Genomic DNA, 229,383 nt, shown 5'->3' on the forward strand with positions numbered 1-229,383 from the left:
TGTTAGACCATTCCTGCACAGACAGGGGCGGATTGGACATTAAAGTCACCGGAAGTGGTCCCCGTCTCCAGCTTTGTGCGCGTAGCTTCCCCCTTCCTGCTTTTGCATTTTTAGGAGGCCAGAGGGGAAGACAGCGGGGGTGCCAGTCAGTAGAGTCCGAAGCGTACGGAGCAGAGAACACCATCCTCCTCCCCCCGCCCCCCACTGCTGCTGCTGCTCTCAGTGGTTGCTGCTGCTGCCTATCACAGACAGTCACACTACAGGCAGCAGCGCCAGCAACATGAAGCCCTTCCCAGCTCCCATGTCCCAACCCCCCTCTAACTACTGACAGAGACTGGACAGGGGGCGGAGCTAAACGGAACATAGGGGGCGGAGCTGCACGGAACGCAGGGGGCGGAGCTACACAGGATGGGGCGGCTGATGAAAGAAGAGGATGAGCTGATACACAGATTTTAAGGTAAAAAAAAAGTGTGTGAGAGCAGGTAATACTGTCAGCAACCTATGTCCAGATGGAGCCACTCTCATTGTACCTGTCCCTGGTGCAGCAATCACAGAGAGTGCGCTGGGGATTCTGGCATTTGTGCGTCTCCGATGCTTGCCCGCCCCATTCCTAGCAATGGACATGCGAGCGTCCGAGACGCTTGCGTGTCCATTTATGCTGGCGGGCCATCCGCCAGATCAAAGCATCTGGCGCACCAGCGTCAACAATGAGGCTGGCTCCATCTGTAAAAGCAGCGTAGTACTGTCGGCAACTGATGTAGATGTTATGCACAGTTTAAGCAGCGTCACTACTGTCGGCAACTGGTGTGGGCGTTACATATAGGCAGCGCTACTACTGTCAGCAACTGTTGTGGGCGCTACGTATAGGCAGCGCTACTACTGTCAGCAACTGTTGTGGGCGTTACATATAGGCATCGCTACTGCTGTCGGCAACTGGTGTGGGTGTTACACATAGGCAGCGCAACTGCTGTCTGCAACTGGTGTGGGCGTTACATATAGGCAGCTGCTACTGTCTGCAACTGGTGTTGGCGAATAGCAGCGCTATTACTGTCGGCAACTGGTGTGGGCATTAATTAAAATCAGCGTTATTACTGTTGGCAACTGGTGTGGGCATTCGGTAAAAGCAGCGCTACTACTATCAGCAACTGGTGTGGGCATTAAGTATAAGCAGGGCTACTACTGTCGGCAACTGGTGTGGGTGTTATGTATAGGCAGCACTAGTACTGTTGGCAACTGGTGTGGGTGTTATGTATAGGCAGCGCTAGAATTTCGGCAACTGGTGTGTTAGCATTACGTATAGGCAGCGCTACAACTGAGGGCAATTGGTGTGCGCGTTACATGTAGGCAGCGCTACTACTGTTGGCAACTGGTGTTGGCGTTAGGCAGCGCTACTACTGTCGGCAACTGGTGTGGGCATTAGCTAAAAGCAGCGCTACTACTGTCGCAATGGGTGTGGGCATTAGGTATAAGCAGGGCTATTGTCGGCAACTGGTGTGGTTGTTATGTATAGGCAGCACTACTACTGTTGGCAACTGGTGTGGGGGTTACATATACAGTAGGCAGTGCTACTACTGTCGGCAGCTGGTGTGGGCATTACGCATCGCTACTACTGTCGGCAACTGGTGTGTGTGTTACGTATGATCAGCGCTAGACTTTCGGCAACTGGTGTGTCGGCATTACGTGTAGGCAGCGATACTACTGTCGGCAACTGGTGTGGGCATTAGCTAAAAGCAGCACTACTACTGTCGCAATGGGTGTGGGCATTAGGTATAAGCAGGGCTATTATTGTCGGCAACTGGTGTGGTTGTTATGTATAGGCAGCGCTACTACTGTCGGCTACTGGTGTGGGCGCTACATATAGGCAGTGCTACTACTGTCGGCAGTTGGTGTGGGCATTACGCATCGCTACTACTGTCGGCAACTGGTGTGGGTTTTACATATAATCTGCGATAGACTTTCGGCAATTGGTGTGTCGGCATTACGTATAGGCAGCGCTACTACTGAGGGCAATTGGTGTGGTCGTTACGTGTAGGCAGTGCTATTACTGTCGGCAACTGGTGTTGGCGTTAGGAAGCGATACTACTGTCGGCAACTGGTGTGGGCATTAGCTAAAAGCAGCGCTATTACTGTTGGCAACTGGTGTGGGCATTAGGTATAAGCAGGGCTACTATTGTTGGCAACTGGTGTGGTTGTTATGTAAAGGCAGCACTACTACTGTCAGCAGCTGGTGTGAGCATTACGCATTGCTACTACTGTCGGCAACTAGTGTGGGCATTAGTTGTAAGCAACATTACTACTGTCAGCAATTGGCGTGGGCGTTAGGTATAAGAAGCGCTACTACTGTCTGCATCTGGTGTGGGCATTATGCATCACTACTACTGTCGGCAACTGGTGTTGGCGTTAGGCATCACTACTACTGTCGGCAACTGGTGTGCACATTAGTTAAAATCAGTGCTACTAATGTATGCAACTGGTGTGGGCATTAGCCAAAAGCAGCGCTATTACTGTCGGCAACTGGTGTGGGCATTCGGTAAAAGCAGTGCTACTACTGTCGGCAACTGGTGTGGTTGTTATGTATAGGCAGCATTATTATTGTCGGCAATTGGTGTGGGCATTAGGTATAAGCAGGGCTACTACTGTCGGCAACTGTGGTGGGTGTTACGTATAATCAGCGCTAAAACTTTTGGCAACTGGTGTGGACGTTACGTATAGTCAATGATACTACTGAGGGCAACAGTGGGCGTTATGTATAAGCAAAGCTACTACTGTGGACTTTTTGTGTAAAGGGCACTACTGTGAAGCGTAATGTGAATAAGGCACTAGGTGCTGTGCAGGGCAATAACTGTCAAATGGGCATTAAAGTGTGCAGCATATTGTGTAAGGGGAATTACGGTGTGTGGCATAATGTGTAAGCGCATCACAATGTGTGGCATAATGTGAAATAGGCAGTACTGTGTGGCATTACCGCGTTTGCCATAATGTGTAATGGCATTATAGTGTTATTGGTACTGTTATGTTGCCATGCCCCTTCCCCATGAAGTCACACCCCAATTTTTTGGCATGCTCCTATGGCAGGGTTGCCGACTTTATTATTCTCCTCTCCGGGAGAAACCCGGAGAGGAGAGTTTCAGCAGCCGCTCAGGGGGCGGGGCTTAAGAGTGACATCACTAAGCCCTGCCCCCATGATGGTAAAACAGCGAATTCACGGATCTCTGTGGAGGGGGCGGGGCTAAAATGACGCGATTGTGCTGTTTTAGCTCCGCCCCCTCCTCTGAGACCCGAGGATTGCGGCATTTTAATGCCGCGATCCGGGAGGGTTGCCCACCCTTCCGGGGGGCCGGGAGGGGGACCCGATTTTCGCCATGTCCTATGGCGTGCATTCTCCCAGTTCTTGCTGTAGTAATGGGGCAGTCACAAATTCACTTTCTGGCACAGGGCACCAAAATTTCTAGTTATGGCACTGGTGCAGTATAATGTGAATAAGATGGTTTACTGTGTGATGTAATTTGAAATGAGTGGCCATGCCGCTTCCACATTTTGTTTATTTGTGTGCGCGGTCCCTTTGTAAATTAGGAGAGGGCTCAAATGTAAAGTCTGCAGGAGGGCACCGAACACCCTAGCACCGGCTCTGACCACAAATTTTTTCCAGTGCATTCCATCCAACAACCGTAGCCCCGTGCTTCCCCCCTCTCCACGCAGCACTTTACCACGATTTGATGGCCTGTGGGGTGATAACAAAGCCGAAATATGCAATTGTAATTTAATTTGGCTCCCCCTCCCCACAGGCCCGAGAATCGCGGTAAAACGTCATGGAGGGGACGAATTATGTAAGAAGTCTAGTCACAACACTGAGTAACCACAAATACTGCTGTTGCTGTGCTGCTTTTCAGGCTCTGAGTCCCAATATTCACAGTAAGTGCAAGTGTGTGTATGAGGCAGCATTTGTATCTACATATGGCGCCGTTTTCATCCAGCCCAACAGCGTGCCAAGATGGGGACGCGCTAGCATCTCAAACACTTGCGTGTCCCATTGCTGCAAATGTGGTGCACAAGTATCACGCATGCACGTCCCAATCTCAGCTAAGGGTGCGTCGAGATGGGCAGACATGCCGCATTGTTGGGTTGAATGAAAACGGCTCCAACTGTAATTAAAATAAACAAGTATATATAGTGGGCCCCTACCTTTAGGGGCAAAGTAATATTCTATAGATAAAGCTGTGCCTCTCAGGGGCTTGTGCAAATCTTTGTTTTAATACAGTATGTCACATATACTCCAGCATTTTGAGGTGTATAACCCCTTTATCAAGGTGTTATTTTCGCTGAGGGCACCGGGGCAGTAGTGTTGTGTCAGTGGAGTGCTGGACTACTTTCTAACATATATGTGTCCATGCCACCATGTATTCCCTTTAGTAAAGTTGTGGCAAGCGAAGGTGATCTAGTCAGATCGCTTAGAAAAGGGTCTGAAATTGCCCCATTAAGGCTTTAGGAGTGGAGCTCATGAACATGTCCCCCTTCCCTGAGAAGTGCTCTACCTCCTCCCATTGTTCAGAATTATTCATGGACTGAAAACTTCATATACATATTTTTTATGTGTATGTATTCAAAGTAATCAGCCCTGTTTCCTGCAGTGTCCGCGGCCGAATTGTTTGGTCGGTGGAACACCTGTGACTAGGTGGAAACACATGCATGTTTCAGCTTCAAGTTCGGCAGCTATACTGATGTAGTAACCCCACCTACTGTTATGCTGGCCCTGCCCATTTTGATTTGGTGCCGCCCACATGAGGCCGCTTCCAGAAATTTTCCAGGGCCACTTTTGGTCCCCAATCCGCCCCTGCCTCTCCCCCTAACCCCAACCCCTGTAGCCTAACCATAACCCGCCCAAATAATGCCTAACCCTCTGCCCTAAGTGCCAATTCCTAACCCTTCCTGTTAATGTCTAATTCAAATACTTACCACTATTGCCTATCCCTCCCCGCTAGTGCCTAACCTTCCTACCACACAGCCTAACACTAACCTCCCCCCCACTTTAGCCTAACCGTAAGTCCCCCACTGCTGCCTAAATCTATCCCTCCCCACCTCGGCCTACCGCTAACTAGCACCACATACTTACATTTGGGATTCCAGTGTCAGCATCCTCATCAATGATGGGATTCCGGCACCAAACTTGTGGCCGAAAATCAGGATGCCGGCATTGGTATTCTGATTGCCACATCTAGTCTGCCGGGACATTATCCGTAGCCTGTTGAATGGCGTTGTTGCTGAATAAATTAATATTTTTTTAGGGAGGATATTTCATGATGAGATGATATGTTTGAGGGTCACAAAATTGCTCTTAGAATTGTTGTAAATTTAGTATTATGGGGCAATAGCCATCATGCTGTCAGTATTATATGGTGCTCACAGTAATGCTCTCTGTATTCTCTGTCGCTCGCTTAAATGCTCTTTGTATTGTATGGTGAGCTATAAAATGTTCTTAGTATACATGGTGTTTCTGCATTATTAGATCTACAATGTCTAGGTGTACAGTCATATAGTCAACCACTATTGGTCGACAGGGTTGACAGTAAAATGTCGACATGAGTTTTTCATTTTTTGGGGGTGTCTATGTCGACATAGGTTGGCATGGACACCATCTAAGTGTACCGCGTCCCATCGCTTGGCCCGCTACGCTCGCCATGCTTCGGGACTCCCTGCGCTAGCCACACTATTATAGTCTCCCTCCTCGCCAGGGCTGCCACTAGGAATTTTGGGGCCCACACCGGCTGGTGAGCCAATCCGAGCTTGTGTACCGGCAGCCGCTCTGATTGGCTGACGGTACATGAGCTATGATTGGTTCAAAAGCCGGTGCAGCATTTGAATTGGCTGCCGGCATCCTGCATTGATGAAGCCTGTACTTCGTTCAGTGCACCGAACTTAGTGCAGGCAGCACAATGGAGGCAGGCGGTGGGCAAAATGAGCTGCCCAGGCCCTTCCAGAGGCTGGGGCCCGGGACAGCTGTACCCACAGCACCCCCCTGTTGGCGGCCCTGCTTCACACTGTAGTGGAGGGTAGGTTATGAAATACTGCCTGTCGGCACATGTCGGCTCAATTTTTTTCCAAAACTCATGTCGACCTTTTGATCTTGTCGACCAATAGTGATCGACCTCATGACTGACGTCCTAGAGTCAATCTATCATGAGTTTGGATACCTTTCTGCAGACGGTATTATTATTTTTATATTATGTTGTTCATAAATATAAAAATACATATTTCTATAATTACTGTTTTTATGTGAGGGGCCGGTGGAGGGAATTTGGGGATGCAGGGGTGGTATTGTGTAGGGTGTCATGAACCAGCCCTGGGTATAATTAAGCTGACTGAGGTACAAATGAAGTCATCTGTGTTAAGCCTGGATAGCCAGAAAACCTGGACTGTTGGTGTGCCCTGAGGACCACTGCTCTACAGGATAGTCATTAATTCTGGTACAATGACACCTAATGCATTCTGTGTTAGACATGGGGCCCATCCTCTCATTATAGTAGGCAAATATTCCAAACTACGGAAACATCTGATATCCAGCGTTCCTCTGGTTCCAGCCAATGCCTGATCAGGGGCCACATGGGGTTGGAGCTGAAATGTCTGCGTGGTGTTGCAGGTGGTGTGCGTTTACCAGTATATTGATGCCGGCATCGGCTGCCCTCACAACAGCGGCGCTGATACTCCCAATATATCAGGATTCCAACACTGGAATACCGGCAGCAGGGATCCTGATGGGTAAGTATGCAGGGCTAGCTAGCGTGCAGCCGGGGGAGGGGGGTTTAGGTACTAGGTACTCAGGGTAGGTTGCGGGGAGGGGAAGGTTAATCATGTTCTGCATCAGCACCAATGTACAGCACCTACCAGGGTTATAGTCACCTGCAAGGCAAATAGCTGTTTGTCCCATTAGCCATTGCCCCCTGATTGTACCCTGCTGTATGTGGGTGTGTGTGGCACCGTGGCATCTATCTTCTGAGTAGATAACCCGATGTAACCCAGGGAGGAGACAAAGGGGCCCATTTATCAATTAATATTTGTGTCTAATTCACTGAATATACCCACTTTGGGGGTTTAGCCGCAAATATTAAATACCTCCAAAATGTATTAATCTCTGATCCCTGCTGCAGTCCCTCCTACCCCGCCGGCAGTGGCATCCTCCATAGGTTTCTACGAGGGATCAGATGCTCCCCGATGTATCAATATCAGGCAACATGACATCAGGTCCTTGGGCTACCACCATTCTAACATGGCGGTAGCCCATTGCAGGTTATGGGCTACTTACCGCAACGCTGGCAGGGCAGTGCGGTCTGCGCTAACCACGCATACAGCACCCGGCTGAGCAGTTTGCAGGGGCGGCTCCGTTGGGAGCCCGTGTCCCTGTCTCTGCTGGTTACAGTATACCACCAATAATATCGCATATTGCAATGTGAACCTGGGTGTTAAGGACTCGCCCAGGTCGCATTGTATATGACATCCGTAGTAAATGGGCCCCCAAGCGTTAAAGCATCAGTCACGTCAGGGGCTCAGTGTAGCTCACACTTTCCTACCCACCCGGAATGGCCATGACGTCGCGTCCACCAAGAAAGGTGGACAAGTCTCCTGCAATTCCAATTCCGCCAGTCTCCTGCACCACACCCCCCCCCCCCCCCCCATCCGTGGTCCATGGGGACTCAATGATGGAAATACTGTCATCGTAAAAAAAACAAAAAAAACCATAGTACCAGCAGCAGGGGGCATGGCCAAGATGATGTGTTTGCACTGGCCACGCCGCCAGTATGGGACATTACCATTCCCAAAAATGTATTTATGGTGTAGCTGCACAGATCCTTATAGCCCACAGTACTGCACCGACCTACCATATACTTGTAATTACACATTACATGCCCACAGCTATTTAACCCTTTCAGTGTCAACATCTGACAGATGTGCAAAACATAAGCTAAAAATTCCAGCATCCCTCACATTTTGTTCTATACATTTGTATAAATTTTGAGTAAAAAAGATGATATTTCCTATATAAGTTAACATTACCGGTCATCATGATGAATTGTTTGCTTGACAATGTTGACACCTATTTTGACAAATTCACTTGGCACTCACAGGGCCGTATTCAATGCTCTTTAGTGAGCTGTGACGGCGAGCAGCGCTGATTGCTGGCCGTCACAGCTCGCGGGTCAGTATTCAAACCCCCCCCCCCTGCACCCGCCGTTTCCATCTCACTGGGTTTTTACAGCACGGTGCAAATGATGTGTGTGGCCGCCAAAATGGCGAGGCTCGTGGCTAAATGCAGCGGGCTACCTGCATTAGCCGTGAACCTCGCTGTTTGGGGGAATCCTCGCCGTTCTCTGACAGCGAGGATTACCCTGGAATGTTGAATAGGGTGAGCGGCCGACGCAGGGGTTAAATGGCGAGGTTGGCTTGTTTTTGGCAATCTTAGCTGTTTAACCCCCTCGCCGGTGCCATTGAATACCACCCAAAGGGTTAACACAAGAACAGGGGTCAGACAAATATACAATGGAAAATGTAAACATTAAAACAGACACTGATTGACTTGCCGGTCTTTTTTTTTTTATTGTTGAAACAGATCCATATATACATATGTATATTCATTTCTGTATGTGCATGTATATTTATTAGACATATCAAAATATCTCTATATAGAAAAGGTTCAATACGCCTCACCTCTAAGGTGAAGAACCACCTGTGACCACTAGAGACCACTCAATGGACCAAATTACTCCATAGAAAGTGACAGCAAAATGATGTTTCAGACTTGCTGGATATGGAGAGAGGGAGTTGTGAAGACAGAGATTGGGGGTAGGGGGATTACCCGTCAACGGGACAGGCTTGGGTAGGGGGATTAGCCGTCAACGGGACAGGCTTAGGTAGGGGGATGAGCCGTCAACAGGACAGGCTTAGGTAGGGGGATGAGCCGTCAACAGGACTGGCTTTAACATTAAAATAACAGTTGCACAAACTGTAACGATCTAGTTTGATGCAATATAAACTGACACAAGTCAAATCAACTATAAACTTTAAAACAAGTTCCCAGGTTATGGGATATGTGATGTTAAGGACTGTGAGTCTGATGTCCACGTTAAATGTCGACTCTAGGCATTCCGTCCTCCTCCTCCTGCCATAGGAATCCAACATCTACACGTGTATTGTAGATCATCCTATAAAAACAAACCTTGATCAGTGACTGTTATTATAAAGACACAAACGTTTGCCATGTACAAGTCACCTCATTATTCCCTGGCCTGCTGCTATCTAGTGCCTGCACCATGTTAGTGGCCCTTACTGACTACATTTATCCATGTGATTTCTATTTGGACCAATAAGAGCGCTGATACTGTGGGTGTGACATGACAAGGACGGCCCCACACAGGAAGCCCAGTGTACAGTGATGTGAGATCCCTCTAATGGGGCTACGCATCGAGCGATTGTGGCCTATTTTCTAAGTGATCTGACTAGATTGCCTAGAAATGAAGCACGGATTGCTGTGTGTGTAGGGCCGATAGTGATGTGTGGCCCCGTGCATCGATATTGCCGGAAGATGCAGATACTACAGCAGTATAAATCTGGTCATCACCTGTGTTCTCTCTATTGAGAATATGGGCAGTGACATATCGCTCAGCACACAGCACTGGTGCTGCACTGTATGCTTAGCAATCAGTACTGAGCAATCTAGCATCGCTCAGATCACTGATAATATCGCTACGTGTGTGTAGGACCCATAATTTACATGGCTTCATTTCTCCTGCTGTAGCATTTCTCCTATTACATTGTTACACTCCTTAGTATAATGCAGAGTTGCCTACCCTCCCGTAATGGCCGGGAAACCCGGAAATCAGGTCCACCGAAAGGGGGGAAACCCCACCGGGGAGCTGTCTGACTCCTGCGACCCCCCTCGACGGAGAGCAGAGCTGGCACTAGGCATAGGCATACTAGGCATTTGCCTAGGGCATCGGCCTATGCCTAGGGCGGCACCCTCCTTTACCATTGGTGAATAGTGGGGCTGCGGCAGCCGTTTGTCAGCAGCGCTGCAGTGCTGAGCTGAAATGAGAATTGCCCGTCTGGCGTCCGCCCGCCAGCAGTAACACCGGAGCTGGTGCAGACATCGTGTGGGGGGCAGAGATCGGGCCGGAGCAAGGGAACACCCAGCCTTTTATGGCGTCCCCATTTAAAATGCTGGGTGTATCCTTGGGGACGGTTGCCTGAATGGAGCGGTCAGCGGTCACATGACGTTATTGCCCGCCCCATCTTAGCCGATCTGTGTAGGAAATAAAAGTCAGTTTCGACTGACTTTTATTTCCGAAGACAGGAGAAATCATTCTCTGCAAGTGGCTGCATGTGAGGGCATGTGTTAGTGAAGAGAGGGGGTGCTTTGCCAGAGGCAGTACTAGTTTCGGTGCTAGGGGGCACCAGCCAAAATCTTGCCTAGGGCATCAAACTGGTTAGGGCTGGCTCTGACGGAGAGGGCAGCCAGCAAGTAGACAAGTATGGTATAATGATATATACATGTCATACACGTAGAATACCAGCCCATCAGTGCTGTGTGAGAGAACTTGTGTAGCGGCCCCAGCTGCAGCAGATATGGAGATACCGGTTCTATATCACAGCGTGTGTGTAAGACAAGAGACCTGGGGTGAGATTTAATAGGATGAGAGATTCAGAAAGTGAGAGATGTGGTGAGAAATCTCCAGTTTATTTTAAAGCGGCAATCATTTGCACTGCAAAACCAGTTTGATTTTAAATTGTAAATGATTGCCGCTTTAAAAAAAACCTGGAGATTAAATCTCACCCCTGATATCTACCCCAGTGACCAGAGCAGGGAGGACGTGCGGATTGTGCCGGCAAACCTACCCGGGAGAGGAGTCTCTGCTGCTCACTTCTTCCATGCTCCCAGAAGAGGCAGTACTGCTATCAGTGGGCATTTCCACCAGGTCTGCAAGCACCGAACAGTAACTGCTGTAATCGAATAGGTCCTCGAGCTCTGAACAGTAACTGCTGTAATCGGATAGGTCCTCGAGCTCTGAACAGTAACTGCTGAAATCGGATAGGTCCTCGAGCTCTGAACAGTAACTGCTGGAATCGGATAGGTCTTTGAGCTCTGAACAGTAACTGCTGGAATCGGATAGGTCCTCGAGCTCTGAACAGTAACTGCTGGAATCGGATAGGTCCTCGAGCTCTGAACAGTAACTGCTGGAATCAGATAGGTCCTCGAGCTCTGAACAGTAACTGCTGGAATCGGATAGGTCCTCGAGCTCTGAACAGTAACTGCTGGAATCGGATAGGTCCTCGAGCTCTGAACAGTCACTGCTGGTATCAGATGGGGTATATGCCAGGTCCTCGAGCTCAGGACAGTCACTGCTGGCATCTGTGGCCTCAGTAGATGTAGTATCATCTGAAAATGAGAGACAGAATCCGATTGGTTGCTATGGGCAACATCACCTCTTTTCATTGTAGTAAATTTACCCCGTACTGTTCTGTGCAGAGGCGCAATCTCCTCTGTAGTGTGCCCTAACAAAGCATCACTAGTATTAGAAAAGTGATCAGTAACAAGCAGCCCATACATAACACCTGGGAGAAGCTTACCATCAATAGGGAAGTAGGATGCCACTACTTCATGTATGGGTGCTGCCATTGCCGCTGCCACATATGCCTCTCGCGCCAGTTTAGGGTCCAACTTAGCTGACAGTTCATCGCACACATTGGCGCAGGGTAGTGGGGGCTGCACGCTGGTGGGGTGCTGCACGCTGGTGTGGTGCTGGCCCGCTCCCTTCTTCAGCCTCGCAGACTTGCCAGGCTGTAAGGATCAGAGGAAGAGACATCATATGCTGTGACTACAGAACTCTCCGCAGTACAAGCACTTTCTACCATGAAAGCAATAGAACAGATCAGGGCAGTGCAACCAGCTGTAACTTCACTATTGTGAATTTATTGTAATTTATTGTTATAACTAGAGACAGGATTATATGCATTTGCATATTTGCATATGCATTTGCATATTTTGCCCATTCTCACTGGTTATTGCATATTTTACCTAAAATCTAGTGATGGTGCACATTTTAGGCCCTGCCCCCTTTCCACCCGCGAGTCACAGCACTGCTTTGCCCTGCTGCTGCTGGCCAGGTAGTGGTAGAGTGTGCAGGCTGGGGCAATATGTCCACAGTGTGGGGAACCTTGGATGTACACTGCTGACACTGCTCTAGGCTGCAAATCCATGTTGATAAAAGTCAGTCGGGCGGATGCCATTACGAAGCTCCTGAACCTTTGCCTGCCCCTGGCCTGGGGCTTTACACCAAGAGACAGAGTTCTGCAGCACAGGAGGTGAGCAGAAGGGTTGTGACATCACGCAGCACGGAGAAAATGCTGTGTCACAGTGAGTATGCGGCGCAGGGAGGAATCCTTCCACTGTGCCGCCCTCACACGCTATGCTGACATTTGATCCATCGGCGCTGGAGATGAGGGTCCGTGTAGTTGATGCCAGAAGAGCCTAGGAGGCTGCAGTCTGCTGTAGCAGCCAGGAAGAAAAAAAATCCTGTGCACAGCACTAAACATCTGCAGGTGCTGTGGGCCTATTTTTGAAGTTTATTTGCAACTAATTGTATGCTGATTTTTAAATAAATAAGTTAAAAATTACTTTTTTTATTATTTAATGTAGCATATTTTAACACTTTTCATGCATATTTGAAGTATTTTTCATGCATATTTCAAGCTTTTTATGTTGCATATAATCCTGTCTCTAGTTATAACTATTAGTACCGGCGTCAGCAGTTATAATAAGATTATAGCAATGTATAATGAGGCAGGTAAGATCAGCTCAGCTTTGTTACTGTATATTCAATAAATTTAATATATTGTTAGTAATATGTAAACCCCCCCCCTTAAACATGAGAGCTTGGATCGACAATCAAAGCTCTGCTTCTCACAACATAATTTCATGAGTAGCTGGTCTGTGGTGAGGGAAAGAGCTAATATGATGCAGTTCAAAAAATGCCATGATATTTGCTCCACCCCTTCAGACAGACCTGTTATTTATTAAGAATAGGCGGAGCCTAATAATGCAGACTGTCTGGGCCTGACCATCTTTACCTGCGCTGCAGTAACAGTGACTGTATTGGTGATAAAAATATATATATCTCCTGTGACCGACTCCAGAATGCAAAAAATGCTGTTATTCAAAAAACAGCCATAAACCATCAATGTCTATGAATCATCGATGGTTGTTGGCCATCCCTACTTATATTTTACAATTGCTATCACCTTTCTTAACAAGTAACTAGTTCAACAGAGGTGACAGCAATTATAATATCAGAGGGAAGCCCAGGAACAAAGCATTGTGTCCCTCCTGGAATGGGTCATGTTGGGAGAAACCCCCCTCTTACATCCTGCGTTTCTGGTATGAGCGTCACCAGCAGGGGTGCCAGATCATCATTTTATAAGTGCACATATGAATTACACAGGTCCCAGGGGTCAGAGTTCATACCAACTGTCATTACATCCGATCTGCTGTTAATATTTTTGTAACACAGGTTCTGGGGCTAAACGTGACTACTCATCGGACATAATGACACCTGGGACCTGTGTAATTCATATGTGCGCTTATTACAGGGATAATCTGACAACCCTGGTCACCAGGGCGCATGGGCAGTTAGTGGCAGTTAGAGTCAGGCAGGATGAGAATGGGCAGGAGGCAGCTACTGGCAGGAGAAGGAGCACACTGCACACAGCCAAAAATGTGAGAGGGGGTCTCCAGGGGGAACCTATATGTACGACAGCAGCAGAAGTGCTGCCAAACTACAAAGCCCAGCAAGGTGGGATGATGGATGCTTCAGTGCTGATAATGTGAGAGCCTGTGAGGCTACCTCTAATACTACATACAGGAAGCCTCACCCATCCATGTACCCCTAATGCTACAGAACAATATTGTGCCATCTAGTGGTCGCTGGTATGCAAAACCCTTGAATTCCCCCCTTAGAGGTGAAGAGCAGCTTAATCTTTTTTGTTACATGGATGTTCAATACATGTAAAACAAAACCTTACGTTAAAGTGTGGAAATTTGTGCACATTGAGAATAACAATACACTATACCTACCCCCCCCCCCCCCATATTTAGGCTACAGAACTGGACAAATCACCCCCCAATCTGCCCAGAAACGCCCAATATTGGGTGAGCTCCCCCTATTGCATCCTGTGATAATTCTCTGTATGTACTATGTACAACCCTTAAATATAACAGCGCACTTACCTTCCTCCTGGGTGCAGGGATGCACATTTTGCTGCACAGACAGCCCATAATGTCGCCTGTGATACAGGTAACTGCTAAAATTCACAGTAATTTAGATATAATAGATAAAGCAGGAGAGAAAAAATCTGCTTCTTCTCCTGATGCCGCCAGAAAGTCCTCTGACACAGCCTTTGTGATGTCATAATGATGTCATGGGACAAGATGGCCGCTATTCAGCAAAAATTTAGTAAAAGTCTCCAAATTATGTTTAGGGATAAGGGGGGGGGGGGGGGGGGGGGGGGGCAGAACAGCGCACATCCCAACTGTCCTGATTCACAGGCCTCAAAGGGGAATGGGGAAATGTACAAATAATCACCTTTGTCTGTGGATTTACCTCCAAACCTATGGATTTACTATTCAGCGGTTTGGAGAGTAATTGGTGGGTGGATGTAGGGCATATGGAACAATTTTAATAAATTTTTTTTTTTTTTTTTATAATGGAGGAAGGTTTTATGTCCTATTGACATATATACATTGTTATTTTACATGTTGATAATTTACTGATATATTTTGTGAAATAAAAGGTAATGTCCAATTCTTACTTACAGTGTTAGTGGGTATTACTGTATATATCTCAGTATCTTCTAACATAACATAACACCGTCATACACTCACCTCTATATACTGTACTGATAAAACATTGGGATACAGTATATGCAGCAATTTTACCATTGAAAAATGCAGCACAAAAGTAGGGATAATACAGTGATAATACAGTTACTATGAGGGTGATGGAGAAAGGGGGCATAGTGCGAGGCCTAGACCCCATGACTGCTTCCATGAGCCATGACCCCGCCCCTATGAGCTGTGCCCCACCCACTTTTTTGTGTGCGCAATTATGCTGCTAAGGAAACAACAAACATTATTAGTGGGGGCCCAAACTCATGGCCCTCCAGCTGTTGTGGAACTACATGTCCCAGCATGTACCGGTTTTCAGCTAATTAAAGGGGCACCTCTGATTCCCCCGTTCCCAGTGCTGCCTTGCGGTCCCTGGAGCCAGCATTCTTCGGAAGCGGGACCATTTGTCTACAGCAAAAAGATAGACAACCATTAGGTCGACACCATTAGTTCGACAAGCAAAAAGGTCGACATGCAAAAAAGGTCGACATGCAAAAAAGGTTGACATGCAAAAAGGTCGACGCTAGACACTGTCGACCTTTTTGCATGTCGACGTTTTTTGCATGTCGACCTTGTGGCATGTCGACCTTTTTGCTTGTCGAACTAATGGTGTCGACCTAATGGTTATCTATCTTTTTGCTGTAGACATATAGTCCGGATACCACGTGCTTCGTCGGCACGCAGCCCATGCACCTCACGTGCTTCCGCACTCAGGGGCTCTCCAATCAGATTTATCGCCCTCACACAATAAGCTATATATATATATATATATATATATATATATATATATGTGGCACCCCGCAGCGGGTCCCGCTGGTCGTGCCTGTGGAGCTGTCCCTGCCACAGAGAGGGGGATAATTCCTCACCCCATCACTACTGGCGCCGAGAGCCAGGATGCGGAATTGACCCAGGTGATTGACGTGGAGGTGGAGCCCGGCCGGGATTGGACGGGCAGCGTGACGTGAAGGGGGGCCGGAAGGAGAAGGAGAGAAGCGCGGGTGGTAAGCCTGCGGCGGCGAACAGCAGAGAGATGGCAGGTAGCTGTGGCAGGGCAGACAGGGGAGCCCGGCATCCAGCCCACTACCCAGTGGGGACCCGACAGTATGGGGACACTGAAGAGAGCAGCGCCACTGAGGAGAGGAGCGGTGCACGTTTGCTGGAGAGAGGTGCTCCTACAGTAAGGAGGAAGATGACAGTGCATGGGGAGCGGGATCCCCGCTGGTCTGGCTCCCCACGCGCTGTCATCTGATAGAGTTTCGGCAACTGGTGTGTTAGCATTACGTATAGGCAGCGCTACTACTGAGGGCAATTGGTGTGGGCATTAGCTAATAGCAGCGCTACTACTGTCGTAATGGGTGTGGGCATTAGGTATAAGCAGGGCTATTATTGTCGGCAACTGGTGTGGCTGTTATGTATATGCAGCACTACTACTGTCGGCAACTGGTGTGGGAGTTACATATAGGCAGTGCTACTACTGTTGGCAGCTGCTGTGGGCATTATGCATCGCTACTACTGTCGGCAACTTGTGTGGGTGTTACGTATAATCAGCACTACTACTGTCGGCAACTGGTGTGCACATTAGTTAAAATCAGTGCTACTAATGTCGGCAACTGGTGTGGGCATTAGCCAAAAGCAGCGCTATTACTGTCGGCAACTGGTGTGGGCATTCAGTAAAAGCAGTGCTACTACTGTCGGCAACTGGTGTAGTTGTTATGTATAGGCAGCACTATTATTGTCGGCAATTGGTGTGGGCATTAGGTATAAGCAGGGCTACTACTGTCGGCAACTGGTGTGGTTGTTATGTATAGGCAGCACTATTATTGTCGGCAATTGGTGTGGGCATTAGGTATAAGCAGGGCTACTACTGTCGGCAACTGGTGTGGATGTTACGTATAATCAGCGCTAAGACTTTTGGCAACTGGTGCGGACGTTACGTATAGTCAGCGATGCTACTGAGGGCAACAGTGGGCGTTATGTATAAGCAAAGCTACTACTGTGGACTTGTTGTGTAATGGGCACTACTGTGAAATGTAATGTCAATAAGGCACTAGGTGCTGTGCAGGGCAATAACTGTCATATGGGCATTAAAGTGTGCAGCATATTGTGTAAGGGGAATTACGGTGTGTGGCATAATGTGTAAGCGTATCACAATGTGTGGCATAATGTGAAATAGGCAGTACTGTGTGGCATTACCACGTGTGCCATAATGTGTAATGGCATTATGGTGTTATCGGTACTGTTATGTTGCCATGCCCCTTCCCCATGAAGTCACACCCCTATTTTTTGGCACACGCCTATGGCGTGCATTCTACCAGTTCTTGCTGTAGTAATGGGGCAGTCACAAATTCACTTTCTGGCACAGGGCACCAAAATGTCTAGTCAGGGCACTGGTGCAGTATAATGTGAATAAGATGGTTTACTGTGTGACGTAATTTGAAATGAGTGGCCATGTCCTTCCACACTTTGTTTATTTGTATGCGCGGTCCCTTTGTAAATTAGGAGAGGGCTCAAATGTAAAGTCTGCAGGAGGGCACCAAACACCCTAGCACCGGCCCTGACCACAAATGGTTTTTCCAGTGCATTCCATCCAACAACCGTAGCCCCGTGCTTCCCCCCTCTCCACGCAGAATTTTCCTGCGATTTGATGGCCTGTGGGGTGATAACAAAGCCGACATATGCAATTGTAATTTAATTTGGCTCCCCCTCCCCACAGGCCCGAGAATCGCGGTAAAACGACATAGAGGGGACTAATTATGTAAGAAGTCTAGTCACAACACTGAGCAAACACAAATACTCCTGTTGCTGTGCTGCTTTTCAGGCTCTGAGTCCCAATATTTACAGTAAGTGCAAGTGTGTGTATGAGGCAGCATTTGTATTTACATATGGTGCCGTTTTCATTCAGCCCAGCACCGCGCCAAGATGGGGACACGCTAGCGGCTCAAACACTTGCGTGTCCCATTGCTGCGAATGTGGTGCACAAGTATCACGCATGCACGTTCCAATCTCAGCTAAGGGTGCGTCGAGATGGGCAGACATGCCGCATTGTTGGGTTGAATGAAAACGGCTCCAACTGTAATTAAAATAAACAAGTTTATATAGCTGTGCCTCTCAGGGGCTTGTGCAAAACTTTGTTTTAATACAGTATGTCACATACAGTATACTCCAGCATTTTGAGGTGTATAACCCCTTTATCAAGGTGTTATTTTTGCTGAGGGCACCGGGGCAGTAGTGTTGTGTCAGTGGAGGGCTGGACTACTTTCTAACATATATGCAGAAATTGTGATTGTGTGTGTTTTGAAAATCTTAAAAGTGTGTGTCTCACAAGAAATGTTGTCATTTTCCTTGGGATGATACGGGTCCGATACCTGTCTCTGAAATGTTCCAGTATCCGGAGAGATTTCCACTCCAAACCCGGTTCATGCTGGGTGTTCCTGAAACTGACTGTTTTCGGTATTCACCTTTTTCTTTTATTTGAAACTGTTTTTACGTTTGCAACTTATGTTTTCTGTAATATACTGTAAGCCTTGTAGTGTTTTCACTTAATTAAACGTCATAAATTAGTTCTGGTGTCTGCTGTTTCCATCCCAAGTCTCTGACGAATTCGCCAGAGCGCTACCATGTAACTCAGGGCTTAGCAACACCTCCAGATGTTGATGAACTAGACACCCCAGCATGCCTTGCATCAGTTTCTGCATGGCCACATAGCAAAACTAATGCAAAGCATCCTGGGATGTGTAGTTCATTAACATCTGGAGGGCCGGTGTTGCCCAGCCCTGGTGTAACTCATAATTTGGTGTGTCGGCAGAATCAAAGCTGTCGTGGACTAAGTCCAAAAAACTTACTTTGATTGGTGGCAAGCGGAATCGTGGTGAAATACGCACACGCTTGGGGTACTCAGTAAAAGTGTCACGTGGCCGAGATTCTCAGATTGCCGTATCTGGGGAATCGCCGACTAGGGTCTTGACAAATTGGATTTGGTCTTTAATATCTTTGTTAGTGACATTGCAAATGGTATTGAAGGGAAAGTATGCCTTTTTGCAGATGACACAAAGATATGCAACACAAGGAGGGGTAAATCAAATGACTGATGATCTAAGTAAACTTGAGAATTGGTCAAGAGCATGGCAACTACAGTTTAATGCTAAAAAATGCAAAATTATGCACTTGGGACTCAAAAACCCAAAGGCCCAATATAGTATCAACAGGGTACTATAATGGAAACTACTGAGGAGGAAAGAGATCTAGGAGTCACTATTTCAAGTGACTTAAAGGCAGGAAAGCAATGTAGCAAAGCAATGAGGAAGGCTAGTCAGATGCTTGGTTGCATAGGGAGAGGAATCAGTAGCAGAAAGAAAGATTTAATAATGCCACTTTATAGGTCATTGGTACGGTCTCATCTGGAATACTGTGTCCAGTTCTGGGGACCATATCTTCAGAAGGATATAAATACATTGGAGAGTGTACAAAGAAGGGCAACTAAAATGGTGCATGGCCTACAGTACATCACACAACTTACCTGGAAAGACTAAAAGATCTTAACATATAGTATAGTTTGGAGCAGAGAAGGGAAAGGGGGACATGATAGAAATCTTCAAATATATCAAGGGTTTTAACATAGTACAGGAGGGAAATTTTCTTCAAAGGAAAAGAAGTAATAGAACACGAAGATATGCACTGAAACTGGAGGGAGGTAGGTTCAGGGGAAATATTAGAAAGAATTACTTCACAGAAAGGGTAGTGGATAAGTGGAATAGCCTCCCATCAGAGGTGGTAGAGGCTAAGACAGTAGAACAATTTAAACATGCTTGGGATAGGCATATGAATATCCTTACAAAGAAATACGGATTGAAAAGGGTTGAGATTACCTGAAGGGTAAAAAAAAGGGGCAGACTAGATGGGCCAAATGGTTCTTATCTGCCATCAAATTCTATGTTTCTATATGTGCCCATCGCCACCATGTATTACCTTTAGTTAAGTTGTGGCAAGCGAAGGTGATCTAGTCAGATCGCTTAGAAAAGGGTCTGAAATTGCCTCATTAAGGCTTTAGGAGGGGAGCTCATGAACATGTTCCCCCTCCCTGAGAGGTGCTCTCCCTCCTCGCATTGTTCAGAATTATTAATGGGCTGAAAACTTAATTTACATATTTTTTATGTGTATGTATTCAAAGTAATCAGCCCTGTTTCCTGCAGTGTCCGCTGCCGAATTGTTTGGTCAGTGGAACACCTGTGACTAGGTGGATACACGTGTATGTTCCAGCTTCAAGTTCGGCAGCTATACTGATATAGTAACCCCGCCTACTGTTATGCTGGCCCTGCCCATTTTGATTTGGTGCCGCCCACATGAGGCCGCTTCCAAAAAATTTCTAGGGCCACTTTTGGTCTCCAATCCACCCCTGTGCACAGGCCATCCAAACGCATGGCCATGTGTTCAAATGTGCAGAGGAATGCCTCTAGGTCATCAGCTGGGGTGATCTTTGTTAGCCTTTCATGCAACAGCTGTTGTCCTTTAATCTGAGCTTGTTGCATCTGGTGCAACAGCTACATGTGTTGGCTTTGTATCTTGGTTTTCTGCCTATCAGCCAGATGCTGCTGTCCAGCAGTCATCTTAGTTAACTTTTTTTAAATAAAGTTTTATTGAAACACCATTCAATACAATCTTGTATATTTCTTGTTTCAGTTAACTTTTTAGTAATTCCTCAATATTACCCTGTGTTTCCCCTTTAAGGGTTAATTTAGTAGGCTTAATATAATGTGCCAGACTTACAAAACAGACTTAAGCAGCCCATACACGCTGCTTTGTGAGCGTGCTTTCCATGATGTACTAGCACGGATCACATTGCATTGCATTGCATGTGCATCCGTTGTGCATGCAATGCGATGCAATTTGATGAAACCTAAGTACAAAAAGTATGTGCAAGCACATACTTTTTGTACTGTGCGATGAGGTGCCGCGGAAGCGCGCACCTCAAAGCACACATCGGGTCAGCACTCATAGCAGCGTGTATGGGCTGCTTAAGCTGACACTCACCTGCTTTGCTACTGTAGCTACTTTACACAAAATGGCAGGCAGCAAATAAAATATTATTGAATGATACGGTAGCCCCTTTATCAACTCCAAGTTGCCCTGTTATTCCACTACAGGCACAACCTTGGGAGGTTTGAACAGGCTATTTAATACTCGAGACACACTCAAATGAACCCTTTCTGGCTCCCAGGCCAGCTGCATAGCGTGTAACCAAACTTTCCAGATTTAAACTCAAGTAGCTTTCTTACCCAAAAGGTTATTTTGCTGTATTGTAGATTCCAGTTGCGTGTCCCTGTTTGAGTGCCAAATGTGACAAGGAAGCACAAACATTGGATCCAATTAAGTCTTTGGTCTTTATTTTTGTAGCAGGTGAACAGCATACCAGGTAAATCAGCACAGCAAGAATGGTTACATCATTGCAGCATACACCCAGGCCTATCACTTGGGCAGCTGTTCCACCATCAAGAGCAATGACCCTCTGCCTTGGAAACCCTTATATCAGGAGAACACAGGTGTAGCTTAATCAGCCCAACCCAAATTCACATCAATTAGGAAACCTGGACTAGATATAGTTTTCCAGATTTTAGATCTAAAATCTAGTCTGGATTTTCCACATTATCGTCACTTGTAAATATGCTGTATCTGCATCTGTATCTACAGGAATGAGTTAATAATGCTTTCAAGAAATATATGACATATTTACTTTCATGTTTCTCCACTAGATGTGGATGGAGTACCCACTGAGGTTAACTATCAAACTACCATCACTGGAATCTGAGAAGCAAGAGGCTGAATGGCCACATACTGTAAGCTAAGCTCTCCGCCTGCTGTTCAAGCCACCTCCCTAACTGACTAAATCCTGAAAGTTGGGATGCCCATCAGTGGACTTTCTCAATGGCAACATTTGCACTTTTCATCAGTGGCAGGAAACCATTTGAAAAAAACCATTAAGAATTTGAATCACCAATGGCTATCACTATTGGAGATATGTGACAGTAACAACCAAATCATAGAAGAAAGAAGGGCACGGCTAAGCAATGTAGACAGAGGAACGAGAACTTTGCCACTTCACCATTGGACGTCTGTCCTTGATAACTGGAAAACATTGGACTGCCATCATCAAATGGTAGCAAAACATCTATAGTTGCTAGCCATTACTTGTCAGGAACCCCGGTTCTCATGCCGCTCACGTGCGCCCCTTAGCGGCACGCTGGTGTAATCTGCTCCGCAGATCAGCTGTTGGTACACTCTGCAACCCCTGGAGCGATGTCTCCATCTCGCAAGCCATTCCCTGTGTCACCTAGGGCTCCAGGTGTATTCCCTGTCCTGATTGCGGGTCACATGGTCCGGGTGAGCTGCAACTTACTTCCTGGTCTGTGTACTGCTGCTGCGGCTAACTCCACAAGCCTGCAGCTGATTCCCTAATCACCTGGAGGAATAAAAGCCTGCTTCCCAGTCTCCTCCGCATCTTGAACAACTTGTCAGTTCACCTGCAAGTTCTCCAAGGTCAAGCTCCCTTCAAGACTCCCCACTTGCTCCAGAGGTCCTGCTCCCAGTGGGTCCCCATGCCCTTCACCTCTCGGCTTCCAGGCTGCCCCAGCGTTCCCCAGTGATCACCATCGACTACCATTGTTTATCAGAGTGGCACTGGAATGTGGTGGATAAGTTCAGTCAGTCCTGGCTTGACCCTGCTTCCCTGGATGTGCAGAGTCTAATGCAGGCATTTCCAAACTCTGTCATCAAGGCAAACTAAGGGGTAAATTTAGATTGGAGTTCTATTGAAGATGGGATGTTGCACATAACAACCAGCTGTCAAGATCCGGGTATTAAAGCAGGCATATTTTCCTTCCACATGCCTGAGAAGACTGTCTGAGCTCCAGACATTATTACTACCAGCGCTGTGTGCATGCAGCTCTCCCGGTGCCCTCCTGGTGCTGCTGTCCCTGTGGCTGTACTACGCTCCCTGACTGTCATTCCTGAAGCCAAGCACTAGCCACTTTCAGCTTCCATGCCGCTGGCATTACTGTAGGCCGAAGACCATGTGTCAAACAGACTTCCCGCCATTCCCAGACATCTGAGCTGCCATGTTTTTCCCTGTCACATGTCTGTGTCCAGCCAATCATGCTCACTTCTCAGTCTGGCTAATTACCCAACCAATCACCTTCCATTCTGCTATATAGGTGCAGGGTAAGTAAGGCCAGTTGTCAGTGCTACCGATTTGATCCTGTGTATATTACCTGCAAGGCATCTTTCTGTCTCTGAGCTGCATTCCAGGTTCCAGTTCCAGAGGACTCCACTCTTTCCAGATCTTGGGCCATTTCCTGCAAGCAGCTGCCTGGCTCACTATCGGTGCCCCGCCATCAATTCAGTTCACCATCGGTGCTCCACCATCAATCCAGTTCACCATCAGTGCTCCGCCATCAATCCAGCTCATCATTGGTGCCCCATCATCGATCCAGCTCCCCATTGGTGCTCCGCCATCGACCCAGTTCAACATCAGTGCTTCCAACATCTACTCTCATCACCATTGGTAAATTATCATCGATTCCATCCATCATCGGTGACATCCAAACGTGACCCAGCTTTCATGGCATCCTCTAGCTCCACAGTGGTTAGTAATCTTCAATCGCTTCTATTAAAACTGATATTTTAATAATCCAGTGGATAATGTAGTAATTACACTGTATGTGTTAGCTTCTATACCAATCACTCGGTTACCCTTAGCAACCCTATACCTTTCATGATATAACAATTACGGGCCCGCTTACTCCACCACGTGCACGTGCGATTGAGACTCTCATGGAGCTTTCACAGTAATTGTATATCAATATGGACAGAAATACACCAGCGATACAATAACTATACCAGTCGGTAGATTAATTGATAAAGGTCAATGCTGACGCTGCGTCTGAGACGCTGTTACACTCTTAAAGAAATAATGCAATCAAACACTGGTTATAAGAAGATCACGGCTCTGACCCCGATTCTGTATATATTTAAGTCCAAAGTGGATGCAGGTGATTAAAGGATGACACACAATATAAACTAGAAAATGATGCTATACAGCTCATACATGAAGAAACAGTTTTACAAGAAGTATTCAAATGCAGGCACAGCTAACACATAAAGCTAGCACAAATAAGGAATATCAATTACCGTCAAGAGGAAGCAGATACCACGACCGGATAAGAATCCCCCAAGCTCTTGGGATATGCGTTCTGGCTAGATCACATATAATGAATTCCGGGATCCCCGGCTAAGGCCTTTAAAGCAAAGGGGTGTGTGATCAGACTGGATGATCATTGGGTAAAGGAAAGGGGCTTGGGCAACTCTTCATTGGCTCTCAGCTTCACTGGGACGTTTTCCTGTTAATGAGAATCTCGCCAGAGCATGCTTGTTTCCTTTGTTCTTGAAGTTTAGGCGAAACTGAGAACTGGTGTGAGCTGGAATTATAGCCTTTGTTTCTTAAGCACACTGGTTCATTCTATAACACAGACTAGGTATCTGTAAGGTCATATATAGTGATTGTTTCACTATACTGACCTTTGCGACTGTTGACGGCAATTGTGACAAGTTAAATCAAAAACAACATTGGGGTTTACTCAGAGAGTTTCACGCAAACAAAATAAGACAAAAGGAAACATTTTTGTTAAGAATTAACCATTAATGTTTCACGTCCGACCCTTGTAGTTACGTTTAAGCTAATAAGACGCAAATGGCGTAATGGAATTGCGCAGAGGGTGGTCGTAATACCTTAATGGGGTAGAGGTACAATTTCGACTTCCACACTTCATTACTGCATTACTGTATTTCATCAGTACAATTGTACTGTACCAGCTATACCAGCACCTATATATATATATATATATATATATATATATTTAAATGGGAGTTCCAATGAAGATGGGATGTTGCCCATAAGAACCAATCAGATTCTACGTCTTATTATTTACCCTTCTAGAAGATAATAGATAGAATCTGATTGGTTGCTATGGGCATCATTACTAGAACTCCCATCTTTGTAAATGTACCCCTTAGTGTGCCTTGAGGTCCAAGGTTGTGAATGCCTCATCTAAAGGGTCACACGTCTTTGCCAAAGATCCCTGCAAGAAAATGTGGGTTCTGCTGCAGATGGAAAACTGCAAGAGACACCAAATAAGTATGAGGTAGAGCAGAAATGACTTTGTAGTAGACATTGACACTAGTGCTTACTAATGTTTCAGAAAAACAGCATATGGTGGAATATTTTTAAATACTAGATAATACAAAGGTGTTTAGGATCACATAGTGATTGTAAACATTGGAGGACAGATCACATGAATGAGAAATGAACTCTAAAGACTAGCAAACAATGAGATTCAGAACACCGGAGCACAACACACACTGCGGGGTCCATTACCAATGATCACATATACCATGGGTGTCAAACACAAGGCCCGCGGGCCAAATCTGGCCCCCCAGACCTCGTCATGTGGCCCGCGCGAGGAGATAGCACGCAGGGGCAGTGTGTCTAAAACAGGAGTGCTGCGGGCCGCGTCCACGTCCGCCTTACCTGTTCCTCCACTGTCGGCGGCCATGTTCCTGTAGGCACATATGTATGCGGCTACAGAAACATGGCCGCCGGCCTCCACGGCTACGTGGAGGAGGGCCAGGCCGCCTGTTCCCTCTGATGCCCGGCAGTGACAGACACTGGGTGGGGACGTCATGACGATGACGCCGCCCGCCCATGCGTCTGTAGAGAAGTAGGAGCAGGCAGGGAAGCTGGATCGGGAGTCGGGGACAGTGTGGCCGCAGCAAGCAGTGAAGAAAAGCTGGAAGCCGCAGCAGCTGCAGGAAAGACGGAGAAACAGTAAGTGAGGATGAGGATCACACTCACAAAAAAAATATATATATCTGCTGTTTCCTGAGGTGTCCCCGTGTATAATAATAATAATGCCATGACACCACAGGCTGCTCCTCCTGTATAATCATTTATGTGTCATGGCATTACTTTTATTATATTATACAGGGGGAGCAGTCTGTGGTGTCATGGCATTATTATTATACAGGGGGAGAAGCCTGTGGTGTCATGGCATTCATTTTATATTATACAGGGGGAGCAGCCTGTGGTGTCATGGCATTATAATTATACAGGGGGACCTACAGATACAACCGGCCCTTTGAGGGTGACCAAACTGCTGATGTGGCCCCCGATGAATTTGAGTTTGACACCCCTGACATATACAGTGCAATCTGGGCAAAGATTTCTTTCTGTCCAGGATCGCATTGTAATATGCGATCCTATTGGCATGAAGTATGTCCATGCACATGCAGGGACAGCAGCTCTGAAAGGATCCCATCCCTGCGATGCACTCAGCCAGGTGCCGGTGGGTCTGTGCATGCGCTGTTAGTGCTGATCCTAGCCGCAGATATTACATGATAAATGGGCCCCTGAGTGAGATATGAACTACATTGGAAAGCACACAGTGAAATTCACAGCATGAGAAGGGGCCCATGTATGGACCCCCCATCTCTCACCGGCACATATCTTCTGTAGACACTAGCACTGTGAGAGAGTCTAGTGTACATCTAATCTCAAGGTATCATAGATGGTTCTGTGTGTGTGTGTGTTTGTCCCTCTCCTCTCCAAAAACACGCTGCTGGGGGAAAAAAAATCTGATTAGACCTCTTATCTAGAGCTGGAGAATGGATCATAGAAGTAGCTTTCTTGTTATGACCATAACACTTCCAATTTATTTTATAAAGTTACGTTTTTAGATTCTAGATATTTTTTTTAATCTAAAATAGTTCTTTTCCTTGAAGACATAATTTTGTAAGAAATTTTAGTATGTTTCGTATGACCATGGGCTGAAGAATATGTTTTCTTTATGGAGAAAGGGGATTAACAGAGAGAGAGAGGTTACTTTATTTACATCTCAACGAATTTTAAAAGGTCCAAAATCTTGCAACCAGTTTCATAGTTGGAACATAATCTGTGGGAGCCAAGCCCTGTGTCTGACTTTGTAACTGACATTAGTTTATTCAAATTCTCGCTTCCCGCTTCTACAAATGTTACATAAGTCCCACAGTAGTGAATTAGTAGTCAAGATTTCAGAAAAATAATATGTGGTGGGAGGCAGGGATGAATGTCATTCATAGTGTAGAATTAAGTGGTCTCAGATGATATATTTTTATCATTGTTAATGTGAACAAATATGTCCAAAGGTATCAGGTCGGCCATTTATCTTGAATGGCAGAAGTGTACTTTTTCAGAGGCGTTAATAAATCCTGAGGTGTGTTGCATCTACCCATTGGTTTAGTGCAGGGGGGGGGGGGGGAACCTTTTTTGTGCCAAGGGCCGTTTGTATGGGGAAAAATTCCTTCGGCGGCCATATGTAAAAATTTCTCTTACAAATTGTCCTGCTGCAGCCGCCCCATGCTCTGGCGGCTGCTGCTGAATAGGACTGAGTCTCCGGCTGCTGTTGATCAAGAGGAATCTCGTGAGAACTACGGACTTCTTGCAAGAATTCCCCTGTACTTGACTCCCGGCAAAGCCGCCGGGCGGATGGGAGGGCCACTCAGACCGGCTACTTGGGGCGCATACGGACTAAACTAAATCCATATGATATGTATCCATGGAATCAGAGTATTTCCTGAATGAGATATGCAGTAGGTTGACATGATCAAAGGGTGACATGTTTTTGACAATTGTTTTGTGGCACTGTAGACATGGACAACTAATTAGTGTGACGCTTAACCTATCATGGCTCCCCATACTTTGGGTCTGGTGCCTCGGTTTGCTCAGCACATTTTAACGCTCCTAATTGTTGTCCATGTGTATGGTTAAAGTGCTATTTTTTTAGGAAAATAGGTTCAGGAACTGTGGGCGGGGCACAAAGTGGGCGGTGATATGGGAGGAGCTACAAAAGGGGCGGGTCATGACATTTAAAAAAAGAAAGAAAAACATATAATTCCTCCCAACAGTGGCAGTAACATAACAATCCCCAGCAGCAAAGTGGAGAATATGCGCACGCCTGGGCATAGGGGCAATGTAACCTGCCAATGGATATGAATCATATCCATTGACAGGTTACATTGCCCCTATGCCCAGCCAGCTGGCACATGCCATTCGCCCAGTGTTGCCTCCAGCTCCATCATATTATATGATGGAGCTGGAGGCAACACTGGGCAAATGGCATGTGCCAGCTGGCTGGCTGGGCATAGGAGCAGTGGTTACCTTGCTGATGATGGTGGTGCATTGCCATCAAATTACTTCCTGCTATGCTGTGGCTGCTGTTCAGGCTCCGCTCTCTGACCTGTGCAGGCTGTGTGGTTGTGGCAGGCAGGGAGGGTGGGCCGCAGCCGGCTGCTGCTGGAGGTGCGCTGCCAGGTGATGGGCAGATGAAGGGAGTCTGGAGAGAGGAGCTGGGCGGCCGGGGCTCTGGCTGCTGCTAGGCAGCTCCAGAGATCCGGGGAAGGCCGCCCGCAGCTCTGACACCATCACGCGCTGGCTCAGAGTCCCGCCCACGTCATCTGATCCCAGGATGCACTGCAGGCCAGGTTGTGCAATCCCAGGATGCACTGCGGGGCTGCGCGATCCCGCGGCTGCGGGCAACGGAGACTGAGTGCACTGGGACTCGGGCAGGGGAGGGAAGCGGGCAGGCGATGCCTGTGCCGGGCGGCCTGGAGCAGGTCCTGGAACGCCGTTCCTGATGACGTCATTTTTCATTTGAACTTCAGGAACCGCGTTCCGGACCGCTCCGGATGAAAAATAGCCCTGGTATATCGACCTTTTCATGTGTCCACTTTTTCACGTTGTATCAAACTTTTGACCATCTCCACCTATTGTATTTCGACCTTTTGCCAATGTCAACCTTTTGTCGGTGTCAATCTACTGCATGTCGGCCTTTTAACTTTCTACCATAAGTGGCGGAGCTAGCGTTATTATCACAGGACTCTGCAGTTTTCTTTCACAGTTTTTATTTACTTGTACATTTGTCTATATCACGTTTCTAAGTATGGGAAATGCGATCTGGTTACTTCTGATGAAACCGCCAGTGCGGAGAAACACGTTAAGGATATTGGACTGACCACTACTTGCCAATCTCTCCATCAGAGCAAACCATTTAACCCTGTGGTTAAGATCCACCATCAAGCCGTCTAGCCCAACAGATTATCCACGAGCACAGTGTCGGGAGCAGACCGCTTATCCATTGGTGAATGTGCCCTCTTGATGCCCTGTGGCTCACATACATCAGCAGTACCTATTTAACCACCAGCTCCACTGTGTGTCCCCTGATCTAAACTGGAATGTACTAAACTGGTGGCTTTCTCTAACCATTGGATGACTGATATCCCCTCTTTTACAATCAGAAGGCAATTTCCTACATTATTAATAATTAACAATAAGTGCTGGCCAGCTGTTAATTAAAGGGATTATTAAAATTTAAAGGGATTATTAAACCATTAAAAAAAAATACTACAAGAGGATCTACTGTCTAATCCTGGTGGAATTTATTGGCTGCTTTTAATTTTATATTTATTTTGATTATACATTTTTTATTAATATTATAAGTGTATTTTTATTGTCCTTTATGAATTGTGCTTTATTTTATTATTTTTTTTTGATTGATTATAATAAATTATATATTATTCATTATTTCGCTCTCTGAGAGAGTTTACTCTCACATTTTTTTTCTGTCACTCAATCCTTGGTAACAATCCAGATTACCATTGGGAGCTGCATATTTACTCATAATTACCTAGATGGTCCTATATATTTTCTGAACTGTTACATCATTTTCAGCTGCACCTAAAGCCCTTTAATGCATTTAGGTGATTGTAATATAATGCAAGCCAATGTTAATAAATCGGTCCCTGAATCAGTTATAATTTTGGTAAATGCTTTGCAATGTTTAGCCGTCATGTTTTGTGCTTCTGTAAACCATCACCTCTGCAATGACATTGACATACTTTCTTTATGAAAAAAAGTGCCTGCGGTTATACAGTGTACATAGCATTCGCTGTCTGGCTCTAGTGTGTGTTTGTGTGACTGTGTGTGACTGACGGACTGTGTGAGAGACTGTGCGTGGGTGACACTGGGCTCAGGGCAGGCCCTGATTGCACAGCAGTGTGTTTGCAGTTATACTCTGTCCTACTTTCTCCAGTCCAAACAAACTGTGACCTGCACAAGGAAAAAGCGCTGCAGCCAGAGGGAAATGCGATGCAGACAGAGGGGGAGTAGTGCGACCCTGACCAGGAGCCCAGAGCAACAAGCGAAAGTCAGACAACACGAAGGCTACTTTGGAACCCTCCTTTGTGCTGATTATAGGAACCCCATGTCCCCCAGAAGAGGTAATTTCACTGCCCTTAATATTATTTGATTTTGCCATATGTCTGTGCATGCTCTACATTTCCCTCATGTGCAGCTTATCCTGTCCCTCTTACGCTTCTCGTATACTTCTGCACCACCCAGTTTGCGCATAGTATGAAGTTGCATGTGCGCTTATTGAGCTGTGCGTGTAACTTGTGCCCGCAGACACCCAGCGGGCTCAGCACCTGCTCCGCTCCTACCAAGGCCGCCTCTGTGCGCCGGAACAGCAGACGCTCCGGGAGTCCCTGCAGGAGGTGACGTGCATGCTGGGGGGCGACCTCTTCCAGGCTCTTCTAGGTATGAGCAGACTTCTTTCTTTTACAGTAGTACCTGGCTTCTCTGCCTGGAACATGAGATTGGACGCATTACATTTGTGACACTGATATAACAACATGATTTGGTGAAGTGAGATCACTAGCTGGAGGTAGTAGTACATGCATGTGTGATGGGCTGGGGTAGAGGGTTTATACACCGTAAAGCTGAAGTTCAGAGTTCTTTCCCATGATGGGGGGAGTGAGAGGGCTGAGAGCAACAACAATCATACATTCATCAAAAAATTGTATAAATGAAACTCATATCATGTGCTCTACTGCAGATCAGCAGTGTGTGTGCCCTACAGAAACATGTAACATGATACATCCAGTGTGTGTGAGGGTAGGGCAGCATCTCAGAGCTGCTACAGGTGAGACACTGGCTCAGGTGATTGCCTCTCATTCTTAAAATACTGTTAGAGGGAATTCAACAGCAACAAAGGCAGAGTCATTCTTAAAAAATAATATATTGTATATATCTAACTAGTACCACTAGATGCCACTTGGTGGACCAAATTACTCCTTTGTGTGGTAAAAGTTATCAACAGAAATTGAAAGAAACTTTTGCAGGAACATATGAAGAGAGGGAGCTGTGAAGACAGAGTTCGGATGTCGGAGCAGATAGGGACTCGGGTTGGGGTGTAGAGTTTGTGGGCTAAAAACTGTCACAGCTCAAACTACATTGCAGAAGCTGTAATTTTGATGGGATTTTAACTAGTTATTAAATAAAAAGGTGATTAAACTGTCCATATGCTGTTTAAAGCCGCTCTACAGCCAAAAGGTGTAAATGCATTGCATAACTGTTTTTTTCTTCTTCAAGGCTCTGTGCTTAATACCAGACCAACAAATGTGTTCAGTTTCCAATTTATTTTAGAAGGTGGTGTTTGTGAGGGGGGAAGGGTCTGTGGAAAAGATCTAACCACAAGCAACAATCCCTCATGCTGGGTATTAGTACAGCTTTAGCTCCCGTGCTCATTTGCATCACTTTAACATGTTTGGTAACTGTTGCATCTTGTGTTTCAGACATACAAGAATATTATGAAGTGATGTTGAATTCTGTAAAATGTGGTGCCATTGAGAGCCCAAACATGGACACACCCACAGTGGGTACTGTGGATCTGCAGGTAATAGGGCTTGGGAATGAGAAATATATAAAGCCGTGTACACTACATTTTTGTCAATGCACCAACTTAACTCCACAAGAACAGATAGAAATGCAGAGGTGTTCCTACAATGAGGGATTTTCTGTAGTATAAAATAGGTTTCTTGCAACTTACATTTTTTAGGGGCCTTTGTATTAAGTCAGGGATGGGGAACCTTTGACCCTCCAGCTGTTGTTGAACTACACATCCCAGGATGCCCTGCTACAGTTTTGCTATTTCACCATGCTAAAACTGTACCAGGGCATGCTGGGATATAAAGTTCAACAACAGCTGGAGGGCCGAAGGTTCCCCATCACTGAATTAAGTTATTATTAAGAACTAGTAAGCCCGCTTAAAGCAAGTGCTTTAAAAGCTAATCTGCTACCTTGTGATTTCCTCTGTGTTTGTGCATGTGGGGGAGAAAAAGAGATGTAGTTTAACTCAGTGCCAACAGACGGCAGTGTTTCGGAGCCGCATGGACTCTAGACATATACTGTATACAGTATATATGATACATTCTGCAGCTTCTATTTTCATTGTGTGTACTAAGTATATCTTGCTGGGATGGCATTATCAATGACTGATGTCACTGTATGCTAAGGCCCATACACACTGGGCGATTTTGAGCTAAAAGCTGTTCAAACTTCGTGTTTTGTGCAGCTTTCAGCTCAAAGCCACTTAGTGTGTATGGGAAAGATGCTCATCTGCTGGCAGATGAGCAGCTTTGTGGATGGCTTTGCCTAGCACTGTGCCTCCCCCCCCCCCCCCCTTGCTGACAACGCCGGGCAGGGGGAAAGCCGCTAAGTGTGTATGCACTGAGCGCGGCTCCCCCCCCCCAGCGATGACAGGGGTCATTGCTGTCCTTACACGCTGGGCATAATAAACCAATGTGTATGGACCTTAACTGGCATTTTGTAGGAAAGATTTGTGAAAGATTCCTCCAGGCTGCCTGTAATCACACAATCGCATGTGTGCAGAGTCCCAACTACTGAACTAATTCAGACCTGATCGCAGGACAAATTTGTCCCAAAATGGACAAAACCATGTGCACTGCAGGTGTGTAGATGTAACATGTGCAGAGAGTTACATTTGGGGTAGTTATGTTTCAGTGCAGGGTAAATACTGTCTGATTTATTTTTACACTGCAATTTAGATTTCAGTTTGAACACACCCCACCTACATCTAACTCTCTCTGCACATGTTACATCTGCCCCACCTGCAGTGCACGTGGATTTGTCCATTTTGAGAACTAATTTGCCCTGCGATCAGGTATGAATTAGGCCCTAGGCACTTGACTGAGGCTGGAGGAGAGGGACAGAAAGATATCTCACCTGCTACGGTCCCCATCCATCCACTAGTGCAGGGCTGGGCAACACCGGCCCTCCAGATGTTGATGAACTACACATCCCAGCATGCCTTGCATCAGTTTCAGCATGGCCACATAGCAAAACTAATGCAAAGCATCCTGGGATGTGTAGTTCATTAACATCTGGAGGGCCGGTGTTGCCCAGCCTTGCACTAGTGTGATTAATGTAGTAAAAAATATGTTTATTTCTCCATTAAAGGATTTTCTCATTAAAATATATATTTTATCCAGGAGTGTGTCACCCACTGCAGTCCACGGACCTGCTTTTGGTGAGCTATTCCTGGGTTTTTCATCTTCCCATTGCAGAATCTGTGGTCAGTTGTGTTCCATCCAATGTGACCCCCTGGTATTTTATTTATATATTTTTAATGAGAAAATCCTTTTATGGAGAAATAAACATATTTTTTTACTTCATTGCAATCCTGGTTGATTGTTTCTTATGGATGTAAAGAAACCGTTATAGGAGGAGACCAAGTATTACACAAGTAAGCATACATGTAAGCTTATTTCTCTAAACGATTGAAGAGAGGAACGGCTGCTTGAAAGATACCTTTATGAGTTTACCATTATCTTGTGGAATGTAAGCTGAGTGTGAGCATCAGTCAATGTTTACAACTTCACGGAGGTGACACCATGAGAAATATAGAAGAAAACACACAAATCCCCCATATATTTGGGCTAGAGAGTCTATATAGACTAAAAACACTTTTTATTAGGACTACTACACCATATTCTCTTTATTGTTTGTATTTGGTTTTTATGAGGATTAAAAAAGAAGAGGAAAATTCCCACCATGGCCCTAACTGTGCGGAGTTTGTATATTCTCCCCGCACTTGCGTGGGTTTCCTCCGGGTACTCCGGTTTCCTCCCACATTCCAAAAATACACTGGTAGGTTATTTGGCTCCTAACAAAAAAAAAAATTAACCCTAGAATGAATGTGTGTGCGTGTACATCTGGCAGGGAATATAGATTGTAAGCTCTACTGGGGCAGGGACTGATGTGAATGTTCAAACATTCTCTATAAAGCGCTGTGGAATATGTATGCGCTATATTAGAAACTGTGGTACTTGTTTAGTTTCACGGTGGCAGATATCGCATGCGATTTGCATACGATTTGATATGCGATGCGATTAAGTACCTGTTCATAACCCCACTATCCACTACGGCATAGAGCTGATTTTATATAGTGTGGCGAGCACAGCAAGCCACCGAGCCCGAAGCGTGGTGAGCGGACGCGGATAACTTTACATGTATTCTCGCTGCGGTTGCCACGGAATGCATGTAAAGTAATCCGCGTCCCCTCGCAGGGCACGCTGTGCTCTCCACGCTTCGGTCTCGGTGGCTCACTGCGCTCGCCAATCTATCTAAAATCAGCTCTATGCCGTAGTGGATAGTGGGGTTATAAACAGGTACTAAATCGCATCGCACATCAAATCGTGAAACTAAAGAAGTACCGAAACTGTTAATAAAAAATAAATAAATGACCATTTTTACATCCGATTCCAAAATTTCAGAACGACTGATCAGATGAAAAACGGCCATAGCGCAATTCATTTTCCTCCGACTCTGATCAGAGGTGCGTTCCAATGCTGATCAGATCAGAGTTGCAGATCACCATGGCTGCCATGAATATTTATTGGAACCCGCAGCCATGAATGGGTCCACGTACGATACATCATATGCAAAAGGACCACATACGATATATAGTTATCAGTACAAAGCAATGATTAAAATTATGCTTACAACTGCAATTTCTACATCATTTCATGGGTATTGAGATCCCATCTTAGTAAAGATACTTTTTATTTCAGATGGGATGTTTCTATGGGCAACCAATAAGATACTATCTATTATCTTCTGGAAGAGGCATTTTCAACCTTCGGCCCTCCAGCTGTTGTAAACTTCACATCCCAGCATGCCTTGCCATCGTTTTGCTATTAGGGGATGCTAAAACTATAGCAGGGCATGCTGGAATGTGTAGTTTCACAATAGCTGGAGGTCGGACATGCCCGTTCTATAGGGTGTTTAAAAAATAAGTAAATTATGATTGGTTGCTATGGGCAACATCCCATCTTCAATAGAACTCCCATCCTTGTAAATAATCCCCCATGATTCTTGCTTATGCATGTAAACTCTTTTCTACTAGAAAAAAAACAAAACATAATATCTATCTATCTCTATCGTTTTTAAATATTTTGTCCTTATTTATCATTTTAGAGTTTTTGGAAATCTGAGGTTGGAGATGAATTGACAAATGATCTGGAACCTGAGTTTGTTTGCGTGGTTGGGAAGATGACGGACATGAAGGAAATGGCACATACTCTGCTGAGCCCTTTGCACGCAATTCTTCCGAAGGTCAGATTACTCATTGTACAGTCCTTGTAATGCTAGGGTTATTTCAATTGAATATCTGTTCTCCGTGTGTTCCAAACTTAAAACCTTTAACATGCAGTATTCCTAGGTGCAATAGTGCAAAGTAGTGATCAACTGATCTGTGTGCTCTACCAACACAGACAACAATTGCAAGGTGTCGACATGGACAACATGTAGTGTACCATGTCCCCTCGCATCGGTCACTGCACTCGCCATGCTTTGGGCATGGTGGCTTGCTGCGCTCGGCACACTTTTATTCTCACTCTGGGCCTTATGGTATGTCGACCTGGAAATGGTCGACATACCATTATTTGGCACTGACAGAAGGTCAACACACGTTTTTTGCGTGTTTTTGGTGTACACGTACTTGGTTTATACTTTACTATTAAAGTTGGCATAGATGGCCTTATTCTAGTTCACTTTCTGACAAAATCCTTCTTAAGCTGTGTACACATGCTTAGATTTTTCCCTGTTTTTGATTCAATTTTGCTTATAGAAGCAAAATCGAATCCACATCGAATGGTTTTTAGGACACTTTCGATCTGCATTCGATTCGATGCGCACTCCCGTTTTCTCAAAATCGAATAGAAAAATCTACTGTGCAGCCAAGGAACTCTCGAATTCGATCCAGTAAATCGAATGAGTACATTGTGCCTACATTGTGAAATCGAAATCGAATCGAATGCAAAAGTACAGATCTAATGCCAAATCGAATGGGATGATCTAATGCCAGATCTAATAGAAAATCGAATCTAACATCAAATCTAAGCGTGTGTACAGGGCTTTAGATGGACAAAACCAGAGCATTTGATTTGGGTAAGTTATTTTGTTTCTGTGCAGGGTAAATACTGGCTGCTTTATTTTTACACTGCAATATAGATATCACTTTGAAGTAAAACCCCACCCAAATCTAATTCTCTCTGCACAAGTTACATCTGCCCCACCTGCAGTGCACATGGTTTTGTCCATCTAAGAAGGATTTTGTCAGAAAGATTGAACTAGAATAAGGTCCTCTATGCCAACTTTAATAGTAAAGTATAAACCAAGTCAATGTACACCAAAAACACGTGAAAAATGTGTGTTAACCTTCTGTCAGTGCCAAATAATGGTATGTCAACTATTTCCAGGTGTCGACCTAGTCACTGTCAAACAATAGCGGTCGACCTAGACATTGTCAACCCAGGTACCGCATACAATACCTGATGGTATATATTACATCCTGTCATGAGGAGGTAATATGTACATAATGTATTCTGCTAAAGGAAATAAATTATACTGCCATGGGGTGCACAGAATAGTTTTTATGGGACTGTATACTATAATGATATAAATTATGTGAGCTATATGTAGTGTGTAGCTATACTGACCTGGCATTGTATATGTTGCATGTGGGTGGTTACCTTTAGTAGCCATTCAAACTCGTTTGTGTCAACTTGTGTGCATGTAATCAGGCCAAAATCTCCAGGGTATGTAAACTTTTGATCAGGGTCATTTGGGTAGTTTCTGTTGTCATTACGACTTAAAAAGAGTAAACACAGTTGTTTGACAATAAATGGCTTCACCCAACCACTAACCATGCGTGAAAGAAAAGTTTATGAGCTATCATTCATATTCTCTGACAAATGGCCAGAAAAATCACAAATTCTGCTAGGGTAAGTAAACTTATGAGCACAACTGTATATATGATATCATAATATGTATACATGTTTTGTGGTTTTATGTTGTGAAATAATTTGACATAAAAGTATTGGTGGGAATAAAAAGTTACTTTGTTGGCCTTATTAAAACTATCCTCTGGTATGTTGTGTGGTTGTATTTATGTTGACCATAGAACTGTATACAGTGGTTATTGCAACTGTACTTGGAAACTAGGCTGTTCTCTGGTTATTGTTTTGTATATAATGGATATTAAAGCAATATAATATAATGGACACTGTGGGTGAGATTTAATAGGATGAGAGATTCAGAAAGTGAGAGATTTGGGAAGAAATCTCCAGGTTTTTTTAAAGCGGCAATCATTTACACTGCAAAATCAAACTGGTTTTGCAGTGTAAATGATTGCCGCTTTAAAAAAACCTGGAGATTTCTTCCCAAATCTCTCACTTTCTGAATCTCTCATCCTATTAAATCTCACCCCATGTGTCTAATGCCATATATGGAAAAATAACAGTGACTTGCAAAGCATTCAAAGTAAAAATGTGAAACCAGGTATTACAAGGGAGAAATATCAAGCAGCTATTCTGGGGGGTGTGGTATAATTACCCGACAGTCGGGATTCCGACAGTCATTACTCAGACGTCGGAATCCCGACTGCACAGCGTGGGGAGCGCAATGAAGCCCCTTGCGGGCTCGCTGCGCTCGCCACTCTGCGGGCACGGTGGCGAGCTGCGCTCGCCACCTATTTTATTCTCCCTCTATGGTGGTCGTGGACCCCCACGAGGGAGCAGTCGGGATTCCGACGTCAGAGTATTGACTGTCGGAATCCCGACTGTCGGGGAGCCGTCCGGCACCCATTCTGGGGAGAGCAGACGGATAGGATCATAAACATTTATTGTGAATGGGAGGAAGCTGGAGACAGGGAATGTGCTGGTACAGAACAGGAGGATTATCCTAGTAAGATCTAATAGGGCCTACACACTGAGAGATTTTGGGTCATTTTCTAAGTGATCGGACTAGATTGCCCAGAAAATTACCCAAAATCGCTTTGTGTGTAGGGACGATAGCAATGCGCATCCCTGTTTACAATACTATATGTAGTATAAATCTAATTAGATCTGATTAGATCGCCAGAGAACACTGGCCCTGCCAGATCACTGGCACACATCACTACATGTGTAGGCCCCATTAGAGACTGGACGAATCAGTGTTTTAAATGAGAGGTGAACTAGGAAGTGAGAAGGGAGGGTCGATATTTTATAGTTAAGAATGGGAGGAGAGATGATTAATATTACTAAAACAGGGCTCAATAAATTTCTTTAAAATCTAGGAGCCAGGATGAAAATGTAGGCGCCAGATATACTAATAATAGGGACCGTGCGCGCCCAAGGCGCGAACCAAAAATTTACACATGCCATAATGCCCATTACATATACCACATGCCCAGGGGGTTAACATGCTCTGCCAGCAGTAAATGCTTGTTGCCAGGGGATGAACATGGTCTGCCAGGGGGTCAACATGGTCTGCCTCGGGTAAATGCCAAGTGTACAGAGCAATAGGCAGGGGAGCGGATTTAAAATAGCCCGGCCACCGCACTTACACTTAGCAGGCACCCTCACACCAAGTGCTGCACTGAGGGGGACGCCGGGCAAGAACACAGCAGGACTGCAGGTGGGCGGTTTGCATCTCTGAAATGCTGCCTGGGGGCCACACTACTATCAGCAGCTATGTGGCGGCGGCCTCTTTAGGCATAGGCACTAGCTGAGACACACTGCTGCATCCTATCTCCGCAGCAGGCCACCCCCTCAGAGGATCTGGTCGCCACGTCTTGTCGAGCCCTGTACTAAAAATAGAGAAATATCACAATCTTCTCTTGAAAAAGTGTCTGCATATTACTTTACATAATGCAGATCTAAAGTAATCTGTGCCTATTTATCACAATCTGCAGTTTCCATTTTTTTCATCGACAGTACATAAATATTTTCATGGGTATTTAGAAACCACTTGCTGAGAAACGGGCTGCAATAAGAGCAGGTCCCAGCGAAGAGCTTCGAAACAAAGGATATGTGGTCATTAGGTCAGTGTTGTCTAGGTTGACGGTAAAAAGACTGACCACTGTTGTTCGACAGTGAAAAGGTTGACACATGCATTAGATCGACCTGTAAAAAAGGTCGACATGAGTTTTTTTTTATTTTTTTCAAGATCCAATGCGCATCAGGTTAGAGTCAGAGGTGCTTGTGCATAAGATAACTTGAATGTGCACACGTCACATCACGGACGCTTTTTTGCACTTGCATTGTTTTGCGTCCGATTTTCATTTAACTAATTTATATTTACTAGCACCCCTCCCACCTGTCCCAGATTGTTATATATATATATCAAATCTATTAATACATTTAGCATTTATATTTAGTGTGCACCTGCAATCTCCTCCTCTTGCTTGCTGCACTACAAGTCTCAGCAGGTAGCACCACATATTTCCAGGGAATGCAGTTTAGGGCCCCTCCCCCTATGTATATGCAATAAATAGCATATAAAAATGGCACATCAAGTACCAAATCGGATGGAAGCACTCTCAGGTGGAACTACCAAGGAAGTTCAAGGGAAATCAGGTCCGACATGTGCGGCAGACAAGTCAGACTAGTGGGATATAGGTCATTAGGTTGAAAGTCAAAAGGTCGCCCTCTATTGGTCGATAGTTAAAAGTTAGACGCATGAAAAGGTCGAGTTAGCACGGCAAAAAAAGAGCAACAAGAACAAAGGTTGCAAAGATGAAGAAAAGATGTGTAAAGGCACTGGGATCTTGTTAGTTCATTAATCTCCTCACTTCCTTAGTGTGTAGAGAATCAGAATTCCTCATAAACATGCCGAAGCGGGAGAAAACAAAAAAGGATAGGAAAACAATATCAGGAACTGATATATAAGAAAATGAGGAACTAAGGGGAAATGACCCAGTTACGGATGGCGTACCCTCACTCACACAGTGATAGTGCTATACACTCCTATCAAGGTATCTTTAAATGTGATCTGGGACACCGATGTGTTCTGGATAGGAAAGCTCACACCTCAAAGATCATTTGATAGATGGCGTACCAAACTCACAATAAAACAGCGATAGGTCCTCTCCTAAAGGTATCTCTATATCAATATCGACCAATCCGGTCTCTTCGAATATGGTCTGGAATGGATATGTGGTGCTCAATGGCATACAGTATAAAAAAGAACTCGTTTTAGTTAAAAAGTTATTTTATTGATAAATAAAGTGCATAAATTACCAGTGCACAAGGATAAAAATATTTCAGTACCTGAACGGCGGTATGTGGCCATCAACCGCAAACCAGGTATCAAAACAAAGCAGACGTCCGCACCTTCCCTCTCCACCGACGCGTTTCAACAGACTCAGCTGTCTTTGTCAAGGTTGGAGAGAGACTGTGTATGATGGGATATTTATAGTGCTGGCTGTATATGGGGTGGGGTTAACACCGGAGGTCTATCCACTCCACTGGTTTCACCCTCAATGGTGTATTTCGAGGCTACGCACAATTAAAATAATATGGAATGTCCACGCAATATCAGACAGAAATGTGTCAGTGTATAATTGAAGTTCTAAACTTGCATAATAGCGGAGTTATCTGTACCGCTATTTAGGCGGAAGTGTCAGGTGAACCGCATCGTTCTCTCTGGAACGCATGCGTCCCATCTGCCTTCCGGTCAGAATGTGTCCATGTAAAATTGCATAGCAGCGGAGTTATCCATACCGCTGTTTAGGTGGAAGTGATGGGTGCACCGCATGCGTCACATCCGCCTTCCGGCAACAGTAGTACACCGGAACTGTATGCTGTACCCCGTCATTTCTTCCCCGCAATATAGTTGTGCGGTAATAAATTATCGCTTGGAATACATCGGTCTCTTCCGCCCGGCAATATATATTATATCTAAAAGAGGTATAGGACCAACCCATTATTTTAAGTGCAAATGTGCCAAACCTATACATACATCGGTACTTGTGTATTATCATGGCGCCCACGATATTAAGTCGTACGATATATAATCGCATCGCATGCCATACACCCGATGCACAGCGATGCGATTTTAAATTGTATAAGCCCCTATAGGATTTTTAATTGTATAAGCACCCTAATGGGGGCTTACAATGTTAAATGCACCCCCACGCCAACCCAAAGCGTGGCGAGCCCGCGAGGGGCGGCGGTGGTACGCGTCCTTCGACCTTTTCATACCCCCACTATCCACGTCGGCATGGAATTGATTTTATATAGTGTGGCGAGCGCCATGAACCACCGTGCCCGAAGCGTGACTAGCGGACGTGTATTACTTTACGTGTATTTTGCGTCCCCTCGCGGGGCTCGCCACGCTTCGGGCTCGGTGGATCGCTGCGCTCGCCACACTATATAAAATCAATTCATCAACTCCACGCCGACGTGGATAGTGGGGGTATGAAAAGGTCGGAGGACGCGTACCGCCGCCCCTCGTGGGCTCGCTGCGCTCGCCACGCTTTGGGTTGGCGTTGATAGTGGGGGTGGCATGGGGGTGCTTTTAACATAATAAGCACCCATCATGTTTAATTATGTTATAGAGGGCACTATTAACATTGAAAAACCCATTAGGTGCTTACACAATTTTAAATCGCATACCATTGTATATGCGATACAGTGGCATACAATGCAATGGTATACAATTTAAGATTGTATAACCTCGCCTGCCATCGCATAACATCGCAAATTCAAGGTTTCTTTAATCGCCTGTATCCCGTCATCATGGTTAATAATAGTGTAAAGTGATGTAACATCTGCCATTACTAGAAAACAATTCTCTTGCCATCCCTTTTCTTACATTTTAAAAACCAACTTGGATGTGATACGAGCCAAATTACAGGTTTTTGGGGGCTAGAACAAGTACAGGATGACTGGAGGCATAACACTAAAGATATTTGTCTAGCCCAAAAAGAGATGAGGTGGATTTTTTACTTGAATTCATTGTCCCCGAATGGCCTCAACAGTGAATTTGAGGTAAAGTGGTTTTTATAATAATAATGATTTTATTATGTTGATTTGATTGATATTCTTTTATCATGATAATGATTTTATTCTGTAATGATGTTTTTTACTATTAATGCAACCTGTTTTGATGTTTTTTACTATTAATGCAACCTGTTTGATGTATGTATATGTTTGCCACATTTGCACTTAAATGGGTTGGTCCTATTCCTCTTTTAGAAATAATATATATAACAGATATCTCGGGCGGAAGAGACCGATGTATTCCAAGCGATGATTTATTACCGCACACCGGCTCCTTCTTTAGCCAATATTGCGGGGAAGAAATTACGGGGTACACCATACAGTTCCGGTGTACTACTGTTGCCGGAAGGCAGATGTGACGCATGCATTCCAGATGATACGATGCGGTTCACATGTCACTTCTGCCTAAACAGCGGTATGGATAACTCCGCTGCTATGCAATTTTACATGGACGCATTCTGACCGGAAGGCGGATGTGACGCATGCGTTCCAGAGGGAACGAGGCGGGTCACCTGACACTTCCGCCTAAATAGCGGTATGGAAAACTCCGCTATTATGCCATTTTAGAACTTCAATTATACACGGACACATTTCGGTCCGATATTGCGTGGATATCCCATATTATTTTAATTGTGCGTAGCCATGAAATACACCATTGAGGGCGAAACCAGTGGAGTGGATAGACGTCCGGTGTTAACCCCGCCCCATATACAGCCAGCACTATAAATATCCCATCATACACAGTCTCTCTCCAACCGTGAAAAAGACAGCTGAGTCTGTTGAAACGCGTCGGTGGAGAAGGAATGTGCTGACACCCGCTTTGTTTTAATACCTGGTTTGCGGTTGATGGCCACATACCGCCGTTCAGGTACTGAAATATTTTTATCCTTGTGCACTGGTAACTTATGCACTTTATCAATAAAATAACTTTGTAACTAAAACGAGTTATTTTTTATACCGTATGCCATTGAGCACCACATATCCATTCTGGACCATATTGGAAGTGACCGGATTGGATGATATTGATATAAAGATACCTTTATGAGAGGACCTATCGCTGTTTTATTGTGAGTTTGGTACGCCATCTATCAAATGATCTTTGAGGTGTGAGCTTTCCAGAACACATCGGTGTCCCAGATCACATATAAAGATACCTTGATAGGAGTGTATAGCACTATCACTGTGTGAGATAGGGTACGCCATCTGTAATTGAGTAATTTACCCTTAGTTCCTCATTTTCTTATATATCAGTTCCTGATATTGTTTTCCTATCCTTATTTATTTTTTTCTCCCACATGTTTATGAGGAATTCTGGTTCTCTGCACACTAAGGAAGTGAGGAGATTTATGGACTACAAGATCCCAGCGCCTTTATACATCTTTTCTTCATCTTTGCATCGTACTATCCTCGAGGAGTTTGGGGTGATCCTCATCCTCTAATTTGTGTGGCAGCAGGGATCAGGAATGTGCCTTGCGACTATTCTCGTTTGTTTGTTAAGAAAAAAAGGTTGACCTAGATAAAGGTCGACATGAGTTTTTCATGTTTTTGGTGTCTGTCGACATAGGTCCTCATGCACACCGTATAATTGTGCCGTGTCCTCTCCCATGGCTTGCTGCGTAAGCTATACTTCGGGCACACTATTGTATTCTCCCACTATACCCACTGGGATGGTAAAGTATGAACAAGTCTGTTTAAAAAAAAATCATGAAAAATTCATGTCAACCTTGTTCATGCGTCGACCTTTTGACTGTAGACCAACAGTAGTCAAACTTTTTACTGTTGATCTAGACACTGTCAACCTACTGACCATGTACCGACTAATGTATGTGCATCTAGAGGCTTAATACCTGTGTCACATTTAAAGTAAACGGACTGCCCACATGCAGTGGATGAAAATATGGTGTGTGTCCAAAATTTTTTGTCCTATCAAAGGGATTTTGGGCATGACCATGTGATATCATCACACAATGCTCCTCTGGGAACGTTTTGGATGGCTAGGATATCTTTATGGGACCCATTTAGACTTGCGGGCCCTAGGCATTCGCCTCTGCGCTGAACAGATGTTTCCCCACAATTATTTAATAAATGTTCCTATTTTATTACCTGCTGATCTGTCTAAAGATGAAAATAAAATATCTACTGTATGTCTACTGTAAGTGTTGGCAATGTTCAGTCTAGTGGCGAGATGTAATTGGGTGCAATGTGTTAGACAGCTGAAAAATCACACCATACCACACATGACAAATGAGCGATTTTAATGTGCAGTTTTTTTGGGGACAACGACAAGTCCCAGTATTTTACTGTTAAAATAATGTAAAAAAACAGACACAGAAAAGTATAACTTTTTATACACACACACTAACATACAGTACACACATACTTACCCTATCAAGATTTCTCCAACGTCAAACTCGCCAGATTGAACCTGGTCTATTTATTTTGCGATTTTTGGTCATGTTTAAAATCGCACTGTATTACATTTGTGATTTAGATTTTTTTTTGTAGAAAATATCTGGATGCGATTTTTTTTTTTTTTTTTTTTTTTTTTTTAGTTATTTTTATTAAGTATTATCACAAAAACATTTACATTAAATATTATCACAAAACATTTACATTAAATATTATATTAAATATTATCACAAAACATTTACATTAAATATTATCACAAAACATTTACATTAAATATTATCACCATACATTTACATTAAATATTCTCACAGTACATTTGCAGGGAGAAAGATATTTTAAGAGTTCCTATTTTACCTATAGCTTAACGAAGAAATTTTTTTTTTTTTTTTTACGCCAAATATGTAAAAGAAAACGGGAGGTGTTTTTCTTTATAGTCACCTATGTTGTTTCTCTTATCTCACTTAAACCATACATTTTTCTTAGCACCCCATTTTTTATTTTCCTATCTTCCTATATGAACCTTAGCCACCCCTTTAGTTATTAAAACATAGTTGTTACAGACCACGCCCCTACATGGTTCACTTTGTCTCTTCTAACCCCTAGGTCCTACGCATTTAATTGGAGATTCCCCACTTACCTAATGGAATCCTCAGATTTTAAGGCCTATCTAGAATGCCAGTTTTTAAACTATGCAGAAGACAATAAACAACATATAGAAGATGTAAATTTGTTTTGGGCCACATCCAAGCCCGTTATAAGAGGATACATCATTTCATATGTTGCAACTAAACGTAAACAACTAAACAAAAAATTAGAGGAACTTAGTAGAGAAGTCTCTAATACATATTCATCAATGACGGTTAATAATACCCCAGAATCTCGTAAAGAATATTCAGAGACAAAAGTACTGTATGATGCACTCTGTTCAGAAAAGGCACAATATAGCCTAGATCACCAAAAAAACCAATACTTCAGGGGAGGGAATAAAGCGGGTAAATTGCTAGCATCCTTAGTAAGAAGTAAACGCCCAACGACACATATACCTAAAATTATAACAAGAGCTCAACAACTGAATACAACACCTGATATTGCTAAATCCTTTTTAAAATACTACTCTCAGTTATATGAAGCACCACTAGAAAATCCCTCCCTAGGAATGAACTTTATTAGAAGAGCTAAAGCCCCGAAACTATCAAACGCTGAAAGTGTAGATCTAGCAAGACCCATATCGGAATTAGAAATTAGAGAACGTATTGGGAAACTAGCCAGAGGTAAAGCCCCTGGCCCTGATGGGTTGAGTGCAGAGTACTATAAAATGATGACACCTCACCTGTTACCATATCTTGAGTCTCTATTTAACTCCATATTAGAGGGAAAGACACCATACAAAGAATTTAATAAGGCAAGAATTATTTTAATACCCAAAGTGGGGAAAGATCCTACCCAACTAGCCTCCTATCGTCCAATATCCTTATTAAATCAGGATTTTAAGATATTGACGGCCATTATGGCGGAACGACTGCAACAAGTGTTACCCAAACTTCTTCATACATCACAATCAGGATTTATACGTGGCAAGTCGTCGGTTCATAATGTCCGTCAAGCAATAGCAGCAATAATCCAAGCAGAACAGAACCCTGAAGGGAATTCAATAATAATTAGCTGCGATGCAGATAAAGCATTTGATCGCGTGTCCTGGTCCCACTTGCTCAGAGTGTTCCACTCCCAGAATTTGGGAGTGGGGTTTATTACTTTTTTTCGAAAAATTTACTCAGCACCCACGGCCTTTATAACAATTAACGGGGTAAATACAGCGGAATTTACCCTTTCCCGAGGTACCAGGCAAGGCTGTCCACTTTCTCCCCTGCTGTTTGATCTGGGGATAGACTCCCTGATAAGATGCTTCTACCTAGACAATAGATGGAAGGGACTCCAGATCGGACAGGAAACATTGAAGGTATCAGCATATGCCGATGACCTATTATTATACTGCACGAATCCACAGAAGGAAATTCCAGGCATAATGCAAATATTATCAGAGTTCGAACAAGTATCTGGTTTTAAGATAAACAAAACAAAAACCAAGGCCCTGGCACTCCATATAAAAGCAAAGCAGGGTTGGTCAGAGAACTTCCCCTTTACATGGGCCTCAGCCCTGACATATCTGGGCATTAGTTTGTCAAAAAACACACTGGAGATATATGATAGCAATTACTACCCCATTATAACACGCATCCTGAGAGATTTCAAATCCTGGAGATGCCTCCCACTTTCCTATATAGGAAGATGCCACTTAGTAAAAATGGTAGCATTTCCACGTTGACTATACTACATACAAATGCTACCTTACATTTTAAAGGAAGCAGATATAAAAACATTAAATACAGCTATCAGCACCTTTATATGGGCGGGGAAAAAACCACGGATATCCATGTACAAGCTAAGTCAAACAACCAACTTAGGGGGAATAAACCTTCCATGCATACGCAGCTATGTGCTAGCCGCAAATTACAGATATGCAATTGATTGGATAAATAATACAGATAATTATGCTAATGCTTCATTAGAACAGGCATTCTGCCCTGATATCCCATTAAATAACCTATTACATATGAGACCGTCAAAATTTCCAACCAAGGTGCTGGATAATCCCCTACTGACAGCCACCTGCAGGGCATGGAGAATGGCCCGGTCCAGGCAGGGATTGTCTCCCCATAAATCAATATTCTTATCAGTTCACTATAACATAGTTACACAAGAACCCTTGCTTCAGAATAAGAAAATAGCTCAGGAATGGAGGAGGGGAGGTATTGGATCAATAATGGATGTCATAGGAGAGAAAGACATATCAATACTATCATACGAACAGATAAAAGGAAAGTATATCAACCTAAATATCCCTAGTTTTCAATACCTGCAAATAAGAAGTTATGTAGATGATAAAAAGATAAAACCAACAATTAAGGATATAATGGAAGAACTGGAAATAATGACACGCAATGCCAAAAGTAAAAAATGTACAACGTCAGCATTATATGCACAGATTAAACGGCAAATTCAGGTAGACAGCCTACAAACAGGGCTGGCAAAGTGGAAAGAAGATCTGCCAGAAGTGACCGTTCAATCTGTGCTTACAGCATTCACTCGCATAAATAAAAATTTAGTAGGATCATCCTATATAGAAATGCAGTATAAATTATTGCACAGAGCATATTACACACCCAATAGGAGATTTCAGATGGGAGCATCAACGGATGCAAATTGTTTTAAATGTTTAACCCCGTGGGCGAACCTGATACATTGCATGTGGAGTTGTGAGGAGGTACACAGTTTCTGGGAAACAGTAAGGGAATATGTACAAAATAGTTACAGCATTAAAATACCCCTTACACCAGAATGGGCTCTGTGGGACATTGACCTAAATTGCAAGCAAACTGGACTCTTGCAAGGGCAACGTATATTTATAGCCAAAATAGCAGCAGCCACAAGGAAGACAATACTTTCACAGTGGATACATAAAAACTCACTAACATTAGCAATATTAATTCCTAGAATAGCATATTTATCCCGGATGGACTGGATAGAAATGGTCAAGAACAAGGACAATAAAATAAAAAAATTCTTCGATATATGGCTGCCGCATGTTAAAACACTGTCCCTTCACACAAGAAACACAATAAAAAAAGCTATTTCGTCAACAACATGGTATAATACAGAGTTGATTGCAAGGGGAAAGGAACCGTTCTGAGCTAATATAACAAACAAATGGATGCGATTTTAATTGTGCAATTTGTTTCGACAGGTTGAAATGTGTATTTCACCGCAATTCACAGATTACTACATGTGCGATTTTCGGGAAAACTGTCTGTTTCAGGCATTTTTTTTATCTAAAAATCACACATTACCAAAAATTGCGTTTGACTACCTTTGGCCCTAGATCTTTAGATGAAGCAAGCAAATAACTGTGTTCTTCCCACTAAGTATGTGTATAGCTACAAGGACTATACAAGGAATCATTTCCTCATTCAGTAATACATTACATGTATTTTTCTGGCACAGAATATGTACCCCACATATTACTCACTAGTCCTTCCACGCGCTTCTACATATTATCAAAGTACAATATGGTTTTCACCTTCCTCTGTATATTAATCACCCGACTGCTACCACCCCTCGCCCACGCACAATGTAACCACCACTAGCCTACGTGGGGAAAAGCACAGCCTACAAATTACAACTACTGTACAAATGAATTTATCCCTCATATCTCCTCCAAACATTTAGCTTCTGTGCTTTTTTGTAAATCTGAAACAGATACAAAATGATTCTAGTAAGTATTAATCCCCTGGGTCTAGTTTTCCTGTCTTGCGAAATGCATACATCATGGATGAAATGAAAATGCAATAAAAATTATCAAATATGTGTGTGAACTGCATAATTCTGGTATACGAGTGCTGTTTGTTTAAATTACATACAAAATATTTTGTATTCTTCAGTATCCTAAAAATGTTTAATGTGAAGAACATGTTAATTTTCTTGATACAGAAATGAAAGCGCTGTACCGGTTCCTTTCTGTGTACCATGCATCAAACCATTTTTTCTTCCACTATCCCCATTTTAAGAATGTGTCTGTACCTTTCCTAGCATATACGTCCTCGCCGCTGTGTCTCCTACACTTTCTGTGTACAGTGCACAGCTGGGCTGCCTCATGCACCTCCTCTATAGTTATAAATAATTTCCTTAGAGAAGGCAGGCTGACATGTTATATTAGAGAAAAAGGAAAATAATGCATTTCCATATCTAAGCATAATCATTATCATTACAAGTAAGATTGTGTTGCTTGTAGTGTGTTGTATGTGTGATATTGCAGGACATGAGGTCAGATCTCAGTTAAGGCATGAATAGTGTTGAGGTATGCACCCAGACAATCACTGAAGCACTGTAGATGTGGAAGATCTGTGGGCGGCTTTGCTGTAAGCTGCTGGATAGCACACTAGCCTTTTGGTCTGGCAAAGCAAGATGCTTCTCTAACTGTGATTGGTCAGAATGAGTCACCTGCTGGGTCCTCTTGCTTTCTCATTAGGGAAAGGGTAAGTTCGCTATTGGCTGGGAAAGTGAAACTGTGCCAAAGGTCCATTCAGAAAATGTAAGGAAGCTACAACATAGTGTCATTTCTTGTATTGCAGCAATAACTCACATATAACAGTATTTAGCTATTTATGTTAATTTCAATAGTTATAGTGAATATAGCATTACATATTACATTAATTTGTCATAGTTAACTCATTACTTATGGGTGATCTTTTTGTCTAGGGGTGATATTGCATAAATATACATGAGTGGATGGTATGGGTCATCAAGGGTTGACAAGGGGAAGGTCATTGGTTCAACATGCATCAAGGTCGACAGATCTGAAGGTCAAGTGGGGTTTGCTCAACAAGGTCATTAGGTCGACACATGCATTAGGTTGACATGGGCTAGGTCGATAGTCAAAAGGTTGACATGGTTTTTCCACAATTTTTTTATCCCAAATGTCGACAGTCGACATGGACAGTAAAAAAGTGCACTGCGCCCCCTTAAATGGCTCGCTGCGCTCGCCATGCTTTAGGCATGGTGACTCGCTACGCTTGGCACACTAATTCTCCCACAACGCCCTAGGGGATGGTAGGACATGAAATACCACCTGTCGGCTCAAAAAATTTGAAAAACCAACGGCACACATCCGTCATTTGACTGACACTTTAGTTTAATCCACTGCCGTGCGGTAAGAGCCTTGGGGCGGCAGGACAGACACTGTCTACCACACTATCTAGACAGAAGTCCTTGCTCCCAACTGTGCGGTTTATGCATATCAAAGCAAAGTGCCTTATTGCCATATTCAAGTGTGCACACTAGCCATTTATTCAAATCCATATGGTTTTCATTGAACACATCCAGCCCCAAATAAGAACTTGATTGGGACCCACTTGGTCGATATTTCTTCCCTGAGGAAAAGGAATAGCGCATATGTATGTGTTCACATTCCAGTGTTATTAACCCTATCACATCTTTTAGAAAATGTATGTGTTTGTGCTGCTTGTTTGTTTTAATAAATTGTTATTCATCTTGTTTACCTTTGAGCGCCCCACGTATTTATTCTTTTTTTTCTTGTGGTTTTTTAGAGGTTGGCAATCCTCTTACGTGGTGGCTGCAGGGTGGCAAGTTACACCCCTTTAGCCTCTAGCGCCTAAGACTAACTTTCTGGTCGACCCAATGCATGTTAGTCTTCCTATTGTCGACCTAGTGACCGTATGGTACAGTTAAAAGAATTAATTATGTTAACCAAAATAACAATGTATCTTTAATTTCATTTCTAATTGTCCATTGATTATTTATCCTTTGGGAGATATTCAATTGTGTCCGATCATTTTTTGCCCCAAAAAGGTGCATTCTCACAACTTTTGCACAAACTATTCCTTCCTAATACTTCATTGAGAATTCACAAGTCTGAGACTCAAATGCTTAAGTTTCCTCTTTGTGCTTAGCGAGCCTTTAGTGCAGATGTCTTCAGTTGTTGTTTGTGTGAGTTATTTTGTTTCTGTGCAAGGTAAATACCTGCTGCATTATTTTTACACTGTAATTTAGATTTCAGTTTCAACACACCCCACCCAAATTTAACTCTCTCAGCTCGTTACATCTGCCCCACCTGCAATGCAGCATTTGCTTTGCCCGTTTTGAGAACAAATTTGTACTGCGATCAGGTCTGATTAAGGTCTATTATGCAGTGTTATATTTCACACCGTGTCACCGAAATTCCATTTAGAGTATTTGTGCTTCTTCTATTATAAACTCGTTCAGGAGAAAACACACAATATTCACAATTGTGACCATGAAAATGGGTCAATTATTAGGGATTTTTTCTCCAACCAAAGTCAGTCACTTTGCAATAGGACAAGCTCATACTCTCTTTTACTATGCTAAAGTATATTAATGAACCACTCTACGACATCCTTACATAATTTTAACTAGATCGGAGCATCTTCATAGTTTTCGTCATTTTCACCAAAAAAGTGAAACTTCAGGCCTCTTGCCAGAACAGAAGATGTTGACTCAGATCAAAATGCTTTTGCACGTTTCTTATTCAAGTCAAGTCACAACTTTTCCACACTAGCCGATTTTTGAATTTCTCAATTTCAGTTTTTTCACTCCGCCCTAATATATATGTATGTATGTATGTATATTTAGTGTGGTAAGATTGAAGTCGCACAACAATAATGGCTTTGCGTTTCACAGCTGTTATATAGCCTATAAGGATTGCATTAAGGATGGCCAGAAGGGGTAATGCAGCGGATACCCCTGGGTTATATGCTTTGGCCGAAAGCATTACAGATAAGCCTCATTTGTTTTTAACACTGTACGGGTATTTGTCTTTCATTTTGCTATTAAAAAATTGCGATTTACAATATTACGCTAGGATCTCTATTCTGTTTTTTTTCTCCTTCTTTTGGTATATACCGGACGATTGGAGTGGGAGAGACTGTTGACGGACTCATGGGAGTGATTACACAAGCTTAATGCAAAGTGGTTGGAAACCACTGAATATGGTACACCTTTACAATTTGGGGTGTTAAATTCCATTGGTGGAGGTGTAGTGTGTACACCATTTAATACTACACTAGGAGGCGCTTTTTTCACCCTGTATGTCCATGAGTCTCAGAAACAATGCCATCTGCTTGCAGTGAAACTTCATTTCATTCTCACACATGCACGAACGATGTAGTATCATGGCGTGGGCATGTTTGGCTGCCAATGGAACTGGTTCCCTTGTATTTATTGATAATGTGACTGCTGACAAAAGCAGCAGGATGAATTCTGAAGTGTTTCGGGCAATATTATCTGCTCATATTCAGTCAAATGCTTCAGAACTCATCGGACGGCACTTGACAGTGCAGATGAACAATGACCCGAAGCATACTGCAAAAGTAACCAAAGCGTTTTTTTAAGTCAAATAAGTGGAATGTTATGCAATGGCCAATCCGATTGAGCATGCATTACACTTGATGAAGACAAAACTGAAGGGAGACGGGGGGGGTGGAGAAGCCGGACTGGGATCAGGAATCATATGGGGGAAGGAGATGGGGGGGAGACATAGACAAAGTCCTGGGACATAACAAGGGTATAATCGGGAGTAACTCTCAGGGTGCATCAGGAATGTCATGTAATAAAATGTTATGTTGTAACAGTAACGTTACCCCATTACAGTTCTTAGGTACAGATGATCTTAGTATACAGGAAGGAGGGAAGGACAGAGGAAGAATTCCCAGAACTATAAAGAGGTAAGGCAGTGTGCATGGTGGGGAGGCCTGTAGAGAGTCTATTGAAGGGGAGAGGGGAAAGAGGAAGCTAGTAAAGAATTCAAATGGGTCCTGGGGTGAAACTAATCACAATATTAGAGCCATATCTAAAAATAAACATAAATTAAAATGCTTACTGGCTAATGCAAGAAGCTTAGTGAGTAAAATCGGGGAGCTAGAAAGGTGATCAGTAGGGACGACTACGACATCATTGTCATGGTGTAATGAGTCGCATGACTGGGCATTAAACATGGAGGGATATACACTCTACAGGGAAAATAGAAGGGGCGGGGGTGTGTGCCTATATGTAAATAATAACTTAACATCATGTGAGAAAAATATGAGCACAGACCTGGAAGAAGACAACTCGGAGACAGTGTGGGCAGAGATAACCGACAATAATAAAAAAACAATTTTTTTTTTATAATAGGGGTATGCTATAGACCACCAAATATAAACTAAAGGGAAGAGTCTCTTCTTTTAAACCAAATCAAACAAGCATCAAATCAGGGTCAGGTATTAATTATGGGGGATTTTAATTTACCCGACATTGATTGGGAAAACGAAACAGGTAAATCAGCAAGAAGCAATGGGTTCTTAAGCTTACTTAAAGACCAGTTTTTATTGGGGGGGGGGCCACGACGGAGCGGGTGTAAGGCGTGTGGTGTGAGAGCTCCGCAGCAGGGAAGGGAATGTCCTACCTGTGTAGCGCCGAGTTGCTTTATTCTCCCAGCAAGTGAGTCCCTGAGCGGGGCAGTGTGGAGAGGAGAGACGGTGTGAGTGACGCGGCGCCGTAACCCGGAAGTCTGGTGTGCGCCTGAGACGGGATCCCCTGCCGGTCATGTGACACCGCCGGCGTCCGGAGTATTGGCGCCCGGAGTTCGGGCGAAACTGAGCACTGAGGGGGACCTGTTGGTGCCTGGAGAGTGGGCGTAAATTGAGCCCTTGGGGTACCTGCTGGTGCCTGGCGTGCGGCCGAAAGTGTGTGCCGGGAGAACTGAGGGGGATCTGTGGCTGGGCGGCCGAAGGAATAGACGGGGACAGCAGGCTGGAGGCTGAGTTGTGCCTCATACTGTGGAAACTCTGCCGCGACAGACAGCCATAAGTTTGGCAGACTAGAGGTGGAAATCCTGGTCCCTGGATGAAAGCGGAGAGTGGCTGAGGTGACACCATACAGCAAGCTAAAAATCAAGTGAAGCCGGTGCAGTATATTCCTTTTACATACCCTATATCTTATGTGCCTGTTGCAATGACTGTAATCTGGTGCTAAATCAAAACTGGACATTAGCGGTGAACTCTATCTTTATTATTGAAGAACTCTAGCTTTCTTCACATACAGGGGGTCAGGTGAGAGCGGCCCTCTGTGTGAGGAAGTTAATATTTAAGGTGGAGTATATACTGGACAACAAATAGCAGCATCTTTAGGCTTGGCATACGTTTGGTCATCACTGTTATTTGGTCCTAAAGGTAATCGGACACTGTTTTGAAAGCCAGATAAAACCTCTAAATCCCTTTCCACCCGCCTATGGCCAGGTGTGAGCTGTCCTCTGGGTGGTCTGAGGTACGCAGTATACAGCCAGGGCACACTGTGTTGTGACAATTAGCACGGTTAAAAAAAAAAGGGAAATATGGGTAAAACTGGTAATGCCGCGACCGCCGCCCGGCTTGAGAAATTCACTAGATCACAGCCTGGCAACCCCCCACAGACCCCGACTACAACCCCGCATGCAACCGACAAAACATAAAAGCCCAGAGAAACCTATAGAGCCCATGTTACAGCAGGTCCTTGAGGCTATTTCCAACTCAGAACAGCGCCTCTCAGGGCAGATTAAGGATCTTCAAACTGAAATTTTATCCCTAAAGTCTGATCTTAAAGTCACCAGCGAACTCATTGATGAAGCTGAAAAACGCATATCGCTTCTGGAAGACTTTACCACCCAATGGCTTAAGAAGTGGACTCATTGCACCCAGCAAACCTCCGAATTAAAAACCAAAATGGTCGAGATGGAAGGAAGGCTGAGGCGCAATAACCTCAGGTTTGTGGGCCTGCCGGAACATGCCGAGGGACAAGACCCACAAAAATTTGTGGAAACCTGGCTGACGGACACAATCGGTAAAACGGCATTTACACCCCAATTTGCGGCCGAACGAGCCCATAGAGTTCCTCCTCAACCACCCCCACCTGGGGCTCCACCGCGAACCTTTATTGTAAAATTCTTAAGTTTCTTGGACAGAGACATTGTGTTGCGCTCAATACGCACTAATGGGCCATTGCTCTATAACGGAAACAAGATCTCCGTCTTTCCGGACTTTGCGCTTGAAGTGCAGAGGGAACGTGCTAAATTTGGAGAGATAAAGAAAAAACTGCGTGAACAAAATCTGAGCTACTCTACTCTATGATATTTTTTCTCTACCCCAAATGAAGCTGCCCAGTTGCTGGACACTAAATCCTTTGGCTCTAAGCAAATGGCTGCTATATAGTATAAAAATGCTACTTAGAAAAAGTAACCTGCTGGGGCGCTCCCCCCGCTCAGGGGTGGCCCTTTGTGCTTTTTTTTTTTTTAGCCCCTATAGAGTGCTGTTTTTTGTTTTTTTCTATACATTGCTGATTTTTTGCTCTTTTTTTCTGTTTATTCTTCACATTTTTGGGGGTGGGGATCAAGTATGCCTAGAGGGTTTGGGTATACAGGGTGGGGGGAGGGGGGACCAGCTGGGAGACCATTAAACCTGTAAAGTACTGTTCCGTGTCTATAATTGCAACTGTTCTTACGCAGACTTTGCAGAGCGGGAAATTATTAACCCTTTGGTCAAAGCCTGGGGGGATGAGGGTATAATGTTCTATATGAGGTCTGAGTATAAAGCAATGAAGCTGGGATGGAGAATGTCAAGTTCGATACATATTGTCTATAGATATCCTCATTGGTTCTTTGATGGTCATTATAAAGTGTAAGAATCATGGTTGAGATAATAATTAGGAAAATGAATGATTAAATTACTATCCTGGAATATTAGGGGGCTAAATAATAAGATTAAACGCTCTTTGGTGATGAACCTGATACGCTCCTATGGGGCGGATATTGCCTGCTTATCAGAAACCCATTTAACAGGTGGCAAACTCATGGTCCTGAAGCAGCGCTGGGTTGGCTGGGTATTTCATGCCCCATTCACAACCTCCTCTAGAGGTGTTTCTATACTATTCATGAGTAATCGGGTGGAGATAGACCAGGGTGGTAGATACATCTTTCTGGATTGTATTAATAACTCCCTCCCACTGATGTTATTAGTGGTATATATCCCTCCCCCATTTTCTTTTGAGATTCTAGTGAAAGCCATTGCCTTTGTCGCAGGTAATCCCACGGCTTCGGTAATATGTGCAGGGGACTTTAATAACATTCTAGACCCACAATTGGATAGATGGAGGGTGCGTCCCACCACAGTGGAGGTACCCCTTTCCTGAATTTTATACAAGATGTCGGCTGGGTAGACATTTGGAGAGATCACCATCCCGGGGAATCGCAATTCTCCTGCTTCTCCTCATCATATCAAACTTTCTCTAGAATTGACTTAATATTGACATCTCAGGCTTTTACCCCCGCTGTTAGCATGGTAGAATATAAACCCCGGGGTATATCCGATCACTCCCCAATGATCATGGAGTTTTCGGATAAACTACAAAGGGGTCAAAGTTTCTGGAAACTTAATCCAGCATGGCTATACTATCTGGGACAGGAAGACATGATGCATAAACTTTGGCGTGAATTCTGGGAGGCCAACCAGGGTTCATCTAAGGCCGCCATGGAATGGGACGCCTTCAAAGCCTTTATGCGGGGGGTATTAAGAAAACGAATTAATGAAGTTAAGAAGGCTAAGAAACCGAGAATACAGGAGTTGGAGGAGAAATCCCTGGAGCTGGAAGCACAATATTTAACAAACAAAACAGAAACAGCAAGGCAGCGCTGGCAAGAAGCCCCAAAAAATTGGTTAGAGGCAGTACAGGAGGATAATAATAAATTAATGATTAGTCAGTCCGGCAGGGCTTATCAAACATCTGATAGAACAGGGCGGTATCTTACATACCTGGCAAAAGCAGAGTCTCCCCCCACCTGCATAGGCCCAATAAGGGATAAGCAAGGGCAACTTGTATTTGATACACCACAGATGGGTAACATGTTCTGTGAGTATTTTGAAGCGCTTTATTCCTCTGAGCTCAAGATTACACCGGACGAAATCCAGTCCCAGATAGATAAGATTGAACACCCCAGTTTATCTCCAATCGATAGGGTCGATCTTGATAAACCACTAGAGATTACCGAAGTTTGTCAGGCTATAAATGAGCTTCCGGGATGTAATCGCTTAACCCTTGATGTGGAGGGTTACCATCAATCGCAGATATCAATGGTTATCTACCCACAAGGTATGGGGACTTAGACCACTGTGTTGATATCACGTTGTAGGGGATGCAGTTAAAATCCCAGTGGTCGGGATCCCGACGTTCAGAATCCCGACCGCCGAAATCCCGACACATTCTCCCTCCGTGGGTGTCCACGACACCCCTGGAGGGAGAATAAAAGAGTGTGCCGAGCGTAGCGAGGCACCGGGCCCGCTGCGTGGCTAGCGCAGCGAACCTGCAAGGGGGGGGGGGGGCGATCCACGTCCCCCCCCTTGTCGGCATTTCGGCTGTCGGGATTCTGAAGCCGGGATCCCGACCGCCGGGATTCAGTACTGAATCCCGTTGTAGGAGCAGGAAAATTTAAATTAACGCTTGGTGTGGTAGATTACCATCAATCACAGTGATCAATGGCTATCTACCCACAGGGTGTCAACGCTTATTCGGGCAACGTATCCGATATATATGTAACTCTGTCAGGTTGTGTCAGAGTTCTAAAGTTTTACACATTGGCAATCCCTCAATATTGTGAATATAATCATGGGCGTTATGTTCTATTCCTATTGTGGGTGGCAAAGCTGAGTCTAAGGTATAGGCTCCAGCGTGTCTGCCTGCTTATTGGTATAATTGATGGCTCAATGGAATCTCTGAATAAGCCTGACACACTAGTGGGGGTCCCCTCACTGTATCAGGTCATACACGCAATGGCACTCATGGGGCTCCTGTAGAATGAAAATACAGATCAAAATACATCCTAGTCAGTGTGCGAATCAGGGAGCGTCACCACTTCGCTACAGCTTTTTCAAGGCCAACCCGACTTGCCATACTGAGGCTGTTTAAGTACCTTCCCTTTCAGTAGGCGTGGCTAGCCCTAGTCCTGATTGACAGTTGCCACGTCTACTCATATTGCCGCTCAATGTGCGGTTCGATGCTGTATGGTCGCATGATATGTCAGCATCATGTTTGTGTAGGTCTAAGTCCTTATTGACTTGTGTTTACATCGTATAGGTAAGTACAGTATATCGTATTGTTTTGTTCAATTCCACGAGCATACAATAACTTGGTTCTCTTCTTCTTCATGTGACCTTAAGCCTTGTGTACCTATTTATCTCTCTACCTTTTGACCCCGTTGAGGCTTAAACACTTGAATAAAAAAGTGTATGTTGACAATTAAGCGCTCAAAAGATAACCAATAAGTGAGAATATTAATTTGAAATTAATTTATTGTCACCCAAACGGGTTAAATAAATCCTTCCAGATTTTCAATTAGAATTCCACCAACAGTCCAATACCCATATACACATGAGTGAATTAGGAAGACATGTGTAAACACTCTCCCAGAGTATAGAAATACCATGGAAGAGAAAAGAAACAGAGAATAGTGAAAATAACTTATTTTTTATGATGAGCTTTAGATATAAGATTGCACTTACAATATCAATATATTGGTAATCGCATGATCAAAAATCCATGGCTTACAGCAGCCAGTGCAGATCAATCATGGAAAGGCACCTGTACAATCTCCATCAGTAGATTTCTAACAGGGAGATGAAGATAGATAGAAGATAGTGCAGACGGCTTCTTAAAAGATAAGATTTAAGATAAAATAGAAAATTGCACTTACAATAAACAAACTATAAAAATCACATAGCACATTTGATCCATGGCAAAGCCGCAAACAGATGTGGGCAGCCAGTGATGGTATCTTCATCCAAGTATCCAATCTGGAATAGGAGGCGGGTGAAGAGGTGGCATACGTCCCAATCAATGAGCGGGAAGTTCCGGAAATGGAAATGTCCAGAAATAACATAACGCGTTTCGGAGATGAAAACTTTTGAAAATGCTAATGTTCATAGTGGACATGGGCCAGTATTTATCGTCCATCAGGAGCTTAACACCTGATTTTGATTCACCGTTAATCGACTTAAACACTGTGAACCTGATGCATGTCGACCTATTGACTTCTAATTAAGGTCTTTCTATACATTGGAACCCGTTTGTGCTCGGAACCATGTGTACACTAGATTGTTGTTGTACACTACACTTACAACAGATACATTTCTCCCTGGGCCTCAGTGACTCTCTCTCTCTCCCGCCCCCCCCCCCTCCCTGCCACCACCACCGGTTCTACAGAAAGTTGGCGCCGCAAATGGCTGCCTGGGATCTGTGCACTCAGCCACATGTAACCTTATGTATAACCTCATGTCCCCTGTGTGATAGCTGTAATGTCCCTGCTGTAACTGAGCTGTCTTTGCCCATAATGTAATGTCCCTGCTTTATATCGTTACCTACCTGGCAGCTGCAGCGACCAGTTGCGCTGCTTAGACGTTGTGCTGCCCGGCGGGTATGTGTTCCATTTGTGATACTGTACTGTCCCTGCTTATACCGTTACCTATCTGACTGCTGCAGCGACCAGTGGCGCCGCGATGGCTGCCTAGCCGCTGAGCTGCTCGGCGGGCATTTGGTCCCCGCATGTAATGTCTCAATGTAATGTATGTAACGCCTACACCCCCCCCCCCCCCCATTCATGCTGATTCCGCACTGTAAATACACAAAAAAATCCATGGCCAATAATTACATGAGGGACGCCCACAGATAGAAATACAATGGAATATAAAATATTATCAATGTTCATTGAAAACACCAATGTACAGATGGAGCGCCGCTCATTCAACCTACCTATGGCGGGCCATGGCGCGCGGCGTCGTAATACATTTTAAAAGCTTGGCGATTCGCAGTGGCATCTCCGGATGAGTGCAATACCAGTAATCATCCCCCAGATGTCACTTTTTGAAATCCTCATTGCGCATGTGTGAAATTTGTGCTGCAGCGTGTGCATGAAGTGCAGGAACTACAGTAAAGTACTTTATTGTCCCTGGCAAGCCTAGTCAGCGCCTCTCACACCGCCGGCACGAGCATGATCCCATCTCTTTGGCAGAGAGGGGATCATGCTGACGCGGACGGAGAGGCGCTCCATTTGTTTGACACGCAGGAGCATCTCTGACGCTCCAGGAATGAGACGCTCCTGCGTCTGAGCTGCCATTACGCTCCAGGAATGAGATGCTCTCTCTGAGTTGCTATTACCACAGGGTACTACAGTAAAGTACTTTGCTTCTATTGTACTGTCCAGCAAGCTGTAATGTACTGTTCTGTAGATAGTGTACACACTTATAAATAAAATTATATTGAATTGCATACAGAATCATTACACTACTTTATACTGTACTGTTTGTCTCATTGGTTTTGTCGAATGGTGCTGGGCTTTCAACACCTGTACAGAAGATTAGTACAGTATTGTAGTTTTAACACACACAAAAAATTCCGGCTTACCAATAAGGCTTTCCGGGCGTCTAAATTTGCACAGACGCTTAAGCGTCTACACGGGCACTACACTGGAGCGGCACGGATGCTAATGCGTCTCAGTGTATTGTTCTAAAGGTGGCCACATTTTGGTGTCCTGACATTCACAGTAAGTTACTGATTCGTAAAGGGATCATTTTACTTTTACACACAGTACTACTGTTCGGTGAAGTGATAAAATGTCTGGTTTTTATCAGTGGTCAATCAGCTGCTTCTGTATAGTACAGTATATTACTGTGCTGTACAGTACTTGTCATATTTCCAAGCCAAGCATGTACAGTACAGTAACGTCACAGTTACTGTAAGAGCTGATTGGCCAGTGATAAACTACTCACTGGCGGTTGCGCAGAATGCAACGCATGTTTCGCACAGGAAGCACGTGGGCAGGGCGCCATTTTTATTGTCTTCCAAGATGGCAGAGATGGCTGCACCACGCAGAGCTAGGCCATTCGGAAGAGGAGAGCTCCTGATCCTGGTGGCGTGGCAGGACAGGCCCCTGGTCTCCAACCGAGAGGTTGTCAAGGCTTACCAGGGGGAAAGCCTTGCCATCTCGGAGCGATTCCTTGGCGGACGGCAGCGCAACAAAAAAATCGGAACGCCAGAACCTCCGCCATGACGAGCTGGTGGCAATACTGAGAGGCGCTCCATCTGTAGCTCTGATATTAAATTGAAAACAAAGGCAGGATAAAGACAGCAATAAGCTGTATAGCCAGCAGTCAGCACCACAGACAGCTACTGTGTGACCGCAGAAAAGGAGACTACTTTATTGGCTGCTGTTATTTATGCCCACATATTTATATGCATACAGGCACATAAGTGACACACTGGTAGTATCAGCGCTACAATGACAGAAACACTTCATCATTTACAAAGCGCACCAGCATGTTATAAACTGTTTTATTACTTGCCCTCAATAATCATACAATTACACATAAACAGTTTTGATTTAACATTATTTGATATTCCTTAATCCTTTATGATGATAACAGAAAGTTTTCAATATAATTACCAGAGCGATCTGTCAATGTGTTGACTTAGTTTGGGATTGACTTTTTCTGTCTGAGTACATTTTACCATTTTTTTTATAGTTTTTTTTTTTTATCATACTTATACACCTTTTACACCAAGCATTTGTACCAGGTTATTGCTGGGTTAACCCAGGTTGTGGCTCGGTCTAAAACAGTCAACCGGAGTCCAGTGTCTCCGGAATCCAGCCTGGGTCCCTTGCAGAGTTGGTTTTGGAAGGTCATAGATTAGGTGGCAGTGCGACCGTGTTAAGGTCCCCATACACAGGTCAGACTTGTGGGAGGCACAAGTAAGACCTGTTTTCCCCTTAAACTCCCTTTGGCTGCTCCTTGATAATCCTTTATCTGACTTGGCACTTGATGTGCCATTTTTTTACATGTGATAAATCACACACAGTCCTGATGGCTGCATATACGATATATGTTCTGTAGAGCACATCCGACTCCGATGTGCAACATGTTGATTCGGATGTCAAACACCAGTTGTCAGTGCTGCTTTATTCTTATTAGCAGCAGATAATGCTGCTGCCGTACAGTAACCGCATTTGCCATAGAGGGTTTCCTGTGCCGCTATCTGTATCGACATCTAATATGTAATATTAACTCATTAAGGCAATTAAAAATTATTTAGTTCTCAGCTGTTATATACAGTAAGGGGGAAATTTACTAAGATGTGTATTCTACTTCACATGTGATGTTGCTATGGGCAACCAATCAGACCCGGTCTACTATCTTCTAGGGTACTAAATAAATAAGAAGTAGATTCTGATTGTTTGCCTATAGCAACATCACATGTGAAGTAGAATACACATCTTAGTAAATGTCCCTCTATGTGTCTGTATAAATTATAGGAAACAACTGAAACATTCATCAAGAGGTGATTCCTGTCCTTCACATGGAAAACTCTGATTACAATTATCTTGATTTCTATTTACATTTGATGCCAATACTCACGCTGGTTTCTCCCATCTTTTAGACCTTTACATAGAGTATATGGTGTGTCTTTTTCTAAAAAGTGGCTTAATATTCAGCCTTCACAGCACCCTCTGTTACCCTCCCCCTTCTTTTGTAGTCTTTCTTTCACCCCTGTCATTACATTTCCTATTCCTTGTGTTCCCAGGAGAGATTATCTTTGCTACAGCTGATTCTCTTTCTAGTAATGGCTTAAAAGGCTATATATCAACATACAGGTCCCAGCTGTCCCTATTTTACTTCCAAACCTCCTGGGGTCTCATTCCACCACGGAACCTCCATTACCTGATGTGTTTTTTCTGTATCCACTGCTATAGATAGTGTATATATAGTAATATAGCTATTCAACTTAACTGAACCCCCTCAAACATGTAATATTAAGAAAATACAGAAGATGGCTTATTTGGGCATTTAAAAATCGGTACTTGTGTATTATCACGCCGCCCCCGATTTCCATCGCAGGTCATTGTACAAACAAAAATCGCATCGCATCGCATACCCCCACTATCCACGTCGACGTGGAGTTGATTTTATGTAGTGTGGCGAGCGCAGCGAGCCACCGAGCCCGAAGCGTGGCGAGGGGACGCGTAATACTTGTGAAGTTATGCGCGTCCCCTTGCGGGGCGCACTGCGCTCGCCACGCTTCAACTCCACACCGACGTGGATAGTGGGGGTATGAAAAGGTCGGAGGACACGTACCGCGGGCTCGCTGTGCTCGCCACGCTTTGGGTTGGCGTTGATAGTGGGGTGGCGTTAACAATGGGGGGGCATTTAACATACTTATTACCCATCAGGGTGGGGATACAATTAAAAATCGGGTCTGGCTGGGTATTTAACATTGAAATCGCACCGCATCGCATGCCATTATAATGGCATGCGATGCGACGCGACGCGATCTTAAAATTGTACACTCTGGAAAAAGCCTCAAATTGATCCCATCGCATACCTTAATTAGTGCGATGCGATGCGATGGGCGCCGTGATAATACACAAGTACCTAAAAATCTAAAAATAAGGTGTTTGTTGTTGTTGTTGTATATTGTGGCAATTTTTGTTGAGCTTTTTTTTCTGTGAAAATGGAATACTAAAATTCATTATGGGGTACATACGTTAACCAAAGAAGTTAATTTAGTTGTAATTTGAGGACTTTTTTTTTTTTTTTTTATACAAGCAATGATGACATGTCACTGTTGGACTAAAGTTCTTGGAAACTTCAATTTTCTCAATAGTCATGAGGAGGGGGTGTCCAATGGGTCCCCTACATTCTGTAATGGCCAGGTACTCAGGTGTGCTTGCTCTACATGACGTCCAATTCTGCTTGCAATTTAGTAAAGGCACACTGTGATAGAGAAGCAAGTATAGGTGTCATCTCCCCTTATTGCAGCTCAAATTTAGGATCCAACTCAAATTTAGCAAGCATTAACTATACATACAATATACCCTTACACAATAAACAGAAACAGGAATATCAAGGACAAGATTACTAGCAATAGGCCCTTTAATATACTGTATATAACTTGGGTTAGCAGATAAGAAGGTAACAAATGCTGGTTGGCTTTAAGTAGCTTTATCTAACTTTAGCATGAGGCTCTCTGAATCTAGTGAGCTACAGTAGATTCTGTCTTGTGCGGAGGTTGTTTGGGTGTATTTTTATAAACCGGGTGGGTTAGTAATGTGTGAAGGAGGGAACAGAATAGTAATGTGTAATGGAGGAGAGGGATTGGTAATGGGTGATGGAGAACAAGGATTGGTAATGTGTGATGGAGGACAGGGATTGTTAATGTGTGATGGAGGACAGGGATTTTTAATGGTATGCAGTCAAAATGCCGACTGGGTCAAAATTTCGGACTGGGTCAAAATACAGACAAGGACAAAATCCCAACATTTAAAATCCCGACAAAGTCAAAATACCAACCATATAGAATGTACAGGTGAAACAGTCAACGTGACTTTCGGTCGCGAGGTCGATGGGTTTTTTTCACTATTTTTTTGACCCGACATGTGCTGACAGGCGGTATTTCATGCCCTACCATCCACTAGAGCGTGGTGGGAGAATAAAACAGTGCCCGAAGCATTGCAAGGGGTTGCGGTTCACTTCCAACTGTGTCCATGTCGACTGTGTTGTTATTCCGGTCAAAAAACAGTGAAAAAACCCATGTCGACCGAAAGTCATGTTGACTTTTTCACCTGTATATTCTATATGTAGGTATTTTGTCCTTGTCGGGATTTTGACCCTGTCGAGAATTCATACCGAATCCTTGTTAATGTGTGGTGGAGGACAGGGATCGGTAATGTGTGATGGATGGAATAGAATAGTAATATGTTATATGGAAGACAGGGATTGGTAATGTGTGATGGAGGACAGGGATTAGTAATATGTGATATGGAGGACAGGGATTGGTAATGTGTAATGGAGGACAGGGATTGGTAATGTGTAATGGAGGACAGGGATTGGTAATGTGTGGTGGAGGACAGGGATTGGTAATGTGTGGTGGAGGACAGGGATTGGTAATGTGTGGTGGAGGACAGGGATTGGTAATGTGTGGTGGAGGACAGGGATTGGTAATGTGTGGTGGAGGACATGGATTGGTAATGTGTGGTGGAGGACAGGGATTGGTAATGTGTGGTGGAGGACAGGGATTGGTAATGTGTGGTGGAGGACAGGGATTGGTAATGTGTGATGGAGGACAGGGATTGGTAATGTGTGATGGAGGAAATGGATTGGTAATGTGTGATGGAGGGAACAGAATAGTAATGTGTGATGGAGCACAGGTATTCGTAATGTGTGATGGAGGAAATGGATTGGTAATGTGTGATGGAGGACAGGGATTAGTATTGTGTGATGGAGGGAACAGAATAGTAATATGTGATGGAGGACAGGGATTGGTAATGTGTGATGGAGGACAGGGATTGGTAATGTGTGATGGAGGAAATGGATTGGTAATGTGTGTTGGAGGGAACAGAATAGTAATGTGTGGTGGAGGACATGAATTGGTAATGTGTGATATGGAGGACAGGGATTAGTAATGTGTGATGGAGGACATGGATTGACTGGGCACAAATTAACAGATTTGTCTGTCCAATGTCTCTGGTAGGAACAAAAATCTTGTCATGTATGAGAGTATATTACAATCAACCACTTGTGTATTATTACGGCGCCCTGTTTGCATACATACGGCGATTTTTAAGTGTAATTTATTCACTGCACTGTCAGCCCCGGGCCATCGCATTGCATGTCCTGCAAAATCGCATGTGATTTTATTGGGTGTGCGCTGCCATTACATTAGCTATACAATCATATCATTGTATGTCCCAAAAATAGATTTGATATTTGGTCACCTCAATTGCCAAATATGCCTATAAACTTAGAATCATTATTTCTGAGCCAAATAGGACGTTTGCCCTTCCATGCGCCCATAACAAATATGGCGTCCGCATTATCAAGTTCCTATATACGGAACATATCGGTATAGCCCTTTAGAAAAATGGCCGTGCCTGATCTTAGTATCTGGCCGCGCCTGATCTTAGCATCTGGAAGCGGACCAGCAGACGCAAGGCATAGTTGCCGGATGTCTGTTTTAGTGGAGACACGTCTATCCCGCAAACGGATATGACGAAAACGTACTTCCGGTCTCCCCGGGGCTTTTATTCCGAGCTATGGACGCCGGCGTTTTTTGGACCTGTGGACATAAGCGGAGGGTCCCTACAGGACCGTACTGAATATCCGCCTATCTACTAGTCTAATAACATCTGGTAAGCAATCATATACTTATGCACTTTGGCTATTGCACTATCATTTTAACATTGACATTTTTATTTGAATATACGGTACTTATGTAGTATCTGGGCTGCCGATTTTTTGATTGTATGCCTTAAGTTAAGGCATACAATCAGATGCGATGCGATGCGATATCGCATCGCATCACATGCAACCATCGGATGCGATGACCCGATTTTTCCATAGGAATCAATGTTAAAATGGACTGAGTCCATTTTAACATGGAATTCAATGGGAAAAAGGGGTCCTTTTCATACCCCTACTATCCAAGTGGGCATGGAGTTGGATATAAACCTGTGGCGAGCGTAGCGAGCCCCGCGAGGGGACGGTATTCTGTGTCCCCTCGCGGGGCTCGCTACGCTTGCCACGCTTCGGGCTCGGTGGCTCGCTACGCTCGCCACAGGTTTATATCCAACTCCATGCCCACTTGGATAGTAGGGGTATGAAAAGGACCCCTTTTTCCCATTGAATTCCATGTTAAAATGGACTCAGTCCATTTTAACATTGATTCCTATGGAAAAATCGGGTCATCGCATCGCATCCGATGGTCGCATGCGATGAGATGCGATGTGCCCGATCCGACCCGATTTAGAAATCGGCAGCCCAGATACTACATAAGTACCGAATATACTTTTTTTTAAATATGAATTTATTGGTTACAGAAACATTTTCTTGAAAAAGGCACCGCAGCGTGCCGAAACGCGTAGAACCAAGTGTCTGGTAAACTTCTTAAGGCAGCAGAGTTTTGGAGCAGTATTTTGCAGCATCTGGTACCATTTTCAAATACCCGGGTCACATCTGATGTGGTATAAAGGCTGTAATCTAGTTGTCCCTGCCCTGCTGTGGTTTTAACGATTAAAAGAATATTGTTTTAACCGTGGTTGTTGGAGTCATATTGGAAAAAGATACCTTTATGAGTTCACACACCCTATCTGATGTAAGCATACATGTGAGCATCATCTCATATATGCACGAGTGGGGTGACCCTATAAACTGCCTTGGATCATTTTGGAAGTCTTGGGAGCACCCCTTCCTTTCTCTTATACTTCACTGGGAAGGAGAACGGCTTGTCATTATATATACATAATTGTGTATATTATTTTCTTGTTTCTCTATATGTCCGAATTGTGTGGAACGAGAGCGAAAAAAGAATTGGAATCCTATAAAAGACCATCTACATATATAAGGACTTTTAAGCGCATGTGAGACTTCTCTTTTCTGTTGTACCATTGTTTTTTGGGGTCCGGTGACCTCTTTTTGAAGTATTATATGCAGCTCTAAAGTTTGCAGCGCCTGGAGTGGAATTCCCCCTCCTTTTTTTGAAAATGTCCCAAAAATCGGTTTATTTATCCTAAGCAGAATAGCCCACTAAGCAAATTGTTTAGTGGGTGCCGTGCTAATACACAAGTACCACCTTTTGCTCTAATGTGCTGGAAAATGGACAAAAACAATCGTTCAGATACATTTGTTAAATATATTTAATCAATTTCTCTAAATGATCATTGTCTGTAAAGGCCCCCATACACTATGTGGATTTTGGACCGATTCCACGCGATTTGAGCACTGGGGCCGATAAATCGCGTGAAATCGGCCCAAAATCGCATGTGTTTGACATTTGATTCGATCCGATGCGCGATCCCGTGCGCATCGGACGGGATCAGGAAGTCTGATGTGCAGCATGTACGATCACGTCCGACCTCCTGCAGCAGCGGCTCTTAAATAAGTGGCCGGGGGGGTGTCGTGAAGAAGTCCAGCCGCGGCGGTGATCATCAGCTTTCTGTCACTGTGTGCACTGCAGCGGGCGGTGGTGGTAATCAGAACAGTGCTGGGGCGGGCGGCGGTAATCTGATCATCAGTGTCCACTGTCCAGCGCCGCAGCAGGCGGGCAGCAGCGGCAATTACAACTTTAAAATAACATGTCAAATGACTGGCCGGTTAATGATTGGCTGAGATAGAGCACTCTCAGCCAATCGCAGCCAATCAAAAGCCGGAGAGTCATTTGACACATTATTTTAAAGATGTAATAGCTGCAGCTGCCTGCCCGCTGCGGCGCTGGACAGTGGACACTGATGATCAGGTCACCGCCGCCCGCCCCAGCACTGATATGATTACCGCTGTGGCCGCACTGCTTCCTCCCCAGCCGGCCATTCATTTGAGAGCCACAGCCACCGCCTGCCCCCACTGCTCCTCACCGCCCTGCAGCTCCCCATTATTTTTTTTACATGTGATAAATCGCATGCGATTTATCACATGTAAAAAATGGCACATCAAGTCTAAAATGTATGTGAGCCTCCCGGGCGGCTTGGAGGAGAATTGGGTCCGACTTGTCCTTAGAACAAGTAGGCCTAATGTATGGGGCCTTAAGTGTTTTGAAAATGTTCACTTGTCATATGCTCCCATACATTGCCAGATTTGTATTCCCACCAGATTGGAGAGATAAATATTGAGGTGAGGTGTGTGTATCCAATTTAAGCCATTACCAACTATCACATTCAAATATGTGCTGCATTCATTTCTAACTGGCACATTCTAAAGATCTGCAGGTGATCTGGAATACATGAACTGTTGGTAGATCTCATGGACAGGTTTGCACCTTTTTATTATTTTTTTTTAATAAATTCTTTATTTCAAGAACATTTTCAGCATTACAACATAGAAATGGAAGTCAGAAAGCATGGTATTTCACAGAAACAGGACAAAAAAGTATCACAGCAGTCAATTAGCATAAGGGAAACCTTTAATTGCAAATTACATATCTTCTTGGTTACAACCTCATTAGTCTGAGATCAAAAAGAGAATTAAGGCAACCATCTTCATATCTATGGTTAGTTATTTGTGTACAAATAACAATATTAGGAAAGTAGAGAGAACAAGAGAAGAAAGAGGAAGCTGAAAAGGTAGTTAATTGGTGGGGGAGGGGGCCCACTTAAGGTACATAAACAACCAGAAGTGTCAAGGTGGCCATACATCAGGAAGACCGGTCTTAAGGGCCCCTTAAGGCCCCCATACACTAGCCGATTTTGGTCAGATTTCAGCCAGATCAGTCGGATCTGGCCGAAATCGGACCAAAATCGGCTAGTTTTGATGTCCCCTCAGATCCGATGCGCGGTCCCGTGCGCATCGGATCTGCGTCGGGTGGTCGGACCTGCTGCATGTCCGACCACCCGACTTGGGACCTAGTGGGGCGGCGCGGCGGTGGAGGGAGCAGGGGGGGCTGGGGACGCTGCGGGGGACACAGGCGGCATAGAGCCGGGCAGGGGGAGCCGGCCGGGAGCTGTCAGTAATGAATAAAAAAAAAAAGCCCATACAATGAATGGGCGGCCTGTGATTGGCTGAGCGCTCTCTCAGCCAGTCAGCAATTGGCTGAGAGAGCGCTCAGCAGCCAATCACAGGCTGCCCATTCATTGTATGGGCTTTTTTTTTTTATTCATTACTGACAGCTCCCGGCCGGCTCCCCCTGCCCGGCTTTATGCCGCCTGTGTCCCCCGCAGCGTCCCCAGCCCCCCCTGCTCCCTCTACCGCCTCGCCGCACAGACGCTGTCCCCCGCAGCGGGGGACACAGACGTGTCCCCCGCAGCGTCCCCAGCCCCCCCTGCTCCCTCTACCGCCTCGCAGCACAGACGCTGTCCCCAGCAGCGGGGGACACAGACGTGTCCCCCGCAGCGTCCCCAGCCCCCCTGCTCCCACCTCTGTAGCCCCCCCCTGCTCCCCGGGTTTTTTACATGTGATAAATCGAGACGATTTATCACATGTAAAAAATGGCACATCAAGTGCCAATCTAATCAAGCTCCCCCGGGGAGCAGCCGGGGAAGCTCAGGGGGAAGTCGGGGGCGACTTGTCCTAAGGACAAGTCGCCCTAGTGTATGGGGGCCTTTACACTATAACAATATATCTGATGCTGAATTTGGATGCTATTGCCGTTGAACTCCCCCTGGACCTTTCCGGAGTGATTGCATCCAATTTGGAACTTTGGTGTAATTTTTTGCATAAGATATATCGCATGTGATTGATCAAGCCAAGATAAATTGCATGAGATATATCTTATGGTATACAGTTGTACCAAAATATATATCTGATGGGATGGGCTAGAGCAGGGGTGGCCAACCGGTCAGAGGCAAAGAGCCGAAAAATATCGGTGGTCAAGCCAAAGAGCCAACATCATGCGCGCGCCGAAGGCGCGCGCACCAAAAAGGGGTGTGATCGGGGGAGTGGCCAGGGACGTGGTCATATGACAAAACTTTATGCCCCTAGTGCCAGATATGCCCCCCACAGTGCCAAACATCATATGCCCCCCACAGTGCCAAACATCATATGCCCCCCACAGTGCCAAACATCATATGCCCCCCACAGTGCCAAACATCATATGCCCCCCACAGTGCCAAACATCATATGCCCCCCACAATGCCAAACATCATATTCCCCCCAGTGCCAATCATATGCCCCCCAGAATGCCAAACATCATATGCCCCCCACAGTGCCAGTCATATGCCCCCCACAGTGCCAAACATCATATGCCCCCACAATGCCAAACATCATATGCCCCCACAATGCCAAACATCATATGCCCCCACAATGCCAAACATCATATGCCCCCCACAGTGCCAAACATTATATGCCCCCCACAGTGCCAAACATTATATGCCCCCCACAGTGCCAAACATTATATGCCCCCCACAGTGCCAAACATTATATGCCCCCCACAGTGCCAAACATTATATGCCCCCCACAGTTCCAAACATTATATGCCCCCCACAGTGCCAAACATTATATGCCCCCCACAGTGCCAAACATTATATGCCCCCCACAGTGCCAAACATTATATGCCCCCCACAGTGCCAAACATTATATGCCCCCCACAGTGCCAAACATTATATGCCCCCCACAGTGCCAAACATTATATGCCCCCCACAGTGCCAAACATTATATGCCCCCCACAGTGCCAAACATTATATGCCCCCCACAGTGCCAAACATCATATGCCCCCCACAGTGCCAAACATTATATGCCCCCCACAGTGCCAAACATTATATGCCCCCCACAGTGCCAAACATTATATGCCCCCCACAGTGCCAAACATTATATGCCCCCCACAGTGCCAAACATTATATGCCCCCCACAGTGCCAAACATTATATGCCCCCCACAGTGCCAAACATTATATGCCCCCCACAGTGCCAAACATTATATGCCCCCCACAGTGCCAAACATTATATGCCCCCCACAGTGCCAAACATTATATGCCCCCCACAGTGCCAAACATCATATGCCCCCCACAGTGCCAAACATTATATGCCCCCCACAGTGCCAAACATTATATGCCCCCCACAGTGCCAAACATTATATGCCCCCCACAGTGCCAAACATTATATGCCCCCCACAGTGCCAAACATTATATGCCCCCCACAGTGCCAAACATTATATGCCCCCCACAGTGCCAAACATTATATGCCCCCCACAGTGCCAAACATATGCCCCCACAGTTAGGAAGCTGGGCCCTCCAGCACAGGTGTTGCCCACAGTGCAACACCTATGCTGGAGGGCCCAGCTTCCTAACTAAAAGCCCCACCTAGAGGGCCAGGAGGGCCCAACAAACAAATGAGCCACGGGCCAAGAAGGCCCGACTAATGCGCCCACAGGCCGGAAGGGCCTTAATGTGCCCACGGGCCTAGTGCCTGACACCCGGTGGTCTAGGGTGGATGGGGGGTAGGAGACCAAAGGCCCCTACCTGGTGTTGGGAGAGGCCGCTGGGGGGAGCTTCGTTAGCTCTTTTGCTTCCCACCCCCACTGGCCTCTCCGGGAGCCATCTTCTTTGTTCTTCCAGAAGGCGCCGGAGATCTTCTGTCTTGATCCCGGCGTCTTCTGGCCTCTTCAGCGGCGCCGGAACTGTTCTCCCCGCCGCCGTCTTCTGCGCCGTCCTCCGGCGGCTTCTCGCCTCTTCAGGAGCGCTCCTGCGCTCCGCCGGCATCGAGACATCTCGCCCTCCCGCTGGCGTCTGATGTCAGACGCCGGGGGCGGGGTGGAAACGGCGAGGCGAGCGCTGATTGCCTCGCCGCGGCCGTTTCCTATTGGCTGCCGATGCGGCGTTTTGAATTGGCAGCCGAATTGGCGCCAAATTCAAAACCCCGATGGGAGCCACAAATTTCAGCGTGGCGAGCCGCATGCGGCTCGCGAGCCGCGGGTTGGCCACCGCTGGGCTAGAGGGACTGGAAACATCCGTCAAACCTCCTGCAATATATTGCATATGATATATCACATGCGCAAGAAGCACTCCATTTTCCATCCGATTCTATCTGATTCCGATAAATCACAGGTGCTGTCAGACAAACATAGAGGCTCCTGCCCGACTCTTACGGGACCGGGCATCGCATCGGATCAGATGGAAAACACAAACGATGTGAAACTTTTCAGATGATATATTGACCCGAATGTTCGGAACCCGCCAAAATCGTGCAAAATTGTTCTAATGTAATGTAAGGGGGCCTTTACAATCCAATTTCCCTTAAACTCCCCGGCAGTCCTTGGTAGTTTTTCAACACACAATGTACTCACAATCTGTCATACAATCCATCTGCTGCATTGTTGTATGATTAGAAGCTTCATTTAAATAGGGGGCTGGCCTACTGGGATCAAAAGGATAGAAGTACCAAAATACAATTTTTTTTATTTTTTTAATTAACAGGTTGCCAGCATCTACCAATCTGCTCACATCTGCTGTGTTATGCCATTATTAAAGAGCCCAAATGAAGAAATCCTTCGAAAACAGTTTCAGAGTAGTGACAGAATTGAGCAAAAGGACGTCCACCACTCTCTTCAGCTGCCCGCCTGTCTGCCTCTTGGAAACGTCAGCGTTTCCCAGAGGCTTCACTGCCGCGGCCCACCCGGTAGCTGCACCTCTCTTCTCTGCTAGTCAGGGAGGGAGTGTCACACGACTCTGGTTGTATGAGCCATCTAATGACAGATTGCATGTGCATAAAAACACATGCAATTTGCTCCCTATCCCAACTGATCTGACGTGCAGCACGTCAGATCAGAGGACCAATCCCCCTGGGCCGGAATTGTATGATTGTGTGCACACAATCTGCACACAATCTTCATACAACCCATCTTACAAACCATTGAGATTGTATGATTGGGTGCAATGTCTCTCTAAAGTATGGCCACCTTTTAGTTTGTAACCATAACAACATGGGTAGGACCAGTGTTATCAACACTAAAACTGTCACGACTGTAGTACCATCAAGCTGACTCCCAGAGTTATACATTCCCTATATTTAGAAGAAGTTTTGAACTGCAAACCGCTAAATCAAATGATTTGATAGATGCCTTGTTTTTCTGGAGTAGAGTAGTATATTTCATCCATATTCATGTAAAAGTCCATACGTTGGCACCAATCCCATATAGTAGGCAGGCTTGAAGATTGCCAGGGAACCGGGAGGACTGCTCTAGCTGCGTTACTCATATGTTGCAATAGGGACTTTTTGTATTTAGATATAGGTATAGCAGAGTAAGATAATAGCCAAAAGTCAGGACCATGGGCCCTGGAGCACACAATATCTCTACTGACTGTTTAATTATGCTTTCCCAATAATAAGTGATCAACGGGCAAACCCACCATACAGTATGTGTATAAGTGATCACTGGTATTTACTACATCTCTAGCAGAGAGTGAAAACACTAGGGTAGAACTTGTGTAAGATAGTAGTGCATCTGTACCATCTGGAAATAAGTTTATATTGTGTCTCAGCCACTTCCATACTGTTTGAGCATATGCTGGTTGTCTGAAAAATCTTGGTCCAGTTAACTTGGATCCCTTTCTGGGAAAAATCTTTTTACCAATGTTCTTGATAAGATGGGATGGTACAGAGGGTAAGAGAGCTTTTAAGATAATTTGATATATAGATTATAAACCGCATGATTGGGAGCATGTTGTTGGGTGCACATATTTTGAAATAAAGTAAGAGTTCTGTTGCATATAGTAGGTCCTCCTACTGATAAAATAAAGTGCCTTAACTGTAAGTAAGACCAACGATCTTTGTTAGTGAGTCTTGAATTTGTATTCAACGTCTTAAAAGGCTTCTTCTGCACACCAGCATACTTATACTTACTGAGAGGCCCTGTTTGGCCGGGTAGGTATGACAGGGAGCTTAGACTGCACATGATTGGTTCAGCCTGACATGTAACTGAAAGGAGCATGGCAGCGCCCATGTCAGGCTAAGGCAGGAAAGTCAGTTTGTATCCACCATGCTTGTGGCCGGGAGCAATGGCAGTGGACTGGGAGATTGCCGGAGACTGGGAACTGTCAGCATGAGGCGAGATGCGCGCTGCACAGCCGCGGACTCAGCAGCACTGAGTGAACCTGGAGATGACTGCAGGACAGCCGCGCAGCACACAGGATGCCGGCTCCGTCCGGACCTGAAATGCAAGCTCAGCCTGTGCAGACACTTAGCTGGTAAGAGAGTTTGCTTTAATACTCGAATCGTGACTACACCCCCCTCCCCTTTAGGGGTGGCCCCAGGAAACCTCCTTGGCTTGCGTGGAAACTTGGCGTGGAAGGTTCAAATAAGTCTTGGAGCATGGACTTCTGTCGCATTTGTCCAGGATCGCTCTTCTGGGCCATAGCTCTTCCAATTGATTAGATATTGCAGACGACCATATTGGATGCGAGAGTCCAGAATCTTGGAGACTTCATACTCCGTTCCATGTTGAGTATGCACTTTAGGACTCGAAGACGATACCCATAGTTGGCAAGAATGGAGTGACTGTGGAAGAAGAGTGATATTGGTAATTATGGCAGAACCCATGGAAGAAGTTGAGCCCAGTCGTCCTGCGAAGAAGAAACACAGATATGGAGGAAAGACTCAAGGTCTTGATTCACCCTCTGTCTGACCATTTGTCTGAGGATGATAGGCTGTGGAGAACTCGACTTGAAGAAGAGAACATAAACTTCGCCAGAATTTGGCAATTAATTGGACTCCTCTGTCAGAAATAATTTCAAGTGGCAGTCCATGAAGCTTGAATATCTCTTTCACGAAAAACTGAGACAGCTTGGAAGCTGATGGAAGACCGGTCAGATTAACGAAGTGAGCCATCTTGGTGAACCGGTCAACTTTCACCAAGATGTGTTGAAGTCAGCTACAAAGTCCATTGAAAGGTGTGTCCAAGGACGATGTGGTACTGATAATGGCATTAATTGCCCAGGAGAGGAGCCTGACGACTGATCTTGTGCTGGGCACACTTGGCACATGAAGAGATAAAGTTCTGTACATCTTGTTTGAGGGAGGGCCACCAGTAGGATCTGGTGATAAATTTGTAAGTGTTCTGAATGTCTGCATTCTTTGAAGAATGCGCCCACGATAGCAGCTTCTTTCTTAATGCTGGTTTAACAAAGCTTTTCCCTGGAGGAGGCTGAGATTTTTTACTCCTATGGCAGAGAAGGCCACTGGATCAATAATGAAATGTTGATTCATGGAACTGGACTCACTTTCTTGCTCCCATGAATGGGAAAGGGCATTAACTTTACGATTCTGTGTCCCAGGACAGAACAGAGCTTGAATCAGAATCTAGAAAAGAAAAGTGCCCACCTGGCTTGACGGGGGTTTAAACCAGGCTTTCCCAACCAAGGTCCTCAAGGCACACCAACAGTACAGGTTTCAGTGATATCCAGGCTTCAGCACAGATGGTTTAATCAGAATCACTCAGGTACTAATTTAAGTCACCTGTGCTCAAGCCTGGATACCTACAAAACCTGCACTGTTGGTGTGCCTTGAGGACCGTGGTTGGGAAAGCCTGGTTTAAACACTGAGCAGACTTGAGGTACAGAAGATTCTTATGGTCTGTGACTATTGTGATCTTGTGAGAAGTGCCTTCCAGAAGATATCTCCACTCTTCCAAGGCCAACTTGATAGCTCTTGATCGCCTATGGCATAATTACGCTCTGCAGGCAGGAATTTACGTTAGAAGAACCGACAGAGGTGAAGGTGTCCATCTGGCGCTTTCTGTGAAAGCACTGCCCCAACTCCCACAGAGGCTTCAACCTCAAGAACAAAGGATAGAGTGGTGTTGGGCTGTCTTTGCACGGGAGCTGAAGTGAACCTCTGTTTTAACAGATGGAAGGCCTTGATAGCATCTGCCGCCACTTAGCTGGATTAGACCCTTTGCATGTTAAGGCAGTGTGGGTGCCACAATATTAGAGAAATTGCGGATTAATTTTCTGTAGTAGTTGGCGAATCCCAGAAAGCGTTGGATACCTTTCAGAGTAGAAGGAATTGGCGAAACTTGCAATTTTCCTGGATCCATTTGAAGACTGGAACCAGAGATAATGTACCTTAGGAAGGGTATAGACTTCACCTGAAAGACATTTCTCCAGCTTACAATACAAATGATTAGCACATATGATTACCTCTTTAACCCAATAACGATGATCCTCAAGATTGTTTGCAAATATCAGAATGTCCTCAAAGATCTCATTCACATAGGCCCTTATTCAGATCTGATTGCAGAAACTATGTTCACTGCAGGTGTGACAGATGTAACATGTGCAGAGAGAGACAAATTTGGGTGGGGTGTGTTGAAACTGAAATCTAAATTGCAGTGTAAAAATAATGCAGCCAGTATTTACCCTGCACAGAAACAAAATAACTCATGCAAATCTAACTCTCTCTACACATACACCTGCAGTGCACAAACAGATTTGAATAAAGGCCATAATGCTTGGAATATGGCTGGGGCGTTTCTGAGCCCAAAAGGCATGACGAGGTACTTATAGTGACCATCTCTTGTGTTAAATGCCTTCTTCCACTCGTCACCCTCTCATATATGGATGAGATTACACACCTCTAAGATCAAGCTTGGTGAAGATTTTTATCAATACTTACTTTTCAGATGGCCACTGTTATCTGAATTCCGGTCGGGCGCTGACGTCATGTGAGCTGAAAGAGGAGGCTGCTGTAGAAAGCTCTGAGGACGCAGCGACACCCGGCCGGAGGAAGGAGGAGGTTGCTGAAACGAGTGCCGAGGACGCTTGGAGACATCTGGCCAGAGGAAGGAGAACATTGCAGCCCCCGACCACACCATCAGCCTGGGGGACCCCCCCCCCCCCCGGAGGGGGTAGATCACCTTCAGCTCCCTCTCTCCATGGAAGTGGAGGGCTCGGCACAGGCAGGACCCAGCACACTCGGCAACCCATCCCCCTTCCCCCGGCCGGGTCAGGAGGTGCATTGGCCATGGGGCCCCGGCATGACACCCAAAGGCTGGCAGGATGCCCCGGCAGGCACACAACCCCCCCCCCCCCCAGCAGGCCGCACCAGCTCCAGATGAACTGACCCCATGACTCTCCCCCCGGCCTCACTGACTGACTCTGTCCCTGCTTATATTGTTACCTGCCTGGCTGCTGCAATGACCAGTGGCGCCATTGATGGCTGCCTAGGCAATGTCCAGCTCGGCGGGTTTATGTTCCCTGAGTGATAACTGTACTGTCCCTGCTTATATTGTTACCTGCCTGGCTGCTGCAATGACCAGTGGCGCCACTGATGGCTGCCTAGGCAATGTCCAGCTCGGCGGGTTTATGTTCCCTGAGTGATAACTGTACTGTCCCTGCTTATATTGTTACCTACCTGGCTGCTGCAATGTCAAGTGGCACCGCTGATGGCTGCCTAGGCGCTGTGCAGCTCAGCGGGTATGTGCTCCTTGCCTCTATATCCCCCAGGGTACTTCTAGCGTATACATGTATGTGTTTGTATTTCTGTCACTGTTTAACTGTACCTAACTGGCTGTTGCACAGCTAACCAAGTCAAATTCCTAGTATACGCAAGTATACATGGCTAATAAAGTTGATTCTGATTCTGGTTAAGACTGATTATTTCACTGTCTTACCACTTTCAAAGGGTCAGCCCATGGTTGAAATACCTGAGTCTTCGACCATAGTTTTTACCAAGGTTGAAGACCCAGTAATCAGGGCCGGCCCCACCACTAGGCAGGTCTAGGCATTTGCCTAGGGCGCCGGCCACTGGAGGGCGGCAGTTCGCCCCTCATCCCCCGTGCAAAGGGGGTCCCTGCCGGCTTCTGACAGAAGCCTGCAGTGGTGTCCTTGCCGCGTGGGTACCTCCTGCGGCGCTGAGTATAAAGCTTAAGCTGGCGGCGGTGGGGGGTCCCTTCAGTGAATAAGAAATCACTAGCGCTATGCGGCGGCGCGGGAAGCGCTTCTGTTTTGAAAACACTGGCCGCACGGCGTAAGCTGATTGGCTGAGATTCAGCCAATCAGCGTGCGCCGTGTGGCCAGTGTTTTCAAAACAGAAGTGCTTCCCGCGCCGCCGCATAGCGCTAGTGATTTCTTATTCACTGAAGGGGACCCCCCACCGCCGCCAGCTTTATACTCAGCGCCGTAGGAGGTACGCGCACAGCAAGGACACCACTGCAGGGCTGGCTCCTGTCAGACGCCAGCCTGGACCCACCTGCCCGCTCCCCAGACAGCGCAACAGGTACCCCGGCATCGGGGCGCCCCCACCCCGACTCGACTGGGGCGCTCCGGTGCTTTGCACCGGCCCTGGCAGGAATTTTGATCTTTAACACAGAAGATGACATGGTGTTTCAATGGTATGTTTCAGCACCATCCCTTGGAATTTCTCCTTTTTATGGTAATGTTCCTTATACAGTATGCAACACACCACAATATATGCCACACCATAATGGGCATTACATATTACGCCACACACCGTGATGCCCATTACATATTATGCCACACACAGTTATGCTGCTAACACCATTTTATGTACCACCCAAAAATGCCCTTTACAAATTATGCACCACAGAAAGGCTTCTAATTATTTACTGTGAGGGGTTTCATGGCAAAAGATGCCACTTACGTCTAATGCTATACAGACAGTGGCATCATTATAAAATTTGTACCGACCTTGACATTTTAGTGCCATTTACACAAAATGCCCCCTGTAGTGCCACTTAAATACATAAAAACCCCATTAGTGCTGCTTACTCATAATGCCCGCACTAGTTCCGCTTACAGATAATGCTCCCTGTGGTGCCACTTACGTAATGCCTCCAATAGTGCTACTGCCACGGTTTCCACTGGCCTTCTTTGAGGGGAGGAGAGCAGAGCACATGCTTCTCCCACCCCTTTGATTTGTCTGGTGTCCATTTCAAATATGGTTCCAGCTCGCACGCTGCCGGTATGCAAGCTGTGATTGGCTTGTGCCCAGTGCCGCATTTTTAAAGTAAATATGCAGGCTCTTTATAAAAGCGACCACTGTGCCCCCTAGCCACCACTGGGGCAGTAGCTGCACCAGTGAGCCTCCCAGCACAGCTAGATATTTTGTAAATACACCCCCCCCCTTCCCCGCCCCTATACACACACCCCAAAAATCTTTCTGGCACTTCCAAACATTAATTACATTATTTGTTTTACCTACATGCTCATTGCCAGGGGTTTCATGCTTATTGCCAGTGGGTTACTTGCTAGTTGCCAGGGAAGTAGGAACATTCAGAGAGAAAAGGTAGACATGTACTAGGTCAACATTGACAAAATTTCAATATGAAATATGTCAAAATTGACAAAATTTTGACACAAGTAAAAGGTAGACATGACAATGGTCAACACATGAAAAGGTCGACATTTTCTTACTTTTCTATACTTTACCATCAATGTATCAACTAGGAACTGTAAAGTGCGCAAAGTATGGTGAGCACTAATTGGGGGTCCATGTCAACCGGCATCAATAGTGACACAGAAAATCTGAAAAACCCATTTCGACTTTTTCTGGTCGCCCTTTTCCTCTGACCACATTTTACTTGTCTACCTTTTGACCCTGTCGACATAGGGTACGTCCACCTTTTCTATGTGTCAACCTATTGCATGTCAACCTTTTGCTGTCGATCGAATGACTGTAAATCTTTCAATCCACGCCCGTTATTTAGACTGTTAATGGCAAAGTTATTGTTTCTCTCTTCTTGGACTTTAAAATGTCGGTTTTAGTATTCGTTCTGGGAGTTAGGTTTCTTTCTGCTGTGGTTTCTACATTTTCCCTGTGCAATGTTTAAGTGAAGGGATGATTATCACAGTGCCACCAGCAATGACAGCCTTAATAAAGACTGCCAATACCTTCTTCTTTATGCAGGGTGTTGGTCTGTGATGCTCTTCCTGTGTTCCATGTCATTCTATTTATTTGCCCATTGTGAGGGCTGTGGATTAACTCCCTGTAGCTTTGATACTCAATGGGATCGTAGACATCAGGTCATTTACCCAGTGGGCTGTTAAATTCTTAATGACTAGTTAATGGAATGGGGAGGGTTCACATTATGGCCCTTATTCAGATCTGATCGCAGTACAAATTTGTTCAAAATGGACAAAACCATGTGCACTGCAAGTGGAGATTTCTGTGAGTTATTTTGTTTTTCTGCAGGGTAAATACTGGCTGCGTTATTTTTACACTGCAATATAGATTTCAGTTTAAACCCCACCAAAATGTAACTCTCTCTGCACATGTTACATCTGCCCCACCTGCAGTGCACATGGTATTGCCCATTTTTAGAACAAATTTGTACTGCGATCAGATCTGAATAAGGGCCAATATCTCTGCAGATCCAGAGTGAAGTCTGTGCTCTGATTTGCTTCTATGGGCATTTTTCTCTTTACCAATCATGTATCCATATATATCCATTGATGCAGTTATATTCTGTAAATATACATAGACTTGACACTGAATGCTTGTGAATATTTTTTTTTTATTATTGTTCTAAAAAGAGACATTGCTGTGCTAAATTGAACATACACCCACGTGTTTATGCAATGAACTGCAATGAATTGAGTACAAGAGTACGCAGTGCTACACATTTCAATAGCTTCTCCATTTGAGACTGATGGGTGGGGATACGATCACTAGGTCGACAAGGGGAAGGTCGACCAGCATTAGGTAGAGAAGCATTAGGTTGACCATGGAAGGTCAACATGCATGAAGGTCGACAGGGTCATTAGGTTGACACAAGCATTAGGTCAACATGGGGAAAGTCGACAGTCAAAAAGTCGACATGGGGTTTCCCCCCCCCCCCCCAAAAAAAAATCGACATACCGGTGTTTCAATACCCTACCATCCACTAGGACAGGGCTGGGCAATTGCTGCCCTCCAGATGTTGAGGAACTACACATCCCAGGATGCATTGCATTAGTTTTGCTATGTGGCCATGCTGAAACTGATGCAAGGCATGCTGGGATGTGTAGTTCCTCAACATCTGGAGGGCCGCAATTGCCCAGCCCTGCACTAGGGCATAGTGGGAGAATAAAATACTCAGCACCGTGCCTGAATCATGGCGAGCTCAGCAGTGCACTTTTTTAGTGTCCATGTCCACTGTGTCGACATTCGGGGTAAAAACAGTGAAAAACCTCATGTCAACCTAATTACCTTGTCACCCTAACCCCATGTTGACCTTCAGTGGTCGACCATATGCTTGTAGATCTAATGCTTGTCTATCCTATGATCCATACCCGATGGGTGTAACTGGGCTGTAACAGAAGAGGAAATTTACTAAGATGGGAATTCTATATCACATGGGATGTTGCTATGGGCAACCAATCCAATACTATCTATTATCTTGTAGAAGATGCTAAATAAATAGTTTAATTGGTTGCCCATAGCAACTTTCCATGTGAAATAGAACTCCCATACTGCCCACTTGTTTTAAATGGTCAACAAGTAGAGATGGTTGTATGGGGTATATACATGTCTCAAGACCTTTTATGGAGCGCTCCTATAAATATTGTTACAAAAAAGGCCCACCAGCATATGTTTTTTTTAAAGAGACTACGTTTGGCTGGTATCTGTAGGAGAACCTTGGTGAATTTTTACATTCGTGTTATCGAGAGTGTTCTCACCTACGGTATTGTGGCGCGGTTTGGCTCCTGCTCCGTTGCTGATCGCAAAGCCCTTCAGAGGGTGGTATCTGTGGCTACTAAAATAATCGGGGTAGCCTTACCAAGTATACAACACGTATTTGAAAACCGGCTTCTCCAAAAGACTAAAAGTATTTTGAGGACCCTTCCCACCCTAGTAGCGATTTGTTTTCCTTACTTCCTTCAAACAAGCGATATTGTTCGGTTTTGTGTAAGACTAAACGATATAGAGAGAGTTTCTTTCCGACAGCAATCTGTGTCTTAAGCACCTAGTGGGAATACTGAATTACGCATACATCTTGTACCTAATGCTACTTTCTTTTATTGTCTTTTATTCTGTACTGTTTACACCTGAATTTCGTTTAATGTTCATGTACGTGAGCATTTTATGACAATAAAGATATTATTATTTATTGTCTTAGTAAATTTCCCCAAGGGTGTTAGTAAAAATGTGGACTATACATAGTGGTTGGAGTCAAACATACTGTATGAATGATTTTAGACACACCTGGTATATGGCTGATGAGAGTGTGCATTAATGATGATGAGGTTGCAGATGACAGATGGTTTCAGGACTGCCCCTGTACCAGGGCCCAGCGTGCAGGCACTTCTATGTTTTACAATGCCCTGGACGCTGTAGCATGATTGACGTGTTGCAGGGTTTGGGGGGAGGGATGAGTAGTGGTCTTGAAAGCAGAGGCCTGGTGCCTATGTTTTGGAGGCTAACTGAAGCAAGTGGTCGTAGCAGACATACTGTGTAACCTAAGGGTTACTAAGATGTCGAATGCAATGGTTGAGATCCTTCTTCAGACAGATCCCAAAGTTGGTGTCTTTTACACAACACACTTACTGCGGCATTTTACTGTGATCATGCAGCCGGTGCATAGGTGTGGCCACATCCAGGTCCACATCTGCGATAGGCATAATGCACGCATTTCTCTTTCTCATGCACACAATGCGGCTTGCAGACGAGTTGTATTCAATTCTGTGTCTTACCCTTTGAGGTATAGAATTCACGTTATACATCCTACTTCTAGAAAATCAAAATGGATGCAGATACTGTTCTTTAGTTAAGTGCAATATTTTTCTTAAGCTCTGAGTCATAAATGGGAGCAATTTGCTTACAATTAGCTGCAATTGTGCGTGTGCATCCCCGTCATGCTAATGAGCCGTAGACGTGAAATATAGTGGATATTTGCTTACCACAATAATTTAACTCCTGAAAAGGCAGCTGAGTTTAAAATGGGGTCTTAAAATGCTAATTTCCTTGGAGAAAAGCTATTTTTTTTTTAAGTTTCCATTTTAGTGGTTTAATTATGTGATTTAAAAGACTGCAAACTGAGCGTGATAATGATGTAAATAGAAATAGAAGTTCCTCTTACTTACAGCTTTTTATGAAGCTCTTTGGGGCGATTCACTTAGGGATGTGCTGTAACTGCAAGGATAAGTGCTAGGAGGTATTCAGTTTATTGCATCACGCCCAACACATAACCTGGGATGTGCATTTTACCTTAACTAATGCTCGATTCTTAGTCGCGGTAAACCTGGAGTGTGCGGTAACAGCATTGCATCTGACAATTAATCTGGGAGATACACTGATAGATGTATTACCACCAGGCACTGATTGTGCCAGGAATTCGGACTATATTACAATTTAGACTATCTGCATACAATATATACAATTTAGACTATTGGTGTGTACACACTTGTACAATGTGCATGAGATTTTGACTATATAGTCAAAATCTCATCTGGATCTCATGCAGATCGCACAGGTTTTAACCCTTGCGATCCCGATGCACGCTCCCGTATCGTAGCCAGAAAGTCTTGGCTGCATAGACTATATAGTCTAAATTGTATGCAGATAGTCTAAATTGTATATATTGTATGCAAATAGTCTAAATTGTACAAGTGTGTACACACCATTACTGCATACAATTTAGACTATATAGTGCAGATCTGCACTATATAGTCTATGCAGCCAAGACTTTCTGGCTTCGATATGGGAACACGCATCGGGATTGCAAGGGTTAAAACCTGTGTGAACTGCATGAGATCCAGATGAGATTGCACATTGTACAAGTGTACACACACCATAATTGTACAAGTGTGTACACACCATTAGTATATGAAGCAAACCAGGAAGTAATGACAACTAAGTATATGAGCATCTTGTCTGAGAGTGGGAGATTGAACCCTCTCGCTATTATCATGAGATTTCCCATGTGCAGCCCGGAGCCGAAAGCAGCAGCCATATAACAGTGGCTGTGAATGGGGCAAGGACCCCTTCAGCTTATACTTGCCTACTTTTGAAAACTAGTTTCAGGGAGATTCCAGGTGCTAGTCAAATTTGCCGTGCCATTGAGGTGGCGGTCTGCGTATGCGGGAATATGCGCATGTGCAAACCACCCTGGGCGAACGCCTTCGTCGACTTTCACACTCGCCGAGGTGTTCACTCTAGTATATTGCCCTGCATATCAGCAGGCTATCTCAAAGATCGTATAGCCAATAATGACAGGGGCACTATGCACCTCTGTCATTTGCTGAGGACAGCTCTGGGTTAGGGTGACAAGGTAATTAGGTTGACATGGGGAAGGTCGACAGTCAAAAGGTTGACATGGGGTTTATCACAGTTTTTTTACCCGAATGTCGACACAGTTGACGTAGACACAGTTTGAAGTGTACCGCATTCGCTTGCAATGCTTTGACTGCGCCCTAGTGGATGGTAGGGCATGAAATACCGCCTGTCGGCTCAAAAAACCGTGAACAACCCCATGTTGACCTTTTGACTGTTGACCTTGCCCATGTCGACCTAATGCTTGTGTCGACCTAATGGCCTGTCGACCTAGTGGTGTCGACCCAATGCTTGTCGACCTAGTTGTTGTATAACTAATGACCGTATCCCCTCCAGGCTTACACAGAAGCTCTTGCCAGACTTGCGAGATCTGCTCGCCAGGGATGAGACACAGCGCATCCGCACTATACTTATGCGTTTTGGGGGGTCTGACCAGCTTCACCAGGGGTGAGGGGCCTCCGGTTATTACATCTCATTAGTGCCTCATGTGCTTTGCCTCAGTCGACCTGCAGGAAGGTCGACAGGGTCATTAGGGCGACATTGTTTTTTTACTATTTTTTTTTTTAAGCCAAAATGTGCCGACAGGTGGTACTTCATGTCCTACCATCCACTAGGGCATGGTGGGAGAATAAAATAGTGTGCAGAGCCGAAGCATGGCGAGCCATGCAAGGGGACGTGGTGCTACGTTTCGGTGTCCATGTCGGCACGACATGTGCTGACAGGCGGTATTTCATGCCCTATCATCCACTAGGGTGTGGTGGGAGAATAAAATAGTGTGCCGGGTGTAGCGAGGCACCGTGCCCGAAGCATGGCGAGCCATGCGAGGGGAAGCAGTGCTACGTTTTAGTGTTTATGTTGACTATTTTGACATTCCTGTGAAAAAAAAAAAAAACTCATGTCGACCTAATGGTGTCGACGTAATGCTTCTCGACCATAATGCTGGTGACCTAATAAACCATATTCCTGTATAATAAAAATGGGTTGAATGTAAGCAAGTTTTGCATACGGATTCTGCATTTTTGCAGTGGACATATTTGGAGTCGAGCACACATCTTCCAGCAATTCAGAGTCAAACATAACTTTTAGCTTGTTGCTAAATTATACCCCTTTCACACCAGCCTAAATTCCCGGGTTGAGTCCGGGAACAACCCGGGACTAGCTCTGGTTTGAAAGGTTCCCGGGACAAAATTCCGGGCTAATTTGACGGCAATCCAACCCGGCTAGGTACCAGGGTTACTCCCGGGTCCTTCCCGGGCTACTGGCTGGTGTGAAAGGTGCAGGGACATGTCCCTGCTTCCCGTGTTGCCTCTGCTGATGTCAGCTAACGCTGATTTGCTAGCAGGGCAACTTCCTGTTGTGCTGGACGCTCCCAGACACGCCCAGAGGCAGCAAACATCGTGCAGGGAGATACAGCATGCACGTGCTGTGGGCAAAGTGCATTTTAAACCCTGCAAGCAACTCGGGCAAAGTGGGTTTTAACCCCTGCAAGTGTGGCTGCCATGTCTTGGGCGAATGAACAGGTGAGGGAGCTGTTAGCCATCAGAGGGGAAGAGGAGATCCGGCGCCAGATTACAGGCACTGTGAAGGATGCCCAGATATACCACAACATTGCCAAGGCCCTGGCATCGCGGGGCTTCGTCCGCAGCCAGCAGCAAGTGGTGAACAAGATGAAGGGGCTGAAGAAACAATTCCACCGCATACATGACCGCAATCGGAATAAGAGCGGGGCTGCAAGGCAAGATTGGGTCTTTTATGAGCTGTGCAAAGCATGTTTTGGCCACACTGCACTGAGTGACCCTGTCAGCCTGTCCTCCTCCAGCTCGGTCACTCTCTCATCGGTGGTTGATGAAGACAATAATCAGTCGATGGACTCATGTGCTTTGCCTCAGTCGACCTGCAGGAAGGTCGACAGGGTCATTAGGGCGACATTGTTGGGCCAATATCACCTGGGCCAACATCACCGATACTAGTCCCAGATGACACCGATTTAAACTCCTCCATTAACTCCTCCGTTAACCATGCAGATGACAGCATAAGCGGCACGAGTGTAGAAACCATCCAAGAGAGTGATGTGCCCGCCACACCCAAAGCGACACCCAAGAAAGCTCTCTCTGTGATGCGCACCAATAGTAAGTATTTATCCTTGCTTGAATGTCCTAAGCCAGTGGTTCCCAAACTGTGTGCCGTGGCACCCTGGGGTGCCATAGAACACCTGCAGGGGTGCCCTGGCTTGGTGGTCCAGGACCAATTAAAATTTATTTATAGTCAATGTAATAGGCAAAACAGTGCTGGTGGCTGCCAATCATAATATATGTGGACAAACAGAACAAATCCTGTCACTCACCACACACCTGACCTTAAGGATGACATCTAAACAGGGCGCCACCACTAGGCAGCTTAAGGCATTTGCCTAGGGTGCCAGCCACTGGAGGGTGGTACTGAGCAGCAGAAGCAAAGCTCCCACCTGCGCTGAGGAGAGCAGGATGAAAGCAGCTGGGAGCAGGTGAGGGAGCCATACCCTCGCCCCTGGATAGCACCTGCACTGACCCCCCTGGAACCCTCCCGGAGTTGCGACCATCGCCGCATCTCTAACACCCTCCCCCCCTGTGGAGCAAGGCGCTGTGGCCGCATCTCCCTCCAGCAACCCCCACCACCGATGGAGCATAGCAGCGGCAGCCGCACTGACCACCCTGGAGCCCCCCCAGAGCTGCGTCTCTACCCCCGTGGAGCGAGAAGCTGCGGCCGCATCTCCCTCCACCAACCCAAACACCCCCCCACGGAGCGGGTGAGCGGCGGCCATGCATCTAAACCCCCCCACCGGCCCTGTATCTAAGCACAATTTACTTAATTTAATATATTTTTCTAAATTACTCCATAACATTTTTTTGGCCATGGGGTGCCACGACAACATTTCTGATACTATAGGGAGCCGTGATTCAAAAAAGTTTGGGAACCACTGTCCTAAGCACTTGCATTCCAATACACAGTAATGCTGCACTATACGCCACCATAACCGTCCACTGCAAAGTTTGGTGTCGCAGAGTGTTTTAAGTATAGGTGGGAGTAGGCCACAAACACATACGATCACACCACTGCTTTTTCTTATGCCTTTTTCTCCTTCTTTTGCCCCCCTTGCAGTATATACAGTTCCACCGCGGAAGCGCAAAGCCACCAAAGTAGAGCTCGCAGCACGGGAAATGACCAGGGTGCTCTGTGAAGAACTGCGCGACATGGACAACAACATGCAGCGACAGGAGGATGCCCGCAACTCTGTTTCATCGAGGCAGAAAGAGAGCTGCAGCAGACCTTCATAACGCAGATAATGGGTCACCAAGAGCGCATCTTGCACAGCTACCAAGACCGTCAATTCCAGTTCCTGGAACACATCCTGCCTCGCTTTGTGGGTAACAACACGCTCCCAGATAGCCAAGGCCCTATTGCCCCTGAGCATAGCTACCAGCCATATTCCAGAGGTCCATACTATGATCCTCCTAACCCGCCACCATCCTCGCCTGAATACCCTGTATACAGGCAATTGCAATAGGCATTTTAAAATAGTATTGCTGTTTTAAGGGCACATTTCATTTTGAAATAGTATTGCTGCTTTAAGGGCACTTTTGTAGGTAGGGGGGCGGGGGGAGGTTGGGTTTTTAGGGTGTTATTTTTTTATTTATATGCTGATAGTTGGGCACTTTATATGCCTGTGCACTTTACAGGTTTGATGTTTACAATGGCTGACCGATGTTTGCTGAGCACTTTTCAAGTTTACAAAAAAGTTGGCCTGATTCATAAGGTCCTGTTTAGGGGGCGGGGGTGGGGGGGATGTTTAATGCTTGTGGGGGGCGGGGGTGGGAGTGGGATGTTTGATGATTGTGGGGGGCGGGGGTGGGGGGGGTTGTTTGATTTGTGTAATGTGCCTTTATATTTTTTGTATTTATCTTGCACTATTGTGCCTAGAAATAGGCAAAGTTTTATACTTTTATATATGCCTTCTCATTTGTTTTCTTGAAGTAAACAAGGTTAAAACACTACAACTGTTTGGTGTCTAATTTTTAATAATCAATAATGTAATGTGGGCCTAAAAAAGGCCATTTTCAATGATAAATGCAGGGTCAACCCGGGTTTGGTAGGAAAGGTACCGACCCGGGTTGTCCCTGCTTCAAAAGCATGTGTGAATGGGTCCAAACCCGGGAATGTCCCTGCTTGTCCCGGGAATGGAATTCCCGGGTTTGTCTCTGCATTTCTGGTGTGAAAGGGGTATTAGTGGAAACCGTAAGCCTAATTCAGCATGGATCGCTATTCAGAGAATTCATAAATCGAGCGATTATCAAACAACTGCACATGTACACTGTTCGTATTGCGCAAGCATGAGAGGAAATAGTGACTGAAAATGTGTATGGATCATTATCGCAATGTTGCCACAGTTTGACTGTCAGAAAGCCGGCGTTTTGGTGCTGTAACCTGCCCTTTTCTGTGTGTGTCTGAAAATGACGTAGGTGTTCCTAGGCATTTCTGGGGAGAGCCTCTGACTTCCAGCCTGCCTCAGTGGCAGATTAGTGAAAGCCTCAGACCTACTCACATTTGGAGCAGCGGTGCTGGTTCTTGGCCTGTGCAGCGTGATTATTGACATCATGTCACGCTGCGCACAGCCGCGCGCCGGCATCGGGACAAGCCGGGCAGCATCTGAGTAGGTGCTCAGTCGCTGCCCGGCATTAGACTGCGCATGTGCAGTCTAATCCCTCCATTCCCGGGATTAAAATCCCGTCGATTTTGGGGCCAAATCCTGGGATCCCACCGATCCTCGGATTGGCCACCCTACAAGGTGTGCAACTAGGACTAAACTGGCCCAAGTACAGTTGTAGTTAAGCAAAAACACACACACACGTAGTATCTTTTCCTGATGGACTTCAAGTGGGAATATGGCCACTAGGTTGACATGACTGAAGGTCGACATGGGTTAAGTCGATGGGGGTCAAAGGTCGACATGGGGGTTTTCCCATTTTTTTTGGGAACCGACATGTGCCGACAGGCAGTAGTTCATGCCCTACCATCCACTAGGGCATGGTGGGAGAATAATGTAGCGAGGCACCGAGCCTGAAGCATGGCGAGCGCAGTGGTGCTATGTTTCAGTGTCCGTGTCTGCTGTGTCAACATTCGGGACAAAAAAAGTGAAAAACACCATGTCAACCTTTTGACTGTCGACCTTCCCCATGTCGACCTAATGCTTGAGTCGACCTAATGACCCTATCGATCTAACCCATGTCGACCTTCATGCTTGTCGACCTAGTTGCTGTCTAACCAATGATTCATGCCCAACAAGTGAAATGAGCAGGAGTGTTTTTAAAATGTTCAGAAATGTTTTTCACTTTTAAGCTAGATATACTCTATCAATTATTGCACACTTTTTCCTTTGCCATATATTCTGCTTTGAATCTTTTTATGTCAGTCCTGCTTATTGGCATGCGTGCTGCATTTTCATTTAGATTGTTCATTTAAATCTATTTGTTGTGTTGTGGAGCAGTTCTGTATGGTGTAATGAATGACTTTCCTTTTGGTTCTCAGAAAATGTATTTATTTATTTACAGTTTCTTATATAGTGCAGCATGTTCCGTTGCACTTTACAATTGGAAAAGCAATTTTTTTTTTTTCACGGATTGGTTAGTGCACACTACCATATGTGTGTGCAAATGCATTTCATATCTCAAGCACTTAACTTGAATCAATATATAAGCGTTTGTGTTATGTACAATAAACTGCCGCCTTTTCGGCGCTTGGTCGAAGTCGAGTGGACAGAGAACCGGGACAGGGTCGTGACTGTTGGGATGTCCTGACAGTCGTGACCCGGGATTGAATACCCCCTTGATGTCCAGTCGGAAGTACGTAATCGTGGCAAGTATCCATCAGTAAAAGCTAAGATTGTCCTACTGATACATCAGTATATGTACTATGTACATCAGTATATGATCCATCAATATACTATTACATGCAGTAAAATGTTACCCACAGTGTAGCATCGAAGTCATGGCAGGCGTCTCCCACCAAATGGCAAAAAAGAATAGGTATATATGAGGACACATTGGTAGGTTTACTTCACTATATCCTCACGATCTTAACAATATGTTATTTTATTAATATGACACCTCTAAGATATAAAATGTACCATTTGTACACTTACACTATCTGCAATCTATGTAACACACATGTGCTTGTCATATTGTGCACATACATATACATTCATATGTATCATGGTTACTACACACTGTGTTAGTAATACATCTGTATTGGTCTACATAATTAACTCTGTCTGTATTTGCTCAACTGTCAAATGCTTTCTGTAATTTAATTTGCAGGTTAACAATTCACATTTTTTTTATGTTACCCATTTGTATTATTGTTGTAGATTACATGTATGCCTGTAAAACCTATACATTCCGTTCTGCACTCTACACACAGTGCATCTGTCACTAGGAATAATTACAGCATAGACGTGATTTCTACTCTGAATGTGATGAGCTGCATGGAGGACATGGCAGAGCTCTGAGGAAAGTCTATGATAATACTCAATAGCACTTGTCAACCTCAAAATGAGGCAATAAAGCTTCAGTGGGTGGGTGTTCCTTCTCTGCTCTGATTTAGGATCCTTGGATAAAATGTCCGTGGCCCCCCCCCTTGCCACTCTCCCCCTCCCCCCTTACAATCCGTCAGCTGCAGATCCCGGTCCCCGTTAAGAATTTGCTGATTAACTCCGCAGCTACTGTGGGAGTTCCAGCTCTAAATCCAAGCTGTATGCACTGCAGGCCTTATTCTGGCAGATACAGGGTTACAGCCGGTGGTGCTGATGCTGCTGCTGGTTCCTGATTGGCTGCAACCAGGAGATGCTGCATCCAGAGGCTGAGAGGCAGCAGCTCCACCAGGGACCAGCAGCACAGCCTCCTCTGCACACCGTCCAGGAGCACCCTGCACCCAGCCTGAGGCACCCACACTCAACATTGGGCCTGAGAGAGCAAATAGCCCCCCACCCAGTAACCACTGCTGAGAAAGAGAAAAGGGCATCAACGACGCCATCTTTACATTGACGGAGCTGAGGGGGTAGCACAGGAGACTGCATCTTATATACCCCCCTCCCTCAGCAGATCCCCTACATCAAGAAGGGGGAGGAGGGAAGATCTGCAGGAATAATGCTCAGGAAATCAGTATTTTTTTTAAGGAAATAAGGGCAGATTTTGGTATTTTTTTGTGGTGATTTCATTTTCATTGGATTTTATAACACAGAATTTTCTGCCTTTACCACCTTTCCCATTGGCTACATTTGCTATATGCCTTTGTTTTTATGTTTTTGCCAATGTTTTGCTATATTGTGGGCATCACCCATCTCATTTAAGGTCAATTTTGGGCTCTGCTCAGGTGTTTAACCTTTTTTTTTCACTGGAGTGTATTATAAGCAGTGCCTGGGTACGTGGCCCTGTGAAAAAATTCTGAGGTACAGTACAAGCAGATTAATACGGTATTTTGGGGTATCTTCTGTGCTGAGGAGGTGGATTTTGGTGCTGGATTCGTCTGTGATTACTCTAATTCTTTTTTGGAGTCGGATCCTATGATGCACAAACACCATCATTGCTGCAAGTGCCCTGAGTGTTACGAGGCATCTCGCATGTCTGCTCTGCGCAGGATGGAACCCCCAACATATGGAGAGTGGCAGCATGAGCAGTATGGGGGTGGCTATGGAGGTTACAGCTCTCAGACCCTCCCGTCACAACCTGCTGTCACCCCAACGGCTCGAGGAAAAGCCAAGCTTGTCCCAGCCACACGTGAAAATCTTACCCCAACCTTGAAAGGCCCCCCAAAAAGTGCAACCCCAAAAATGAATGGCAATAGCCCCAATTGGTGGCCAGAGTGTACGTGCACCAACCGTGACTGGTATGAGCAGGTAAGTGACCTCTTTACCCACAGCACACAACCCCTATAGCTCCTTGCACCATTTCGTCTCTCATCCCTTCCACCTACTTGTCCCTTTTCTCCCCTCTATAAATGTGAGATGTATTTCTGTATTTTCTTTCCCTTGTATCATTGCACGTGTATAGGATGTCAAGCATCTTATTCATAAATGCAGGAAAATGAAAGGTATCTGAATATACATATATGTAAAACACCAAATGTACTCATGTGGTAAGAGCATTATATAACCTGTATAGAGCACAATTGTATAATGTGCGCTTGAATGTGGATTGATGCAATCAATTGGTTTTTAGAATTTAAATATACAGATTTTTACTTTTATGATATGTGGGTGTGTATAGTGTGTTTTATATCAATTGTTGTGTATGTCTCTTCATTCAAAAGGATTATATGTGTTCACATACATGAATTCTGCACATTGTGTGGGTGGATGCACATATGCGTTTTATCACAGCTCAGGACTCCCAGCAGTCTATTTTGCAGGTGGAAGTACAGTAAGATTTTTACACTCTAGTGAAATAACTAAGGTATCGATGAACAAGGATGTTCAGATAGGCCAGAAATAGGAAGATCAAGGTACACCTGGATCACACTGTGGTGGCAAGTACACTTGCTTTAATATAACAAATGCAGGGTGTGCCTGGTAATAAAATGTACATTTTAAGACAGTATGGCTTCTAGCGTGTCTGAAATGGTTGTACGGTTTGCTGTACCATAAGACAGGAAGTGGTTATTCCCAGGTTACTTTCCTAATGAATGAGACCGCTTAGTAAGTGAAGTCACCCAACAAATGACTGCCCTTTACTACCTAGGCTAACCATATTTATTTGAACTAAGATATACACTAAATTGTCCCCAAGAAAGGTAATCCCCCCCCCATACACACACACACACACACCGACACGCAAAATATGTGAGATGCCTGTCCAATGTGCTAGACCTTTCACGAATAGGAAGAACAGTTCCTCAACAGGTGCTCCTCTTCACTTCACAGGTAGTGAAACTATAGGGGCAGAGACTCCTAAAGTCAGAGTAACTACTGCACATGACCTCCCCGCCCCATCTGTGCTTGGTCCTGGAGCTTCTAAGTGTCTTGCTCTTTGACCCCATCAGTATTCTTTATTGCTTATCCTAGTAGAAATGCAGATCTATAATGTTTATAATTTTGGTCTATATATTACCATAATATTTTTATACACAGGATGCAAATACTCATGTGTGTGAGAGAGTGTGTGTACATGTACAGTATATAAATATATTTCTTTTGACATTATTATATTACCCATGTGAGGGAGCTGACGTTGGAGGGAGGTGATATTTTCCTGCATTACAGTCTCAGTCTGCTCAGAAAATGGACGGAGTAATCTGAGTGTTGTAAAATGGAGGCTGTGAGAAAGAACAGAAACCTAGGGAGACAACCTACATATGTGCACTTAGATCTTTTTTCCTTGACATGCATGCAAAAATAATACAGGATTTCCACACCAAATACCATTTTGTGTTCAAGTAAATGCAATTAAAGTATGTCTGAAAAAATAGGAAGATGATCATAAGCGAAATGTGTGTATGACCGTGCCTAAGACTATGTTCATATGTTTAATCACCTTTCATAGATGTTTAGTGCATGGATGCTACTGGGGTTTGTGCTTTTTATAGTACAATAAATGCATTTTAAGAATACAGTAAAGGAACAAGAGCTTATGAATATGATGATTCATACTAGTATAGCAGCAATTTTCTATCTATCTATCTATCGCTATATCCTACCTTCTGTATCTTTAGATCTATACACAGCTATCTCATTATCTATCTATTCACATATCTATCTGTCCACATAGATACAGCATGTGCTTGCTGGCCCTGTACACATTGTGCTGCCTGACAGCTGGTGACTCCCCTGAGGCAGGTTTCTGCAATCCAAGGGTTAATTATCCTGGGGAGGGAGGAAAGAGTAGGAATTCAGTTACCATGGAAACCTCCTCCTCCTGCAAGATCACCATGTACCAGAATCTGCACACTCCCACCCCTCTACCATGACTCTCTTACTCCCTCGCTTCCTCTTTCCTTTTACTTTTCTCCCTTACTTGCCATGTACCTAATTCTCTTTTCTTGAAGTGACAATGATGCATCCACTGACTAACATATGACATGTATTATAATACACAGCATGAGAGTGGGATCATATTCTAGTATCCCAGGGAACTGCTTTACACGCCACTTCCTGCATTCACTCTCACCTATTCCAATAACATGGCAGCCTACACACTGCTACCAGGTTTCTTGGTGAGATCTACAGTTATTCATGCTCGCTACAGTATTGTAGCAGTAATGGATACAGGCTGCAGACCTGTTTATTTACAATTATTTATTTTGTATTTGGGGAAACATAAGTTTCTTAACTTTAACGCCCAGAAAAGCTAAATTTTTATGAAAACATACTGGCCTGGAAGTATTTTTGTGTTTTGCAAGGGGTGCAGCAAGATTCCCACACTGACATACCAGTTGTTCATTTAAAGGTGCTCATACACGGAGCAATGTATTAAAGCAGCCTGCTTTTTGTACTATTTATTAACAGTTTCTTACATAGCACAGCATATTCCATATCGCTTTACGATAGGAGACAGTGATACAACATACTGGGTATTTACAGACGGTCAAAGGTATGAGGGCCCTGCTCGCAAGCTTACAATCTATAGGGAAATAGGCATTAGTTCCCCCAGAATGCAAAGGTTCCTGTTGTGCTGTAAGATACGGTGACCCAGCAGTTTGGTCAGGAGGATGGAAAATGTGAAAGAGAGTGGATATTCAAAAAGACTGGGCGGCCGCTGATTGGCCAAGAGCTCAGCCAATCAGCGACCGCCCTGCCCGCCCAGTCTTTTGAATAGGATGTTTCCTATTCTCCCATTCGCCGCTACCCGGACTCTGTTATGCGCCGTGCGCTCCGTGCTCCCCGCCTGCCGCTACCTAGTCTCCAGTCCACCCGCTAGCTCACTACCCCTCCTACAGCTGGACCAGACCCCGCTCCCTGCCACCTCTCCTGACGCTAGCTGACTACCCCCTCTGCATCACCCACGGACCGGACCCTGCTCTCCGGTCTCTGGTCCCCGCACCCCCAGACGGACCCTGACTCCCCCCCCCCCCCCCCCCACCTGCAAGCTCCCCCCAGACCCTGCTCTCCCACCGCTCCCCCAGATTTACATGTGATAAATCGATCCGATTTATCACATGTAAAAAATGGCACATCAAGTGCCAAATCATATCAGGAGCTGCCGGGGGAGCTCAGAGGAAGTCGGGGCCGACATTAGGCCGACTTGTCCTTAGAACAAGTCTGCGTAGTGTATGGGGGCCTTAAAGTAATAGATCAAGGTGGGTTCTGTAAATGTAGCTTATCTAGATTTTAGTAAGGCTTTTGACACTGTCCCACATCGCAGAATGTTAAATAAACTTGAATGCTTGGGATTGGATTTTAAGATAGTTGAATGGATAAGAGCGTGGTTGCAGTACAGAAAAAAGAGAGTTGTAGTAAATGGAGTACAGTCAAAGGATGGAAAGGTTACAAATGGGGTACTCCAGGGATCTGTACTTGGACCAGTGCTTTTTAATATCTTTATTGGTGATATTGCAAATGGAATTGAGGGTAGAATGTGCCTTTTTGCAGAGGACACAAGAGTATGCAACAGGATAGACACACCAGGAGGGGTAAAACAAATGATTGATGATCTAGGTAGATTAGAGGAATGGTCAAGAGCATGGAAACTACAGTTTAATGCCAAAAAATGCAAAATCATGCACTTGGGTCTCAAAAATCCAAAGACTAAACATAGTATAATAGTACTATAATGGAAACTACTGAGGAAGAGAGGGATCTAGGTGTCACTATTTCAGGGGACTTAAAGGCAGGAATGCAATGTAACGAAGCAATAAAGAAGGCAAATCAGATGCTTGGTTGCATAGGGAGAGGGATCAGCAGTAGAAAGAAAGAAGTAATAATGCCACTGTATAGGTCATTGGTACGACCTCATCTAGAGTACTGTGTTCAGTTCTGGAGGCCATAAATCCAGAAGGATATAAATACATTAGAGACTGTACCAAGAAGGGAAACTTAAATGGTGCATGGCCTACATCACAAAACGTACCAGGAAAGACTAAATTATCTTATTACGTATACTTTGAAACTTTCAATCATGTCCCCCCTTTCCCTTCTTTGGTCCAAATATATCAAGGGCTTTAACAAGGTACAGGTGGGAGACATTCTTCACCGGTAGAGGAGCAGCAGAACAAGAGGACATGCACTGAAACTAAAGAGAGGAAGATTCAGGGGAAATTTGAGGAAGAATTACTTCACAGAAAGAGTAGTAGATAAGTGGAATAGCCTCCCATAAGAGGTGGTAGAGGCAAATACAGTACAGGTTGAGTATCCGGTATCCGGATATCCATTATCCAAATTATTCCAAAAAAACGAAAAAATCCCTTATTCAGAATGCTCGTGGTCCCGAGCATTTCGGATAAGGGATACTCAACCTGTAGTACAATTTAAACATGCTTGGGATAGGCATATTGATATCCTTACAAAAAATAAGGATCAAATATGGTTTGAGGTAACATGTTTAAAAAGGGGCAGACTAGATGGGCCAAGTGGTTCTTATATGCCGTCAAATTCTATGTTTCTATGTTTGGGAACCACATCGCTAAGCCATACTAGATCTTGTCTGAAAAAAATAGTAATTGGTTTCAATACCATACAATGATTGTGTTCTCCAGTGAAACACAAAAAAATCCACTACAGTATAACAGAAGTATGAGTCAAACTACCTTTAATGCAAGCTTCTCTCTTACCCATGTCATACAGTGGTGACTGTCCCAGTCAACTGATGCTAGAAGTAAACGTGGTTCCGATTCAGTTGTTCTAAATTAATTAGTAATTATATACAGGTTTTTTCAAAAGTAACATTACTGAGACCTTGTCCATCACACTCCCGACATTGTCAATGTTTATGGTACTGTGAGTGCCCTGTATGAGGATTAGCCTAGATTGTAAGCTTGCAGCAGGGCCCTCCTACCTCCATGTCTGTCTGTTGTTACCCAGTTTGTTCTATCACTGTCTACAATTGAAAACTCAATGGAATCTGCTGCGCTATATAAGAACTTTTAAATAAATGGTAAACAAATTAGCCACAGACCCTGTTTGCTGGACAATTTTCACCCGAGACAGGATAATTTTGGGTACTTCTTTACTTTCACGGCGCCACTAGATAGGACAGATAGGATACTAGATAGGATACGATTTTGTATACGATTTGACATAAGATATCGCATAAGATATAGGATAAGATTTACTATCCATTTCATTACCCCACTATCCACTAGGGCGTGGAGTTGATTTTATATAGCGTGGCGAGCGCAGCGAGCCACCGAGCCCGAAGCGTGGCGAGCGGACACGGAATGTATTTTATGGAATTGCATGCAAATGGCATGGAATATTGGGAACTTGCTTTGAAACAACATCCGTGTCCCCTCGCGGGGCTCGCTGCGCTCGCCACGCTTCGGGCTCGGTTAGCCACAATTAGCCACAGACCCTTTTTGTATCTAGAATTTGTTCTGGAACCCAGCCATACCGTCCTGTCCATAACTTCATAAACAATGTTCCGCACACCATGCACATTCCTGGAGCCCGTACTGTGGCATACTGGCTGTCATTTAATGTCTACTGTGACACATACAATACACAAGTTTTGGAAACTGGGAAAGATCAGTGATGGATCCCACTGACAGCGCTGTGGAGAGAAGCCCATAAACTTCTACAGGGTATTGCCTCATCAGAGCTGACGCGCTCGGAGGGGGAGGGGGAACCAGACAATCCGCCCCTAACTCTAATTTTTCAAACCCAGCCTGTAACATGCCAGTCAGAAGATTGGCTGGTTGTTTATCACTTTCCATCACTTTTTTGAAGCTTGATACATCTGGCAAATACAGTCTTATACCATTTTAAGGGCTTCCTGTTCCAAAATTGTGCAGCCGATATAGTGGAGGCACAAGGCCAGATTCTTAGCCTCTTTGTTGTATCTGTGACCCCCATGGGTCATGCAGCTGGCTGATGGGATTGCTGATGATCCTGGGATGCATCTTGTATCAGTAGTGCAGCAGAAGATGTAGTGCCTCCTGCTACATTATCATAGTAGTGCTATAGCTGCTGTTTCCATTACACTGAATCATGTCCTATGGTTGGTCAGAGACCGAGAAGGCTGCTATGGTTATTTTGGGGTTAAGCTTCATTTGATTAGCATTTAGACATTGTACTGTAGTTCATTCATTTTATTCTATGAATGAATTACATTCTATCAATGTAGTTCAGTCATTTCTGAAACTCTTGTAAGGTTCAGCTACTAATAACTAATCTATAACCAGTGGCACAGCTCTAATAAAAAATGTAAATTCAAAAAGTAGCCCATTGCTATGGTGAATATAGTTAACACAAAATGTGTTTAATATCTATATTAACATAAATTTATATAACTCTATATACTACATAAAATAATACCAAACAATTATAGAACTATAGAAAGCCTTATGGTGTGTACACACAGTGAGATTTACCAGGATTCGATTTTGACTATATAGTCAAAATCGAATCCTATCGCATAGACATCGAATGGAGATCAAACATTGGTTTTAAGCTTTCGATGCCGATGTGTGCTCCCGTTTAGCCAAAATCGAATAGCCAAATAGAGCTTGCAGCCATGACTATATAGTACAGATCTGTACTATATAGTCAAAATCGGATGCGTTCGTTTGGCTTGCCATGCAATTTAATCCCGATCAAATAGCAAAGCTACTGCACCGTGTGTACACCGCTTTAAGGCCCCCATCCACTAGTGCTATATGGCCTGGTTATATGCATGAAAACTGGCACATTGCACATGCTTTTTGGGCAATTGAAGTGCCAGGCATCTCACTGACTGCCACAAATTGTCGCAGGCGTTAGCCCTGCTAGGATCGCATGAGATACAGTATATGCAAAATGACCACTTACAATGTATCCTGTGTGATTCTGTGCCCTGGGATTCCGTCAAGTGAGATTGCGGGGTACCGAATGTGATACCTCGCACTAGCAGATGGGGCCTTTTAGAGTTACAACATGAAAATGTCTAAAAACTTTAATTGATTATGAAGCAGAATAGAAATATCACCGAAATCAATATCCTCATAGAACTACATGTAAGTTCATAATCACATGAATCAGGGGGATAATCAGAACTTTGTTGACCTCATAACAACATATTGAAGGGGCCTCTATCCAAATTCTTCTTGAGCTACACCTCTACACCGCAGGTGTTTTATACTCCAGAATAGTTGCCTGATTCATATTCTGAACCATAGGAGTTTCCCCAATTCACATTATGGCATATATTCAGGGCCGCCACTAGAAATGTTGGGACCCGGGATTGACCTTCATGGGCCTCAGCGACAGCCCCCCTCCCCCCCCATTACAATTACTTACCAGCATCGGCGGTGCGCCGTCTCCCTCCTTCACTGACGGTCTATAGCGCACACTGCACAGTGCAGCCTGCAGAGTGCTGAGCCTCTCTGTATCCTAGGCTCGGCGTGCTGCAGGCCGCACTGTGTATTGGGATTCTAACTGCATCCCTTGTATTCCATTACAGTGGCCTGCAGTTGAGCTTATGCCACTTTATAGTGTCCCTTTATCATTATAACATCCACTACACACTCCCCTCACTTATAATGGAATGTCACCCCATTTAGGCCTGGCAATAGGTCAGACCCAATTGCTTAGCAGGCAATCCTGGGAACTTGTTAGACAACTATATGACCTGTGTCTGGGGCCCCCTATGCCTCTGTCCCCATAGCAATTGCACCCCTTGCATCTTCTATAATTACACCCATGCTTCAGATCCAGATGAAGTTATAGTGCCAGGGACTCCACTGTTATACTCCTTTATTATATCCTGAGATTTAAGGAGATGTTGGCTATGTTCTGTCATTATGGTAATTAATAGCTGCTGTGCAAGTGTCACTTACGGAGCTACAAGTCCCAACTCCATATACACAGAACAGAACATGCACAATACATTGAGTGATGTTGTTACATAGTGCAATTATCTCACTGTGCTATGCTGCATCCAGCAGGGGGCAGAAGATTCTCTAGTATTGTGCCATCCATGTACAATACATTGTATGCAGTAACTTCTGGGCGGGAATAAATACGGATGACTGGCAGATGGGATGCTGGCGGTCAGAATACCACATAGTTGCCTACCCTCCTGCATTCTGCAGGAGACTCCCTGAAATACCTGCAATCTCCCTCATTAGTCTAGCACAGGGGTTCACAATCTTTTTCTAATCACGGCACCTTAGAGTATCAGAATTTTTCCACGGCACCCCTAGGCCCCAAAAAATATATATGAAATGAAGTAGATTGTGTTTATATGTGCTTCTTAGGTTCAGTTATGTGGTAAAGGGCAGGATTTGGATCTGATTGTACAGATTTTATGATTGGCAGCCACCAGCACTGTTTTTTTCCAGAAATAATTGATCATAAATAATTTGAATTGGTCCTGGACGACCAACCCGAGGCACCCCTGCAAGTGTCCCGAGGCACCCCAGGGAGCCTAGGTGCACAGTTTGGGAACCACTGGTCTAGCAATCTCCCTCATTTACCTTGCCCACATTACACTGTTACATTTTGGGGGGAAAAGGAATGAGAGATAGATACATTTACATGGAATAATCTGCACCATTTCCCAGCACTTTAGCAAGTATATAGCTCTTACTAACTGCTTTGGGGCACATCTTCAAGTCATTTTAAAAGATTCCTCTCCGATATAACAGTACACACCCACACTTCTAGGTGCCACGTTCACAATCCCTTTTCACAATATCTCCATATATGGAACTAGACACGCCCTTTGGGTGGAGCATGACATGCCCCCTTAATGGGGCGCTGTGCAAAATTCTTCTACCAACTATAATCTCCCTGAAACTAGTTTTCAAAAGTAGGCAAGTATAGAATACCAACACTGGTATTCCAATAGAGGAAATCCCGTCAGGGGTCTGGTAAGTATACTCACCTTCCCAGTGCCCCCTTAACCCTCCCTTCCTACAGGAAGAATTTGTTGGTAGTGAATATACACTGACCCTCCTGGCGCTAATAGACATATGCTGATAACCTCTGTAGCTTCAAGCCGCTGAATCGACACATATTCTTGTTTGACACTGTAGACCTAGCATTTCTACATATATCTCAGAGTAACTTTTCAATTTACTGTTTAATAACTCTTTCTCACAGGACCAATTCAGGGTTCCTGATCAAACATACTATGTCTATGATTGCGGCAACATTTATTGCCAAACAGAGTATTATAGCCCGTTGTTGATCTTATTACCTCTGTATTTGCACAAGAGTGTATGCTAGCATAACGTGTATTAATTTACTTTACACCAGCCGAATACAAATAAGGATTAGTTAACTACTTGATTACTTCTCCTCTTTTGTCTGTTGGGCTGCCTCTCCCTATATTTACACCTTTTCTTTTCTCCCTGCACAGCATTCCAGCAGTGGATACCTGAACCAAACGTTTTCTCCCCTGCAATGCCATTTATCTGACAACAGGGGTTAAACCAAGGAACTCCGACAACCACATGCCATAGTGCATCTAACACTTTTCCTATCACTTCACTACCAAGGCGTTATCGCTCAACCACTGTTCACTACAGTTGTTACTGTACACAGTGGATAGCAGCATACACCAGGGACTACAGTGAAGTGGTACTCCTCAACTATATCTTCTCTGGGTTCTCTCATTCCCAGGGGCCCTGTAACCTGACTCTGCGCTGTCTCATGTATAAGAGCCAAGTAGGTTACCCCTGGCAACAGCAGAAACCCCCTTCTCTTTAATTCATATACTTGTGACGCTCTTGGGGTCCGCTCAACTGTGCATTCACTGACAACTTGGCCACATGCACAGGCAGCAGCCACTCCTTTAGCACTATAAACTCAAGTAATCAATTCTAAGACTTAACTCTCATCTACTACTCCTGTATTCTGGTTAAAACGTATAGCTTCAGCCAACATCCAAACAGCTAGGTAGACTATTTCTCTGCTGAATTCAGCTTTAACACACATCAGGTTAAGAACAACTGTGTTGCTACTTACAGGGGTCATTATTTTTTTTGTATATTCTGTTTTTATTGAAATTAACAGAGAGTTAACAATGTATCCATGCAGTATAAGAATACGGTTATTTCTCTCTCTCGACGCAGCGAGAATGCAAAGTAACATCAGTTTACATTCCGAGTAAGTGAAGGGTCTGCGAACTCTTCCAATGGTTGCTAAATAGACACTGTAAACCTGAGACATCGAAAGAGGGAAAGTGAGGCTAGAAAGGAAAGTGCATGATAGAGCCGCTTCCGTACTATAATTCTCTCTGTTGGTAACTTATATAACAGGGAAAGAGGGGCGGGAAGAGAAGCAGGGGGGGGAACAGAGAAAAAAAGGGGGGGGGGGGGGGGTAGGTGAGGGGGATGGTGAGTGGGGGGGGGAGGGGATCTGACCTCTCCCGGGTGACCCAGGATGGGTACTTGTAGGTATCAACAATATTAGTGAGTCTCTACTAAGCTAGTTGCTGGAATGCGTGATCTTTATAATCTTGAGTTGTTTTATAGTCCAGCCATGGAAGCCAGGTGGCCGCAAATTCAGTGTGTTTATCAACTGCAGATAAGAGAATGTCCTCCATGGACATGTAGTACTTGATTCTACTAAACCAAGATCTCCGTGTAGGGGGGATTGTAGATTTCCATAAGATCGGTACGCATGTTCTCGCCGCGTTGCTCAGGTGCTTAAGCAAGGATGTTTTATATGAGGAGATCGGGATAGTAGAAAGATTTAGTAACCAGAAGGCTGGACTGCTAGGGAGGGGTGTGTGGATAATTTTTTGCGATGTCTCGACGACATCCGTCCAGAAACCCGTGATGAGCGGGCAATCCCACCATATGTGGATGAAGGTGCCTGTGGCCTGCCTACATCTCCAGCAAATGTCAGAGATGCTTGGGTTCATCTTATGTAATAGAGATGGGTGTCTATACCAGCGCATTATGATTTTATATTGCGTTTCTCTAATTTGAATGCAGGTTGAGCTAGTGTGAGCTTTCAAAAAGATGCTTTCCCACTCTCTGTCGGAGATGGTGAGACCTAGATCCCGTTCCCAAGCCCGTGTGAATGATGTCGGTATGTTGGTATTTGAGTTGTGGAGAAGTTTATATAATAGTGAAATTGTGTGGGTAGGGTTATTCGCAGCAACGCATAGCCTTTCAAATGCGGTTAATTCTCTAGTGGAGGGGGGTAGCCTGGAGCCTGTTTGTAAGTAGTGCCGAACTTGGAGGTATTTCCAAAAATCTTTGGTTGGGACCTCCCATTTAGTTTGGATCTCCGAGAATGAGCGGATGCCTGAGTTGCTCACCATCTGGCCCACCCTAAACAGTCCCTCCAGAGCCCATTGAGAGAAGTCAGGAATGTTTAATCCTGGTTGGAATTCTGGGTTGTAGATGAAAGAGGTCAGTGGGCCGAATTCTGAGGAGATGAGAGGGTTTCTCCTTAAAGATTTCCAGATTGCAAGTGTTGTTGGAATAGTTGGGTGGGAAAGCGGGGGTTTGTTCAGTTTAGGGAGCCATGGGAAGATCTCAGGGTACTGTTGGGCACATATTCCCTCAAGCTCTACCCACTGTTTGGAGGTCCTGCTTCTCGTCCAGTCTAGGACTCTATTTAAATGGATAGCATAGTAGTAGTCTTTAATATCTGGTAGTTTGAAGCCGCCTGTCTGGGTGTTTCTCGACAGTACTTCACGTTTTATTCTTGGTGCTTTACGCAGCCAAATAAATTGCTGCGTTAGTTTTTTTATGGTTCTAAACCACTCTTCCGGGATTGAGATGGGTAGTGTTTGGAGGACATAAAGCAGTTTTGGAAGGGAGTTCATTTTGATGATATTCATTCTACCTAACCATGATAATTGTTTATTTTGCCAGTTATTATAATCTATACGGAGGGATTTGAGAAGGGGGTGATAATTTAGTTAATACAGTCGGGCGAGGTCACTGGGTAGTTTGATCCCCAGGTAGGTGATATGAGATTGCTGCCATGTAAGGGGAAATGAGGATTTTAATTGAGGGATTGTTGCCGGGGGGACAGATACATTGAGAACACTTGACTTGGACATATTGATCTTAAAGTTTGATAGGGTGCTAAAGCGGTCTAACTCTTTTATAAAGTGGGGGAGTGAGGATTCTGGATGTGTGACTATTGCTAGTAAGTCATCCGCGAATAGTGCTAGCTTGTACTCTTCCTCTCCTATCCGCACCCCGGTGATTTGGTTATTTGATCTTACTGCTCTGGCTAGTCCTTCCATACATAAGACAAAGATTAGTGGGGACAAGGGGCACCCCTGCCTTGTGCCATTGCTGATAGGGAAGGGATCGGAGAGGAATCCATTTGTCCTGACTCTCGCCACTGGTCGGTGGTATAAGGCTAAAATTCTCTGTAGTGTTAGTGGGCCCAGGCCGACATGCTCCAGTACAGACCTCATATAACCCTAATTCACCCTGTCAAAGGCCTTCTCCGCATCCGTGGAGACCAGAACGGTTGGGATTCGGTGCTGAGAGGCCAGGTGAATCAGGTTGAGCACTTTAGTAGTGTTATCCTTTGCTTCTCTGCCAGGGACGAAGCCTACTTGGTCGTTGTGAATCAGTGAAGGTAAAAATGTATTTAGCCTGTTAGCCATCAATTTGGCGAATAGCTGGATATCGACGTTAAGGAGGGAGATAGGCCTGTAACTGGAACATATCGAAGGGTCCTTCCCTGGCTTAGGGATGATGGTTATATGTGCCTCTAGTGATTGCTCGGAAAAGTGTGTATCTGCAGAGATGGTGTTAAAAGCCTGAAGCAGGTTAGGGAGCAGAATGGGTTTGAAGGTTTTGTAATATGAGGCAGTAAGACCGTCGGGGCCTGGGCTTTTACCTAATGGTAAGGCTGATATGGCCAGTTCCAATTCTAATTGGGAGAATGGTGCGTCTAGCGCAGGCATGTCCAACGTTGGCCATCCAGATGTTTTGAAACTACACATCCCAGCATGCTTTGCAATAGTTTTAGCATTCTCTAATAGCAAAACTGTGGCAAAGCATGCTGGGATGTGTAGTTTCACAACATCTGGAGGGCCAACGTTGGACATGCCTGGTCTAGCGTGACACTATCAGAGGGAGATATTTTGGGGAAAGCCACGGAGGATAAATAGTCCTTAGCTTGAAGCGTCTCGTGAAGATGTTCTGTCGGAGTAGGGGAGTTATGTAAATTATAAAGTGATGAGTAATACTTCCTAAAGCAAGCCGCTATCTCTGGGGTTTTAAAGCAATGGGCGCCTGAATCCTTTTTAATCATATTAATAAAAGATGCTGCTCTTTGGGCTTTGGTCGCTTGTGCGAGGAGGCGGCCCGGCTTATTCCCCCATTGGTAGTATTTGCCCTTGCATTTGCGTAGTTGGAGTTTAGTTCGTTCGGAGAGGAGATTATTCAGATCTGAGCAAGCCTCAGCAAGTTTAATCATAGTGTCAGGTCAGCCGCTAGTTTTGTGCAAGGTTTCAAGATGTTGGATAGTGTTTAAGAGGGTAGTAATCCTAGCTGCCTTCTGTTTTTTAATTAGCGTACCTAGTTGGATCAGTCTGCCCCTAATTACACATTTGTGTGCCTCCCAGAGAGTTACAGCAGAGACATCCTCTGTGTCGTTAAGTTCAAAGTACTCCGTTAATGCTTTCTTAATTTCAGAACTGCAGTACTGATCCTGCAGTAGTGATTCATTCAGCCTCCAAGTCCATTGGCCCGGAGTATGCTGTGGGATCTCCAGGGTCATGGAGATTGGGGCATGGTCTGACCATGTGATGGAGCCTACAGATGCGTCAAGTAAAGAGGGGAGGTGTCTATGGCTAAGAAATAGATAGTCAATGCGGGAATAAGTTTGGTGTGGATGGGAGTAAAATGAATAATCTCTGCCTGTTGGGTTGAGTGTGCGCCATGAGTCAGCTAGTTGAAGCTCGTGTAAGATTTTCTTGATTTTCCGATACTTGCGGAGGGGGGATCGATGGGAGCCAGTGGATGTGTCCATAGCCGGGTCCACAGACCAATTAAAGTCACCCCCAACAACTATCGTGCCCTCAAAAAGGGAGTCTAGTCGAGCAAACTGCAATTGAAAGAAAGTGCACTGATCCTGATTGGGGGCATAAACCACAACTAGTGTATAGGGTAGTGTAGCTATTTTGCATTTAAGGAGGAGGATTCTCCCCGGGACCAGTCTCTGGACGGAGACGTCAGACAGTTGAAGGTGTTTGGAGAGCAAGATCGCCACACCTTTGGACTTACTATTCGGGGTATTGCAGTAGTAAGCGTGGGGATAGCGGGGGTTGGAAATAGATGGGTGGCGTGAGGATGTACTAAAATGCGTTTCTTGGATTAGTGCAATGTCAGCTCTCTCTGCCCACAAGGTTCTAAGTAAGCTGGATCTTTTTTCCGGAGTGTTAAGGCCCTTGGCATTTATGGAAAGGATCTTTAGTTTACCTGTCGTGGCCATATAGTACCATGAGGGGTGTGCCGCCATGTCTAGGGTCCCGGGAGAGGTCAGGTGGATGAGCGGGAGGGGGGAAGGGGGGCAGGGGACAGAAAAGAGAAAGATATGAGAACATAAACAACATCAACAATAACAATGAAAAAATTCCCGCTGTGGGACTACTGGTCGCTTGTGGCGCCAGTGACCCTGGTGACATTTTAGTCTAGTGCGGGTAAAGGGGGGTGAGGGAGTCACCAAACTGCAACTATTGCTAATTTCTATATAAACATTAGACGGGTAAGACACAGACTAAAGTCTAGGCTATGTGTCAATTTGGGCTATGGCATTTATATTCTAAGAAAAAGAAAAACCATTAAATATCTGTTTGCCTGCTATCTAAGGAAAAACATTTATGAATACAACAATAAAGTTTAACAGAGCCTTCTTGCCCTAACTTGTGGTTTCTAGATAGGATATCTGGTATAACACTTATAGGTAATAGAAGTGAACTACTATAAGGGTGCGTTATATTCACCAGTCCATGTCCTAGAATTGGAAATGAGCCGGTCTCCTCCGGGTTCGGCCCATGAGTGTTCAGGTGTGGTCATCGGCGGGTGGTGGAGAGCGTTGACCCTGGTTTTTCTTGGTGTGGCGTGCTTCTTGCCAGGGTGGCTCTTGCGTCGGTCGTCTTAGGGGGGGCAATTCTGGGTGTGGAAACTCCCAGCTGGTGATTTCAAGGTTTGGGAGACCCAGTGACTTGCAAAATGCAGGGAGATCGGAAAAGGAGGACAGGGAATGGAGCTTCCCTGCAAGGGTCACCTGGAGGTTGAAGGGGAAGCCCCATTTGTACTTCAGTTGACGTTTTCGGAGTTCTGTAGTGAGGGGTCTCAGCGCCTTTCTTTGCTGAAGAGTGTGCCAAGATAGATCTTGGTATATTTCAATTGCGGTGCCGTTGAAGTCCACTCCGTCTAGTTGGCGTAATTTGCGCACGATGGTCTCTTTCTGCGCGTAGTAGTGCATGCGACAGATCACGTCTCGTGGTCGATCTGATGGGGAACCTCTTGGTCTCAGTGCCCGATGCGCCCTGTCTAGAAGGATTTTCTCAGATGGATCGTTTCCCAAAATTTCATTAAAAACCTTGGTTAGGGCATCTGGCAGTGATTCTTGTGATACATCTTCGGGGAGGCCTCTTATGCGGAGGTTATTCCTTCTTCCTCTATTGTCCTGATCCGTCAGGTGCATATGGAGGGAACGGATTTCTTTGGCCTGGAGGGAAACAGTTTCCGAGAGAGCGTTGCAGAATGTGTATAGTTCATCTTGGCAAGCTTCTACAGAGGCAGTGCGATGTGAGAGTTGTGATAGGTCCTGCCTGACGGAATCCAGCTCTTTACGGATTGTTTCTTGAATATCTTGTTTGGTTGGGAGTGTCCTCATATAAGATAAGGCATCTCTGATTTCGGCTAGATCTGTAGCCATTTGTGAAGCTTGGGTGTCTGGGGGTAGGGCGGGAGATATTGAGGTAGATGAGTCGTCTGTGTGCATGGATGAGGTAGGATGATTGGCCTGTAGATAGGATCTCATCCCGGGTTGGGACATTCTTTCAGAAGGAGGAGGTGAACTTCTTTTCTTTTTTGTTGCGACCTTTTTGCCTTTGACCATAATAAACTAGAGTATAAAGGAGAAAGGGCTCATGCGGGTATGGAGGGGTGCTGAGCTCTAATCTGCGTCGGGGTGCTTCGTTGCAGCTAGCGGGGACTCCCCATGGCCTGGTGTCAGCAAGGCATTCTCAACTTAGGACCAGCCAACCCGATGTCAGCCTCCCATCGTTGTACCGTCCACCCAGATTTACTTTGAGTCTGAGGTCAGAGTAGTTGTCTGGGTTTTTTTTTTTTGGGATTATGAATGAGGAAGGGTGTCTGTTTCTCTCCCGCGCAGGTGTGGGCACAGGGTGTCGGACGTTCGCAGCTCTGGCAGAGATATTTGCTGCTATTGAGTGAGCCAGCAGGGGGAGCTCCAGCATCAGCGGCCACTTGTTTGATACATAGATTGAGATAGCACAAGTATGAATGTGCTCTTCAGGTTTTGTGAAGCCTTTTATCCCAGTAGGTGGTCCAGAGGGGGCCAGGCCCTAGTTAGATAGCGGGGGCCACAGGTGGACTTGCAAAAGAGCAGGTGTGGGGTGTAGGATGCAGTGGTTGCCTCTCCTGCTGCTGTGTTCTCCAGTTCCCTGCAGCAGTGTGAGGGTTTTTCAATATGGCCGCTGCTGCAGGCCGTGTCTGTGCAATGCTGGCGCGTCTTATTAGCCCCGGGGCCACAGAGACCCACTAGTGCTGCCTTGTGGGGGCGAGGGCTCTCCCCACTCCCCCCACTCCCCTCCGGTGCAGTCTGTGGGGCCGTGCGAGCACAGAGGAGCCTGGCGTCTAGTGGACGCCACAACCAAGATGGCGGCCGCGGCGTCTATATGCAGGGGGATTCGTCTCTCACCGCTCGGTGCCCGTGCCTCCCACGCTGCACGGGGGTGCTCCGGGAGGTATGTGCACACTGCCCGGACGTCTGGGAGCAGTGTGCTGCTTGGTAGGGAGCCTCCGGTGGCCGCCGTCCGCAATGTCCGGTTCCCGGAGCCCAGGAGCCGGATGCAGGAGTCCACTATAGTCCGCGGCTTTAGGAGAGGTGAGGGCCTCGGCCTGGAGGTTGGGAGTACTCCCTTCCTGGGCTTCGCGGGACCCTCAGGCTGGGTGTATAGGGTGTCTGCAAGGTGTGGGGAGCCTGTGATGGGTATATGCCGGGCTATTAGATAAATTTAAGGGGTTTTAGGCTGCGTAGGTAGTGGGAGCTCAGGAAAGCGTGTCCTGCTCCTTTCTCAGCCAGGCCACGCCCCACAGGGGTCATTATTGATACTATGTTATATGACTTGATACTTTTTTCCTGTATCTATGTGATACTAATCACTTGACGGCTATTTGAGGCATTTTGTGTCTGTAACACCTTTGAATATAATTCATAAACTCCCTAAGGATCTACCGAGGTAGTATTTACAATTATTGTCCCTCTATAGATCCACAGACACTTTTAGAAAGTTATATTTCACTGCTTTCTCCAATTTATTCATGTTTAATGTTGTCTGTCTCTGTCTAATGTCTTGTTCTGATCCTAATGGGTCAACTTTTAGATAATAAAGTTAAATCTTAACAGTTATTATTCTGCTAATAGAGGGTTGTGCCCCACCCGGGAGACTTCTTTGATATCCTTCCTTGGATATCTCTCTTTTTCGCATTACTTAACAAACTCCCTGGGAGCACCTCCACAACTGTATAATGTTATATATTTATTATTAATTTTGTTGATTGGAGAATACCCTCTCACCCCATGTCACATTAGGCCTCTTTCCCTTGTCCCTTTCCCCATTTTTCAACCTCTGTAGCTGCAAGTAGTAAGGGGTTTGATGATAAATTCCCTAATATGAAAAGACTTCATACCCTCCCTTTCTACAGCCTAATGCTGGGAACACACTACACAAAGTGTACCAAGCACAGCATTGGAAGCGGCGGGGAGCCAGCATTGGGAAGTGCACACATGCGGGGGACATGTATACCACAGCATGGCCTTCACTACCCAAGGCCAACGGAGGATGTTGCTGACGGATGCGTAACATCAATGTCATAGTGTGTGCACGTATAGATTTTGTCATTCTGACCTGTTGGAATTCGTAAAATCGTTAACAATATTGTCTAATATGTACCCAGAATAACCCTGCCTGCCAGTGCCTAATCCTGATCAACCTACTCTGCAGCCTAACTCTACCCATCCTTTTAATTGCTTCCCTGCAGTCTAACCCCCCCCCCCCCCTCCTCCTCCTTGTGTCTAAATGTAACCTGCTCCACCCAGCCTAATGCTAAACTGCCCCACATACTTACCTTTAGAATGCTGGGATCCCATCCACCAGGATGCTAACTGCATCCCACTGGGTATTATACCCCAGACCTGATCTCCAGATCCAGTCATTGCTAGGACATGGCTCTCTAACATCTGAGAGATCTACAGCCAAAACACCAATCTCCGCTCCACTCTATATGCTTGTCTGTAATGTGGGCATGATTTGGATGGAATTGCAGAGCTGCACACAAGCAATTTTTCAATTCTATCCACTAAAATGCAAATGCAGCAGGAGGTGCCTATATGTAATAGACACATCTTACATTGCATTTGTGATCCAAGTGCAGTATCTGTAGATCACTATCACTATCATCAGTTTGGTTTAGCTGGGCTGTATAAGGCCAGGCTTACACAGCCTAGCCTCATGATGGCTAACCTTGACACTCCAGCTGTTGTTGAACTACACATCCCAGCATGCTCTGCATCAGATTTAGCATAGCCAAATAGCAAAACTGAAGCAGAGCATGCTGGGATGTGTAGTTTAACAACAGCTGGAATGTCAAGGTTAGCCCTTTCCTGTCAGCTTGCGAGGCCAGTAAACCTGCGTTCAGTGCCTCACCCTCCCTCCCAAACAATGGGGGGTTCATGTCCCCATTTTTAGAAATACTGCTCAGATGCACGCTTGCTCGCCCCCCTCTGCCCAAAACATGACTTGGCTTGTCTCCTTGCGGACGAAAGACTGCAGATGCACAGTACACAACCATTGCATATTATTATTTTTATTTGGTACTAGTGTAGCTTCACGGCACCAGCATGGCGCACACATAGTCCGCAGGGCTTTACAGAGTATAGTTGAACATTCACATCAGTCCCTGCCCCAGTGGAGCTTACAATCTATATTCCCTACCACATGTACACTCACACAGAGACATTCTAGGGGTTAATTTGTTGGGAGCCAATTAGCCTACCTGTATATTTTTGGATGGTGGGAGGAAACTGGAGTACCCGGAGGAAACCCACGCAAGTATGGGGTGAATATACAAACTCCACACAGTTAGGGCCATGGTGGGGATCGAACCCATGACCTCAGTGCTGTGAGGCAGTAATGCTAACCATTACACCATCCGTACTGCCCTGCATATACAGTCCTCCCACTGTTGGAGATGTGCGCTAACCATTGGGTTAGCGCACAACTCCAAATAGGCCCTGATTGCCCCATATTTGGCTTGTGAAAAGCAAAGACAGTGATAATATTTTGGAAAAGTCTCTGGCATGTTTCACCTTTGTTATAGGTGGCAATGCATCTATATATGGAGATCGCTACATCCTGGGGGTATGGATCATTAGGTCACCAGCATGATGGTCGACAAGCATTAGGTCAACATGACTTTAGGTCAACAGGGTCATTAGTTCGACATGCTATGGTAGACATTCGGTCGACTATTTTATTCTCTCACCAAGCCCTAGTGGCTGTCGGCACATTTTGGCTAAAAAAAACAGTAAAAAAAAACATGTCGACCTAATGAACCTGTCGACCTTAAGTCGTGTCAACCTAAATGCTGGTTACCCAATGACCGTATCCCCATCCTGGGCTGTTAGTGTGCCTTGAGGACTGTGAATTGGAAACACTGGTCTATACACAATGTGACAGAAAAGGGAAAACCGATATTGATGTAATAGAGCATTTACACGTGTTTCTGAGAGAGCACACTACTTGTCAATAATGGGAATATCCAGCATAATGTTTGTGACCAGAGAGGCTTGGATCTTATCTGTGTGCAGCAATAATTCCAGGGACACATTAAACCATAGCTTCTTAGGAAAAGGCTATGTTTTCACCCCATGGACCTTACATATATGATTTTAGGCAAACTGGGCACAATTTGTGTTCTAGTGACTGTATTACAGAGTGGCCACATTAATAAGCGAATAGACAGATTTACAGTTGGATGCAAAGAACAGACCTAAATGCATGCAGCAAAAAACAGTGGCCAAGGTGATACAGGTTGTGGAATTAAACATCCCATAATAGCAAAGTGTTATCTAAGGGAATTGGCGTAACTGATAGCAGAAACCACTATTTATTTATACAGTATTTCAGTTATTATAAGCATGACTGTAACCAATAGGCACCAGACAGGGCAATTCAATGAGAAAAGAAAGAAGTGGCTCTTGTTTGATGAAATAACAATAGATTTAATAACAATTAAAAAATGTTTAATTACATTCACTCACAGGAAGTAATATTAAAAATAATAATAAAAAGCACTAAACATCACATGAGGTGAAAAAGGTGCATAAGGTTAAATAACGAACGAATCTGGATCAGACTTTGGTGGGGGAAGTGGGTGAAGACAAATGTCCTGTCTCAGCTGTAGTTAAGCGTGGCTTTGTGCTGAATTGTAATATTGTCAGAGATGCCCAAGTAGGGCTAATAGTTACCCAACGCCGCTAGAGGATTTCCATCCCTTGGGATCGCATTGCAGCAAGTGTCCTCAAAGTTGTACGGCTGTATGATCAAGGGGGGTACATTTGTAATCCAAGTGGTGTTGCTGGTGGACAATTGTATTGCCAACTTGTGCTTCCAGTGTTGGAGGGTTTGGAGACAGCAACCAATAGATGAAACCAGCAGCTATACCATAACTCAAAAGTCACAGAGAAGCAGGAGGTGCAACAGACTCTTCCAGAGACTCTCACCTATATGCTTTATAAAGGAGCGGAAGCTCCGAAACGTCAGCTCACCATTCACTGAAAATATATCCATGAAAAGACCTCTGAGTGCCGCTCCATTGCCTACTACATGTGAAGGCACCGGGGCACGTCAAGGCACCAGTTCACTGGAGAGTGCTAGGCCACAACCCTCAAACTATATATGTGTGTGTGTGTGTGTGTGTGTGTATGTATGTATGTATGTATGTATGTATGTATGTATCTCTATATATATATATTTATTTGGTACTTCTTTACTTTCACGGCGCCGCGCGTACTTCCGGGTTACGCTCGCCACTAACTAAGTAAAATAAACTAAGTTAACGCCATGCCAACATGGATAGTTCATACCTCCACTATCCATGTTGGCACGGAGTTGATTTTAATTAGCGTTGCGAGCGTAGCGAGCCACCGAGCCCGCAGCGTGGGCGAGCGAAGCGAGCCCCGCAAGGGGACTCTGACGCGTGGCGCCATTTACTGTATACAGATGGAGCTGATGTTATTCATCCTGCCAGCTCCTCTGAGCAATCTTTCTCGGCGCGCTAAGAACTGAGATGGAGACGCTCTGGCATCTCATACACATGTGCATCCCATTGCCGCGAATGTGGCTCACAAGCGTTACACATGCATGCGTGTCCCATTCTCGGTGAGCCTCGAGGCGGGAAACTTTCCAGATGGATAAGTGCATCTCCATCTGTATGTATGTATGTATGTATGTATGTATGTATGTGCATTTATAAAATATGTATATTGCACTTTACCCCAATTTACAGTATATCTTAAATATAGCTACCTCAACAACGCACACCCACACATATTACGTAAAGTATTTCCCCAGTGCAGTAATCGCTAACAATTTTAGAACTTTAATGATTATATACGCCATCAGAACATGCCATTTTTATAGATACTTATAGGAGTTTATCGTATTTACATCACTTGTATTATATACTTTTACTGTGATTAATCTCTGAAGTTGCCGGCTTAACTTTTATTATTTTTGTATTTTAGCTATAGTTTATGGCACCTTTTTCTGTTGCCTAGGGGTAATTTATTAATGATGATTGCTTTTGATTGGCTGTGGGGTCATATAATAAAGGTTGTTTGTTTTATGAGTAGATTGCCCTGAGGACTCCACGCCCAGCGCACAGCTCAATATCTGAATATTGATTCTCTAGTCATGGGAGATTGACTAAGTGAAGCAGAAAACTGCAGTTTATACAAGAGCCTTAGGCTAGGACTGAGAGCTGGGTGGGAGATGTAGAATTGGATTTACGTGCACTAAATGACGGATTAAAACTATCTAGTGTGTCCGGTTCTATCTGATGCTGAATAATGAGTAAAGATGCAAAGACATTACACACTACATTACAAGTGCAAGAAACAAAAGTTAAACGGGCCCTGTTTCCAAAGAGCTTACAGTGTGTGTGTGTGTGTGTGTGTGTGTGTGTGTGTGTGTGTGTGTGTGTGTGTGTGTGTGTGTGTGTATGAGAATTATCAGAGGGCGCCATGGTGAGTTATAGATAAACCACCAAAGACAATGGGCGGTATTCAATGAGCCAGAATCGCCAAGTTTTATGGCGATTCTGTGTTTTTTTCATGTGTGCCGGCGATTTTATGAGCTGTATAAGCGAATCACCCTATTCAACGTCGTCTATTCGCCGCTGACGACCGGTGAATGAAGCACCAATCGCCAAATGTGATTCTCTACAAATCGCCGTTTTTAGTCTATAGGATTTTGCATGGGGAATCGACGGTAGTCGAGGGGAATCGCCAAAAGTGTATTCAATGAGAAGTTGGCAATTCCTTTTTCTTGTTACATATCGCCGTTCCTCACCGAGTGTCCCTCGTCATCTTTTTCTGGTGAACTTTTATAGGAACATGTCAAATAATTGGTTTTAAGTGTTCTATTTAACTGTGCAAGTGTAATGTATTATTATTTGCTGCCCTTGTGTGATGTGATGGTCGTAGAAGTGCTATACAAATATATATTTAATTTTTTCAGGTATTTTTTCAGATTTTGCCGTCTGCTGTATTGGAAGCGTTTATTCAGGGTAATTTGCATTTTTCTTGCATTTCACTGCAATTTTTTAAACACTGACGACATTAATGAAGCTGTTTAGGGAAACGCAGGGTTGGCTGAGAATCGCCGTTAGGGCCGGCGATTCTCAGCCACGTTGAATAGGGTGACTCGGCGACTCCCCACGAATCCCCATGCATGGCGATTGGCAGCAAAAAACCGGCGATTGGCTGGCGAATGAAAAAACTGAATCGCTGTGACCAACGATTCAGCTCATTGAATACCGCCCAATAGGTTTTTGATATCTCTCCGATAGATTTGTTTAGATTTTTCAGCCTAATGATGGCTTGCTTCACTGATAGTGACAGCTCTTTGGATCTCATATTGAGAGTCGACAGCAACAGATTTGAAATGCAAATGTCACACCTGGAATCAACTTCAGACCTTCTACCTAATTAATTGCCCACACCTGTCCATGAAATAGCTTTTGATCCTTTAAAAAGTGGGAGGCACATATAGAAACCGTTGTAATTCCAACACATTCTCCTGATTTGGATGTAAATACCCTCAACTTAAAACTGAAAGTCTGCAGTTAAAGCAAAGCTAGTTTGGTTCATTTCAAATCAAATGTGTGTGGAGCCCAAAATATGAGAATTGTGTTGATGCCCCAATATTTATGGACCTGACTGTGGCATAAATATATATATAAAAGTTCTTAAGGTAATTGTACTGGAATGAACAGTAGTAGCAGAGTTGTCCGGACATACTGTACACTACTATGACTTCTGCGCAGTCTGGTGATCATGCGAGGATTAACGTGGTAATCAAATGTCTTTTTAAAATGATTGTAAAACCATGCCTTGTAAATTATGGACCTTATTCTTCTTGAGTCCACCAGACGTCCCCTCTCGCATGCCGCATTTGTAAGCACGGGCTGCAAATGATGTTTAACATAAATATCCATTCGCAAGCCGGTGGTGGAACACCCACATCATTCGATGGTTGCCGACCATGGAATGATGTGGAAGGCAGACGCACAACTCATGGAGCCCACACACGCACCGATGCCGGCGGTGCGATGCTATGCGATGGGGTGTGCGCTCCCGCGGCACCTCATCGCACAGTACAAAAAGTACTTTTTGTACTAGCTTTTTATAGCATCGCATGCACATCGCATGCACAAGGCATACGATGCGATGCTATGCGTGCTAGTTAAGCCCACAACGCACGCCGGGATTGGTGCGTGTGTGGGCTCCTTAAGGTTACTCTGAGGTAACCTTAGATGTGCATAAGCATTGAGAAGGAAGTGGGCGGGCAGCTGACATCCAGTGATGTCAGCTGCCCACCCACGTCACTGGGTGATTTCCATGGGAACGCCCACTGTTCCCATGTGCGCATCTATACCCTGCCCGCAGTGTTGGGTTCGAGCATCTGGCGAACAGTCTGTTCGCTGTGGCTGCATGCACCCAGCATATGCACATGTGCAGAAATGCTGCTGTGCATATGCCAAACATTGATCCTCATGCGAATGTACGGTCGTTGCGAACGGACCAGAAAAACCCTCTATATGTGATCTGCACATCATGCACATCTGGCGATCTCAGACTGCATTGCATCCCACCACTACAATTTCATGGCAGATGCGAACCATTTGGCCTATCTATCCTGCCCATTTTCTAACCATGTACAAGATATGTCTCCAGGGATTCGTTTGAAATGCCGGCGGTCGGAATCCTGATGCCGGAATACCGACCGTTGAAATGCCGACATGGGGGGGCGTGGATCCCCCCCCCCTTTCAGGTGCATCCATTACTCATTGACACATTTTAAAAGATCCACAGGTGGAGCCAATAATTTCACTTGTGATTCTGTCAGGAGACCTGCGAAACATGCACTGTGGGATCCTGAGGACTGAGTTTGAGAACATATGCTCTACAGTGTCAAGGTAGACAATCAATAGGCCGATACCAAAAAAAAGTCGACACTGACAACATGTCAACATTCAAAAGGTTGGCATTGCCATAAAGTCGACATGCAAAATGTCGACACAAGCGAAAGGCCAACATGAAAAAGGTAGACCCACGATAAGGTAGACATAATTTTTTGGTGTCAATGTAGACACCTGTCGACATTGGATCCTCAATGAGTGTAGTTCATTGCTTGCTTTGCTTGCCATGCTTTGGGTATGGTGGCTCACTCTGCAACTGCTGCACTTTACTGTTCCCAATCAGGGTATGAAAAAGTCCCACTTTTTTGTCTTTTAAACTGAAAAACCCATGTAAACCTTTTTCATATTACTCATTTTGTTTTTTTTGACCCTTTGTTATTGTCGACCTTTTGCATGTTGACATTTTTTCAATTTTGACCATTGACATGTTCAACTGAATACCAATAATTATATTCAAAACGTTTTCCAAAACATTTGAGATCATCAAAAGTAACCCTTTAGAATATATATTTACTAAAGTGCAGGTTTTATTGAAGTGAAGATGTGGCCTATAGCAACCAATTATATTGTAGCTGGTTGCTAAGGGCAATATCTCCACTTATATAAACCTGGACTTTAGTAAATATACCCCTTGGTGTCCCACTTTGGTCTAGGCAGTATCTTACCTCCCAGCCAGCCTCACTGTGCATACGTAAGGTCTTGTGTGCAGCAGGACCCCCACAGAAGTGACTACAGGTTTGTATTAGAGATGGGTAGCTCACGCCTGAGCCGGCTATTTCAAATGAGCCGGCAGAGCCGTGAGCTGTTACAATTGAGTGGCGGCTTCTGGAGTTAAACAGTTCTTCTTTTCCAACCACTGTCAGGGATTGGAAGAACTGTCTTGCTCCAGGAAACAGGGAGAGCCGGTGGTGGAGCAGGGAAAGCTGGTGGGAGGATCAAGGACTCCTCCCACCAGCTCTCCCTGCTCACAACTCCGCTCTCCCGACTCAGCTCTTGCGGCTCATAGTTTGCTGGCCACTCACGGCCTCACTGACTGCTCACAACTCTTTTTGTTTTACATTAATCATAACAATAATAATATCAGTATTATATAAAAAAAAAAAATCTGTTTAGTTTTGTTACCCATGGTGCGGCATTCAGCAGAAGTGTGTTATATTGTATACATATATATATATATTTATATATACATACACACATACACATACTCTTCTGAACGCCGTGGCCACAACATGGGTAACCAAACTGAATAGATTTTGTTTTTAATACAGATTTTATTATTATGCGCACTGGAAAAAAAAAAGAGTCGCGAGCCGTTCCTAAGAACCGGCTCTTTTCCGTGAGTGGAGCCATTCGAGAGCCGCTCACGGAAAAGAGCCAAGTTGCCCATCTCTAGTTTGTATACTTGCATGCTGGTCTTGCCCCCACAGTGGTGAAAATGAGGGTGTGGCCTCATGGAGTCATGTGGCCATAGGTCACTCCCTTTGACCATGAGGTCACAACCACATATTTACAGTTCCCTGAAGTTGTGAGGTATGTATATGCTTATACAGTATGTGAAAAAAACAATAAGCCACTCATTGTATTTTAGTAACATCTGAAGGTTTTTCATCGTTTGAGGTTTCCAGAGAAAAGAGGGTTTCCCCTACCATATTTGCTATATTTGTGTCATGCACTGATTATAGTACATTTGACACTTGTAAACCGTTCTTACATCTCCTTCTTTAATATTCTGTATACAAACTTTGTACATACACTTCCTTACACTTGGTGCTGGGAATTGGATAGGTTAGTGGCATGCAAATACAGATGGAGTACAGTAACAGCATTAGGTGGACCTGCACAAGGGAACCTGAGGGCTGATACAAGTTCATGCTGTTGTTGATGGCCCCCCAGCATTAGCTAGCCGATTCTGATAGGCTTATTATAGATTTATTTCTAATAATGATTGGTGCTTTTCTAATTCCTTATTTAAAACATCAGATGGTTTTGTTGGTGTATTTTAGAATGAACATTGTGCAACATTTATTCATACATGCATACTCTATTATAGATTTCTTTATTTTATCTATATTAAATCGGTACTTGTTTCCTAGCACGGCCACAACGATCATGATCGTGGGCATCGTGAGGAAAAATAGGGAACAATGTTAAATGCCTCAATTTAGCCGCGATGCCCCCGATTTCCCATAGGAAACCATGTTAAATGGGTCAATTTACCCAAATCATCATAGGGAACAATGTTAAATGGGCCATAAACCCCCAAAACACCCCTGAACAGTGAAATGTCCCCCCAAAACTATTTTACACAACCCCACGATCAACGCGAACCCGAAGCGTGGCGAGCGCAGCGAGGCCGCGAGGGGCGGCGGTACGCGTCCTCCGACCTTTTCATACCCCCACTATCCACGTCGGCGTGGAGTTGAGAATAGAATAGTGTGGCGAGTGCAGCCACCGAGCCCGAAGCGTGGCGAGCGCAGCGGATACCTGTGAAGCCCGCGAAGGGACGCGTTTACCTGTGAAGGTATCCGCGTCCCCTCGCGGGGCTCGCTGCGCTCGCCACGCTTCGGGCACGGTGGCTCGCTGCGCTCGCCACACTATTCTATTCTCAACTCCACGCCGACGTGGATAGTGGGGGTATGAAAAGGTCGGAGGACGCGTACCGCCGCCCCTCGCGGGCTCGCTGCGCTCGCCACGCTTCGGGTTTGCGTTGATCGTGGGGTGGCGTAAACTACTTTTGGGGGGACATCTCACTGTTCTGGGGTGTTTTTGGGGCTTTCTGGCCCATTTACCATTGTTCCCTATGATGATTTGGTGAAATTGAGGTATTTAACATTGTTCCCTATGAGAAATCGGGGGCATCGAGGGTACATTGAGCCATTTAACATTGTGCCATTTAACATTGTTTCCTATGGGGAAATCGTGGGCATCGCGTCTGGACCATTTAAGCCTTTTTTTAGCCGCATACGACGCGACCGACGCGATTTTGACTTTTTTCAATGCATTTCAATGGGAAAATCGGGGGCATCGCGTCGGTCGCGTTGTATACCACTAAAAATGACACCCGATGCCCGCGATTGTAGCCGTGCTAGGAAACAAGTACCATTAAATCTAATAACTGATGCATCTTTGGTTTTCAAAACAAGTTCACTGGATGTAAGCTGGGGTTATATCTGGGTGTAAATGCTCCTGATGTAAGATGGGGCATATATGGGTGTAAATACACCTGATGTAAGTCAGTGGCATGCTTCCTATTCTCCTTAGTCTTATGGCTTCCCTTATTGGAAAGTACCGTGGGTAGGCATGTTCTAAAGAATACATTTTTTTGCTGGAGGATGCCTGGAATGACTCAATTTTCAGATGTATAGTTAAGGTGTGTACACATTGGCCGATATATTGGCCTTTTGATTGAATGGCTGATATATTGATGCACCATCAGCTGTTGTGTACAAGTGATATATCTGTGACTGGCGTCATTCGCAAATATATTGTGTCACCTGTGCAACACAGCCGATGCTAAATATATCTAAAGATATATACTGGCGCATCATTTTCAGGGCCGGATTTGTGCCTAGGCCCGTGAGGCACAGGCCTCAGGGCGGCACCAATTAAGGGCGGCAGGCAGGCTGACATTCTGTTAAATAGCAGTATGGCAGAGCAGGTGGGCAGCGGCGAGTGACGAGCGCCGCCACAGACATGAATTATCATATGTCGGCGGCAGCGCCGCTCGTCACCCGCCATGCACATTACATCACCGCTTAGTGGCTGGGTACGACGGTCCCCCTGCGTGTCCGGAAATGGCTCAGGCTCACTGCTGCCGGCTCCTGCCCATTGGCTACTCTACACCACACAATCTATTGGCTGCTGTGTATCCAGCAGCTGAGCTGAGCGGTGTGCAGATCCTCCCTGCGCTCAGTCAATCACAGTGTGTGAGCCGGAGAGAGACTGACAGAGATACTGTGCTAATCACTGTACTAATAAGTGCCTCCTACCCTCCGGGTCCTTCGTACCGTGAGCAGTCCAGAGTGCTTAAAAAAATATTAAGGTGGGCTACAGTTAAATTTTAATGAAATATATAAATAACACTGTATATACATATATTAAAATAGGGGGGCACAAAAATGTTGCTGATCATTTTGCGTGTACGGGTGAACCGCCAACTGCCCGTACACTTGCTGCGTGAGCTGCCGGTGATTGACAGTTGGGATATCAGTCCCGACAGATCAGGCAGTGTGTGCGGAGAACACGCTGCCTGATACATCTAAAGATATATCTGCAGATCGATTAATCTGTGTGTACAACTTTAGGCTGTAGACAAAACCAGCAGCAACTAACAAACTAGCTGGATCGCAAACCACCATAAGCATACTTACAGCTGCCGTTACTGGCTGCTATCTATCCCTGATTTATACTGGCGCCGTGAAACTACAGAAGTACCATATGTTCTTTCTATTCAATGGGGTGTATCCCAATTCCTGTATGTGTCTGGTCTTCATACTTAAATCACAGACTATAGCACCAGGAAAACCTCTTTTCACTATTTTCGTGTCATCAACGTTTTTGTTTTAAAATATTACATATAGATATGTATCTCAAGGTGTGTACACACGTATCGATTTACTTTCAATTCGATTTGATTTAAATTTCCCCAATTTCACCCCCTTTCGATTTGGCCTTGGCTTTCCATTGGATTTCACAATGAATCTGCATTCGATATCGATTTGGATTTTCATTCAAGACAGTGTACACATTTGATTTACTGGATCGAATTTGATATCTCCTCGCTTGCACCGTCTGTCTTAAAAGCGGATCAAAAGCGTCTTAAAAACCGGTTGATTTTGATTCGATTTTGCTTTTATAAGCAAAATCGAATTGAAAACCTGGCAAAATTGAAGCGTGTGTACACCCATTAACAAACGTCTGTATTAGATGTGCGTACACACGGTTAGATCTGGCATTTGATTCAATATGCCATTTGATATTTACTATATATTCTTGCCTGGCATGTCTTTTTGATTTCCACTATATATGAACGTGCATTGGGAATGAATCTGCATCAAATGCTGCTAAAAGCATTAGATTTCTATTCGATTTTGCTTCTATAAGAAAAATAGTGCATATCTCACCGTGTGTACTCTCTATAAGTGTATGTGTGTCTGTGTGTGTATTATAATTAACACTGGTTAGTCACTGTATACTAACCACGTATCATTAGTGGATGATGCACTCCTTGAGGTGATAATTGTGAAACGAGTGCACATATTCTTGTCTGCTCAACAGACTTTAATTAACATCTAATCTTCAGCAGATCAATAATAATGATCTAAAACAAAATTGTGACTTGTTTGGAAATAAGTAAATGTGTATTACCTGCTGCTCTATTCAGTAGCCCTGTGTTATTAGAAAATTGTACATTACACATGCTGTACACAATACAGGGGTATGAGATGAGGTAATTGTAAATTGATTTAGGAGTCAACTGTTAATGTTTATTTTCACCACTACTTTATATTAAATATATAAATTCTAAATCTGTGCAAGTGGTATAGTGTTCATTCTAGCACCCGCTATCTTTGAAAACCCATGCCGTTCCTGTTCCCTGCCTGGGGTGTCACTGTCTGCTGTGGTGCTTCTAGGACAGTGTGGTCTGTATATCAGCACTAATATGCAAACCAGACCTGTGCTAGAAACACCACAGCAGACAGACACACCCCAGGCAGGGAACAGGAACTGCATGGGTTTTTAAAGATAGCGGGTGCTAGAATGAACACTATGGCTGCATCGCACATATACACCTCTCTACCCTGGAGACACATATATATCACACACACACACACACACACACACACACACACACACACACACACACACGTAAGCCTGCTCTAAGCAAATGCTTCAAAAGATAGTAAGGCAGCTAACTGTACATAATGACCTCTTTGAGATTAGAAATAGATGTAGTTTCACTTGCTGCCAACAGTGTTTTCGTGACACACAGACATTATATATATATATATATATATATATATATATATATATATATATATATATATATATATATATATATATAGAAAGCAATAGATTGCACTCTTGAGGTTTTGCAAAACTGCATGGCAGCAGTGCAGTAAATAACAATAAAATGGACACAGGTCAAGTGTATCAACGTTTCGGGCTAGTTGCCCTTTATCAAAACCATGTTGTGCAATATTCTACTACCAACTATAATCTCCCTGAAACTAGTTTTCAAAAGTAGGCAAGTATGGTAGGAGGTGATTCGTTGGCTGTTTATCACTCTCCATTTTAGCACTTTTGAATAGAATAGAATCAACTTTATTGGCCATGTGTGCTTGCGCACACTTGGAATTTTTTGCGGATTTACAGTGCATCATCAAGCAGGGATGGGGGGGGGGGGGGGGGGTGGTGAGAGGACATTGCATACATTACATTGAGGACATTACGTGCCTAGGCAGCCATCAGCGGCGCCACTGGTCGTTGCACCAGTCGGTAGGTGACAATATAAGCACGGACAGAACAGTTTGTCACACAGGGAACACATGGAAAAACCTACCTGCCGAGCAGCACAGCGCCTAGGCAGCCATCCGCGGCGCCACTGGTCGCTGCACCAGCCAGGCAGGTAACACAAGGGGGTTACATAGCTGAGATGCACAGTTCCTTGGCAGCCATTTGCGGCGCCATCTTCCTGTAGGAGAAGCCAGCGAGGGGGAAGGAGTGGTGTGGGGGAGTTGGGGGGGGGGGGGGGGCAGAGAGAGTCACTGGGCCTGGGGAGAGACAGTGAGGCCTGGGGCTGGAGTTGGGCCCTCCCTGAACTGAATTCTGTGCCGCTGCCACCGATGGACTGATCCCACCTCCTCCTTCATTGTAACATAGGGGGGTACCGCAGCATTGGGTGAGTGACGCCGCCCGGTGCCGATGGGGGGGGGAGAGCTGTGCGCCTGCGGCCGGGTCCTATGCCGCATTCTGGGCGCTGGGGGCTGAGCTGACACATGCAGCCGTCCAGAGCCGGGCCGGGTCCCCCTCCTCCTCACCGCTTCCGTCTCCTCAGTGCGGGGGCCGTGGCGGTGTCCTTGTGGCCGACTGTGCGCCGGGGGCTGGGCTGACGATGGTGCCGATGGGGGGGGGGAGCGAGCTGTGCGCCTGCGGCCGGGTCTTGTGCCGCATTCTGGGCGCCGGGGGCTGAGCTGATACGTGCAGCCGTCCAGAGCCGGGCCGGGTCCCCCTCCTCCTCGCCGCTTCCGTCTCCTCAGTGCGGGGGCCGTGGCGGTGATCTTGTGGCCGACTGTGCGCCGGGGGCTGGGCTGACTCACGTCCCTTCCGTCTCATCTGCGTCTCTGCGGTGCGGGTGCTGTGGCGGTGCCCTCTCCTGGTCGGGGGGGCTTCTTCTCTGCCCTCTCCCCATCATCCTCCCCCCGTCCACGGGGCGCCCTTTCTCCGGGGGCCGAGGATGGAAGCTCCGGTGGACAGGAGCTCGCATGCATGCGACCATCCCCGGCCCCCACCGGAAGCTTATTGCATCTGGCCTATCATTTGAGACAGTGAGATCTGCCATGCATGTTTCATTTCTCTCAGTGTTGTTAGCACTGTCTCAAATGGTAGGAGCAGGTATATCTACCAGACCTTGTCTTATTACTTCTGCAGGTGTCAATCAATTAGGTAGTGTCAGCTCATAGCCTGTATAAGAGGGAAAAGGAATAACAGCTTTGTGTTTACATTTTGAAGTGTCATCCCTTCACAAGCTGTCGCCATGCTTTCTGTGCATCCTTCCAGTCTGACACCAGTTGCCTTACAATGCAGTACTTAATTAGTATCGGCTACAATTTTACATTTTGCCTGTTGTATATGTAGAGTTGATATATTTGGCAAATAAGCTTAAAAATACATAAAATTAATGCTATATAAGTTTTACTTTTCTGAGAAATTACAGGTCCCAGCAAGCCCTGGTATGCCTAAACTGCATTTGCTTGCACTTGTATATTTACATGTGCCATTATACTGAAAAATACCAGCATGTTCTGGTGGCCTCTGGTACCTGTAGTGATTTAAAAAAATATATATATATATAAGTAAATTGAACACTAATATTTTTTTTTTTTACTAACTCCACCCATACATCACGTTAATTTAGTGTTCACCTAAACCACAGGATGTGGAATCCTTTCTGAGCAAATAAAAACACCTCCATCAATAGCGGCAAAATGAAAGCCCTGTACACACGGTGAGATATTGGCTAATGGCCAATTTTGATGCACAAGAGATTTTGGCTAGATGAACTGGAGATTTTGACTAAGCAATTTTGTCTAAGTAATGAGGGTCTATGATCTAGCCAAAGTTGCCTTGCCTGCACAGTCAATCTATGCTATACAATATTGACCTTCTAACCTTCTAGGAGATTTTCACTAGTCAAAATCTCACCATGTGTACACCCCTTAACAACGGACCCTCTGCATGTGAGATTCTAATCAATACAGTGAGTGGCTTTGCTGATTTGTAAGAGCATGGAAAAGCCATTGGTTAGAAGTATCCCTGCAGGTCTCAGCTAACCACATTTGTATGAACACACCCATGGTATATATTCCCTACCCCTTTTGGTTCCACCTTTCTAGCTGTAAGTAGGAGCAAATATAAGAAGAGATGTATTTCTGCATATGCATGCGTTTGCTTTGTAGGCATGCACAGGGCATGTTTATATACTTATGTTGCACAGACAGGTATAAGTTCCACTGCATGGCTGCCATGGGGTATGGGCAAGGTGATGGGCAGTTGGGGGGGTTCAGAAAATCACTCAGTTAAAAATCCCTCACCCACTCCTCTCCCATTTACATCTCTGTCTGACCTCATCTCCCTTTATACTCCTATCTGTCCTATTTGCTTTGGTAATGCACGCTGCCTCTACTTATCTAGTGATTACCTCCTCCCACTCCTACTGCTAAGACTTTTCACGTGCTTCTCCCTTTCTCTGGAATTCTCTACCTCTCTCCCTCAGACTCTCCACCTCTCTACATAACTTCAATCAGGCTCTTAAGACCCATTACTTCACCAACCCTACCCAAATCTCACCTTAACCATCTGTTCCTTGCTCACTGTCTACTCAATTGGTGTCACCACTGTCTGTCCCACGAGCTGGGCCCCCTTCCCTTATGTGCTTTTCCTTCTCTTACTTAAACCATCTTAGATGGCACCAAATCCTGCATTTTTTAGCAACACTGATACTTATTTCAGTGTCCCCTGCTGATGCAGCTATTCTGTAGCCTGTACTTGTCCTCTACTGTATTCAACTGTAAGTCACTGTGGGGCAGATGTATTAAGCCTGGAGAATATATAAACTGGAGATAAAGCGGAGATAAAGTGAAAGGCGAAAAAGCACCAGCCAATCAACTGTGTTTTAAAATGACAGTTGGTAGTTGATTGGCTGGTGCTTTATCTCCTTTCACTTTATCTCCAGTTTATCTCTTCCCCAGGCTTAATACATCTGCCTCTGTGTTAATTATTCGTTTATGTACTTTGTAATTTGGCATCATGGAACCCTTGTGATACCATGTAAATAAAGGATAATAATAATAATTGGCTGGTACTTTATCACTCTCCTCACAACTATCTTCACCAGTGTATTGTTACATTTGTACCTGTAAATGTGCTCTGTATTTACATGCTGTGCATGACCTGTGCTCCTCTATATAGGGATAAGCATACTCCATTTTTCTGTAATTTACATGCGCTTTGTAATAGCACAGATTTGTTGCTCTGACTTCAGTGTGTCCAACATCCTCTGCTTTATCTTCCTCAGGCTGGAGCTCCACCTATGCTGGTGAATGCAGACTGTTTGGACCCAGGATCTTCGGTAAATGATACTATTAGCAAGAGACAATCATATAATGTTACCTTGAGCTTCATATGCAATATAAGTGTGTTTCCCTTCGTCATCGTATTATACAGTTTTCCTTTAATACCACTTTTACACAGCTGCAAAAACCTGGGCTTTTCCCTAGTGGACCCGGGTCAGCAGGTGGTGTAACAGGGGTCAACTGTGTACATTTACATGTTACTTCTACCCAGGTCCTGACCAGGGTGGAATACAGACAGGACCTGGGTAGTGGGCAGTGTAAATGGGTATGACGGGTCGTCTGATCCAGCTCCCGTTTACAGCAATGGGGATGCCCAGCCTCCATACCGCAGCATTCTGTGGTCAGTATGGAGGTTGGGTGGGGGCACACACTGCCTCTGCTGCTGTCTGCTGTACTGTGCAGCGTCTTGCAGTCAGTATAGAGGTTGGGCGAGGGGGGGGGGGGCACACACAGCCTCCTCTGCAATGTGCTGTACTCTGCTGATGGCAACGGAGGCAAGAATATGATGAATGGATGCCTGTGTGCGGCATCTATTCACCTCGCTGACGGCGGCTGGGGGGTGCACTGAAGCTAGGGGCAACCCAGCAGCTTACCTTGGTGCTGTACTTGCCCCCAGTGCGACTATCAGCAGTCCTGACGGGGTGATCGTTGGTTCCAGCGATTGGAGATGATGTCATCTCTAAGCGCTGCCCCGTTTACACTGCGGGTTGGCACCGCAGTGTAAATGGTGCAAATCCCAGATCCGACCTGGCTTGGAACCGTGTTCCAAATACCTGGTCGGATCTGGGATTTTGGTGTAAAAGGAGTATCAATGACCTTTAAATAACATTAACTGCAATTTATTGACGACAGAGTACCACCACCAGGTTACTGGACTGCTGTGCTACCAATAGTAAATGATTAGTTTTGGATTACCAATAATAACAAGCTATTGGCTTCTAAGAAGCAAAGCAACATAATATAGAGAGACATTGAAATAGTGACAGTAGCCAGTTATTGACATTAGCTTTCCGACATGAAGATGTTTCTGTATTAGTAATGCAGTTAGGATGTTGCTTATTTTGGAGTACCAGCTATAGGACATTCTTATTTATTGTTAGTTTTACTAATGTTTTAGCATTATTGCATTTTTACAATTTACATTGTTACTTTGATGATAATATGGTACTTAGGTTGTCCAGTTTATATATTAACTAGTACTCTATTTCGTGAAGTTGGAACAAGTTGATCTTGTACAGGACCTCAGCATATTAGCTGTGAAGTTTAGCACCACATTGTACTGTATAATTGTTTCCTGTTATGTCCTGGAATCATTTAATGAGATTTGATCTCCTGTTAATAAGATACCATGTACAAGTAGATGTGGCATGTCCTCTGGGTCTGTTTCCCTGTTCTATAAAGGAAAAGTTTCTTGGATCTGGATGTCCTGCACAAATCCAGTGCAGAATAAAAATAGAGCCGTAGTCCTTCAAATATTGGGCTGTACACATTCAGGTGGCATCTCATTATTGCCAGCTACAGGTCAGTCTGCTTTCTGCTCTCCCTGTATTCATTTATTTAGTTAGTAAATGAAGCCCATACACACTGGGTGACTTTGAGCTGAAAGCCGCTCAAAACAGTAAGTTTGTGCGGCTTTCAGCTCAAAGCCGCCCAGTGTGTATGGCCCGGCGGTGAGCACTGCTGCGCGCTCCCGCATCATCGCCGGGACAGCTGTTCATCTGCTGGTATTACCAGCAGATGAGCAGCTTTGAGGACGGCTATGCAAAGCCGTCCTCTCCCCGCTGACAGCGCCAGGCAGGGGGAAAGCCGCTCAGTGTGTATGCACTGAGCGGCTTATCCCCCCAGCGATGACCGCGATCATCACTGTCCATACATGCTGGGCATAGTTGGCCAGTGTGTATGGATCTGAAGTTGTGTACACACGGTCATTTATCGCTGGCAATATGGTCGCCAAATGACCATATCGCCAGTGATTTGAGTGTGCAGCCGCGATAAATCACCGGGTGCGCGCTCCCGTTTTCAGCCCCCTAATAGTCGCTGGTTGGAGGAGCATGCTCCTCCGACCAGCGACTTCCCCTGCCTTTTCTCCTGGGCGCGTGGAATTTTCATCAGCGACCATCTCTGGTCGCTGATGAAAACAGGACACTGAAAAATATATTGCACCGTGTGTACACAGCTTGAAGCAGTTTATTAAATATTTCACAATTTGGGTGCGGGTTTAAAAGTGTCTTGTCTGAAATCCAACTTTTGGCTGCACTTGTAATCTGTGACCATTTGAAGGCCTGAGTGTACTGGTTGATTATTGAACAATAAAAGGCATGCTGGTATCTGGATTTTGAAGGATGTGTACTAAGATGAACCGTCCTTTGATAAAATAAATGCTGCCAATACAGACTGAGAAGTTATCGCCCTTCCCTGCCATTGCCGTGATATAAGCCACAACAATAGAAAATGAACGAATAAACTATCAGTAACACTTTGCAAATCTTTAAAGTCTACAAATGGCTTTAAGGTAGCAGGATAATGTCCAATCAATAATCGCTTGTAACTTAACCCTTTGAGTGCCAACTGAATTTGTCAAAATTGGTGTGTAAATTGCCAAGTAAACATTTTTTATTCGGAAACAATATACTTGCGCTATTAAACAATAAACAATAATTAATGGTGATCTCCTGCAGCGTTTTTAGAAAACAAATTGCTCAATCCTTAAATAAAAAAAATATAAGACCGTGCTGGAAAATAACCTTAAAAAAACCTTTATATGACTAGTAGTTAATATACGTTCTAAACCACTGGCCAATGATAATAAAAAAACAATATACATATGTAACTTAAATAACAGACAGACTGACATAAAATGGTTAGTTTGATTAGTAGCTTAATACTTTTAAAGTGCTGGGAGGAAGGTGTTAATAATCCTTTTTCCTTTTTTGTGCGTTGTTTCCCAATTTATTGGAAAGCAGACAGAGGCCTTTATTCTGGTTGGTGCGGTCAGAGCCGCACACGGGGCTCTGACCGCACAAACCAGTCCCCGCCCACCCGACGGATCGCCACGGCCGTCCGTACACGGACGGCTGGCGATCCGTACAAAAATGGTGGAGGCGTACGCCTCCACCATGGTGGGAGCTGCCCCCTGCATTCGATGGTCGTCGACCATCGAAGGCAGGACCGCACGCCGCGGCAGCTCCCGCAAGCTCAGACCACACGGACAATCGTCCGTGTGGGAGCTTGAAAGGGGGCTGAAAGCTGACATCCGGCGACGTCAGCTTTCCGCCCCCATGTCATGGTAATGAGGGCGTCATGCCCTCATTACCATGCACACGCCCCGCGTTTGCATGGGAACGCCCATGAAACGCGGGGCGTACACATAGGGAAATGAGGGGCTGAAGCCCCTCACGCCCCTATACGCCCCCTTTGCGGCGGACGAAATCCGTCTGCGGCGAAGGGGGCTGCACATGCGCAGAATGACCTCTGCGCATGTGCAGTTTCAAAACATCGGCGGTACGGCCGCACGCGGGCCGTACCGCATAGATTAGAATAAGGGCCAATGTTAGTAGTAGTCAGTAAGTTTTTTTCAAAATCAAACAAATATATTTAAGAGAGAAAAAGAAAAAACAACCAGTCTCTTACGATTTGTCTTGTCTGGCCAGATCTTCTTTTCATGAATGTGATGTCTAGGGTAACATTAAGGTATAAGTGGGTATTTTTAACGTCTGAGCTATGATGAAATTCCCTGGAGAACTGCTATCCACAAAAGCCAGATAGTTAACTGATATTACATTTCCCTAAAGGTTAAGTTTATAGATAATAATAATGTTTTCTAGGTGTAACTACCTATTAACATAGCTTTCCAGTATGCTTTCCTATACACACCTAGGCCCTGTTGGGTGTTTGTTTTGTTTTTTTTGCTTTCTTGGGCAGCAATCAATATAATTGCCCTTTTCTCAAATGTAGGGGCAGAGGCCTCTTGTAAATGACAACAAGTAAGCTCCAACCTGCATATGCCTCCCAGGAGGACATATGTAGGTGATTATTGGAGTATTGCAGGGCCGGGTTTCCCATTAGGCCCATGAAGCATAGGCCTATGGGCGGCAATGCATCCCCCCCTTCACTGATGGAGATTTGCCGGAAGAGGGAGGGGGTCACGAATCATGGAAGGGAGGGAAGGGCAGGGTCTTTCTCTTCCGCTGGTGCTCTGCCTTCTACTCACCAATCCTGGACCTCTCCTGCTCATTGATGGTGGCAGTGGTGGCTCACGGCGTAGTGACCTGCCGAAAGCAGGAGGAACACACTGGAAGGTACTCTCCGGCCCGAAGCGTGGCGAGCGCAGCGAGCCCGCGAGGGGCGGCGGTACGCGTCCTCCGACCTTTTCATACCCCCACTATCCACGTCGGCATACCTGTACCTGATGAAGGGGGTCATACCCCGAAAGCTTGTCTTTTAATACAGACGTTTTTTTGCTTCACTTACAACCGCCTCCTGAGTGCTGCCTTCTTTGGAATCATATATATATATATATATATATATATATATGTGTGTATATGTATATATATATATATATATATATATATATATATTATAATTTACCTATCTTCTTTTCAAAGGCTACTGCAGGTCTGCCAAGCAGTTTCACACAGTGGTTATCTATAATTAATTGTGCACTTTATCATTGATGTATGCAGATACAAATATTATACTATTTGGCTGGGAAATACTGTATCAGAACAGTTTTTTCCTGCAAATACAGTTGCAATTACATACAAAATATAGGCATGCTGTATATCTTTTGAATCCATAAAAGCTGAATAGCCTGATGCATTTAACAGGAAAAAACTATAAAATGACAAGTAAATTTTACAAGCTCTTTTAACCAATCAAATTTAGTTTGCATTTATTTTTTATAAATATGTTTTTTTCCATATTTATTACAAATGAGCTCTAAAGGGGCCCATACACGGTCCGTTAAACGGATCCATTTGGGTCTTAATTAGCATGCTTCGCATCGGATCGCATGCCTAGTGTGTGCATGCAATGCGATCCGATGCGAAGTTTAGCTAGTACAAAAAGTATGTGCAGCACATACTTTTTGTACCGTACTATGTGATGCGCGGGAGCGCGCATCGCATAGTACAAAACGGACGGTCCGGGAACGGACCGTCTATGGGCACCTTAAGTTTTGTACTTGTAAGTTAATTTAAACATTAGTAAAATTAATCCAAACAAACCAGCTCTAATTTATTTCTGACTTTATCAAGCTGTTTTGTGTCCGACTTGCTAACTCCGCTCCCATTACTTCCTGGCCTGCAACTGTGACTATATTATATACAGTATATGACCCATTTTAGTTGGTCTGAATAAATCGGACGGTTCCTGGTCTAAATACTGCAAGAAGTCGTATCTGATTTGCAAATGGAGCATAAAAGTCGCACGCCATTACATTGGCTGTGTTCCAGAAAGAAGTCAGACATTCTAGCATCTGGCTTTGAGCTACTTTTTGGGGGCCGCTAAAACGGTCTCTCATTTACATACTGGCCTACATCTTTTTCCCTGTTTTATTGGAACTAGCAAAGGCTCAAAGAGCCTGGGGCTGGTTTTGTTTAGGGGGGAGCCCTACACCAATTTTTTTTTTATATTTTAACTCTATATTTTATAAACAGAAGCATCACACAGATCTGGCTGTTCCGTACCTGTTTCATGTTCGGTAGTGTTTGCCTGCCGGCAAACTCTCCAGCCAGACATGAATCACTTCACCATCAGAAAATACGAATCTTGAGAACAAGGCAGCTCAGTAAAAAAAACCCAGACCTGATCATGTTTGTAACCAGCTGAGTTGCTTCTTGGCCAATACACGAGAGCTTAGTAAATTTACACCTGTTACACTATTGCTGCAGTCATGCCAAATGTCCCTTGTGACTTTTTGACAGAAAATTTGTCTTACTCACAAACTGATGAAACAAGCCATTTTGTTACGCTGCACTAATTACATGTATATGTGACACTTTTATTTCTGTGTGCAACTAAGCCTGAATCTATATACAATGTGCCTTGATGCCCAAAGATATACAAGTGTCACATATCAAACTAATCAGTGAAGTATTGTGAACCAGCTTCTTTCATCCATCTGCAACTAAAACAACTGAAAAAGAAACTGCTTGGTGCATGCAGTCACACAGGCGTCTCGCTCCAGGTGTCTTGTTCGGTATGGGTGCCGGACAGTATCCCGACTGTCAAATGCCGGACACTCTGGGTCCCGACGGCCACCGGCTATTCTCCCTCGTGGGGGTCCACGACCCTCATAGAGAGAGAATAGAATAGGTGGCGAGCGTAGCGAGCCATCATGCCCGCAGCGTGCCGAGCACAGCGAGCCCGCAAGGGGCTTTGTTGCGCTTGCCCCGCTGTCTGAATCCGGCCAGTCGGGATCCTGATGTCGGGACCATATACCACAACCGTGCGGTATAGTGTATTAAAGATAGGTGTATGAGGACACAACTGTAGTTGACCCCTTATTTTATTTTTTTATTAATCATGTGCATAAGTTAACACCAGAACTTTTTTTATGCTCTGCATTTTGTTATAGTAAATGTTTTATTTTATTGCTTGGAGTGGATCGAATAGTCTACAAAGGATTGCATGACTTTTGTAGGATTTTGGGCTGAAATTGCATGAGGTTGCAAATATTAACATTTCACTGCTTGATAGCAATTCCTGCCCACTCCCATAATCCATAACTGTTTTTATAGGTTTCTCGTATGTCTTCAGGCAGAACTGCGTACTGTGAATGTACAAAAAGTTGTAGATGGTGCAGACGACTCCTCATTGCATACCTAGGTCAATGCCTAGCCTCTGTATGTCAGAGGACATGTAAAATCTAAGCTGCTATGCATGGATAAACACAGTCTACCCCTAAAGACCTTGTTTTTACATTTGGGTACAAAGAAATCCACTTATGTTATCCAATCAGAAGGGCCTAAAATGGGCACATATTTAAACACAAATTTCAGGCTCTAAATTATTGTTGTGGGTATAGTTATGACCCCACTTCTTGGGTTAATTTTTATAGCCATAAGTGTAAATAATTAGCAGCTCCCACAACATTTACTGGAAAACTTCAAAAGCTACAATGTAAGAAATATAAAAGGGAGTGCTAATTGTCATAATAAATTCATATTTAATTAAAAAAAATACACATAAAACCACAGTACAATTACTAATGTTCAGCAGCTGATTCTATCAAAAGAATAATTATTCAATAAACTTTAGAGGTTTATTTGAGTCCCTGAAAGAGAAATAATTAGTTGTTAAATAACCATCAGTTCATTTAAGGGGAATATTTGCACCCTCACCTGCTATGCTCCACCTCTGATTTTTGTGTCCACAGATTGATGCTTTGTTAACTAAACAGGAGATACTGTAAGCTGTTGTTTCCATCTGTAGCAGATGGAAGAAACAAAGTATAAGTACCAGTCAGTATCCATTGTTGAACATCCTGTGATGATTGACAGCCAAAGGTACCTTTTAACTGCAAGTTGCAAAGGGCAACTTGCGCTGTGATGGTGAAGGACGCTTGTGTGCTGTGCAGATTCCAAGGTAGCCCAAAGCTGAAAGGCACCGCAAGCCAGAGATTTTGGAGTCGGCAGGCTGCCTTTCTTTTTGCAGACACCAGGGAGGGAGAGTGCCTGTCAGCAGTAAATGATGTACGACTTGGGACAGCTGGAATAGGCACTTTTATGTGTTTCTCTGCTAAACTGCTGCACCACTACAGTTTAGGGGAGAAACGCGTAAAGGTGCCTTTTCCAGCGGTCCCAAGTGTTTGAAGTACCAGCCTTACAGAAATAGATGTGAATACTCAGGTATTCAAAAACAGGTTTTGTCTTATGGGAATTTCACAATTCTCACTGGCTGCTTGTTCTGTGGAGGGGGTAAAGGAAAAGTAACATAGAGAAGAAAAAGTACAGGGGGCAGTGGGTGCAGAGCTGGCCCAAAGTAAACTAGTTAAATGCCTAGGGTATTTATTTGGAATGCCTAGAGTGAGGAATGCATTTTACATACAGGGCCAGCTCAGCTTGCATCTGACATTCAGAGGGGACCAGCGGCTCTGATCTGGTTGCCTGTCATGTTTGCAACTCTCAGCAGTGGAAGTGCTAGAGCTCAAAGCAGAGAGTGGTGGCAGCGACAGGCTGTAACAAAAATGTAAAAATGACCACTGGTCCAGGAGGAGGGCTACTGTGCATGCCCAGCTGGGTGGGAGCACCAATGCTCTTATTTGCACAGGGCACCAAGATGAGGATTACTATGGGTGAAGGGTGATGGCTGATTGCTGCTATGATCTGTATTGCTGGGCATTGAATGCAGTGCTGGATCAAGGGCAGAACTGGCAGCATTACTAGGGGGCACCAGACAAAATCTCGCCTAGGGCATCAAGTTGGTTAGGGTCTTGTGGTGTCCCGAAACAACATGTGCTATCTGGAAGAAAAATAAACGAGTATGCATGTACCAACTGCAGTCGGGGTGAGTCTTTAAACAGGTATCTGCTGTCCTTAACCTAGTAAGTGTAAGGATGAGAGTACTTTGAGGGGTGTTTGATAGGAAATGTTGATGTCCCTTATTGCAGATTGATCTGATGCTTCCCCTCACATGCTGTATAGTATTGGTGAGGGGTGAGCGATATATCTGCAGCTGAGGACACACTGGATAAGTATATTGACAGGGAATAGCAGTGGTTATATTATATCAGGCAGTGTAATGCTAGAATCCACAGTAGCCCTGGAAGAGAAAGGTGTGGTGAAAGGAAGGTGGGGAGAGAAAGGGAATGTTACCTGCTGGCATATGCTGCAGGAGTGTGATGCCAGCAGCTGCCGACTGTATGTCTGGTGTTAGCTAGGGAATCCCCGCTGTGCACAGTGGGTATCCTTGCTGTTTCGCCTGTGAGGCTTTCTCAGTGTGTGCCTGTACCAGACAAATGATAGCCAGTATACGGTGGGTTACTGTGGGCATTATATGAAATATATTCCTTTTCTAACAACTTTTCTGCAAATCTATAAGATTTTACCTGTCTGGAATTCTTCATTCTGTAATCTATTATTTCACTCTTTCTTTTGCAGGTAAACGGTAGTGATGCTTTATACAAATATGAAGAGATTGTATTAGAGAGGGTAAGTGTGAAATGTGACTCTTGTCCACCAATAACATTCAATAATTTCACTCTTAAAATGTAAGATATAGCCCCTCTCCCCCTCCAAAACGCTCTCTTTTTTCCCACTTTACTCTTGGTACCTATATTTGCTATTTATCCGTCTATTACAGGGAAACTCAGGATTGGGATTCAGCATTGCTGGAGGGATTGACAATCCGCACGTTCCTGATGATCCTGGAATATTCATAACAAAAATTATACCTGGAGGAGCTGCAGCAATGGATGGGAGATTAGGGTGAGAGATGGTTTTCGATAACATTTCAATGGCAATGGCGATGCGTGGTCCATTGCTATGGGGCATACACACGGGGCGTTTCAAGCCCCATTTCAAACCGGTCTGACTAGATCTCCTAGAAATGAAGCACAGATGGCTCCGCGTGTATGCCCCATAGCATCACCATCACTCGCATAGGTATCCTGGTAGATCACAGTGTTTGGCCTAGCCAAACACTGCTCGGCACAGATCACTCAGCAAACATTGCAGGTGCATAGCTTGTGTGGTGCAATGTGTGCTGAGTGATCTGTGCTTAAGCACCTTGCCCAGCACAGAGGCGGCGGCGCCTTTGTGTACGCGGCTTTCATTGCCTTTTTTAATGTTTTGTGATTCACTGACTTCACGGAATTATTGTATAGACAATATGCTTTATTCTCTTTGCAGGGTGACCGACTGTGTCCTTCGTGTCAATGATGTTGATGTAACGGAGGTTGTGCATAGTAAAGCAGTGGAGGCTCTGAAGGAGGCAGGCCCTGTAGTGAGGCTTTTAGTCCGGCGCAGGCAGAGTCCTCCGGAGACCATCGTGGAGGTTAATCTGCTTAAAGGACCAAAAGGTCTGTGTGTGTGTGTAAGATCTTATGTACAGAACGATGGATGGAGTACAGTCAGGTTTTCAAGTACCTTTTGCTTTGCAACCTTTTTATCTCCAAATGAAAGAAAAGATTTGATTGATATCAGTAATTGACAAGATTCCTTGATTTCGTATTTATATCATTAATGGAATGTATATACGTATGTACAAATAAGGTAGCGGTACTCAGAAAGTGTAGAAACCTCACCTAAAGGTACAAGTTGATATAAGGCTTATAGTAGCTTCCAAACTTTGCATAAGTCATCAGATGCTTGTTTTATTCATTCTCTTTGATTTGTTGGATTTCTTCCTGTTTATACAACTAGTTCAAAAGTATAAGTGCAAAATAAGTGCTCATACATAATATAGCTGACCATCCGACAATTGCCCTGGGTATGGGGTTTCCATTATTCTTAGAAATCACCCATTTACGTTTGCTGGTAGTAAGGCTGGGTACACACTTGTAAATATATATATGCAGATCAATTTATCTGCAAATATATTTCTTGATGGATCACACTGCCCAATCAGTCGCAACTGACATCACAACTGGGTGGGGGCATTAACATGCGCCTGCACAGTTGAGCTATCAATTACTGCTGGCTCCTGCAGCGGGTGTACGGGCAGTCGGAGGATCACCCCTACGCACAGCACGATACACTGTTATATCTTTATATATATTGTCCATCAGCTTTGTGGCACAGCTGATGTAACATGTCTTTGAACAAAGGGGGTTATTCAGACCTGATTGATTATCTAATGAGTGCGCATGCATCTGGGTCGCAGCGCACATACAAGACGATAAACAGCGTAAATTTTTTTTTCTTCGTAATCCGCCCCCCAGTTTGATTGTCAGGAAGTCGCTGTTTGTGGGTGGTAATTGGCCTCTTTCTGGGAGTGTCAGGGAAAATGCAGGTGTGCCCAGGTGTTTTCAGGGAGGGTTTCTGACGTCAGCTTCTGCCTTGATCAGCCTGTATCTGTTGCAGACTTGTGAAAGGGTCATAGTTACGCACACTTGCACAGACTGGAGAAATTATTTAATGGTGACTGAGTTGCAAATTAATTAGCAACTTGGCGATTCGCAGACTTGCACCAGGCATGATTGACAGTGTTGGGGCCACTGTAATTTTGTTCAACGATGATCAGGTCTGAATCAGGCCAAAAGTTGTTTGCAGGCATCACTGGTACACACTTGACAACAGACCAGGGATATATTTTTCCATTCAATTGAACGGTGATATATGGGCCAGTGTTTACACAGGACTCTCTGGGGGAAATTTACTAAGATGGGAGTTCTGGTTCAGATGGAATGTATGTTGCCATGGGCAACCGATCAGCTTCTATATATTATCTTGTAGAAGTTGCTAAGTGAATAAGATTCTGATTTGGTTGCCCATAGCAACATTCCATCTGAAATAGAAAAGCGCAACGCAATCTGCTGCGCTATATAAAAATCTGTAAATAAATAAATAAATAATAGATCTCCCATCTTATCCCCCTCGGTTTTGTTGCAAAAAAAGACAACCTATTCAATTGAAAAGGTTGGCCACTTGGTGGCAGCATTAGTACAGTGTATGCTCATTTCTAGGCCTAAAATACATTATTAATGGTGTATGCAAATGTATTACTTGCAATTAGTTTATTTCAGATTGTGGGACGTATTGTCCAGGTAAGTATATACGATGTTGACTGCATAGAACACATTGAATATTACTATTCAATGTATTACCAACAGATAAAAAATAAGAAACAAAACAGATGCAGTAGGGTTTGCAATTGTAACTTTGTTCTCATTTCTCCACAGGGCTGGGGTTCAGTATTGCTGGAGGTATTGGGAACCAGCACATTCCAGGGGACAACAGCATCTACATTACTAAGATTATTGAGGGGGGAGCAGCACAGAAAGATGGAAGATTGCAAATTGGAGACAGGCTTTTGGCGGTGAGTACCAGACTTTTTTTTTTTTTTTTTAATAAAGTTTTTATTGAATGACCATCAACATGTAAACCAGCATTACGGAAACACCAGAACACACAATAATCATACAGTAAACACAATTCTAGCAACCGGGTTCAGTCCAACAAAGAATCACAAGTGTACAAGTGATAATTAGCAGAAAAACAGAATACATATGAATTTAACCATTGAATATCATGTGCAAGGGTATTGATGTGCCTTGATACAATGTTGCAGATATTATACGATTTATGCCAAAGCTTAGAAACATATATCAAATTTTACATCATGAGAAATAAAAAAATTAAAAGAATAGAACAAAAAGACATCAAAAGGAACAGAAGTGTATTTCTGTAAATGAACTACCACACACAAAGTTCTACCTGAAAATAAACAACTACAAACAAGGAAAACTAACGGTACTTGTGCGAGCCCGCAGCGTGGGCGAGCGAAGCGAGCTCCGCAAGGGGACTCACAAGAACCAAACTAACTCACGCATACATTTAGCATACTCCATAAAGGGGTTTGAGGACTCAAAAATTGATGTTGCACAGTGATATTCACCAATGAAACCCATGCTGGTAAATATGGGCCAGGAACGAGCTAGACAAACATCAGCAAGCACACGCAGATTAGAAGCATATTGAACACTGAATAGCTCTCATCAACCTCTCTGAATCTCTAAGTGCCGGACTGTAGTGATTTTTTGGTAATATGTTTTGTCTACTTCTAGGTGAATAACACTAACCTGCAGGATGTCAGACATGAAGAGGCTGTGGCTGCACTGAAGAATACCTCCGATATGGTTTATCTCAAAGTAGCTAAACCTGGCCCTGTTCACCTCAATGAGATTTATGCTCCCCCTGACTATGCCAGCAGTGAGTATAATTTTGATATAACATTGATTTTTTTAAGTGACTTTCAGGATTGTTGGAAAAAGGGGAAATGTGTCTTATAAAATTCACTGGCAGGGGCTTCCTATTGGAAGAACTTTCTGCTAATCACACAAAGGACAGGGAGTCCAATGGGGAGTTGTTTTTTCGCTCTGGGATTGCCAGCCTGGGCCATGAATAAAGGATAGAGCGCATTCCAACGGCAAGACACTTCCTGCCTTTCGGACAGCCCTACCCAGTCTCTATGGTTTGCAGCCAGTGCAGTCTATAGAAACCTATGTTTTTAATAGTCCTACTGCCTTGTGTGCACATACATCCGTCCCCAGGGGCGTCGACAGGTCGGCCGGGCCCTGGTAAAGTGGAGGAGGCATGGCCACCGGGCAGGAAAGGCGCCTTTGGGCCACATCCCTGTGAAAAAAACCGAGCCCCTCCAGCAGACTCGGGACCGGGTAAAAAATTAACCGCCCCCCCCCCTGTCGATGCCACTGTCAGTCTAAGTACCTGCCAGATCGCCAGACGCCACAACTCTGACAGTCCATAACGCCAATAGTCTCTGGACTGCAGCTTGGGCAACTCTGCTCACCCAATGGGTAGGAGCTGCCACTGCTCATTAGAATGTATTGCTGCATGAGTTATACATGTGATCAGGCAAAAATAGTTAAATTATGCTAAAAATGGTAAAATGCTTAGAAAGTCTGCAGCCACATTGCACATTTGTAGCGAAAAAGGTTATCCATTCGCAATATATATATTTTCTTAATCAATTCTTCTCAATTGTCCACATTATGTTGCCATTGCTGTAATTTATATTTCCTGTAATGTGTTACTAAAGCAAAAATATGGGGGAGATTTTTCAAAGCGTGGAGAGCGATAAAGTGGAGAGAGGTAAAGGGGTGTATTCAATGATTTTTGCAAGCTGCCACAGCTCGCACAGTCCGTATTCAACTTACTCCCCCTCCCCCCTGCACACGCCATTTCCCCATCGATTTTTGCAGTGATGGGGAAATGGCGTGTGCAACCGCTAAAACAGCGAGGCTCGTGGCTAAATGCAGCGGGCTCCCTGCATTAGCTGCAGGCCTTGCTGTTTGGGGGAATCCTCGCCGTCATCTGACAGCGAGGATTCCCCCAGAATGTAGAATAGGATGGGCGGCCGGAGTGGGGGTTAAACGGCAAGGGTTGCTTGTTTTTTGGCGATCCCAGCCTTTTAACCCCCTCGCCGGCCACATTGAATACGGGCCCAAGAACCAACCAATCCGCTTCTAGTATTTTTTTATTTTTTAAAATGCTTAGGGCGAGATTCTCTAAGCTTCAAAAGTGATAAAAGGGAGAGTGATAAACAGCCAGCCAAACAGCTCCTACCTGCCATGTCACAGACTGTGTTTGAAAAATGTCAGACAGGAGCTGATTGGTTGGCTATTTATCACTCTCCATTTTATCACTTTTGAAGCTTAGAGAATCTGGCGTAAAATGACAGAAGCTGATTAGTTTGATAATTTATCTAAAACAAAAGTGAAATATCATTCCTGACCTACTCATTAAAGTGAAAAGGTGGATTTTGTGGTGTACACCATTTTATTTCCTTTATTGAGAACTCCCTTCACTTCTCACTAATCTTTTCTGTTTACTCTAGTGTTGTATTCCCTCTCAGTTCTGATCTGTCTCTTGACTTTGCAGCTTTCACTGTTGATAACCACATAAGCCATAACTCCACTCTGGGCGGATACCTGAGCAGTGTGGAGAGTAAATCCCCTTACCAACCACCTCAAGTCACCCCATCCAGATTCTCGCCTGTCCCTCGACACATGCTGGGGGAAGAAGATTTCACCAGGTGAGGCTTTTGCATAATACGAGACATTGAAAACACATTGTGTAGATTCCACTAAGGCATGTACGTATCCTGAATTCTGCAGCTGTTTCATAACATTTCTATTATTAATAAGTTTAGATAAACCAAAAAATCCTTTCAGATAGATATATGAGCCACTGTGAACGGGCTGATAATCAGCATATTTTGTTGAGTATTGCAATCAGGCAGCTCTCCAATAAGAAATACTGACTCCTTTGACAAGTCACAACAGGTGTGTTGTAACAGTGAGAGAAAGGGAAAGACCTGTAGTATTCACCTCCCACTGCAGACTGGCTTACACAGATCACTGAACATGGCGACTGTACATTTCATAGCAAGGTGAGTTTTGCAGCTTTCAGCTGTGTATTCCATATGTACAGATGAGTGCTGGTTTTGATTGGCTGCGAATAGAAACTAGGAATGATCTCTTAGATCCAGCATATGGCAAGTGATTGTGGAATTTCTTCAAAACCAGTAGAACCCACCAGTCCAAATACTCATCAGGAGTAGTGACTAAGTACAGAATGTTATGCATAGCCATTACCGAACCTCTCCCTAGCTAAAGGCAGATTTGCTAAATCCCTCAATTACCGAATGTATAAGGATCACTGTTAGACACTTGGAGGCAGTAGAGCCCAGTCATCTAGCCTTCCCTATTCAGAGTATACACAAAATGAACTCTCAGCAATGTATCTGATGAAGAGTTTGCTATCATGGCAGACATAAGAGTGTATAACGGAGTTTCCTGGATTTACATTCATCCTAGCTATTGGCAGATGAACTTTTAAACCTACCCCTTACTGCCCTTGTTTTTATTGGTCAGTCCTGATCTGCTACTGGCATAACAATTCTAGTGTATGGTCAAGCCTAATTGGGACACTGCTATTTTAGATGGGGGCAATGCCTAAAGTATCCCATTTTGCTCATTTTAAATGGTGGAAGTTATTGGCTTTTATTACATATTACATGTGTGTGCAAGTTCACGGGTCAAGCACATAACATGATGCTCACTTTGGAGGTTATTCTGGTTGGTGCGTAAATTTCCGAATTCTTTCGGAGTGGACCGCACGCCACGCTGTGCGGACATCGTACGAAGAAACGCCCACCAGTCCTCCGCATTCGGACGGACTCACTCTTTAAGAAGAGGGCGTGTTTACAGATGACAACCAAACCTTGCGTGTGCGGTGGACACACACATATTCTGCACGGTCTTACAGCGTCAGAAGGGACGGGAACCTGCCCGTACGCACCGATGCGGAGTATTTCCGCAAAACATACTACTATCATCGGAACTCATACATCACACACATGACACACTATTTATATTAGTGATACCAAGTTCTGTCCAGTGCTTGCAATGTAAATGTGTGTAAAAAATGCAGCCGTGCTTTCAGCATATATTTGTGTGTTTAGTAATGGTCCATTTAGGCTGCAATGGTTCCAATTGAAGCAATGAAAAGAGTGTAATTAATGAGTAATGAGTAGAGGAGTGGATTGTATTGTGTTCAGCTGACAGTGGTTCAGGTGCGGCCATACTAATTGGGCGATCCGAATGCCTAGCGCATGACCGAGTGGTGTCCGCAAAGTGAAACTTGCTTATGAAGACCGCATATTTCCTGGCTGTTGGTTCGTTTGCAGTCGGTGTTCTGTCCGAATGCACGCCTACCAGAATTAGTGCACTCCCTCGTGTACGCCCATGTTTACACCCAGTTTAGCCCACTTTGAAACTACGCCCCTGTGTACTTCCGAATGACGCCCATATTTCCCGAGTGAATGCGGTGTACATTTCTGTACGGTATTAGTGAGAAGGAGTACGGAGACCGTGCGTGGCACATGCGCATAACGTTGCCCACGCATGCGCAGACGGCTGAAAAACGCCATCCGAAAGAATTCAGAAATTTACGCATCGACCAGAATAAAGCCCTTTATCTGGTCATGGTCATAGGTGGTGATTTATGTTTTTGCTGGTGGGTGCTCAAGCCAAAAATATAGGGGAGTGACTTCATGGGAATGGGGCGTGGCCACAAAACAATACTGATTTATATTACGCAGTACAGTTGTCTCCAATATTCAAATTATAGCAACAGTGCCAAATACATATATGCCCACACAGTGCAGGTACAAAAATCCCCCCCCCCCCCACAGTGCCAAATACATAAATGCCCCCACAGTGCCAAATACATAAATGCCCCCACAGTGCCAAATACATAAATGCCCCCACAGCGCAGGTACATAAATGTCCAAACAGTACCTGTGCCAGTGACGAGGGAGGGGAAGTGCAGTGGGACACGGGCGAGTGGGCTGCTGCTGAGCGGGTGGGTGTTCATCAATTTCCGTGGGTACTCGGGCCCTCAAGCACCCACAGAATCGGCACCTGGGGTCATGGTGATACAGTATTTGGGGGTTATTCTGGTTCACTCAGAAAGGCACAATCACTCTGCCTTTAACATGGCTGATGTAACATGTGCAGAGAGAGTTAGATTTGGGTGTTATTTTGTTCCTGTGCAGGGTAAATACTGGCTGCTTTATTTTTTACACTGCAATATAGATATCAGTTTGAAGTACAAACCCCGCCCAAATCTAAATCTGTCTGCACATGTTACATCAGCCCCACCTGCAGTGCATATGGTTTTGTCCATAAGAGAGTGATTGTGCCTTTGCGAGTGAACCAGAATAACCCCCGTTGTATGAATACGGTTTAGTAGGGAAGGTCTCTTCCGCTTACCTCCTCTCTTTACATCTCTGGCTTCGGGCTACTGCCTGAGACACCAGCAATAGAATATTTCCCTGTTTGAGGATCCTGGATTGCATAGCCACAGAACATGTTTTAAAGTAATACTATGCATGCTATATAACTAATATGTGAGGGCCTATTGTATTTGATTTCTTCTCAGTGATAATCATGGCTAGTGGGTTTACAAGTCGATACCAAGCTATAGCCAGTCATGATGTTATAATATTTACAATATAAAACATAAACATTCTATAGATAATTAGTTATTGTAATTATTTCCCAGTTCCCAGAATGATAATTATAGTTTTGTTTATACGTATATAGTCCTGCCATTCCAGCAGTGATACTCCGCTCCAAGCTGGTATAAGAACAATGTAACAGGCGTGTGTCTCCCCATGCAGCTCTCATGCATCCGTGATGTACTGTAGTATTGTAACAGATGCAGCAGTGGTTGCTTAGAAGTTGGGCTCTGTGGACACCCAATTAGTCCTGATAAGCCGGCAGGCAAAACCAAATCCCCAAAAACAAGGCTGCAGCTGGTGAAAATACACAGGTTTCACCGAACCTGTGTGTTCTCGCAATAATTTTCTTTTTTCGGGCCACCAAATTGGATAGCTGGAAAAAAATATTGCAGCTAATTCAATACTGCCCTATGTATTATTAATCTTAGCAGTCCTGCAATTATTATCAGTCCATATAATGACTTTTCATTCATGAATTAAGTATCACAACTATCACACCCTTCAACTGTACCGTTTTAGCCAGTACAATACCGTATATTTATGGCCTGTACTGGCTATAACCAATTTGTACCAGTTTTTGGCTATGACTCCCTCCCTCTGCCACATCCCTCGGAGCTGCGCTGCCGCCTCTCCCCTCTCCCCTCCCTGTAAAACTAGGACACCACCATCTGCTACTTCACATATATTGCAGCGCGTATCACCCTACTAGGCAATGGAGCCCATGGACAATGGAGATGGTGGCCAATTCCTCCAGGTGCTCCTAGCAACAAAACGTGTTTGGAGCAGCGTGGCAGCAGCAGCCGCTAGCCCCATCTTTCTCCCCTTGCCTGCAGCCCCAGCCTCCCTGACGCTCCAACCTCTCTGCAGTCAGACATGCCACCAATCTATTAAAGATAGGCCACACCTCCTTTATAAGTGCGAAATGTTGGAAGGTATGAGCTATGCACTTAAATGACCTCACAAGGACAGCAGTTATAAGAACCTCTATTTCTGCAAGGTACTTCCCATGCATAGTCATAAGATTCTGACAGTGCACAGTGTCAGTTACTGGACTTGCACTCTAACATAATTAGATATTTATAATAATCCAGCCATAGGAGTGCTGCAACTATAAACTAAAGGACTATAAAGCTAAAACAATAAAAAATATATAATAACCAGTTGAGTGCCCAGTGAATTTGTCAAAATAGGTGTGAAAATTGGCAAGCAAACATTTTTGTTCATCAATATAATCTTTTTTAACACAACATTTTTTATTTGAATTTATGTAACAAAGGTGAGCGACGCTGGCATTTCTAGCGGATATTTTGAACATCTCACAGAGATTTTGGCACTCAAAGTGTTAACTATTAAACAGTGTATATTAACAGCTAGTACAAATGTCACAGTTATTGACATACAGTTATTCTTAAAAAGGGCAAAGACCCATTAAGGACAGATTCCTATAGACCGATTTCGCTGCTTACAGTAGATGCCAAGGTATATGCATCAATCCTGGCTACAAGGCTCAGTGACGTACTTGATAAAATCGTCCATATAGATCAGACGGGATTTAGGAGAGGAAAATCAACCGCCATAAATGTTCGTAGAGTTTTCTCCTATTTACAGACGGGGAAAATTGAGGGTTTGGAGACTGTCTTGGCCTCTTTTGACACAAACAAGGCCTTTGACTCTCTGGAGTGGCCATATTTGAAGGCCACCCTGGAGACATTTGGATTTGGACCTTGTTTTGTCAAAAGGGTTCTCTTGATTTATCAACAACCATCCGCAAGGGTCACTATCAATGGCGCTGTCTCAGATCCATTCCCAATTTACCGCGGCACGAGGCAGGGCTGCCCCCTCTCCCCAACGCTCTTCGCATTGGCCATAGAGCCATTGGCATGTAGGCTGAGAAACATCTTGGGCTTGAGAGGTTCGGGGAGTGGGGGGAGTGGCCTCGTCTCGCTATACGCAGACGATCTACTTGTGGGAATGACAGATTATAAAAATGATCTTCCAAAAGTGTTGGAAACTCTTTATGAGTTTGGTCAATACTCAGGATTGACAATTAACAGTAGTAAATCCCATTTGTTGACCGATGCAGAGACTATCGAGATGAGGGATGAAATTCATGGGGCCATAGATATACCTTATGCTGAAAAGTTCGATTACTTGGGGGATAACTGGAGATACATCTGAGTTTGTAAAGCATAACATCGCACCAGTGATTGAAGCTATTAGATTTAAATGTAAGAACTGGCTAAAAATGCCATTAACAATATTGGGAAGGGTAAATCTTGTAAAAATGATGGTCCTCCCAAAGCTTCTTTATCTTTTTCAACACTCCCCTGTATATCTCCCGGATAAGGTATTTAGGAAAATCAATGGGATAATAACCTCCTTTGTATGGAGAAATAAATACCCAAGGGTAAAAATAAATACTCTGGTGAGATCAAGAGAACTTGGAGGGCTCGCCCTCCCAAACTTTAAAGGGTACTATTTGGCAACGCAGTTGGTACACCTTCGAGATTGGGTTAAAGACCCATGTCAATCTGCAGAATTATTACACCTAATTAATATGACCCTTCCGGGTTTTTCCCCTCTACAAGCACTATTGACGAATACATGTTCTAAGAAATACCCCCTGATATTGAACCAAGCAATTAAAATTTGGAAATGGATCACCAGAGAAATAGGTTATAAGGACATAGACCCTGAAACAAATCTCCTTTCCTTGAGTACTTTTAAAACTCTTAAAAAACATCAGGGTATGTCAGCCTGGTCACACTTTGGAATAACAAATCTGGGCCATGTAGTTGTACATAACGGGGTTAAGACATTTGCTCAGCTGCAGATGGAGTTTGAAATACCAAATAGTATGTTCTTCCGCTACCTGCAGCTGAGAGGTGCTACTGACGAATATTTGTCACTATCCTCCCAAAGTATAAAAGACCACCCTATTAAAATATTTCTTAGGAAAATGGGTCCAACCAAGGGAGTATTCAAGTGCTATAAGTACATTTCATCCCTGATTTCCAACACTGGTCTGCATGAACTTATGACAAAGTGGACTAGGGAAATCCCTGACATAACTATCAACGAGTGGGAGATTGCTCTTAGAATACCCAATGTGGCTACCTCTTCACTTAGGACCCAACAGATTCAATTTAATATATTACATCGCACATACCTATCGCCAGTCAGAATTAAGAGATTTGCAAGGGATAAGGTCGATTCATGCCCTAAATGCAGGGAATCGGGATGCGACTTTTGGCATTTGATATGGCAGTGTAAGCTCCTGCAAAAATTTTGGGATGGCATTGCGGGTATAATGATTGATATCGGTTTTCCCCGCAGTGAAGTAGGATCGAAGGCTTTAGTACTGGGAGTATGGTCTAGTTCAGGGTTATCAGCAGATGAAAGGCAGCTTGCCATCATCCTGGGCTCAATCGCCAAAACCTGTATTGCAAGATCTTGGATGGCACCCAAGACTCCAAATATTATAGAATGGGTCAACACTGTGAATCTCACTTTTGAGCACGAAAAAGAGGTTTATCTTTCTAGAAATAATATAGGGAAATTTCACTTAACTTGGGAGAAATGGTATAACTCCACTTACTTTAAAAAGATTGTTGGATAACGATACACAGAATAAATTAGATATTCTAAGATTAGTACATATTAAGATAAAAGTACATATTACACGGTGTAATTTAACAATGAGAGCACGAGTGGTTATCAGTAAATTAAAACTTTGATATTCACGCTGAGGTCAGCATCTATATAAAAAAAAAAAAAAAAAAAAAGAATTTAAATTAAATAAATAACTACTTATAATTAAGCAACACTCAGGATCTATCCTGTTTTCTTCACTGATAGAATTTTTGTTATTTATAATAATTTTCAATATAAAAAAAAAAAAAAAAAACACGCACGGTGTAGTGGACAGACAAATCAACTAAATAATGATAATTACGGTGCCTAAATGCGGTTTACTCTTATGTAGAAAGGTAACGTACATATTGTCGGGAGGCCTAAGGAGTCGGGGGCTTACCTGGGTAAGGTAGAAACTGAGTTAGGGACTGTATATGAATGTTGGGGAGGGGTGAGGACGGGGGATGAATAAATTTACCAATGACCAAATGTCTGTAATGTCTTGTATGTTATTTATATGTAGGTCGAATGAAGTGTCAATACATCTCAGTAGGTTTAATACCTGTTTATATTCAACCACATATATGTGAATGTTTTGTATATTTGTATATTTGTCTGCAAATTTTAAAAAATCAAATAAAGAAATATTTACGCGAATTTATGTAACAAAGGTGAGCGACGCTGGCATTTCTAGCGGATATTTTGAACATCTCACAGAGATTTTGGCACTCAAAGTGTTAACTATTAAACAGTGTATATTAACAGCTAGTACAAATGTCACATATGCAGTACATGTAGCAGAATAAAACAAATACAATATTAGTATTAGTCACCACTGAAATTGTAAATAATACCCCTTTCACATAGCACCTTGGACACCTGAGTTATTTCCGGTTATGGACCCGGGTCGGGGTGCGGTGTGAAAGCACCACTGCTTATAACCCAGGCCAACCAACCCAGCAATTCGGCCTGGGTTCTAAGAAGGCTTATACAGAGTCATCCTCTGTATAATGGGCGACCCGTGTTTAAAGTTTAAGCGCCGGACCTGGGATGGCGATCCTGGGTTCAACCGGCTTAGTGGTTTCATTTCATATATAGCTTTATTAAACTCTGCAGCTAGACTTATCTTCCTTTCCTCTTTCATTTCTGCCACTCCCCTTCAACAAAATCTGCACAGTCTCACATTACCAGAATATACTTTAAACACCTTGGGCCAGATTCTCTAAGCTTCAAAAATGATAAAATGCAGAGTGATAAACAGCCAGCCAATCAGCTCCTACCTGCCATGTCACAGACTGTGTTTGAAAAAGGTCAGACAGGAGCTGATTGGCTGGCTGTTTATCACTCTCCATTTTATCACTTTTGTAGCTTAGAGAATCTGGCCCTTTATCCTTACATACTAGACCCTTTAGAACGCCACTGTTTTCTACATCTCCGACCTAGTCTCCCTATATACTGCCTCCCACCCTCTCCCCTACCCTGGTCACTGCTTTAGATGGACAAAACCATATGCACTGCAGGTAGATGTTACTTGTGCAGAGAGAATTAGATTTGGGTCGGGTTTTACTTCAAAGTGAGATCTATATTGCAGTGTAGAAATAAAGCAGCCAGTATTTACCCTGCACAGAACAAAATAACTTGCCCAAATCTAATTCTCTCTGCACATTTTACATCTGCCCCCCCCCCCCTTCCCTGCAGTGCACATGGTTTTGTCCATCTAAGAAGGATTTTGTCAGAGTGAACTAGAATAAGGCCCAAGGTTCCTTACTCTATTATACTTTTTTCACATTGGGATAATGCCAGTTTGGTAACGTATGGACCTGGGTCAAAGTGTGGTGTCAAAGCACCACTTATAACCCGGGTCGACCAACCCGGCAATTCCACACAGGTTATAAGAAGGATTAAACCCAGGTTGCCCTCTGTATAATGGGCGACCCTGGTTTAGTGTGAAAGCACCGGATCTGAGTTTGTTCCAGGAATTGCGATCACGGGTCCGACTCAGCTTAGCAATGTGAAAGGGGTATAAGACTCTCCCCGATCTTGCAAAGCTTCAAATGGGCACTAATAACTAACCCTTTCATCAAAGCATAACCTAGTCTCGAGGCCTTTCTCCCTATTGCCTTAGTCATGTCTTGGCCGTCCCTGCCTTGTTTACTTTCTGCCATTAGGCCACCTTGCCTGCACCTCGTTTCACCTGTCTGCCCCCCGCCCCCGTTCTTGAAGCAGGGCCCTTTTCCATCCTGTTCTAATAATAATAATAATTTATTCTAATAATAATAAATTCTCAGCCATAATCTGTAAATGTGGAAGATGGCTTAGTGTGGGCATTCGGGGAGTATACAGTAGTTGATGATCCACATTTCTCTGTTAGTCCCATTAATGCTGCATGGTGGGAGCTGGTATGTTGCTAACCTTGAGCTATAAGGAAGCAGCCCTGTGTTTTTTTTTAGAACTTAAGTCTACTGCCCTACAGCAAGCTACGTGAATAGGAATCCTATAGTGCAGTTGGACATTGACTGTATCTACAAATACAGTTTAAAAGTCTGTTGTCAGAATAGCAATGTGTTTTTCCATCTAACTAGCTGATAGTTTCTTCAGAGTATCTGTTTGCACTTAGCTACAGAGCTAGCTCAGTGGGTACTTGTTTAGTTTCACAGCGGCAGTTATGTACTTAGTGTAGCGTCCCTTTTAGAATCGGCCTTGTGTTCCCAGCAGCGTAGTCAGTCAGAAGTAGCGTAGTGTGTTCCACGTGACCCAGCTAGTCAGTGTAGGTCAGAAGTAGCGTAGTGTGTTCTGTGCAATCAGCTAGTCAGCATAGGCAGTTCTACTCAGTGTAGTACAGGCGCCAGTTACGTACTTAGCGTAGCATCCCTCCGCGTGACCAGTCTCAGGTGTATGATATGGCAGGTGTGAATGTGTACCTGAAACAACCCCACTATCCACGCCAGCCCAAAGCATGGCGAGCGCACGCGGTACGTGTCCTACCGACCTTTTCATACCCCCAATATCCACGTCGGCGTGGAGTTGATTTTATAAAGTGTGGCGGGTGCAGTGAGCCGCCGAGCCCGAAGCGATTCGGGCTCGGTGGCTTGCTGCGCTTGCCACACTTTATAAAATCAACTCCACGCCGACATGGATATTGGGGGTATGAAAAGGTTGGTAGGTACGCTTCGGGCTGGTGTGGATAGTGGAGTAAACAAGGTTGACAGCTGTTAAGTCGACAAATGTCAATGTCGACCGGTTTACTAATGTTTTTGTCATTTTTTTTGGTCAGTGTATTTTTTGGAATAATGCTGCACCCCTTTACCCGACTAAAATTTAGACGCTCTAGCGTCTAAATTTAGATGCACCCTTGTTCGCGGTTTGCGGAGCATCTAAATTTAAACACTAGAGTGTCTAAATTTTAGAGGCAAACTTTTGTTAGCGGTTTGCTGGCACTGTACTTAGACGCTATAGCGTCAAAATTTTAGACGCACCCTTTAGACGCCCCCTTTGTTAGCGGTGTGCCAGGCTGTCTATTTCTCTGTGGAACTACAAGTGCCACAATGACCTGTCAGTGCTGGGCTGCCGCGGAGTCACTACGCTGACAATGTAGGCGGAGTCACTACGCTGACAACGTAGTTCAAGCTGGCGGCGCCATGAAACTACACAAGTGCGCACCCTTTGTTAGCGGTGTGCCGGGCTGTCTATTTCTCTGTGGAACTACAAGTGCCACAATGACCTGTCAGCGCTTGGCTGCCGCAGAGTCACTGTGAAACTACACAAGTAATGCAGTCTACGCTGATAAAGTAGCTTAGAGAATAAGGCAGCCGTTTGCGGGCTGCCAGAATTCAAACGTAGCATAGAGCTGCCACCGTGAAACTAAACAAGTACCGTTCAGTGTCTTCTACAATATGTACGGGAACTTAGATACATGTGAATGTTGCGTGCTCTTACAGGACCACCAGCACTATCTGTATTTTTTTTTCAGAGAGAGTCCAAAAAAGGATAACAAAAATGAAATTGAGGGACTCTACCCTAGCTGCTATTATATTGCTGCATGATGTTTGTTAGAGGAATCTTCCCTTTTTTCTGGTTTAGAGCTGAAAGAGGCGCAAGTGATTCACCTTTTCAGCTATATGATCGTAGTTACTTATACAGCGCAGCAAGTTCCGTTGCGCTTTTACAATTGGAAATAGGGATAAATCAAGCTGGGTGGTTACAGAGTCAAAATGTTAAGTTTACAATCTATACGGCAAGTTTCCAATTTCTGCAGCCAAACATGCAACATTTGGGGCAGGGACCAACAGAATACTAGGCCTTTCTTAACTTGGTTTAGATTTGACTAATACATTTATCATGTACATAATACAATGTTTCCCACTTATTCCAGATAAACCAAAACAATATAACACCAGGGGCCAGAAGTAATAAGTATATGATAGTTCGGTGGCCTGCCATATGCCAGCTGAACTCGGATGTTTTATTTAAAGGGGCAATCGTTTACATGGCATGGTGTTGCCTTGTAAAGGTCTGCCCCTTTGAACAAATGTCCGAGTGTGACCAGCATCCCGCACGGCCGCCGTTCTCTGATGCTATTACATCTGGCCCCATGAACCAGTATTGTACATTGTTAAACAGAGCAGAATCAATGAAGGAACTGACCCATAAAGCTAGGATTCAGATCCGAATTCGCCCCCGGTCCTGATGGTGAGGGTTTGCACATGCATGCATACTCGTTAGGGTGTTCGCAAGAGGATAACCAGCAAGGGTGCGGGCATGGGTTGGACGCAGGGGAACGCCCAGCATTTTATGTACGTGCCCACCAAAAAGCAGGAGTGCCTATGCATCCACAGGGCAGGCAACTGATGTCACATGACTTAAGCGCCTGCCCCCAATGCAGAGGATAGCGTCCACCTGAAAAGTAAGTGTAGATTTACGTTCCAGAGTAAAGGCAAAAATCATTGGATAGTGAGTGATATAGGCAGCCTAGCAAGCAAGTCTGAAGCAGGACCAGAGGTAGAATGTGGACAGATGATGGACAGCAGGGTTTGGATTCATAATAGGAACACAGATGGACAGTTGGAGAAAAGAGGCACAGCAGGATTTGGGCTAAAGAAGGACAGCTGAGAGATGCGCCGGTGAAGGCGTCTTAGACGAAGAGTATAGCGAATGAGGAGGAATATGAAAAAGCAGTGTGATAGGGGCTGATATCTGTGAAGCTTATATTTATATAACATGTATCAAGTGACAAATAACACAATGTATTGTTGCAATGGAAAAAAGAAGGGTGGGTGGAGCGCTAACAATGTATTATTGCACAATAATAATTCTGAAAATGAAATGAGCATTGACCTAAGGAGTACAGGATTATTGCCCACATGTAACCACAAAATACATTTATACGTCTGTATCAGGAACTATTCAAAATGACACATTGATTTCTAATGAGGGATCCTTGTAAGCTGCTTTTGTTCAGTGCTTGAGGCACAGTATATAATGCATGGACAACTTTGCAACTCACTTATTATATTGAATGAAAAAGAACAAAACACTTTACAGAGACATACGACTTTTGATGGCAATAAGAGCCACTTGGCTTGGCTAGTCTGCCCTAAACACATGTACACAATATAGCTGGGTACACACTAGCCAATGTGCTAAATGGGCAATACCACCAGTGTTTTGGGGGATTTGTTGCCTTTTTTGACCTTTCTCATACTTTACCATCCACGTGGACTCCAAATGGGAACGATAAACCTGACCTGAAGCATGGCGAGCAAAGGGGTACACTAATTGGGGGTTCTGGTGTCGTCATTGATATAGAAAAAACTCATTTAGACCTTTTCACATGTCACCTTTTCCGTGTCGACCTTTTGCTTGTGTCCACACCCCTATCGTATACATAGAAAGGATAGTGTTTCCTCCCAGTCAGACGTCTCTGCCCCAGACAGCAGACCGCTTCAAAACTAATTTGCTTGTTGTTGTCTTTGGGAAAAACAGGCTTTTTATTAATTCCAGGGTGTAGACTTTGTAAAACTTCAAAAACAGGCAAGTAGTGAGGTTGCCTTTAGCAACCAATCAGATTCTAGCTATTATTTTCTAATGAATTTTAGAAAATGATAGACAGAATATGATTATCTGCTATGGGCAACATCACTATTTGCCTGTTTTAGATGTTTGAGTAAATTTACCCCTAGGTGTGATCTATTACTCACCTACAAGGAGACACGGGCCCTTATTCTGGTTGACTCGCAGCTTTGTGAGTCCACCAAACACCGCCCGCATGCCCCCCCCCCCCCCTGCACGCCGAGTTCCCTGCACGGCTGTGAATGGATGCTTAGCATAAACATCCATTCGCAGCCTTAGGTGCTGGGAGAAATCATCCGGTGGTCGGCGACCATCAAATGATTTAGCTAGCACTCGCAGAGGTAAGACCCCGCACTGGTGTCTTACCCCTGTGAGCGTCCTGTGCGGTTAGTGGGCTGGCAGCTGACGTCGTCACCGGGCCATTTGCATGGGAATGCCTATGAAATGCTGGGCGTTCCCATGGGCACAGCCCACCGCTGGCGCCCACACTGCTAGGTGGGAACAGGGTGGCGAACTGTGGTGCCCACTCGCACCGAGCATCTGCTCATGTACGGACTCGCCATTACTAGAGACAAGAGATTAGAATGAGTTATTCCCACCAGCAGATATCAGTCAGACAGACGGCTCCCTATTATTTTCATATTAAACGCAGTGTAACTAAAGCTAGCCAGACATTATTTGGGTGATTTCTCAGAGGAGATCCCCCTTGAGCCACTGGGAGCCTCCCAGGTGGCAGGACCGCATACAATACATTAATTGCCTTACGTTATGAAGGGCCCCAGATCATGCACTCTCTAACAGCCAGACCTATGTGGTGGCTGGCCACCCCCCATTCCATGCACTCCCTATGACTGCATCTTCCGATGGACCCTTCATGCCCCAGTCTGACACTGGTCAACAGTGTCTAGGTTGATAGTCATTAGGTCGACATCAAAAGGTCAACATGCACAAGGTCAACTGAGACAAAAGATCAACACAAGCAAAAGGTCGACATGGAAAAGGTTGACAAGAGCATTTAAGGTGTTTTTGGTTTTAAATTGTAGATTTTAGCGTATGGACTCTAAATTAATGTACAACTGGGTCCAATTAACTAGATATTAATATTGTACCATTCCGGCTGTATACACTGATTAGTGTATAATGTATACACTGGAAACAGGTGTGCCCAAATGTAAAGGAGACTTTGCTGTATCGAGTTGTATCTAATTGCAGCTGGTTAATGTGTTTGCCGATAGGTGGCGTGGTGTTTTTCCCAGTTCCGCATGTGTAGTGAATGGCTTCGCTTCGGTTTCTTCATTCCTGGAAAGTGGTTTTGCGTTGTCAGATGATGGTGGATTCCTCCAGATCAGCGCAGAGAGCTGTTATCCAATTTCTTTGCGCAGAAGGCGAGCATGCTTCAGAAATGTACCTCAACGCAAAGGCGGTTTACGGAGAGCATTGTCTCGCATGGTGCGCCATATTCCAGTTATGTCCGTGTTATGAGACGGGACGTGAAAGCATCAGGGACTTGCCACGGCCCGGTTAGGCACCAACCCTGCCACGATTTTGGCTGTGGAGGATCTCATTTGTCAGAATCCTCGGATCACTACAAGTAAAATTGCTGCATTTCTCTCCCGTTCAGCCGCATGCCAGGGGATGTGTTAGGGAAACATCTCCTTGCATGTTAGAGAGGCGATTCGCTTGGCAGGAAGGGGGGCGGTACCTGTTCACCAGGCTGTGAACATACGCTGCCTAGCGAACAGGTCTGAGTGAGGCACATAGTGTGTATGTTTTTGTATGAGAAATACAGTAACTGTACAAATGTGTTGAGTATTGCTAAGCTTTGCTACTGAACAGCTGGAAACTGTCTTACTTACCTGGCCACAGATTACTAGGAGCATTCCAGGGAATATTTTTTGCCTTAATATTGAATTGAACTGCTTAACTCCATATTTGACAAAGAAGGTTATAGCTGCACTATACAATTAGAGTGTCTTAGGAAGAATATAGAAGCCTTTGTTAAGATATTTTAATACTATATCATGACCAATTCCGGTTAAACCTGTTTTACAAACCTTTAGTTACAAAGGTGAATACTGGGAGTTTAATATCTGCTTAACGCAAACATGGAAGAATAACACACAGCCTCTTGTAACACACAATTCAGATGGCTTCTTACAACACAATATTCATCAGAGCTCTAGTCATGCTATACATATGAACTTTGATAGCTCTGAAGGTGCCCATACACACTGCAATTATCGCATGCGTTTTGAGCTTTTAAAGTTCAAAATGTATCGCATGTGCGATAATCGCACCGTGTACCTGCGGGGATGCGATGTGATGTGTGTCCCCATGGGTACAATATTGTATGGCACAAAAAAGTATCTGCAGGCAGTACTTTTTGTGCTACATAGTACATGCGATGCAATGCGATGTACATTTGTAACTATTAACTTAAAAAAAAAAAAGAGGCTGAAATCGCATCGAACCCGCAAAGTACAGTACATCGCATTGCATCAACTTCAAGTGCCAAAATCGCATGGCAGCTTGAAGTTCAAAACGCACATCACACAAAATTGGTGCGTGTATGGGCACCTTAAGGTGTGTACACACGCTGTCATTTTGCTTTTGATTTTGACTGTATAATCAAAATCATATAATACGTTATTCAAAATCAAACCATGTTATGGGGCTTGCAATACATGTGGCAAAGTCTGTTTCTACTATATCATAGCGAGCACCAAGCTGCACAATGCATCATAGCCCCGCCCCCTCCCCTCGCCATCATTGGTCGCCGGTACCTGCAGATCCCGGGATTGGCCATCCTAGTACAGAGCCTTGGAGTGAGATTAAGTGGAAGGAGATAATGTAACAGCCAATCCACTCCTAACGATGGCTGTGTTTGAAAAAAGACAGGGTGGGTAAATATTAGGAGAGATATGGCATAATTTGCCATATAGGAATGACAAATCATGCTGATCGTCTAATGTGTACCAGCGATTGCTAGATCCTGTAGATCATATGTGACATAATCCAGTCTGCCTTGTTGCATGGCAAATTGGAAGACATCATAGCGAGATGTTGCTCCACCTTTATTACATAGTCTAATTTGTATGGCCAATTTGGCATGGTCTGATTGCCCATTGTACAAGTGTGTACCAACCCAAAAACGTAGGTTGGTTGGTATTTTTATTCTCCGCAATGCTTCGTACATAGACTTCATAACTATAACCTCAGTTAGTTTGATTTACCGATTTAGACTCAAGTGGGTGTGGATTATTAGATTGACAGCGTCAGTATGCCTACTCCAAAAGGTTGACATGCAATAGGTCGACAGAGTCAAAATGTCGACATGGCCAAAATGTCTACATGAAAAATGTAGACGCATGAAAATGGTCATGCTGGGTTTTTCACAAAAAGTTTTGGGGGTCAATGTGAATAAATGTCTACATTGACCCCCAAATTAGTGTAATGCATACCCTCCTATGGCCCACCGTGCTTCGGGCTCAGTGTCTCGGCACACTCTTATATTCTCCCTCCTTGCCGATATGGATGGTGACGTAAGAACAAGCTGGTTTAAAACTACAAATCACGAAAAACTCATGTCAACCTTTTCATGTGTCTACCTTTTCAAGTCGACATTTTGACCCTGTTGACCTATGGCATGTCAACCTTTTTCATGTTGACTTATTGACCCTTTCGACCTATTGCATGTTTACCTATTGGGGTAGACCTATTGATGGTCTATCTAGACACTGTATATGTATCAACCAAACCCAGACTCAAGTTTGGATAGCCTTAAAATCTGGCCTATATGGCAGGGTTTGGAAAACTCTGGTATAAGGGAACTCTCTATGGGAAAATAAATATTAGGAGAAAAAAAGAGTGTATCAGAGAGGGAAAACTTAGATGACATTAAATAGGGAGGTGCCTCTACAGCCACAGGTGACAGAGACAATTAGTGAACTGTCATTCCAACCCATCATAAAACAGCAGCTTGTGGTAGTCATGTACTGTATGCTAGTGATGTCATCAGTGCAAAGCTTTTCCCAGATGCAATCAACTCACTTGGAATGACGGGAATGTGACCTATCCTACTGAACCTTGTAACTAATGTTTGAAATGTCTAACACGCAGGAAAGAGAACTAGGCTGTCCCTCACTGTCAATCACTCTCCGAAGGACACCTTTGTATGCAAATGACAAGCAGGCACACATTAAGTGTCTGAGGATTAATGAATCCTCTGTGTATTTGCTCAATGTTAAACCTGAAAACACATGAAAAGGTTAAATTATTTGAAACAGAAGAAAAGAGGTGTTAGCAACACCCTACTTTTGTGAGAAAGAATGTGTCAGTGAGAAAAGGAGCACAACTGTTTAAACACCAGATAGATGCATACAGGGCAGCAAGAGACAGCATTTGGGCTTCTTGGAATTTCAGAGAACCGTAGACAAAGCAGTAGTCAGAAAGAAAGAGATTCAAATATATAACTGGGGGATAACTAGTGGGGTTCTGAAGTGGAATGAACTAAGGTCACTGCCTTTCAAAGATTTAAGGACAAGCACAGACAGAAGAGGAGTAAAACGTGTCGGAATAGGAGTTATCCGTACAAAAGTGAGCATAGAGACCTGTAACTAATCACTGGGTCCAGTGCAGGTGAGGACAAAAAGGAAGCGATAAAGGCAGAGACTTAGGAGCCGCACTCATGTTCACAGTCAATGTCTCATCATCATTGTCGTATCGGAGACCCTTGAACACTGCACTGCACAAGCGGCAGCTACTGGCACAAAGGATCAGCAAAGAGAGGTAGGAGGCATGAAAAGAAATGGAAGAATTGGCCAAGCATGAGAAGAATTGGAGACATACTCAGCTGCTCTGCAGTCTGGTGATTAATATGTAATCGGACAAAAATGTGTAGATAGGAGGATAAGATGATAAAAGGTATACAAAATCTGAGACCGTGATCATGATAGGAGTTGTAGTTGTTGGGGAGCAGATAGATGCTGTGAGATTTGATGACTTACCTTATGTTGCAATCTATAGTTGTTCCTGCCCTGAAACTTGTCATGAGGTTTCATTAGTGATTTCCTTTGATAGCACCCGTCAGACCGGCTGTGCAGCACTTTCCTTCCCAGCTTCCATCTCATCCAGCCGTTGATACAGAGCAGACTACAACATCCTTCTGTGTCTGACACTCGTCTTTCTATACAATTGTATTGCTTCACTTAGAATCCGATACATTTGTCAGAAGTTAATGTCTGATTTGTATCTCTCCAAGACCTTTGCTTTCCACATAGCTTTTTCCCTTTCTTCTGTTCTACCTCTCCTTTATTCTCATTTATTCTGTCATTTCCCACCTTTCCGTATTCTTCTGCCTTTCCCCTTTTCACCTGACTTGAGTGCTAGACATGTCTTTCCGTCGTGTCCCCAGGGAACCACGCAAGATCATTCTACACAAAGGCTCCACAGGACTGGGATTTAATATAGTTGGTGGAGAGGATGGAGAAGGTATCTTTGTATCATTTATTCTTGCCGGGGGACCAGCAGACCTCAGTGGGGAGTTGCGGCGTGGGGACCGCATCTTATCTGTAAGTATAATTGTGGCCGTGATGATTGTGTTGTGATAGTTTTGTTAACAAGTCATTTGTGAATTAGCAGTGCATATATGATATTTTTTGCCTTAAAAACGTTTCTTTTTTGGGTTTTTTGGCTATTACTTACTGGCCTTCCACCTAACATCAAATCTCACTTCTGTCCTAATTGCAACCAGATTTAGGGGGTATTAAATCCTCAGTCACGACCGTCCAGACAGCTGTGGCCCTGGCCCGTTTTTGTTTTGCTCGACCGCATATCAATCAACATTATTCAATGTTTCCGCCTGGCGATCGGCAAAAAGGGGACATGTCCGCGTAAACGGCCATGGATTTTTGAGATTCGGCCATGATCGCGACAAGTCTTGGCCATTATCGACAAAACGGGCCTGACAGCTTTTAAAATCCGGCCCGTTCTGGCGATCTGCCTCTTCAAGGCTGTCAGGCAAGACACAATTAAATAGGCAGCCGCCGCTATTTCCCCCATCGGAAATAGCGGCGGGGATTGAATACCCCCCTTAGTATTCAGAGTATAATATTATATGGCAGAAATTCTGTTAGATAAAATGCCAGCACCTAACAGCCACGAACTTCTCACACTTCCCTAGCACCCCATATAAGATGTGTGTAGCAATAGTGGGGAACAGCAATGCTCACTACAGTACGCAGCCACATATCACAGGGAAATTGCCTTCTTCTAAAATGTGTCCATTACACACCTGATTCTGTATAACCTACATTCTCCTATATATCTGTAAGAGATATTTCCATACTGAGTCATCATTTTTTAAATGAATAGAAAGATGCTGCAGTCTTCCCAAAGATATAAGCACCTGTATGTAGTCTTATGTACCCATAGAATAATTAATATTGGACATCTATTATTGCCGTAAAGTGCCTCATTATGTAAAGTTGGACGTTCTCTTCTGCTACAGGTTAATGGAGTGAATCTACGCAGTGCAACACATGAACAAGCTGCTGCAGCGCTCAAACGGGCAGGACAGACAGTTACAATTGTAGCACAATACCGACCTGAAGGTAAGATACATGTATCATTTTCTAGTGGAAACTACCGATAGTAAAGAGGCAGTAACTATTTCTGCAATATACTTATGTTAATGAAATGTTATGCTAAAACCTGCTTCATGTAGTGGCGTTCGTAACAACAATACATTTGAAAACTATGTTTTTCACATATGGTGTTATGGACTCCTATAAGAAATACTATTATACTATTTATAACAACATATTTACGTTGTGCGTGCAACTGAGTGGGACATCTGAAGCGAAAATGGAAAGTGGATTTCTAAATAGGTCTTTTCATTTCTGGATAAGCTCCTTTGTTATGATTTTAGATTGATATTTATGATTGTTTACTGTGTACCTTAAGAAAGAATGATGTCAATATTTAACTTTGGACACATTTGAAAAAAAAACATAGAAAAAGGCATGTTCAACAAAAACATATGTGTACATGTGTAGCTCGACGTATCTAGCTGAATGACAGTACTATTTGTGGCAGTTGTTTGGCAGACTTAAGATGCATACACTTGGATAGATTTGGCAAAAGATCTGGGCGTTCCCAACCGATTGAAACGACCAATCGTTCAAATCGTCCCGTGTGTATGAACAATATAGATACATATGTGTGTACCTGCCAGTCGTTGGTAGAGGACGATGATGTTTCCTGCATGCAGAAAGATCAGAGACCAATAGTTTCATGTGTGTGCACGATGAACGATTTGGTAAAACTGATTGACTGGCTCCCATTGCCCTCCACCATCGTTAAAGATCGGTCATTCATGTGCAATCATTTGTACAATCGGTCACTATTTGACACCAAATTATTTGTCCAGGAGTTCTGAGGAAATCGTTAACGAGATTGGATCGTTTGCTAAATCTTTGTGTGTATGCACCTTTACAGGATCTCATTACTCTTAATGAGAGCAGAGATAAATGCTGTAGTGAAAGTATTCTATTTGTACACAATATAATGTAATCAAGCTTAATATATACATGTTAGAATAGTTTGACTGTTAAAAACAATGTTTCCATGTATTAAGCAATACAAACACTCCCAAGTCCATTGTGTAGTCCAGTGGTTCCCAAACTACCCTAGAGTATCAGAAATTTTTTTTACGGCACGCTTAGGCCATACGTTTGTTACTGAGATATTCAGAAAAAATCTTAAATTAAATAAGTTACGCTTATATGTCATCCTGCGGTCCAGTTATGTGATGAGGAACATGATTAATTTCTGTTTATTCACATGTGTCATAATTGGAAGTCACAAGCATTCATATTTCTTATTACATTGACCATAAATAATTTGAATTGGTCCTTGACAACCAACTCAGGGCACCCCTGCAAGTGCTTCGCAAAACCCCTGGGAGCCACGGCACACCGTTTTGGAACCACTGGTGTAGCCATTTAAAAACCAATAGGATTTTGATGCGGAAAATGAAAATAAATAAAATAGGTGGCTGAAGTTTCATGTAATTGCAACAATATTTTAGTATTAGCTACAGCCAACCGGAAGAGGCAATGGTGTTCTGGTGATCTTCATTCTGTCCTTCAGTCCACATAAGAGATACACTTCTTGCAGCTGAAGGGATATCACTTGGTGTGAATTCTGTATTTGCACAAGGGAGAAGTTTAGCGAAGGGCATGTTGACTGATTTATGAGCTATACAAATTGTGTGCATGCCTAGATAGGCATCTTTTCTGGTGGCTCTAGTATACCAGGGATATGGCTTAGGCCAGTGTGCACTAATAATGGTGATGTTTTTTGAAGCCTATCCTATGGATATGAACAGTGGGGGGATGTATATTGTGTAGAACTCTGCATTAGTATGAAAAGCCGCATTTGTACATCCTTGCACCTAATGTGTGTGTGTCATTATGGCCAGCTTATGTTTAACTCTGTATCAGCACAATCTGTTATAAATCTGTGAATAATTACTAGACTGCAAAGGGAAATATTTAGTCATTTCACATAATTAAGCATACTGAAATATGTAGCCAATTGTAATAAATAAACAATTTACATTTTCCAGAATTAAAGGTTTGTACACACGGTCCAAAATCTGCACTGAGCGATTTGGGCTCATTATTGCTCAGCGATATATCGCTCAGCGACCATATCGCACAGTGTTTTGATGGTCTTAGCGACTTTTCAGTTTTTTTTCAGGCCCCCAAACACTAGTTCAGGAGTTCCCAAACTGCGCCACGGCTCTCTGTGGTGACATGGACGATGCCCCTAACTATTCAGCCTACTTGCAGTATATTTTTTTCCCATGGTGTGAGCCGGTAGTGAGTGTAGTCAGCCGTAGCCAGGAGTGGTGTGCGGGAGGGATGTGATCAGAAGAAGGAAGTCTGCCTACAAGGGGAGGGGGTATGTTGCCAGCATGCTGTGTGGATGTGTTATGGCAGTGATATACAGTCCTGACTGCTCAATGAGGTCCTGGCGCCTGTCAGAGAGAATCAGAATAACGCTGAGCAGGCTGCCAGCTTGATGCGATGTATGGCTTTGGAAAGTAGCAATTCATGTATACTCACCTTTACAGCAATGTGATATGGTATCTCGGGCTCCAGCTGAACTGTCTTCTTATGCTGTCCGCCTCTGAGGGTGTTGTATTGATTCGGCAGGTCCCTCTGCACATGTGCCGGGCCTGAGTTCCTGGGACAGTGCAGGGAGGTCAGGAAGCAGTGCTACCGCTGGGTGCTGGGCAGAGAGCAGGTCTCTGCTCCGATGCTCCGATTCTCCCATCCTGATATGGCAAATCTGAACGACATGGAGAAGCAGACAGCAGTGCTTTCCACCACTTCATGAATCGCATTCACCATACTAAAGTATGGCCGGTGACGCGATTTAGCCACAGAGTTGGGGTGCTGCTGAAAAAATCAGGAACTATATAACTTCTAATATTTTTTTCTTTTATTTATGTTTTTTTATATTTGTAAACAAGTCAATAAGTATTTTTTAGCCCATGTAAATACTAATAGCATTATATTGAATCAACTACTTTTAAAAAGGGACAATTTGGTAATTATTTTGGCTAAACGATGCCTTAAAGAAGTCATGGAGACCCAAAGGGTGCCTTGAACCGAAAAAGTGTGGGAACCACTGCTATATAGTCAGAATCTAATAGAAAGTTAGTCAGAATAGCACAGTATTCAATGCAGATGCGCACCCACATTTAGTCAGTATTGCATAAAAAAATTGACTGTGCAGGCGAGTCTATCTTGACTAGCTCGTCTGTAGAATGTATTTGGCCTAGGGCCAAATTGCAAGATAGTCTAAATCTAATGGTATGTACACATGTACAATCCAGCATGAGATTTTGACTATATAATAAAAATCGCATTGGGATCACATGCAGATCACACAGGTTTTTTTTACCTTGCGATCCCAATGCGCGCTCCCTGGACAGTACAAATCGAAACGCAGATAAGACAGGGCAGCAATGACTATATGGTGCAGATCTGTATAGTCAAAATCGCATACATGTCGTGTGGCTTGCCGTACGATTCGAAATAGCAAGCCTAATCGACCGTGTGTACACACCATGAAGCACATCTACTGTGAAGTGCAGTTACACACCTTTAAGCCCTGTACACACAGTGCAATTCATTGGGGGATGTTCAATCCCCGCTGCTATTTCCGAAGGGGGAAATATTGCTAGGCGCCTATTCAAAGTGTTTCCCAACAATATTGAAGAGGCAGATCGACAGAACAGGCCCAACTTTAAAAGCTGCTGTTTTGCAGAGAATGGCCATGGATTGTCGCAATGACGGCTGTGTCTTGACAATCCAAGACCGATTATGCGTACACACCCCCTTTTCGATGATTGGCAGGCAGGACATTGAATCTCGCCTGCTGATATGCAGGCAGGCAAAACACAAATGGGCCAGGGTCTTGACTGTTGGGACGTGACCCGGGATTGAATACCCACCTTTATCTATTCAATTCTTATTCGATAGGGATCGAATCGCATGGCACAGTGTAACACATTTGATTTGGACTATATAGCACAGATATGTACTAGTCTTGCCTGCACAGTCTTTTTTTCTATTCGATTTCGATGCAGCGGGGCCGCGCATTGTGATCCAATTGGCATTAAATGCTGCTGAAAACCGTTCGATTATACGATTTACATTTCATTTGACTATATAGTCAAAATTTAATCGAAACCTGACCCTAATCACACTGTGTGTACAGGGCATAACTCAGATGTCTGATGCTCACACACATGGTCTAGTGCTGCATCCTCATAGGTCACAGAAGTTGGGCAGTTGGCTCCATTTACATAAGAGACCTGCTGCGGCATTTGCATAATTTTGCACAGATTATACGTACGAAGATGCAGTGGTTCCAGAAATAAGGGGGGGAAATTACATATTTTGACAATGACAGCCCCGGGCTCTTGGACCTTTAGTTGCCTAAAAAATCGCACCCTATTACATTTGTCCACTATTGTAAATAAAGAAAGCACTGGAGATTTTAAAAAATGTGTCAAATCAATGATCTTTGGACTTTTTTAATGGTTAGCAAATTATTTCAAGCAAGTTTTTTCATCAGATGAAAGTCTTTCCAGCATTTTGAGCCACAGAAAATGTCTGTATTGTAAGATCTTAGTGCTTTTTTTAAAATTCATACAAGTTTATAAAAAGTGTGTGTGTGGGAGGGAGGGGCGCTGACATCATTAGCGGCCTCCTTCCCCCCCCCCAAGGGGGAAGAAGTAGGCGCAATGCGCTGCAAGGTATAATATTAATGCTCCGTATTGTTCTGCTTACCCAAAAATGAATTCGGACACACTGGGCGAGATTTATTGTGTTTACCGTTTTTAGGAAAATGCGATTTTTTTCTCAAATCACCCTGTATCGCCGTTTTTTAAAATCGCATTTTTGCCGCAAATTCGCATATTTAATGAGGTGTGTATTCCGGCATGAAAAGTTTGAGAGTGCGATGTAGGGTGATTTTCGGGATGAAAAGTGTGATTTTTTTTTTAGTCATGAAAAGGTGCAATTTTGTTGAAATGTGCGATTTTGTGATTAAAAAAAAAAATTGGCGTGAGGTCCCCCCTCCTGTACATAACCAGCTCCGGGCTCATTGAGCCGGACCTGGTTCCAAAAATACGGGGGACAGAAAGCATAGGGGTCCCCCGTATTTCTGAAACCAGCCCCGGGCTCTAAAACACACACACAGAAAAGTAAAACTTTATTACATACACATCCACACACCTCACTTTTACACCCACATTCTTACCGATCCAGGATCCAGCGCTGGTCTCTCTGCAGCAGAGCCAGACAGCCCGCACTGACAGCGGGCTGACCGGCTTTCTCCGATGCAGCTAACAGCTTCTGTCGCGGTGTTCCAGTGCAACAGAGGCTGAGAGCGTCTCCGGCTTATGTGTCTCCATGGAAAAGCATAGCTCAGCCAATCAGGGCTGAGCTATGCGTCTCCATGGAGACGCATCGCCCAATCACGCTCTCAGCCTGTGTCGCGCTGGGACAGCGCGACAGAAGCTGTTAGCTGCATCGGAGAAAGCCGGTCAGCCCGCTGTCAGTGCGGGCTGTCCGGCTCTGCTGCAGAGAGACCAGCGCTGGATCCTGGATCGGTAAGAATGTGGGTGTAAAAGTGAGGTGTGTGGATGTGTATGTAATAAAGTTTTACTTTTCTGTGTGTGTGTTTTATTTTAACATTCTTTTTACAGGTGGACTACAAGTCTCAGCGGGCCCATTAATGCCCCGCATGCTGGGACTTGTGGTTCTCCAAGTCCCAGCATGCGGGGGGAGGTCTGCTGGCACTTGTAGTTCTCCTGTATTAAGCAATGTTAGAAATGTGAATTTAACCATATCAGGCCGGCGTCCAATGGCCAGGGACGCCGGTGACAGCCCCGGGCTTCAGCCCTGGACGGGTGAAGCCTGGGGGGGGGACCCCTTTATTGGGAGGGTCCCCACTCCTCCAGGTACCCCGTCCAAGGCTGACCAGCCACGGTGCTCATGGTACAGCCGGGGGACCTTGTGTAAAAAGTGTCCCCCGGCTGTGGCATGACACTGCGGGCTGTTGGAGCCTGGTGCTGGTTTCAAAATACAGGGGACCCCCAGATTTTTTGTCCCCCGTATTTTTGGAACCAGGACCGGTCCAAGAGTCCGGGGCTGGTTTCAGAAATACGGGGGACCCCTACGCTTTTTGTCCCCCGTATTTTTGGAACCAGGTCTGGCTCAATGAGCCCGGGGCTGGTTATGTACAGGAGGGGGGACCTCACGCCAATTTTTTTTTTTTTTACCTTTACACATATTTTACCAAATAACCATACACAGTTTCTGACAAAATCGCCAGTCAGGATCAGGTCTATTTTTTTTTTTTTTTAAGTTTAGACCATTTTTTTTGGCGATTTCTAAATTCGCATCTCATTAAAAATGCGAATTGAATATTTTTCAATGGGGAAAACATCTGGATGCGAATTCCGGAGTTAAAAAAATCGCACTTTCTGAAAGTGCGATTTCGCGGCAAAAAGTGCGATTTATGCCGCAAATCGCCACCCATTAAGTAGTCGATTTGGGAAAAAAAAGAAAAAACGGCAGTTTTTGCGATAAAAATTGCCAAAAACCCAACATCATCTCTAATAAATGTCACCCACTGTTTGGTAATATAGCAATTTTATATTAAAAAATAAAATGAAATATCACAATAATTAGACAGACAGTTATTACTTAAAATAGTAGCAAATATCACAATAGTTAAACAACAAAGTGTTAATTGAATAAAGTGTTGTTAATTAAGCTTGGAGGTATTAGTAATAGTACTGGGTCTCCACGAAATTAGAGCATCATATGATGTTAATATAACTTTATGAAGAAACATTGCGGACATAAATCAATTGTCAGCAATTGTAGAGTGAACAGATGCCTCGCAATAGAGGGTTAGTAGGTTGGGTAATAGCACCAGTTGTTTTAGCATGTGGGCTGACAAGCAAAAGTTAACAGTTTGTGGTACTTTGAAAGATACGAGCACAGTGCAGTTTAGTAGCGAGTGGTATAGCACATTTAGAGTATCCACAGGCGTAATAGCATGGATGTATGCTCACCCCAAACATGGCTGTGTGTCCCACTGAGTCAGCTCTCAATAACATGTAAGGGGCCGTAGGTTGTAAAGTCATCTGGGGACCGTCCACTTTAACAGGTATCAGAGCCGTATATAGTGGGTTAAAGGGGAGCCGCTCTCTCTCTCCGGCAATAGTGACAAGTCTCACCGGCAGTTGTTAGACGGACTCCGTGAGGAGGCGTAAGCCGGTTCTCCCTGTAGAAAAGCACAGACCGTTCCGGCGTTCACAGCCTCGTGCAGCAGTATAGTTGGATGCCGCACGCTCTCAGGGGGACGGGTGCAGGGCTGGTCAGTTTGCAGGGATAGTGTGGATGCGGGCAGCGAAGGTAGTTAAGTCGCTGTAGAAAGGAGACCCAGTATCGATTCACAATGACGTCAACGCGTTTTGTTCCCGTAATCAGCTGGGAACTTTCTCAAGACGGATTTCTGGGATTGACTCAGAAAATGCAGATGTTCCCCGGCCGTTGGTAGGGAGGGGCGCTGACACCATTAGCGGCCTCCTTCTCCCCACGGCCTTTGCAGTGCTGAGGAAGCTTGATTCAGACTGCTCGTCTAGACTCAATGACCCCAAACAGTCATGTTTTCCAGATCACTTGTGGATCTTTAAAATGTGACAATTGGTGATACACTTGCGCCTAATTATCTGATCTGGAAAAAAAAACAGCGTTTGAGAACAACTTTTTTTTTTTAAATAATTTTATTGACAGATAATCACAAAAATGTTAGCAATACATGTCTAAGACACAAAACTGATTGTTGACATTGATGTAAACATTGTGATCGCAAAATATTGGTAATCACATAAAACACCCACAAGAGAAAGTGTGATCTTAACAAACCAAGGCTAAAAAACAGACCTTCATGAGATGTAAAAAAATTCGATTTAATAAAGTGAAAGTGAAATGGATTGTTAAACAGGTCAAAATGGGATACCTGCAGCTATCACTTCCATGTTATACCAAGTGGTTAGTTGAAAGCATTTACGAAGTGCATATTCAATAGGTGATGACAGTGTAAAAATGTATTGTAGCCACGTTTCAAAAAAACGACCGAGAACCACTAATTTAACTCATTACTGAGGATTGGACTGGGTCCCACCCCCAGTCCCTTCCGCGACCGGCCGCACTGCAGTTTGTGTGTATACGCAAACTGTGTTGTTGTTTTTTTTTTAACAGATGCAGATCAAATGAAAAGTTTCTTCTATCAATAGTTTTTTTTTTGGTACTTGTGAGTTATCCGGGCTGCCGATTTTTTTATTGTATGCCTTAAGTTAAGGCATACAATCAGATGCGATGCGATGTGATATCGCATCGCATCGCATGCGACCATCGGATGCGATGACCCGATTTTTCCATAGGAATCAATGTTAAAATTGACTGAGTCCATTTAAACATGGAATTCAATGGGAAAAAGGGGTCCTTTTCATACCCCTACTATCCAAGTGGGCATGGAGTGGGATATAAACCTGTGGCGAGCGTAGCGAGCCACCGAGCCCGAAGCGTGGCGAGCGAACGGTATTCTGTGTCCCCTCGCGGGGCTCGCCACGCTTCGGGCTCGGTGGCTCGCTACAGGTTTATATCCAACTCCATGCCCACTTGGATAGTAGGGGTATGAAAAGGACCCCTTTTTCCCATTGAATTCCATGTTAAAATGGACTCAGTCCATTTTAACATTGATTCCTATGGGAAAATCGGGGCATCGCATCCGATGGTCGCATGCGATGCGATGCGATGTGCCCGATCCGACCCGATTTAGAAATCGGCAGCCCGGATAACTCACAAGTACCTTTTTTTTTTATGTGATGGTTACTGACCATCACATCCAAAATTTGGATGGTGGAAGCTAAGCCATAATTTAATAGTGGACTGATGTACATCCCAACTCTACTGCCAGTAACTTCCTTCCCCCCATGCTATCCAGTTTATAGTAGTCACTATCTCCATGATATTTAGGGGTCTATTAATAAAGCAAAGAAAAGACATTTTACGGAAAGAGGGCTTTTTTCTCTGCTTAGTAGCATTCTTGAAGCGGATAACTGTGAAGACGTCTCCAGCAGCACCCCTGCTCCATGCCAAAATCACCTGCTAAATCCAATCACCAAACGCTAATGCAGTTGCTTAGAATCCTTAGATAATTGGAAAAATATGAAAATGTCTGTTTCTAGCTATCATTTATCTAGTGACTAGGGATGGCCATCGTTGCCATTGATGGCAAAAGTACAACTGGCCATCGATAGTGTATAACTATGATATGGATGACCATCAATGTTTTTACATATTGATTATCATCCATTTTCTTTGATTGATTGGCCTGTGGGCCAATCCAAATATGGGGGCATGTCTTCACAGGTCTCTGGGTTGGAGCCCCTTAGGGAAAAATACAAAACAAACCTATTTGTTGCAGTTTGACATCGATGGTGGGAAACCATCTGGTTCTTCCCCATCGATGTCAAAACTTTTTGATATCGGTCATAAACCATCAATGATTTCTAATCATCGATGGTCAATGGCCAATGGCATCCTTACTAGTCCAGTATATTCTACAAAATAATAGGGGCAGATGTATTACGATTTGGTGAGTGATAAAGTGGAGAGATGAAAAATACCAACCAATTCGCTCATGTACAGGCTGTCTTGTCAGGAACAGTTTGGTTGTTAAGTTATCTCTCTCCATTGCTTACTACATCTGACCAGCTATTAGTAAAAGAACATAACATTTTGTATGTGTGTCCCCTAGGGATGGCCATCAACCATCAATTATTCATAATCATCGATGGTTTATGTAGAATAGTTTATCCATCGATGTTTCCCCCACCTCGATGGTATAGCATAACCCCAAAAAATTAAAATTCTCCCAAAGGTGTAGGGACACCCATAAAGCCACGACTCCATGTTCTGATTGGCCCATGGCCCAGACAAGAAAATAGATGACCATCGATAGTTAGAAACATTGATGATCATTCATTAGATATCATGCTGGCATCGATGATTGTTTGAACTATCGCCATCGATGGCAACCACAACGATGCCCATCTCGTGTGTGTGACCACCAGTCACCAGACCCCCGGGCTCTCCTTCTCTGTCTGAAAAAAAGGAAAAATACACACATTACAGCCGCTGACAAGTGTGGGCGTGGCCCGAGGTAAGGGGCGGAAAACTCCCCCCAGAGTTTTGGTTGGTGAGTAACACGCGATTTACCTCTGATTGGTTGCCTTTGCAAATGGCGCTCTCATTGGTTAGTTGATTTGTAAACTACAGTACATGGCTGGTCTATTGCTTATGCCCGGAAGGGGCGGAGCTTATCATTCGCAGAGTTTCGCTTGTTGCTTCGCGGAAACGACTGCAGAGCGCCCCGGTTAGCGGGAGTTTGGGGGAGTTGGGCTTGTGCTGGATGCCGCGGGACTGACGGTGCGACGTGTACAGGTGGGTGGTCAGCACGCCTTTGAGAACAGAACGTGGCTATGTGAGACTCTGCTTGTCCTGTGCCGCGGTCTCCGCAGCCCCAGAGGTCAGAGCTCAGCCTGGGGAGGACGCGGTTATGGGATTCAGGGCTGTTCCGGTTACTGTTTGTACGGTTACGTGACGTGGTGATGCCGGCAGGTGTGTGCATGATGCGGGCTCTCCTTGTCCTACAGGGAGGAAGAGAGGACTGTCCCGGACACACCGGGCTGCGGCTACTTGTCACCATTGGGATCTGTGTGGATGATCTGCTGCTGGCTGCAGCGCTGCGTTCACTCAGCCCCGACTATCAGTGAGGGGAGGGCGAGCTCTACTGACCGGTGTGAGACTGTACACACACCTAAAGGTTTATCTGGTGGGAACAAAAATCTGGTTTTGTATGAGAATCCACATTTTCTCCCCAACACTGGAAAACAGAAAATGGTCATTCAGACAAGTTGGTTAAATTAATTTGATTTATCCGAACAATTGTTTTATTCTGTTCTGAAGCATTTGGGAGTATATGGATGATTTAACATATGCTACATACAGTACCAGTTTTTTGTTCCATCCACACAGATTGGACAGGTTAATTTTCAGGTGTGTTTATCCAGCCTTAAGGCCCCCATACACCTGAACGATGTCTGGCCTATCTGCAAAACGATGGATTGTGTGCACATCGTTAGTAATGTTTGTTACGATGCATGGGTTGAGGGGTCCGCCCTTAGATTATGCGTACTGCATGTATACAGTACAGGTGGTGTAATGGTTAGCATTACTGTCTCACAGCGCTGAGGTCATGGTTTCGATACCCACCTTGGCCCCAACTGTGTGGAGTTTGTATATTCTCCCTGTACTTGCGTGGGTTTCCTCCCACAATCCAAAGATATACTGGTAGGTTAATTGGCTCCCAACAAAATTTAACCCTAGAATGTCTGTGTGTGCATGTACATGTGGTAGGGAATATAGATTGTAAGCTCCACTGGGGCAGGGACTGTCATGAATGTTCACCTATACTCTGTAAAGCGCTGCGGAATATGTGTGCGCTATATAAGAAACTGTTAATAAATAAATAAATGTATGTTCCCTTAGCTTTCATTGCGGTCGTAAGCAAATCGTATGTGTTTTTAAAGCACATACGATTGCTTGTTTGATCGCGTTTACAACCTGCATACAATTAGGTCGTTCGGGTATATGACCAGCTTTAAACTGGATTTCAAGAGAAATTGTTAGACATTGGATTGTTCAATAAATCGATCAGTGCCCTGCACGTCTGATATATATTTGTTAAAGAAACTAATTGAGAGCGTTAAAATGTGTACCCATTCAGGCTTGCACCAGTTAATTGAATACATGTATGAAAGCATTTTTGGAGCTTACACATGGAAAGTGTAGATGTGCTGATAGATCGCTCAGCACACAGCGCCGCTTATCGACGTCCCACTGAGCGATCTGTCAGGGCCAGTGCGACTACTGGTCCTGACATTGGCGATTATAGACTTGTATGGCATGCTGGCTATTAATTGCCAGGAGACAGCGATCACTATCGCCTCTACACGTAGAGCGATGTAGGGGCGTTTTCTGAATGATCTAGTGAAAGCCCCTACATCACCCATAAGCCAGTGACTTCCTGTGCTCATTAAATCAGTAGATAAGGCAGAAATCCGTTTACAAGAGATTTTATCTTGTAAAAGATATTTCCTCCATGAGCATTGTTTTATTTTCACACTTGCAGTAATATTGGGTTTTTACCTCCAATTCCTGCCCGAGTTAAGCCGTATGACCACTAGATAAGAATTTAGGACCCCCCCCTCTGCCTCCCCATCGGCTGAACATGCAAGTCGTTTTGTGCTATATAACTAAGCGTGTCCTAGTGATGTTGAACAACATAGTTTAGTGTGTAAACTCAATAACACTTGACAAGCTGCACTAGTCATTTAGTGTGTCTGTGTGTGGGGGGGGGGGGGGGCTTTTGAGTGCTAACATCTGAGAGAGATTCAAAATATCTGCTAAATATGCCAGCGTTGTTCACATTTGTTACATAATTTCAAATAATAATGGTACTTATGTTAGTTGGGCGCCCACTATAGTTAGTACACTCATACCCCCACTATCCATGTCGGCATGGAGTTGATTTTTTTATAGTGTGGCGAGCGGACGCGGAAAGCTAAGCAAATAGCTTAGTGGGCGCCCAACTAACATATAATAATAATAATAATAATAATAATAATAATTAATAAACACTATTTCCTATATAAGGTTTTCTCTTCCACTTAGGTGGCTAAGTGGACGTAGAAACCTTGTAAAAATCTGCTGCTAGAAACTAGTGAACTTCCTCATGCTGGAAGTGGAGCAGCGTAATTTAGCCGCAAATGCTAGTGGTAACAAGGGATACACAAATGGGCCTCACAAGCAGCACGGGAGTTAGAGAACAGGCCGCCGTACTTGTCCGGAGAGATAGGTACAGTAATACCCCTTTCACACTAGGAAATGCAGGGACCCACCCAGGGATCATGATGGGGCATTCCTGGGTTGGCCCCTTTCACACCAAAAAAGTCTCTGCATTTCTGGTGTTGGCAGATGGTGGCAGCGGAGGTGGGCAGTAGGTGGAGAGTACTCACCCCGGGTTGCTGGTGCTAGATGCAGGCCGGGGATCCACACAGGCGGCGGGCACAGATGACAGGTCAGACGGCGGGCTCAGATGACGCAGCGCGGGAGAGCTGCGTCATCTACATACGCCTCCTGTCACCTGCGCCCGCCGCTTGTGGGGGGATCACCGGCTGACAGCACACTGAGGACCGGCAACCCATGTGAGTACCCCCTACCCCTTTCACCCCATCCAGGAACCCAGGTTGAACTCTGGAATAACCCTGCTCCATAGCAGGGATGAAATCCCAGGAAATTTTGCCAGAATTTTTTCCCAGCACTAGTCGCTTGTTGTTACCGGGCCCAACCCGGGAATTTAGGCTGGTGTGAAAGGGGTATAAGGGTGAGTTGTCTCCAGTTGCATAAGACTTTGTAAAACCTAAATACCTGTCCACATAATTATTCCCTAAAAGGGCTGTATACATGTTTTAATTTATATCAATATTCTCACATATTTAACTTCAAGTGCTTTTTATCCTTTCACATGTTATATTTTATATATAAAAAAGAACAGCGAAATATTTTCTTATCTGCTCAGATTTATATATATATATATATATATATATATATATATATATGTGTATATATATATATTCTATCAATGCCATGAAACCAACTTCTAATAACAAACACCAGAAGTGTAATATGAAGATCACTGCTTACAGGGCCCAATTCAGACCTGTTTGCCCAGCGATCAGGTTAGTCACCCCGCACGAGTGAAATCCCACCCATGTGCATGGCTGCAAACTTTTCCTAATTTGCTGTAAATCTTTATTCTCTTGGTTTTTTTCCCATCATGTATGTGTTGTCAGGTGCCGCGAAACCCCTGTGGCGCCATATAAATAAATGATGATGATGATTACCTATGGATGATCTTATTTCTAATGGGTCAGGGTCATATGTGGCAGTGCTGTAAATCCCAGTTGCCATTATGACCTACACTGTAGTGACCAGGGCATGGCATGTGTTTGTATTGCTGCTTCTACTCAGCTCTGCATTTCTGTGAACTGTAGAATATACATCTGGCCATTACAGCGCTGAAGGTGCCCATACACGGTGCGCTGTGTTGTAGCTGTGATTTGAACTATACATTGGTGCTGTACAATTTGAACTTCCGTGCTATGCGATTTTGCTATGCAATGCTATGAGATTTCAATCGTGTGCCATTTCAACTGCATACAATTAGGGCTCATATTACATTATGTAATTAGTTCATATTGTATGAAGATGTGATGAGATGTAATTTTAGCATGAAAAGTATTGCCTGCACATAGTTTTTGTACTATACAATTTAAAGTACACTGGAGCGCACCTCGCATCGAATTGCAAGCCCCATAGAAACTGTGATTTGAACGTCATGCGATGCGTTTTGAACTTAAGTTCAATGCGCGTACAATAATCACAGTGTATTGCCACTTTATGGTGACCATACACGCACCGATTTTACTGTACTATGCGTTTTTGACTGTACAATGGTTCTATACAATTTTCCTGCCATAATGCGATGCGATGTGTATTTTGATGCGTGCGATGCGATTAACCCATGTTTGTACTGTTAATTTTCAGATGTAGTCTAAAAAGTACGTGCTGCACATATTTTTTTGGACATACAATATCGGTCTCCCGGGAACGCGCATCGCAAACGCCCATAAACACACCACAATTATTGTACATAAAAAGTACAAAACTCATTCGATAATCGGTGCGTGTATGGTCACCTTTAGAGGCACATGCTATTTGTAACATAAACAACTCTCCTGTGTTCCTTGCAGGCATTGGTGACATCTATGTAAGCTGAATTCCTCTGTTCAGCATTGGCTGCAGTAACAGGGCATGTATGTTATGCTGCTATGTCACAGGAGCTGTTATTGATAGGTTCTTGGTAATTGTTCTTTTAAGGCATCGTTTAGAGGAGGGGAAACAGTCATGGAGATTATAGCAGGCCAAGAAAAGTAGTCAGCTATATATAGTGCTGTATTCAATGCAGCCGGCGAGGATCGGCATAAACAAGCGACCCTCGCCGTTTAACCCCCGCGCCGGCCACCGTATTCAACGTTCCACAGAAATCAATTCCACCAAACAGCAAAGCTCGTGGCTAATGCAGGGAGCCCGCTGCATTTAGCAGTGAGCCTTGCTTTTTTGGCTGGCGCTCATGCCGTTTCCACGTCACTATGAAAACCCAGCGAGGTGGAAATGGCTTGTGCAGAGGGATCAGTTGAATACTGACTGTGTGAGCTGTGACAGCAAGCAGGCAGCACTGCTCACTGTCACAGCTCGCAAAAAGCATTGAATACTGCCCATAGTGATGGGGGATGCACACCACACATTGCCAAAATGTGCACTATTTAATATATAGTTTAATTATTTTGACACTTGCTGCTTTAAATCCTATATATTAAAATGATAGAAACGCTGCTCCTAATCTGTGGGGGGAGTTCAAGTTTTGTGCACCGGCAGCTAATAGATTGCATGGAAAATTCAAATTTAGCTCCATTTGGGTGTGCACATCTGATATTACTTAGTGTCACTATAAAACATTCACCCTAAAGAAGGTCTTGTCTCTCAATGTAAGTGAAAACTCATGGGGGAATTAATTTGTTTCTATGGTGGCCACCAATAAGGCCAGTATTCAATGCCTCAGATTCGCCGTTTTTTTTCAGTGAATCTGGCAATTCGCTGGGTTAACGGTGAATTTTCTGTCACAAAAAACAATTCGCCATATTCAATGGAGGCAATTCGCCACAAATGAACAGCGAATGTCTGCCGATTCGCCGTAAATGATTCTCCACAATTCGCCTGTGATTTTCAATGGGGTTTTTAGTGGAATTCGCCGACAGTGTATTCAATGCTCAAATGGAGAACTGCTTTCCAGCAGCAGTAGCAGACCTCCGTCTCAGGCAGCCCCAGCGCTGTGATAGCAGATGTCAGCGCTGGGACTGCTGGAGCCGGAGGTCTGCCACTGCTGCTTGAGCGTCCCCATCCTCATGCTGTGCGGGGGCTCCTGGCAGTATCAGCGCGCTCCCCCGCCGGGACTCTGCTCAATCCCCTGCAGTGTAGCCGCAGCAGCAGGGGAGAGAGCCCTGCACTATTCGCCCCAGAGAGTGATTATCGCCGTCAGGGGCAGAGAGCCCCTGACGCGTTGAATAGGGAGGACGGGAGGCTGCTGGGCGAATCTCTCTGAAGGGAGAATTGTGGCGAAAGTGCAGCGAATCCTACACAGGATTCGCTGCCAGCCGCCAGCCCGGCCATTGAATACTGGCCTAAGGGCATTTGATGCAGAAATTCAATTGTTCTGCCGTTGGAGCACCCAGTAGCAACTGATATCACTTGTTTCCAGAGGTGCGAGAAATATGTGCGCAAACTTTGTGTCCGAGCTGTCATTTTACTCAGCTAAACCCTTGCTGTTTACCTGTGGATCATCTAAAAAGAGAAAATAGACACCCAAAACAATTGGATGCCACCATAGTTATTGGGTGTCTTTTTAAAATCCCTATAAGAATGGGATGGATTGCACTTCTGACCAACTACATTTACATTTCATTGGTTTTGCCTGCGTGAATTATTAAATATTTAGACTTGGCACCGATAGTTCCTGACCGGGGTTATGTGCGGGCATTGGTCCAAGGCTTATGTGCTGCTAATATCAGAGCAGCTCTCACAATGTAGAAGGGATGAATCATTTTGGTTGAAACTTTTTTTTGTTGTTGTTTAAACCAGATATCTCTCATTTAGCCAGATCTGTCAATTAATCTGTAAGTGTGTGTGTGTAATGCTGGGCGGGGTCATACACACACTCAGGCAGAGACAACGGCCCATCAGAGCAGGGACATAGTGGGATGACATCCAGGGCACCACACACCCAGCCTTACAAAAGGCACTTTTCACACACCACAAATATTACCTGCGGCTGAGAAGCAGGGGCACTGCTTGACCTCACCAAATGGACGTCCATGACTCCGCCCACCCATAGACTATCACTACTCCGCCCACAATCCCACAGCCGCTTCCTGCAGGTGCTGTGCTGGCAGGGGACGGCCGCGGCACCACACTCCATCCCTGCTTCATTGACACAATCAGCCCATTTGCTTGCTGCGGGTCCAGCCTTGGTGTGGTGACGTCACCTCGCCGCTGCTCCTAATCCAGCCTGCCCCATTTGCCCGCCTCAGCCTATGGAGGAGCTGCTAGAAAATGGTGCCGCTCAGAGTACACACAATGAGTGCTGGGCACCTGCCTGGTGTGGGAATGTGTCTGTCTATCCCCCTTTGACCGCAATCCCCCCTGCGAGACCCCAGCTCTGTCTATGCCAGACAGCCTCCTACCCCTGCAAACACCCACCGACCGCCACCGTCTCAATCTCCTCAGCACCTCCTAAATCCCCGGGTAATATCCCAGCTGCAAACACACCGCCCCACGATTTCACCCCGGCCTCCCCAGTCCCTCCTCAATCCCGGCCATCATACCTCCCTTCCCCACCTGGTCTCCCTAAGGGATACCTACACTGCTGCGTCACCCAGTGCGTGCTGCCGGTGCCGCGCTCCATGTACGAAGGAGACATGTGAGAGTCGCCACCCCCATCAGCCGAGATGCCGAGCTCCCTGTGCTCGCCCATTATCTCAGTGTCCTTGGCACTTCTATGTATATCGGTGTACGGTGCTGTGTATGTATGTATATAGATAGATGTACACTGCTGTATATGTATATATGTGTACAGTGCTGTGTGTGTCGATCCAACCCTCCCCCACCATCCCCAACTATTTCCCACCTATGTACCCAACAACTCCTCAATCCATATATATATATATATATATATATATTATATATCCGTCACTCCACTGGTTAATAATACAGGTTACCTGCTCCGGTACCCTCCTAAGACTTAACAGGTCCAGAAATACATTCAAGGCAAAAGGCGTCACTCGGAGGCTCTTATAGAAATTTCAATGCTTTATTGCATGAAGGTGATAACCGACACCAGCATTTCGAGCATTGAAATTTCTATAAGAGCCTCAGAGAGACGCCTTTTGGCAATTCAGTATAAAATACCGGCCAGGACTCGCCTCCCTATTGAGGGGAGTATGTACTGTCTGAAAGGGCTGTGGATTGTTGAATCTGTAGACCTTTTTCAACCACACTGCAGTTTTCTCTGATCCCATGACTTTGACACTAGACAGTTGGAACATTGAATACCGATTGTAGAGATCATGTCAGAAGCCATTGGATAATGCTCGTGATTTTGACTGTCGAGACGTTGCGACGTTCGGAATCCTGGATTGAATACCCCCTAAACATATTAATATAAAGTACGTGAAAGTACATTAAAGTAGATGAAATTGAAAAGATTACGTTAATATTAAGCTTTAGTCCTACTTATAGATTGTAAGCTTGCAGCAGGGCCCTCCTACCTCCAAGTCTGTGGTTACCCAGTCTGTCTTATCATTGTCTACTATTGTAAAGCGCAACGGAATCTGCTGCTCTATATAAGAAACTGTAAATAAATAAGGTACTTGTTTCCTAGCACGGCCACAACGATCATGATCGCGGTCATCGGGTGTAAAATCGCGGGCATCGCATGCACTAAAAAATCGGGTGCGATGGGCCAGACGCGATGTCCGCGATTTCCCCATAGAGAACAATGTTAAATGCCTCAATTTACTCGCGATGACCCCGATTTCCCATAGGAAACAATGTGAAATGGCTCAATTGACCCAAATTATCATAGGGAACAATGGTAAATGGGCCAAAAACACCCCTGAACATTGAAATGTCCCCCCAAAAGTAGTATACGCCACCCCGCGATCAACGTGAACCCAAAGCGTGGCGAGCGCAGCGGTACGTGTCCTCCGACCTTTTCATACCCCCACTATCCACGTCGGCGTGGAGTTGAGAATAGAATAGTGTGGCGAGCGCAGCGAGCCACCGAGCCCGAAGCGTGGCGAGCGCACGCGGATACCTGTGAAGCCCGCGAAGGGACGCGTTTACCTGTGAAGGTATCCGCGTCCCCTCGCGGGGCACGCTGCGCTCGCCACGCTTCGGGCTCGGTGGCTCGCTGCGCTCGCCACACTATTCTATTCTCAACTCCACACCGACGTGGATAGTGGGGGTATGAAAAGGTCGGAGGACGCGTACCGCCGCCCCTCGCGGGCTCGCTGCGCTCGCCACGCTTCGGGTTCACGTTGATCGCGGGGTGGCGTAAACTACTTTTGGGGGGACATTTCACTGGTCAGGGGGGTTTTTTGGGGTTCTGGCCCATTTACCATTGTTCTCTATGATGATTTGGGTAAATTGACCCATTTAACATTGTTTCCTATGGGAAATCGCGGTCATCGCGGGTAAAGTTACCCATTTAACATTGTTCCCTATGGGGAAATCGCAGCCATCGCGTGTGGCCCATTTACGCATTTTTAGCCGCGACCGACGCGATTTTCACTGTTTTCAATGCATTTCAATGGCAAAATCGGGGGCGTCGGTCGCGTCGCAGGCCACTAAAAATTACACCCGATGGCCGCGATTGTGGCCGTGCTAGGAAACAAGTACCATAAATACTTATGAATTCTAGTTAACGCTGAAAAGTAATACAAATTGGAACATGCAAAAGTACTTTTCAAAGAGTTAAGCATTGCCATTCACATAACGCTCATTTCTTTTAGTATAACAGCCCTTGTACTTGTCGCTACATAATACCAGTGTGTAAAAAAAGTTTAAATGGGATACGGTCACTAGGTCGACATGCGTTTTCACTTGTTTCTGAGCCGACCTGTGCCAACAGGCGATATTTCATGCCCTACCATCCATTAGGGCGTGGTGGGAGATTATAATAGTGTGCCGAGCATAGCGAGTCAGAAGCATGGTAAGGGTACGCGGTGCTACGTTTCAGTGTCCATGTCCACACTGTCAAGATGCAGTTCAAAAAAAGTGAAAAACCCCATATCGACCTTTTCACGGTCAACCTTCCACATGTCTACCTAATGACCCATGTTCACCTAGTGTTGTCTACTTAATGCTTGTCGACCTAGTTGGTGTCTATTCAAGGATCCATACCAGTTTAAACCAGCCAACCCTGTAAATAGTAATAAATTGTAATGCCATTTAAAATGATTTGCAATGTATTTTTCACAATTAATCCTAAAGCAGTATGTTTGAATACATTACTATTTTTGCGTTGATTGTGCTCGATACACATTTCACACTGGGAAGTCTGACAATACTGGTACTTACAGATGTTGTCGTGTGTAACTGCGTTTTCCAACTTAAGTGCACAGCTGTTAGCACTTATGTGAGGTAAATTGGGTATTTTTTGGGCCATTTCTGATCCGATCCAATGCACGGCCCTGTGGGTCGTTGGGTTGTTTCTCAGATCCTACCTGCAGCAGGTAGGATCTGTAAACGGCCATTTTAGTGAGTACGTGTCGCGATTGGATGCAGATCGTGAGCTGGTCACACGATCATCTTTGACCTGCTCACGATCTGCATCGTTGTGGTGTGTATCTAGCATTAGCTAGGAGACAAACCCGCATTGACACCCTTGTGGTGTCTAATTTCTGTTAGATAGAAATCCAGTAGTAATTTGCAGCACACTAATTAGAATAGCTCTGAGCTCCCTCCTGGCGTTATTCACAGCACACTGTATTGAACAAACACCATTGTCTTTCAAAATTTGGCATAGCAGCAGTAAAGGTGCATACACACTGGGAGTTTTTGCCCAGTGTGTATGCATAGCAATGATGGAAAAATTAGCAGGGCTGAAAATCGCTCAGTGATATACACTGAGCGATATTCGACCATCTAAGCGAGTTTCCCCAGGGGTGGACAGCTTTCCATAGCAGGTCGTTATGGAAAGCCATCATCCCGGTCACTCCTTTGCAGGTAATACCAGCAGATGAGCGGTGGGCGGCGATGATGCGGGAGAACGTAGCTGAAAACAGCTCAAATGGCAAAACTTGGCTGATTTTTACCTCAAAATCACCCTGTGGGTATGGGCCTTTACAACCAAAAATGTTTTATATGTACCTGTAGTTAAAATGATCAATGCCTTTCTTCTTTTTACAGTGCATTTTAACTGAACTGTAACATATGTAAGTCGCTTTGCATATAACAACCAATCAGATTGTGTCTAGCCTTGCTATAATAAAAATGATAGGGACATTAACATTTCTAAATTAATGGCGGTCCTCTTACATAACTACCGTATTAAATAACCAAATTAATATTTTCTTATATTCTGTTTAGCATATAATGTGGCAGATGTACTAAAATATGGAAAGAGATAGTACCATACCCAACTAATCGGCTCCTGTCAACTTCAAGCATAGCCTATGACAGGCAATTAGGAGCTGAGTGACTTATGTAAAAACTAAAGAGGAATAAGTTTACTAATAATATCCAGCAAAACATGAAAATCAATAATACGCTCAAGGCTACAAAAATATGAGGGCAGCTGCAGAGAACCGCTAGATTTAAGCCCAGTAGAGGATAGTGACCATATCTCCGCTGTCAGGCAGTTATTTAGAATCACGCCTGCCATCAAAGAACTTGTTTTCTAGTTTTTGTTGACTTTAAACGGGCCTTTGACAGTGTGGACGGAGAATCTGTTTGGTGGAGGCGGAGAACATTCCACATAACACCCTTAAGGTGCCTTATGCACTCTACAACAACTACTCCTCAAAGTTATATATGTGGTATCCCAACCATAACTAGTAGTGGCTGGAGATTGCAGGGTGATATGCAATTGATAATTTTTTGTGCATATCATGCTCTTGAGTTTAGCCACGCAGAGCAACAAAACCCGACCAAGTGAATGTCCCATTTCAGTACTCAACCGGGTGACTTTTCATGAAGTTCAGCTCAAATTTTGGCGCTATGCCACAAAAACATTTGAATACAGCCGCAAAATCAACTGAGTGATAAAGTAGGGAGAGTTAAAGTACACATAAATCCGCTACTGTCATTTTCAAGTATAGCCCATGACATGACCCGTAGGAGCAGAGTGACGTGTTTGCTCTCTCTTCACTTTATCACTCTTAAAGTCTTAGTACATTTAACACTGTGTACAAAGCAATTTTACATAAGAAGCAACATACCCCATTACTCAGCCGTCTTTTTAGCAACAGGATGATGGCCCAAAACACTTAGATAATACATTTCTTTAAAAAAGAAATTGTATGAGGTGACTTGTGAACATGAGCTGGGTGTCTATATAGATGTCACTTTTGTAAAGCACATGTGATTTGCATAACGTTTTTAATAAAAGGCGTCCTAAAGATTTTAAAAAGGTTTGTATTGAGGGGATAGTCGGTTGTCATTAGGTCGACACCGTTGGGTTGACATACAGCAAGGTCGACAGGTGTCTAGGTCGACATGGGACAAGGTCGACACACGCGTTAGGTCGACAGTCAAAATGTCAACATGGGCTTTTTCACTGTTTTTTTGAGCCGACTTGTGACACGGGATGTATTTCATGCCCTGCCATCCACTAGGGCTTGGTGGGAGAATAAAATAGTGTGCCGAGTGTAGCGAAGCACCGTTCCCAAAGCATGGCGAGCGCAGAGAGCCATGTGAGGGGACGCGGTGCACTTTAACCTGTGTCCATGTCGACTTTGTCAACATTCGGGTAAAAAAAACAGTGAAAACTTCATGTCGACCTAAGCACCTGTCGACCCAATGATCCCATTCCGTATTGATAGACCATACAGGACTGTTTCCAGGTTTGTTCACACTTTCTTAGGTAAAAACACTATTTCTACAGTTAACTTAAACAGTATGGGGGTATGTAATCTGTGCTGCTATTTCCGCCAGCGAAAATAGCTGCTCTCGTCTGTTCAGTGCTGCCATTTCCGACCGCATTGAAAGTTTTCAGATTCGCTTTTATAAAGTCGAATCGAAATTGTCGGAAACTGGCGCATATTGTCAAATTCGCTGCAGTCTCTGACAAAACGCAGCTGTTCCGTTGCTCAACAGTGGGAATATTGAATACCGACAGTCGAGTTAGTCGTAAATAGCTGTGAATACGACTGTCTGGAACATCCCGACAGTCAGATTTGGGGTTGAATACCCCTCAATTACTATTTGGGTATAAGAGATAAATGACCTCTTCTTAAATAATATCTGGGTGACTGACTAAACATAAAATCTACACTTCCAGGGGGCATATATGGGAATAACCCCCCTCCCCAGTTCCCATTATCTGGAAAACCAGGGTGTCCCCAAACAAAGGCATCCCTAATTGTGCATAATGTATAAAGAGGATTGTTTGGGAAAACCTGTTTTCTGTAGTGCCAGTTTACATCTGATGAGCAACTAAGCGCTTTCCTGATTACCAGTGAAGACATCAGGACAAGTGGCACTTGTCATTTGCATTTAATGTTCATAAACCACAATCCTGCTCCTAATTTTTTTAACCGACCAACTTTAATCCAAAGGCGACATGTCTCACATAAGTCTGTTTTTAGTTTATTTGTATTATGAGTGTATCCAAGGCTGACTGGCCCTACACTAGCAGTTACTATTAGCTAACATAAACGAGCATACTTTATCATAGTCATGATGACTAAATCCTCCTGTGACTTCTATTATTTCTAAAACTGTTCTGCATCTATTTCCAGAAAGGGGAAAAGGAAGCAAACGCTTCTATCTACTTAGGTGGGAATGTCCTATTCACATATGTAATCATATAGTAATATTTCCTACTATTGGTGTGTGACGCACTAAGGAACAACGTGATCAGGAGAGTTCCCGGGGTAGTGGAGAAAGAAGAATTTGTCATTTGGTTTACACTGTAAATTTTAGCTTAGAGTAGAACCCATCTTAAACATTCTGTTACCGAGTCTTGAATTTCTTCCCCATGTGTTCCTAATTGTAAAAAGCAACAATGTGTGGGACTATGTATGTATGTGTTCAAACTATGGAAAAACTCATTCACAGAGTTGTGCCAAGATTCTTTTGTGTGTGTGTGTGTCACCACATTTTTACTGAATTCACGTTAGAGATATGTGTAGGTGTGATCTGAGGGACGGGATTTGTCCCCCCGAAACTTTGTCATGCCTCCGATAACAACATTTATTGAAAGTATCTAGTCCGTCTCCTGAGTGGTGTTTATTTCCCATGGGTATTGGATTTGTGTGTATGTGTAAAATATATGAATCTATATATGTTATAATGTGGATGATTAGGGCTTTTAGCTTCTGAAAACCCCAAATTCTAATTCTCAGAAAATTAGAATATTACATGAAAAAAAAATTTAAATACAGAAATGTTGGTCCTCCTGAAAAGAATAATCATGCATATGTACATGCTCTGGGCCCTTTGTGTGAATTGCTGCCTCAATGCGGCGTAACATGGATGCCATCAGCCTGTGGCACTTCTGAGTTGTTATGGAAGTCCAGGATACTTCAATATTGGCCTTCAGCTCTTCTGCGTTGTTCAGTCTCGTGTCTCTCCTCTTTCTCTTGGCAGTGCCCCCTAGCTTCTTTATGGAGTTCGGGTCAGGTGAGTTTCATGGCCAATCCCGCAGGTACTTTTGGCAGTGTGGGCAGGTGCCAGGTCCTGCTGGAAAATGACTTCAGCATCTCCATAAAGCTTGTCTACTGAAGGAAGCATGTAGTTTTCTAAAATGTCCCGGTAGGCGGCTGTGTTGACTCTGGACTTAATAAAGCACCGTAGCCCAACACCAGCAGATAACATGGTTCTCTAAATCAACACAATCGACTGTGGAAACTTCACACTGGACTTCAAGCATCTTGGATTGTGTGTGTCTCCATTGTTCTTCCAGAGCTGTGATGGTGAGTAGTGCTGATTGCTCGCCATCACTGCTCGCGGGTCTGTATTCAACTGACCCCCCTGGAAACGGCATGTGCGGCTGCCAAAACGGCGAGGCTTACGGCTGACTGACTGCAGCAGGCTGCATGCATTAGCCACAAACCTTGCCATTCAGGGCAATCCTCGCTGTCCTCTGACAGGCATTTTTGAAAGCGGCAATCATTTACACTACAAAACCAGTTTGATTTTGCAGTATAAATGATTGCCGCTTTAAAAAAACCTGGAGATTTCTTACCAAATCTTTCACTTGCTGAATCTCATCCTATTAAATTCCCCCCTAAATCTTTTTGAAGTGATAAAGTGGAAGGTGATAAAGCACCAGCCAATCTGCTAACTGTCAAGTTATAGGCTGCGTTTTAAAAAAAATGACAGTAAGGAGCTGGTTGACATCTATCTGCACCCCAGTTCCTTAGGTCTGGGTATGTTGGGTTTAGTCAGCACGTAAGGGGGCAGATGTAATCCATCTGGTAATGTGTTAAAGTGCAAAGTGAGAACGCAACAGCCAATCAGCTGTATGTAAAAATTAGTTGATCGGCTGGTGGGTTATCACTAGGGGGGGGAGTTTTATTCGGATCTCAAAACGAGAACTTATTGGCTATTCAAAACACGTGACCGCCGATAGCATTCTGAAATATCTGAAATTGCAATAATTTTGTGAAAAGAACAGGGTAAACCCAAACCCCCTCACCCCTAGTTATCACCATCCACTTTATCATCCGTTTATAACTGTACTGGGCTTAATACATCTGCCCCATTGTGTAATAATGTTAAGTTCACCTACTGATTTTTAAGCATCAAATAGAGTAATGGTAACGAACAGCTACTGTGTGGCATTGTTAGCGGTACAATGGATTGTACAGCAGCGTGACTGAGTATGGTTGTCTTAGATTTTTCTCTTTTCCATATTTCTACCAATAGTATTTTATTGCATTTTCACTTATGTACGTCAGTGACTTGCAAAGTTCCATACATTATCATGGGTGACCGTTTAAATTAGTTTCTGATTCCTTTATAAACTTGACGTGGAAACTAAACACAAATGGACACCGTCTGGCAGTAGCATAAACATTTAGAGCTTCTACAGTTCTGTGTTGTATTAGACTATTGTCTCAACACTTTCTAAGTGACTGTTTAACTTCCTGTACTTACTGTAAAAATAGATGTTCTTTTTGGGCAGCGGTGAAGTTTACATAGTAGCTCCGTGTATATATGTGTGGACCTGTAATGTCATGGAGGTATTTCTCATTTGTTGAATTGAAATTTCAACAAGGGTTTTGTGTAGCAGATTATTGATAAATGACTTGTATTGTAAAAAGACCACCTATGCTCTTACGGAAGATGAATGAAGATTATGGAATTAACATTATCTTCTAACAAGTCTGTGTAAAGTATACTGTCATTTTCTGTCCCTTAGAGTACAGTCGGTTTGAGTCAAAGATCCATGATTTGCGAGAGCAAATGATGAACAGCAGCATGAGCTCTGGATCCGGATCTTTGCGCACCAGTGAGAAAAGATCTCTCTACGTCAGGTACATACATGATCTGCTGTAACTTCTCTTACGTGTAGTACAGGTATGCCGGAGCGCCTATCTAGGGATGTGGGTTATTACAGACAGTGTCTACTTGAGTTTTTCCCATTTTTTTGGTCTGTGCTGACCTGGCCCCCCAATTAGTGTAACGCGCACCCTCACATGGCTCACTTTGCTTGTATGCTTCTGGCTCAGTAACTTGCTACACTTTGTATATTATCTCACTATGCCGGCATGGATACATGGATGGTGAAGTAAGAACAAGCCGGGTTAAAAACAGAGTATCTGGTTTAACCCTGTGGACCTGAACCACCCACAGAGTACCCTATGGTGCAGCAAAAGGTATATGGGAGCACCTATTGCAGGGCTGGGCAATTGCGGCCCTCCAGATGTTGAGGAACTATTAGTTTTGCTATGTGGCCATGCTGAAACTGATGCAAGGCATGCTGGGATGTGTAGTTCCTCAACATCTGGAGGGCCGCAATTACTCAGCCCTGACCTATTGGGTACCTTGTTATGCAGCAAGTTCCTAGAACGAGATGAGAGCAAAAGAAAATGGTTCTTCTGCCTCCTATTTGGTGTTCCATACACAGACATAACACAGCTGTCCTTCCTGAAGTCCTACAGTATAAACACTATAGTGAGAATAGCGCTGCGGGTAGTGCAGAAATACAGAAGTATCTTGTAGTGTAGCTTGGTGTATTCTAGACAGTGTTCCAAATGACTGCATACACTTACAGTCCACCATATTTGCAGTATTTCAGTCCCATGCCTTTTATATAGATTATTAGTTTAGTTAAATCAAAGCTGTGTGGTCAGATATATATAAAAATGGTACTCTTTACCTAGCACGGCGCCCATCGCGGGCATCGCATGCACTAAAAAAACGGGTGCGATGCGACCAACGCGATGGCTGCGATTTCCCATAGGGAACAATGTTAAATGTCTCAATTGACACGGTTTTCCTGTTCAATGCCTCAATGGACCCGATTTTTCCATAGGAAACCATGTTAAATGGCCCACAGAGGCCAAATAGGCACCCTGAAGTGTGAAATGGCCCCCACAATTGTTAACGCCACCCCAAGATCAACGTGAACCCGAAGCGTGGTGAGCGCCGGCGGTACGCGTCCTACGACCTTTTCATACCCCCACTATCCACTTCGGCGTGGAGTTGAGAATAGAACAGTGTGGTGAGCGCAGTGAGCCACCGAGCCCGAAGCGTGGCGAGCGGACGCGGATACCTTCACAGGTGTCCGCGTCCCCGCGCGGGGCTCGCTACGCTCGCCACACTTCGGGTTCGGTGGCTCGCTGCGCTCGCCACACTGTTCTTTTCTCAACTCCACGCCGACGTGGATAGTGGGGGTATGAAAAGGTCGTAGGATGCGTACCGCCGGCGTTTGCCACGCTTCGGGTTCACGTTGATCTTGGGGTGGCGTTAACAATTGTGGGGGCCATTTCACACTTCAGGGTGCCTATTTGGCCTCTGTGGGCCATTTAACATAGTTTCCTATGGAAAAATCGGGTCCATTGAGGCATTGAACAGGAAAAACGGGTCAATTGAGACATTTAACATTGTTCCCTATGGGAAATCGCGTCGGTCGCATCGCACCCGTTTTTTTTTAGTGCATGCGATGCCCGCGATTTTTTGCCCGCGATCAAAATCGCGGGCGCCGTGCTAGGTAAAGAGTACCATAAAAATAAATTGGGACTCGCATAACTGCCTGAATGTAGGCGAATGAGTGTATCTGAACTTCACTTACATTCACTGTAGCACCTGACAACCCCTTAGGGTTCTCTCCGAGGGGCAATATTTTGTAATTATGGGAAGCGGGGACCTCGGCGGGGGTGCTTGGCAGTGTGAGAAGGTGACCCTAGGGAAAACAATGAACTTTAGAAATATGGGGTTGCCACACCACATTATTGCCAATATATTCTAAATTCAATAATCTATTCCTTTAATAAACAATAGATCTAACTTCACAGAAAGTTTCCATGGATACTAATTCTACAATATGTAAAAGCTCTTATACTATAAATTATTTCTAACAAGAATAGTCTTACACCCTTATTACTTTTATGCAGTAATATTCAGTCACCCTTTATTACAAAGCATCGGATGAATATAATACATTCAAGCATATTGTCATGTAGTACATCACCTCAGCGAACATAGAATTCACCTTTTATTGTAATTTTATTATTGTTTAGCCTTGTGTGTTTTTTCTTTAATGGGGTACATTTACTAAAGCTTCTGAAATGAATCTGATGTTGCACATACCAACCAATCAGATTCCAGTCTCCTTCTATAAGCTGCCAAAAAGATTTTTAAAAAATTCTCCAAAGCTTGCTGACACAATTTTTGAAATGTGAACGATTGATGGATCTATACAATGTTTTACAATCTATTTGACACTAGCTTAAATAGGTCTTAAGGATTATTGGCCAAATGTCTCAATACACCTGTAAAACCTCTTACCAACAAATGGTATTATGTCATATTTACTGCTGTTTCTCTTTTATTCTTGGGTACTTGTGTAATAGCATGGTGCCGGTTACATAGTTAGCGTAGCATCTGTCAGAATCAGCATAGTGTTCGCGCGGCCAGCGTAGTCAGTTAGAAGTAGCAAAGTGTTCCTGCGGCCAGCGTAGTCAGTCGAAGATGAAGTGACTGCAGAACCTCTCACAATGTTTAACCTGCCGCAGACATAGGAGGAGTCGGTGGCTTTTTTTCAGCAGCACCATTTGCTGCCACTGACACAAACCCGTGTTAATGGACACCCAATGCATTTGGCGCTGCCACATTAAAACCTGATCTCCGGGGTGTCGTATGCCATTTCTTACCCTCACCCGTTCTGAAAACGTAGCGTAGCCGGGCTATTACACAAGTACCTATTCTTGTAATCCCAGTTTTCTGTGGCTACTGTAGTCTTAACAGCGCCTATGCATTTGATGGTGAAATATCTGCACTTCCGTATAAAACTCATTCTTCTGGATATTTCTGGAATAGTATAGAATAAAAATTTAATTCTGGTTCTTAACATTAACAGGGCTCTGTTTGACTACGATCGGTCTCGGGACAGCTGTCTACCAAGCCAGGGGCTGAGCTTCTCCTATGGGGATATTCTTCATGTAATTAATGCTTCTGATGATGAATGGTGGCAGGCGAGACTTGTCACTCCACATGGGGAAAGTGAACAAATCGGGGTTATCCCCAGCAAAAAGAGGTGAGTGGTATCGCCTTCGTCACATGACTGGCATGAAGTCCATCCTGCACTTGAAAAGATAGTGTATTAACGGAGGATATTTGCCGTATGTATCATACCTATGTATGGTTTCAAGCCGCTATATGAGTCACATAGGATATTTCCATGTGTACCTACCTATAGATGTCTGCTCATATTTGTGCAGGGTTGAGAAAAAAGAGAGAGCGCGACTGAAAACTGTCAAATTCCATGGACGCTCCGGCATGGAGTCCAACAGAGTGAGTACACGTGCTGCTACCTATCCGGGCAGCCGGTTATTACAACATGTGTGCTTTCATTTGAATATGCTTAATTGTCCATTTATTGTATGCTAGATTACATGAGACCAATAAGTATTGTAATGGTTTCAAGAGTTTTTTTTTTTTGTTTTTTTTTTTTAAATGAGATCACTCAATAGTTAAAATAAGTGTACAGTAATGCCATACACAGAAGGTAGTAATTACTACAATAACTTGTGACTGGTAGGAATTATTCATGGGTAATGTTGATTTATTTTCCAAAAAAAAGCTATCATGTAAGTAGGTTAGAGAGGGAAAAAGCCTTTTTCATGGCTTAATTTAAGTTTGGTAGAATGTAGGCCAGGTGATATCTGCTGTTCCCATAAAGGCTTATGTTCAACGTTCCATGTTATCCCTGCCTCTCAGCTCATCACGTTATCCCATTATAATTTATTTTTGCATGCCATATAAACCCGTTTTTTGTTTTGTCTTGTTTTTATTTTGTTCTTCTCCATTCTCTCCTCCATTTCTACACTATCTGGCATTCTCATTCCCGTTACCCGTTCTGTGCCGTCCCCCATCTGCCACAGTCTATCAAATCCAAGCGTAAAAAGAGTTTTCGACTGTCTCGCAAGTTTCCGTTTTACAAGAGTCTTGTTCAAGAGACCAGCAACGCACGTAAGTAAGAGGAGAGGACATGTCAGATCTTATATCATATAAGTGTAGCTCATAACTTCACTGGCTTGAGGGGCATGCACCTATTATAGAAGCAGCAGAATGTAGCTCAGATGGTGCTTTAGGAAGAAAGTGTTCTACCTGATAATGCTCATACACTTGGGCTGTGTCACACAAGCCGAGAAAAGTGTAGGACAGAGCAGTCGTGTCTTTTTCTGTTTGTTAGGTTTTCCTTCCGTTTTGCAATTACCTTCCTTGGGTAGTGCCAGAGCCATGTGATTTGCTCTCGCAATTGTCATGGACCACAGTAAAGCATCTTGGTTTGTGCTGTGATCTGCTCTGGGTATGAACAGATGTAAGCCCTCGAAGGCAATAACACTAAAATAACAACCAAAGTATTGTATCCTATAAAGGGGGATACAGAGGCCTATGTCAACACATTAGCTAAGCAGAATGTATGCAGACTTTATTTATTAACAGTTTCTTATATAGCGCACACATATTCCACAGCGCTTTAAAGAGAGTATTTGAACATTTCACATCAGTCCCTGCCCCATTGGTGCTTACAATCTATATTCACTACCACATGTACACGCACATAGAGACATTTTAGGGTTAATTTTTGTTGGAAGCCAATCAACCTACCTGTATATTTTTGGATTGTGGGAGGAAACAGGGTACTTGTGTATTTTGGCGGCGCCCCTGATGTGCATCGCACGATGAACGCATCGCATGCCATGTACCGGATGGCATGCGATGCGATTTTTACCCCCTATGCGATGAAAAATCGCATAAGCACCCTAATGGGTGCTAACAATGTTAAATGCACCCCCACGCCACCCCCCACTCTAAACGTGAACCCGAAGCGTGGCGAGCGCAGCGGTACGCGTCCTACGACCTTTTCATACCCCCACTATCCACGTCGGCGTGGAGTTGAGAATAGAATAGTGTGGCGAGCGCACGCGGATACCTTCACAGGTCAACGCGTCCCTTCGCGGGCTACACAGGTATCCGCATCCCCTCGCGGGGCTCGCTGCGCTCGCCACGCTTCGGGCTCAATGGCTCGCTGCGCTCGCCACACTATTCTATTCTCAACTCCACGCCGACGTGGATAGTGGGGGTATGAAAAGGTCGTAGGACGCGTACCGCCGCCCCTCGTGGGCTCGCCACGCTTCGGGTTCACGTTTATAGTGGGGGGTGGCGTGGGGGTGCATTTAACATTGTTAGCACCCATTAGGGTGCTTAACATTGTATAAGCACCCTTTAGGGTGCTTATACAATGTTTAATCGCATTGCATGGCATTGTATGCCATGTACAATGGCATACAATTTTCAAATTGTATGCCATCGCACAGTATCCCACGAAATCGCATCGCATACCATCGCATGCGTTATGGTATGCGATGCGATGGGCGCCGCCAAAATACACAAGTACCGGAAACAGGAGTACCCGGAGGAAACCCACGGAAGTAGTGGGAGATTATACAAACCCTGCACAGTTAGGACCATGGTGGCTATCGAACCCATGACCTCAGTGCTGTGAGGCAGTAATGCTAACCAATACACCATCCATGCTACCATGATTTGGTATGACTGAATTTGTCAGCTTGCACTTTTTTTTTTTTTTTTTATAGCTTCTGGTTAGAGCATGATGTAAATAATGGCCACAGGACTAAAGTCCTTTTGTTATACAGATGTGTCCTTGTCCATCTAGCTTCAATGTGCCATTCAGCAGAAGATGGGGGAGCTGCCAGGTCATGCAGCTTAACTAGTGTGTGGGGGTATTTTCTTTTTGGGCCAAAAATGCATCTCGGTTGTGATTTGACTAGGATCAACTAGAAGGTGCTGCTGGCTAATTTGATATGCCACATTTGTATTGGTTTGCAGCTGAGTTGTATATGAAGCACAAAGGAACTCTACATAGAACAAAGCTGTGGTTGCTGCATTGCAACACTTCCAATGCAGATTCAGAAAATCAGATACACACAATAGATATGTTGCATATCAATCTGCATGATCTCCTCATTCATTGTGTCCAATTTGTTAAATCAAAGTGCTTTAACCAATTTATCTGAATCACTATTGTTTGTTTGTTTGTCCAACATTTGTGAGATTCTCTTATGCTCCCATTTGTGAGAGTTGATTCTCTTATGCTTCCATATATTACCAGATCTTTGTTCCCACCAGATAGATTGGACATATACATCTGTTGGTGTATTCCCAGCTTTAGACTCCTTTTTCAGCAAAAAGCGGCACAATGCTGGCATTCCCACAGGATCTGGTCCACCAAGAGTGGCTGTTTGTCACTGCACAGATGTATGAGAACAGATCTGTAGCATTGGGTGTATAAACTGTGGTCAGTAATGAAACCGGTGGCACTGTGATAGACGGTGACATGGGCACTCTGTGTATGGGACAGATCACATGCATTTGTCAGATTCTATTGATGGGAAATGTAGAGGTGCGGTGACAGTGGTATGCCACGTAGAGGGGCAGACTGTCCGAATGTGCGGTGGTTACAGTTGTATAATAAGTACTGGTCCTTTTGATGATCTGGCCACCATGCTATGATTTGGGTCATATTGGTAAGCCTTAGGATGTGTCTTTTATGATGTTACTGTATATTACAGTTTTGGAGTAATGGGACAGTAAAGTTCCCTCTTAGATGGCAAATCTGGAAATGGGAACAGAGTTAATCTGGATATTTCAAATAACAGCACAAAATTATTGTGGTCAGTAACATGGATATACTGTACTAGATCGTGCACGCTGAGGGACTGGATTCAACATGAGAACGCAAGTTGTATATGATAAAACAATACAGCTTAACACACCACATTCTAAGCGCTGCACTTGGCAGTGTTGCTGGGACAGGACCATCCCATGTACCAATGTTACTTTTACGTGGGAACTATGATTATTCAGTCATGCCAGAATATCATCAACCTTCTTGAACCTTACTTTCCTCTGTCCTAAGTGTTACCTCCTACAATGAGCCATTTTGTCCCTTCTAATACTGATAAGTTCATGTGATCAGTTGCAACTTCCTCTTTTTTGACAATTCTTCACCTGCCTTGCTTACATGTATTTGTTACATAAGGAGGAGGTGACGTTTGGCTTTATTCTGTGCATGGTGACTATTCTTTTGGCTCTCTTCCGAACACTGTCTCTACCTGGCTGTCTCTCACTGTCTCTATCTTTCTCCTCTCTCCTATCTGTACTATCAGGACTTCCCTGGCTTAAGTGACGATTATTATGGATCAAAGAGTCTAAGTAAGTCCCTCAGTGTGAGGGGGGAGGGGCTCTGATCTCACCATTGGGGTCTATGTGCTTGGGGGCACGTCTTGTCAGGTGTGGGTGGGGGGGGGCAATATGGTTGCTTGTGGTACGTCTCCTTTCACCTATGTATGTAATGCACATAACTGTCTGACCCTGCATAGATCACTTAGATAAGCAGCATTGCGGCCTTTAATAAGATGTTTGTTGGAATTCCCAGAAGCTTAGTCCATAAGTGATCATTTAATTATAGACTTGATTTCTCAGCTCTGTAAGCTAGGTTTGTGTATCCTGCATTCAGCTAAAGCATCACATCCAAACACAGGTCCATTTTCTGGAATTAAGCAAATTGTTCTTAAAATATCTAGTTATTTGTTACGGTTACATGGCAAGTGATGTCCGTGATATCTAAAGTTAAGTTAAAAAAGTTAATTTAATTTAAGTCCTGAACCTAATATAACTGTATACACATCCTGAATCGGTTTGAGCCCATCTTAATCGTAATTCTGATATCATACTAAAGGGCAGTCTAGATGGGCCAAGAGGTTCTTGTATGCCATCAAATTCTATACATCATCTAGTAATACAGTAGGACAGGCAGAAGTTTAGTGGCGCTTGCACCTGGTGTGCTGCAACCCTTTCCCTGTGCTCTCTGTGTGCATTTTGTCACATTTCCACTATTACCCAGTACCCCATGGTGACCTTTTTATTCCTTTTTACAGAGGCTGTGACATCGAATACCAGTGACAGCGAGAGCAGCTCCAGTAAGTAGACAATCGCCTCCTTTTTTGTAATATTGACCTTTTAAATCTTGTGAAATCTGAAACAAGCACTTTTACAATTACTCCACAGAGGGACAAGAAGACACTATCCTTTCATATGAGCCAGTGACCCGGCAAGAGAGTAAGTCATACAAATAAAGGCATGTGCCTTAAAAACATATACTTTAGGTGACCTGATACAGGGTTGTGCCATTCTCTAATTATTACTCTGTAATAAATTAAAACAAAACATCTGTTCAAAAACCGATACTGACGTATCTGTAAACATCTGACACGAGCCCTGTTGTACTATCACTTTTTGTCTAACTGGGTATTCCGTCATGTGCAGCATTTATTTTGAGCAACGAACTGTAAGTGCGCATGTTGCAGTTTGATCTCACAGGAGGTGTAATTCTTCCTGTGGCCCTCTGCTCAGGCCTTGAAGTAGTACAAGAGCCCAACCCCTGCCCGCTACACATCCAGCTCCTACTCCTTGGGGCACTTGGTGGTGTGACTTTCATAATGAGTTAATCATTAATAGACAATGGTATAAAGTGTTTTCCAAGTAGTAAGCCAGGACAATGGCTACCTGTAACATGCACACTTCAAGCAGACCGCAAGGTTTTTTTGTGTGTGTGAATTATATGGGACTTCTACATGGCACAAATGACCTATAATTCACTTTGTGTTTCAAATATCATATTAAATGTCTTTATTGCAATATAATAATTTATCATGGACTTATCACAATTAAGTTATTCTTCTCAACACCAGGTAAGCTGGATAACCACATCTAGGGGCTCCTTTATCAATGTGTTTTATAATTTGTTGCTCAAAATAAATGCTGCCCCACCCAAGCAGCTCCTAACTGCCATATGTGTTTGATTAATGGTGTTCCAGCCAATCAGCTCCTGACATTTTTTCCAACACTTCTAACTTTTAACTAGCAAAAACTCACTGATTTCCCCCAACACACACACACACACACACACACACTTTTTTTACATTTCATCCACATCACTATATATAATTATAGTGATGTGGATGATAGGTTAACGCACACTACACAAAAGGTGAACATAGTGATAGTTGACGCATGGAAACGTGTTTTTCCAATTTTGGGGGGTGGTTCTTATACTTAAACATCCATGTAGACCAGGGGTGGGGAACCTCAGGCCCGAGGGCCGTATGCGGCCCCCGTAGCCGGTCTGAGTGGCCCTCCCACCCACCCGGCGGCTTTGCCGGGAGTAAAGTACAGGGGAATTCTTGCGAAATTCCTCTTAACAGCAGCCGGAGACTGTCAGTCCTACTCAGCGGCAGCTGCCGGAGCGCGGGACGGCTGCAGCAAGACAACTTGTAAGAGAAATTTCACATATGGCCCCCGAAGGATTTTTTTCCCCATACAAATGGCCCTTGGCACAAAAACTGTTCCCCACCCCTGATGTAGACTATGATTAGGAGTGTGCCGAAAGGGACACTGTACACTATTTGGGGGTCCTTCTGCTGAAATCTACAAGCACTGCTGTAGATTAATATGGTGTGCAATTAATGCTCCTAAATGTTTACTAATGTATTACATTTTTTTGCCCCAGTTCATTATTCTAGACCAGTCATTATCTTGGGTCCCCTGAAAGACAGAGTAAATGATGACCTAATCTCTGAATTTCCACACAAATTCGGTTCCTGTGTTCCACGTAAGTAGTACTTATGTTGCCCTCTAATATATATTTTTAACGCGCATATTTTCTGAAACTTTATCCAGTGCCTCATTTCCTCTCTCCTAATGCAAGTCAATTCAATCACTGCAGACACTACACGACCACGAAGGGAGACGGAGATGGACGGACAGGACTATCATTTTGTCTCCTCTCGGGAACAGATGGAGAAAGATATTCAGGAAAATAAATTCATAGAGGCTGGTCAGTTTAATGACAATCTCTACGGGACTAGTATTCAGTCTGTGCGTGCAGTAGCTGAAAGGGTACGTTTGGAAAGGTGATCAGGTTATTTGTATACAGATATAGCAGCGCTCATTGTTGCTTTGCAATTTCCACGTGCGCATGCTGCTCATACAAAATAATTAGCCAGCGATTGGCACAGCATGACGATTCTGCACTTTTGGTGCGACATACTGCGACAAAAGGGCACTAGCGGCCATATTGCAGCAATGATGTGCGTGGCTCTATCTGTATATGTGTATAGACTTTTCGGTAGTTGTGTAGTTTCACGGCGCCGTGCTACTTCCAGGTTCTACGCTCGGCAATCTATCTAAAGTAACTTAACTCCATGCCAACGTGGATAGTTCATAACCCCACTATCCACGTTGGCATGGAGTTGATTTTAGATAGTGTGGCGAGCGCAGCAAGCCCCCAAGCCCGCATCGTGGGTGAGCGAAGGGACTCAGATGCACGGTTCCATGCTGGCGCCGCGAAACTACACAAGTACCGACTTTTCTCCTAATTTGATGTCTCACATTCTAGTGTAACTAATTAATTCTCTTTCACAGGGAAAACACTGCATTCTCGATGTATCTGGCAACGCAATCAAACGATTGCAACAAGCACAACTATTCCCTATTGCTATTTTTATCAAACCAAAATCAGTAGAAGCACTCATGTAAGTAACTGTTTATTGTAGGGGTGTATTTGTGTTTCATCTACTTTTATCGATTTGTAAATTGTTGACAATCAGTGTTGCGTTTCCAGGGTTAAAACCTACACTTACTTTTTTATTGATGAAAAATCGAATTAAGTATACTTAGAGCCGTGGTTCCCAAGCTGTGTGTTGGGGAACACTGCTGTGCCTCAGGGCTATTTCACACGCTCCGGCTCCTGCCGGACGGCGAAATCCCATATGGTGAAAAGCACACTGTAGTTAATAATAAACACAATTGTGTCCATTCACACGGGACGGCCCGGCCGCACGGTTGCAGCCGGATCCCACCACTGGAAGGGACGGCTGCCATACCCTCCATTGCAAGCTACTGTGTGTGGCACGGCTTCCTGGCCGTGCAGGATTTCGCCGTCCGGCAGGAGCCGGAGCATGTGAAATAACCCTTAGGGTGGTTGCAGGGGTTCCACAGGTTTGTGAACTAGTATCAAATAAGATCGTTTTTGGTCCGTGTGAAAGGCAAAACCAGTGTTGGTGGCTACCAATCATAAAATGTGCGGACATTAAAGCCCGTATTCAATGTGGCCGGCGAGGGCGTTAAACAGCGGGGATCGCAGAAATCAAGTGATCCTCAATGTTTAACCCCTGCGCCGCCCGGAGTACCCCAAACAGTTAGGCTCACGGCTAATGCATTTAGCTGTGAGCTTCGCTTCAAAAACGAAGCGAGGGGGAATCGCCATGTGCATGTCAATTTGAATACTGACCCAGCGAGCTGTGACAGCTCACCAGAGTAGTATGCGTGGCCTATTAAATGAACATTGTCGGCTTTGGCATTCATGGGCTCGGTACCAGAGCTTGGCCTTAGTTTGGCCACACATAGCATAATAGGCATAACTAGGTCATGTTAATACATTTTATAAATGATACCGCCAGTAGGGAATTTATGGATAATGATACAATCGGTCATTTTCAGACACTGATGTATTAAGCCTGGTGAAGAAACTGGAAGGTGATAACGCACCAGCCAATCGGCTATGTTTTTAAAATGTCAGGTGTTGATTGGTTGGTGCATTGTCGCCTTTCACTTTATCTCCACCACGCTTAATACATCTGCCCTACTGTGCTTTAAACTAAAGCAGTTTAACTGATATTGTAGCTTTTGTCAAATTCATTTGGATGTATTATTTCTATTTCCTCAATAGAGGACACTGGTGAGTCAATACATTTAAATGCGTGAGTGACTCCTCCACCTCTATCCCCCTTTCCCAGACCAGTTTTAGGATATGTGCCCGAGAAAGCCGGTTACTCTAGAGCTCCAGAGTTCAACTTTTATTTTTTTTACGTTTTTGAAGACCTCACAGGCACAGTTTGCCTCTTTCTGTCTGCACTTGGGGAGCTGCTGTATGGGACCCATTCCCACCTCCTGAGGTAGTCACTTGGGTACCTTGCTGCAAAGACATTTGTCCTGAAGCAGCTGCATTCATTTTCAGCCTTGCGCCACTGGCAGCATGGCTGAAAGGGACAGGTGAATAGGCACCCGGGTCCCTGACTAGCAGCGGTCCTGGGCTTAAAAGGCAGTCCCTGCTTTAATCAGGTTGGCATACCTTTTTGTGATAGATGTGGCCATCTATAATGACTGAAAGCAGGGTATGGTGAGATGATTTTGACCAGACAAAGATCCCGATTGTGCGCAGTGCCAAAGAAATAGTACAGATACAGTATAGTGACAAGCTTGGTTTATTTATTTATTAATGTTTTACTAAAAATAGCCATTAATACACAAGAGCAAACCCCAACACAACAGTAAGGAATTCCCACAGTGAAAGTTTTTAGATGTCCTTTAGGGCAAGCTTGCAGTACATTTGCTGATCAACATAAAGTGGAATGGATAGATAAAGCTTCAGCAGGCAGACTTCCTCACCGAACCCGTATATTTACATCTACACATCAGCCAAAACACCAAAGGAACCATAGTGTTTTATGTCTGTCATTCACATCAAGCTTCCAATTCCATCCCAACCAGACATGTCATGGCTATTCATTCTAGATCCCATATAAACATACATTTTATGGTACTTGTTTAGTTTCACGGCGGCCGATATATCGGATGCGATTTTTTTTTACCTGTTCATAACCCCACTATCCACTATGCATGGATTTGATTTTATTTAGTGTGGCGAGCGGACGTGGATTACTGCGCACACTATATAAAATCAACTCCATACATAGGCCAGTATTCAATGTTCCCGATTCACTGGTTTCTCGGCGAATCGGGCTGTTTTCACTCCTCGCGGTGAAATTTTTTCACTGAAAATCTGATTCACCCCATTCAATGTTCCATGTTCGCTGAAAGCGAACAGTGAATGCCGGCCAGTTCTCCGTTTCATGCTCGCTGCAATTCGCTGGTGAATTCAATGGGGTTTTCAGTGGAATTCGCCGAGAGTGTATACAATGCTCAAATGGAGAACTGCTTTATCCATTGATTTTCACCATGATTCTCAGTTTTACATTCGTCGTCTTTTTGAGGTGAACTGGAATGTGATCTTTTAAAATAAAGCGTTTTTGTTATTTTTTTTTGGTGTAAAAAAAAAATCAGATTGTGTCCCTGCCAGCTCTCCTTCACCCCCACAGTGTCCGGCGCAGGCAGGGAGGCTTCCATCTCCCTGCCTGCAGACGTCCCCCAGCTCCCCGCGGCATTTGCCGGGGGGGATTAAAATTTGCCGCCAGGGGCAGAGATCCCCTGAGGCGTTGAATAGGGTGGATGGGCGGCTGCGGGGCGAATCTCTCTGAAGGGAGAATTGCGGCGAAAGTGCAGCGAATCCTACACAGGATTCGCTGCCGGCCGCGGTCCCGGCCATTGAATACTGGCCATAGTGGATAGTGGGGTTATGAACAGGTAAAAAATCGCATTGCATCGGATCGGCCGATATCACATCCGATATATCGGCCGCCGTGAATCTAAACAAGTACCCATTTTATTTATTTACCGTTTCTTATATAGCGCAGCATATTCCATTGCACTTTACAATTCTACACATCTGTATATTACTGAAGAAATGCTAGAAAGTTGATCCATGTACTGCAAATTTAGTTCCTTGAGTCTATTCTGATACCTCTTTCACAAAACCCTCAGAGGGTGTGATGCAGTGTGCACAAAATATAAATCTGTGTGGATAACGAACATTGGATGTGGCGTCACGCGGGTTACTAAACATGAGACATTTGTGCATCGATACCAGATCAGCTCCCACTTGACCTTTTAAGTCCCTGTAAATCAGTAGGGGAAGAAACTGGTTAGGACAGTGTTCCCAAACTGTGCACCTAGGTTCCCTGGGGTGCCTCGGAGCACTTGCAGGGGTGTCTGTTTTGTTGTCCAGAAACGATTCAAATTATTTATGGTCAATGTAATAGGCAAAATCAGTGCTGGTGGCTTCCGGGTTGTTAAACATGTGGATAAACAGTAGTGAATTCTGTTCCTTACCACATAACTGGACCTAAGGTTGACATATAAGCACAACTTATTTAATTTAATATTGTTTTCTGAAATTCTCGGTAGCAAACTTTGCACCTAGGGGTGCCTTGACAAATATTCTAATAATCTAGCGTGCCGTGATGCAAAAAAGTTTGGGAACCACTGGGTTAGGAACATGGTATAAAGTGCATATGACTTTACAAAGGCTGGGTACACATTAGCCAGCAGTGCCAATGATACGCTATTGCTAACTATTTCTTTTAAACTGCTTGAAACTCCTGGACAAACGATAAAGTGCAGACACCTCAAGTTATATAGTTATTAATCTCGTTCAGTAGTTACATCCAGGAGTATGCTCTTGACGATATGTACAGACTACGGGTCGCTAAAGGCCCATGGGAGCAAGCATTGGTAACAATATTGTGTGAACATACTAGCCGATTATGCATGAAAATATTGTTCACTAAAATCACCTCATTTGTACCCAGCTTTACCAAGTAATTGTATTATGGTAACAGAGGGTGAGCATTCCCTAGCCAGGCACTCAAATCATGTCTCCACTAAAGATGGATTAAAACACCTGCATTCAGAATATTCTGCTCAGATTTCAATAGACCAAATTCTGTTTTAGATCAAGTTCTAGAATGAAGAAAACATGGCAAAGTAATGTCTGCATAGAAGGAACCGTATCAGGCAGCAGACGAAAAGTGTAGGACTTTTTTTTTTTTTCTCCCCCTAATAAGTGATACTGCACTGTAATCAGATTAGATACAATTGTTTTGCTCTAGCTGGCATTTTTATGATTTTATTACCTGCAGTCAGTGCTTATGGCTTTGATACAGACTTCCTTTGCAAAACACCATTGGCGATAATTCCGATGTGGTTATGAAGCACATCACTGCTGCTTACTTGGAGGCTATGGTCAGATATGGTAATGCAGCAGGAGGCATCTGGTAGAAGTAGATGCATGTATGTGTGATCCTTCTGTTGTGGCAGAGGATGCAGTATCTGATCATCTTCATTACCATCTGCCAGCTGAGTAACCCATGAGAATACGCAGACTTGTTGACACGATTCCATCTTTGAGGCCAGGACATGTCCGTTGGAAGATGTGAAGCAACACCCCTTTATCAGCCCTTCCCCAAACAGCAGCAAAGTGTCATTCCACTGAAATCTTCATCTGTACAGGACCCATAGAGCACATGCTCAAAATATACAACATTGGTACCAGTAATGCTAATGCCCTGTGTCCTGCATTTATTTCTTTTCGGATTAAACTGTTTTATTGTGGAAAAGACTGAACTTTACACTCTAGACAAGATGGTAAAAGTATGAGTGATAACTTTTACTATATTGTCTAGTGTGTACACGCAATACAGTTAACTATGAGCTTTCATGCTCATAGTTAACAACCCGTTCTCTCATCCTGAATGTACAGACTGGGAGGTCCGCTATCGATGGCCCTTGCTCCCTTCCCCGCAAGCCTCTGCAAGTTCCCCGCTGGGTACCCTTCAATGTCTGTCAGCGGGGATCGCTTAATGTGTATTGGGCTTTCGTTACGCATCAGTTTTTGTGCCATTCATTTGCCAATGTGTGAAAGATCAATAGTTATTTTTATGTGGAGTTTTTTATGCGTTGGATATAAAAGGGGGTGCTAGCAAATTTTCTATATTTTGACTTTTATTTCAACAACCGTCGCCTTTTACGTTGAAAATTTGGTAGACGTCATGGTTGATGTGCGAGTCTGCTATAAAGTGGATATAGTTAGTTATATGTTCTGTGTTTCTCTTGGTAGGGAAATGAATCGGAGGCAAACATTTGAACAAGCTCACAAGATGTTTGATAAAGCCACCAAGCTCGAACAGGAGTTTGGAGAATTTTTCACAGGTGAGTTAAATTTTGCTAAATTTGTATCAATCTGAATTCCTAATTGTAGTGCACAATTGGAAGTGATTTACAGCCTGTTGTTCCTTTTTAATATATTGTGCTTCACTTAACACATGTATTTTGAGATCTCCTCAGGATTCCCCATCTATAGGTCTGTTTCTGTCACTATCCTCTAGTGCAGTGGTTCCCAACCCTGGTCCTAAAGTACCCCCAACAGTGGACGTTTTCCAGGTCACCCGGCAGGTGCACTCATTATTCAGACACATTTTAAAAGATCCACAGGTGGAGCTAACTACAGCACTTGTGATTCTGGGTGGAGACCTGCAAAACGTGCACTGTTGGGGGTACTTGAGGACCAGGGTTGGGAACCACTGCTCTAGTGGTAAGCTTACTTATACTAAATGCAAAATACTTCTGGAATTGCATTTAATACTGTCAACCTTTTTGAATACTGTGGCCAGAAAGCCTGACCTTTATCTTCTCCATTTACCCACTCTTTCTACTTTCTTTTAGCACACACTTCTCCAATCTGCTAAACTGACCAGAATTAATGTTTTCCAATTTTTTTTATTTTTTCTAGAAAATCTGTTTTATTTTTAGAGAATAACAGTACAGAAATTGACGCATCATTGTTTTTACATATAGATTAAAAGTAGTCCTATGAAATCAGATGTAATAAAAATAGCAAATTGCGCTTATGAGAATTACTAGTATTGGAGTTTAATGGGAAAGAAAGAAAAAGCGTTAAAGGTGATGGAGAAAAAAGTAGAGTAAGGGGGAAAACAAGAGGGAGCAGGTGGGACGGTCGGTGTCTGCGATGTCTAGGTAATCAGGTTAGGTAGATTACAAGGTGGATAACGAGGCTTCAGCTTGATAATGATCAGTCCATGGTGACCAGATTTTAATAAATGTGGCAGGCTTGCCATTAAGAATAAGTGATTCTCTCAATTCTATAAATAGACCAGATTGCATTGGCTGTTAGAAAAGGTGATTTACAGTAAGTGTCTTCCACTGAGTATCAATGTGGCATTTAGCTGTGCTTAGAATGTGATCAGCATGATATACACCAGTAATGCATTCATCTGGTAAATAGTAGAAATGAGCTTTTTTTGGTTATGTAAGTGTCTGCATAGTGTTTCTATAGGAGAGCGAGAAAGATGGGTGGTAGGGAGATAGAAAAGAGACAAATTGGAAGATATTGGTAAAATACGTGATGGAGTGAGTGAAAGTCTAGACCAGGGCTAGCCAACTCCAGTCCTCGAGAGCTACCAACAGTTAACGTTTTCCAGGTCTCCTCACAGATTCACAAGTGAAGTATTTAGCTCCACCTGTGGATCATTCAAAATGTGATAGTCAGTAATGAGTGCAACTGTGTACCTGCAAGGTAAACTGGAAAACATGAACTGTTGGTAGCTCTCGAGGACTGGAGTTGGCTACCCCTGGTCTAGACTGAATAGAAGCAAAGTCAGGAAAGGGTAGATAGAGGGTATTATGGCGGGTCCACTATAGGAAGGTTTCATATATCTAGTTCATCTAGCGTAAAAGAGTTGTTGTTCTAAAGAGGAGTCAAAGAGTAAATGATAGTTTGGTGTGAAATCCCATATGTGAAGGACATCAGCTGTAGATGGTAGAAGCATGGAGCAGGCTGGGCGGTTTGAGGACGGTAACCATAACAAATACAAAGAAAAAAGTAATGTACGTATTCTGATTCTAATGACGGCCACACTATCAGAGCGTGCAGGACAGGCCATAGAATAGTTGGTGCCATATGTACCGTGCGGTAATATTTCATAAAGTTGGGAGTCCAAGACCACCCATAGTGTAATTTTCATGTAAAAGGTGCATATGAACTATAGGTCTCTTTCCTGCCCAGATAAAACTGGAAACTTCTCCCTGCTTTAACCCCTTCAGTGGCACTCCTGAGAATTTTCCGGGTTTTGCTCCAGTGGGCAAACCCGGAAAATTCTCAGGCATGCCACTGCCTGCTTTCCCTCTTTCCGGGCAGCGCCGCCGAGCTGAGTGCCGAGATCAGCTTCGGCGGCTGTACGGTGTGACCTTGTGACGTCAGCCCCGTTGCTGATGGCGGGGTCGGGCAGCAGCTGATAGAAAGTTTGACGGCGCTACCTGGACCCGGAGGGTGTGTTGTTGTGTTTTTTTTTTTTTTTTTTTATAGGGAGCGCTCCCCAGAAGAAAACTTGTCCAGTAGGAAGTGCTCCCTAAAAAAAAAAAAATGCTCCCTAAAAAAAAAAAAAACCCCACTGAAGGGGTTAAGGCTTTTGTTGGAACAGGTATAGGACGAGTCTAATAGAGATTAAGCAATCTAGGGAGGACCAACATTTTTACAGGTAATGCAACCAAGCCATGAAATTGCTTGTTCCACGAGGAGAAATCTGATTTAATGTAAGCAAAACATTTGGGGAAGTTAGCAGAATAGAGGTCTGACTATATCTGTTAAGTTTTGTGCCTAGGTGTACGTAGTTTTGTGATCTTACCAGCGAAGTGGAAATGTTCCTTGTAGAGTAGCAAGGTCTGAGGGTGCAATATTTATATCTAAAGCTTCAGATTTAGTAGTGTTAACTTTATAATTAGAAAATTTACTATATAACGCAATTTCCATGATTAGCATGGAGAAGAGACTGCGATGGGTTGGTTAAAGTGAGAATAACATCTGCTTAAAGAACGATCTAGTCAGACGATCCCACTCCCAATACCTGTGATAGCCGTATTAAGTTGAATTCTAGCGGCTAATGGTTCCATGATTATTGCGAACAATAAGCAGGATAGGCAATAAGCAGACACTCCTGTATGATACTGTTTTAATGTGGAAAGGTTAGGAAACCAGGCCATTTACTAAAACAGATGCTGATGGATTATGATATAAAGAGTCCTTCCTTCTAGAATGGAGCAATAAAATCCCATACCAAGAATGGTGAATAAAGGACTAGGCTATCTAAGGCCTTTTCGGCATAGAGAGCTACCACCAGGGCTGACATACAGTAGCCCTCTTATTGGCCAGAGAGATCAGATCTATAAGTCGTATTGTATTATCTGAGGCCTGTCTCTTCGGGATAAAACCGACTTTGGATGGATTAGAGAAGACAAGAGTGGGGCTAGGCAGTTTGCTAGAACTTTGGTAAGTTGCTTTAGGTCTGTATTTACTTGGAATATAGGCTTATAATTACCCATCTCAAGTAGGGGCTTCTTAAGTGAATTAAAGAAAAGCTTAAGCACAGATAATGAGGTAGAATTTTTTTATTGTAAAGACTAGTGAAGCGTCCGGGCTGGGTGTTGTGGAAAGTCATTGTGTTTCGATAGCATCTATGATTTCTTTCTCAGTAATCAGGGAATTGAGAGCAAAAGTTTGGGATGATGCCATTTTAGGGTGGCAACATGACTCTAAAGGTGCCTATACACTTATCCAATGTGGGCCGATTATCACCCGATCCCAATAGATAGGGCCAAGATATCGGCCCAAATTGGATGTTTGACATCCCCTTCAACCGGATGCGCGGTTCCGTACGCATCGAGTCAAACCCTACAGATTGAACCTGCTGAAGGTTCAGTCTCTCAGATCGGACCAATCAGCGCCATATCATGGGTGCTATTTGTGTTGGTCCGATCGTAGGTGTGCCAGTAGTGAAGCGGCTGTGTCTGGGCTGCGCTGAGTGCCTGGGGGTGTGGGTGACTGGTGTGCAGCGGGGCGATCAGTCAGCAGTGTCTGGGAAGGGCCATGCGGACAGAGGCAACGGAATTTTGAAAAAAAATTGAGGCCGCCCGCTGGAATTGGCTAGCCATCAGTTTGGGGTCATGTGTAGTTGAGCCATCTGAACATCTTAGATTACAAGTGTGTTTAGCTCGAATCTGACAAGCTAGTAAAGAGTCGGCTTTATTAAATTTTTCATAAAATCTTTCTTCCCATAATAGGGCCTGAGAAGCTTTCTTAGAGAGAATCTAATTCAATTGGCCTTTCAGACAATTTTAAGATACATGCGTCTTTTAGGAAAGTGTAGATTGAGGTGAATAGCCAAATTTAAAGCAGAATTTATGGCTTGTTTGCGTGCTAGAGAGGTTTTCATTTGTGCAATTGATTAAACGGATGAGCCACGCAGGGTTGCTTTATGGGCTTCCCAAAAGCAGGAGGAATATTAGGGGAGTTATTTTAAAATATGGAATTCTTTGATATTTGCATTGAGCTTAGCTATCTTATCAGGTTTAAGGAGAAGAGCATCATTAGGATGCCAATAACGAACCGGAGGGGTTTGTGTTATTTTAATATCTAGCTCTCTAGAGAGGTGGTCTGATCACATAAAGTTTGATAGGGTGTTCGATTAACAAAGAAATAGTCAATGCACAAATGTAGATCATTCAGTGGGGAATGATGGGTATATCCTCTAGCTAAGGAGTAGGGGACTCGCCAAGCTCCATAAAGATCATGCACAGACATATGGGAGAGGAGACATTTCAAAGGTCTGGCAGGTTTAGGAAGAGCTAGGCCTGTTGGGAATCTGTCTAGAGAAGGCTATAAGGTGGCCATAAAGTCGACGTCTATTATGGTTAGTCAACTAAGTAATTAAGGGGTTTATTCTAGTTCATTCTTTCTGACAAAATCCTTCTTAGATGGACAAAACCATGTGCACTGCAGGGGGGCAGATGTAACATGTGCAGATAGAATTAGATTTGGGTGAGTTATTTTGTTTCTATGCAGGGAAAATACTGACTGCTTTATTTTACACTGCAATATAGATCTCACTTTGAAGAAAAACCCCACCCAAATCAAATTCTCTCTGCACAAGTTACATCTTCCCCACCCGCAGTGCACATGGTTTTGTCCATCTAAGAAGGATTTTGTCAGAAAGAATGAACTAGATTAACCCCCTAAGAGACAGGCAAAGAAGGTTGAAAAGAGGCAGCCCTGCTGCATGTTGGGAGCATAAACTGAGGCTAGCACAATTGGAGATTTGATTAGAAGAGCTACAGTAGGTATAATAATGAAACTGCTCTGTTCATCCGAGGTGGTACTCAAGTATAAAGGGAAGGTTATGGTCTAATAGAATGGCAATGCTATGTTTAGAAGACATGGGTGAGTAATATACATGCAGATCATGTTTGCAAGATAGGTGGGTGGGGTGGATTCAGATGAGTTTATTACAACATAATATCAGGATTACGTCTGATGTATTGGGTGGCTTGTTTTGTAGGAGAGTTAAAGCCACTAACATTAAGCGAAAGCACTTTCAGGGTCATGGAGGATCACAGGTCAAAAAAGTGAACATAAAAAGGAGGCAGACGATATGGCCGTCCTGGAGATGGGAATGCCTCCCTTTTAAATAAACCACGATGTTACCTTAAATATAGAGTCCCTTTCTTTACTGGTTTACTATGAACACTGTTAGACTGCTATATGTCCACCTTTACTCGTATGTAATTTATGTTACCTGTAACATGACTTTGATTGTATGTTATGCAACATCATTGTATTTCTCAATAAAAAAAAATTAAAAAAAGGATGCAGACATCGACCGATCCAGGGAAAAAAAGAGAAAGAGGGTAGAATAACAAAGGAAGAAAAAATTGTAAAGAGGATAGATGGAACCCCTAAGGCAGGCATGTCCAAACTATGGCCCTCCAGCTGTTGTGAAACTACAAGTCCCATCATGTCTTGCCACAGTTTTGCTATAAGGGATGCTAAATCCATGGCAAGGCATGCTGGGATGTGTAGTTTCACAACAGCTGGAGGGCCACAGTTTGGATATGCCTGCCCTAAGGAATAGGAGGAGTTAAAATAAAATTAAGGTTTGATGTCTTAGTGACACATCCTATTGTGGGAGGCGTGGACAAGGGTGTAAGATAGCAATAGAATAGTGACGTACATGGAATTCGCTGCTAAGGGGCGAGAGCTGCATAACAGATCAATAAAGCTATGTTAAACATTACAATAATAAACCGGGGAATAGAAAAGTAAAACCATGGAGGTTAAGCGTTAACCGTTATAATAACATGCAATAATGGGATAAAACCATTAAAGATAATAGGCTTACAATGTGAGCACAACTGAGGCCTATCCTAGTAACACTAATTATAAAATATCCACGGTGATAACAGTGTGTGGAGATATAAATAACATAAGCTATTAATAATATAAAGATTGCATTTCCAGATTTTTTTTTTATTATGCAAACTGCTAGCAAAAGGCCTGTGTTCACATCATCTATATCCAATCTGGCTTTCCCTTTATCCATCTGTCCACACTTCAAGCTAAATTAATTGTCAGTAGAAAACAGATCCTCTCATCTCCCATATCACTCTGCAAATTCCAGCATTTCGTTTCTGATCATCAGTAACCACCTGACTCACAATTACACTTTTTTTTTACTTTTTTTAAACCTGTCTCTTTGAAAGTATTCCTTACTCCCACCTACCCTGCTTACACTGGTGCACTCACAACTATACTACTCCCACCTGTACGAATTAAGGCCCTCATACACCACAACGATTTTGCACAATTTTGTTTAATTTCGAAGTTTCTGGACAATATATCGTTTGTAAAAATGGAAAAATCGGGTCCATCGCATGCGATATGGTCGGATGCGATGCGATGGACCCGATTTCAAAATCGGCAGCCCAGTTAGTACATAAATACACGGTTTTCTTTTTTAGTTGACCTGAATTTATAGTGATTATTTCATTTCAGGCTTCCCATTTCATGCATCGAATCTGCCAAACTGAGATCTATGGGCTGTATTCAAATGTTTGCATGGCCACTAGACGGCACCCACCGGAGCTATTCAAATATAGCTCTGTTTGGGAGCGTCTTGCTGCCGGTGCCGACATCTCCACTTGCACCGCTGGTGTGTAGTCATCCCCCAAATGCTGACACCCTGCTGCTGTGCACAGCTAAACCACTCGAGTGCATTATGTGTGAAAAAAACATCCGTTGCATATTGCCCTGAGATCTCCTGTTGCTTTAGATGCAAGATGGAGTGCGAAAGAACAATTGAATAAGGCCTATAAATTGTTATGTTGCAAAAAATAAATACTTATATGAAAGTATTCTTTCCACAGCCATCGTACAGGGTGAGTCACTGGAAGAAATTTATAACAAGATCAAGCAAATAATTGAGGATCATTCTGGACATCATATCTGGGTGCCATCACCTGAAAAACTCTAAATATTTTACTGAACTGCTGTCTACCCTCTACGATCCAACACTACCCGTACCCACAGAGAGACGGAGTGGGGTTCTATGTGCATTTGTCCTCATACACATGGATTTGTCCTCAGTGCCCAGGACTCCACCAGTTTTTCTCTGCAACTTGTGTGTAGTTATACTGACCATTTGAGGAATTTTTGTGGGGTCAACAAGGAATCCCTGCCCTCACTTGTATGGGGCAAGAACAGACTTGAACCTTTAGATTACAAAATGCAAAAAAAAACTAAACAAAAAAAAAGGGAAAAGAACAGAAGAGGCCGAGTCCTCCTAGACACCCACCCTTTATCTATAAGCCCCTACCCCTGCTGGATTGGAAGAAGGCATATTTATATACATATAAATATATATATATAATGTGTGTGCGTGTGTATATATAATTTATATATGATTATATATATATATTATATATATTTTGGCTGTGATGGGATATTTGTCCCTGCTATTCTATTGTTTGTAATGATTTTTTTTAAAAGTTCTCTTCTGTGATGGGCAGAGCTCAGGCTTTGTTCTGGTACTACATACAGCCTACCCACCATGGCTGCCATTGCTTGCGCAGGGTAAGTGGTAAATGGTACATCTGCTATATGTGGTTAATCCAGTTGGCACCAAATATTTGGGAGAGTACAGCTGTGGGGTCTGGCTGCCTTTTTTGCAGCTCGTCCAGTTGGAAAGTTTCCTCTACTGTGTGTTCTCTGTACTCTAAATCTTACGGAAGACTGACATAATGTAAATTGATAATTTTATATGTGATTACAAGTGGAAGCTATCTTCCTTTATATGTAGGAATTCCTAAAAAGAAGTTGAGAAAACTGACATGTGAGCCAAACTTTTTAAACAGACTCTTTTACCTTGTGTAGCTGTTGTAGAAGAAACGTCTCCTGACAAGCTACTACATGGTACCTGTGATAACGAGTAACTCCTGAGATGCCTGCTGCCTCCCTTGGTGCAAGTGTTGTAATGCAAGCCTATTTGCACAGGCCTGAACCATGCCCCTACGTTTGTTTTATGGTTTGAGAGCTTTTTACACTAACCAGTTAAGTAGGTTTGTGGGAGTTCTGTCCTGGGGCGTGCAGTGGTCTCGGTACCAAGTTGTGCGGGTTGAGGACCAGAAGAGGCATCTGTTCTAGGACTGAGCTCAGAAGCCGTTTGGATAAGGAAAAGGGAATGTGAGAGTCAGGAGCAGAGTTTAATGGATCTGACTCTTGTACATCTGCATGATGATTTTTATTTTTTTAAGGCGGTGTTGTGTTGCCGTGTGAACTTTTTTTCATGGTAACTTCCATTTTTAAATTAACGGGTATAAAATCCATATTTTTTCATTTTCCATTTGAATCCTTTTTTAATTTTTAGATTGCAATTCTGCTAATTAAAACAACAACAAAGAAAACTTTAGCTGAATATTTCTGAGCCTGGGAAGGACAGAAGGGCTTAATTCTAAGTTTTGGGAGCAATATAGATGTCCTTTCATTGACCATAAGTCCATCTGCTCCATACCTGCTCGCAGACAAAACTCTTGGCTAAAAATTAAATTGTTCCATGCTTCTGTGTTTGCTAATCAGAATGTTTAGCGTTTCAAATCTCCTAGTAGAGGTCACAGACAGTGGAGGTATGGGCAGGCAATTGTAGGTCTGCTGCAGGCAGCACATGACTGAACAGGGATGCTATTGTTAGAAGGCTGTTTATACGTTACACCCAATGTCCTTGACCACTCTTCCTGGAGTGGCTTTGAACATGTCAGCATGTGTTATGTTACCTTAAGTCTGATGACCAAACACTACTTTTCCACAGGTAACATGTTATCTAAACAGGGTGCATGTGCTCTCAAGATGGATGTTTTGTATTCTTTCTTTTATGAACACTGCCAAGATTGATAATGGGTGTGAGGTGTTGCTGTGACTGGAGAACTGCTCGGACTGAAGAAGTGAACCAAAAATTCCTTCTTGATGCTCAGTGTGAAACTCAACGCTCAGGGTCCCCTTTTCATGAGATGGAAAGCATGATCTCTCACAGACTTGGTACTGACACTGCAGGGCTCTAAAAACATTGGAACTGTCCCTCTGCTCCGTTATCCTCCAGTGTGTCCTGCACAGCCAAGTGGCTGAAGTGGGGAGTCATTCAATTTTAGGGCTATGTATTTGCTTACTAATGATGATGCTTGATGAATAATCTTGGCTAGAGAACAGTGGAAGCTTTGAGAGGGGGGGGGGGGGGGGGGGGGGGGATAGTGACATTTCTAAAGTGATTTTTTTTTTTCTCCAGCTGCTACATTGAGGATTTTGCAAAGAGTTTCCTTTTTATCATTGATTTTATTTTATTTTTTATTTAATTGTTGCCACCTGCTTGCTATCCATCAGCTTGAATGGGCTGTGAAGAGGGCATGTCATGGTACGCATTGTGTAATGGGATAAACAGCAGGTAGGGTGGCTGGTACCAATGTGTGATAATACCTTTTTTATATATATATATATATCTTTGTCCCTGCCTCTCCCCTCCAAGTTGTAATTTACAGCAGAGCAGAAAATGAAATGGAATCTGATTGTTTAAAGAGATGCTGATAAACCCAGGAGGCACATATATTTTTTAATAAATGAAGTTGCAATGACTTGTCGGCTTCTTGCATTTTCTTTTCAAATAGTGTTGTTGTGTTTGTACCTCACATACAGGTTTCTTCATGTAATTGGGCTCCATTTAAAGTGTTTCTGACTCTCGAGCATGGAAGAAGAATTTTGGAAAGGACAATTCTGTTTATATTGCCTTTTAGTAATGGTACAGTCATTTACATTTCTCCATCATGCCATAGGGGACAGTGAAGAGTCTCTATGCTGGGTTGATGCTGTGCATGTGAGGAGTCAACACTTTAAGAACTTTGTAGACAGCACGGCCCCTTTCCCTCTGACACCCAGTCTTAATAAAGTGCCCAGAGGAGTCGGTTCCCTGAGTCTCCTTTCTATAAGGGGGCTCAGGTTGACATTTTTATTTACTTTTTTTTTTTTTTTTACACTGTAGCAGCACAGGCAGTCAGGGTCCCCGCTGACTGCCTGCACCGTGGGAGCTCCGGAGGGATAGGTCGCTTGCCTGACCTTCAGTACATTCGTCTGCTGCACGCGGCTTGCGTCCGGGTCCACGGTCCGCTGCACACTGGAGCAGTCTAGGGGAATCGTATTGATGTGTGGCTGCGGGACCAGTTAGCACACTGGTCCGGCGTTTAGGAGGCGGCATTTTAGCACAGTAGCCGCTTACCATAAGCGCGCACTGTAGCTGGAAGTTTAAGGGGCGGGGCTTAGCTCAGTGCTCCTCTTTGCTGGCGTCCTGCTGGGTACATGTGCCATCTTCCTTCAGCCCATGCTGCTGCCTCTGCCAGATTGTGCATTGAGAGGACCCTCCTGTACAGGACATCCCGGCTGCTGTAAAGTCTACCCAGACAGAGTCTCTGCGCTATATATTGCACTGAGGGCTCAATTCGGGGAAAAGGCTGTGCTCCTCTCCCCCTATTGCTTTAGTTAACTTCCCTTTTCTCACGGAGTGTCTGTGTGGAAGGTTTTTAGGTACTTATGTAGTATCTGGGCGTCCGATTTAGAAATCGCATCGCATGCGACCAAATCGTATGCGATGGTCAAGATTTTTCCATAGGATTCAATGTTAAAATGGTCTGAGTCCATTTTAACATAGAATTCAATGGGAAAAAGGGGTCCTTTTCCTTTCCCCACTATCCAAGTGGGCATGGAGTTGGATATAAACCTATGGCGAGCGTAGCGAGCCACCGAGCCCGAAGCGTGGCTAGCGGACACAGAATACTTTTTAAGAAATATGCGTCCCCTCGCGGGGCTCGCCACGCTTCGGGCTCGGTGGCTCGCTGCGCTTGCCACGCTATATAAAATCAACTCTATGCCCACTTGGATAGTGGGGAAATGAACAGGACCTTCTTAACATTGAATCCTATGCAAAATCGCATCGAATCGCATTGCATCTGACTGTATGCCTTAAGGTAAGGCATACAATCACAAAATCGGACGCCCAGATACTACATAAGTACCGTTTTTTATTTTTTTTCTGTCCCTTTCTGCTGCAGCCATGTGACAGAACTCCAATTCAAAAGCCTCTGTAAAGCTGTACACTTGTAAGTTGTGTAAACAACAATACACACAACACAAAGGGTGTTGCATTGTGTGAGGGGTGTTATAAGTTGTCAGCCATGCAAAATGTGTCTGACCCCGGAGCCCAGGCTGCTCCGCTCACCCCGTCCCTCAGTACGGAGGGTGTCACCAGTGTTTTGTCTACACTGGCAGCTGAGCTAGCTGCGTCCCACAGGGACAGGGAGTTGTTACATTCCCATTTGTCCTCCATGGATGCGGAGCCCTCTTGGGCCAGGGACTTAGTTAAGTCAGTCGATTCGCTGGTTAAATTGGTTTCCCAACGAACTGTGACAACTGAAGTCGGCCGCCCTCCTTCAAAAAAGAGCACTTTACCTACAGTCCTGCTCGATGATTCTACTAATGAGGATCAGGATGACCCCCAGGACGAAGAGGAGGATGTGGCTGGGGATTATGCTGACCCTCCTGAGGGGGGATCCCCAGGAACATACTCTGGTATAGAGGCCCTGATTGCTGCAGTCCGGGCTACCCTTAACGTAACTGAAGAGGCACCTCCAGCTCTGGTTTCCATTTTCGGGGGGGGGGGGGGGGGGGGGGCTGAGAAACCTCTCACTTTTCTGGATTCAGCAGTCTAAAAATTCGGAAGACTCCGGACAAGAAATTTCAGCTGTCCAGGCTTCTGAAGAATTATTATCCGTTTCCAGTAAAAAGCGGTAGATTCCACCTCAGACGGATGCTGCGGTCTCCGGATTTTCCAAAGAAGCCGCCCTGCCTAACCCGGGTACGGTGGGCTAAAGGAATCTGCCGATAGGCTTTTCAAAACTATTTTGAAAAATATTTTTTCAACTGCGGGTGTTCTCCTTCGTCCAGTTTTTGTTTCCTCATGGAAATATGGTCGGAGGAGTTCTCAAAGGGTCTCAGAGAATGCAGGCCCAAATCGGAACTGGTACCTCTTGCTGAACATATTCGTGAGGCTGCCATCTATTTGGGTAAGGCTGCAAAAGACTCGGTGGCTCTGGGCGCCCGGGTGTCTGCACTTTCTGTTACAGCTGGACGTTCTTTCTGGCTTCTGGAGCGGAATCTACCTTTCTGCCATAGGGGGGTATGCTCTATCGCTTACCGCCACGTTCTGGTGTACTTTTCAGTGCCGTTGTCCTTATCGCATATGCTGTATACTTATTCTTCGGAAGCGCGATCCCCGCACTTCCGCAATCTTCTTTCTAACGTCACGGTAGCTGCTCTCATAGGAGCATAGTAGCTTTCTGCCTTTTCGGTATTCTCTAAGCTGCGCCGCGCAATAAAATATGCCTTAAACATTCGCCTCCTCAAGGTAGCGAGTTTCATTGAAGATGTATAATTATTGAGGAGGGACTTAAGGGTGAGGTTAGAGGCACATATAAAAGGACATTTAGAGCATGATTGGATTTGTAAGGCAAGGTTTTTATTTTATTTTAGATTGAGGTGTGTTTTTTTTACTGTAGAATATTTTTAATGTACGGCAGGTCTTAATTGGGGTGTGAGGCACTGATATATAGGTGGGGGAAGTGAGTTGTGCTGTGAGGTTTGGGACACTGTTTTTTTTGTGATGTCAGGTACGCAGAGAGGTTTGAGGCACTATTCATTTGAATGGAGCTATGCATTGAGGTATGAGGTATTAGCAGAAGTGGAGGCACTGGTATGAGCTACTGCACACAGGCAGAGAGATGCGCAGCAGCATTAAAAGGCAGGCAAGTAGTGTCCAGAAGGAGTAACAGCGAATGTCAAATCAACATATTGCCAGCGCATGCGCACTAGAAACAAATCCCCGCAGATCGTGGAGGGCTCCAATACCGCAAACACAATGTGGAAAAGAAAATGATAGAGAATCTGGAGAACAATGAAACCCTAACGGCGCGCTAATGGTCTGAAAAAAAAGTGAAAAAAAAAACATGACAATGGTACGAATGTTAGAGAATCTTCCCCATAGACTGCTCCTCCTCCCCGGAAGCCTTTTCAGGGTCCGTCCTTTCAAAGCTCTCTGAAGTTTAGAGGAAAGTCGAGAGGGGTTTATGGTTCCCAAAGGGGCAGGGGTTCAGTTCTCAGTCCTCTGTGAACTCATCTGGATCCTGCCATTTGGAGGCCAATCCAACTGACAAACCCCTGGCATGACGGCCTTCCTTCCTACCTGGGAGACCCCAGAGTAGGAGGCTGGCTGTGGGATTTTAGAGATGCCTGGGTGATGACTTGCAAGGACATGTGGGTACAAAACATCCTCGCTGTCGGTTATTAGTTGGAGCAACGTCTGGGCGGCTTCTATTCACATCTTTTCGTTGTGCCCAAGCCGGATGGTTCAGCATGCCCTATTCTAAATTTGAAGGCCCTGAACTTGTTTGTGGCCTACAACACTTTCAAAATGGAGTCTCTTCGTTCAGTAATTGCCGGTCTGAAGCCGGCAGAATTCCCTCGACATAAAGGATGTGTACTTGCATGTCCCAATTCACAAGCCTCACCATTGTTTCCTACGATTCGCCATCAAAGACCAGCATTATCAGTTACGGGCATTGCTGTTTGGCCTGTCATCGGCTCCCCAGGTGTTTACAAAAATTATGGCAATGATGGTGGCAGAATTACATTCCTTAGGAATAACAGTTGTGACCTATTTAGATGACCTACTGATCAAAGCTCAATCTCTGGATCGGCTGATCCAGGATGCTCATCGGACGTGTCAATTTTTAACTCATCATGGCTGGATCTTGAACATCCAAAAGTCTCTGTCCCACTCAGCGCCTGACCTTCTTGGGCCTCATCTTGGATACGGCGCAGCAGAGGATTTTTCTACCCTTGGACAAAATTCTATCTATTCAGGATCTTACAAGGAAGGTATAGTTTCTTCGGCGGTTGTCTGTGCATCTTTGCATCCATCTGTTGGGGAAAATGGTCACCTCCTTTGAGGCTCTTCCATTCGGTTGTTTTCACTCAGACATTCCAGCTGGACCTTCTGTCTCAGTGGTCAGGGTCTCAGGTTCACATGAACAGAATGGTGAGACTGTCTCGCTTGACCAGGCTCTCCTTGCAGTGGTGGCTCGACACATCTTGTCTTCTGGAAGGGCGCCCATTTGGGATTGGATTACCTTGACATCGGACGCCAGTCTCCGGGGGTGGTGGTCAACTCACATCACTTCAAGAGCCGTTTGTCCCCCCAGGAATCCAACCTTCTGATAAATCTGTTGGAAAATTGAGCCATTCGCCTTGCTCTTCTCCAGGCGACTCCTCTCCTGCAGGGGAAGGCTGTTCAGATCCAATCCGACAACGCCACGGCAGTGGCCTATATAAATCGACAGGGAGGAACACGCAGTCGCAGGGCCATGACAGCAGTCCGACCTGTCCTCCAGTGGGCAGAACGTTATGCCATTGCGTTCTCGACCATATTCATTCCGGGGGTGGACAATTGGGAGGCGGATTTCCTCAGTCGCCACAATCTGGATCAGGGAGAGCGGTCTCTGCATCCTGAGGTCTTCTCCCAGATTGTCCATCGTTGGGGACTGCCGCAGATCAACATGATGGCTTCCAGAAGGAATTGCAAAGTTCCAACTTATTGCTCTCAAGTCAGGGATCCGGCCGCTGTGGCAATGGAGGACTTGACCGCTTTGTGGGACTACGACCTGATCTACATCTTCCCTCTGTTTCCTATGCTTCCACGGGTTCTCAAACGGATTAAGCGAGAGAGAGACTGTCGTCATGCTGGCTCCGGATTGGCCTCACCGAACGTGGTATCCAGATCTACAGGGCCTTCTGGTAGATAGATATTCTGCTCCAAAGACTGCATCTACCTTGACTTACCACGGCTTTGTTCGACGTCGTGCCTGTTGAGTCCACACTGTTGCATCGAAGAGGCATTCTGGAAGTGGTGATTTCCTACTATGCTGCAAGCCAGGCAGGAAGTCACGTCCAAACATTATCACAACATTTGGAAGGTGTTCTATTCCATCTGCTCTGTTTAGCCTTTCTCGTCTCCTGTCTTTTCTGCAATCGGGTCTTTCTGCGGGCCTTCGCCTAGGCTCTTTTGAAAGTCCAAGTGTCGGCCTGTGTTTTTTCATGGCAGACTCTCTCTTTTCTTCCAGAAGTTCAGACTTTTCTAAAAGGTTTACTCTGGATTTAACCTCCGGTGTGAGCACCAGTAGAACCCTGGAATTCATTGTTAGTCCTGAACTATCTCAAATCGGATTTTTTTTTTTCGAGCCACTGGATACTATTGACCTTCGGCTGTTAACCTCGAAAATAGTCTTACTGTTGGCACTGGCTTCGGCCAGACGGGTCTCTAACCTGAGTGCTCTCTCTTGTTGTTCGCCACTCTTGGTATTCCATGCTGACTGGGCGGAATTGAGAACTAGATTGGATTCCTCCCTAAGGTGGTCTCTGCGTTTCAACTTTAATCAACCTATTGTGGTGCCTTCCTTGACAGGTGATGGGGCGGCACTGGATGTGATGCAGATTCTTAAGGTGTATGTGGAAAGAACTGAGTCTGTCCGCAAGTCAGATAACCTTTTTGTCTTGTATGACGCAGTCATAAGAGGTTGGCCTTCTTCCAAACAGACCATGGCTCGTTGTTACCATCAAGCAGGCGTATGTTGTTTTTTTTTTTAAAAGGGCATCTCTGCTAGTCGTGACTGCGCACTCCACAAGGTCGTGGTGCCTTCTTGGGCTGCCGCGCGAGGTGTCGGCCTGACAACTGTGCAGGGCAGCCACATGGTCTGGCCCTAATATGTTTGTTTGATACCTTTGCTTCTTCAGCCTCTTCTTTTGGGAGAGCTTCTTCAGGACTCTCAGCGCCTTCCCACCTGGGATGGTAGCTTTGGGATGTCCCCAGCGTAGAGGCTCAGTGTCCCCTATGGCATGATGGAGAAAATAGGAATTAGGTACTCACCGTTAATTCCCTTTCTCCGAATCCATAGGGGACACTGAACGCCCTCCCGGCGCTGGTCTCGGTAAGTATAGACATAGCGCTGCCAGCACTTGTTGCTAGTTGGAGTGTGACATGTTTTTGTTCTATTCTTGCCTTTTTTCTTTTTCTCGTTCTTTCTTGTTGGTATTTGTTTCTCTCCCTCTACCGGGGGTTCCTGGTCTCCTTTTCTCCCCTCGGGCACAGTTTACGAAGACTGGGTGTCAGAGGGGGAGGAGCCATGCTGTCTACAAAGTTCTTAAAGTGCCGACTCCTCACATGCATAGCATCAACCCAGTGTAGAGCGTCCCCTATGGATTCGGAGAAAGGGAATTAACGGTGACTACCAAATTCCTATTTTCTCTCCCTTTAGCGCTTAATAAAGGACAGCTTTAGTCTTACACTGAAATGTAAATAACTATTTTTCTTCATTGCTCCCAGCAAGGAATTGGCACCTCAATGCTTTTGTCTAAAGATCTGTTGCCAAGGGTAAGCCCCACTTTAAAACTTTCAACTATTTGATGACCGCAGTAAAGACTGTCCTGTTTTCAGCATTGGTTTGGTGTCCAATCTGATCATCCGTTTGTATAGCAAAATATCAAACACTGCTTAATGTAGTCTCCTGGGAGAAGTTGGAGGTGTCAACCTAGTGCTTTTTAATATCTTGTTGACCTTGCAAATGGCATTGAAGGGTAGAAATGCCTTTTTTGCAGATGACTCAAAGGTATGCAACAGAGTAGACACACCAGGAGGGGTACAATGATCTATCTACGTATACCAGAGGAATGGTCAGGAGCAAAGCAATTAGTTTATTGGCAAAATGTAAAATCATGCACTTGGGTCTCAAAAATCCAAAAGCTAAATATACTAATAATGGCACTACAGTATATTGGGAACTATCAATGAGGAAAGGGATCTATGTCTCACTATTTCAGGTGACTTAAAGACAGGTAAGCAATGAAGAAGGCAAGTCAGATGCTTGGTTGCATAGGGAGAGGTATCCGCACCAGATAGAAAGAAGTAATAATGTCACTGTATAGGTCATTGGTATGACCTCATCTAGAATATTGCCCTTTTTTGTACAGTCTCTAATGTATTTATAGCCTTCTGAGATATGGCCTCTAGAATGGGACAACTAAAATTATGCATGCCCTACATCACAAAAATATATCAATAATTTTCTCGTTCATCCAGCGGGGGACACTCGCTTACTACAGTGGGTTTTAGAGCTGGGTTGCTGGCACACTATAACCTTAAGAAGCTGGTTCCTCCCCTCTAGTACCCCACAATCCCCAGTTAGAAAAAATTGTGCCGAGGGAGCTGGACACGCAGGAGCCTTGCTCCTACTCTTTCTCTCCTTAGGCCTTTTTACTAATTTTAACTTTATTAAAATATAGTAGCAGGGAGCAGTTCAAAATGACTAGAGACGCTGTGGAGCTTGGGTGCTGCTGGTCCTGTGCCAGCACGTCGGTGAGGGCCTCTGATAAAGGCACCTGCCCAAACTTATTGGTGTGCCAGCGGACCCCCACCAAAGGGACCGTCATACACCGGTCTGCCTGCCTATTCTCCGGAGTCCGCTGATTACTGTTATCTGGCGCCACTGGGCACTCGACTGGTCCTGCACCCAGGGCTGGTAAGGGGGGGGGGGCTAGAGGCATTTGAGACGCAGGTGGTGAGTGTGCGCCGGCACCGGGGTTTCAGGCATGGTTGTGCTCATTTAGCCGGCGCCATCTTGATTAATTCGCCACAGGGGTTTTATTGCAGGCCAGGCAATATATATATTTTATGAGACTTATGCTGTCACTTCCTTCATTTTAGGAGTGTACAGCTTGGAAGGAGACAACAAATCCCCCTGGTTTCCTCCAGCGGTTAGCAGGGGAAAATACTTTTCTTCTACGATCCCCATGGCAGCCATAACACTGGGATGTATCCCTTTCCCCCATAGATCAGACAGGAGTTTTTTCTCTAGGACCGCCCACCTTTGGTATAACAGCCTCCTCCTCCTTAGCCTCAGTGTCTTTTTTTCCTGTCTCCGTTAGAGAGGACAGAGTAGGAGTACTTATTTTATTTTCAAGCAGGGCTACCTCTTATACATGGAGTGGCTTCCGGGGAAGGAGAAGATGTGAGGGGGATTAGATTTATCTATACCCCTACGCATGCACCCGTTTGTCTGCGTGAGAAAAGCAAGGTACATACGTTTGGCAGCTCAAGTCGGCAGGATACATCGTGGAGCCGGTAGGCTGAAGCAGTGTGTGTGAGACAAGCGGCAGGCCGGGCTGTAAGCCGCGACTGCACGCTGCGGGGCTAAGGCACTGTAGGGCGGAAGTACGCGGCGGCGTCTACTTCCGCCCAGAACGATCCCTGTGTGCGCACCAATGGTGTCCCCGGGGAAACAAGGAAGAGAACTTTGGTTCCGCTCGGCCATCCTGAGTACTGCTGGTACAGCATGGAAGGGGTTATGGCGCCCTATTTAAACGCAGTAACAACGCTGTTTCAGAGCATCACGCTGTGCTGGAGGTATGATGGCTGAGATGGAAGTGCCTTCTTCCCCTAAGCTGGATAATGCCCCTATGAGGTAAGCCCTTTGGTTTTGGGCATTAGATTCCTTTTTATTTCTAGTTACTTAGTATACCTATTATCTTTTATAGTGTGCCTACAGAAGTTACCCCTGTACCAAAGAAAAGGCTTTCTAAAAAGAAGTACATTGAATCAAATTGCATGTCATGTGATAAGGTGTTTTCTGCGAGTCAAAACAAATCACTATGTGAAGAATGTGAAGTAAGACATAAGGAGCCCATAAGGGAAGTGACAAAGAAATCTGAACATACTGAAATGTTAAAAGAACTTATGGCATGGATGAAACAAAATTTTGTATCTAAAAGTGAATTTGTTCAGTCACAGACAGCAAAGAGATCCAGATCACAAGCTGGGCTGAGTCAGGATGATGGTTCGTCCGGCATGGATGATCCAGTTAAAAATTCCACGGATGAATCAGGAGAAATAGAGGAAGATAGAACCTTCAATCTTGATATAGTGGAAAATGTATTAAAAAATATATACAAGGCAATGAACTACCAAGAGGCTACAGGTACTTCAACGGAAAAGGACCCGTTGTTTGAAGACAGGTCCAAAAAGGGGAGGTCCTTCCCAGTTAATAAGGTAGTAAGAGAGATAATTGCTAAGGAGTGGGTAAATGTGGACAAGAAACTCACACTTAGTAATAGAGTGGATAAAATGTATCCATACAAGGATGAAGAATTTATGGCATGGTGCAAGATTCTTAAGGTAGATGCAGCGGTGGCAGAGCTCACGTCAAGATCTACAATACCGGTGGAAAACGCAGCAGCCTTCAAGGATTCCATGGATAAGAAGGTAGAGACCTCCCTACGGAAGGTACATACTGCATCCTCAGGTGCACTCAGGTCGTCAGTTGCAATTGCATCTGTATCCCGTGCTCTCAGACTTTGGCAGCCAATCTACATACTGATGTAGAAGACAAAATATCTAAAGCATATATTTTACGCAGTCTAGAGATTATGCAAAAATCCATTGACTATTTGTGTGAAGCATCTCTCGATTCTGTATCGTTCGCATGAAAATCCATGGCAGCCGGAGTAACAGCAAGAAGGGCGCTGTGGTTAAAGCCATGGAGTGCTGACGCAAACTCTAAAAATAAATTGACAGCATTACCCTTTGAGGGAAATTATTTATTTGGGTCTAAGCTCGACGCCGTGATCCAGAAACTGTCAGGAGGTAAATCTGTCCGGCTTCCGCAGGATAGAAGGAATCGGTTTCCTTACCCAGGAACACCTAAACCATCCTTTAAAGAGGCAAGAAGTTATAGGCCTGGAAAGCCATATTATAGAAGAGGGAACCCAAACCTATCCCGTCAGTCCTTTCGGCAGCCTTATCGAGGAAAGTTTAAGTCCGACAGAGGTGGAAGACTATGACTATCCACAAAGCATCAAGATAGGTGCAAGACTATTGAATTTCTCAGAGGTCTGGAAAAGGACGATTGGGGACAGATGGGTCCTGAATATAATTCAGAAGGGTTATTCAATAGAATTTGCACTTTACCTGAGACAAGATCGGTTTTTAAGGTCCAGAACACCAATATCGAGGGAAGAAAGGAGAGAGTTGACAATGAAGATAGAACAACTTCTAGAAATAAACGCCATAGAAGAAGTTCCCAGGCAACAACACAAGAAAGGGTTTTACTCGAACTTATTTCTAGTGAAGAAAGCCAATGGAGAATACAGGACAATCCTGGATCTGAGGGATCTCAACCAGAATATAAAGAAGATAAAATTCAGGATGGAAAGCTTGACATCCATTATAACTGGAATAAAGAAGGGGGCGTTCCTAGCGTCGATAGACTTAAAGGACGCCTACTATCACATTCCAGTAAACAGTTATCACAGAAGATTCCTCAGGTTCTCGGTGTCAAACAGGCACTTCCAGTTTGCCTGCCTACCCTTTGGGCTAAGAACATCTTCGAGGGTTTTCACGAAGGTTCTGGTCACCTTGATTGCAGAATTAAGAAAACAAGGAGTCCTGATATGGCCATATCTGGACAATCTTCTAATTGTAGGGGATTCAGAAGGAGAAGTCCTACAAGGTCTAGAGCTGACGTTATCAACCCTACGGAAGCACGGTTGGGTTATAAACGAAACCAAAAGCCATCTTTTACCAAGTCAAAATATTCAGTTCCTGGGCGTCCTGATAGACACTGTAAATTTCAACATTGCTCTCTCACCGGAGAGATGTATAAGAATTCAGGAAATGATAGAGAAGGTTCTGTATTCAAAGAGGGTGACTTTTATGATGGCAGTACAATTGCTGGGCATGATGACGTCCTGCATAAGAATTATACCATGGGCCCAGGCAAATATGAGAGGTCTACAAGGGTACCTGTTACCTCTGATCCGAAGAGGATACAGGGACCATCAGCTTATTCTACTGAACGACTCAGTAAGAAGATCCATACTGTGGTGGACAAGAGATCTGGAGAAAAGAAGATTCAGTCTAGAGAGTCCGAGATACGTGGTAGTAACCACAGATGCCAGTCTAACTGGCTGGGGAGCACATATGAAGAATGCATCAGTGCAAGGAATATGGTCCCTGGAAGAAACAATGAATTCCTCGAATGTAAGAACTTCAAGCAGTTTGGGAAGCAGTAAGACTACTGAAGAATTACACAGAGGGGAATCATGTCAGAGTTATGTCAGACAACGTCACGGTGGTCTCACATATAAATCATCAGGGAGGCACCAGGAGCAGTAAACTGATGAGAATATCACAGGATATTATGGTATGGGCGGAGAAATATCTTCTCTCGATCTCGGCAGTATACATACCAGGAAGGAGGAACATAGTCGCAGACTTTCTGAGTCGAAAGTTACTAGATCCGGGAGAATGGGAACTGAACGAAGAGGTGTTCAGGGAGATTGTGCAGAAATTTGGAGTTCCAGAGATGGACCTGATGGCTACTTATGCCAACAAGAAGGTGAGGACATTCTGCTCAAAATATTATCATGCCCAAGCAGCGACACTGGATGCCTTTACGATCAAATGGTAGTTCAAACTAGGGTACATATTCCCACCTTTTCCCCTGATACACAGGGTGATAAAGAAGGTACAAGAGGACAAGGCAGACCTAGTGGCAATCCTACCATATTGGCCACGGAGGGGCTGGTTCTCAAATGCTCTAAGGTTATCGGTGCAGAAACCATGGGAGCTGCCCAACAGACCAGATCTGCTGAGACAAGGTCCAGTACTACACTCAGAACCCGCGACATTATGTCTAAGGGCGTGGAGATTGAGCGGCAAATACTAAAGAAACATAATCTTTCTTTACAAGTCACTGATATGATGCTGAATTCCAGAAAAGATGTCTCTTCATTAGCATACTACAGGACATGGATAAAATTCATCGAATGGGGACAGTTCTCAGGTGATTATGCCAAGATTTCCACTGGGGAGGTACTGCAGTTCCTTGTTGATGGATTCCTATTAGGCTTAGCAACGGCCACCATCAAGGCACAGGTGTCAGCCTTAAGCGTTCTGTTAGACAGACCATTGGCGGAAGAGAAGATGGTAAAGAGGTTCAGCAGGGCCATGAAGAGAGTTAGGCCCCAATTAAATCAATTGTGGCCCCGTGGGACCTGAATTTGCTTCTGACAGTACTAACCAAGCATCCATTCGAACCACTTATGGACATTCCGCTCAAACTACTTAACTGGAAAGTGGTTTTTCTCGTAGCAGTCACCTCTGCTAGGAGAGTGAGTGAGCTACAGGCGTTGTGGATTGAGGAACCCTATCTCGTTGTGTTTCCGGACAGGGTTGTGTTGAGAACACACCCGCAATTCTTACCTAAGGTCATCTCTAGATTTCACCTCAATCAAGAGATAACACTTCCTTAGTTCTATCCAAATCCTCAGGATGAAGAGGAAGAAATGTGGCATAAATTAGACCTGGTGAGGGCCATATCTATATACTTGGAAAGAACCAAGACATTTAGAGCCACCAAACATTTATTTGTAATTCCAGAAGGAATAAAGAAAGGAGGAGCACCTGTTCAACAAACGATATCTAGGTGGATAAGAGAAGTTATCTTATTTGCCTACAAGAAAGAAAACAAGGTGGCACCTCCTATTGTCCAGGCACACTCTACTCGGGCAGTCTCCACTTCATGGGCGAATAAGGCGAAGGCATCGGTTACAGAAATCTGTAGAGCTGCTACCTGGTCTTCAGTCCATACTTTCTCCAACCATTATGCACTTAATGTATCTACTGCCCACTTTGGGAACCATGTTCTGCAAGGAGCGATGTCAGCCGGACTGGCGGCGCCATAAGTAAATATTTATACAGCTATCCCTCCTGTGTGGTTTTACTTGGGTATGTCCCAGTGTTATGGCTGCCATGGGGATCGTAGAAGAAAGAGTCGAATTATACTCACCGATAATTCCTTTTTCTTCCTAGAGATCCCATGGCAGCCACTTGTTGCCCTCCCGTGTTATTATTGTGTTTTTTCTCCAGGATTATGGAGACACTCAAAAGACACTGAGGCTAAGGAGGAGGAGGCTGTTATACCCAAGGTGGGCGGTCCTAGAGAAAAAACTCCTGTCTGATCTATGGGGAAAAGGATACATCCCAGTGTTATGGCTGCCATGGGATCTCTAGGAAGAAAAAGGAATTATCGGTTAGTATAATTCGACTCTATAGATATCATTAATTGATATATCTATAGTGAATAGGGGTGGTCCTTAATTGAGGGGTCTAGGTTTAGTCTGCTCTCTGGTGCCCTGCAGTCTCCGCTGTCCCTCACCTTCCCTGTAGTGTGTTTGTGTGGGTATATAATTACAGTTATATTATTTTGTTGCTGTACTTGTGTGCCTTACAAAGTCAAGCAAGGCAACCTCTACCAAAGCCTCCCAAAAGGCATTTGTCTGCTCTTCATGTGGGACAAAGATAATAAGTAGAGTGAGTCTAGCATTTTCTTAATCCTTATTCTAACTGGTTCCAGACACCCTCTATGCAGGGTTAGAAATTTTTTGTCTTTTTTACTCTGACAGATCCTGCTGCCCGCCACTACCAGCTGTGCGTCACCACCGGTTGGTAGGGTCCCGCTGCACGGGTAAGGAGGTCCCAGGTCGGGTGGCCAGCAGGTCCGACCACCGGCTCGGCCTTGAGGGATTCGTCGGAATCGGACCAATACAGGGCACCTTACGTCACTGGTTTAAAGTTTTTGTTTACTTGTTTATAAACTCTGTAAATGGGCATTTCGTCTCCATGTGGCACTATATAATTAAATGATGATAATAGAGAAAAATCTATACAGTTTATATACATGCTGTATACAAAATATACAGATGTGTCCATTAACAGTGTTACTCCGCATAGCGGGATTTACACATATATATGTACACATTACACACACGCTTACCATGCGGAAGCTGCAGGTTGTAGATGGGAATGGGATTGCGGACTTGGCAGGTTTTATTTAATAGTGGATATAATCATATTGTGAGGTATGTTGTTGCATTAAACAAATGCTTTATTCCAAGAATTAAGAATTTAGAAAAAATTTTTAATTCTATTGACAATCCGTATCTGGAAACGGTATGAACAGAGAGTTTAGGTGCCTATACATGGTCAATGTGTTGTAGGTGTGATTTGAACTATACAGTATTCAATGCTTTTTGCGAGTCAGGCTCACTGTTCGCTCGTGCATGTCACCGTGACCTCGCTGAAGCACTCACCACTTTTAATCATCTCCTCCTTTCTGTCTGTCTCCTTATTCAACGCTTCTGCAGCTCACCATCCCTTTTTGCGAACTCTGCATAATTATGCGAGGGGAAAAGGGTGAGCTGTAGCAGGAGAGATCAGGTTTCTCCTGCTCTCCACGTGAGGTGTGCAGACTTGACTTGTGTTTGAGCAGGGTGTTCGGGGGATCTGTGGATATTGGCTTCTGAACAGGTTTAAGGTTAGTGTTTTGTGCAGGGTTTTTATCACAACACATGGCTGTGTGACAATTTTAATTGGGTTTGTGGCTGCAGACTGGTGCTGTGTATTTTGTCCTCATTTATTCTTATTATTGTGTT

At 44.4% G+C, this 229,383-nt stretch overlaps 2 protein-coding genes across 10 annotated transcripts; one reads left to right on the forward strand and one right to left on the reverse strand.

Moving 5' to 3' along the window:
- Positions 1–8,640: 8,640 nt before the first annotated feature.
- On the reverse strand, positions 8,641–23,268 carry LOC146036867 (uncharacterized). Its single transcript, XM_083160722.1, has 4 exons — positions 23,188–23,268; positions 11,614–11,824; positions 10,882–11,422; positions 8,641–9,191 (listed from the first exon to the last, which is right to left on the reverse strand). Exons 1-4 carry the CDS (start codon positions 23,266–23,268, stop codon positions 9,113–9,115), a joined length of 912 nt encoding a protein of 303 aa, XP_083016848.1. The 3' UTR covers positions 8,641–9,112.
- DLG3 (discs large MAGUK scaffold protein 3) lies at positions 15,893–213,990 on the forward strand. Of its 9 annotated transcripts, none has more exons than XM_083159156.1 (25): positions 15,893–15,963; positions 30,097–30,283; positions 30,468–30,599; positions 31,637–31,737; positions 35,340–35,477; positions 127,824–127,877; positions 136,983–137,033; positions 137,185–137,309; positions 137,733–137,902; positions 139,724–139,860; positions 140,609–140,753; positions 142,443–142,596; positions 160,706–160,862; positions 161,801–161,903; positions 188,284–188,398; positions 191,446–191,622; positions 191,807–191,879; positions 192,470–192,557; positions 196,553–196,594; positions 196,683–196,733; positions 198,184–198,285; positions 198,382–198,572; positions 199,098–199,207; positions 204,469–204,560; positions 211,623–213,990. In XM_083159156.1, exons 2-25 carry the CDS (start codon positions 30,148–30,150, stop codon positions 211,727–211,729), a joined length of 2,751 nt encoding a protein of 916 aa, XP_083015282.1. In that variant the 5' UTR covers positions 15,893–15,963; positions 30,097–30,147; the 3' UTR covers positions 211,730–213,990. The 9 variants fall into 9 exon arrangements, with proteins under 9 accessions (XP_083015282.1, XP_083015284.1, XP_083015285.1 ...); XM_083159158.1 differs by having other exon boundaries at positions 198,400–198,572; XM_083159159.1 differs by lacking the exon at positions 192,470–192,557 and adding an exon at positions 195,782–195,827.
- Positions 213,991–229,383: the final 15,393 nt, after the last annotated feature.

The sequence above is a fragment of the Crinia signifera genome, chromosome 9, assembly GCF_055691185.1.
Source record: "Crinia signifera chromosome 9, ASM5569118v1, whole genome shotgun sequence".
NCBI classification, from domain to species: domain Eukaryota; kingdom Metazoa; phylum Chordata; class Amphibia; order Anura; family Myobatrachidae; genus Crinia; species Crinia signifera.

Excerpts from the sequence above, each read along its gene's own strand:
- LOC146036867 (XM_083160722.1), bottom strand. The coding sequence starts at position 23,268 with ATGGCCCAAGATCTGGAAAGAGTGGAGTCCTCTGGAACTGGAACCTGG. Across the intron at positions 11,423-11,613 it reads ATCCTACTTCCCTATTGATG|ATGATACTACATCTACTGAG; the intron begins GTAAGCTTCTCC and ends TCTCATTTTCAG. Across the intron at positions 9,192-10,881 it reads AGCAGAGACTCCTCTCCCGG|GATGATCTACAATACACGTG; the intron begins GTAGGTTTGCCG and ends TTGTTTTTATAG.
- DLG3 (XM_083159156.1), top strand. The coding sequence starts at position 30,148 with ATGCGATGCAGACAGAGGGGGAGTAGTGCGACCCTGACCAGGAGCCCA. Across the intron at positions 139,861-140,608 it reads TTGGAGACAGGCTTTTGGCG|GTGAATAACACTAACCTGCA; the intron begins GTGAGTACCAGA and ends GTCTACTTCTAG. Across the intron at positions 142,597-160,705 it reads GGGGAAGAAGATTTCACCAG|GGAACCACGCAAGATCATTC; the intron begins GTGAGGCTTTTG and ends TCGTGTCCCCAG.